The following is a 288,358-nucleotide window of genomic DNA, read 5'->3' on the forward strand; positions in this document are numbered from 1 at the left end:
TATTCTTAAGCATTTATTTATGATAATTCTATGTATGTAATACACAAAGTTCTCAATTTTCTTTGTCTTAAACGTCTACGAGAGTTGTTGAAAAAAAATGTCTGTGAGTTTCTCCATTGTTTTGTTTGTTTTTTTGATGAAAAATAGCATAATTTATTGTAATTAAAGTTAAAAAGTGAATGTTTCAGAAAAAAAGGAAAATAAAATAAAATAAATTGTTGCTTATTCATTATCGTGACGTTGTCCGGGCACGCTGAATTCTGGTCTGAAGTTTGAAAAGTTTGCTCCGTTTTCTTCTGATGAGAAGCCCTCGATTGTTGAGTTCTTAAAGCCATTCGGGAAAAGCGCCATTGACGTAACTGAGGAAAAAAATGAAGTAAATATGAATGAGATATAAAAAAATCTGAATGAAATTCAAGATGCATGGATGGATGTCTTCAAGGTTGTCATGACGAATATCAATAAGAGTCGTGAGACATTCAATTTGATGTATCGAATACTTGTAGCTTCATAAAAAGCAATATTCAATATTAAAGCAAAAATTTCATTGAATAAAGTATTGATTGACAAATTTAACGGATTTCAGAAATTCAAATTTAACTGCTTAGCGCAATTTTGCAAAACAAAAGCATTTAAATTGTCAAAAACCGTTAAAATTTGATTACATTCAAATATTGAATTTTAAAGACATGACCTGCCATAAAAAGCTTTAAAACCAGCATATTCTCAAAAGAAATGAGATAAAATAAATGAAGTACTTACCAGCATTATTCGAATTTTTCGGATTTGTGGCAATTCTTGAGAGAATAGACTTTTCGGCTGCTTGAAGACGTTGTGCAACTGGTGGAATATTTGCGAGTGTAGCAGGCAATCTCGACACATCACTCTTCATGTCACTCAACAATTCTTCTAGTTGATTCAATACTTTGTGTAGGACTGGATTATTTGCAGCCGATTTTGTAATCGGATCAGAATCTTGTTCAGGGTCAAAATCGCCTGGATGCTCTGCTGTAATATTATCTGTATTTGCGCTGTTTAAGTAAGCAGCACGTCTCAATTGTTCCTCAATTACGAGCGCTTGTTCGAGCAATTTGAATCGTCTTGCGAGGAATTTATTTCGAATTTCAAGGAAATTACCCTTTCCAGCGTCCATTTTGAATGGCTCATTGACAATAGCAAATCGTTGATCACTCAAAATATCTTGCCAACGTGCATATCCATGAGCAACAGTACCAGCAAGGAGCCAATAATCATGTCGTCTATGCCAAATATTATAAATTCGATTTGGAACTGCAACCTTCTCTTCATTAATCCATAATGTATGTAATTCAGTAAAACCACCGTCCGATATATTAAACATAAACTTTCTATCTGCTGGAGATTGTTTCACGGCCGCTGCCTTCTTTTTACCATTATCTTCAATACATACAACATCGTCGTCGTCATCGTCACTAACTGTCGTTACATCTGATTTCTTATTTTCATCTTTTTTCGTTGCCTCATCACTCAAGGGATCCTTTTTGTCCTCACTTTCATCAGCTTCCTTCTTTATCTCACCATCAGCATCTGTCTTGTCATTTTCTGTCGATGGCTTTTCATCCTTTTCTTCCTTAACATTTTCATCACTCTTTTGTTCGTTTGATTCCTCTGATTTTGGTTCAACCTCTTCAGACTTTATGTCCTTTATGTCATCACCTTCACTAGTTTTCGTTTCTGATTTTGATTCTTCCTTTACTTCCTGCTTTACATCTTCTGATGGTTTAATATCTTCAGGTTTTTCATCCTCTGCCGATGGTTCCGCTTTCTTTAATTTCACTGGCAAAACAGGTCCATTCATAATCTCTGGCATTGAATAGATTCCATTGATATTTTCAAATTCCTGTACCTTTTTACGTATCAATGACATGACACCGATACGTGTTAATATATGTTGACGACTTAAACCCTCACGTGGAACACCATCTGCAAATGTTTCCGCATTATCAGCACCTGGCTCGCATAAATGTCTCATAAATAATGCAATATAAGCTTTAAATTGTCTCTCAGTCTTTCCGCGTAAGTCTCTTAATAACCATTGTCCATTGTAGGCATCTTGTGGTGGCATTCCATATCGCATAATTCCATTAAGGAATGCCTTACGTTGTCGTGCATTAAAACCAAGAACTTCAATATTTCCAGCAACACGAGCCAAAAGTGGCGGTAATGGACGTTCTCGTTCTCTAGCACGTGCACGAGCTCTTGCTGCAATCTCATCCTCATCCATTCCTTCACGATCTTCATCACTGGTATAATCACTATATCCACTACCATCATCTTGCCATGTATCGTCGCGTGGCTCAGCTGTCACAATTCCATTGTCTGTGTAATTAACTTGCTTCCTAACTCGTTTTCCTTTTCCTAATGATCTCGCTATATCCTCTTGATGTTGCTCATAATGATGCCTCAATAATTTCACCCAATAAGCTGGGTCTGAATTGTCTTCCTTAACAAGAATTTCACGTTCAACATCATCATCTTCTTCGTCTTGATCTTTTGTTGCATAAGATGCGACTTTGAAACTTGACAAATAGTCATTTGCCCAATTTTCTTTCTCTTCAACACCCTCATTTGATCGATCCAAAAGCTTTTCAACAGCTGAATCATCATAATGAATAGCTTCATCTTTGCTTGATTCCTCTTTGAATAATTCTTCCGTACCGAAACGGAGAATATCATCAAGTTCTTGCTTTGTGAGATTTGTTGTTTTACCGCCCATACCTGTACGAGAATGAATTTATTTCCATTTTTAAGGAAATAAAGGTGAAGAAATGAAAAATGAAAGAGGAGAAATGAAAATCAACATTTTCTTATTATTCTACATGAATAAGTAAGTGGATCTTAAAGGATGAGGAAAAATGAGATTAATGAATACATTTCTTGATGAGAAAATATATTATTAGGTATAAGTGTGTTTCATGATTGCATTTATCATTCTAATTTTTTATGGAAATCAAATAATTTATTTCTTTCATAATTTAACGGCTTTTTGAAATTTGAACTTAAGACTAAATTTTAAAATTTTGAAAGCCGTTAAAATTTTCAAAATTTTGAAAACCGTTTGAACATTCAAAATTTTGAAAACCGTTAATTTTGAATTTTTAAATGTCATGTAAATTAATTAATGATTAAAAGTAGAATGATAAATGATGAGGAAAATGTAATAAATTTTCTGGCATTTACCTGGTCTTACAACAAGATGTGTCAACATCATTTTACGTTTTGCAACTTGTGTGACTCTTTCCTCAACTGAATTCCTTGTAACGAATCCTATATAAGATTGATAAATGTTTTGTTAGAAAAACGAATGAGTAAAGAAACATGTGAAAGACAATTGCTTACGATATATCATGACTTTGTTTGCCTGTCCGATACGATGTGCTCGAGAGAATGCTTGAATATCCTGCATGAAATGAAATATTGGAGATTAGAGGATGTATTTATAAAACATAAGTAACTTACATTGTGAGGATTCCAATCTGAGTCATAAATAATGACAGTGTCTGCAGTTGCCAAGTTAATACCGAGACCACCAGCACGTGTTGATAACAGGAAAGCAAATTGTGGTGCACCGGGCGCATTAAAGCGATCGATAGCGTCTTGTCTTAAATTTCCTGTAATACCACCATCAATTCTCTCATATTTATATCCAGCACCGTCCAAAAAGTCTTCCAGAATATCCAACATCTTTGTCATTTGAGAGAAAATCAAAACACGATGTCCTTGACGTTTAAGAACTCGCAACATTTTTTCAAGCAAATCCAATTTTCCCGAAGCTCTTGTCATAGCTTGGAACTCATAAGTTCCACCAGCACTTAATGGCGCTTCTTCTTGAGCACTTGGAAATAAGTATGGATGATTACAACATTTTTTTAAGTCCATCATAATATTCAACATTGAGCATGCATTTCCACCTCCACTCTTTGAATTTAAAGCTTCAAAATTCTTTGTCAAAATATATTTATAATATTTTTTCTGCATCGGTGACAGCTCAACACGAACAATAAATTCACTTTTTGTTGGCATATTCTTTAATACATCTGCTTTTAAACGTCTCAACATGTGTGGACCCAACATTTCATGTAGCTTCTTTACTTGCTCCTCCTTCGAGATATCAGCAAATTCACTTTGGAAAACTGTCAAGTCATTGAACTTATCGCGACATAAGAAATTCAATAGATGATACAATTCTGTTTTTTTTGGAATAGATGAAAGAAATAGAGCATAAAAAATTTAATGAATTTTTATCTCCACAAAAAAAGAACTGAAATTGATTGAACATTCCACCGCATTGATACTTGTCCTTTTATCTGTACAAATTTCAATTTGAAAAGGAAAACTACAAGTCAATAACTTTGTTTTGCTTCTATTATGCAGGATAGTTCTACTATGTAATCAACTCTTTGTCCTTAGTACAATACGGAATAATTATAAAGTAAGCAATTCTGACGTCACATTTTGTTTTGCTTTTCAGCACTTGAAATTCAAATGCTAATTAGATAATTGTTAACATTCAATGAACTCATTTAAATCTTTGTATAAAATGAGAATAAAACTTTTAAATTAGTTCAAATGAATTGCTGTTGTACAACAATAACGTATTTTAGAATTTTGAATTAAATTGTTGTTGTAAGGTTTTGATATGTAAAAAATTTGGAATGAATTGCTGTTGTAAAGTTTCGAAATGTAAAAAATTTGAAATAAATTGCTGTTGTAAAGTTTTAAAATGTAACGTATTTTAGATTTTCAAATATGAATTGCTGTTATAAGGTTTTTGAACACATGCGATTCTTAAATTCAAATTTCAAAAAATACGTTACACGACCTTCAAAATTTACTTTTCTAGAAACTTGTTTCAGCAATATATTCATCAATAACCAGCTGTAATGACCTTGAAGCATATTCTATACAAAGTTTATATCTATTTTGTCTAAAAACCCATATGACTATCAATGTGTGACAATTCAATTTCAATCCCTTTTCTATTTATAAAGCCTTAAATGAAAAATTATATTTACCTTCAAGATTATTCTGTATTAAAAGGAGAGATAAAAAAGAAGAAAAAATCAATTAATTTTGGTTTCAATCATGACAATAAAATGAAACCTTACTTGTAATGGAGTTCCAGTCAAAAGCAATTTGTAATCAATGTTGTAACTCGCGAGAAATTTGAAGAATTTTGATTGATTTGATTTCAAACGATGAGCTTCATCAACCACAAGTATTTTCCAATCAATCGACGATAAGCACGCATTATCGATTGACACAAGCTCATAACTTGTAATAAGAACGTTGAACTTGACATTTGATGTTCTTAATTTACTTGCACCTTTTGAATTTCTCGGTGCTCCATCCTCGCTAAAGGTCAATTCATTCTCACGTATAGCTGCACGCGAATCTTTGTCACCAATGTATGTGACACAATAAAAGTCTGGTGCCCAAAGCTCAAATTCACGCTCCCAATTAATTAACGTAGATAACGGTACGGAAATTAAAAATGGTCCTTTACAGTGGCCTTCTTTGAATAATGAATACAAAAATGCTGCTGTTTGGATAGTCTTTCCTAAATTAACATATAAAGTGTATAAGTAGTAAGAGGAAAAGTAATTTATATTCAAATTTTTGTGCATTCACAACTTACCTAGACCCATTTCATCTGCTAAGATAGTGTCAGTTCCATTTACCCACGAGTAGCGAAGCCAATTAATACCTTCGATTTGATACGGATGTAATTGCATACCAATTTCATCAAAATATTCTGGTTGTTGTTCCCATTTTCGTCTTAAATCTGTTGTTGGACGATCTGGTGGTGGATTAAATCGTCTCTGTCCGGTTCCATCATCAACTTCATCTTTCGTACGACGACGACCTTTTTTCTTCTTTTTACGGTCATTGGTTTCGAGATTATACGCACGATGATCTTGATAATATTCAACTGCATGCTTTAACCCAGGAATTTCATCTTCCTCCTCTTCCCATGTTGATTGCTCGTATGGAAGTTCACGCCACTTAACTAAATATAAAGTTCGTCCATCTCTCATCGTACGATGATTGATAACACGATGGATAATCAACCATTCTGGCTTAACACCATATTTGTAGTATTTTTCTTCAAAATTAACCTCGATGTTGTTTCTCTCTTCCTTTGAATGCTTTCCCATTCTCTCAATACGTTTGAATCGATTATCTTGTTCATCCAATTGATCATCAAAGCGCGGTGGCTCATCCATGTCATGTTTACGAGTATATGAACGATACATAATGTTATGATAAACGTCCATTTGCATTTCCGATACCCAGTCACAACGCCAATAACTTTGATTTTGCCATTTAACGAAATATTCACGACGACGTATTGTTTGTGTCTTACTTGTTGATGGACCAGGAACTTTAATATCTGTCCATCTCCAACTGAGTATTTTAGCGACTTTAAATGGTAACGGTGTACATGAACAACGTGGACATGTCCAAGACGTTTCGGGCAATTCGCTTAATGGTGGATCAAGACAGAATGTGTGATAAGCTGATGGACACGAGTCACAACATAAAAGTTCACCACCATCTTTACAAATTCGACAAAAATCTTGATGTTCATCATCTTCTTCTTCCTCCTCAACAGGTGTTTTGCCTTCAGATTCACATTTTGAGCAGCACCATTTGCCTTCCGGTGCTTCTTCAAGTTCCGGATCTAAACATACAAGATGATATGCTTTTGGACAAGTATCGCAGAGAATAATCTCGCCTCCTTGCTGACAAACTTCACAATAATCTTGATGTTCGATAGCTTCGGCTTGCTTCTTAGACTTCTTCTTCTTGCCGCGGTTGCCAATCTTGACCTTTGCCTTTCCTTTTGCTACTGTACTTGTACTTTGTGCACGGCTGTTGCTTGTCTCGTCATCTGATGCTTCCGGTGTTTTTAGCAACATTTTCTCAAACTCTGCATCACTGTCACGTTCTTCACTTTCTGCGTTACTGTCCTGTAATACAAAGAATTGGATGTTGTTTGTTAATATTGACACTTAAAATTGAATTGTTATGTAATTGTTATACAACATGTAAGGGAAACATGTGTGTGCGATCGAAACAATATTACGTTCAGACGCTACGAAAAGCGCAGTTTTGGAACTGAATGAAATTATTCTATGAAATTAGGTTTCAAAATGATCAGAAAAAATTCAAAAAGAACGTTAAAAAATTCAAAAAAAGTTAAGCCGTTATTTTTGAAAAATTTAGTCAATTCCAATACAGATTATTACTGCCTAATTCCAAGTTTCTGATTCTTCAAAAAATCGTGAGATACATCTTATATAACTTACTTTTTCTTCTCCGGAACTAGCGTCTTTCTTTTTGCCAAATCGTATCTTTAAAGTTGGAACTTTTTGTTTGCGTCCACGCTTACTAGTTGTCGCTCGTGCGCTTGCACGTTTCTTACTTGATTTCTTGCTGTTACTATTATCGTCATCATCATCATCGTCGTCATCCTCTTCTTCTTGTTGTTGCTGTTTCTTTTCAGCATTTCTGGATGGTCTGGATCTACTAGATTTTGGCTGATATTCAGGCTCTTCAGGCTCATCCGCAGCCTCTTCTTCTTCCTCATCCTCATCATTATCGGATTTTTCAGCTGCTTCAGCTTGTTCCTCTTCATTGTCGTCATCTCTTAAATTTGGATTTTCGAGGCAAAATTCGCGCCATTTAGCAGCTATTAACATCATAAGTTTACTACTTGGTGCCTTTGGATTTTCTTTTGTTAAAATTGGACGCACAAATTGTGTAAACATCTTATATGTAACAAGGTTTTGAAAGTGTTGTGCAGTATACTCAATTGTAACATCTTTCAAGTCTAATTGTTCACAAACTTCATCAACGGAAGGTGCATCATTCTCTTCAGCCTGTTCCTCCTCAACAACTTGATGTCTGGATGATCGAGCTGAACGCTCTTCGCGATCACCTCTATCCTTCTTTTTACGGCCTTTTTTACTTGATGTATATTCTTCAGCTGATTCATTTTGCTGTTCCTCTTCCTCATCAGAATCATTCTTCTTGCGCTTCTTCTTTTTACGATTTTTTGACTTTTCCTCACTACGAACTTTACGTTTCTTTCCTTTTTTAGATTTCTTCTTACTATCCGTTGGCTCATAATCATCATCGTCGTCCTGAATAAAAATAATTTAAGGCATGAAAAAAATGGTCTAATGAAATTCAAATGATAAACAAAAAATGTCTAAACTTACATTTAATGGATTTTTTGATCCATCATCTTGGAATGTGTCTTCATTTCCTGTCGAGAAAAATGGAAAAATTTATAATCACATTAATTGGGTCGAAGCAAGGCGTCCATTTTGGATTTTTTTGGGTTCTTGTGTCTCCTATGACTCTATACAGAACAAATATCTCGTGCAAAAAAATTTTGATTTCAAAAATTCTTGAAATTTCTTCTTGTTTAACTAATTTGATCATAGACAATGCTTATTATTGCTTGTTTTTAAAACATTTATGTTATTTTGATTGAAAATAATGCAGCACATAAGTTTAATTAGCACTCGTTGAAATGCCGAAAAAAATTTACCGTAATCATCACTCTTTTCCTCTTCGGAACTCATCTTTCTCACTTCACTTTATCCTATTACTCTTCAATAGACACTATAATATACAAATAATCCTTTTATACAGTTCAATATGTAGTTATTTATGATTTAATTAAGATAAATAAAATTCACAAATCCCTTAAATGAATCGAACTGTGAATGTTTTTTTTCGCGGAAACGACAGAGTCTCACTTACACGAATTTGACAGTAAAGTCTCGGAAATTCATTTGAATTTTAAAAAACCGTTATAAACGTGACTACAATATTTGCATCATTACTACCTACATTTTTGTTCTGGGAACACCAACAATGTTAATTTTCATGCCATTTACAAACGTTTTTATAGGAAATTGTTTCGTGGAATCAAAGATATTCTTATTTACATTTTCTGTGATTCTTTCATCTTTTTTCATGCAGGCGTAAGCAATTTTGTCATATTTTCTATCCTTATTTAGAGCTAAAAATAGTCGTGGATACAAAGTATTACAATATTATCATGACGGGTAGTTGCTCATCGTTAAGACTTTGTTACGAACGCTTTTATTACGTCATCATCATGATGTATTGCTGCAGTTTTGTGATGTAAATATCAAATTCTGGTGCATCAGTGTGATGCAGATAAAAGGGATCGATAGATACCCGAGCGGCACAAAATTGTGAAAATAGAGCATGGAAATGTCACTGTATTGACTAGAAAATGATGTAATATAGTCTAATTTCACAGTTTGGGTAATTATGACAATGAAAAATGATTTTTTTCTGCAGCATACTGCTCGGGATTACATTTTCTTAGAAGGACAAGCATAGAAAACTTTTACGTCTTTAAAGATTATTTATAGATCAAAGGAAACATTCCCTAAACCATAAAATATTCTTTACAACTTTGTTAATTCTATTAAATAAATCTTACGAATTTAAGGCTGAATAGTTATGATGTTTATTTACATAATTTTTACTAGAGTACGAGGTTCTGGAGCTTAATAAAACAGTAAGACTCTTTATCTCTTCGTCTAACTCAAAAACGTGACAAAATTTAGTTCATCAACACCGTCAGAAAAGTAAATTTCTAAGAAAATCTCAGCATGCTACGATTATGTAAAGCAATAAAGGTAAGATATTAAAAGGATATCCCAAATGATGCCAGCTACAATACCCAAACACGTGTTTATTAGATAAAGCAAACAAAACTGAAAGTTATGAATAAATAGTAGATTATACACAGGGAATGAGATACATTATTAACTTGCTAATTATACAACTTTTGTGTTCCTTAATATCTTTAAGTCTTTTGAATAAATTACACGAGCTGATTTCTGATAACACTTTCTTATTTTTCTTACGAAAAAGTCCTTTAAGGGTGGATTCATTAGTGACGTTCATATGATTTGGGTTTTGAAGGTTTCTTCAATGTCGCAAACATGTCGCGAATCCTTATCATATCGACAGCACTCTCTGGATACGTGATGCATATTATCCGGTTACAGAGTACTTATCCTCACACTGACAGATTTGTCATTATATGGCTCAATTTTCCAGATTTAACTTTGTTCAGACTCTACCACAACTTCCTAAGTTTGAAGTCTAGACTCATTCTTTTAAAAAAGTTTTGGGAAACTAGAAACTTTTCTGTAGACTGAATGAGTGTTCAGACATAAATTTGATTTGAAAGCCTTCCTGTCATCCTGAAATATCACAAAAAACCTTGACCTTCCTTAGTTTTGAATACATTTTGGACATCATTAATGACTATGCCCTCTTAACTTCTAAAAGATTTTTCATTCGAACTTGTACCTTACTCACATTTTAATTATGTACCTCTCTATAGACATAATTCTTTAATTTAGGATTTTCTCACAACATTTAAATTTTTAAACCCTCGACTTGTTTAGGAATAACTTTTTTTCCCTTGAAAAGAAAACTTTTTTTCCTTGTTAAGATATAATATTCAGATACAATTTTTGTTCTCTTTTTCTCTTTTGGGCTTTCATGCCTAAAACAGAAAAGCTTTTCAATGTCAATTCATCATCACTTCATTCTCTATTCATCTTCAAGTTATTATCATGAAAATTGTTTTAGCATTTTATGCGTAGAAAATTTATGTGAGGCTTGTGCAAAATATCAAGGAAGTGTGCAAAGTGGTTGTTCGTCAAATATTTAGGTTATACTATGTTTATAGGGTGACCATAGAATTTGTATTCGAATGTCGCAACATTGCTCTGATGAATCTGGACAGCCTCTATAGGCTTAAAATCTTTTGTTTGCGATGAAATTAATTAAATAACCGACATTTTAAATTTGAAATATAATTTTTACAATTGATTTGGTCATCTTGAAAAAATTTACCTAGGAGATTGAATTTTGTGCAAGAAAAAAATCTTAATTCATCAATTTTTAAAAATTATGTTTAATTAATTAGTGCAGATCGTGAACTGTTTGATTTCATTGTGTGATGGATAATCTAGAGCTAAGGATTCTATCAGAAAAAGGAAAGAAGAAGATACAGTGAGTATTAATCCATGAATTATTTATCGTATAAAATTTTCATAAATAAGGGAATGAGCCTGTCAATTTGTTGATTGACTGTTATGAGTACAGCAGACTTACTGTCTTAAATATCGCAAACACACAACTCAATACATCATACAAAATCAAATCGATACTAAGATACAGAGTGTAGGAACCACATATAATCAAATCCAAAATTATGGTCATCCTACCGAAATAAATTGAATTTTTACTGCATAATTTCTTCTGAGAATGCTTGTTAGTTATAAAAAGGAAATCTTTTCTTCATTCTATCTCGTCCTTACTAGCCTTGAAATTTTATTTGCTTATAAAATATTGCCTAAGTTATTGTAAAAAGATTTCTTTTCATTCTGGAAACGGAAGCGGAGATAACAAATATTTCAAATATTTCTTTTCTAAACTTTAACAATGGGTGATCTATAGAGTTATTTATAAATCTTTGACATCGTTAGTAACCGGCTTCCTTAAAATTGACATTCAGTAATGCCGGCTACATTTTTCAACTTCGATTTCAGAATCGAAGGCTGATTTATTTTACGTCATATTCAACACATGCTGTTGACGTTTTGTACGACCCAGGATACAACCTAGAGAAGTAAACATTGAAAGCCGGAAAAAACTTTTTATATATTCTAGAGAAAACAAGCTACGAGGCTTTTCGATGAAAAACACGACACAAAATATACAAAACGTTAACTTTTTGTCAATATTTTTCAGCCCCGAATGATTTTCAATGAATATTTCAATGTAACATATCACAAGTAATGTTTACTTCAAATTTGTCACTCCGAAAATGATTCATGCCTTGTAAACATATAAAGTACTTTGTATCCAACATGAGCTTATTGTAATTAAAATCCATTTATGAAGGCGATTCGCAAAATTCATATTAAAACTTGTTTTGTGTGTTTGACAATCCATAGCGAAAATTACCAAAAACATCAAAGTAAAGAAGAAACTTTTGAAAGTCGTTTATAAATTGACGAAAATATTTGAAATAAAGAGCGAGCTCCCACCAGAAAAATTGACCATTCATGCACAAAATCGCTGAAACTTCATAAACAAAATTAGGAGATATTTTACAAAGGATAATTCAGAGATTGAAGATGACTCAAATTTTGTATGGAATTGAGTCGACTTTTATATACAAGATCAAGGTCAGATTGATATTTTGACTTTTTCATACAAAATCACGGTCGGTCGTTGTTTTGATTTTTTCACACGACATCTAGGTCTGCTTAATCATCTTAATCTTGGTATGCAAATATGAGCTACCCCTGTGGGACCGTTCACTATTTATGTTAAAGAGATCATTGACACTTTTCAAAAATGAAAAATGGAATTCTAGGAATTTCTATTGTTTTAATGGAGTTAACGCATCCTTACCCCCACCTACCCTGAATGTAATAACCAACCAGTCCTAAAATGTAATCAAAAATTTGAATTATCTTTCTGATTCCTGAAAATTCGACTTTTTATTTTACATTAAATTACAATAATTTTTCTCATTATAAATCTAGATTAATTAATTATGCATTCATCAATCATTTTATTTAAATATTAATGAATTCATCATATCAAGTTAAAATGACAAATGGTGACAAATTAATTCAATTAAAAAAACAAAAAAATGCTTCAGTGCTGAAATTTTCATTACAAATTAAAATATTTTTGAACAACAGAACAGAGCTTTGCACATCCACTGGTTTAGAACTAATTAATTTGAGTGATAAAGTACTGTAAGAACAAGCTTCGATAAACAAAGAGAATATTAGTAAACAGAACATCATCATTTTTCCAAAAGCTTTGAGAAGTTGTCAATTTCCGACAGTAAGACAACAAGCTTAAATTTTCACACAATATAAACATTTTCGTCATTTTGAAATTCTTTGACTTGTCATTATGAAAAAAAGTTTCCCTCACTTTGTGTGGGCGACGTAAAATAAGCAACAAGTTTGGAAACTTCATGATGTTAACAGCAGCTGACAGATGAAATTCAGTCATATAAATTAGCAATGTAAATGTAAATAACCTATTGTAAATATCAAGGTGGGCTAATGGGATTCAGTATTAAAGCTGATTTTCATGAATCCAATGGGCTTCAGTTTATGCCTGTATCCTCCATACAACGCATTGTTTGTTATTCGCGTCAGATACGTCACAAACAAACAGTCCATCTAGATCAGTGGTGGGCAATCTTTTATTATTCGTGGCACACCTTGGTGGTAAGCTTCCTCCGAAACTGCATTCGGCATACGATTTTTCAAATTTTCAAACATTTTTCGAAGGTACACTAGCATACCACAGCACACAGGTTGCCCATCACTGCTCTAGACAGACAATCAATCAATAGCCTATTGGCATACCTTAAATACATAAAATCTTCTCTACTTCATGTTGATGAGTCAAATACGTCATAATAATCAACCATTAAACTAACAAATTTGTGTATTCTCTCTTACCAAAAAATTGTGAATGTCAAAATATAATAAATCATTGGTTTTTTGTTATTTACATTGCCTCTAATTTTCATTACTCATCCTAGTATTTCCATTGATCATTAAGAATTTGTTGTTTTTGTCGTAAAAATCATTGTGGAATATAACAAATTTAACGTAAACACGCATTATAAACAAATTCCTCTTTAAATTCTATTCAAAAATATGTTTATTCATGAAAGCTTCCTTCTCAGAAGCTTTCCATTATGAAACATTTAAGAATTCTTATTTTCCGCATTAAAAGCACGTGAAATTTCTCTAGTATGATGTAAAACAAATATACATTATTTTAATGCCGACGCTTTGCAAAAATTATTATTATTTTCTGAATAAAATATTCAGTATGTGCTTTTTGAAAATTATTTTGCATATATGAATGTATTACCTTGAAGATCAATTTATATTGCTTATAATGAACAGAGTGGAAAAGCAGAAAAGCAGGAGAGACGTAGTGGTTAGAGTGTCGGCGAATTGATCCAGGTAAGCTACAGGGAAAGTCTAGTGGAAATTGGAATTTGAATACGTGTTCGCTGCTATAGTCACGTCAACTCGGTTTGTATGATTCGCGACATTCAAATTGTGGTTAGATACATTGCATTGATATTCCTCGGGACATGCAATATGCAGAGTTGTGTCAAACCTAGACTTAACTAGACTTTTTATGTTTACTCAACACAGACTCAACATAAATACAGCTCTGAAAATTATACGGCAATTCTGAACACTAAATTAGCAAACAAGAGTCTTATATACCTAAATATACACATAAATTTTGCCTAAATCAGCATACTTGTGACATGCGTCTATTTACAGATATACACATAGCATACATAGTAGAACATAATCATTGAGTATTCAATAAAATAAGAAGAATGTCTGCTAATAAGTTAAAATCTAATTCCATAAGTTACTCAATCCAAGCGTTAAAATTTCACATGCTGATTTAATGTAAGGCCATTAGTAAGGATTATAGGTGTGCAAGACTCAATGTATGGTGAATTATATGCCATTAACTTAATTTTCCATAAATTCTCCAATAAAAACAACACATTGCTTGGAACAAATGAAGAGAAAAAGAAGAAATTTAGTTGAGGTCGACGGTACAGCTTTTACTGAGAGGCAAAAGAGAGATTTAGAAGATTGATTGAGTAAATAATTTTTTAACTGCGGAATTTTGTTTCTACATGACAAGTACACGAGTATATTCGTAAACAAAGGAAGTTTGAAAATTATGGAAAAATTGCTCAGAGCGAGAATCGAACTCATAACTTCATGGTTACTAGTCTAACTACTATACCATACATCAAGGACACGATCAGGAACGTAGCCCGAGGTGAAAGGGACTTCTTCCACAAACACTTCTTACTTTACTTCCTTGGCTGGGACACACGATAGCCCATTTGTCACATCCCAGCGACGGATCGAGAATTCGTTTTACATTCAAGAATTCGTTTTAGCACTTATGTTTGAAATTTAGAAAACTCAATAATTTTAAATTTTACTTTTAATTAATTAATAAATTCATACTATATACATGGTTAATTCAGGGAATATCAATTGATATTAACAATCAGTGTTTTTACCGTTAAATTTTTATTAGCCCGAGGTGTTTTTCTATTCGTTTACGCTGGAACACATCCAATTCAGGAATTTCACAAATACTCCATACATCTATCTAGTCTGACATCCATCTAGTAACAACTATCTCCCAAAAATCTGTTGGATATAACAATCATTACTAAATGTTCTTTTTACTTAACACTTTAATTATTTATTTATAGAACTTTTCTCCCCTTTCTTTTTGGGAGAGAATCATATAATTACTTAGTTTGTAAAATATTTATGCGATGTTTATCTTACGCCTGATGGTATGAATTGCTTTATCCGAAAAGAACTAGGGAGTTAATGCTATATAGAACAAGCCATAAATGAAATGAACTCATAAAACTTGATGATATTTGTGGAACTTTTCTCGAACATCAATTTGAACTTTGTATAAGTAGGTGCTTTTATTCCCAAAGGGGGATTGAAACTTAAACCATATGGGGAAGAATGTATGCTAGTGTAATTATCATTGATAATTTGATTAACGGTTATTGCAAACACTAGAAACAAATTTATGTGATAGAAATTCAGAATGTTAATTTTATTACGTATCATACATTTTTAATTTATTGGTCCTTAGCAAGTGAAATGTAGAAGTTGTGTTGCGCATTTTAAAGTGGTAGAGTTATCAGATTCATGATTGATATGAGATAACATAGGTTATCGACCTCTGGAGAATAATTACCAATGTCCCGTATAGCAGAACGGTCTTGCTATGGCATCGTTATGTTAATGTATTAGAGGTGAGACGTTAAGATGCTCTGACAGAACCGTGACGACTGATTTCGATTTTTTTTTTGAACAAAATGTGGTTTGGCTTATTGTGTTGTTCAGGTGTTGATCTAGAAATTTCTTCAAAATTTCAAAAAAAAAAAACAAAAGTTGGAAAAATAATCCGTCCTTTTTATCTACGTGCTAATTAGAATGTCAGTGGATTTAGTCTATAAAGACAACAAAAAAAGATGAAATGTCATACTTTGAAGCTCAGTAAGTAAGTAATATCCTTAATAAAATAATCTTTAATGAGATATTAACTAATTATTTGAAAATTGTAATGTGGTGACATCCATTTGGGATATATTCATTTCTACTTCTTACCACATCATTATCAAGAATAACAATTTTTGCTTAAAACCATATGAGCATGTCAGAAATATAATAACAAATTAATCATCATCACTGCCTTTTGATGCTGCATTGCTAAAAATAATGAGATTAAGTAAACAGAAAATCCAATTATTTTCTCAAAATTAAAGTACAATAAAATGACGTTGATGGTATGTTTTTGAGGCAGCAATCACAGACACAAAAACATCAAAATTGAGTTTAAACCCACCAATTAAATTTGATCACATTTTAAGGAATAAATGGCGACCATTAATGAAATTCTATTGTGCTTTTCAAACTAATTTACATCACAAATCACGAGCATCGACCACTTTTTGGTAATTATATAAATTTTAATGAATTAATTTTCTTTTGATGCCCAAAAAACCCATTTAACTGCACATTTTTAATTTGAAGCTCTTTTCAATTAAATCCCTTTTGTTCTTTCCAATAAAATGCGAGACATTGTATCACTTGCGGCATGTAAAACTTCACCAACAGAATTACAACATTCACTAAAGTGACAATATCTAACGGCACTTTAGCGACTTTTTCTTCTTCTTCCTTTTTTTGGACTTTGTTTAACAACAAAGTTTTGCAATATGAGAACATATCCAGAAAACAGCGTGTTTATTACGGGGAGTGACACAAAAATGTGTGTATAGGATAATTTATTAGGGATAAATAAATTTCCCAGTTGTTGTTGTTTGCAGAGTTGGAGAACTGAAATTAAAAACTTTATGACTCAGGACACAGAATTTGAAGTGGAAACTCTCAAATTGCTCTCAAAAATCCCAGCATTATTGATGGTTAGCTTAGGGATATGCAAGAGGGATTTCAAAAATCATTTCCGGAAGTGCTGGAATATTCTAGGATTATTAAGAGCTTCCAGTCCTTGATTAAACTGTAAATAAAGATTTTCAGCTTTAATAAATAATAAAATTGTCGAATACACCTAAACAGATTTTGTGCTAATATTGGCTATTTGTACGCCTTTGTACTAGTCTTTTTTATACTCAGTATTATACAATATTCAGTATAGATACAAACCTTAAAATAGACATGAAATTATGAATTTTTCTGGTGAAATGTATGCATAAGAAGATATAAAATCTCCAATATGATATCAATCTGGACTCCCACGCGTTCGAAATTATGTTGACACAAACTCAATTATTGTATGAATTCTAAGGATTGTGTAATTTGGGACAACTTGATCTAACAACACTGCATTTTGAATTGCGTCTGAGTATGAATTACATGAAATTGGAAGGCAAATGCGGTTTTAAAGTTCATTCAAACTCTCATACCAAATGTTCTGTTTTGTTTAAAATTTTACGAATTGCTTCGAGACATCTCAAAACTGTATGCTGTTATGAATTTCTCTTATTTTAGGCGTAAACACACACTCGCTGTCGTGACTTCATAAATAATATTAGAGATTACATATTTATAAAACAAATCAACAATTCATTCATATGGAATTGATTTATTTATTTTTATACTTAATATAATCCCGAACAGCACGTTTCGGTCTATTTTATTTTTTAACCTAAAAAGAGTCAACAGAGTATCCCACAGGAGGATTGGAGAAGAAGTTTGATTTCGAAGATAACAAAATGACAAGTCTTAGTTACAGGACGCAAAAGAATCAAAACCAGCTCGTCTGAAGAATGAAAACTAAAATTAGATTACATTAAGGTTTTCAATCAATCATTTACGAAATTATCTTGTACTAAATAACAATACGTTCAAGTCTTACTGTAAAAAGTCAGTATTTTGACAAGTATTATATATTGTGTTGCTCGGGATATTCTTTCACAGATTCTTATTCAGACTTCATCAGAAAAACATGGTGAATAAGAAAATTTCCCCGATTTATTTTTATAAAGATTATCTGTATTCTTCTATCAATGCTTAATCAGCGTTATGTTTTGTGTTTATTTTTTTTTTATCGAGCTAAATTTATTTCGTAACCTGGAAATAGATATAAAATATTATTTAATATTTAATGGGAAGGAAATGTTTGTCTGGAGAAATGTTGATGCTGAATTTTGTTTACTTTATTCATGCTTGAAATATGGCAATTATGTATCTTAGTGTTATATCAGATTATAAATGCTTGACATAAGATTTTGTTCGTAATCACGTGGTAGAACTCTTTATCGAACAAATAAATCTAAGTAAATGGCATATTCAGCAATAAATGAAAGTTCTTATTTCCGCAGCTCATTAGTATGCATCAAAAGTTTTTAAAATCGGATCAAATTTTTGTAAATTAGTGTAACATGTTTTGATGCCTGAATTTATAAATGTGTATATCATTAGTGAATATATTGTTTTTGGTCTACCATTTAAACCACTTTTTTTGATTTCTGGATTACCCCATGCTGGAAATCACCCCATTGGTTTTTGTTCAGTTCCGATTTTTTTTAGTTCCGAATTTTTTTCGGTTCCGATTTTTTTTCAATTTCAATTTTTTTCGGTTCCGATTTTTTTTATTTCCAATTATTGTAATTTTGGATTTTCTTTGATTCCAAAAAAATCGGAATAGAAAAAAATTGGGAACAGAAACAAAAATCGAAAAAGAAGAAAAAAAATCGGAACTTAAAAAAAAAATCGAAACTGAAAAAAAAATCGGAACTGAAAAAAAAAAAATTATAAACAAAAAAAAAATCGGAAGTTGTCAATTTTTACTTTTCTGTACTAAACATGGTGCGAATATTCTCATAACACGTGATCCACTTTATTACTAGTTTTTAATTATGAATTTGTCTATTGTAATTAATTTAACGTATTAAAGGGCTGTCTAATCTGTTTACCGCAGAACATTGGTGAACCGTATAACAAACTCAGATGTGGTTTGAAAATGGATTGACAATTCCTAAAATATATGTGGAAAATTTAAAACTTTTACAATAAAAGTTTAATTAAAACGTCACAAACTTAGAATTGCAGTATTGTTTAGTATTTTGGACTAATGTTAGGATTTTATTTTAATTTTGCATGATTTTGAGTATATTTTGTAAGTATGTTCATTTCTTATGTAATGCGAAAAATCGAATTTTTGACCCCAACGAAACATACTTTCCATGCAAAATGCTTATGGCTTGAGGCGTAACTCGACACCCTCTCCAAAGAGCATTATGGAATTAATGGTCTACCACGGAAAGTTTCAACAATCAAATTGTGCCATGAGTCAAAAAAGTTTAAGCAACACTCCCATAAAGTAAAATACAGCATCTTCTGGGGTTTCAAACAACATAATCCAGAAGATTGCTTTCTAGAGATGTACTCTACATCCAGAAATCATATCCCTTACAATGTTATAAAATCCCAATTCCCATTAGAGAATTTACCTCTTCTAATATTTCTCATAAAAATATCAGCTTAAATTTTTTTAAAGATAACTACCGGAGGAACTATATCAAATATAATTATCCCCTTTTTCCGAGTTATGGAAATATGAGCTGACTAGAATAATTTGTATTTTAAAACTTTGCATATATATTACGTATTATGTCTCATCATCATTCTCATTACTTTTATAATATGAAAATTTTAAGATAGTAATCAACATGCACATGATGTTCATACAAGAATCTTATTAAAATTATTGGATGTAAAAAAAGGGGAGCGTAACTGAAATTTATGTGAATTTACTTCAACAATATGTCAACGGGATGACATTAATTGATAAGTTAAGTCAAGTAGACATACTTCAAGGAACGTGAAAAAAAGGAAGGAAAAATGCTTCACATGAGACAAAATAAAAAGCAAAAAGTAGAATTTAAAAATAAAAGAAGACATATTTGCAACCCATTTATCAGCATTTATAGCTCTATCTGACATGGAATATATTGGAAAAAAATGTTCATACCTATGGCAAAAATTTTGAAATTTATGGATCAATGAATATAAACATTTATTTACAGGAATATCGAATTTTTCGAGTTTTTTTTTTTTATATGTTTCATTTCACGCATTTGTGGTTAACCTGATTACATAAACAGACATGTCACATGTAGGTGGAATACTTTGGCAAATAGCCAATAAATACTGATCTAAGTTGCAGAGTTGGAAAATAGGCTCTGATAGGCAATGTGACAGGCAAAAACCATAGAAATTCTAGATAATTTTTATGGTTTTTCCTACAAAACCATACAAATTATGAAGAATTTGTACGGTTTTCGCCCGTCACAAGCAACTGTTTCGCAACTCTGCTTAGTTGTCTATTGGTATATAACAAAAGGATGGTTGGATTATCAGAGAATTATTCTGAAAATTAATTTTAATTGACATTTGACATCTCACGTACATACACATGTTGTGTTCTACTTATTTCCGTCCAGGACTCCCTGTTTCTGCATAAGATGTTAATCCTACACATTCCTGAACTTCAAATCCATAGACACTGCCAACCCTAGGAATTATCGGATGGAATGAAAATGAAAAAATATGTGACACACAAATTCACGTCTTATTTTATTAGTTTTATAGAAATCAGCACAAGTCTAAAAGGAACAAAAAGACATGAAATTCAATAATGAACGTTCGAAAATGTCACAATGTCAAATTTGATTATCATGAAAGCAGGTATCTGACGAAACTATCACGATTTTGTTGTCACATGAACCGGAATGAGGGTGTGTATTTGGAATATAAAAAGAAGATTGAATTCTTTCAGTCTGCATAAATATAAAGTTGTGAATTCTTCTGTAGGTGGATAAAAGAAGCGAAATTCTAACGGCAATATATTTCACTTTGAATCCCACGCAGTAAATTAATGATTATCTTAAGATGCTAAAATTAAACTCATGAAAAACATAAATTTTCTTGTGATTAAAGCGATGCTTAATTTTAAGTGGAAAATTTGCTTTAAAGTTATTTATGTATGACTTTGCAAACAAAGTGCAGAACCTTGACATGGAATACTAATTTAAAGTAAATGTTATTTTTATATATTTATTGTTTTTAATTTGCTATTCAAGTAGATCATTATTAAATATGAATATTAAATAGATGTGATTAATTATTACGTTGCATAAATTATACCTGACAGCAACTATTTTCTTTAAGCAGCGAAAAATCAGCAGTGACGAAGTGGTTTATGTTGACCAATTGATCCTTACGAACTGGGTACAATCCTAGCGAGAGTGTTGTTGAACTCGGGTGCTTTATCGCTGTTCTAGATATGTCAACTCGGTTTGTGTGATTTGCGACTTACAAATTGTGGTTAGGTACATTGCATTGATATTCTTGAAATTTGGTCAGCTTCTGACTCCTTCAATTCCCCTTTGATTCATATGAATTAAAACAATTTAATCTAAAATGATTAACAGAACTTGAAAGTGACTCCAATTTTGAATTAAGTCTACTTATTTTGACTCTATTTTCTACAAATAATTTGAGAAAACCTGTGTCAATTTTGAGCTTTGTTGCCAAACTAGAAATTATCCTACATTGACGCAGAATGACAGCATTATAATTGATTTTACTACTATTGAAATATGACCAAATAAAATGTAACGCTGTCAGTAACTCTTGCCACTTTTCGGTATACTTTATTTCAACTTTTTCTATCCACGGTCTTTGACCTTTCACTGATTCAAGGAATCGGACGTAGATAACAATAATTGTAGGCTGGAATATTTTATTTAATTGATATTATGTGAACTTACTATTCCTTATTTATAAAGTGTGATCTTTTCTGAAGAAACAATAAAGAAACAAATTTTATGAATTAAAGTTCATTCCACACGTAACCAATTAAGACGATAGTTGAATGATGTCATGCAACACATCCAAATCGCCCACGTACGTTCACCATGTATCTTTCATAGGACATTACGTCAATGGGAAGATGGCCTATTGTTTTAAGCAGTTTTGAAGTAAATTGCGTGTCCAGCCAAATCGACGTATAATGAATTAAAGTTGGAATTCCAATAAATAGTAAATTTACGTCGATTTTGTTTACGTGGTTCGGTTTTATTGTCACAGAATTACGCAAGGCATTGACATTGAAATTCCTATGGATGAAACTTCTTTTGTTCAAATGAAAGATTCTATTGTTCCGGATAGTAGATGAAAGATTGGAAGTTTGGAATTACGTGGCGTCAATGCGAGCTTCAAGAATTGTTCAAGACATGAACTGTGCTTTGAGTGAGACATCGTCTTCCTATATATCCAATTTAATTCGCTGATGAAGCAATGCTCTGTTGTGCTGATCAAGTCTTCTATTTTGAAAAAACAAACTTTTTAAAACTTAAATAAAAACAAACCTGATAGAACTCCGAAAAATAAACAAAGCTTCAAAACGTAATTGATTTTTTAAAGCTCAACTTCAAACAATAAACTTTTACGTTGTTCTTGATACTCTAAGTAAACTTCGAAAACATGCAGCAACTAAAACAAAAATATTTGAGATAAGAATCCTAACATACATAAAATAGAAATGTCAGTGACAACAAAAATTTTCCTTTTTTTTATCTAAGAAAAAATATGAGATAAGTTTAAAAAAGCATTATTTCTTTTTGTTAGACATCTTTTTATGGGAAAAAAACGGCAGTAAAATTAAGAAAATAAAATGAAGAAAGCAAACAAATGTTGTAAAAAAAATAAGTCAATCGATAAAATGTTCAGCACCTTTTGTTTCCAAAACAAAAATATTTTATGGGATTTTTGCCCTAATATCCCCTCAATATCCCTAATGTATTTGATTAATTTTCTAAGCTTCAATGTCCATAAAGTTGATTAAATAATGGACATTCTATGGACATTCTATTTTTAACTGACACTATCTAGATCTTCGGACTATTGAAATTCACATTATCATCAAGACTAATGCTAGAAAATAGTCAGAAAAACTTCTCCATCTTCTTGTTGTTTATTTTCCGGTGCTCACGATTTCTCTATTATTGAAACGTTTATGTCTCACCCACCTCACCTCCATCTACAGCATGGAGAAAAAAACTGTATGCCGGTTGTGAAATTGCCCATAAAATGGAAAATACTATAAAAAAGTGAGAATAAAAACATTTCATTTTGCGTGTCGTTTACTCCCAAAAATTTTGTGTATGCATATTACAGTCGATTCCCTTCCATCTAGTGCTTTATTATGTGTTTCATATATAATCCCCATTTTATTTACAGGAGAGGCTTTTAAAATAAATTTTAAAAAAAATGTTCTGAATTTATGACCTCATAAAATTGTACTTACGACTAAGTAAAAGGAATTTGAATTTTTTGAACTCTTTTTTTAGTTCATTTGAGGCACGTTCAGGCAGAGTTAATGAAAATTTAAAGTATTTTTTCCTTATTTCTTAGTAAATTTTTGATCGAACGTTTAATCAACTTATAAGGCACGCATTTCTTTGCTCCATTATTGAAGCTAATAGAATTGGGTCAATGGGTTGACTACAAATGACATTCATCAGGAATGGAGTTTTGGATCTGCACGCATGGTCGTAGATAAATTGCAAAACTCGTTGTTTGGAATGCGATGGTTTTTGGGATTTATTGACTCAAAAACTATAGCAAATTGATAAAAATAGGTAAAAAAGGGTAAAAGGGGTTAGGGGGAGACAAAAGTCCCAAAAACAATTGCGTTCCTTGCAAATGCAGATGCATGCAGATCTACAAACTTTAACAAATAAAGGAGGTTATTGACCTGCAACAAATCCTTAGACATAATTTATGAATTCCTCCTCAACCCCAAAAAACGAACATTTATTACCTAATAACAAAGTTCATTTTTCCAATTCCATAGAATATTCATACGCTGTATATCCTAATAGTTAACCGTAGTAAAAAATCAACAATCTAAAGATTATCCCCTAAAATATATTATATATGTATGTCCAATATTTTCAGCTGTTTACTTTATGGATTCGGTTCTAAGACATACCAATACGCTCGAAAGGATGTGATGCAAAGAATTATGGACAATAAAAAGAGGGGAGATGAATTCTTACACCCAAAAGAAACTTCCTCCTTTGCCTCTACATCATTTCTTATTTATTATGGAATCACATAATATATTCAGGATTTTTCGGTTCTTTCATCAATTGAAATATCAAGGGAGTGAATTGTTATACTTATACGATTCTTTTTTATAGTGATATTCCTCCTTCTTTTTTTCCTTCATATTTTTTCTCATTTGTTATTTTGGGATTTAATACTCACCTCTGTTCCTTATTTTTTTCCATGGGTTTCCTTTTTTTGTGGCATAACATATTTTTTTATATACTCTGTTAAGAAAATTTACACGAAATGCTTATTCAGTATCAGTGTTGTAGCTAGGCAATGTTGTTGGGTTAATAGCAATGAATTGAAGTATCTCGGTCAAGTCTTGGTAATGGGATGGTTTAGTTCTTCAGTTATTCTCTAATAATTGAAATACTGAACCTACAATCATGCTAGGGCGGTCTCTGTAAACTTTTCTCCGGAACCCCAGTGCCAAACTTAGAACTGTCCTTTTGGAATCCGATATTTTGTAAAACAAAACTCATAGTCTACCTTTATAGGCTACAGACAGTTACGTCATTGAAGGAATTGATCTGATTGCATCATAAACTTTAGTCCAAATTTCGAAGTCGACTCAAATCTTATATAAAGTCTTGTCGGCTTTCCATGCAAAATCCGAATCTCCTTCAAGTTCGGTTTTAAGAGTAGAGTTTTGTTGCATGATTTCACCCGTTACTAGCCGCGAAATACCCAAATTCTACTCTGTTCCTCAATTTTCTGAATGCTAAATATTGTTTTAGTAACAGCGTCAATTTTAGGGCCTAAAATTATGAATCTGATCATAAAAACGGTATGCATTGATGACATATAACATTTATGACAAGAGATGGCAGATGCATCCTGTGGTAACCTTCAAGAAAGGTTGCTTATAATGCCATAACACAGAATTGCGTCGCAGATGCAAATTTTGAGTAGCACTGCTATAAAAGAATCACAAATTCAAAGCATAGATTCAAAATCAATCAAAGATACCCTCATTACACTCCTGACACAGGATCCGGTCTATAATGCATAAAAACTGTTTTTACAAAATTGGCATGCACGAATTGACCCTTAATGGACATGTTGTAATCAAGTTTTTTCTCACTTCCTTTTCTTATTCCTAATTCATTTCCACTGATTAACATTTTTTTTTGTTTATTTGAATAAATAATGAAATGAAAATTCCCTGTTACCAAAAAGAACTTTACGCCTTGTAATAGGATGTAAAGTTGAAGTTGAAATAAAAAAGGCTTAGGGTAAACTTATTTCAATAATGCTGTTTTCATTCTTGTTGTAAATTACAATGTTATCTGATTTTATTCAAGCTCTCGCATACTCATTACTCTTCTATTAATCTCTGTCGATTGCTTTCACAACAGCAGATGGGATGAGAATCATTTTTCTATTATGGATCAATGTCTCAACATGCTGGTTGATGTGCTTTAAGTAGTGCTTTAGGATCAAGGGATTTATTGGGTAGAAAATTATTTGAAAAGTTTTCTCTTTTCTTTTGTATTTTAGAGTTTCATTTGTCCTGAATAGTGCAGACTATCCTAAATTGCACAAGTTGGGGAATCTTTTCAAAATCCGACCCCAGGCTGGCGTGACTCTGGCATGTTGTCGAATGCAAATCATACGGTACAGTCTAGAGCCAGATTTTTGATCGATCAACCGAATTGTGCTATTCGGGAATGCTTCTTGAAAATTACAATTTTATGTGCGTAGGCAGAAGCTGCAAGTGCTTTAATGTTTCATTAAAGCTTGTTTACATATGACATTGAAGAGATTCAAAGCTATACGAGACGCTAATTAAATTAATTATATGAAGACTTTGTAACAATAGATGGGGATATACAATTTTCTTTGATTGGCGTCGTTTCTGGAAGAAACTGGATTTCTCAGTACATTCTGTATTTGTTTAAAATCCTGACAACTTTTACTTTTCTGGTGGAAAAACTTTTTGCAGCACGCAGCTAGAAGAAGGGTGAAATTTCAAACTCCAGTTAGGGTTTGTTCAGATATTACGTATTTTAATTTGTATTCATTTACTTAATTTTCCTTCGGTGTCTTTTAGTTCAGTTATTACTTAAGCATCGCAAAACATGAACTTTCTTGCACCCCTTCCGCGTGATAAAATATCCTTGCGTTACGGAATAAGTTGACGGTCCTCTACCTTTGTTACGAATTTTCTATAAAAAATCCTGTAAATAAGTTCTGTTCAGAGTTTTGTTTGAGTTGTCTCAAAACATGAAAAAAGAATTATTATAAAAAATTGTTACAAAATAAGTCAACAACCCCTTAAGAGTTTTAGATTTTTCACCCCAATTTAATGGTGCTTCCATTTCATGTGATTTTAAAGAAAAGAGTCTAAATTTCTGTTGAAAAACTTCAACAAGTTCTTTCAACAAAGTCAAAATTTTAAATTTACATAATACAGAATCTTAAAGCGTAAAACAGCCCGAACAGCACAATATGTTTGTTAGGGCACTGCTTCGTCGCTGTATTAATGGTTAGATGCAAAATTGGCTTGAGGGCACTGTGAATCTCAACATACAATCAGTACTTATTTACTCACTGAAACCATGCTCCGTCTTGGAGCCTAGGTTGCTACAAAATGCAAATTTTCAGTTTTACATGCAATCAGTATAGTCATCCAAATAAGTATTCTCACCCGAGCGACACAAATGAAGAAGTCTCCGACACTGAGCTTATAAGCCTTAAAAGCTCCGTGGCGAAACCTTCTTCATTTGAGTAGCTCGGGTCATGAGTGTACTCTATCATTGTAATTTTATATGCTCAATTCTGTGAGTATTCTCATGAGAATGCTTCTTATCTGTTCAAAAACGGCTGATTTCGACCCAATTTTACACCAAAAAATGCAATTCACCCCATTGTGCTGCTCGGGAAAATTCAACATTCTACATGTTGAAATCATCTTTCATCTTTCTTCTTAATTAAATTTAACAAAATTCTTTAAAAGATGATGTTTTTACCTATAACGCTTAATTAATAATTTGCTAATTGAAAATTCCTCGAATTTATCGTTTCAGGATGTGTTTATGAATTAATTACGATCCAATTCTCCTGACACTGTCATATTCAATTTATTTTCCTACTTTGAAATTTTTCACTCATCATGTCTAAACTTTGAAAAACAAGAAATTTAATAATGTACATATGGTAGGACACAACTTGACTATCTATTTTAAAAAATATATGGAATGCATCCAATCATGTGACATTTATCTACATGAAAGATCAAAGCCGTGATTCATTACAGTCATACTTTAGATATTTACGCAATATTTTTATTGAAACTTCCCCTCAATTTTCCATTTTAAAACTTTGTCATGTCATCAAGGATGAAAGAAGGCAAATAAAGATTTTTGTAAAAAATAATTTGGTGAAAGTTTGTGGAACTGAAAACATGAAGAAGTTTATATGTTATTGGTTTTGAAAGATTTATGAATAGGGTGTTCATTTATGAAGAGCTTGATTGGTTTGAATTGATTCATGTGGATGAATTATGAGTGACTTTATGGATAGATTTTGACAGGACTGTGGCAAATTCTGCTAAATCCATATTTTATTGACAACTAATGAAGATGTTATGAACTAAAATTCTTGGATTTGTTTTGAATTTAGGATTAATAGTAAGTTGATTGTTAAATTTTACTGATTTAGTCATAGAGTTCAGCTCATGTGTGATTCCGACGCTCTAACCACTTGACCATTGTTGCTTTTTCGCTGCCTTCGTGTGTGATTGATTGGCATTAAAATGCTTAACTCCGAAATTTTTTTTAAAATAAAAATCCTATGGGGGATTTTTAATATTTATTCATCCTTCCTCTTAAATCGAGCGACAACGTTACAAATAAGAACTCTTAAAGCGCTACGATTTTAAACTTAACAATAATTCTTAAATCTATATTATGGACATATAAGCTCAAGTATACAGCACATAACCTAATTGCAGTGTTTGATTGTAGTAGTTAATCTGGTAACTCCATTAGGTTCGGTTTTAATGTAAGCTCTCGTTCCAATTATTCAGTTAATTATAATGCATCCAGGTCCGTTCCATAAAAGCTCTCTGCGATGAATTTACGGCTCTCGTTTCTATTATCATTCCAACTACATCAATCATGACCCGTTCTAACATTTTACGTTGCCTAATTCTTAGTTCCCGTCAATAAACTGCTACACTTAAGAAGCCGAAGTATCTAAACTTCCGAAAAACCACTAGGTCGGTGATGAGATTCGAACCCTGGAGTTCAAACTCAACACCAACTTTCGTGACCCGCACCTTGCTAAGTGAGCTATCAAGGCACTTTAGTTTCTCTCAATTTATCTTCTTGCTTGATATGTACCCGAGTGGTACAATGTGACGAACTGCATTTCTCGACATAAAATTAAGTCCAAATCTGCTATTACAGTGCTACCAAGACCACTTTGCGTCTTACCATCAATAAAGCTATTTATTGATTCTCTAGTGAACACGTTGTGCTATTTGGGTATGTAGAGCTAAACCCGAGCAAGCGACACAAATGAAGCAGGCTTCATGTTGAATCCACAGATGCCTTCATTTGTGTCGCTCGAGAAACTAGCATCTAAGTTATTCTACAGCAGTAGTTGGGAATATTTTAACTTCGCGGCACACCTTGGTAGTAAGCCTCGATCGAAACTGCACATGTCTTACGTGTACTCATTCATGGTATTTTCTGTTATTTTTTTAAGTATCCAATACTGCAGTACAGCATCCTCCGACTAAAATTTTTTGACAACCCAGCATTGATGTCTTACAACAGTAAACATTTTACATCTAATTATTACAATAATGTTCGTGAATTTTAGAGCTTTACTTTTGAACGTTTTATTAAAATGACAAAGCATAAAAATTATGTTGTCATAATTGATGAAAGGGTTATTAAGAATTTACCGCCTGAAACAACCTTTTTTTTGCCTCAACAAACCTTAAATGAAGGTACACAATTTGTTGTTTCATTTTTATGATACATTAACCTTAATTATTTGACCTTATTTTTATATTTACTTTAAATAAATTCAAGACATGTCCAAAAAATTGTCCCCAAATATGCAATAAAATTCTAAAAAGTCAATCTATAGTTTCAATTTATTCATATCCTTGACATTTCGCAATAATAAAAAAGCTCCAAGAGGTCTCGCTTGAAACATTTGGAACTGGATATTTGCATAAATGATATGTGCGCGTATCCGAAGCTATTTAATTTTTCTTCTTATTTTATGAAGCTTTTGACATAAAGAATTCAGAACTTAATGCTGAAACAGAAGCAAAGACATAAGATCCTATGGGTTGTATCAGTTCACAATCATATGTAATTTCAAAAAGAGTCAAAAAATGTCTTTTTTGGAAGCAATGTTTTATCTTCTTCATTGCAAGTTCCTTTTTCATCTTCTTTGTTTCTACTGATTGTTTGCAAAAAGATTCAAAGCATCTTTCATTATGTCTAATTGAACACACTTTGCCTTACTGACTTTGATGCAATCAAAAATTTCTTCATTCTTGTTATTTTAGAGAGATTCTTAAAGCTCAAATAGAAAGTCAATGACTTTTTCATTTAAACAACATGCCCGAGTTACACAAATGATGAAGGCTCCACCAAGGTGCTGTGAAGACTTCGCATGAATCTTTTTTAATAACATCAAATGGAAGTCGCATAAATTTGGCAACCACATGGACTCTAAATGGAGGTGGCTTCCAATTGATATTAATAAAACAGATTTAGTAAAGCCTTAAAAGCTCCATGGCGGAGCCTTCTTCATTTATGTCGCTCGGGTATGATTATCTTTTAATAAACCTTAATACTAATTCTTGGATTTTGGAAATATTAATGATATTGTTGTGTCTGTTGTAGATTAATTTCAAAACATGCTCTAGCCAGACAGCTTCAAGCAAATATTCTATTTTCTGAGACAGAATTTGGTACAAAATATGAAATTCTCTTTAGGATTCAAAGAGCATGATGGTAAAAGTAGAATAAGGAGAGAGCAATGCTCACAACTAAAGCGACACAGATGAAGAAGGCTTCAAGGCGGCACAAATCAAAAAGGTGGTTTCAATTTGGTATTATTAAAAGAAGCTTGACGGAGTCTTGAAAGCTCCGTGACGAAGCCTTCTTTATTTGTATCGCTCGGACGAGCATGTTCATCTACTATATTTAAATTGAGCAAGCTCTCGCAACCCTACAGGGGTCTAAATGTTCAAAGAGTCTTATTTTCGAGTAACAACAGTGTATCGCGGAGCACCGTTTGAGAAGCACTGGCTCAAGGCTTATCTGTCAGATACATATTCATACAGGTACACTAAGGTGCTGTCAAATTTCTTTAAAAATTTCATGAACCGAATGCCGTTTGCGGTTTTGGTCGAGGCTAACCACCAAGGTGTGCCTCGAAAAACAAAAGATTGTCCATCACTGTTATAGAGTAACATACTTCCTGTAGAGCAATCCATCCTTGTCTTTAACGTTCAACAGTGCTTCGATGTGTAAATTTTTCTAGATGACACAATTTCAGTGTCCTTCAAGCCTATTTAAACATGTTTTCTTTTCGAGTACGTCTATTATGTCTATTAAACCTGACCATGCATAATTAACACTTACTTTTCTGAGAACTTTAAAAAAAAATCAGACAAAAAATGTAAAGATCCTTTTCATTCTTCTTATTTATTCAAAAAAAGGACCATTTGTATAAATCAGCATTAGATTGAATGAATAATTTAGTTTTTGGATTCATTCGATTCAATTTAGAAAGTAATTTACTAATGCTACCCTACCCTACCGAAAATAGATCTGTGAAATTGATTTTTGACATAGAAAATTGCCTTCCCCTGCTTCTTGATTTTCTATTCCGTTCAAGATGCTGCAAATGCTCTTCCAGATCAATCAATCTTGCAGAAAATCTTGCTTACTCATCAATTTCTGTCGACAAATTCTTCCTTTTAACTGGAAATCATATTAAATTTCCTAGAAACGTAGCCATATGATTATGTAGTCAAGGATTGTCATGAACATGAAGATGAAATCAAGTGTGTGTGTGGAAGCACTAAATAGAAATTTCATCTTTGATGACTGCTGTGTATACATATCCGTTTAGAATCATATTCAATATCTGAAACTCATCATTTATCTTGCTACATCTATCAGACAACATTACTCTACCTACATAAAAACATCAATTGATATTCGATACAGATCCTCATATGTCATGTGACTGGAAACAAATCAACTCACTTTTATAACTTTCATGTTACCATATAAATGTCTGTAAAGTAAATCAATATAATGCTGTGTATTAAAGTAACGATGATTGTGTTTCTTCTTACATGTCTAAATTGTAAGTATAAAGAAGGCGCTTCTGTTGTAAACGATTATTGCCTTGTGTCACATTATAGAGACGCTTTCCTATTTTCAGCAATATTTGATACTTAGGCAGTGTCTCTACTGAAATCTTTACAATTGTTGTTGATATTTTTGGTAAATTGACTTTGTTTTTACTCTGGTGTAATGTTGAATGAACACTTTGATGTGGAGGAATGAAGATTTTTAATGGAATCATGACTTGATTAAAGAGCACATTGACATTCGATCGGCAGGTACTTACTTTAATGTTGTCCACATGGTAGACAAGCGGATAATATAAATAGTATCAAAGGAAGTGTGCTTGACAGTGATTTCAAAGTGGTCTGCAATTGACTGTCATTGGCAAGCGAACGTTGATTCGTTCTATTTATACTGAATATTTCTGGTTTTTGTGTAGATAATATTCAAGTTTGTGTTGATTAGCATGTGATGGGTTCATAATAACTAGGGTCGATTTCTCCGGTAGTGGTACAGTCAAGGGGTTGGAACTTGAAAATTCCTGCATTTGCATTTATTCACAATTTTCTCACATTTTTCCGCTTTCCGCATTTATTCGTATTTCTTGCAATTAATCGCATTTATCTGCATTTACGAACAAGTTTCATCCCCTTGGGTACAGTATGGGGACATCAATGGTACGGTACAGTAGCAAAATGTATATACACTTCTGGTACGGTACAATAGTTCTCCAATCCCGGGTCATCGTATCACTTGATGTACCCTTGGTACGATATTTACAGGTAGATCACTTTATGACCAGATTTTCTTTTAAACAGTACCAGTGGTGTACTTATACCATACCGTACCATCACTCGAGAAATCGTCCCCTGTTGGCTTGTTTTCCTATAACTTACTCATCCTCTTATTGCAAGGAATCATCTATATGGCAACCTGGAAGTATATAGACAGTGAATCGTCAACTTTGCTATCATGTCACCACTGTGGCGTCTCCTAAAAAAATAAAAAGCCACTCTAGAGTGATATGTCTGTGAAAAAAGCCAAAAAATTCAAAAAACATGCTTCAATCCATTATAAGCCTCCTTCCCTATTTTGCATTAGTGTAAGTAAATCCTCTATCCAGAAAATTTCTATTTTTTATGCTGAATCAATTTTCGTTACTGTCTAAAACAAAATAAAAATCTGCTGATGCTGTGCATCTTAATATATAACCCACAATGACTCTTCAACTTTTTCAGGCAGTTGCTTAAACTTCAGTAGCACAATATCAAAAATATTATAATAAAATCGCATATCTAATGCGAAGCGGCTTTAATGTTATTCATGTATTGTCAATTCCCCTATGGGAACAGTCAGATACATACAAACAGCTTTGCAGCCTTTCTTCTTACCTACAAATTTTTTATCAAAAAAATTATTTCCTTCACATCTTCAATATTTTCTGTCATTAAATTAGTTCCTTCGTCTTGCTTTTATTAAATTTCTCATTTTTTGCTTCCATTTTATTAAACGACGAAAATGCCGTGTCATCATGATGATGGTATGAACTTACAATAGGATTGTTATGTGATTGAAAAAATTTTGGTTAAACCAGTTTGGTGTGGATGTGATGATTTGAGAGCTTTTGAAGGCTGTGTGACAAGAGTTTTTTTTTGAGATGTTTAAGAATGATATTGTAATGAAGAATTGAGATTAGGGTTAGAGATGATTTTATAGAGATTAAATTTGTGATAATTTTGATGATTTAATGGAGCTTCCTATATCGAGTCGAAGTGGCTCGGTGGCGAAATGGTTTAGTACTTCGGTACATAATTACTGTAACACATCCAGCGATCATGAGTTCGAGACTAGGAATGGGAAATCTTTCACGTGTCCCATTGCGATCATTTGTAGTGGAAACGCGGCTCACAGCCTCAGTAATGCTTTATATCTTGCATCGAATCAATTAGAGCTGGCAAAACTAGTTATATTCTCTTAAAAGTTCCACTTTCCCTCTAATCAGTTCACGTGACGTAAGGTAACAACCAAGTAACAATGTGCGTGTTGAGCCACAAATTGAAGGCGGACGGGAACATCGAAGGAATGTGGAATTTTGCGAAAAAAAGACGTAGGCCGAAGGTGGACCATCACCGATTATATTTACCTACATGCCAATTCTGAATTCAATGAAATGCTCAACATGATTAATAATTTTCCAAAATAGACATGACATAGATGATTTTGGTAATTTAGTCAAAGGCACCACAGTCCAAATGAATCAAATTTGTGAAATTATGAATTCCAAAATTGAGAATTTTATGTAGGTGTCTTCAAGGCTTTTTATCCTACACATTTTAAAAACTTTCCTTTAAATACTATAGTTGCTAAGCAAATCTTTTACTGAAAAGTAATTAATATAGACAGAACAACATTCTGGATCTAAAATATGATTATGTTATCATTAAGTCAATTTATGTTCCTTGATAAAACAGATAATATTTGCGTACTGTTGTATCCTAATTGCTTCTTTGTTTGGATAGTTTTCCCAAATGGATATGAGTCAATGTGTGCTTAATAACACAGGATATAGCTTCCTCATATGTACTCAAAATAAATAAATATTGACATTCATGTTCCTCGCAGTAGCACCAATTAAGATGTTTAGGTCCTTCCTGAATGGATTCAAAACAGAATGCAATTTTCTCTAATTGATTCCACTGTAGATTGTTGCTTCCTTAAACATTCTGTTTTGACCAAGTTTAGACTTATTCAATGCTGCAATATACCAACTGTCGTCATTACGCCTGCATTGCAGTTTTTAATGAAGAAACCCGAAGAAACTAAATACATCTGAAGCCGCTGTGACATACTTACTAAAAGTTTTATCAGAGTTGCTAAACAAGTGCCTGTGATAAGCGAAAACCGTACAAATTATTGTTAATTTATATGGTTTTTCCTACAAAACCATACAATTTATCAATTTATCAAGAAGTACGGTGATTGCCTGACGCAGGCACCTGTTTTGCAAGTCTGGTTTCTAAACCAACTGCTTATAGTAAGCATTTACTTACTTCCGTGACTGGGATGTACAAGAGCCCATTGTCGTGCGTAAAGAATGTCTGAAGACTGCTCTATCCTTCGAAACCTTTTGCCATTTCGGGATATTAAGGACTCAAGTCTCCTTTTCAACACATCCAATCCAGGAATTCTTCGGTCTTCTTCGCCATCCACAAAGTCTGAATTAGCTTTTAGCAAGTCACCTAAATTAATATATTCGAGTAATAGTCATTAAATGCCATTTAACAAATTTGTACTTCTTAATATACATTTATTTATTAAAATTAGTTAAATTTTATTACAATTCACAATTATTCAAAAAAAAGAGAACCTTAATCTAGGAAATCAGTAGAAACTCTATCATCATGATTTAAGAATTCATTAAAATTTAAATCTTGAAAATTAAAACTATTTTTAACATCATTCTCGACATCAGGCATTGTATTGCTACTACTTTCATTTTGCATAATCGAATTGACAGTAGCGGCCAATATTTGACACGCTTCGGCACTTCCAGCTGATGTATTTATGCAATATCCACTGACACTAATCCTACGGTTCGGTTCATGACGAAAGCATCGAAAAAGATTTAGAAATGCTTTACGGAATCCAAGTGACATGAAACAGTACGTGATTGGATTACAGCAAGAGGATGAATATGCCAATAACTGGAAAAAACTTATAGCTGTATATCCTAAATGTTGATAAACCGCTTTTGGATCAAACAGTACCAATGTATTTATTATATATAATGGTGTCCAACATATGAAGAATTCAATGACAACAACAAAAAGCATTTTTATAACCCGACGCTTATTTAATAGACTCTTTTCAGGATTCGATCTGTAACGAAAGAAATAAATAAAAATAAGAGAATTTTCTTATTATTAAATCAAAAAAGAAAAGAAGGAAAAAGTTTGAGATGGAATTATGAATGAATGTGGGATGATGAAAGTAAATTGTATTAGGGGTTTTTTTGTGGATAAAAGAAGCCATGCCTTTTTTCTGAGTGTTTTGTTATCAATGAAAGGCAAAATATGAATTCAAAGAGGGTAGTGGTGGGCAACCTGTGTGACGCGGTACAACTTTTTGGCAAGCCGCGATCAAAACCCCACACAGCATGTGGTTCATAGCATTTCCAATAATGTTTGGGGCCGCAGCACGAACAAAGTTGTCCACCACTGAAATCGACCATAAAAAATTACGCTAAAAAAAATTCTGAAAAATTAGATCAATAAGAATAATAGCTGAACTTATTTAGAGGAAATAAGATGAGATCTTGAAAATGAAGAGCTTTTAATATTATCGAATTTCTATTTCTCATTTGACACTAAGCTATTATGTCGACAGATGTTTTTTGATTTGTAGAGGGATGATTAAAAAAATCGCTATTGCGGTTTTTAAAATTAAATAGATTTTCTGATGAAGTGATTTTCAACATGTGTGCTGCGACAAGCTGTTTATCACACACTGTAAAAATGTGCAAAATCCCATGTATGCTGCAATTTAGAATTGAGGTGTGTCGTGGCACAAAAAAAATGTTCAACACTGAACCAGATTACCAAAAGCAGTAATGGTCAACCTATATGCCATGGCAAACTGATTTTGCTTGAAAAATCCAGTGGATCAATTTTTTAATAATCTTAGCTGTGCTGTGGCACAAAAAATATTTCTTCATCACTGCATTTGTCTGAACAATTGCTCATTTTCAATGCTGTTATTTTTTTTTTTTTAAATTTAGTTACGATTTTAGCTCCCGAGCGACACATATTATCTCTGTGACATCAATTTGGCTGCTAACTATAACTAGAGGCGACTTCTATATATGAAATGAAATGAAAATATAGTTGATTAGGTTTTGTCCAAAACTGCATATACGAAGTCCTAAAAGCCCCATGGCGGAGACTTCTTCATTTATGTGGCTCGGGTATATATTTTAATACAGCTTCTTTTGCTCGTTCTTTCCTTTAATATTTATTTAATATGCACAATTTCCAAAGCACACCATTTTTACTCTTTGACATCTTTATGAAATAAAATGTCAAACAAATTCAATTTCCTTCTGAAAGGATTTTTCATTCCTTTTTTTTTTTTAAAGAAAAATCAATTTTGAATAATTTGTTTGCTTTGCTTTGTTCAGCACAAAAAGAAGAAACAATTTCCCAAGAAAAACATTTTTTTCTTTTTTTCCTTAAATAACTTTATTTCTTTTTATTCAAGATTTCTTCATCATCAGCCTCATAATAATACTTGTTTGAAACTTTTATGCTTGCTCATAAACATAACTTTGTGGATTCATTAACGACGATGATATGAAGAAGACAATGTTTGAATGAAAAACAAAACAAGTGAGGGAATAAAGCAAAAGAAGCAAAATGTCTACAAAAATTGGGTTGTCAATGATTTGATTGAGACATATGTGGGGTGGTGCATTGACAGATCGAGAATTGTGGGATATGGAATGAAATGGAGTCATAAAGAGAGAAGCCCGAGCAGCACAATATTATCGCAAGGGTACCACTCTTGATAGGCACCCAATGAAAGAGATGTGGCAGCCACATGACAACCACCAGGACGACATTGCCATCACGAGCCATTCGAAACTATATCGCCGTGTTGACGACAAAACGCTAGAGTGCTCAGATGGATGCATGGCGGTAAATTTGGTCAGAGTTGCTAAACAAGCACCTGACATAGGCAAAAACCGTATAATTTGTATGGTTTTCCCAATTTTTTTATGGCTTTGTAAGAAAAACCTTACAAATTATCAAGAAATTGTATGGTTTTTGCCTGTGACAGATGCCTGTTTTGCAGCTCTGAATTTGGTGCTCAAGAAGGCTTTAAAGTAAATTTTTTAATAAGTTTAATGCTTTTCGCATCATAAATTTATGATAATCTCCAGACATTCCATCAGTATAATATCATACCTAAAAAGGATACCCTAAAGCACACGCAGTCATCAGTTTTCGAAATAATTAATTAAGTAACAGTTCTGTTATCGGCACATGATTTAATTCGTAACTTTATTCTAAGTTATTTATGTTACTAGAACTGACATATTTTCGTGTCAGCACATTCTCAAGATTATACGTAAAACATAGTCATTTATTCTTTTAAAGATGTCTAAGGAAGTGTGATTCTCCACAATTATCTTCCGTAAAGGAAATTAAAGACAGAAAGTTTTAAATGATTTTTATTCCTCACTTAGCTTCAGGACATTATAAAAGTCAATAGAAGCATTTCTATATTTAACTTAATCGTGGTATTTAATGCGGATAAGGAAGGTTGTTACGGATAAGGAATAAAGAGTCTGGAAATGAATAAAGTTATTTTAGTTAGTCTTAAGGCGATGGATTTAAAGCTTTATCTCCTGAGAAATGCAAAGGGGAATATCATTAGATGTTGATAAATCTTTAAAGGAATTGTAGCAGAGCATTCTTAGTTAGAGTCGCTTTATTTGAGTTATGCTTTAAAATGTGCTTAAAAAAATATTCGTTAAAAAAATTCAAATATTTATTACAATCTGAATTTAAAATTAAGCCTTTCTGGACATAACTGCATGTCATATTAATGATATTTTGTTACTATACAGTTGAGTATCTAACAACTTATGCGTTTGCAAAATGTCAAAAAAGTACTTAAATTTGCAATTTAATCCGGGCATTTTCGAAAAAGCTTGTCTGCCCATCACTGCTCTAGAGTTATTAGATCAACACTCGGATCATTAAACTTTTTTCAATCACAATATCAAAAAAAAAAAAAAAAAAATGAATAAACTTTTTCTTGAAATTTTCTTTTACTTTTTCATTATCATAAGTATTCTTCTTATTCATTAATCGCTGGCATTTATATTGAGTTTTGAAATCTAACTCGTATTTTTTCATTTCCCGAGTGACACAGGTGAAGAAATGTCCATCATATGGGTACCAAATCGAAGCGGCTTTCATTTGGTGTCAATTAAAGAAGTTTAGCAGAGTCTTAAGAGTTCCGTGGCGAACCTCAACAGGCAAAAAGCATGCTCTAAAGAGCTTCCTAACCTTAAATGTACTTTATAAGAATACTCATTAGACATGCTCTCAGCTCTTGAGAGCATGCTCTTTGCCTGCTAGGAGAAGCTGGGAGAAGCCTTTCTCATTTGTATTGCTCGGGTATTGACTGAACTTATTTTTCATCGGAAATGAATTCTCCCATGAAAATTCTAATTTTCTGGTGTTTTTTTCGCGTGGGTTCACACAAATGCAGAATGGGATTTCAATTTAAGAAGAAGCATTGACCTTCAATCTTATTGAACACGAACTTTTTCACATAGTACAACTTTTTTTTCGCAAGAAAACTTTGTCGTATTGCTCCCAAATGTGCGCAATTCAACGTGATTGTATGTAGCAAGAAGAAAATAAATGGTTAATATTTTAAAATTATATTTTTGAACTTTCAAGTACTTTTCTTCTATTTATTTATTCCTAAAAATACAAACCAATATTTTTGTGAAAGTAAGCGTAGGATTTGCTGATCGATTAACTTTTACCATCGAGGGAAAGACGAGAAGTTAAGCAAGCCTAAGTAAATTTGATATTTATAAGAAATTGAGTTTGAAATTCTCGGAAGAGATTTTTCATTTTTTCATTAAATCACACAAATAACAGAGTTATGTCTACATGATTAGGATTTTCCACAGAATTGACATTATTTCCCCGAGCGACTCAAATGAAGAAGCTTTTGGATGGACATCTTCATTTGTGTCGCTCGAGACAAGACCTTTATAAATAGCCATTTTCATTTGAAAGAAGGTATGTCAATGAATGTATGTAAATATATAAGATTAAGAGGATTTTATGGATGTTCTTATTCTTCCTGAATTTATTTCTTCTGAATGGACTTGCTGTTTACTTATTTCGTTGCCCGAAATAATGAATTTTTAAACCATTTCTCTCTTCTTATACCAGTGGTGGGAAACTTATTACCGAAACCGAACGCGGCATACGGTTCATGGCATTTCCAAAAAATTTTGGCGGCGCCCAGGTTGCCCACTATTGCTCAATAAAAAAAATCTCTGGGACTGTTCACTTATTACGAAAAGCAATAAATTGGCTTCTCAAGGGCTCCTTACCCCAGCCTCCACTACCTTTGCACCCACTCCAAGTCTCCAACTCCTCCTCAAGAGCGTTACATAGTTACTGATCGGTTCTGCTAGCAAAATGTTAGAAAATCGCACAGCTACTCACATTTCAGCATAACCCCCCTCCCCAAGCTCTTCTCAAAATAGCGAATGACCCCAAAAAAGCGATCGACTCCCCCATCCTCCCCAAAAATAAGCTCAAGCCTGGAAAATTCATCAAAATTTTTTGATAACGTGAATTAATCTCATTAAATGTGAGGATATTAATGAGAATGTGAAATCATTATCACTAATTGATGAGCATAAGCCCATTTAAAGCTACCAGATCAGTAATTTTTTTCCAAGTATCCATTTAGCAGGAAACGTAATTTATTAGATATGCTGGCAACAAGTGTTGCAAAAAAAAAATTTCCCTTGCAAGATGGCATGCTATTAACGTAATTACATTGACCTTTAAGAATGCGTATATATGGAGACACATAAGCGTGGAAGGGATATATTTTGGTAACAGTTTTTTGGAATTGCTTCTGGAATTTTTATCGAATCATTGAATGGAATTTATTTTATGATTGAAGCACTTACTTGAGCAGCACTTATGATTAGTGTTGTCTGGGATGAAGAATGTGAAATTTCGAACTGAAATTTGGTAACTTCGAGGATTGATATTAAATTCATATTTGATTCATACTCAATAAGGGGCTTAATTTTTTTCCCAAAATGAGGGAAGGGGTTGACCTCCTCCCCTTGGGAGTGCTCAATTTAAATAGTTAAATTTACTCATTTTTCAAAATCAGAGTTCAAAGTTGTACGGGTTTTGTGTCGAAAAACAGGCTCAACTCTATGCTTTCTCAAAAACCCGGTCACGATAAATTTTCAGGATTAAGATTGAAATTTTCGGGATTTCCGGGGATATCCCGATAGCGAGGAAGAATGCTTAACTCCATATAAAATTCAAATCAATTTTAAGCTCTGCTTAAGTCTATGCTTTCTCGATATCGGGACTGGTATACTTCCGATTCCTTCCCCAAAGGGATCCTCCCGGAAAACAATCTTCCGGTTCTGGTATTTCGGGAAAGTATACTCAATACTAGAATAACCAAACAAAATGAATAATTTTCATATAATTGATCCTTGGTGAGTTCCTGTTCCGAATTAAAATATATGCACAATATATTCAGCGATGAAGTGAAAATTTTATACAATAACCTTATCGATATCTATCGGAAATGTCCATTTCATACAATCTGTTATGACATGAGATAACATTGCATATGGACATCCTCAAAAAGGATATAAAAGCCCAATTTTCCAGTGAAATGAATTTACGATAAGCTTCGGAAATTTAAAAAAAAAAAGTTTTAATGAAGCTCTTCCGCTTATTAAATTGATCTAAGAAGATCTACAAACTGATAAATTGTAGTGGGTGTTAAGAGTCTAATTTAGTTGTTAAATATCTTGCTGCAGGGTTGTTCAAATATTAGGTAACAATGTGTAAGGAAAATTGTTCGATTTGAAAATTTTTATGCAAATATTTTCAAAAGGATGAAGAAAAGTTTTCTATAGATTTTAATCTTCTGTCTGTAAGAGTTTGTTTACAAAATTAAAAATTGAGATTTTAAGATAATCAATTATTTACTAGGAAAAATATTTGCTTACAAAAGCGTAATTTTGCCAATTAGGCAAATACTAAAAGTAGCAAATTAATGAATTTAAATGAATATTTTGAATAGATTTATTAATTCGTAGCTTTTTTTTAATTTATTTAAATAATTTGGGATTTTATAATCCAAACGAAAAATGTTGAAACTTCTTGTGGTACCGAGGAACTTAAGCTCATTTTTGTCCAACGATCAGCTAGCTAACATTCAATAAAGTTGAACAATTTCTTGCAGATTATAGATTTTTGTAAAAACGAATTTTGAAATTCAAATTTTCTGGTTTTGCAAAATTCAAATTTAAAATGTAACGGTCAATTTAACCACTTAACTAGCTTATCAAAAAGAAATTATAATTGTGGCTTTATAATTTAACGGTCAAACATATAATAATTTTTACTGAGAGGATTTGAAAAAAGTTGAAAAATCATCAATTAAAGTAGTAGCAAAACTACTAAGCTTCAATACCAAACGATAAATCAGTAACTCAATAGAACGGAGATTATACTTCAAACCAAATCTAATTACTGAAGCAGCTTATCAAAATTAAATTAAAAGTGCCATTTTCTTTCAAAACCTGCACTTAAAACCCACGAAAGAAGATTGCCTTTGTCTCCTATAGCGAATCTCATAAAAATAATTTTCACATTTTAATGTGTTTCAATAAAATTTTAAGATGAAATTAAAAGAACTTATACATTTCACGAGAGTTGGAAATTGAGTCGACTTGACTGGAGTCGATTTGATTGTTTTTCAATCGATTTCGAGTTGGATCAAGTCAAGCTCAAGTCTACTTCAGTTTTTTAAGTCAATTTTGAGTCGAATTCAAGTTTGTCGACTTCAAACTCTGCATTTTTCATCCAATACGTGCATAATATTTTCGTTATAAATCAAATTTTAATATTCCAATAAAAATTAAACATCATTTATCAAAAAGTTCATGGGAAATAAGAAAAAGGGTACTTTAGTTAACACAACATTTTCCGCTTGTATTCTACTAAATTCTATCTCAAAGGAAATCTTTACAATTACTCTGAGCGGTAGCTTTTGAGCTCCAAAACCGCATCGTTGTGCTCAGAGTGCTTTTACTTTCAAAATTATTTAAAGGATTATTGTGTAGTCGGTTTTGTGAAAAACATTGCTTGTTAAAAGTTGATAAAAATGTTGATAAAAAGTTGATGGAGTTCAAAGTGAAAATTCTCTTAGAACTGAATAACGTGTAAATTTTGACTAACAAATCTGAAATGTTTTATAGGATTTAACCTCCGAGTCTTATGGCCGAGCAACACATTTGAAGAAGGCTCTACCATAGAGCTTTTAATTCTCTGTTAAAGCTATTTTATTTATTATTAAAGTGCTCATGGGATTACTGTGTGAGCAGCGATGCAGAAGTGTTGGGAATTAGAAATTGGCAGAAGTTATCTAAAGACAGAACCAGCTTCCCACGAATTCAAAATGCGGCAATAGGCCTCCGTGCACCATCGCCAAGGAAGTAAGTTAAGCCTTATTAACGCCGTCATGTGGAGCCGCTTCATGTAGAGACCAAATGGCAGTCAAATGAAGGTCAAATGGCAGCATCCTTCATTTTTTGCTAATAAAAAAGCTTTAAAGGAGCTTTAAAAGCTCCATTGTGGAGTTTTCTTCATTTGTGCCGCTCTGGACCCTCATGTAATTACCATTCATCCAATTACAATACAATACACGTTAATTTCTCAATTTTCATGACCATTTCTGTCAAACTAAAAGAGAATTAAATAAAATGTAGCTTTTTCACATGCCAGCACCTGTGAAAATATCCATAGAACCCACAAAAAAAAAGCTTCACACTTTTCATTGTTATTTTTTTCCGTAATTTTCCGACCATTTAAATGGCTTCATTACAGTAAAGCATCAAAAGTGCTGTACAAAATTCATTAACATTTTCAACAAATATTTACGTTAAAATGAGAAAAATGTTATCAGCACCAAGAATTTGGGAACCATAAATTGTTTTTATTTGCATCATCTCATGCGTACGTTAGAAAAATAAGCGGCAGGATACATAAATTGTGGATGAAAATAAAAAGTTTTTATCATTTATGGATTTTATAAGGCAAACTTTGTCAGTGTATGATATGTTTGTGCCTTAAAACGATGAATTTTATTGCTTATTATGTATGGTTGACTTGAGTAAGTGTTAGATGACATACTGAACATATGTTGTAACTGATAAAAATGCGTTTATGTATACAAAAAAGTCACTTAACCGCGAAATTCTTATGAAAATATTTTGACATCATTTAATGCTTACCTTCGTATACCTAGAACATGCTTTTTTGATTCACGTTCCCGATTCAACAACGTTATCTCCTGTGACGAATTACGGAGTTTTTGAAAAGAAATGCCATCGTTTATTTTACATCTTTTCCTCGTGGATGAAGCATTTGAATAGACTTTGAGATATTTATTTAATTTTGAGATTTTTATTTTTTTGTATAATGCGGATATGAAAGGAAAAGGAAAAATATTTGTAAAGTAAAAGAAAACAATTCCGAGCAGCATATAATCATGATTGTCAGGTATATGGTTGCTTAGGGCCAGTTACTTGGTTTTTAATGCGACTTCTCTCAAAAGTGATTTTGACCGTTTAAAAGCTTTCAAAAAAGCTCAAAAATTCAAATCTTTACAATCTGAAATTTGATTGTTTTCTCAAAATTGAGCATTTCTGGACATAACTGCTTATAATATTGATGATCTTTAGCTAGCATACAGTTCAAAGTTATATTTGCAACATGATATGAGCTTGTAAAATGCCCAAAAAGTACATAAATTTGCAATTTTCTTAAAATTTGTACTAAAAGAAATTTTGAGTTTTATCAATTCAAATTTTGTACTAAAACCCGTTATAAATTGGTAGCAGAGCCCGAAGTTGACTCAGATTTTGTATGGAAAAATACACTCAAATCGAATTCGAGCTCTGATCATGAATAATTCAGTTTTATTTTGGTTTTATCACGGCAACCATATAACTGCCATCAACATCATGTGAAGCTCAGAAATTTTAGAAAATTATTCTCCATTACCTGATGCCTGTCTCACAATTTCCTTTTCAACATCCATACTTTGCCAAAGCGTACGTGATATCATTGTATAGGCTGCCGCTAACATCACCAAAGGAAGTATCAATAATAGAATGTCAAGAAAAAGATTATAAAACTTCTCGTATCTCATCGGTTCCGTTGGCCACACTTCACGACATTTTTTATGTCCTACATAAATGATTGATTTTTTTTCATTAGTCTCGTTAATGCGACATAAATAATAGTCATATATATATATATATACATACCCTGACTCGTTGGAATGAGCTTACTCAGTGTCGCTATAGGCAGCATAAAAAATAAACTTGCGATCCAAATTAAGATAATGGATTTATATGCGTGATTCAATGTTTGCCATCGTCTGGAACTTAACGGATGACAAATTGCACAATATCTTTCAACACTGATTGCCACTAAGGTCCATGCTGATACGCTTACTGATGTTGCTGTAATAAAATAAAGGAGAAGAAAAATGTTAAATTTTAATGGCCATAATGTTCTCTCGTTTCAGTGCATTTTATTAGCTTCATGTTGATTTTTTCATATTTTTTCAACAAATTTGTAAGCACGTGAAGCTTATTTTGGATGTAAAAGAGCTTTTTTAATGCTGTTTTGTTGTTTTTCTAAGTCAAAAATTTTTATTAATATTTCAGTAAACAAAACATGATTTTATTATTTTACAAAACAATGAGTTAGCAAATTTGAGTTTCCGGAAAACATTTGCTGAATATGAATGCTGAACAATTGTACGTCCGTTTCAATTCAGATTCAGTATGAAGAAAAAATCCTTTTGTAAAGTTAATTAATTAAAGTTGAAATAAAAAAATTAATTATTTTGAATATACAAATGTGAACAAACGTTACTGCTTGCAGATATAATGCAAAAATTTGCATGCAGAATATTCAATTATTCAGAAAAAAAAGAATCAAATTAATTCAAATTATGTATAAACTAGATACTTCTTTTTAATGCTGTCTTTATTGTTTTCATAGCTTGGTGGAAAAAGATTTTGTTGACAGATTTTTTAAGCTTGTTTACAAATTACGTCTTTTTCAATAACTTTGAAACTTTGCGAAGTCATAACGGTTTTTCATATTTTAAAGCAAATTTGAAAAAAGGGGTCTAAAAGTTCTTTGGTTTTGAACATTTCAAAATTTAAGAAAAATGCAAATTTAAGTACAAGCTCATTTAATAGTAAAATCATAACTTTGATCTGTATACTAGCAAAAGATCATTAATATGACAAGCAGTTATGTCCAGGAAGGCTCAATTTTGAAAAAACAGTCAAATTTCAAACTGTAAACAAAGATTTAAATTTTGAGCTTTTTTGAATCATTTTGAAAGCTTTTTTAACGGACAAAATTACTCCTCAAAATTCCCTCTTATTCATTTTGATCAGTTCCTTGAACTGTTGTATCATGTAAATTCAAAAACACCCATTCAGTTTATTGTATTCACTGAATACGATTCATTTTTGCATATCAAAAGAATTTATGATCTTGTAAATAAGATTCTCACAAAAGCCTGATAAGTAGATGAAATTTAAGATTGTTGAGAACCAAAATTTGGTAATATGAAGTAAATTTTCCACATTTTTCCAAGCCACAAAGGTCACGAAGTTTTTTTTTTTCTTCATTTTCCGGAGATTCTTCACCTTCCAATCTTTGGTATGCCTTATAAACATCAAATATCAAACAATCCTAGTCAATTCACGTAGCATGCAATTTGCCGTCAATTTGTTCGAAAAAAAAAGTTCTTGAATAAATTTTCTATGATGGTGAAGTGAGCTTGAGGGAGCTTTTGCAAAGCTTTTTAATCTAATGGGGTTATTTTTCTAAGTGAAAAGCTCTTTCACCATTTCCAGCTTTTTAATCAGATTATCCATAGATGAATGCATCGAATGTGAAGAATGCATTTGTTCTGAATAGTCATTTCATTCATGAGCATCGAGCAAAGCTTTTCCAAACTGAGTCTTTTGAGATTCATTAAAAATTGAAATCTAAAGTCTATGTGATTTCATAGTAAAAGAAAATACAGCTTCTAGAGCTGAATGTAAGTGGTTTTACCATATTTTGACATATTTCTCTTTCTGGATAGATTCAATTATGCAAAGATTGACACAGACTATAGTCTGGGGACTCACCTACATAGACAAGGAACCAGGAAGACATACGGCGTAAAAAATGGTTGAAAATCTGATCCTAGGCCGACTGCAATCTGGTTTAAGTCCGAATTTCATAGAATTTAGACTAGGTCAGAGTCGCATTGGCTTTTGACTGGATTATTGGTCATTTCTTCAGCGTGTGCTTTCTGGGGAAACGTTTTACTTTAAGTAAATCATTTTGGACGAGGAAATTGTGAAAACCTCCTCAAAGATTGTTTGGAATATATCGCCATAGTGCACTTCTGGATCTCAATTATCTGAATATCTAGAGACTGTTTAATAGAACATTGTCAGAGCTTTCAAAACTCTGTGACAATGCGTTCTTCATTTGTGTCAATCTAGTCTGTATCTTAAAAATATTTCAATTTTCTGAATCAATCCATAATAGACTTTGTGATTCTATCCATATCCATAAGTTATTATCAAAAGTTTCAAAAGTGTCATCAAGCTTTAGACATCTAGGTTAACAATACAAAACCAAATTCTGTTATAAAATGTCCTCAAGCAATGCCAAAATGAGAAAATAACAATAACAATCTAACAACATATGTCATCCGTTCTCTGTTCTATATCATTTTGACATTAGGGGCTATTCTTTTGCCGATTATGGAATTTTGTAGTTTTTAGAACTCTGTAAACCTCAATTTCATTCATTTGTCCTCATTCCATTATGCTTGTTAGAAGCATAACCGTAAATTCTCTGAATTATTCACAGCATATTTTAACCGCAATGATTTAGAGACGGGGGCATATTCCACTTTTCATCAACCACAATATTTACACAGTCAACACATAATAGTCGGTTTTGTTGATTATATTCTATATCCCCATTTGGAATACAGGATATATATAGCGTGTTCCCTAATGTTATTCCTTAAATAAAATTCCTTGAATGTGGAAAATCACGAAAATATTATTTAAAATTCTTTAGGGAAACGAAGTCATTGCTCGATGAACTGGAATAGAATATTTTAAAATCCTCATTAGTACGCTCTTGTGTGGATTTATATCACACGGTATAATACACATTATTGATCTAAATGTTGGAAATGTGATATGAAAATTAATATTTCATGAGATATTGAATCAAAATGCGGTTTTAGATTTATGTTACACCACATGCGATATATTAAATCCACACAAATTGTTGTCTTGAGCAATTAAAATTATTCAATATCACAATATTATGCCTGTCGTAATTTAATAATGTAGGCTTTGCTATCAAAATCATTAAAAAATTATTTCCTATCAATGTTTACACACAAAAATTTTCACATAATCTTATTACGTTAATTGAATGCTTTCGCATTTTCAAAGGAATGTTCTTTTTTTAATGACGCACGCCTACTCACATTAAGAGCTCCCGAGGGAATGATATGGGGATGTTGATTTGTTACGTAACAAGGAAAATCGACTTTTTGTACATTTTCTACACCCCTCCCTAAATTCTCTCCGTAAAGAAGTCTCTAAACCAGTTCTGGACAACTTTATGTTTTCATGGCACACCCTGAAGAGAAACCTCACATGTCATACGGTTCATGACAATATTAAAGATTTTTGGTGGCACACAGGTTACCCACTAATGCTCCATACTAACAACGCACCTCCCCCTCCCATACCCTCCTCCATAAAACAAATCTCCTTACCACCCCTCCCCTCCGCTGACCAAAACCCATACGTCACAAAGTCTCTATACTAACAACCTATTCCTCCCTAATACATGGGAATCGTTACGTAACAACTGAACGACCCCCATGGAATTAAAAACTTTTTTTTTTGTTGATTTTTTTTTCCACGACCAGAAAATGCGCAATTTCCCATTAAAAGTATATTTACAAAGAATTTTCATCTTTTTTCATGGAAATTAAGTTGTGAAATTATCAGGTGGTGTAAAGGAATTGGCAGAAAAAGTAAAGGTTGAAAGAAATTTTTAACACATTGAAATTCAATCAAGTGGATACGTTTGCCTTTTTAAGGTTCGCAATGCTCATTTTTGGGCTAGAAGATATCAGAGTTAAGACATTTATGGAAGGAACTGAATACTGAAGCCAATTAGAAACACACTATGTGTTTGTGTAAAGGATTTTACCTTTCGTAAATGAAAATTGGTCTACATTCAAATTTGAAAATACTTAATTTTTAATGAATGCGCATCAAAATAGCTTCATTGTTTTAGAAATTCTTTAGAAAAACGTTCACAATTATTATGAAATGATTATGCATTATTAAAAAGCAGCTGCTAATGCGAAGAATACAATATAAATTCGATTACCACATTTTGTTTGCCTTCCCGGAAAATGAATTTAAAAACTCCGTTACGGCTTATTGTAGGCTCCATTAAGGACAGTCTTCCCACTCCTTGCTTGATTCCGAGTAGCACAAATGACAGAAACCTCTGACATGGAGCATGTAAGTCTTTGTAATGATTACACTTGATTGCATCAAATAGAAGCTCTCTGCAAGACTCATGCGAGCTTGGCCAAATTTTGGATTCGTGCCAAATTTTGGATTGAACGGCTAGACTACATGACCCAGAGTGCTAACTATCAATTTCTGTTATGGATACTGAATTCAACTACTTTATCTGGGATCGAACTGGAACAGCATTGTTAAAAATGACTAGTGCTGTCCGGGATATGCCTCATAAAAATAAACATTATTACTCGGGATATGCCTCATAAAAATAAACATTTTCCTCGAATTTTCTTTTATACATTTTCGGGATAGAAATTTTTCGGGAGCTCTTTTCCTATACTTAAAAAATTCTTTTGTTCCTTTGCCAGCCTAATTAATAAAACAAAAGCTAATCTACATATTATACACAAAAAAGCATTTTCATTGTAAAAAATATCATTCAACTGGAGGTCATTTAATTCCTGGGGATGAAATATCTCATTAAAAATTCATGATTTATACTGTTAGTGAAGCATTTTCGGAATTTGTTTCGTGCTGTGCTCTTCATTAATTCATTCTTATTTTTAATTAATCCAGTTCATCTGAAAGTGAAAGTAAATGATGAGATCTGTCAGCTGACACAATATGGGTGGGTGCATAAGATGTGATGGAATTTCGCAGCGATTATTAAAAATCATGACAGCCATGATAATTAAAGCGTACGAAAAAAAAAGGTTCTAGCTGCCCATATAAACAACTCTTAAATATTATCGGATATACGCTAAAGAATTCAAGGTGAGCAGAATTGGAAGTGAAGTGCTTGATCTTCTTGGAATTGTTGTTCCTTAATTTATGCATTTAATAGGAAATGAAAATAACTTTAAGAGCATGAAATAACTCAAAATTTATAATAAACTCCCAAACCACACTATGGGGCAAAATGAAAAAAAGGGACATTCACTTTGTTTTTTGGACTTTTTCGAATTACATCTAGTGGGTATTATTTTCTTGTAGTACATATAGCAATAGACTTGCATGCCAAATTTCAGGTCATTTGGTGCTGTTTGGTCGATTCTGGAGCTGTTTAAAGTTGAAAAGTAGTGAAAAAACAGATTTTTTCACATCCTGTTTGACTCGGGAAATTCCATATTTAATTAAAAGATATTGAAAAACGGTTTTCGGTTCCTAATTGTACTATATAAGAGCTTTAATTTTATATACTGGAAAGTTTATATGTACTGGGTTTTAATGGCAGGGCTTTAGAAAATGTATGAAAATACCAGGACGCATTAGGCGTCCGGAACTAACATTTTTAGGTCGATTTCATACGGAGCCATACTGCTTAAAGTCTTACTTTCTAGTTTTCAAAACCGTTAAAACCTTTACAATAAGTACTGAGGGAGCAATAAGTTATTGCATTTTAAGTTTTGGACGAATTTTTTCTCAAAATTAATATTTTCATATAAATTTAGAAAATATCGGTTGATAATAGTTTTTTTATGTTTTTGAATGAATTTAGCCATTTAAGAACGATTAGTGAAGAAATTTTTACAAAAAGTTTCAAAATTCGCCGAGTTAGAGGTACATAAATATTTGACGACTTGCTTTTCTCATCATTCAAACGGCTATAACTTTTACATGACTAAATATTTTTCAATGTTTCTTGTTTAGTGTAGCTTGTTATAATATTTTCAACAATATATAATACTTAATAGTTGAAGTAGTCTTGGTCGTGAAAACGGACCCTGTTTGTGATTGACCCTTTACAAAGAAATTTTCAAAAAAGTCAATTCTAAAACTACCACTTAGAAATTAAATAATATAATGTTTTTGTGTTTTTTAGGTCAAAATTTGATAGTTTTGAATCTCAAAACATAAAAATCTCATTTTGTAAACTTTCGACAACTTCAGGGGCCTTCATAGGTAATACTCAGATTCTCTCAATTTCAGATATGAAACATTTTTATTGACTTTTTTTGATTGATATTCAATATTTACATTTATTTTGTGCAAAATATATCAATTTTAAAAAGTTTCGGTCGAAAAAAGTGATTTTTGACTATTTTCTTAAAAACAGGCTTAAGTAGGCCACATTTAAGGCACTCCAGTAGCCAGTATGATTAAGTTCTATACATGTTTTATACCTATTTATAAAGGTAATAGTAGTAACTAGTAATAACAGAAAACAGAATGTAAAAATATTGGTTGTAAAATAAGTTATAGTCATTTGAGTGGCCAAAAAAGGGTCGAGGAGGGCAACCAGCATAGGCAAAAACACAAAAATTTAAAATTTCTAAAATTTTACGTCTATTTTGACAAAAAATGCATTATTTTGAATTAATATGACATAAAATAAATTTTTATTCAAAAAACTTCAAGAATTTCATTAAATTTTTGAATTTTTGTGTTTTTGCCTATGCTGGTTGCCCTCCTCGACCCTTTTTAGGCCACTCAAATGACTATAACTTATTTTACAACCAATATTTTTACATTCTGTTTTCTGTTATTACTAGTTACTACTATTACCTTTATAAATAGGTATAAAACATGTATAGAACTTAATCATACTGGCTACTGGAGTGCCTTAAATGTGGCCTACCTAAGCCTGTTTTTAAGAAAATAGTCAAAAATCACTTTTTTTGACCTAAACTTTTTAAAATTGATATATTTTGCACAAAATAAATGTAAATATTGAATATCAATCAAAAAAAGTCAATAAAAATGTTTCATATCTGAGAATTGAGAGATTACCTGAGTATTACCTATGAAGGCCCCTGAAGTTGTCGAAAGTTTACAAAATGAGATTTTTTTGTGTTTTGAGATTCAAAACTATCATATTTTGACCTAAAAAACACAAAAACATTATATTATTTAATTTTTAAGTGGTAGTTTTAGAATTGACTTTTTTGAAAATTTCTTTGTAAAGGGTCAGTCACAAACAGGGTCCGTTTTCACGACCAAGACTACTTCCAACTATTAAGTATTATATATTGTTGGAAAGGTATTATAACAAGCTACACTAAACAAGAAACAGAATTGAAAAATATTTAGTCATGTAAAAGTTATAGCCGTTTGAGTGATGAGAAAAAGGGTCAAGTCGTCAAATAGCATATGTACCTCTAACTCGGCGAATTTTGAACTTTTTGTAAAAATTTCTTCACTAATCGTTCTTAAATGGCTAAATTCATTCAAAAACATAAAAAAACTATTATCAACCGATATTTTCTAAATTTATATGAGAAATATTAATTTTGAGAAAAAAATTCGTCCAAAACTTAAAATGCAATAACTTTTGCTCCCCAGTACTTATTGTAAAGGTTTTAACGGTTTTGAAAACTAGAAAGTAAGTACTTTAAGCTAGTATGGCTCCGTATGGGGGAAATCGACCTAAAAATGTTAGTTCCGGACGCCTGAAGCTTTTTTTCCTGGTATTTTCATACATTTTCTAAAGTCCAGCCACTAAAACCCAGTACATATAAACTTTCCAGTATATAAAATTAAAGCTCTTATATAGTACAATTAGGAACCGAAAACCGTTTTTCAATATCTTTTAATTAAATATGGAATTTCCCGAGTCAAACAGGATGTGAAAAAATCTGTTTTTTCACTACTTTTCAACTTTAAACAGCTCCAGAATCGACCAAACAGCACCAAATGACCTGAAATTTGGCATGCAAAACTATTGCTATATGTACTACAAGAAAATAATACCCACTAGATGTAATTCGAAAAAGTCCAAAAAACAAAGTGAATGTCCCTTTTTTTTTCATTTTGCCCCATAGTGAACCATTTAAAATTCTACAACAGCCTGCAAACTCAGCACGAAAAAGTTTCATAATTTGAATTTATTATCGTCCTCTTTCATCTATCCATAACCACATGTAAACTTTTTCTATTGTCATTAATTAAATAAATACCTCAACACACTTGGCAAAAAGGTCCAGTCCATAAAACTTTTTCATTACCTTTATTCAGTTTTTGGTTTTTCATTACTAAATCATTTTAAATTTTGCAGAATTTTTTTACTTCTTTGAACAATTTTTTGATAACTTCAATCAAGTCCCGAGTGACGCATTATGACGATGACATTGTAAATGCCATGTTTACGTCATATGAAGGTCATTTCATCAAGACGTCGAGACATCCAGCGATAAAGCCAGTTCTAGACGCAAACTGAGAGAAGCAATAAATCACAGCTTATCTGTACGGCCAGCAAAGTAAGTAAGCAGGTAAGAAATTCGTGATGATGAATGCATTTACAACGTTATGTGCCGCTCGGGATTAAGACAGTTTAAAATTTATTGAGGGAATAAATACTGTAATGTGCTTTGGGCCAGTAAATTGAGGCTTAAGGAATTGGTTTAAGAGTAATGAAGAATTATGGTTGAAAATGTTGCAAATTTTTTAAATTTACTGTGATTATTGTTAGGGGCCGTTTATTTATTGCAATGGTGGGCAATCGGTATACCGCGGAACTCTAATGTACCGCCAAAAATAATTGAAAATGGCATAAAACCAAGATGTGCTGCGAAAAATAAAAAGTTGCCCACTACTGACTTATTGCATGGAAATTTTGTTTCAGAGCAGCAAGGGAGATCTAAAAGCTGATTTTTCGCATTACGCAATAAGTGAACAGACACTATTAGATTTTCAGCTGCTGCTTGAAAACTAATATTGTGAGATGTTAGAAAATTCCAAGAATATGGCCTAAAAAGAGTGCTTCTCAGAAAGCACATGGCGTAAAAATGACAAAAAATCCGCTTCGCCTGTGGCAAGGATTGGTAAAATTTAGTCTTCACTCTTGGACAGAATTTTATGCTTTTTCAACCATCTGTTTCATGCCAAAACTTGACCTGACGACAGCATTTTATGCTAAAAAGTGGAAAACTTTTTTAAATTCTTTGAAGCAAAAAACAATACTGCTGATGATATGCAGCATTGCAAAAAATAATCAAAATTTAACCTCATTTCTCAGAGGGTTTAGATTATCCCCGAAGGCACGAATTGGTTAATCGATTTAAAATTCTGATCCAGGACTCGGCTTGACTGCGTCATGACTTTAATTTGAATCCAGCACTTTATAAGTATCACGCTGATCTGGTGCTATGCAGTTATGTACGGATGGATAGGACACACTTCGGAAGAAAAATACAAGAGAAAATGTCATTGCTAGGGCAGAAACACAAGTTTACTACACAGCCCTTGGATGGAATCCACAAGGGCGACCAGGAGATCCAAAAGCTCCTTGGCGAAGAACACTTATGAAAGAATATAAGCTCAATGTGCGGATATAATTTGTACAAACTAGGTGACAGAGTCAGCAACAGAGTCAGGTGGAAAGCCTTCTGTTTTAACCTAAGCTCCACATAAGAATAATAAATACAATAAATAAGTAAGTAAGAATGTATGTAGTAGAATGTGCTAACATACAACTCAATTCCATCATTGACAACCCTAACTAAGATGACACAGATTTATAACCATTTACTTGGATACATTTTCTGAACGTAAGTCCTTTTAAATTATAACAAATAAATGACTTCATTACTAAATGCAATAAATCAAAATTATCGGTAGCAACAGTTAAAGACACAATGACTCAATATATATTTTTTATATTTGAAAAACGATTTTTCTTCAAAGAGAGAAAAAGTGAGATTCTTATTTATAGGATCGTAAGCTTTCATAAAACCATAAATTTATTTCACGTATACAGCTGAATGTGATACTATAGGGTGTAATATAATAGCAATGTGGAATGGGAAATAAAATAAAAAAAGACAGTCAAATAATCTAAAAAAACGTTAATCATACTGCTTCGAGTCATTTCCACATTTCCCCTCCCTGCTGTATTTATTGTTGATTTTTTTTCTTTTGAAAGAAAATTTATGCTAACTGCTCTACCGCAATTTCCATTAAGAAGAATTATCAAATTTCCGGGTCATTGACTTAATAGGTCAACGTTTACATTTACAATTTTCCATCAAGTATTTAAGTATCTAAAGATGGTTACTCTCACGGAATAGATCAGTAAGTGTCTAAAGTAAAATAAATATTGGATGAATTTCATCTAATCTTTGTAGACAATATTGAAGCTTTATTGTTGTTTCTGCCTTTTGACCTTTACGATTATTGATGGATCTAATCGAAAGTGATATTGCACGAGTTCATATATGTTCGATTTGATTTGTAAGATGGTGGGATTTGTGAATAAGTAAAAGTGACAGTTTAGTATTTTCATACTGTCAATCAACTTCATTGAATGGATAATCTCTTGTGATTTTGGACAAATTTTGGTTAAATGTTTATTGATTTGTAATCAAATGAATATTATCTACAGATAATCAATGTGTACAATCAAAATGTATCATTGGATCAGACTTGATGCATGAAATATTTCGTAGAAGGTGTTTGAACTGTTGTTACTTACAGAAAATGAAAATCATTTGTTGTTTCTGTTGAAATGGAAACAATAACTTGTAAATGGAAGTGAACTTGAACTTTAAAGTCCCTATTGGGTAAACAATAACTGAACGAAAATATGAATAATTCAAATCTTTGTTCTTTGAAGATCAAAAACAGACTGAATGTTTATATGAAGGGGCCAACAACTGTAAAATGGGAAAATCAAATAATTTTAGTAGTTAGTACAATTTGAATATTAAAAGACAGTTGAGATGTTACAGAGCTCGAAGTCGAATCGATTTTTATTCGAACATTCAAGGAACATGCTCATTCGTATGATTACAAAATTGAGCATGCTTAATTATATTGATTGAGTGTACTCATGAGTATGCTCATTTAGTAAAGAATGCTTGTCGTCTTTTAGGGTTATATGAAGTCGACTCCAAGCGCTGATACATTCACAACAATATCCAATGCTTTTCATTCTCATTGCATAACTATGAAAACAAATAAAACGAATTTGATCAAAACTTTTAGGATGTTATCAAGACTATCAAATAAAACTCAAACCAAATATTATCGAAAATTATAATTGGAAGCCATACCCGGCAAACAATCAATATTGTAGACAAAAAACTTCCATTCATCATTTAAGGATCATCAGCATTAGTATTGCAGAAACACATGTGAGATAAAACGCAAATGGCCTTCGAATGGCCTTAAGAATTCATGTCTGTACATAAAATATCAGGAACTCAATACATCCTTCTTAATATTCAGTAGCTTTCCCACATTCGATGATGAAATAATTTATTTCGTTGCTATTCTCGTTGTGAGGAAAGTGCCATTTCCTCATAGTTACTGTTTGGATTGAAACCTTCATAGCTGAGATGTCGGAAGCAGAGCTTAAAATTGAATAAGCATTTTTTAGAATATGTACATTTAGAGACTTAAGAATAGAATGTTTATTCAAACAGAATGGATTTTCAATCTGTTAAGTAACTACTGACATGAGCTAGAATGCTACACAGACCATATTTTCACCACTAAACCTCTCAAAACTAGTTCTGGCACTTATCGGTTTCCTTGAAAAACTTAAAGCTAGAAATGGCATTTGATAGGAGCATAGAGTGTATCCTGATTTTCATATTTAATTTAACACTTCTAACTGGATTATGAACAGCTTTTGAATCTCGTTTTCTTTTTTTTTTAGTCGGCATGGATCCGGATTTTCGGGCATTCTACACCTTGTGATTTCCTTACATACTCATTCAAATAGAAACAACAAGATCCAGCGTTGGAAAGGAAACCTGGGAAATCTGGACTAATAAGCGTCAAAGCTAGGCTTTTGCCAAGTTTAAGCATCGAAAAGCAACAACCAGACATCTGGAAAGTCAATAACAACAATTTTCTGTCTCATGAGTTTCAAAATGTCTCAAAAACCTTCAACTTCTCTTAAAAAAATCTTTAAAAAATTCATTTTGTATATTTTTCAACACCTCGATAATTCCATCCTTATCCGTTATGCAAAGCTTCATAAAATCTGAATTAAATGGCGTCTTTCCTTTTAAAGCATTTATTAGGAATTTAGAAGAAATCCAACAAATTTTTTCATCAACACAACAATATGGAAATTTTTTGCAACAGTAATTAATCATGATTTTCTTTGAAATGTTCACTTAATTATCTTAAATGTATCATGAATTATAGCGTGTTGCTGCAATAAATTCTGTTAACATTCATACACGAGTCAGTTTTTTTTATATAAAGAGTAAAAATTCATCAAAGCGAGAATGGAAAAGAAGGTAAGGTAAAATACCATAGGGGAAAATTATGAACAAAATGAGCAAATTTTTATGAATGTTCCGTCTTGACTTATCGTGACATTATGTTCATAAATTTTTCATGTACATGCTCAAGTGAATTTTTAGGGGTAAAATCTTTTATGCTCATGTGTGATAATAAGTATAGAAATTATTTTAGTTTATCATGACCAGGTTGTATGGATTGAAATTTATATTTAGAGCATAGGAAGGACAAAAATTGCTCTTTTGAGAGCTATGAAGAGCAATTTTGTCCGTTAAAAAAGCTTTTAAATAGCTCAAAATTCAATTCTTTGTTTACAATTTGAAATTTTATTGTTCTTTAAAATTGAATCTTCCTGAACATAACTGCTTGTCATGTTAATGATCTTATGTTAGTATACAGCTTAAAGTTATAGATTCATCATGATATGAATTTGTAAAATGTCTCGAAATTACTTAAATTTACAATTTTCTTAAATTTTGTAAATTTTTGGATTTCCTTTTTCAAATTTGTACCAAAATAAGGAAAACCATAACGTATCTAATTTTATTAGGATGAACTATATAACCACCCCATTCTCTTGGCAATGAGCTTCTTTTGATGTGCTTCTGGTTAGAGATAATTCTCCATATTTTTCTGTGTCAATTACATTTTATCCAATTAATTATCTGTTAATGGCTTTTGTTATATTTTTAGATACATTAACATTGCGTGCATCCTTAGTTCTGCAATACATTTCTTTTATGTGACACATATTACATTTTCTAAATATTCTGAGCTATTAGCATAGCGAAAAACCGTCTCGAATTTCATTTAGAGTTGATTCTTTTTAAATTTATGTCGCACGAGCAACCACACATCAGCCATGTTTAATGTTTTATATCCAAAAGATCAAATAAAAAATATTTTAATTAATTAATTTATAATTAAAATTAAATGTAGAAGATAAAATCTTCACATTTTTAATGGTGAAAGGAAGAACCCACGCTGCATATTAAAGAGTGTATCGCATACATAAACAGTTCCACAGAATATAAAAATAATTTATGTGAAAAATGAATGATTTCAAGCACATGTCTCTTTAAAGCTTGAATGTGATGAATTGCATATTGAAATTGACATGTTTCATGAATTTTTAATGCACGATGTGTTTTATTTTTGTGAATTTCGATTTCATATTTTAAAATGATTTTTTATAATAATAATTGGAAAATTGTGTAAATATGTCTATAACATTTAGAGATAGAAATTGCACAAAATTGTGTTTGGGTTTCAAATTCTGAGATTTTTTACAATTTATTAGCAAAATTTAAATGAATTAGATAAATGATCCACCAATAATCGTTACGCATTGCAATTAAAAGCAGCCTTTTTCTTTTTAAATCGTTTCATTCCATTTCCATTTCCGATAACTGTGTAAATGTAACGGTTTATCTTATTTACAAATTTAAAATAAGAATTCTTTAAATTCCTAATTTTTGGTACATAAAATCGAAGAAAATTGTAAATTTAAGTACTTTCTGGACATTTTACAATCTCAAAACATGTAAAATACATAACTTTGAGCTGAATAATAACACAGGATCATTAAAATCACAAGCAGTTATATCCAGGAAGTCTCAATTTTGCAAAACAAATTTTTTTCAAATTGTAAACAAAGATTTGAATTTTTAGATTATTTTAACAGATGAAATTGCTCTTTAAAGTTGTTAAGCTTAAAGACTTGCTATGTAATACGCGAATAATCCACAATCTTGTTTCATAACTACTTAAGTATTCACAAATACACATATTTTTAACCAAAAATGTTGAATATTTTATAAAATACCACACATAACTTACAACTCTACTATATAATCATACGCACAATTGAGTTCCATTACTTATCATCAAATTTAATGCAAACATTTTCACCCAATCCCTTTTCTTCCCTAAAAAAAAGGCTTTTCATCCAGACTTCCGCCTTTTCCTTTTTACATAACATACCACAAAGTAATGTAATGTTATCTGTCTTCAGCATGTTATAGATATGTTAGTTTATGTAAGCCGTCTTCCCTTAAAAATGATTTAAATGCTTCCATTTATCACATCCATACACCACCTTCATTCCCAAAGGATTTACTTGTACAATTTTTTACAGGAGATGATGTTCATCATCAAGGAATGATAACGCATATGGAGGAACAAATAGCAAAGAAAATGAGAAAATTATAAAGATAAGCTTTCTGCTCCCGAACATAATGAAAATAAATAATGGTATGAAATACAGCAATCGAGTTGTTTTTTTATTGCTGGTTATTTTCCATACATACAGACTAACAATAAACCACATGAACTAAATGAAATTGCTGCTTTTTTTTCTTTCTCGTGTATACAGTCATTAAATAGCTTCAGATATTTCATTTTTATTTTTATTTTAGTTTCTCCATCTACAGTTTTTCCTATTTGTTGTAGCTTGTTTTCCAATATTGGTATTATTATTTAATGCTCAACTCTTTCTTGTGTTTGCTCATGTACTCATATCATATAATTTTTATTTTCACCATATTTGTCGGAACATAACTTGTGATATTGAACTTGATAGTTCGATTATTTGAATTGCTTTTTCGTGAATGTTGACAGAACAAAAATGGGATTTTTTTTTATTGAATCAAAAATGTCATGTACAGGATGACAAAAAAATGAGTTTTTGATAAATTTATTCTTAAAAATAAAAATTGGTTGAATGATTTTTTGATTTTAAAAAATTGAAATTTTTTTGAAAATTTTAAATCTAATTTTATATAAATTGGAAGTTTAATGATGTGGAAATGTACTTGGTTTCAATGAGAATGTGAACAATTGAATATAAAAGTTTGAGAATTTCACATCTGAGTCAAATGCTGTGGAGATGATCAGTTATCATGCTAACCGAGAATAAAAAACTACTTGATACGAGTTTTTTATAACTTTATCCCACACTTTATCTCTAGAAAGCGGATGTGGATGTAAAAAGTGAACATATTCTTCAGTGACTGTTCAGGAACGCTGCCAAAGGATGGGCATTTGGGTGCACACTCTAATTAAAAAACTGATACTTGAAGATACAATTAATTGCATATAATAAATGACTACGACCTTGATATCTTTAATGGTATCTGGGAGCGGTTATGTATAAACCACACAACTGCACTTTATGATTCAAAAATGCAGTCTTTTAAAATTTCTACTATATCAATGAAAACTTCAGCAAATGGCATCTATATAAAATTGATATACCGCCATTAAATCAGGTCAATGTCAGTAGAATTTAAAATTATCAATGAACAGCACATAATGTCCACGTTTCAGCAAGTTTATACACATTTTGGCTAGACAAATTTACTCTAGATTTTCTCGATGCCAAGAGATGCTTGTGATATTCGATATTCTTGAATTTCTGCCAAAGATTCTTTTGAGGACATTAACTTATAATTTAATGTTTTAAAGGGAGATTTTCTGAAAGCTTTAATCAGTAATGAGGAACATATGTGCCACGATACGATGGTCTGCCGTGAGAAATCTTAGATGTGCTGCAATTGCACAAATTATTCACAAATTGAAGTAGAAAATAATTCCAAAAATAGCAAAAAATTCTAAATCGAGTGCAATATTTTCACATTTTTGTTTTGGAGCTATTGAGAATCTTTACACTAAATACATATAATGTTGAACAGGTATCCTTTATTGGTGTACCGCATTAATAATTTTGTTTGATATGGGTCTGTTCATTCACTTTTCCACTCTATGGTATGAGAATTCTTGGAAGGAAGCTATTGAAAGAGACAGCGTAAGAAGTGCTATTTATTAACAATTGGCCATAGGCGGTTAAAGACAGCAATAGAGCCAGTTTTCGACGTCAACTAAGAGAGGCCATGAATGGTACAGCTGATCTGAACGTTTTTTCACAAAGGGAGAGAGGGGGCTAAAAAAGTCGATTTTTTCTATGAGCAACGATGAAAAAGTGCTGGGAATTAGAAATTGGCACAAATTATCTAAAGATAGATCCAGCTTCCGACGAACTCTAAATGCGGCAAAGGGCCCTCGTGCGTCTTATCCAAGGAAGTAAGTAAGCAAAGTAATGAGTGTATGGAATGTCACGAAAAGAAGCAAAATGTGCCATATCACAGAAAAGGTTGCCCACCACTGCCTCAAACAATAAAAATAAATTTTATGAGATATTTGTGACCAGAGGGGAGAAGAATCCTATTAAGTCTTATCAAAAAGGCGGACATTCTTCTTCTTAAGAAAAAAGTTTCAAAAGATTTGAATCTGATAAGCAAAATAATCTCAATTCACCAGATTTTTATGCCAAAGAAATGAAATTTCCATTCCTTTAAAGATTATTCGCTCAAGATTGAATTTTTATCATACATTAATTTCTCAGAATATAAATTTCGTCAAATATGGATATAGAATTTCCACAAGACTAAACTTTGAAAAATGTTGACAAAAAAATTAAATAAAAAAGTTTTACGCTCATAGAATAAGAAGAAAAGTAAGGCATGCTTCCCATACTCATAAATCTATGAATTAAATAGAATTTTTTTTTCGGGATACTTTTGGAAGTTTTTCTCTGGAATCATCCTTTTGGGATCATCATACTTTGCACGTAGTGACTGTAAATTAGATTCTAGCACCAAAAAAAAATATTAGGGAATGAATGGAAATAAGATATTTCTGTGACCTAAATTCTTGTGCAATTTTAAATTGTAATTTTTTTATATTTTTTCGTCGTGAAAGTATTTCAAGTATTACGAGGATGGAATTTGAATTTTTTGCCACTTGACTTTCAAGAGCTCTTCAGTGTCTTTGAACCCTTCAAGTTTCTAAGCATTTTTTGACAAGGAATTGATTGAAATTTTATTTTTAGATGCCAATTTTTGGAGGATATTTGGGGAATATGTAGTCAAATGCTGAATATGATGGACATGAAGCTGCAAACCGATGTCAATCTCAATCAATCAAAAATGATTGACAACGAGAAGATGAATTGAATTTTAATAAACACGATGTGATGCATGCTTATGAGAAATTTTCTGGATTTTTTTTTCAGCATGTTTATGGTTTAAATTGACACAATTTTAATGTATTTTTGATTGTATAAAGAACGTGGTCACAAAACTGAGCATTTTACTGAGAATACGAGATTCGATCTTAACGACTCGGATTCAATCTCAAGGATAGTTTATGTAGCTGAATTTAAGTGTTTTTTTTTTGCTGTCATAGCTACGTCATCTCGGTTTGAGTTATTCACTATTGTTAAATAGATTGTATTGATACACCTTGGAATATCATCAACATGCTCGTCGGAGTATGCTTAGATAAACAAATTCAGAAGAAAACACTTAATGTGGTCTCGAAAAAGGGTTTTTTAATGGACTCAAGTGAGCACGTTCAGCATATTAAGAATGCTAACTTGAGGACATTCTGATCAAGTTCATGGCAAAAAAAAAATCAAGGTTTAGAGATTTTTAGTTTAGCTCCTGTAAATTCACATGCTAAGCATGCTTTAGAGTTTTCTTAATTTATGTCACATGACATTTCTCAAAAATGACTTGTCACACCACAAATCAGCATATGATCACAATGAACTCTGTGCACGTTTCTCATCATGTTCAATACAGTAAAATGGTGAAATTAGAATTGAATAGAAGTTTCGAGCATGTTCTGACCGTGATCTTTGTCTATCTGGAACTTTTCCAGAACTTTTTTATTACACTGCAACGTAAAATTATTTCCCTTCTTTTTCTATGCTTTTTTAAAATCACGCGTGAATGATGAAATAGAATGAGGACTTCCTTTGTATTTTATTTATTTTTATGTAATTGAACAAAAACATATTTTCGCAATTTCTATTGTATAAATTGCGTGTGCCCATCTTTTATCCCTCTTTTTCCCACTTCAACGTTATAAGTGATCTGCTCTTAAATTATTTGATTGTCATCGAATTGAGTTTACGAAAACTAAAAAAAAAAATAAAAATATTTTACAATATTCAGTTTTCGGAGACATTTTAGGACGTTGATAGTCGTAGAATTTTAAAATCTCAGTAGTTTTAATCGAGCATTAGAAGTGAGAATAATTTAGTGACAAATATGAAGTCCAGTAATTGCAAGAGCATGGATCGCAATCCAGACCCCTGGAGAAGAACCAACGAGGAAAGGAACAGACCAACAACTTTTTCAGGCACACTCTACAGTTATGTGGCTGAGCGAAGAGACAATTCAAAACTGAACTCATTAAATTATCCACAAAATACCAATCCAAGAGGTCGAAATGAGAGAAGTTGAAAAGCGAGGACGATTCTTAAGTTGGTAAACACACAGTATGAGTAATTAATGGCAGGTTCTAATTTACACTTTTTAATTTGGAGATGATTGTAAAGGAGGAATAATTTTTAAAAATTGATAATATTTTAATAAACTTTAGAAACATCAAATTGAATTTCTTATAAATCTTCCTTCTACATTTAGAGATATTTCAGGATAATTCTTATGTTATCTTATATGTTGAAAAGCGCATCGTATTTGCCAGATCACCAATTGGTCTTCATAGTAAAGACAAGGCGGAAAGCTACCCTGAAGAGACTAGGCAGGAGTTGCCTTTTCAACTGTCACCTGTTTTTCACCTTTTTCGAATCATATGCAGTTGAAACGCGGCTCACAGCCTTCCTTTATACACACAACACAATAAGATCAGATAACATCGTCACCAAAGGAGTGGTTTTGATCCCACTTTAAACTATAGTCTACTGATTGCAGTGGTTTGGCGCACCCTCACTCATTAAACAAATATTAGGCGCGAAATATCGTAGCGCAGCTCTGGATCTCAATAAACTGAATAGCTAAAGGTTTTTTTTAATGGCGATAGATCTTATGGATTAATTTCACTTTTGTTCACATCCGCATATTTTAAACTTTTTTATCTCATATCTTAGCATCTACTAACTTAATTATTTAAAAAACTTCGAAAACTTGAAATTTATTTCACGATACGCGTAATATTATACATATGATGATTTCAGAGGAACTACTGAATGTAGAATAATACAAAAAATAATACATATAGTAAGTATAACATTATTCTCTGTTTTGAAAGTTTTATGTATGAATCGCCAAAATTTAGAAGGTTATGACTCTAGAGTTTCCAGAATTCTCGTTCCCCCGAAATTTCGAGAATCATGAACATGAATAATACACTAGTGTGTCAACAAATTTTATTTTGAAATTGCCACCAAACTATGCCGCGAAAAATAAAAGGTTGCCCATCACTTGTATATAAGATTGATATTTCAAAATATATGAAATCAGTGTGCTACATTATTGTTATTAGTTTTTAAAAGTAATAACATTTTCACGTTCAATATATTTTTATTCTGTTTTAATGATTCAACTTTCACATTCTCCCATTCACACTGCTAATGTTATTCAAAATACCACGCGTGCACAAACATAAAAGGAAAAGTTGTTTATATTGTGATTTTGTAAAAATAGAACAAAAGTTTTGTCTACACATCGTTTAGCGGGGTTGAATTTGTTTGTAACACAGGTAAACTATTTCAAGTTAATAAATTATTTCAGAGCTCAATAACGACTCGAATTTTATAAAGAGGTTTTCATACAAAATAAAGATACGTTAGTTAGGTTAGCTTGAAATGGATTAAAATTTTGGAAGCTTATATACTTCGACGTCTTAAGAAATGCAGTTTAATGATGAAAACTAACAATTTTACTAGAACGAAACTGAATATATTGTAACTTACTGATTAACTGGAACGAAAGCTTTAATACTGAACACAAAATTTGCATGAATCATGAATTTTCTGATTACACTGAATGTTATACATTTCATACAATATAATATAGTATAACATTTCAATCGGTTCTTAGCACTCATGTAACCAAAATGTTCCATATGTATCCATTGACGTTTCTAAGGAATCTCAATGTTATACATATGGAACTTTTTGGTTACATTGGTAAATAGGGATGAACTCAATTTGACTTCGACTTCTGCAAAATCCAAGTCGATTTTGATCTCTGAATTACATTCAAATATTATCACTTATTTTTAAAATATTTTAGACATGGTGAAATTAATTAACGAGCTGAATTTTGCATCCGGACTGAAATAACGTGATTATATACTTGTGAGTCATATTCAGGGAATGATTCTTCACTCATACTCGATTCTCAAATTGCTCAGTATTTTTTGCAATATTTACAAAATACTCAATCATTGGTTTGCTGTACTCTTTGAATTGTGAAGTATTTTGAGAGAAATATTTGACACAATTTTGGCACAATCGAAGTTATTTCCTCAATTCACTGCTGCATTCCAAAATAGCACAAATCGCATAATTGAACAAAAGTCCGGACTCTAACTTGATATTGGATTCGCTTTAAATTCGACAACATGCAAGTTACGCCTGCCAGATCCAGATTTTGAATCGATTAACCGACTTGTGCTAAATATTCAGCATAGCTCCCAAAATATTTTTTAAATAATTTATTATTTCCTTATTCCGATTCAGTTGAATTTACTATGATTTCAGATTACAACAGGAATTTATGTAAACCGCACATATATCCTGTTGACTGAATCGCTATGTGTAGCAGCAAGCAACAGTGAGAACAAGCATGTGGAGTAAAAAAAGGTAGGAAAAATATTTTTTATCCATTTTCTTCCGGTTTAGGAATTTATTCCCGAACGAAAATTGTGGAGACAATTTGAGGGAAATTTCTCTTCCGTTTGTTCCCTTTAAAAAATTGAGATATTAAACCTTTTTTTAGAGCTGTTTTATCCTGCTGTTCTGGAGAAATATTTCATTCATTTCTTGTGCTTCTGGAATTTCAAAATAAAGGGAGATTGAAATTTTCTTGTGTCATAAATAGTCAAAACAAACGTTATTTCTGAATCTCACACAGTGCTAGACCCTCATTCCTGTCAAATTATTCTGGAGCAGAGATGACTAAAGATGATATGGAATTCTGACCAGAACATTATTTTTGGACGTAATTAATGTTTTTGTTCCTTTATAATTAGATTATAAAATGAATTTTTAATGACTTTTTTTTAGATTGGAAACTCAAATTCAACCAACTAGACACTTCATGGGACGAATCATTGCCTAGGGACCATTCACTTAATACGTAACGCACACTTAAGGTGGAGAAGAAGGGGCATGAGGAAGGTAATTTTTGAGATTTTGTTAAACTTCATATTAGTGTTGTCCAAAGCATTATGTGAGACTAAACTATGCCTTAGTCATAAGCCAAAACCGCAACCGCACACTTTATGCAATTAATGGCATTTCCAGTTTGGACAACACATCCTCATACCATGAAAATAATTTATTTCCAATCGTTCTTTAGATCAACAATGTACAATAAATATTATTCAAATCCAGAGCTTAAAATCGACTTGAATTTTGTATGGAAAAGTCGACTCAAATCGACTCGATTCCATACAAAATTCGAGGTAAGGTTCATTTGAGATTTGAAATGATCTCGAAGTCGACTCGAATTTTGTATGAAAAAGTCAACTCGATTCCATATAAAATTCGAACCGAACACGAATTCGAGTTGACTTCATGGTCTATTCAAATCTCAAATGAACGATACAATATAATTTTCCATTAAGATTTCTGTTGCACAAGGAAGAGGAAGGGGAATCAAAAAGACGATTTTCCACGTTATATAGAAAGCGAGCAGCTACAGTTTATACACTTCACGCTGATATTCATACTTTTACTTCCTTATTTATACACAGACACAATACACATTTTAAAGAAAATTTGACATAACAGTCTTAAAGCTACACACCTTGTAAATACGGTAACAGCTTGCACATAATTTCACCAAAAATAAAATCCCTCAATAGCATTCCGATTAGTGTAAATGGCATACAAAATATTCCCAATAATAGATCGGATATAGCCAAATTAAGGAGAAAAACATTTGTTATTGTTCTCATTCGTCGACTTTGAATTAATGTTAATATAACTAATAAATTTCCAATCACAGCAAGTAGAAATATTATTGAGTATAAAAATATTGTTATTCATGTTCCTGAGTCATTCCAAATTGACGTCTGTGAGACATTCTTAAGTGCTTTATGCACAACAGAATTTGTCAAATTTATATGCACAATTTTTCGTGTGGTCGTCGTAATCCGTTCTGATGATAATGGTGAAAAATGCTTAGACATATTCATGTGTATAAAACTATTGTGGCGGTGTATCCACTCAACTGCCATCACTATTCACTGTAAATATTATTTTATTTCTTGCACTTCTCAATACTACTTGATAACTTAATTATTTCACTTCCTTTTATCACTTTTATTTTATATCCTTTTGGTATTTTTGAGCAAAATATAATTTTTACTTCCGTATTCGACACAACCGATTTGTCAACTAACTAATAAACGCGACGAAATGCTTATGAATGAATGTATAACTTGCGACAGAATTTTACGTAAATGCCGATTTTGAAAAATAATCAGAACGACTTCCAGTTTAACGAAATTTTGATTTTTACTTCCAATGAGGACTAAGAGACTTTCCAACTGGAAGTGTTGACTCTCTCGAAGACTTCTTGTTCCTCTCGCAATGTTGACGTGTTTTTTGAGAGACTTCTTCTGTCAAACATCTTTAATGAGATATTTGCGTGCTGAGGATAATAACTTGTAATGAATGAACTGTTTTGTTTTTGTTCATTGATTAATCAGCGACATTTTTCTTATCACCAAAAAATCTGACAAGTATACCTTTCTGATTTATTCAACGGCTATAATTACTACACCCAATTTTTTTTATTTCCAATAGGTTTAAATAATTGATTTTGTGAGTAAATGATCCAAAAAGTGATTTATTTTTACTGACTTTCTAGTTTCCTTCACTGACCGTACAGACCAATTATGATAAATTGCCTTTTTGAGATGACGCCTGAAACTGGCTTATCTTTTGCCAATTTTCAATACAAAATGCCAAATTGTCTCTTTTAACTGCTTCCTTAGTTCTATTGTAGTTTTATTTTAGCTCAATTGTATTTTCAAGTAGAATGACATCAGTGCATGGTAAAGCATTGTCTTTAAGTGTCAAAGATCCTGGATACAATCCCAGGTCATGTCTAATTTTCGAAGCTTTTTTCCCATTTCGTCGTTCTAGTTGCGAAGCTCGGTTAGTATGTTGGATGCAGTTTTGAAAGTTTTGTGTACAAAATGTGTCTTTATTGCTTGATACATAAACAAGGATATACCTATATAGTATCTGGATGATTTTCTTGACGTAATCTTGCGCATACGAGGTGCATTGCAGGATATATCACCTTTTATAAAGATTTATTGTCCTTGCAATGTGCAGAGATTTCAAGTGGTTTGGTTCCTACTATAAAATATATTGTGGTTAAAGGGTGTGGTACAATAGATTATAAATCGCAGTATTTCCAGTTCATAAGACTGTGCAGTTCCAACATTATATTATATTTCGAGGAATGAATATGGAAAATCGAAGCTTCTTTTAAATTTAGCATTAAATTGTGAATTAATCAATATTTTCATATCCTACCCTGAAGGCATGATGATTTGTGTGCTGAATATTTAGCTTTAAGGACAACTAATTACATCTGAATGCGAATGTACATCTTCGTTTAAAGTTCATTAATATATCTTAATAAATCAGACATAAATAATTGATATATACTATTATTTACAGTAGATTTAGCTAAAAGCCATTAAGGCTTAATGACTTTGCATGACCTGCCAAAATTAATAATGCTGACTAGTTTATTGATATTTTACATGGGCACAATTGTTATTTTAAGCATAAATCTACATAATATTGCCAATTTAATATTCAAACATGTAAAGCTTCCCATAAAAAAATATCTTAATTGGGTGTCTGCAGGAATTGCCGAGCTTTTTTTTTCATTGCCATTTTCACAAAAGAGTCATTAACCATTAAAGAACGACAGTAATATCAAAAAATTCTTATTTTTTTCCACTGAATAATATAAAAACACGCAATATTTTTTGAAGCATATTCATTGTTATTACTCATCCACTCAATGTTTACCTGTTACTACTGCCATCACGAACATTTATAAAAGAAAAATATAAAAAAAAAAATTGAAAAATTCACGTCTTCTTACAATTCAACTCATTTCTTTGTTATTTAATGCTATTATATTTCTGTTCCGAGAAATAAAATTGAAAAGATCAAAATTGTTGTATCATGGATGGGTGCGCTTTTTTTATGTAAGTCATTTTAATTCCATTTTTTTTAAAATACATTCATTGTTCTGCAAACTTTTTCTATGCCAATTAAATGGAAAGTTTTTTGATGTTGAACATTTAAATTGGATTGTTGACTGTTGAGACATCACAGATCAGATTACTAAATATTTTTAACATAGACGTTATTTTAAAGTCATCGTCTGAATTAAGATGTTAAAAAAACTTTTTCCTATTTCTACGAACATAAAATGCTTTTGTTTTATATTTCATGTTTAAACACAGAAGACTCTCCTTTTATATCCGTATACTTTTGCAGAAAGTTTTAAAGCTTTGTTTCTTTAAAAGCTAAATTTGAGGAGTCAGTTCCTGTATAGTCGATGAAATTATATCTGTATCATAATTCTTAAATCTATATTGATGTCTAGTAGCCAATTAAAAACTATTAGATCTTAAGTTTAGTATTAATGCAAGCTTCCGTTCCAATTATTTTGTCTGATCCAATTAGCGGCATTATTCTATGAGTCAGTTTCTCGGTACAGACCTTTCCGTACACCTACACCAACCTTAACAGTATTGCATTTGGTATCGGAAATTGGCAAGTGGAAGCCAGCGATAGAGCCAGCTTCAGGCGACTCTCGTGGGAGAGTCATGGATCACAACTGATCTGTACGACCAGCGAAGTAAGTAAGTAAGTACACCAACCTTTGGTAATATATTTATTTCTACCCAGAATATACACCTACACCTATCCTTGTCCCTAAGGTATTTTCAACGATATTCACAAGGTGTAGGTTTACGGTTTATTCTATGGGATTCAAACTTGGCAATTCAAATTCAACATTAGCTTGGAAATGGATGGAAACACAATCCAAGCTCCTCAAGGAATCCTCAAAAAGACGCCCTGGTGCTTAACCTTGCGTAGAACAGTAATGGGGGAATGTCAATTAGATGTCAAAATAGAGAATTTGTACAAGCTTTGTGATGTGGTTAGAAACAGAGTCAGATGGAAGGTCTTTTGTAATAACCTAGGCTCCAAGTCGGAGCATGGTGCCAGTAGGTAAGTAAGTAAGTAAGAAACGCAACTTGCTAAGTGAGCTATCAAGGAACTTTTGCTTTTTATTACCCTAATATTTTATTTTAAAGACCTGCCGACTTTAAACATTGAACTTCTATATTCTTTTGTGCCAAAAAATTCTGTCCTGTTTCTCTTTTTGATTGCTAGCCGTACAGATAGTTGGCGCCTGAAGTTGACTGCTCTTTGTCAATTATCAATATCAAATGCTGTACTGTCTCTATCAACAATATTTTCCACCCTATTTAATTCCAACATAATTACACCACCCAAAACTCTATTTTATATGAACATAAGGAAATCCTTAGAGATTTACTCCCGATTAAAGAAAAAGGTACAAGTATCACACACAATTGATACCAAACACCCTCAAAATTTATAGCTTCCTCTTATCAATCGCCTCTTTTGTCGAAAAAAAAAAGAATCTTCAAATCTAAATTAGTTTCCAAACTTCCTCCGTAATCTTACATCCAAAATAAGCTCATCAAAAATAGATTCTTTATAACGTAAATATATGGTCCCAATGAGCAGCTTTAGGTACGCATTCAATTCAATTTTTTAAATCGAAAATTCCATTAGGGAATTGAAAATGCCATCGCATATATGCTTAAGCGTGCCTTCTAAGACTTTTTCATATCAAATTACCCTCATAGAATTTTAAAGGTCTTTTTATATGTTCTTCTTATGTTCCCCAATATATGAAGCTATTGTCGTTACGGAGCAAAAGATAAACTCAAAAAATGATACTCTACGTTGTTATCGCATATTGGCCCAGTTTCATACCCTATAAGAAAATATTTCTTCATACAATTTTCCACTTCAAGCTCCTTTTTCCATAACTTCTTATTATTATCATCTTCGTTTCAATCCTTTTATTTGATACATTATAGCTCATTTTTTACGTCTAGCGTGAAAAGAAAACGAGACGTTAGGGAAATAACGACAAAAATGTGTATCAAGATGTGCTTTATGGCCCTATCTGATTTTGAATTATTGTGAAAATGTGATTGAAAAGAAGGCTTCAATATCTTGCCTCAAATATTAAATAAATCGACTATGATGCTACAACCTTGAACTGATAAGAATGGGAAGGAATTCTTTTTCGGAAAATGTCAATGTTTGAGCTACTTCCTCTTAATGCTTTTTATGGAAGCTCTTACGAGGATTTATATCTATTTTGTAATGGAGAAAAAAATGATGAGATTGCAGATTTCCAGCTAAATTTTGAAGGATTATTGTGAATCAAACTAGCTGAATGATTTGAACGATTTGTAGCGGTTTTTTGAAATTCAAATTTCTTAATTCAAATTTTTCATTCGCAGCCAACTTCAGGTATGTTTGCAAATGAAATAAAGATCATTAATTATAGAATTTAGGAATGATTACAGGATTTAAGACTATTAGATGCGCCTATAACTCAATAAAACTGATCTAACCAAACTTATTTGGGATCTTTTACTTCAAAAATGTGCTTAAACTGTTTTCCAAGTGATGCATAATTTAGTTAAAAAGCGAATCCACAATATTGATGGCATCATAAATATTAAGGCTGCATGGAAATTTTTTGATAAATTTTCTCAAGACTGAATTTTCAAAACAACTTAAAATTCATTCTGTACTTTAACTTCCCAATCAGGACAGTAAGGCAAACCTCATTTTTTTCCACAAACACGTTGTGCTGTTTAGGTTTGCAGTTTACCACCACACAAAAATAGCAAGCAATAAATTGAGATCAGATAGGAATATAAATTATTCATGTAAGCCGTACGATAAAAATCAACAGCATATCGATTGAATTTTAAATGAAATTTATTGTACTGTCATAAGAATAAGAAAATGTTTCATGTGCAGATGTTAAAATGATTACTGAAATATCAGACATAACAGAACTAAATTTGGTCTCGGATGTGGATGAAAAATGTACTTTATGATAAGGAAATGAATAACTGCATATGGAAAATATTTTGGAGGAAAAAATTTGAACTCATTTTGTTTTAAATATGTACATGAGAATGTACAGGAAGAAGTAGCGGATGTTAAATAGCATTCACCGCTGTTTTGAATATGCTTTTAAAGCTTCCAGGATATGAAATTTGTCTATATTTCAATGTTACGCTTACACAATTCGGAACTAACACATTGAATTTTAAATTTTACAATTAAACATACCTTAGAGTCACTGATTATTGATGATCGAGCTGCTTTTGATTCATTAAGCTTCCTATTAGTCCATAATTCAATTTTTAGCACTTTAAACTGCTTATTTAATTAATTTTCATGTTTCACTAATTTTTTTCAAAACAAACGTTTACCGAGATGACACAATATTTTGTGACAATTTAAAAGTTTAAATTTAAAAATTTTGTCGTTATTTAACTGTCATTTTTGTTACTTTAATAAAGAAAAATGTTTTTTGCTTTTTAAACAGTTTTCTAAACATAAAGCGAAACATTCTACTAAAAATATAAACATTTCAGAAAATATATCAAATTTAAGTACATGACAAACGAAAAAGCATTGCCAAAAACAAGAACAACCGAAGTTCTGCCAAAATCAAGAAACCAGAACTAATAGTTTTGGCATCAATCCAAAAACCATCAGCATTAAAGCTTCTTCATTTACTGCATAATTGCTCAAATAAAAGACAGAAAACTATTCGCGTTCAACATGCAAATAAAACTAAAGGAAGACAAATAAAACCATTTCAGACAAGAATTTAAGACCTTAAATAATAGATGCGGGGTTGCCTTTTATCCATATTCCCATAAAAATAATTATGCTCAGGACGTTTTCAGTTATCTACTATTCACCGATTACGTGGATTATATTGCACAAAGAATATCATAGCGCTGGATCTCACATTTATTTTCATTCCATTCTTTCTTTATTACAGTCACAGTCGTTCTTTTTTTCACTTTCTGGTGATATTTTATATCAAGCAGAGTCACGCACAAAGAGAGGAGGAGAAAGGTGAGTGGGAAAGAAACGTAAAAAACGTAAGCCAGTTGTATGCAAAGTGAACATTTGAATAATAAATTTAGCTATTTTATTGTACTTTAGGTATTTTTATAGCAACAAACATAAACAAAGAGGATATATTTTAAGGCTTCATTTTTCTAGTGAAAATGTGAGAAGTAAGAAGCATAGCATATGTGACACATTTCAAGTGCTCTAATATAACAATCTGACAATTATTGCTGCTCGAGGGTTTCTGAAGGGAAATGTGATACGCAAGAGGATTTGTGGAATGTTCGAGCTATGCTGTTAGAGTTTTGTGAGCTTATTCATATTTTAGCTATGTTTATATGTAGATTGTGACTTTAAGAGCTAGTATCGTGAATATCATGCAATATTCTGTTGAATTCTAGACAAAAATGGATTATTCTTGCCTAACTTTCATAGGTAAAAAGGAAAACTTTCAGAATAGATGTCTTTTTGATCTTGTACTTTGGGGATTGCATACTTAACACTGTAGTTTTCCTTTTATGTCTTTGTCTGAGTACTGATGACTTTTTCAAGACTTTTCTTAGCTTAATGTTTAATTTACAAGGGCGTATTCAGGAGAACAGGTGGTTTTGACGGAGAGTTTTTGGGTCAATTTCTGGCTACATCCTTGTAAGTGTATCGTCTATCTCCATGATAACCCTGAAATTCTGTCACATTGCTGTGTTGCGGAGTTAAATCAGAAAAGCACAAAAATGATTATTAATTATTGGTTTGATTTCCTAAGCTTAGTCTAAGCAATGATTCATTCAAAGCTACGCTATGGTTGCTTTTATTGCCACCAAATAATAAGAAACTAAAGTACCTTTATAACTAATTTGGCAAAATGCGGATCACGATAGTAGGTGCTAAATTTAGACTTCCGTGTTCAAATCCCGACTTTTTAGATGGCATGAGATCACGCGGTAGGCCAAAAAAGCTGTCGATAGATAGTTTCACACTTGGAATTGGTAATTGGCAGCGATAGCCAGCGATAGAGCCAACTGAAGGAGGCCATGGATCACACTTGATCTGTACGGCCAGCGAAGTATGTAAGTAAGTGTTCAAATCCCATCATCTATCTAAGGATTTTTAAGAAGTTTAGATACTTCTTACCAGTATAAGATGTGAAAACTAAGAATTGGGTCACGTGAGATTTTGGAATTGGATCATAAATGTTATAGATAATAGAAGAAAAAGCCATAAATTTGTCATGTAAGGGCTTTTACAAGAATGAATCAGGATATGATATAACTCAATAATTTGAACGTCACCTGACAAAGACTCAAGTTCTGTGATCCCTAAATTTAGCATCCCATATGGATGCTACACGGATTCTATTTGATGGAGTATCCATTTGGTGTTAAGCGCAGTGTTAAAAGCTCATTGTCGTATACATCTTCATTGTATGTCACTCGAGCAAGAACACAACTGTAATGGACTACCTAAACCATAACTCACACACTATTAATTCTAATCCTCTCTTACAACCAATATTTTACAGCAATTTCCTTATTTCATTGGTTCTAATCCAGTCATTTTTCATTATAATACCATCGAACAGTATGATGACTTTAAGGAACAAGCAAAATGAGAAATTGAATGGAAAGTTTAACATCCCATCAATGATTTTATTCAACATATTTCATCCATATCTAGAGTCATTCAAATACAAGTAATTCAAACAAAGCAAGTACATACATCCTTATAAATCAGCTAAAGATTTCAAACACAGAAATCAAACAATGAATCGAACTATTGAAGCTTTTATACTTGATCCCTACCTTCTTATCTGTTTCATTCTGTTCCATTCACATCCGATTCTGAGATTCTTTTAAAAGAACTATTCTGAATTGAACGTAAAGGAGGAAAGGTCATAGATATAAAATTTATTTTATTGGCATCATGTCATGCTTTTCCAACTTTTTCCTCGTGTGACAGCTTTTAAGAAAAAAAACACTTCCACAGAATAACGAACTTTTAAATCCAAAAAAATCCAACTGGGAACTGCTGGAAGTTCTTTTTTTATTCATTTCCTTTTTTTTCCTGCCACAAAAATGCATACGGAGGTATTAAAAAAAATCCTACGTAAATCTAATTTAATTTGATAGTGTGTCGAGTATCGTTCCGTGCTTATGCTTCCGGAATTTTCATGAATTATCTTCTTCCTTGTTGTAATAACATGGAGTGTTTGCTGAATGTGCTCATTTGATGTAAGATATTATTATTGCTTGATATGATTCATGGTGAGAAGGATGGAAAAAATTCTAGACCTTTTTTTCTATTACGAATGTGTATGTAGAATTTTTGAGGTTAGGTTTTTGTTGAAGGTCTTGTATCTTGTAATTTGAGTTATGCTGTATTCTTGCCATTTATTTTTATAGATTTAATTAGAAGATAAATGTATTCAGTCCAATTTTGGTAGTTTTAATTGCAAAAAACTTTTCGAGGTGGAGAAAGCCACGTGGTTTTTGAAAATTTCAGTTTTCTTCTAAAGCAAACATCTTAAATAACTTAAAAACTATTGAAAATGCTCACAAATACAGGAAAATCACGTTTTCCCATAAAAATAAACAACATACAAGAGTTTTACTGCAACATGAATTCGTCCAAAACTGCTGCTGCTCCAAAAACTTTTCTCCTCACTTATTTAGTTTCATGTCTACGTAAAAGATTCACAAGTTCTGTTGAGATGTTTCTATCCATTTCAAACATTCGGTTAGAAGTGTCAGATGAAAACTGCTAGCCTACATTTTATTCCATTTTTCCATTTGATTACTTACAATAAAAAAAAATTCAATCTCGCACGAATGAGAAACCCAACTTAATATTTTTAGTATAAATTATGTTCCTTATTTCTTTTACTATCATGCACGAATGATCAGAACAATTGATTTATATATTGTAAGAATTATTCATATAGGCATATCCTTTGCATGAGTTTATTTTTTTATCATTTTTCCACATCCTCCAATGTTCAATGAAGGAGAATGTTCCTTTAAATTGAAAAATTTTTGCTTCCTTTTAAAGCTTTCACATTCAGTACTGGAAAGTTTTATGTCTACAAAGCCAATAATCACACATTCCCTTCCTTTTTTCTTTGTTGATGCTTGGCAAATATTGACATTTGATAATGTATAAGAAGAAGAATAAGAATAACAATAGAAAGGTTCTTAAGCTGTCGATGGAGTTTTTTTCTGTCTTCATTTACTCCTCGTTGCTCGTTTTTCTTTATTTTTTATTTTTATTATTGTGTCTCAAAGGAGACGCTTAAGTAAAGAAGATCAATCGTTGTTGATACATAAAGGGGAAGTTTTAATTCATTATTTATTTATTGCGACTGTCTGACATGCTTCTTGTTTGTTGATGGTTTAGGAAAATTTATCAGTTGAATGGAACGAGTTTATTATGCTTGTTAACATATTAATTTAAAAGATTCTTTAAAAATTATTATAAATTGAAGCTTTAAAACATAACAGAAATGTCTACTGAAGATTTAAATTCCTGAAAACCGTTAAACTTCAAATTCCTGAAAGTCGTTAAACTTCAAATTCCTGAAAGTCGTTAACCTTTAAATTCCTGAAAATCGTTAACCTTTAAATTCCTGAAAGTCGTTAATCTTCAAATTCCTGAAAGTCGTTAATTTACAAATTCCTGAAAGTCGTTAAACTTCAAATTCCTGAAAGTCGTTAAACTTCAAATTCCTGAAAGTTGTTAATCTTCAAATTCCTGAAAGTCGTTAATTTACAAATTCCTGAAAGTCGTTAAACTTCAAATTCCTGAAAGTTGTTAATCTTCAAATTCCTGAAAGTCGTTAACCTTTAAATTCCTGAAAATCGTTAACCTTTAAATTCCTGAAAGTCGTTAATCTTCAAATTCCTGAAAGTCGTTAATTTACAAATTCCTAAAAGTCGTTACCCCTTTAAATTCCTGAAAGTCGTTAATCTTCAAATTCTTGAAAGTCGTTAATTTCTAAAAGTCTTCAAATTCCCTCGAAAGTCGTTAACCTTTAAATTCCTAAAAGTCGTTAACCTTTAAATTCCTGAAAACCGTTAAAATTTAAATTTCCGAAATAACCTTCAAATTCCTGAAAGTCATTAATCTTCAAATTCCTGAAAATCGTTAACCTTTAAATTCCTAAAAGTCGTTGACCTTTAAATTCCTGAAAGTCGTTAATCTTTAAATTCCTGAAAATCGTTAACCTTTAAAATCCTGAAAGTCGTTAATCTTGAAATTCCTGAAAATCATTAGTCTTCAAATTTTAGGAAGTCGTTATTCTTCAAATTCCTGAAAGTTATAAAGTTTCAAATTCCTAAAAAGCGTTAAATTTCAAATTTCTGAAAACCGTTAAAATTCAAATTTCCGAAAGTCGTTAAACTTCAAATTCATAAAAACCGTTAAATTTCAAACTTCTGAAAATCGTTAAATTCAATTCAAGTAAACAATGATTTAAATTTAAAAAAACCTAAAATAAGCATTTTGTGACAAAACCTTTGTTTTTTTAACACAGCTCAAGGCATCTTGACATTTATTCAAGCTGTTGTCATAAATATAACAACTCAAAGAGGATTTTTATTTTAATTTCTAATGAAAATAAGCTTTCTCCAAGTAAGTAAACGTTTCAAGTGTTTCATTTTCATTTATTTTATTTCCTTTGAATCGTCTTAATTTTCATCTGTGTTGAAAGACATAAAAAAAAATCACAATTTATCATCTCCTTCATGTAACAAAAGCTACTCGACGACAAAAATTTCTCTCTTTGTGTCTCATGACAATCGTGAGATTTATAAATCAAAACAAAATTAGCGCAAAAGAAGACAACAAAAGAGATTTCTTGATGTAGTTAATTAACTCAAACGTCGTTTTATGTCTTTTTAAATGAAACATATCAGCCGGAATTAATAGAAGACGAAGAAACTAATGCTGCAAATTCTTCTGTAGATTGAGCAATGACTAATTATTTTTCAATAAGAAGAAATAAATTACAATTCTTTGTTAAGGCGATATTTGCTGTTAAGTTCTGAGACGTACTAAAGAATGGGGATTTTGGGGGTCAAACTCTATTGCAGACCAAATGCAGACTTGTATTCTTGGACGAACTTTAAGATACAGCCGAAAACTAACTGCAGGATTGTGTTTTTAAAGTGCAGGAAATGTAGGCATTCGGTTCTTAGTCAAACCTTAGATAATAGCATATTTTTGTAAATAAATCTCCATGGAAGGCAGATTTAGATTTTATTGTAGATAAACATGCTCATGAGCGTTGCACGCAGCTTACTCTGCATTTAAGAACGCTCTATTTGCCTGCTAGGAGCTAGCAATGGAGACAAACTATGTGCCAAATATCACAAAATTGCACCCAAAACTCGAACCGAGTTTCATAGCTAAAACGATAAAATAAAACAAGACCTTTGAAAGTTAGACATGACCTGAGATTGAACCTTGGACCTTTGGGTCGCATCTTTGGGCCGTAAGGCCAAAACTCTTACATAAAGACCTCTACCTTCTGCCCCTTTCTGCCAAAGACCAATGACAGGCAATGAACAGCCATTTTCCAACGCTGGGTGAAATTACAGTAGCCTAAATGGTAGAACCGGGGTGAATTGTCGTTGCTGGACATTGACTGCTGGAATGTCAACTTACCAAGTTGATACCAGGCTGATACTGGCATATCAACTCTAATTTCACTATCAATCTACTCCACCATCATTCTGTAAAGTTCGATTAATTTCTTTAATTCCTGTTTGCTATACCACATAACCTTGCAGTTGCTTCTTTATCTTAAATATTTTTTATAGATTAAACCGTGTGATTCAACAGCATGTTTCAATCCAATAAAGACAAGTCGTAATTCCCGTAACTATTTTTGTACTTTTATTCACATTCCAACAGTTTTTATTTGTACATCCTTTCTTCAAATTGTAAAACAAATAGCACGGGACTAGAAATTGCATTTTTTTTTTTTATTTCCTCACAAAGATTGTACCATTATGGAAAGTTTCTTAGTCGTAAAGATCTATTCAGAAATTAAGTAGCATTATACGAAAATTGCTTTGTTACGAGACATAACGTTGCTGAATTACGTTATATCCAAACATCCCAACAATTTTTAATGCAATTTTGAACAAAAAAGGACTCTTAATAATATACTTTTTTTGGCTGGCTGGCTAGCTGGTTTGTTGGCTGGCTGACTGGCTTATTGGTTGGCTGGTTAGCTGGTTGGCTAGCTGGCTGGCTGGCTGGCTGGCTGGCTGGCTGGCTGGCTGGTTGGCTAGCTGGCTGGCTGACTAGCTCAGTGAAGAACGAGATCTCGGCAACCAGACATCGTAGTAAGCTCTAGTTTGAAGCATTAGATCCGTGCCATCGAGTTACTCCAGTACCAATTAGTTTGGATGCCCAAATCCATACCTATGTACGTTAATTAATGATTATTCATTTCATAAACAGAAACGAAATATTTTTTAAAGCGTTTCTTTAACAAAATATGAATTTTTAGCAACCGTTAGAAAATTTAAATTCTAAAAAACCGTTAAATGATAAAAATTCTTTAACTTTTATAAATTTATTGGAAAGTGATTTGAAGCTTATTAATTTTGTAACCAATTACTGATCGCTGGGACATAAATGCGCTTAAGTTCCTCGATCAATAAAACGAGGGCTTTTGTAATAATTTTTCTCAAAGGAAACTTGTTGCATTTAAACTCGTGTAATTTGATATTCAATGTCATGAGAAAAAAAAAGCACAATTGAATTCAATTTATTTCACAAGCTTACAAAGTTTGTCTTTATTTACTGGTGTTGTAAATCTTGTACATGACAATCGACTTGTATAGTTTACTATTTGTGATAATATATACAAGTATATTTTATGTATCAAGGAGTGCAGCTTTTATAGCTCAACTATTGTTTACTTCCAGTAAGCTTAGATAATGGAAAATTAAACAACAAAAAGTTTTCAATTCTGTTAATGCATAATATATGAAGTAAGTAAGTAACTTCATCACGTAAACAATTTAAAACTTGTTCCTTATTTTAAAGCAATAAACAATTGAGCATTATGCAGCTATTTTAAGAATTTTAATCTCTTATCAACACAAAATTCCATACCTTATGACCTTGAAATTAATCTGTCGCAAAACTTTTCAGCCGTTCATGATAAATTGGCCCTGTAATGAAAAATGAATTTTGCATACCGTCAGACTCAATTTTCTTCGAAGTTCTTTCGTCTTTTACGTCTTAAATGTTGTAAACAGTCATCACAAGTCCATTCATCAATCAAGAAGAAGTGCAGAAACTTGGTTTATGACAGACATACGTTAGAGCTTGTGGATTTTTTTATTGTAGCTTTAATATTATGTGATGAGGGCTTGTACACTTGTTACGTAACGTGGAAAATTGACTTCTTGAACTTCCTTATCCTATTGTACAAAATCTCTATCTCCTGTCGACTATCCTTTTCGCAACCAAATCTCAACCCCACTCAGGCCACCCCTCCCTACTAAGCACGTTACGTAATAAGAGAACTGCTCCCCGGACTGCTTTTTCTTTAATGTAATAATTATGTAGATATAATTTCAATGAGATTATAGATAATGAATATATTATACTAAATTACTCAATAACAGGGGCGTATACTGGGGATGAGTGTGGAGATCAAACACTCCTTTCTTCTTTTTGGAACAAAATCTTCAATTTGCGTGCATTTTTTGCGAAAAAAAGGTCCAAAACTTCCTTAAACGATTTAGACAAACCCTCTATTGTACTTAATCAACCCTCAATCCCTCTTCCCTTACATGCAGATGGAAAAACATAACGGATTCAAACGAATAGAGTCAAAGATTGTACAAAAAAAAATACATCAACTGTCATTTAATATTTGAATTGTATTTACAACTTTTCTTAGTTGTTTACCCCTTTAATGGTTAATAATTTCTCTATTTATCGGTAATTGGCAGACGGAAGCCGCAATAGAGTCAGCTTTAGAAGACGTCTAAGGCAGGCCATGGAGCACAATTGATCTTTTCGACGAGCGAACTCAAGAAGCCAAGTCAAGTTTCCTTATTATGGTTGTTAGTCTTTCCATAGAAAAACTTAGTTTGTTTTTAATCTTCAAACAATAATAATCATTAATTTTCGTATATTCGTCTGGTTATTGTTTCCCGGTAGTGACTTATAAGCTCCTTCATTTACAAGTTATAAGAAGTGATCTCAACATTCTCAGAACCAGACTTTATATCAACCAGAAATTGTAACACCATGTCTTTAACTTACTGACTAAGCTAAGATCTCAAGCAGATCTTACATAAGCCTCAATAAATCCAATGTTCTAGCCAGTTGTAGGTACATTCATCTTCATAAATCACTTGTGTCAGTCCAGCAAATCGATCGATTTGTCTGGTATTTATCAAAGCAATCCATAAATCTTAACCATCATAATTCTGTTATAGAAACCAAGAGTGGATGAATTGTTCCTAGAATAATATACAAAAATAGAAAAATTGTCTGCATTATTACGGACCAAATTTCATTCATATACACGAGTTGGAATTGTAATATTATTGAAAACAGTAAAGAAAAGTGGCACAAGCATAATGTACTACGCACATCAGGAGGCATATAAAAGAACGAATATCATTGAGTGCTATAAAGGATGAAAGTATAAAAAGCAACATAACATGCATTAGATATTGCCATAATACTACACATCTGTTATACAATTTTTTTTACTTCTTTTGTGCCACAGAAGAAGATGTGAGGCACTTTTATTCCGTTTGAAAAGAAAAGTTTTTTGGGATTTCTTCTTGCATTAATGTGTTCTTTGGTGTAGGTTTTAAAGAGGAGATTTTTCCTCTTTTTTGGATGATGGTAGATGATTTAAGCGATTAAGGAAGGGATTTTTATTAAGATACTGACATCTCGGAACTTATTGTTAACCGTAGGGTCCAAATGGTATCCTTTATGTGATTGTGCTAACATTCGTGGATGACATTTGGCATTTATGTAAATGGATATAAATTAAGTTTTAGAATCTTATGTCAGTTCCCTTAGTGGGATGTAATTAAGGTTGTATCAAATCTTGTTGATGACCATGTTCAACCAACAGATCTGCACATGAGTACGATTTCTCTTAATAGACCTAGATTAAGGTCCCTTAATAGGACTAGGTTAAGGCACACTAATTTACCAGTATTAAACCTCTTAATAGACCTTGATTAAGGCCCCTTAATGGATCTTGATTAAGGGCCCCTTAATGGATCTTGATTAAGGGTCCTTAATGGATCTTGATTAAGGGCCCCTTAATGGATCTTGGTTAAGGCCCCTTAATAGATCTTGGTTAAAGGCCCCTTAATGGATCTTGGTTAAGCCTCCCTAATGACCTGGGTTGAGATCCTTTATGGATTTGCGGTAAGGTCCCATAATAGGTCCATTACTGGGTTAAGATTCTAGTTAGATTCCTCTTTCTAGGTAAGATCACTTGTTATATCCATGATTAATCGACAAACATTTTCTATTCCTTTGTAAAAGTGTCCTTAAGCATCTAGATTCCATAAAGTATAATTCTAGAGTATTCAGCAAGACGCTTGACTCAACCTTGATATGACAGCACAAAAGCCATTTATTCGAATACTTCAATTTCCAAATTTATGCATTTTCAGAAGTTTAAATATTTTAACTGCTTAATGTACGATATCAATAAGGAATTATAGCTGTGAGCAACGTTGAAATTGATCAGGATCGCTGTTCCACTACTTTTCAATTCGTGCACTTATGCAATAGCATCGTTGGAATCTTTCTTCATTACTATTATTAGTCTTGGATTGAGAAATTGGTAATAAACATGAAGTGGCATGAAGTATAAGAGGAAAACCAGCTACGATAGTTACAATGTTATTGATTCAACATCACCAATAGTTCAATATGAAAATAAATTATTCCAGATGGTATACCAAGCTATGCGGTTGCACAAAACATAAATAACACACAACTAGCACCTGGTGTTGTGTTGTCTAAGACGTCTTAGACGTGAATAAATTGTTGAAAAGTACGTCATTGAAATTGTTGACAAATTAAAATGCTAAAAAGGGGGTTATGTTGGAACCAATGTGGGTTGATACATTCGTCACTCGTAAACATGTTCACAGAATTAATAATCATAGCAGCACTAGAGGTAATTGATGAATATCCATTTAATTAGTGAATTACATACGATGGTTTCTCAGAAATCTATGTCATTAATTTTCCTGGAATTTTTCAATTGACTGGTCATAAGCTTAATGAGGAAGTCATGTTTATGTAATGGGGTTGTTCACATATTACGTAACGCTTTGATAATCGTGAAACTGAAGTGGAAGTGAGTAGAAAAAGTATTTTACGGTTCACTTACTTTACTGGCCGTACAGATCAGTTGTGATCCATGACATACCTCAGATGTCGCCTAAAACCAAATCTATCGCTACTACCCTTACCTATTTTCGATTCCAAATACGATACTATATCGCTCGACAGCTTCTTAATATGAGTTATTTGGCCGTCCACGTGATCTTTTGCCATCTTCAAAGTCTGCCTTTAAGACCTTATGTATATGTAACGCTTTGAGAGGGAGGGGAGGAGGGTCAATGAGTCGCTCTGGTCGTGTTATATAATATGCAGAACTCAAAGTCGACTCGGATTTTGTATGAAAATGTCGACTCAAGTCGATTCGACTCCATTCAAAATTCAAGTCGACTTCGACCTCTGTTAACAAGGGAACGGCCTAATGAACCACAGACCTGTATTCCTGCAACTTAGAATCACAGTCTTGTAGTTTTCGGCTGCTTCTTATAGTTCATCCAAGGGCGCAGGCCTTCATTTGCCACAATTTGTGAATACAAAAACCGAGTTGGTGTGACTAGAAACAGCGAAAAAACAGCGAATCCGACTAGACTTTCCCTGGGATCGAACCCGGGTCGTTAGAATGTTAGGCCGACACTCTAACCACTACGCCACTGCTGCTTTTTTGCTGTATTCTGTTTTGGCCCTAAAGCTCATAAAACAATATTACTGAGAAATTAAAGCCATTGATGTCATGATCATGTGCGTTGTCAATAGACCAGCATGTGGGTGTCTGGTTTATTTTCCAGAAAATAAATTTTTTCCCATTAATTTTTATCGAGATTTCAATGAATTAAACTTTAACCCTTTCGTAGACACATCAATGAAAAGTGATAAATTAATTTTTTGTCTCGTCCCCTAAAAAAACAAAGAATTTTGTAACCCTTATGGGATATCCTAACAAAACAATAAGCGAAGATTAATTTCCTCTTCATTAAAAATCTCTTGTGGGATATCCCAATCCCTTTAATTTTCAATCTATTGTTGATGATCATGCTCTCAGAAATTAATTAATTAAGTAAAGTTTATGTAAAGTCTTTAAAAAAAAAAGTCTTCATGCTGTCCACAATGTCAAGACTTTATTTCCTTTAATGAGTGTAATAATGATGAGACACACAAATTCAATTAAGGTTATTTTTAATTGTTAGCACAAGACTTGAACGGTATAATGACTTTATTTATCTTTTGTCTTCATGGTTGGTCTTAATGTCAGGAAGACTGTATAGAATGTAATTTAAAGTTTAAGTGTCACATTAGGAGATACAAAATGAGCATTTCTTTTCTTTGGAAGTCTAAGATTCTTTGATGTGAGTGCTTTGTTTACTGCACAAATGATGCCTTTGAACTCTAGTGGATTCATAATTTAACTAAGGAACATATTCATAGTTGCATGAGGCTTATTAGAGGAGTTGTATGCAAAAATTTGAGCTTTTCTAATTTTTAGGACATTTCAGTGACTGCCTTTTCGAAATCTCGGTCCTGATAAATTTTAAGAAGACATAAACTCAGTGAGTCATATCCCGTCGAACACCTCGGCATATATAGGACTAGTATAGTAGTTGACTGTTGCAATATCACCCGAAGTCATGGACTAGAGATTTAAAAGGAGAAAATTATTCGGGATCGGGTATTAAGAGTAAATATCTTCAAAGATTGATCTACTATTATGTATGAAGTAATCTTTGTGAACTCAAATACCATAGATATCTATCCGTTCCAGTAAAAGCCCTCAACAGTGAATTTACAGCTCTCGTGTCTTTCTATTGTCTAACTACATCATTCATGACCCTACATCTTACATCTTACATCTTACAATGTCTAATTCTTGGTTTTCATCATTAAATTGCTTCAGGCTGATAGCCGAAGTATCTAAACCAGGAATTTTAATTCCACACCAGCTTTCGTGACTTGCACCTTGCTAAGTGAGCTATCAAGGTACTTTTGCTTCCTTATCTATCTATCTACAATATCACAAACATATTCATGATCCCCTACTGTAGTCCACAGATCTGTTGTTTCCTCTCATGTATAATAATCATTAACTACAGTTCAAAATTGTTAAACGAGTGCATCTAAAATGTAGGAAATGCAAATATGCAGTTTATGGGTAAAGTAAAATAAATTAGAATACTAACGGGGACTATAAGTCAATTTTCTGGCTTTAATTATCAAAACCAGTAAATTACGATTTGCAAAAGCTACAGTCGTACAACTCCAACTTTCGAATTTCGAACACATCCTAGCTGTTAAACTTGTGCTTATTAGATCCAGAAGCAATGGTGTAACTCGAAATTTGCTGAGGGGATGGGGGTACTGAGGAAGGCCTTGGATCACAGTTGATCTGTACAGTCATCGAAGTAAGTAAGTGGGGAAATTGAAATTCTTTTTTTTACGAGGAAAATCCCTGCCAAATTGAAGAATTTTTTAAATTTCTTTAAAAAGTTTGACGTCCAAAATCTGTAATCACTCATCTCCTCTTGAATATGCCCCTGTCTATAGGAATTAAATCGATTCCTCACCTAGTCAATAAACATGCACCACCTAGTCAACTATTCTAACTAGCTCTCTCATTAAAAGCTATTAAATATCCGCAAATTTTAGAATTTTCCTGCATGCAAATCAGCAATGCAAACTTAGCTGTTCAACTTTATTCTAAACCTTAATTGCACTGAAAACAAGTTTTCCATAGAAATTCGGAATCCATTGCCAAACTTTTTTTTTCACTAATAGTTTTCAAATAAAGCTTCTAATTCACTAATGTATATTTCTCCCTTAAAACTTTTTCCTTTTCTAAATTCCATTCACCCCTCATTTTATTCAAATTAAAAAAAAGAAACTGCTCGTCTATTCGCCCTTAGATTTATATTATACTTTTATGCTAGTTTAAATTACATCGAGGATTTTCAACACAAAACTTTTTCATTTTCATTTCAATTGTTTCGGATTTTATATTCTCTGGCAAGAACGACTGAGTTTATTGTTCCTGAATTTAAGACATTTCCACTCTCTTGCTGTGGAAAGTCAGTCTCTTGTTCAAAACAACAAGAGAATCTCTTGAATGTTCTCAATGTTTCACATTTCAATGTTTTCAATGTTTTCTGTTAAACTTGAATGCTTTCATTGTTTTCAGTGAAACATTCAACCTTAATGTTTTAAAGGATATACATTTCATTCATGACTTTCTTACGTTTTTATAATAACTCTTGTAGTTTGATTTGAACCGCTGTTGAATCAACAACAAGAAAATTCGTGGATTAAACCTGCATCCTGTAATTCCTTTAAGAACAGAATTAAAGTATAGAAAAAGAAAGAAAAAAACGCATGAAAAATAAGAAGTGATAATAAAATATTTATACATACGCACCGTCGTACATCAATCGTGAGAATGAAAAATTATTGGATGTGACATAAAGGCATAGCAGGAAGGTGGATAGAATATATTTATGATTTTGAAGTGTGAAATTTTGAAATTTTACTTCCATGACTAAAGGAAGTTTTAAAGCCACAGCAATGGCTGAACGTGATACAAATGATAGTTGGATAAATCGAACGGATTTGTCATCATTAGATAGAATTGATTCCAGTGAATTTGTTACAATATCCCCAATACAATACCTATATGAAAATGTGACAATGACAAGTGGTAATATGTCAAGTCAAAATCATCATCAGCAACAGCCATGGATAACAATGGCATCGCGTGTTATTCCACTATATTCATTAATATTTCTATTGGCTGTGATCGGAAATTCCCTTGTCATAATGACACTTGTACAGAATAAACGTATGAGAACTGTAACAAATTTATTTTTATTAAATCTTGCAATCTCAGACTTATTATTGGGAATATTTTGTATGCCAATTACGCTACTTGGAATGTTATTGAGAGATTTTATATTTGGTGAAATTATGTGCAAACTCTTACCATATCTACAAGGTTTGTATTGATTTGAATTTCATATTTTTCATATTCACTCATATACATACATCCACAAGGATGACTTTGAGTCATCCTTTGTCAATTTTACGAATGAATGGTTGACAAGCTTACAAAGTATTATGATGTTGAGGACGAATTTTTGGGGTGGACAAATATTTATGTATTGGGATATTTGGATATTTTTCCGGCATATTCAAGTTATGGGGGTTATTTAGATGTTACGTACGAAGTGCATAGTTGGAAATTTTGGTGCCTGGAGTTAAATTTAGGCAAAATTCAATGATTTTCTGAATGGCTTGATTTGGTATAGCAGTGCTTAGATATGGAATTGTGCGCAACAGAAACGATCTTTAGTGACATTTTCAAGGATATGAAATTGATCCAAATGATCAAAAATGGTCAAAATTTATGAAAAATGTGATCGATTAGTTCCGCACCCTTGGACACTCTAACATTAATATAATTATCTGTGACAGATTTTTGATTTAAATCCTTTATTTGATGAAATCATAAGAGGCCGTTCAATCATTACGTAATGCAATGAAAAGAGCCGTGGGAAGAGTAGGCGGAGGGAGTGGCTTAGAGGTGTAAGCAAGGGTCAAAATGGAACGTTAATTTGAAAATTTCAATTTTTCGTCAAATTCTGTGCACCAACAAGATGAATCGCTTTTGAAAAATCGTGGTTGTGTCCCTTGACATGGGTTCAGAGGTCAAGCATCAACCCTTACCCCCCTCCTTCTCTTTTAGGATATTAAAAAATGATTAAATTTGTAATTTTTTAGGGGTTTTTCGTGAAAAATCTCAAATTTTTTGTAATTCATTCCAAAAAAAATTAAATTTTTCACCTCATTTCCCTACCCCTTCCCCTTCCGCTGTTATAAAAATTTTTGCCTGTGCCCCTTCATTGCGGATTTGATTTTCGTGATACTTCAAAATTAATCAGTGATTATTTGATCAAAATTCCATTTTCTTTTTGTTACCTAACATTTGAACAACCCCCAAAAGTGAATGACCCCGCATAGAAATATGATTATTCATCTACATTGTTTTGATGAAGGTTGTTGCAGAACCAATAAACCATCAGTCTGTTCAAATTAATTTAGAACCACAAAATGCAAACATTTATATGAATGACTGACACATTATATCTGTCAGAAACATAATGTGGACATAAAGGGTCATTAACTTGCATGAAAATACTATGACGATTACCTTTAGGCTGGGTATTAATAATTTTTTTGGGCTATTCTACCTTTTGGAAGGAAAAAAGGGTTCACTTTAAGGTATGATTCTGTGATGATTTAAAGGCAAAAGCTTGGTGGGAAAATGGACGAGATTTTATTTATAATTTTTATCAGCTTTAGATTGTTGTGTAAAACTGAGTGAAGTATTGTAGTGTTATAATGAATGCTTGTTTGTAAACAATTCATAAGAATACGATAAAATTGAGTCAAGAGCATCACAAGTTTAAGTGCTAACAATTGGTATTTTTGAGAATATAATCATGAGAAAAACAAGGATAGAAGGAAATGTTTTGTCCTTTTAATTTTCCGGGATGTTGAGAGATCTTGCTACGACACTGATTTAGTCATTTGTGTATGATAGAAGTGCACACTACTAGCGTAATGCTATGAATAGACCAACAAATCTAGGAAAATTGTGAATTTTAACTTCGAGAAAACGCACAAAAGCACATTCAGTTCAATGAAGTTTTGGATTCTGAAATCAACATTAAGGTATGCCGTAATCTTGGTTTTGACGATTTTTGAAGAAAAAGATTACAAGGAAGTTCTTTGAAGCCATTGCTTCGAAAAATCTCATATTCTCATTCTTGGCCTCGTTCTCATGAACCTTTAAGTGAAATAGTGATGTCTATCTGCTCGTTCACAATCTGCCATGACTCTGGATTTGAGTACAATTCAGCAAAATTTGATTCCATGCTAAAGTCAAGCTGATTTGGGGATTTCTCTTACATTTTTGACTCCAAACCCGAAATCAAGCTCCGAACTAAGGGTTCTCGAAACTGAGGCCAGATAGTTCCGCTATTGTCTTGCTTCCAGTTACGGTCTCGATCCCAAGAATTTGTCAAAACCGAGACTTTAGTTTACCCTACTATAATCTCAATTCTTGCTTTTTAGTGCTATAATCAGAAGGATTTGCATATCAGATTTGTTGTTTTTGTTTCAAATGTTTATGACTTGACTCCCCTGTCGGTCCTTTCAATTTCCATTACTTAAAAATATTTCAGCATATCCATATTATTCATATTTCAGAAAAGGTAGCTTTTACCTTTACCTTAATCTTTTATGTATTATGTATCATATTCACAATTTTATAAAGGAATTTAACATCAATAATTTTTGATAATTTAGTAAAGTTTTTGGGTAAAAGCTTTTAACAAATCACTTTCCTTTTAATTTACTTAAAGTTCCCACAGATGCCTTTAATGTAAAATCTTATCTTTCATGCCACAAATCTGCTTTGATAATTTATTGTACGCACAATTTTTCTTAATTACTTTATGACTTGATTCCATTTAATTAAAATCACATGAAAAATACACAAGCGTGCGAAAACTTCCTCATAATTTACTCTTAATAATTCGGGATTAAGGAAGTCTGGATATAATAAATTCTGAATTAAATATAGATACAAAAAAAATGTAGCAAGCATCTGTAATTCTACTAATGATTCTATTTTGTATAAAAATAAATGTTAACTAGTAAAAAATGTTCGCATTGAAGCGGAACAAAAGCGCATTTTAGATTACTTACTTACTTACTTATTTACTTTCTTGGATGGGGCGCATGGGGGCTCATCCCTTAGATTGATGATATCAAAATTCATGCTTAGGAAAAGTACTTCATTTAATCCTCAATAACTTCAGTTTGAAGTAAAATATAGCCTGACGTAGTTGTATGCCCCTTGAAACACACTATGACATTAGTTCCATATTCCGAAATGATCATTGAAAATATATGCCAAAATTCATGTTATTCGGTTGAAATGTTTCAAAGTTATAGCTAATATAATTTTATCGAAGTTGCATGCCCCTCAAAATATATCAAGGAATCAGTTCCATATTTAGAATTGGTCTTCAAACCTGCATCTCAAATTCCACAATTCATATTGTCCAAATATATCAAAGTTAGAGATAATATAATTTTGGCGTAGTTGTATGCCCTTCATAATCCAAAATTGCGTCGGTTGCATATTCAGAAGCAGCCTAATAACAGTCACTTGTATTAGCCATAGCTTGAAAAGTACGCGACCAATTCCAAAATCCTTTCTTGTCTCAGTTCCTATATATAGAAGCTATCATCATGCCAAATTTCAGGACCCTCCAAGTTAAAGTAGATTTCAGTAGATAGTGGAACAGACTGTATTGCAGACAAAGCAAGAACATTATCGCTTCTCAAACTGAAAACTGTAAGATGCGCTAAAAAAAAGAAGAAAAACAAAATAATGAAATAATATTCAGTAATTAAATAGAGCAACTCATGCGAATCGTACCAGCTGGAATATGATGAAATAATAAATGAGCCGAAATTTTTCTTTTACTTGTGGGGATGCTGAGTAAGGAGTTGAAAGAAAAACAAGAAAACAAGAAAAGAAAATATTTTTCTCGTAAAACTTTGGCGTATTTTTGTCATAATTCAGAATAAAAAACAAAACTTTTTCCTCCTTAATGTCATCTGATGGATTGAAGACTGAAAATGTGTGAAATTTAAAATTACTTTATGTATATCTAAAGTTGAAAGCATGCGTCATGCTTATAAAGAAGCAACTTTTTTGAATATTCGGATGTTTTACTGGGTTAGTAAATATAATAAACAAGTTTTATTCAGTTTGAGCTTGAAAAGAGTCAATATTAATTCAAATTTAAATGTTTTGTGAATGTTTGTGAATTACGTAATGCTTTGCTAGCAAGCTGAGACCAAAAGCTCAAAAGCATGCACATCTAGTCTCTAAACATTCTAAGAACAGTGTGTGGTCGTCTCAAATTCGAATTTTTCGATATTAGATTGTCGAAAAATTCGAACATTTCGAACTCAACTTATTTTAAAATACAAATTTCCGTTACGAAGAAAAATGAAAGCAACGGTCAAAAAAAATTTGAATTTTAACTACAAAATATATTTTAACGGTGGTTTTTGAGAAAGCCACACTCTGTCTATGAACTTGAAGATTTGCATCCAATAAGGAACTCCACTTCCTATAATCACTCTTCTTCACTTCAAATTATCATTAATAATCGTATGATGATCCATCTTGTACACCTGCCTTGATTTGAAGCATGAGTGGTTCTCTAATATAATCGTACGAGCACTAAGATACTACAAGACGATTTTAAGATTTTAAGATGAAATATTACGAAAGATTATTAGTTTTTGGAATATATGCTTGTTATATGTCAAGTGATCTTACAGCAACTGCATATAATATCTACTATCTATCATAATTGATGGTTTTGATGAGAGTTAATCATGTAATTGATATGAATTGATTTTTAGTATTGAAACTGATCATTAGTATTCATATATTTAGCTCTTACAGCCAAGGTGTAGGAACTCGCGAAAAATTTCAAAAAATCCAAGGAATTCCTGACTTGATTTTTTGACATTCCAAAGTTGCCAGGACTCCATTGGAGTCGTACTTTGGAGTTCAGTGGAACTCATCTCCTGGAGCTCGCCGAACTTTGAACTGAAATAGCCTTGAAACTTCATACTAATTAACATAATTTTGATTTGACTGCATCCAAAAGCAACTTGGCGTAATCCCGATCGGCACAAATTGAAATGTTGTGAGTCGTCGACGTGGTGGCAACATTTCAATTTGTGCCGATCGGGAATGCGGGAATGTCAAAACAGAGAATCTGTAAAGCTTTGTGATGTGGCCAGTAACAGAGTCAGATTGAAGGTCTTTGTTATAACCTAGGTTTCAAATTCGGATCATGGTTCCAGTAAGTAAGTAATATGACTGCATTGCTGAAAAAGGAACATTTGTTCAGAATAGCTAAAGGTTTTTTTTTTGTTCAGAATGGGAATCGAACCCGGACCCTACAATTTAATATCGTATTTAATGCTCTTACCACTAAGCTATCGGGAGTTGTTTGAAGTGCTTTACAAAATGCCAATTTAGACCATTATTTGACTCTGAAGATTTCTAGACAGTGAATAGAAACTGATGTTACTTGGATATTCCAACAATATGCACATGAATAATGGATATCGATGTCTTATGGGAGTTTTGGTTTTGTGATTCTTTCCGAACTTTTCACGCCTTTCTTAAAGCTTCATTCGAACTTAAAAATTTTAAAACTAATAGAAAATTCAAATTTAAATTCTCAAAAACCGAACAAAAATTGACGTAGCTTCGACAAGCTTATTCATAGACTATAGTTCATATTTTGTACACCTGACAAGTAATTTATACAACATTATGCTATCTATGTCTCAGGTTTCCGTAATTAATAATTAGTATATCCTTTTAATTGTGTTTATCTTCATTCATACTACGCATTTAGACAATTATTACGTCGTTTACGTTGAATGATTCATAGAGGAAGTTGGGTATTACAAATATTTGACACTATTACTTAACAAGCTTTTTTGGCTGTTGATCTTTACATAAAGATAATTGGGAATGTGTTAAGGAATTCATTTTTTGGCTTAATATCTTACAGAATTGAAGTTACTGACTTTAAAAACTGATTCCAGTGCTCGAAGTCGACTCAAATTGTATATGGAGCTAAGTCGACTTGAGTCGACTTTTCCATACAGAATCCGAGTCGACTACGAGCTTTTATTGCTTCCATGACTGAATCTAATAATCATGCTTCCATTCATCCATTGTTAACCATTTTAACATTGCATCCGATTACCTTTTAATGCATAATTCTGATTTTTAATGCAATCGATTTAAAATTATAGACAATGACCTAATTTATCTATTATTTATATCTACCGTACGCGATAAATTATTCAATTTTTCCACAATGCCCATGCCCACAAAAAAAAAAAGGCTTTGACTCACGGGATATTTTGATTACAACTAAAATTAATGCTATAATTAGTTTTGGGTTAGCATGTTATAATTCTAGTCACGAAACTGAGGAGATCTACGTAGATAACATAATTAACTATAGACTATAAATTCTGGGAGTAGATTAGAATTTTATTGCTGCATAAGACACATTAAGTTAGTTATTTGAAAATTATTGGATTTTTTAATGATGAAGGGTGATGATGTAAAGTAGAACGAATATAAAGGAAAGGCGAGGAGCTTTTGATGATTTTAAGGTCATTTTAATTTTTAATTCAAAAGACTGAGAGGAAGACCGAAGAATTTCTGAATTGGAAAGGACTCTAGAGTCCTGGAGATCTCGAACTGGCTGGGACAATTTAGTGAACACGTGTTTTAAGTACCCCTCGCTCATCCTTCTCTTCTTCCTTTTCGGTAGCAAAATTTGTTATGGGAACATTCGTAATGCTTAGAGGGAAAGAGGACAAATCCGAGTCGGCTTCATACTCATCCACAGATGAGCTGTTCTCTTATTACCTCTGTTCAATGTTTGGATTGCGAAAATTTGGATTGGGAGGCGGATTACGAAAGGTTTAGGGGTCTATGATTTGCCCCTAGATTAGGCCTGAACTAGGGCGTTTCGCGGCAAATGATTCTTTAACGATAGGAGGTACGCCTTAGACCACTGCCACTCAGTAGACCTTCAATTTGTGATGGGATAAGAACCACTCCTTTGATGACCCTATTGTCATGCTTATTGTATTTAGTCTACAAAGGTAGGCTTCGATCCTCGTTTCCACTGCATATGCTTTAAAAAAGATTAACCAATTTCTTCTGTCAAGTCTCGAACCCTTGACCGCTTGGTTAGTATTGCAATAATTTAGTCCCGAAGTACGAAACCATTCCCCCATCGAGCCACTTAGACTCGGGTGAATCAAAATTCTATTACATTAAAATTGCTCAAAAATCGTTAAATTAGAATAAGATTCAGATCATTTAAATTCTTTCAAGCTTCTTATTATAATTCCATAAATTGTTAAAATTCACCAGATAATAACATTCCGCTACTTCTTACACAATGTTAGATCTGAAGGTTCATTCTACATACATTTTGATATTTTTAGAACAAGAAATATTCTCTGATATCCCAAAGCGACCTTCAAAAGCTTTTACATTATTCATCTCTACATTTACACACCCCAACAATGTGTCGTTCACAAAGCTATTCACACACAACAATGTAGAATGGAAAACAGCTTTCATAAAATATTAGTTCTTTAACTTGTAACAAAAAAAAAAATGCTCTCAAATGACCAATTTCATTAAACGTCAACAATGGATTTTCATACGCTACGCTCGAACGATCTTTATGTTAAGCTCTGAATCGATCCACTTGAAAACATTAAAAAAATGTCATAAAAAAGGAAATGACAAACGTTTCGAGGAAGTATTGCTTTTTTTGTTGAATTGGCAGGTTGTCGAATTGATCTTAATTCTCAGAAAAGCTACTCAATTTTTTTAGGCATAATCATGCTTCATAAATTGAAGGAAAAGTGACTTAGCTTTTATATTTTTGGTCATGGCTGTATTTCCACTATGTTTACTTTAAGACAAACTTTCCAGAAATAGAATTATAATTATTAAGAAGAAGTAAGTCTGACGTAGCATCGGGTCGAATTGCCAAATTCTATCCGACATGCTTCCTACGTATAAATATCATAAAAATAAAAACCACATAAAAATAAACGTAAAAAAAGAATAATAAATGTTTCATATAATGCAATAATGTGAAATTATTTGATGCGTAGCTGTCAGGAACATTGCGAGGAAAGAATTGAAATGTTTCTGTCTTGTTTTCTCATTGATTGAGTTTTTTTTTTTTTGGAAAACAATAGGAAAGTTAACGCTGTCAATAAATATTCAATATTTTTGTTATGTAGTGGGTATGCATAAATTTATCGTAGTAAAAAGTGAATAGATTATTTTATTTGTTCGGACATATAATAATTAACTGTTTATTAATGCATATATTTAAGTGCTGTTGGACATAAATGGTAATGAAAACACAAAGGGGCTCCAAACTATGTTGAATAATATCTTAGTACAATAAACAAGGGGTGTCAAAATAGTCTAATTAATTTTTAGTACAATTTTTAGTACATACAAGGGGCTTCAAACTAAGTGGAATAATGTTCTTAGTACTTGCAAGGGGCGTCAAACTAAGTCGAACAATATTTTAGTACAAATTTTAATACACACAAGGAGCGTCTAGCTAAGTCGAATAATGTTTTAGTGCAAATTTTAGTACTTGCAAGTTATTTTAGTACAATATTTAGGACACACAAGGGGCTTCTAACTAAGCCGAATAATAATTTTAGTACATACAAGGGGTGTAAAACTATGTCAAATAATATTTTAGTACAATTTTTAGTACGCCCCTTGTGTTAATATAAGTTGAATGCTATTTTAGTACAATTTTTAGAACACAGAAGGGGCATCAAACTAATTTGAATAATATTTTAAAGCAAATTTAAATTTTGAATTTCGAAATTGTCTAAAATTGCACATTTAAGTACCTTCAGGACCTTCACAACATGTTTAAGCTGTAAACAAACAGAAGATCATTAATTTGGTAAGCAGTTATGCACAGTAAGGTTCAAAATATAATCAAAAATTTGAATTTAAAAGCTTTTTCAACGGACAACATTGCTTTTCAAGCTGGTTAGCTTTTAATTATCACCTCAGTCTTCTTAAACAGACTTTAACTTCAATCTTACTATTGATTTTTGTTGACATATTGCAATGTTAAGTGACATATGGCAAGGATAACTTCATGCCAATTTCCGCACAAAAATCGTCTCCATTCAAATAAATATAATCCATTACAAAGCCAACGAACAGAAAAGAAAACAAACAAAACGATAGCATAGTCAAAAAGTACTAAAGAGTACCAGCCAAAGAGCAAGCCATTTCGTCAAATTCTATAGTAAAATCCCAATTCCAACAATAAACTGAATTTCAAATACGAATTGTGATCATGACAATAGAATATATGAATAAGTTAAAAGCGCGTGAAAAAAGAAAGCACATGGAAATTATACGATATGGTATCGTTTGCGATATTCTGTAATGGTTTGGGGGTTGTTCGTGGGAAAAAAATATGTAAAAGCTAAAACAATCCATGAATGGATATGTAGCAATATTTTTTATTTGTGTGATTCTTGTGGATTTTCATATTTACTAACATAAAAAAGAGAAATTCAAATGTGTTTAAATCAAATTTTATCTCCTTTTTCTCATGCAAAACTTCACATGAACGATGGAGTACATATAAGATGTTCAAACACATTCTTTTCTTTACTTTATACATACGCGGATATGAGAGTTTTGCCCTTGTAGTAAATTTTTTCGTAATTATTGATGGCTGCAATTTCTAAGATGATACAATTTTTGAACTCTGAGATGACAAAACTTTTGAATTCTGAGATGACACAAATTTTGAATTCCGAGATGACACAAATTGTGAATTCTAAGATGACACAACTTTTTAAATCTAAGATGACAAAATTTCTGAATTTAAAATGACTCAATTTTTGGCATAATTTTTGAATTCTGAGATAACAAAAATTTTGAATTCTGAGATGACACAATTATGTGTTCATACAAAATTTATCTTTTTATTCATATCAATATTCCAAGATGACACAGATATTTTATTCAAATAAAATTTCAAAATAAGAAAGAAAATTTCAAATTCTAATTAATTTTATTCCAAAATTTCATTGCTGAATGCCTTAGCTCATCAGCACATCTGAAGCGTGTGTGAAATTTCTAAATTGAAAAAAGTAAAATCCATTACCATTTCCGAGTAAGTAACTTCATGAACTCGATGAAAATAAGAAGAAGTATCGTAACTCAACTTTAGTACATCTTATCTACAATAAATTCTATATTATTGGCATACCCGAGGGACACAAATGTTGAATGGTCTATTATGGAGCTTTTGATATTTTGATAAAGCTCTTTATTGGCATTTAATGGAAGTTGGCTCTGTGTATTTTCCTTATGAGTGTCAAATAGCGACTTCCAAGTGGTGATAAAAACAGAGTTTTTAAAGTTCCGAAATAGAGCTTTAAAAGCTCCGGAATAGAGCTTTAAAGGCTCCGGAATAGAGCTTTAAAAGCATCGAATCCGAACTTTAAAAGCTCCGAAGCAGAACTTTGTGAAATTTATGTCATCTCAGAATTAAAAATTTCGTCATATTGTCACTTTGTGAGCTTTAAAAGCTCCGAATGTATTTTGAAATGTATTTTGAATTCTGAGATGACATAAATTTTGAATTTTGAAATAACACAACTTTTAAAAGCTTTGAGTGATCCAAAGAAGAGCTTTGAAAGCTCCGAAGTTGAGCTTTCAAAGCTCCGATTTAAAGCTTTCTTCATGTGTTTCGTTCGGGATTGAAACATACTTATCTGAAATCGATGAAAAATAAATTTAATGAAATTTAACGAACTGTTTAATGATCTTTGTGAATTCGACACGTTTTTCCTCTTCTATCGACAATTTGTACAATATGAAAACTTTTGAGCCATCAATATCAGCAAGAGGAAGTGCTTGTTATTTGCAATGAAATAAAAAAAAAAATCAATGATTTTCATCATCACAAAAAATTGAATGATTATGTTGAAAAACATAACAATACAAAAAACATTTCTGTAAATCCAATAAATTGAAATATATTTTTGATTTACGAATTGGAATCGCTTTTATGTACATGAATATATATTGATATAATAAAGTTATTTATTTTTTGTTTGCCAATAACAATTTTCATGAAAAATGCTAAAAGGTTCTTGTTTGGAATTTATGAACGAAATAAATTCTTTAATCATCAAAAATTGGGTCTGTCATAATCGTCAATTGCCTGCAGAAGTGTTCGAACAAATGTCGCATAATTTTTACATCCTTCGTGTGAACTTTTTTGTGATCGAATGTTGACAGCCAGAAGGTTTTGGAAAATTGGTGACATTTACGACAAGTTACTGAATAATCAAGTTTGTAGGTGGAAGAATTCATCGGAAATTAAGTGTTTTTGGCATTGAATCAAATGCTAAAGTTTATGCTGCTCGGAATTCTGTAAGATGTTATGCTTGAGACACATTAAAGACTTAATATTTAGCTGAAATCTTTCAAAATAACATTGTAAAAACAATTTTTCTTTAAATTTTCAAATTTTTTCCGTTAAAAAGCTTAAAAAAGCTTAATCTTTGTTTACAATCTGAAATTTTAATTATTCTTCAAAATTTAGCCTTCCTGGACATAACTGCTTATCATATTAATGATCTTCTGTTAGTCAACAGCCTCAAGTTATGTATTTACCATGACATGAGCTTGTAAAATGTCCAAAAAGTACTTAAAATTGCAATTTTCACTATTTTTATGTACCAAAATAATGAAAACCGTTAAATCTTCAGCTTTATTTCCATCTATCTCTTCCATAGCATTTTGTTGATCCATTTAAATTTTACTTCCACATGACATTATCAACATTCCTCCACAACACCGTCAGAATTTTCAAAAACTCACAAATTACGTCTTTTGTTTTACATACCTGAATATCCATATTGTAGTATGAATAGATAACAGTCGCAGTTAAAAAACATGTCATATCTCCAAATGACTATGCAAAATCTGAAAGTCAACTGAAACAGATAAAATTCTTTTCAACAAAGTTTCCTTTTGTTTTTTGCGTCCAAAATAATATGTAAATTTAATTTGTGAAAATTCCAAAATGGGAAAATTTACTTTTCCTGTGATATTAAGGCTGTCCCGAGCAATACAGATGGAGAAGGGTCTGACATGGAGTTTTGATGGATCAAGCTAAACCGTCAATGGCAGCCGCATATGCTTTCCAAAACGCTACGGTGCTTTAATTACAAAGTGTAACGTAAGAAGAGTCCCTCGACCGCGTGGAAGTCAGGAGATATTTTTCATACTTACTTACTTCCTTGACGAAGGCGCACGAGGGTCCATTGCTGCATTTAAAGTTCGTCGTAAGCTGGATCAATTTTTTTTTAAAGCTACCAAATTTCCGAACGTTCCAGAAGCTGCCTTTTTTTGGCATCCCTATGGCCACCTGGAAGTCGCCTTCAAAATTCCGTTTCGGACCTTTTTCCATTTGTGTCACTCGGGTTCGTTCTTCTCAATTCTTCTGAATTCTCCCACTTCCTCAATTATTCAGTTTTCTGCGATAAAACAATGAACTCAGAACTTTTTTTTTACCTTGTATAGCAAAATCCCTTCCGTTATATTCAACAATTGTTCACAACTTTTTTTTTATCAATAAAAGCACAGAAAAGCTTGATGCGGAGGTGGTAAAAATAAAAAGTCTTTGAAAAAATCCAATTTTCTTCTTGAATTTTTTATTTAAACTTAAATTGTCAAGTGCCGGTAAGATGACAAGCTGTTCTAAGTAGGAAGGCTCTTTGTAGTTGTGTTTCCCCTCTTCAAAAACATGCCAAAGAGAATAAACCAATTTTCTTTTGAATCATCTAGTGCAGGAGTGGGCAACCTGTGTGATGTGGCACACTTTGGAGGTAAGCTTGGACCGAAACCGTACACGGCGTACGGTTCATGGCATTTCTAACAATTTTTGTCGTTACACTAGTGCAGTGGTGGACAACCTATGTGACGCGACACGATGTGGTTTCGCTCGAGGCTTTCTATCAAGATGTGCCGTGTCGCTAATGTGTCACTAAAGTGTCGCAACACAAAGGTTGCCCACCCCTGACCTAAAGCTACAAGCCACAATGACAAAGTTCTTGAGAGAAAACTTCCATTATGATTTTATGATTTTTATGATGAAAAAGGTTGAATGCTTGCTGAATAATTTGTCGTTTGACTCTCGAGTACGATGTGAAAATTATTCTTAATTATTCATCGACTAAAATGTTATAAAATAATTTTAATTTTTGGTTAAAGTTTTTAATTTATTTATAACTGGGAAACAATCACTGTGGAACTGCTTATTTGAATTGAATTAAAAAGGTGTAAGTTGATGTAATTTTCATTAAAATTTAATGTGATCAATTTATGGGTTTTTGATCCCTAGACAATATATTTTGTTGAGGATATGATTTTATTATTTATTGTGTATGTGGATGTAAGATAAGCACTTCCAGTTCCATTCAGGAATTTGTTATCGGCTAACAACAAATTACATACTATCCCGAACTGTCCATTACAAATGAAGGAGTTTGTGCCATGTATGCATTTATTAATACATCAATGCCATGTATCGTCAACAGGGACGTATTTAAGGGGTAGGGTTCGGCCTTAAGAGCTTTTGGGATTACTGCGTGAGCAACAATGCAAATGTGCTGGGAATCAGAAACTGGCAGAAGTTATTTAAAGATATATCAAGCTTTCCAGTAACTCTAAATGTGTGCATTTGCTAAGGAAGTAACTAACTGAGTTTGACCCCAAAACCCCTCCATGAATTCGCCTTTGTTGCATGAACTGCTGAGCGTCAACAAAGAGAGAGCATTTATTTGTGTCACTCGGGACATGAAGCCACAGCAGTCCAAAACCACATTATTATAGCATGTTTTACATTATTAAAATGATGACTGTTGTAAATGAGGATAATGAACCACTATAATGTACTCTTTTATTGAAATCTTATGCCACACGAAGTCAATTATTGCACATAATGATGCTAACATCTGAAATCTAATTGACAATTCATAAGCTTTTATAGTCAGTATTATGAGTCGTTACAAGATGAAAATTGTTGGGATGTAGAAGTGCTTTGTATAATTTATTTAACACCTTGGGTGTCATGTACTTACATATTACGTAGCAAATCTTAAGGAGGGGTTTGTTGAGATTTTCTTACACTTCAAACCAGGGTTGCAAAGCAGCCATCTGTGACAGGCAAAAACCGTACAATTTCTCGATAATTTGTATGGTTTTGCAAGAAACCCGTACAATTTCTCGATAATTTGTATGGTTTTGCAAGAAAAACCATACAAATTATCTAGAATTTGTACGGTTTTTGTATATCCACAGGTGCCTGTTTTGCAACTCTGACTTCAAACAATGCTGACACCAAAAGTCGATGTTTCTCAAGTAGCGTCATAAGTGAATAGCCCCTTATCCATTCAATGGAAATTACTATAGTGAAAATTAAGCAAAGAATTTCGTCTTTTTCCACGTGGGATGTATCATCTGTGATTAGTAACAAGGAGGTGTGTAGGATGGATAATGAGTTTAGTTTTCAACATAATTATTTGTAATGAAGCTTTGATTAAAAAATTTCAACTTTTGCGATATTTCCATCGGCAGAAGAAATAAAAGTTACTAATTAAGGCGAATCCTAAATAATCTAATTAAAGAGATTTTTTTTATGTTTGTAACATTTTCAGACTTTTATGTTTTTTTCTAAAAGAAGGCAGACTGTACATCTGTCAAAGGACTGTTTAAATTGGATTTATCTCACGCCTTCCTTACTGTTGGGTTATACGTTGTGGTCGGATACAACGATAAGAGCTTTTTAGCGAACACTGGAAGGCAGTGAACAAGGAGCAGTGGCGTGGTGGTTAAAGTGTCGGCCTACTAACTCTAACGACCCGGGTTCGATCCCAAGAACAGTTAAGTCGAATTTGAATGCTTTTTCGCTGTTTTTTCCTGACTTAGTTACAATGGTTTAGTACTTCGGTTCATAATTATTGCAACCGATCCAGCGATCATGGGTTCGAGACTCAGCATGGGAATTTTTTCAAGTATCTATTTTGGAATTATATGTAGTGGAAACGCGGCTCAAAGTCTCCCTTTGAAGGTTAAAGAGAATAAGCAATAGTGTCAACAAAAGAGTGGTTCTGATTCTACTTCAAACTGTAGGTCTACTGAGTGCAGTGGTCTGGCGTACCCTCAATCGTTAAACAATCATTAGCCGCGAATCGCCCTAGCGCAGCTATGGATCTCAATACATCTGAATAGAAAGAAGGTTTTTCTTTGGCTGGGACGTACTAGAGCTCATTGTCGTGCCTAGGGAATACCTAAAGACATCTCTTTCCTTCGAAGCCTTCTCTGTTTCTAGTCACAGCAACTCGATCAGTGTAGTCGCGACACACAAGTGAGCACTGGATAGAAAAAGAATGTTTAAGTTAGCTTTGTGTCATGCTCTTTAACAACCCTCGGTAGCTCAGTGGTTGGAGCACTTGACATGCAATCGATAGGGCGTGTGTTCGATTCCCACTTCGGCTATGTTATGAGGAAGTGTTCTTTTGTTTCCAAAACCTTAAAAGTAAGTACCATAACAGGCATAGAGACAGCTTTTAGGAACCTTAGTGGTATTTCTGCATCATGAGAGTTTGCTATTTGTCTGTTAAGGAGTAAGGTTACGAACAATGATCCATCGAGCTTAATAAAGGATGACCTTTGGGAAATCAGAGCTCTCTACCATGTCTCATTACAGATATCCCGTACTTCAATCAACAACCATCCCAATCAAATATAAATTAAAACTTTCCACCTAGTTTTTCTTCTGCTGACAAGCAATACCAGTAATTTATCTCTGAGTAATTGTTGTTAATTTATGTCACCATACAATTAAAAGCTCGGATGCACTACTGAGCATATAGTAATTGTGATGAGAAAACTTTCTCCTTAGAACTTCCTCATGCAAAAAAGTGTTATAAGCTTTTTTTTTCTCTATTTTTCTCACTCAACAGTGCGGAAAACTTTTTTGCAACTAGTCCAAAATGAATATCATGCCAGTCATTCAGAACTTTTTTTTTGAAAGCACCAGCTTATTACTTTTTTTACTCTCCCTAACAATGTCTTGTTATGCTACACGCTTTCATATTAACTCAAGTTCATGTTTATTATGAATAGGTGGAACCACCTTGGAAAGAGATGAAAATTATGCTTGGTATAGAATATTAAGAACATATTTCATGTATTATTAATGTATTATCACCCTTTTCTAAGCTATTCATTACGATTAATAATACATAATCCATGTCATTTATAATTGAATGAGTATTGAAGTATTTTGGAACATTTGTGGCAGGTGTAAGCAGTTATTCTTAGCAAATGTATAATTACTTAAATTTGATTAATTATGAAAGATGAAGTAGAATTTTGATGTAATATCTTCAAGAGAAAGTAAGGTTGAAGGCAAATTGTTCGGTGATGGTACGGTACGGTATATGTGCCCCTAGCAGGCAAAGAACGTGCTTTCATCAGTAGATTAAGCTAAGAGCAACGCTCACGAGTATGCTCATTTAGTATAAAAGGTGAGCAAGCTCTCGAGATCATCTCGTTGCCTGTTAGGGTACATTAGTATTATACCTGGTATAGCAAAGTGACATACACCAATGAAGCACTGATGGTATGCTATGCTGATGCGATGGTACAATTTTGGTGCACCATTGGAAAGTTACAGGTTTACCACTTTGCCATACCAGATATAGCATTGTATATTTTTCGTAACATACCATGTCATGTCATACCAGATTACCATCGGAAATATTGGTTCACGGCCACATTTAAGACTTAGAAGACATGGATCTACTCCAATTAATATACCAATGCCATATCATATCAGATCATTATCAGAGATATCAACTCGCGGTCACATTTAAGGCAAAAACCTGAATATCCTTCAATTTATATAACCATGTCAAACCATCGTCTCGACGTGCTATATCGTCTCGAGGTCACATTTAAGACTTAAGACTAGAACATGATACCACTTTAATTAACATAACGTAATACTCTCAGATCTGTTCAATTAATATTTCATTTTTAAGGCTTAAGTTTTCAATATTCCACACTGTTCTTTATGTTTCTGACCAACATCTTAGATGCAACGTTGCTCAGAGTTCCAATTTCGTTTTGATCTCAAACATCAATATAAGCATCCAATCTTCTAAAATATGGTAAAATTTGAAAATGGCTGGATTCGAACCGACGATCTTTACCATTTACGATCAAATTTGAGGAAAGAGCTTAGCAGATCGTTCCAAAAATCTACTTAACTACTAAAAATATTCGTCAATTTTAAATATACTCATTAATATCTTTGAGGTGTCTTGATGTGCCCTGAAATGAACAGAGTGAAGCTTAGGGTATCGTAGGAGAATCTGCCAGTGCGATAGTAAATCCTTTATGGCCGAGTGGTTAGGCAACAGACCGGAAATCTGTTATACTATTTTGTAACCACGTGGGTTTGATTCTCTCCAGAGACCGATCTTCCTCAATGAATGTATTAAGCGATGTCGATACGGTACAATGATTCGCACGATGCTCCAGACATTAATATATATTCCTAAACATTAAGATCCAAAAGGTTCAATTTCAATAAAATCTATCCCAAAATAAAGCAATTTACACCTTAACTTTAGCTAAAAATTCCATCCCATTGGACTTTCCTGTGGTTTTGACCCAAAAAAAAAATTCTCATTTCACTTTTCTACAACTTTTTATTTCAAAACTCATCCTTAAAAGCTTTCATATGCATCTTAAATTATTGTTGCTCAAAAAGTATGTTTTCTATAGAAATGGTAATTTTATGTGAGGATGAAAAATATGAACATCTTTTTTTGTGTATGTATAAAAGATTTTCTCATCTATCCTTTTTTGTTAGCAACACACAATTGAGCAGGAGTTTCGTATATACTTTTTTTTTTTATTCTGACACGTCTGAAACTGAACATAAAATTGTCTCCTCATTTTCATTTCTACGACTTTGTCTGACATTTTTTTTTTTGTGTGTGCTGTATGTTGTCCTGGTATTTCAGTTGTTTGTATAATATGAAAGTTTTTTACTAAATTAGTTTTGTGACTTAATATATGAATATATGTGTACAGTCAGAGGAGAATTTTGATTATACCTAATGAATGCTGAACACTTTTATGGAACTGAAGATGTACCCAATTACTCAACATTGATGCTTTTGTTGTGTATAATAAAGTATGAAGTATTTTCTAGAATAATGAACTAATCATGAGATGATTAATTGGAATCTGAGCGATAATAATGAAAAATGCAGCCATGTGGGTGCCAAAGAGAGGTGGTGTACATTTGGTTCCGAGCAGGACAGATGAAAATGGTAGAAAAATGCTTCGCGACGAAGCATAAAGCTCTTCAATGATTTTTATGTGGGCCAAATTGAATCCATGTATCGGTTCGGGTTCGCCGGAGTTCACAAAAGAGCTTCGATGTAACACTAAAAACTCTGTGGGATAATCTTCTTTATTTGAATCCCTAGTTTTAAGCTGGTTAGTGTGTTAAACCAGAGTGTAACCGTCTCAAATTCGAATTTTTCGACATTAGATTTTCGAAAAATTCGAACTTAAATTATTTAAAATAATAACTTACTTTACCAAGAAAAGTAAAAATAACGGTCAAAAAAAAAATTGAATTTTAACGACAAAAATAGTTCTTGAAAAAAAATTAACGGTCGTTTTTGAAAGCTACTCTGTGTTAGCCATTTGGAATTGAATAGAATTCCGAATAATGGATTCCGAGTGGGACTCGTACCCACGTCACACGACTTTTAAGTTCTATGTTCCTCATACTGCTGAGCTATCAACTGTTATTTGACTACATGAAAAAGTGCCATATATAAATTATCTGCATCCACGTTACTGCACTCTCAATGATATATCGTCGCATGACCATTACAAGAATTTCATTCCAACATGAAAGTCACAAGACGACATGACTGTTATCATATGTGTTGCTTGGGAAAAACATTTATAATGAAAGAATTGTTTGACACAAAATAGTAATAAGCATTAAACATTTTACTGAGTATTTATTACCAAAATTAATCAATATGTCAATAACCTTAGTCAAATAACAGATTCCATTGTTGACAGCACATCCACTCAATATTCATTGTTTTATAATCTACCATAAACGGGTTTTTGTGTGGGATTAAGCAAATTTTTGAGCATTGAATTTCTATGTGTTATTAGCTTTTGTGAAATATAATCCTAAAGCTACAGTGAATCCGAGCAGCACTTGGTAATCGCTATTGCCATGATGAAGTGAGGAGCAAAAACCAGAATTTGGAATATTAACTCCGAGCAGCAAAATGCTATCGCTAATGTGCTGCTGTCGCTGATGACACCGTGTCGCTGATGACATCGTGTTGCTGATGACTCAATGTCGCTAATGACACCATGTCGCTGATGACACCATGTCGCTGATTACACCATGTCGCTGATGACACCATGTCACTGATGAAGCCATGTTACTGATGACAACATGTCGCTGATGACACCATGTCGCTGATGACACCATGTCGCTGATGACACCATGTCGCTGATTACACCATGTCGCTGATGACACCATGTCACTGATGAAGCCATGTTACTGATGACAACATGTCGCTGATGATGCCACGTTGCTGATGACTTCTTGACCCTAACGACACAATAATGGCTGATTTCAACTCTTGCCACAGATATATGTGGCTAGCCACATTGCACCGCTCGGAATAATTCTCGGGTTATTGATCTTATAACGGATATAAATGTTTTTATTGTTCATACTTGTTGCTTTGTTTGCACTACAGTATAGATTCAATATCGAGTGCTTAATAGAAATGCAATAAAAGCATGTCTATCCATACCTTTTCTTACCTTAGTCATTTCCGTTTTCAAGCCACCCACTTAATTCTCAACATTTTTTTCCCTTATCATTCACAGCATTAATGGTATCCTTTAACTGTACTGTGGGTTTCATGTCACATCCACTGATGTCTTCAGTATTAAGGCAGCAGTTGCTTGTGACTGTGAATAATTTCATCTTTAAACCCACAATTTATTTTAAGTACTTTTGGCATTAAACTACCGAAAATACTTTGTCATTGTTTACTTGCCTTGTTTATTTACTGGATTCGACCTTGATAATCCTCATTGCCGTTACTGTATGTTTTTGTTTAAATACGCAGCAGTCTATTACATCATCAAAATTACTAAAGTTTTTGTTTGGAAATACTTTTGTAACTTCAGTAACAAAACACACACATCAATGAATAATGATGAACACCTTATAGATTTAGCATATCCATGCCTTCAATCAACGTGCAATAGATTCACGTTTATGACCTTCAATTGGCATAACGTGATACTTTTCATGTCCATTCTATCAATTTTTCCATTCCTAAGGTAATCTCTTGTAACTTTCTATCCGATTTTTCAACCTACACTTCAAATTCCTGAGTCGCTTACTTTATCCAACGTTGCCTGGAGCTCTATTTTTATCTTGATCTCGTACAGTAAGCAGATAAAGCAGTTAAAGCATTCAAACATCTGAAAAATCTCACAAATTTAAAAATGGGTGGACTTGAACCGGCGATCCACACAATATAACCCGAGTGGGTCTCCAACCCACGCACTCTGAATTATATGTCAATTCCCCTTACCTTCTGAGCTACCGAAGGGCTGTTAGGTAGCGTATCAGAACTTTCATTCTCTTTTTATTGCTCTTATCACAACTCTCATTGGTATATTGGACCAAGTCACAATATCCAAAAGTACCAAAATTACTAAAAATCGTCCTATTCAGAATCCAGCACATGGTCATCACCATCTTGACGTCAACACGATAAGGTGTGCTAATTGCTACATGACAGCTAATTTTGGCTCATTTTTAAGGTGAAAAATAAAATTTGCCTCGCAGTGGTGTTCAGAAAAGAAGAACCGAATCGACGTCATACAAATTGCAAACAGACTTTGAGCTCCTTCAGCAAAAAGGTCATCAAAATTGAGGTCAAGACAAGAAATATAAAAATATCAAATAAATATTGAATGGAATTTTAAGAATTAAGTTCCGTCTTAAATACCAACAAACTAACCAAACAATAAAAATTTATGACTAAAGGAAATTTATTCAGCATGAGTCATGGAATGGATAAAATTCGATTAACTGTAAACTTATGTGCTTGATGGAAATATTTTCCGAAATTGCTTTCGGTATTTTTCCTCTTGAAGTTGAATAACAAGTGAGAACTTTATGCTGATTATCCAAGTCTTACAATGTAATTTACCCGAGCAACACACTGTGTTTGGTAGGCAACCACTGCGTCGCCTTATTGTCGGGAAGACACAAAGTTGCCCTGACGGCACCGTGATGACTCTTGAAAGGAAGTGGATGATAAAGACAGTATTGCATTTGGTATTGACTATTGACAGGCACAAGTCGATGATAGAACTAGCTTTAGGGGTCATCTGAGGGAGGCCATGGATCCACAGTTGATCTGCACGTCCATCTTAGTAAGTAAGCAAGTCATGACGAAAAATGGCCATTCCCCACATTGCACAGCTCGGGATAATTGAAGAGGAATTTCAAAAATAGCTTTGCGGATTTGCTAGTTTCCATTTCAGCTATAATATTGACTTCTCAAATACAGAACGAGATGCTGCAGTAAAATTCACATTTCTGTAGAAAAAGTTAATTAGCCTTAAGTGCACAGATCATTTTATGGAAGGAAAGACTGCTGCAAAAAAGTGCATTTTTATGTAAATGTATAAATTTTTTATAAAAGTAAAAAAAAAAATAATTTTGCATAAAGCTCTTGAAGGATTTCGAGTTGAAAATTCACTTTTTCTCATTCCTATGGCAATATCGTCAATGGTGCTCCATTGCTATTGCTCAAATTCTATTTAAATTTCATTTAGGAAATGCTTTTTTGACTTCCTTATAAATGCATAGAGAGAAAGGCCCGAGCGACACTTATGAAGAGAGCTTAGTCATGGATCATATGGGGATTTTTGGGGTCCACAAAGTCTGCAAAGATTATGCTATATACTGGGGCATTTTGTGGACTCGAGTGACACAAATGAAGAGGTCGTCATCATGTGCTTTTTTTATTATCATTCAGTGTGCCAAATGGCTGTAAATTGGTTTTGGCATCCATGTAACTGTTGACTGTGTTGACGACCAAATAGAAGCGGCTTTCATCTGGCTTCTGTCGTGCTACTTGAAGATGGTTTCTATTTGGGGTCCTGGATGACATAAATGAAAAATTCCGCATAAGCTCATTTATTAACATCAAATGGATGTCGTGCTTTATTAATTAAAGTCTTCAAAGCTGACTTTCTGGACGGTAAAAAAGCTCGTGGACGTCAAAAGAACTATTGGAATTAATTTGTCAATAGAGATAGTATTGAACTTGGTATCGGAAATTGGAAAGTGGAAACCAGAAATAGAACCAGCATCAGGCGACTCCTGAGGGAGGTCATGAATCACAACTGATCTGTACGACCAGCGAAGTAAGTAAGTAAGTAAGTAGGATTCCGTCCTTATCTTGCATCCAATTGACTCAAGATCCCTGTTCCAGAGCCTTCTTAATTTGTGTCGCTCGGGATTAATAAGCTGTAGTTGAAACTTTTTTCATTTTTCCCGTCCGGAAGGACAAATGTGAAATGTTTAAACAAATTAATTCTTTTATAAAATAATTTATTATTTATACATAATTTCTACATAAACGGCACATTTTAGTGCTTAATTTCCTCCATCCTACATTAATTTTATGCAATTAAGGCAAATAAATTATAATTATTGCAATGAAAATGATTTCGAAGCATTTATTGAATTTAATAAATATTTAATAAACACGCTACAGTTGCTGGATATTTTCCGGTACTGCTCCATGTACCGAACATCGTTTATCAATCAATATTTGCTTGTTATCTTTCAGCTTCCGAGCTGATGAATGTTTTTGTTTAACTTGCGACGTTCTCTTCGTGCTCCTCAGTCAAGGAAGTAACCTTAAGTGAATGTCAATGTCGCAAGTGAAGCAGACCATTCAAAAAAGTCTGCAAAGTCTTCTTATCATTGTGTAACATTCTCGATGTAAATGTGCAAATCACGTTTCATTTGGCTTGTGATAAGCATTCCAATTTTTCAACTTCATCCCCAAACAGTCTTTAAATCCGATTTGTCTCATTGTTGTTCCGAGTGACACAAATGAGAGCTGCACTAGAGCATTTCACGGCTGATGATTGTTTAACTAGTGAGGGTGTGCCAGAGGACTTGTGACCGCTTGTTCTTTGATGACTCTATTGTCAACTTATTGTCTTAAGCCTTTAAAATGAGGCGCTGTGAGCAGCATTCAAACCCATGATCGCTAGATTGGTATCATAATACATAGCCACCTCAACCCAAAAGAGCTTTGGCGAATCCTTAAAATTACGTAGTGGAGTCTTTACCTTATAGCACAAGACATTTAATAGACTGACATTGTTCCAGATTTAAACTGAAATTAGCATCAATTAGGCTGGTTTTAAGGGAATTGGGGGGTAGCTGAAATCTGATTCCGAAGCTCACTAAAGCTGACTAAATGTCAAGTGGTATAAATTTTCGTGTTTTTTCTCTGTTCCCACTAAATGTACTGCTGGCGACCAAGATATGTGCCTGAATAACCACTTAAAATAATAGATTGAAGGCCTATCCATACTCTGACTAAAGGGTAGCAGTCCCACAATCAGGATAGGAAAGGTAAAGTTTACAATGTGTCATATCCAAAACCAACGTTCAAAGAAAGCAACACAATTTATGGTCGATAAACAGATTTGTGGTCTTCAAATTCTTCATTTGTGTCGTCACTCGGGCTCATCGTCATCAATGGAATTCTCTGTAAAATTATGAACAATGCCTGAATTTAAATAATTCATAAATCAATATCACGAAAAAAAAATCTGACATAAATAAAAAAAAAGTCATTGTCAAAAGGAAGTGAAAGGACATAAAAAAGCTATATTCATCATGAGAGTGCCGTAAGGCACACGACAAAATCCGCTTTGGATTTCACGATTTTATTTTTTTTACGATGGTATTTTTTTTATGCTGTGCAATTTTCATCTCTCGGTAATTTTTTAAAATGAAAGAAAAACATTGAAACAAATTTCCCATTTGAATTGAAATCATTTCAATGGAGTGTGCCTGGCTATATGCTCACTTTGATTTCAATGTTGAAAATCTGTGGATATTGAAGCGTTGATTTTGTTTAAAAAAAAGTTTTGGTGTAATTGATTGGCGTTATGCTGGGAGAGAACTTGAAGCAATTTGCATTTTTTCTGTGAGTATTTTTGTTTAATTTAGCAAAAATATTTACTTTTTTGTTCATCCCCAGAAGACTTTAAATTATGGAGAATATTCTCATCTCAGTCTTGATGTTGTAATTGGATATACTCAAAATCTGAACTTTGCTTTAAACTTTATTTGCTGTTTTTGCTACAGTTTGGAAAATATTCGTAGATATACGGATTCAGTATTTGATTAAATAACATTCAGGGGCAATCAAGTTATTAATACAGTGAGAGAGTGAAGGAACCATAGAACTTTTGGAAGGAAGCTGTTGATAGATATAGTATTGCATTTGATATTGGCAATTGGGAGGCGGAAGCCAACTTTAGACGGCATCTGAGTGGAGCCATGAGTCACAGTTGATCAGTTTGGCCAGCGAACTGAGTATGGAAGTAAGTGGGTGAAGGACCCAGCCTTATGAACTATTGACAATAAGAATAAAATAATCCTATTAAGCCACACATCCTTTAGACCTGCAAGGTTTACAGTGAATTCGAACCACTTGTAGGCTTTGCACAAGGAAATGAGCATGGACCTTCAACGATCAATGATCGTGATCGATGCGATCGAGATCGATAAAATCGATCAAAATCGTTCAAAGATCGATCGATCGAGCGATCGATCGAGCGATCGAATCGATCATATTTTTTTTTTGATCGATCGATCAATCGATCATTCGATCACAAAATGAAAAAATGATCGAATGATCGATGATCGATCGATCATTGAACGATAATGATCGCTCGATCTCGATCAAAAAAATTGATCGTGATCGAGAATTTTATGATTGAGTAAAAAAGCATTGACTATTGATTCCAAAATTTTCCAGGCTGTATTCAAAAGCCCTGCCTTTATAGATTTTTTTTTCATGCAAAATGCATTATGGTGGTTTTAAAAAAATGGTGCTTTTAAAGACTTATGTATAAAAATAGGAGTTTTGCTATGCATTAAGATTTGAAAGTTGAGAAAACATATTTTTCACAAAAATGCATAGTGCATCAACACTCAAAACTACTGTATTGATCAATCTTGGATTGAAATCCTTAGTTCTTAGTAAGCTTCTAATACTTTAGCGAAATTTTTATGGATATTTTTATCCATAAAGTTCATAAGCGGTCGTTTCCATTTTATATTAGCATCATTAGATGGAGGAATATGTTTAGATTGATGTAATAAAAACAGAAAATTCAAAAATTTTATAAAATTAGGAAAATTATGACAAAAAATTTTTTTTTGATTAATCGATCAAAAATGTAAAAAAATTCGAGCATGTGATCGAAAATGATCGAAAGATCGTCGATCATTCGATCACTTTTTCCATTTTGTGATCGAATGATCGATGATCGATCGATCAAAGCTGCAAAATGATCGTGATCGATCGATCATTTCTCGATCGAAGATCGATCGATCGCGCGATCGAATCGATCAAATTTTTTTTTGATCGATCGATCAATCGATCATTCGATCAGAAAGTAAAAAAAGTGATCGAATGATCGAAGATCGATCGATCATTTTTCGATCAGATCGACGATCACGATCATGATCGATTTTCGATCAATAGAAGGACCATGGAAATGAGGCATAATACGTCAGGCTTGATGTATCTTAATTCTAAAAGGCACTTGATATATCTATGTGGATATGCTTAGCAATGGAGTCAACAACATCATGTTGCCAAAGACTTCAAAACTGCACTCAAAACGAGCTCCGAAGCTTAGCTTACTTACTTCGATGGCCCAACAGATAAACTGTAATCCATGGCCTTCATTGGTTTTTGTTTGAAGCTGGCTCTATAGCGGGCCAGCTGCTTGCCAATTACCGATGCCAAGTGCTTTAAACTTCTCTATCGGCAGCAACCTTCCATGTACTTTGTGACTAGAACAGTGAAATAGAAAAAGAACTTCAAAATCATACATGGCCGGGAATCGAACCCAGAACCTTTGATATGCATGTCCAATACTCTACCATTTAGACCATTGATGCAATTTCTCCTTAAATTCATATAATACAAAAACAAGTTATTCTTCGAAACGATGAATCAAATGGCCGGTCCAAGAACATAAAATTCAATTACAATTCAGTCCACCTACTATCATATTTTCAATTAATCCAAAATAAACAAACTTGAATGTCTGTAATAAGAAATATTTTTTGACTTTACATCATTTCATCTTATGCGATGAATAGATGCAATTTGCTGCAGGGTAAGAAGAATATCAGAAATTATGTAGACATTATTGAATTACTTGGAAAATTATAATGAATCGTGTATTTTAGCAGTTCAATTACTTCTGATCAAGATTTATACACAAAATCAGAATCTCAGCAGTATTTTCCATCTAGTAGGAAATTATTTCAATTTTAATTGGATTTTGAATATTAAAGCTGATGATTTAATTTGAATTTAACTTCAATGAGGTAATGTGGCTTCGTGGTAAGGATGTTGATAGGCATACTCAGTGGCATAGTGATACGTGATTAAGAATTTAATTGCTGTGCACCGAGCCAATATGGGTTTGAATCTGGGGAAATGTAAAAATATAATGGGGTCAAAATAGGCTCTTGTGAAGGTTCTTGGTAAAATTGCAGGAGGATTCGCCAGATCTCTCGCCCAAACCTAGACCTACAGTTTATAGTGGAATTGGAACCACTTCTTTGATGACATTACTACTTGTAGTTCTCAAAGGGAGGCTGTGAGTCGTGTGTCCACTACATATGATTCGAAAAAGTATATGTGAAAAATTTCCCATGCCGAGTCTCGAACCTATGATCGATAGATGCTGCAATAATTATGTACCGAAGGACTAAACCATTCCGCCACCGAGCCACTTCGAACCTACATTCTATTACTTGCTGTAATCATGCTAGCATGTGATATTTAGGTTACAACAAAATGCTTTCCATTTGACTCTGTTGCTGGCTATTTCATCTTATCTGTACATATTCTCTGTTCGCACGTTGAGCTGTCCTTCTTTCATCACTGTTCTGCGCTATGTAGCCCTAAAGCTACAAAACGTCATTTCCTCTGCAGATTTCAGCCAAGAACGATTCATTGTAGTTTGCTTTGAGTCATCTTTGATAGTCCAGTCCAAGTCAAGTCCTGTTAGCATTCCGAGAATTCTTTGCCTACAGCTAAACTCATTCATTAATCTCTCATTAACCTTGTTTCGCAAATGACGCGCCGCAATGATTCTTTAATTTTTTAACATGCAAAAACATTTAACATCTCTAATGTCTGCTAGATATAACATTAGCATCAATTTGCAGGAATGATGTGAATTTCTCTAATTAACGAAAAAAATTTCTGAACCATAACTATGTAAACTGACAGAAATATGCTAATATGTATTAAGAATACCTTCAACTGTATGAAATTAGTTCAAGATTATTCTCAAATTAGCTAGCTGGAGGAAATGCAAAGTTTAATTTTTCATTAAAAACATGTTTGCTTCATTAAACCACATACCTATGTATAAAAAAAAATCCTTTTCAATAATTCAATTTTCATAGGAAGTGAAACTCAACCTCGTGAACTTTATCATACGTTTGAGGTAAACTCATTATGAATTCAGTGTGAAGTTTTTTTCTCAAACATGTGAATCGCATTAGAGATAGCATGATTTAATTTGTTTGTTATACAAATTCAGATTTTGAGTGTTTGGCTTGGTTAAATATGCAAAATCTGTTATTGAACCGGAAGATTATAATTCCAAATGTTTAAAATAAACTGAGGTTAATAACAAATTTTGTGGGGAAAATTAAAATTCACGTTTATGCTTGATTTGTGGGTAAATTTTGGTATTTAATGCTTTGCTCACTTGTAAGTTATCAATATAATTTGATAGAATTCAACAAAAAGCTTAATTGAGCAAGTTATTGTATTTTAAAAACTCGATGTGAGAAATGTAAACAAAGAAATTTTCATATTTTTAAATTATTTATTGACAGTTGATTATCATTCATAAAACGAAAACAATAAATGACATTAACACACTTGTTATGATCATTAAACTGTCGTGCTCAATAGCATTCATCCTGCCAGTAAAACAACTTTGTTACTACATCACAGATTGAATTCATTTTTATTGAATTTCAATTATTTTACAATTCTGTTAAAAGCACTTAAACTCTCGTTACCAATAAATGAAACAATCAAATGAAACATAATGATCAGCTATCGAAACTTTTACATCTGAATTGTTTTTCTATGTGAACAGGAAACAATTTTTTTGGGAAAATGGTAGTTTAATGGCAGCTTTACTGATGCTATTGCTGAAAATTCTCCAAAAAAAAACTTTTACGTGATTTGAATGTTACCTTCCGAATGATGGCATTGAGAAACTTAATGGAGATGAAACAATGTAAGCAATAAACGTTCAGATATGATAAAAAAAAAGAAAATAATTAAGTTCTTCTCTCCTTTTTTGTTTTTATTGAAAATGAGAAAATTGCCTGAAGCGATTGTTTAAGAAGAATTGTTAATTTTGTCTTGAAGCACATCGCGAGTGTCGCAAATCTTGTTTAATTACATTACCAAACTCTTTGTGAATAAATTAATTTTATAGAATTAAATAAGGAATTTTAGAGAAATCTGAAAATATTTCCGGAATCTGCTGAATAAAACACTCAAATTCAAGATCCTTTGTTGTATTAAATCAAGATGTTGAAGGAATACTAAAATTAGTTCACAATATTAGATTTAATTAAATTAAAAACTTAATTTGAATATTTCTTGGGAATTTTCAATACAAAATGTAAACAAAGAGGGGAAAAACTACTTTTGTTAAATTTAACGAAATGAAATGAAGCAAAATTCAAATTTGAAAAAACCGTTAATTCTAAAATGATTTATAGACGATAAAAAAATGAAATTAAGTTAGAAACTTCAAAAGATCAAAAAATAACTCCTCAAAAATAAGAAAATCCCGTCACTTATCTATCTGACAGAATAATAAAATCACATACGAAATCTAACAGATTTTTAAATATCCAAAAGCCATCATAAATTATGATAAATGGTTTAACCTTGAAGATACAGACCAGAGATCGAAGCCGCTGATAATTTAGTCGGCGGCGGCTAAAATGTTCGCTTATTTTAGCGAAAAATTTAGCCGGCTAAAAAATTCGCTTATTTTAGCGAATATTTTAGCTCGGCTAAATCTTCGGCTAAATTTAGCGAACATTTTTAGCCGGCTAAATTTTCGGCTAAATTTAGCGAACATTTTTAGCCGGCTAAATTTTTCGCTAAATTTAGCGAGCATTTTTAGCCGGCTAAATTTTTCGCTATATTTAGCGAATTTTTTTAGCCGGCTAAATGTTCGCTAAATGTTTATGAATTGAAAAAATGTGTTTTTTTTTCCAACAATTTGGTTATTTGTTTTGATACTTTGTCGGAAATGATTTTTATCTTTCTGGATCTTGTTTTATTGATTCCGAATTGACTTTATCATTACTGGACCTTGTTTTTTAATTCGTGGATGCATTTTAACCTTACTGGATCTTGTTTTTTAGTATGTGGATGTACTTTGACCTTACTGGATCTTGTTTTTTTACTTCGTGGATGTACTATGACCTTACTGGATCTTGTTTTTTACTTCGTGGATGTACTTCGACCTTACTGGATCTTGTTTTTTACTTCGTGGATGTACTTTGGCCTTACTGGATCTTGTTTTGTACTTCGTGGATGTACTTTGACCTTACTGGATCTTGTTTTTTACTTCGTGGATGTACTTTGACCTTACTGGATCTTGTTTTTTAATATGTGGATGTACTTTGATCTTACTGGATCTTGTTTTTTTACTTCGTGGATGTACTTTGACCTTACTGGATCTTGTTTTTTTACTTCGTGGATGTACTATGACCTTACTGGATCTTGTTTTGTACTTCGTGGATGTACTTTGACCTTACTGGATCTTGTTTTTTAATATGTGGATGTACTTTGGCCTTACTGGATCTTGTTTTTTAATATGTGGATGTACTTTGATCTTACTGGATCTTGTTTTTTTACTTCGTGGATGTACTATGACCTTACTGGATCTTGTTTTGTACTTCGTGGATGTACTTTGACCTTACTGGATCTTGTTTTTTACTTCGTGGATGTACTTTGACCTTACTGGATCTTGCATTTTTAGTTCGTAGATGTACTTTGACCTTACTGGATCTTGTTTTGTACTTCGTGGATGTACTTTGACCTTACTGGATCTTGTTTTTTACTTCGTGGATGTACTTTGACCTTACTGGATCTTGTTTTTTACTTCGTGGATGTACTTTGACCTTACTGGATCTTGTTTTTTTACTTCGTGGATGTACTATGACCTTACTGGATCTTGTTTTGTACTTCGTGGATGTACTTTGACCTTACTGGATCTTGTTTTTTAATATGTGGATGTACTTTGATCTTACTGGATCTTGTTTTTTAATATGTGGATGTACTTTGATCTTACTGGATCTTGTTTTTTTACTTCGTGGATGTACTTTGACCTTACTGGATCTTGTTTTTTAATATGTGGATGTACTTTGATCTTACTGGATCTTGTTTTTTTACTTCGTGGATGTACTATGACCTTACTGGATCTTGTTTTGTACTTCGTGGATGTACTTTGACCTTACTGGATCTTGTTTTTTAATATGTGGATGTACTTTGATCTTACTGGATCTTGTTTTTTTACTTCGTGGATGTACTTTGACCTTACTGGATCTTGTTTTTTAATATGTGGATGTACTTTGATCTTACTGGATCTTGTTTTTTTACTTCGTGGATGTACTTTGACCTTACTGGATCTTGTTTTTTGGTTCGTTGAAGTGACTTTGAGGAACTAAAAACAAGATCCAGCAGAGTCCAAGTCACTAATATTAACTAAAAACAAGATCCAGTAAAGTCAAAGTACATCCACGAAGTAAAAAAACAAGATCCAGTAAGATCAAAGTACATCCACATATTAAAAAACAAGATCCAGTAAGGTCAAAGTACATCCACGAAGTAAAAAACAAGATCCAGTAAGGTCAAAGTACATCCACGAAGTACAAAACAAGATCCAGTAAGGCCAAAGTACATCCACGAAAAAAAACAAGATCCAGTAAGGTCGAAGTACATCCACGAAGTAAAAACAAGATCCAGTAAGGTCATAGTACATCCACGAAGTAAAAAAACAAGATCCAGTAAGGTCAAAGTACATCCACATACTAAAAAACAAGATCCAGTAAGGTTAAAATGCATCCACGAATTAAAAACAAGGTCCAGTAATGATAAAGTCACTTCGGAATCAATAAAACAAGATCCAGAAAGATAAAAATCATTTCCGACAAAGTATCAAAACAAATAACCAAATTGTTGGAAAAAAAACACATTTTTTCAATTCATAAACATTTAGCGAACATTTAGCCGGCTAAAAAAATTCGCTAAATTTAGCGAAAAATTTAGCCGGCTAAAAATGCTCGCTAAATTTAGCGAAAAATTTAGCCGGCTAAAAATGTTCGCTAAATTTAGCCGAAAATTTAGCCGGCTAAAAACGTTCGCTAAATTTAGCCGAAGATTTAGCCGAGCTAAAATATTCGCTAAAATAAGCGAATTTTTTAGCCGGCTAAATTTTTCGCTAAAATAAGCGAACATTTAGCCGCCGATCGTAGTGACTTCGATCTCTGATACAGACAAGGAAGATGTATTCTAGTAAGACAGAGTGACACATTGATATGGGTATATTACAATCATACGAATAACAACAAGAACTATGTCTAAATCAGATTGGCAATTTCTAAACGTGATAGCAAGAAGAAGTACAACAGATTGTTTTTGGCAAAGACTTGTGAGACTTGCTAATAATCATGAATAGCACAAGTTGGTTAAGTTATCCGAAATCGGGCACCAGGCCGGTGTGGCTGTGCCAGTGGTGAATTTAAGTCAGTTTCATGCAATAATCAGCGGTACAGGCGGAAAACCACACTTTTCTTCAAAATGGGTCGAAGACAGTCTTCAAGGCCAAAAGGTACCATCAGGGCAACTTCACTTCTTACCGTTAATACTGCTACATAGCGATTACCAAGCAAACACGTGATCCTGTTCGACTATAGTTTTCTATTTCACGATTGATGAGACACTATTCTAGTCATCAATATAGTTGCTGTAACACTCACGTTTCTGTCCTAATTCAATGATTCTTTCATGATGTCTTCTATCTTATGAAATGTGTCTAATGAAAGATTCTCAGAAAAAAATTATTCGGTGAATGGATTGAGGTTAATTGAAAAAATATAACATTTTTGTGTGCTTGACATGGCTAATGTATATATGAAGGACGATGTTCTGCGTAGTTTCTATGAAGGCACATTACCCGAGCAGTGCAGAGTGTTAGCTAGGGCATGGGGAAGTCGGTATATTAATGGTAAGAGCTGAAGTTGTGGACGGCTCAAATGGATGATTTGGACTAATACTTACATGTATTGTGCTTCTCGGGCCATTGATAATGAAGGAAGTTCTATGTTGTCTAGCCGGAATATCAAATGTTCCATTACATAACATCATATTCACACTAATTCTCATTTTGTGTATTTTCATGGTCCTTCCTGTCATGAGCAAATTCATTGACAAATGTGAAATTAATGCGCAACATGTAGCCGAGGATATTTATTAAATTAACCTCATTTGCTTGTGAGGATATAAAAGAATCTAGTTATAGACACAAGAATCTTAGTCCAGTGCCACGGCGCACTTTGGTACGACTTTGGTTAGACACAACCGAAATTGCACACAATATACTTTTCATAGCATTTCCAAAACTCAAGTGCAGTAGTGGTCAACCTATGTGCAGTTAAAAGTCATTAAAAATGCTATGGACTGTATGTCTTGTGCTGATCCAGTCGAGGATTACCACCAAAGTGTGCCGCGACAGATAAAAGATTGACCACCACTGTTCTAGCATGTCACATCACACAGCTAAGACAACACTGCCTTATTCTAATTATAACATATTTCAACACCCATCCACCCACCTGTCTACGCCCAATCTACGCCTCAACACAAACATAACAGTCTACATTTTTAGATATTTTTTTCTGCTGAATCACATAAAAAAAATCTCATTGCCATAAGAACAGACAATATCTGCATGACATAAAGAAGTGTTCAACTGAACAATCTACAGACATAAACGACCGTTCCATCAATTTTACGATTTGATCAAATAGAAGAAAATATCCATGATGAAAAGTATTCAACAGCAAAGAAGACAAATTTTCAATATCACTCTCGGATGCTTGCCTATCAGCAGCACTAAAGAAATAAAAATCGACAGTATCAATCACAAAGTTTCACCAAAGAATGAAGGCAATTTGTATGTTTTACATTTTTTCTGCATGCAAATCAGACAAAGACCCAAAATGTTTTACTTGTTACAGCCACGACAGAACTGTGTCTATAATAAAACATTTTATGTACTGAACTAAAGTGCTATCAAGATCAATGTGACTACTTACACAGAATACCGAGGAAGTGAAAAAAAAGGTTGGGAAGGAAGTAGATACTTTTTCCGTACACGAGCTATACATTTGTGGACGAAAAAGAACCAGTTCTTTCCTGTTTTGGTTCTGCTGCAGTTGGTGCTCGAAAAAAATTGTAATTTGAGGCTATTCTGGAAATTAAAATTTGAGAATATCAAGCTTCTGCTCTATTTCAATTGGAACCTTAATTTTTGCATGATTTCAAATGGAAAAATCGATACTAGACATTTTGAACTTTATTCGAATTCAGTTCTGATTGGCAGGAAGAGAAGCTTTTGATGTTGCTTTTGTTTGAACAAGTTTATTTGGAATTAAAATGTGTACAAACATATTGGATATGTTTGTGTTGATATTAAAGCCAGAGATCGAAGCCGCTGATAATTTAGTCGGCGGCGGCTAAAATGTTCGCTTATTTTAGCGAAAAATTTAGCCGGCTAAAAAATTCGCTTATTTTAGCGAATATTTTAGCTCGGCTAAATCTTCGGCTAAATTTAGCGAACATTTTTAGCCGGCTAAATTTTCGGCTAAATTTAGCGAACATTTTTAGCCGGCTAAATTTTTCGCTAAATTTAGCGAGCATTTTTAGCCGGCTAAATTTTTCGCTATATTTAGCGAATTTTTTTAGCCGGCTAAATGTTCGCTAAATGTTTATGAATTGAAAAAATGTGTTTTTTTTTCCAACAATTTGGTTATTTGTTTTGATACTTTGTCGGAAATGATTTTTATCTTTCTGGATCTTGTTTTATTGATTCCGAATTGACTTTATCATTACTGGACCTTGTTTTTTAATTCGTGGATGCATTTTAACCTTACTGGATCTTGTTTTTTAGTATGTGGATGTACTTTGACCTTACTGGATCTTGTTTTTTTACTTCGTGGATGTACTATGACCTTACTGGATCTTGTTTTTTACTTCGTGGATGTACTTCGACCTTACTGGATCTTGTTTTTTACTTCGTGGATGTACTTTGGCCTTACTGGATCTTGTTTTGTACTTCGTGGATGTACTTTGACCTTACTGGATCTTGTTTTTTACTTCGTGGATGTACTTTGACCTTACTGGATCTTGTTTTTTAATATGTGGATGTACTTTGATCTTACTGGATCTTGTTTTTTTACTTCGTGGATGTACTTTGACCTTACTGGATCTTGTTTTTTTACTTCGTGGATGTACTATGACCTTACTGGATCTTGTTTTGTACTTCGTGGATGTACTTTGACCTTACTGGATCTTGTTTTTTAATATGTGGATGTACTTTGGCCTTACTGGATCTTGTTTTTTAATATGTGGATGTACTTTGATCTTACTGGATCTTGTTTTTTTACTTCGTGGATGTACTATGACCTTACTGGATCTTGTTTTGTACTTCGTGGATGTACTTTGACCTTACTGGATCTTGTTTTTTACTTCGTGGATGTACTTTGACCTTACTGGATCTTGTTTTTTACTTCGTGGATGTACTTTGGCCTTACTGGATCTTGTTTTGTACTTCGTGGATGTACTTTGACCTTACTGGATCTTGTTTTTTACTTCGTGGATGTACTTTGACCTTACTGGATCTTGTTTTTTACTTCGTGGATGTACTTTGACCTTACTGGATCTTGTTTTTTTACTTCGTGGATGTACTATGACCTTACTGGATCTTGTTTTGTACTTCGTGGATGTACTTTGACCTTACTGGATCTTGTTTTTTAATATGTGGATGTACTTTGATCTTACTGGATCTTGTTTTTTAATATGTGGATGTACTTTGATCTTACTGGATCTTGTTTTTTTACTTCGTGGATGTACTTTGACCTTACTGGATCTTGTTTTTTAATATGTGGATGTACTTTGATCTTACTGGATCTTGTTTTTACTTCGTGGATGTACTATGACCTTACTGGATCTTGTTTTGTACTTCGTGGATGTACTTTGACCTTACTGGATCTTGTTTTTTAATATGTGGATGTACTTTGATCTTACTGGATCTTGTTTTTTTACTTCGTGGATGTACTTTGACCTTACTGGATCTTGTTTTTTAATATGTGGATGTACTTTGATCTTACTGGATCTTGTTTTTTTACTTCGTGGATGTACTTTGACCTTACTGGATCTTGTTTTTTGGTTCGTTGAAGTGACTTTGAGGAACTAAAAACAAGATCCAGCAGAGTCCAAGTCACTAATATTAACTAAAAACAAGATCCAGTAAAGTCAAAGTACATCCACGAAGTAAAAAAACAAGATCCAGTAAGATCAAAGTACATCCACATATTAAAAAACAAGATCCAGTAAGGTCAAAGTACATCCACGAAGTAAAAAACAAGATCCAGTAAGGTCAAAGTACATCCACGAAGTACAAAACAAGATCCAGTAAGGCCAAAGTACATCCACGAAGTAAAAACAAGATCCAGTAAGGTCGAAGTACATCCACGAAGTAAAAACAAGATCCAGTAAGGTCATAGTACATCCACGAAGTAAAAAAACAAGATCCAGTAAGGTCAAAGTACATCCACATACTAAAAAACAAGATCCAGTAAGGTTAAAATGCATCCACGAATTAAAAAACAAGGTCCAGTAATGATAAAGTCAATTCGGAATCAATAAAACAAGATCCAGAAAGATAAAAATCATTTCCGACAAAGTATCAAAACAAATAACCAAATTGTTGGAAAAAAAACACATTTTTTCAATTCATAAACATTTAGCGAACATTTAGCCGGCTAAAAAAATTCGCTAAATTTAGCGAAAAATTTAGCCGGCTAAAAATGCTCGCTAAATTTAGCGAAAAATTTAGCCGGCTAAAAATGTTCGCTAAATTTAGCCGAAAATTTAGCCGGCTAAAAACGTTCGCTAAATTTAGCCGAAGATTTAGCCGAGCTAAAATATTCGCTAAAATAAGCGAATTTTTTAGCCGGCTAAATTTTTCGCTAAAATAAGCGAACATTTAGCCGCCGATCGTAGTGACTTCGATCTCTGATTAAAGCAGTTTTTAAGCAAACTTTAAAAAGCTTACAATTATGAAGATCAATCAAAAAAGCTCATAAAAGCTTATTTGAGCTTTCATAAAAGCTCAATATTCAAATCTTTGTTTACAATTTGGAATTTAATTGATTTTTCCAAATTGAGCCTTCCTGGACATAAGTGCTTGTCATATTAATGATCCTTTGTAAGTATACAGTCCAAAGTTATGGATTAAATATGATAACAGTTTGTAAAATGTCAAAATAGCACTTAAATTTGCAATTTTCTAAAATTTTGAAATTCATGTTCTAAATTGAGGAATTTTTAGATTCTAAATTCAAATTTTGTATTAAAATAATGAAAACCGAAATCATAGGTGGACAACCTGTGTGCCGCGGCACAGGTGTGTGAATTAAACCTTTCTTAAATTCCGGAACACTATTGTGTGACAAAAAATCTTTAAACGTCCAACGCCGTATACGGTTGTTGATTGAGGCTAATTTTCAAGGTGTGCTACAAGAAAGGTTGTCCACCACTGACCCAAAGAGCTACTGAGTTTAAAATATTCACCCTTGGAGACTCTTCACCACTTAGTTTTGGCTTCAAAATTGAATTTTCAAATAGAAGCAACAGTTATGGTTTTATAGTTCACATTGTACAGTATGGTCGATAAAATCCCATAATTATCTTTCTATGCAGCACAAGTCAGAATCATTCTACGTCATCAACATCTAAAACTCATTAAATTATGGACATAATCTTTAAAAAGTATTAAAATTTTCACCACTCGACCATTTAAAAAGTAAAAAAATTCTCGAGAATTTGTTGAAAATTCAACAAGAAAGATTAATGACATGTACGTCCTCATCGTAGCCTGCGTCTAACATATCTTAGATACAAAAAATTATTTTTACCCATCCTCACCATCAATAATGAATTCTATGAAGTGTTTGGAAAGATGCCAAAAAAAAAAATAAAAATTATGTCGGCTACAGTAAGCATTGAGGAGATTCCTTCAGCATAATTGCTTTTCACCCAAAATGTGATATTGCATAATAAATCATCCAAATTAGTCAAATGAATAATTTTCTGACCCTAACAAATTATTTAAATTGAATTATACAGTTTTATTTACATTCTGACTTAAAGTTTCGGACTCGGTTGACTTTTGGCAACTGACAAGGTCAATGTCAAGATGATCATGAAATATTTATGTTGATGCTGTGTTAGACAACATTTGGTATGATAATCGAAAGAAACAATTTTGTGAGAACACATCAAGTTGATGTCGTAAATTGATGTTGTTTTGTTGAAAAGGTAAGACATAAATGATTATTTGAAGGAATTTTACAACATTTGAAACATATTGCAATAAGGAAGTAACTTTATGGATTATATAGTAGGGGTGTATTCAGGGGTAAGTGCTATTTTAGAGAGCAGAAACGTATCTAGGAGCCAAAGGGGTATCCAAGGGGACAGGTATTTTGAGGACAGAGGTGCATTCTGGGAACTCAGAAGCATTTTAAATACAGTGGAGTATTCAGTATCCAGGTGTCAAAGGAGTATTCAGAAGAGGGGGGATATCCAGTTGACAGAAGGTTACTGAAGGGGAAGGGTGCATCCAAGTGGAAGGATTTTCCAGGTGGAAGAGTTATTTAGGCTGCAGGGTTATCCAGGCAGCAGAGTTATCAAATTTGCAGAGCTATCCTTGTAGCAGGAGGTATCGATATAGGAAGGGCATCCAAGGGACAGAGATATATAGAGAACATAAGCGAATTCTATGAGTTTTAGCTATTCAGAGAACTAAAGGGTATCTGCGAGACAGGGAGTTTTCAGGATTCAGGAGCGTGTACAGGCACAATCAAGCATCTAAGGAGCAGAAGCATATCTAAATGGGAGTAGCCAAACCCTACCTTCCCCTTTCCGTTTTAGACAAGATTCTTCAATATCTCAAGATAGGATTTCTCAAGACAAAAATGATTTTTGAAAAATCCCAACCCATACCTTGCTAACATTGATCTTCTGAATATCAATTTTATTATTTAGTTTCTCATTTCCCTTCAATAATTCAATGAGCTATAAAAAGCATCATTAAGAATTCTCTTGAACTTGTGATGTTTTATTAAGGTACAAGGCAAGACATTAAACGAGAATTCACGTCAAAAAAGCTGAAGAACTTTCAATTTATGGATTTTTATAGGTGACCCTTACTTAAAGCACTTTTCGAATTCATTAGGAACATTAGTTATCACCATTTATGTATGAATTTTGATTCTAATTCTGTAGCAATCAGAAATGAAATGAAATGAAAACTTTATTAACTTAGTTTATAAATTAAAAATTTCTAGAAAAGTCTAAATTTTACTTCAATATTCAATTTATTATTTTTAAGCTTCAGATAGAAACTTCTCTATTCATTTCCTAAGAGCGTGTTCCTCATAACCAAATTTAAGAGTCCAATGATTGCAGACGATAAATCCTCGAATATGTAGGAATTGAAACCACAGTTTATAATTGAAAATTTTAGCTCAACAGTGATATCACTAAGACTGAGCACTCATGAAAAAAAATTGAATTCATATGGACTTATGGACATTTTAAAAATTGGAAAACTTAAAAAAATTCAAAAAAAAATTTCAATAAATTTTAAAGCAATTTTAAAAAATTCAAAAATTCAAAAATTTAAAAAAAAATTCAAAATTTAAAAATTTTAAAAAACTTCCAAAAAAATTCAAAGATTTTTAAAAACTTCCAAAAAATTCAAAAAGTTTTAAAAAATTTAAAAGTTTAAAAAGTTCAAATACTTTCTAAAATTCAAAAAATTTAAAAAAATTCAAAAAATTTGAAAAATTTAAAAAGTTAAAAAAATTCAAAAAGATTGAAATTAAAGATTTCAAAAAATTTAAAATTTCAAAAAATTCAAAAATTTATAAAAGTTAAAAAAATTCAAAAATTTGAAAATTTTAAAAAATTCAAAAATTTAAAAAAAACATCAAAAATTTTAAAAAATTCAAAAAATTTAAAAAATTTAAAAAAATTTTAAAATTAAAAAATTTTTAATTTTTTTCACGAGTGCATTGTTGAAAATTTTTAAGATTAACATCCAATCATAGAGATAACAGTTTCATAAAACAAAGTACGTGCACATGGGATATGGCAAGAATACAAGTTAACAATGCAAATATGCTCATAAAGTATATGGACTGAATTGACATTCAATGAATACATTTTCATTTTCATAACATTTATTTTTGCGTACATAAAAATGAACGTGCATGAAAGAAATAATCATTTTTTGTATTTTATGCATCCATAGAAATGTAATTTGAGGCTTTATTGAAAATTTTAAAAGAGCTTTAGAAATTGAATTAGAAATATAATAAGAACTAGTATAGACGTGGCCACTCGTTGGCGGCGGTAGCGCATTTTTCCCGCAGACAGACAGATAGACGGATAAACAGACGGACAGACGCACAGACAGACGGACAGACAGACGGACAGACAGACGGACAGACAGACGGACAGACAGACGGACAGACAGACAGACGGACAGACAGACAGACGGACAGACAGACGGACAGACAGACGGACAGACAGACAGACGGACAGACAGACAGACGGACAGACAGACAGACGGACAGACAGACAGACGGACAGACAGACGGACAGACAGACGGATAGACACACGGACAGACAGACGGACAGACACACGGACAGACAGACGGACAGACAGACAGACAGACAGACGGACAGACACACGGACAGACAGACGGACGGACAAACAGACAGACGGACAAACAGACAGATGGACAGACAGACGGACAGACAGACGGACGTACAGAAGGACCGACGGGCAGACGGACAGACAGACAGATGGACAGACATACGGACAGACGGACAAAGTGCAATCAATAGTAGTAGCGTCTTTTCCTTGAAGGAAAGCTAAAAATATATATACACACAATAGTTCATAAATTGAAATTCAATGCTTCAAGTAACATGCAATAGAATTAGAATTGAAAAGTATGCTCATTTCACAGTTCCTGCACATTTTATTTGCATGTTTTTATCACTTCAAAAATATCATTTATTTGAATATTTCATAGATGAATTCAGCACGAGCATGCAAATAACAAAAAAAAAAAATGCAGCTTTATAGTGCGAAATATCACTCTAGAGATGAATATTTGCAATAACATTCATCTTCAAATACATAGTGAAAAGAAGTACGTGTTATCCTGTGGATTACTACTCAGTTATTGGCTTTTTCTAGCACAAAATATGGTTTCATTGTTTCGCTACGTGGCTGTTTACCCAAACATCTGCTGAATTCACTCGAATAAGAGAATCGTTTAAAACAGCACGATGACGCCAAACCCACAAATAAACATGAAGTGGAGATTAATAATTTTTAATTAAAATTTTGCAATTTAGGGCACTAAAATTCAACACAAAATGAAGATGTTTTGGTGCTATATTCATCCCGGGATAACCGATTTATGGTTATTTTCTTGGATTTGGATTCTCATGGGAATCGAACCTATGCACTCCCCAATGAGCGAGAATCCAAACCATTCACTCCAATAGTACTCTATCCTCTAGGCCACCGAAACATGAGAATTAAAGTAACAATTTTTTAATATAAATAATTAAAATTAAATTTCCTTTTTTCAAGTGTGTGGTTGAATTTCGAGGATTTTTCACTATTGTAGCCACGTCAACTCGGTTTGTGTGATTCGCGACACGTTAATTGTGGTTAATTATTCGTGATGTCTTTCACATCAATATCAAACCATAAATAAAAAAATAATGTTTTAAAAAATCAGAATCTGCTTTGTTCAGGCACCACACATTCGAATCCACTTTAACTAATGAATTCTACGGTTGTGCTTTTTGGGAAAGCTTTAAATCAGTGGTGGACAAGCTTTTGATGTTCGCAGCACGTCTTGGTGTCAAGATTTGATCGAAAGCGCTAATGGCAAACATTTCATGGGATTTCCATAATTTTTTGACAGCACACAGGTTGCCGATCACTTCTCTTGACCCTTCTCGAATGAAGGTGAAGCTAAAAGATGTCAAGTCCCTTGATGATTCAAAATTATTGATTGCCAATTTGTAGCAATTTCATACAATTTCTGCCCAAAAAGTACGGAATGTCGAATGGTTTTGTACTTCGGTACCTAACTATTGTGATATCGACCAAGCGGTCATGGGTTCGCAACAAATTCCAGACTCGACAGTTTCAATACTTATTCTAAGAGGAGTGGTTAGACAGTGGTTCTGGTGTCCGCTAATGACAACTGTAGATCTAACAATAGTACAGAGGTCTGGCGCACCGTGAATCGCCTTATCGCAACTCTGGATCAATGATCCAGTTAAAGTTAAAGGTTTTTAACTCAAATATTCCATAAACAAACTCAAAGACTTGTCAGTATATAAATACTGCCTTCAATGTTGGATTAATAGCTAATTGTATCTTATACTATATATACATTTACCATTAAACATAATCAAAATATAAATAAAGCATACAAAAAGTAATATTTATTTATGAAACATACATACAATAGCTACATTTCCTTACAAAACAAGCATATACTCAGTTTACATTCAATAATAAACATGAAAAGAGTGATTTTCCCAATAGAATAAATGCCAAAAAGAATAAGGAAGAAGATGAAAACAATCATGAAGCAAATAAAAGAAGAATGAGATTGAAATGCGATCAATTCCGTGAATATGTTTGGAAATACATATATCCATAGATAAGAAGAAGAAGTAGATGCGTGCTGTAAGCCAGCTTTATGTGATTATTTATAAGGAGAAAAAAAAAATTAAAATTTATCTGACATTGACATGGTATTTATAGGCAAAATCCTACAAGCATATGGCTGCATAGCCGTGCATATCATATGAATTTTGTGTCGACATGCTATACATGATATCCTTTGAGGAAGCATCAAAAATCACATAGGATCAGGCATACGTTTGGATGATTTTATTTTTGCATATTTAAAGATATGCAAAGCGTTCCTTTGTGAAGCTTATAGCTCACGTTTATGGCTTAAAATGTGGAAAAAATGAGCTTTGAGCTTTTGTTCAATTATCTGCCACTATGATAATGCTCTCATGCGAGAGAATGAAGCCAATTGAAAGATTTTTCTCGATATTTTCGTGATAAATTCAAAATTTTTATTGCCGTTAATTTTTGAATAATATTTGACCGTTAATTTTTCAAAAAATTGGGATTGATTTTTCATACAATTTTTAGTTTTTTGTCATGATAAATTTGAATTTTTGAAAGACGTTAAGGTATTTGAATTGCAAGAAACCGTTAAATGAGGTTGTAGCTGATTTAGCAAGGAACAGAAGCTTATTCAACCAATTTATTAATGCTCATCCATTCATAGTGGATCAATAGGAACTAATCATCATATAAATGTCAATAATGCCCTTAAATCCCTCGATAACACGAGGGCTAATTTAGCATGCAGCCTTGATATAGCATCGAACTCATGTCTATCCTTCTTATCCTCAAACTATGTGCATATGTGTCTCCTTGAAATCATCAAAGCCTACATCATGCTAACTCATACGTATATTTAAATGCGAACAATATAATAATTTGATTCGGATTAATCCAAAAAGAAAAAATTCAACATTTGCATAAATTTAAAAAATAAATGAGGTTTCTTAATAGCTTTCTACTTTATGTGAAATTATATTATGTTAATGAAAAATTTTCGTAAGTTTATTAGATTATGAAATAATTTTTTATGTGAAACGAATTTTCTTGTTCTCTTAGGAGGCATAATAGAATAAGACCCCGTCAAGTATGGTGGGGAAATGCTAATTTAACGGTTGTTGTGGGATTCGAAGCACTCCTTTGACGTCTGTACCACACAAATGAAAGCAGTGAGCTGTGTTTCTATTAAATAAGCATGTGCTTCGGTAATATACTGAAATTATGTAAGCAAGAGCTTGATCATGTCATCTTGATGTCTTGGGTCATCTTGATATATTTTACGGAATCGAGTCTGTTATGAATATGTGCCCCATCGACACACGTTCAAATGTTGCTACTACTGAACCGAGATAACAGTATACTCAGAACCAAATGGCAGCCAATATGCATAAATGACCAAATTAACTTCAACTTGGTCTTATAAAAGTATCTGTTTCAGCAGCAAAATGGCACCATTTGAATTTGTGTCAATCGATTCTCACTTGATCCTGAATCAGGATTTCTGAAAGCGGTTTTTCAAACTTTTTGACCCAAAATGCGGTTTTTTAAAAACCGCGGTTTCTGAAAGTAAAAACCGCGGTTTTAGAACTTTGTATGGAAAATTTTACTTAAATCCACAAAAAGTAAATTTTGAAGATAATTTTGCAAAAATAAGTTTCAATTTAATATTATATTGAAAGACTGGATTGAAATTATATAAATTGGTAAAAACAACTTGAATTTCAAAAGTTTGTACAAGAAATTATTTTTTAAACTCTTTTATCAACCAATTTGGAACTGAACCTTAATAAAATAGAGAAAAATCAACTTTTCAATTTTTTCCAAAAATTTCACACATTTGTATGAAAATTGAAAACCGCAAAAAACCGCAAAACCGCGGTTTTTGAAATTTTGGAAAACCGCAAAACCGCGGTTTTGAAAAAGTGCGGTTTTTCAGAAACCCTAAGCCTGATCTCTTAACCATTCTGAATTTATGAAAATTTGCAAATTTTCTAAACATTCTCACTAATTTGATGACCTTCTTCTACTCGCCTCAAGTCGTCTTTTCCATGCCAAATTCGATTCGACTTTGAGTCCTGCTTGAAACCTCTATCACAAAACATTTATATTTAAGAGATAAAATTGAATAAAATATACCAAAAGCAACAGTCGTTCTTCAAAATTACAAAGAAAATATCTGTGCACATAGCTGGATATTATTCATCATTTTAAGACACCGGAAACATTTTGCGGTAGCAAAAAGAAATTATTTTTCCTAGCTGACAAGACAAGGAATTTTCAGAAATTCCTAGAGACTTTTTCAATTTCCCGTTTTAAAGTCTCAGAAGACACGAAGCCATGACTTGGAGTAATTTTATAGGACAACAAAAAAACTTGCCTTCAGCTTAACGTCAATCAAGTGTCTCTCATGTCTTGCTAATTTCCGTTGAAATTTGTGTACCGATGAGCTTTTTCTAATTTAATTTAATTAATTTAATTTTTCTCAAGTTGAGGAGTTAAGCATTTAATGTTCACAGTGGTGGACAACCTGTGTGTCACGGGACACTAGGGTGATGTTGGGAAAATGTTTGAAAATGCAATGAACAGTATAAATTGTAAAGTTTTGGTCGAGGTGGGCCTTGAATAATAAAAGGTTGCGCACCCCTGCATCATCATCCACGAAGAAAAAATCTCCATGAATGAGAAGAAAAGCAAAAAAAAATCCATTTTTATATCCTAGAGCGAAAATAGATTAAAAGTTGTTCAATCGCTCATCGGGGTCTTTGTGCCTTAATAATCTTTGTTTTTGACAATCTTTTAACCTTTTCTTCTTGATCCACTTCTTGTGAAAAACTTTTCTAAAATTTATTCAAAATCTTTGTTATTTTTTTTGGAAAATAAACACCGCCTTTGAAGAAAAGCCTTGCTGGATTACTTTTATACCTTATTATTATCGTAACTTCTTTCCATTCGGTTTTTTTATATCTAAATAAAGCTTGAATACTAGGAAATCGAAAGTTTTTAGAAAAATAAGGGCTCAATTAAGCTTTATCTTGTCAAATTGAGAAGAAGACTTCTGCTTTCTTGCCTTGACAGTAATTGAATATTTTTCTTTTATGAACAAAGCTCTAGAAAATTCATAATTTCTGAATGTGAGGGTAACCTAGGTAAAGATTTCCTAAACTTTATTTTTTCTTCGTTTTATGAGATAAATTGATGGGAAAATGTTGTAAGTATGGAATCCATTTAGGAACTGATTCTTAAAATGCATTATTAAAAGTATTGATGTCCAATGATATACAAAGTTCCTAGATGTGCATTTTCTAACAGATAATGGAATATTCTAGCATACTCAACTAAATGAGCCTGCACATAATTATACTAAATCAATCTCGGACGGACAAGGAGCATACTCATGATAATGCTCACAATTGAGAACCAATTGAACCGAATTGGACATGTGCAACTATATCAATTGAGTAAACTCATAAGCATGCTCATTGTCTGTTAGGGAAAATGGAGGAAAATAATTGAGTATGCTCAAAATTTGAAAGCATTATCATGAGTGTACTTCATCTCTTTTCGGGATCATAAAGATGAGGTCAAAAAAGCATAGGACTGTCGCTTGACCGTTGTATGTTACGAATCGAACGGCAACCTAATTGTAAATTTTAACAGAAACCCGCTTGCAGAAACTCTATTTGGGAATGCTGAGAGCATCGGCTTTAATTACCTTAAAACAAGAAATTCGAATCATCCTCACTTACCTTAGTGACATTCCAAATGGATCCTTGTGCTGTCTATTGATTAGGCCATTTATTGAATGAGTTTCATATCTAATCAAGGATTTATAATAGAATAAAAAGAAAATTTTGGTTATACCAAAATCTTCACTGCTATCGATGATCTGATGTACTATTCCAAATCCTCTATATTATGCTCATATCCATGATAAAATCAACACGTCAGAGGTGAAGGACACATTAAATCAGTCATTTTCTATCAGAAATATTGATATGTTTCAAAAAACTTCATAATTGGAGAAATATTGGGGGATCGAGCCATCAAAAGATCCCTTGGATCCGAAATTTTTAACCTTTAATAAATCGAGCAACATTGTAGAATCACAAAAATCACGTATACACCTGAAATTGCTTAAATTACCAAAAATAAAGGTCATCAATTTTAAAGGCCATCTCTGATCAAAAATATTTTGAAAAATTCTTAATTTATTATCTAAATAAAAGTGAAAAACTCTCAAAAAAGTTTGTCTTAACAGCAAAATTTTTATTGAAATCTTTCCTACTTCTTCCTCAACATCAAACCATTCTCGATAAATGAATAAGAAAAACTTTTCAAAAAAACAATTTCTTTCATTATTTATTTCTCTTTTTTTCTTTCTATTTAATTAATTAGCAACATCGGTTAGCGTTTCAGCATGGACTTTAGTTGCGATAAGTGTTGAAAGGTACTACGCCATTTGTCATCCACTAAGATCGAGGCGATGGCAAACGCTTAAACATGCTTACAAATTAATCATACTTGTTTGGCTATCAAGTTTGCTGTTTATGTCGCCTATTGCAGCTCTTAGTAAATTGATTCCGACAAGTCAAGGTAATTTATTTGTGATATTATTGTTGTGGGTAGTGAATGGAAAGAACATTAGTGAAATTTGAGGTGATTTTTGGTAGTTATCCAAAAACTCAGAGGTGTTGCCAAGGAGGAGAGGGTCAGGGAACGTAAAAATCAAGATTTTCAAAAAACCGTAGCAAATTTAAGAATTTGAGCCAAAACTAGCTGTTGACTACCACACTCTGCTGGTTATTTTAATACTAAGCTGTATCCAGAAAGGGAGGGGGTATGGGGCTGTATGGATCGCAACAATGTAAGGAGTTTTTGATTTTTTTCATATAAAGCTCTAACAAAAAGAGATTCATGCATTCTTGTTGAGTGGGGTTAACCTTCAACCCTCTATTAGCAATCCTGAAACAAAGGTGCATCACCAGAAGGAGGAATGGGGCTTGGGGTTGTAGCGACCGCAAATATTTAGAGGACAAAAAAATCTTAACAAATTGAAGAATTCAATTTATAACAAGAGGTGTAGGGGTAGATTTCCAACCCTCTGCTAGTTATCCTACAACTTAGGGACATAGCCAGAAGAGGGTTGAGTAAGGGGATGTTGGGATCGCAAAAGTTAATGAGGGTTTTTGGATTTTTTTCACTAAAAACCGTAGTAAATTGAAGAATTTTATCCAGATGGGGGTTTGACCATAGGTGTGAATTCAGGGATGGTGGTGATGGGTTTAGGGGTCAAAACCCAATTTTGGGGGTCAATTTTCTAGGGTTTTCGTGGATAATTCCAAAACGATAAATACAAGAACTATCAAAACCCTCGCCATTCACTGAATAAATTTCTGTCTACGCCTCTGTTTGACCTCCTATCCCCTCCCTCTATTATACTACGTCTCAGCACAAACCAGCTCAATTCAGATTCTACGCATTTACTGAAACTTTATCCAAACAATCTGTTATCGTTATTTATAGCCATTTATTTGTATATTTTTTTATTTTATAGGTCACAGAAAATGCCGCGAACTTTGGCCCGACGAACCAATTGAGTATGAAAAAGTTTTCAATCTCTTCCTCGACATGTTTCTACTGGTGCTACCATTATTTGTTTTATTTGCAACATACTTTATGATAACAAAAACATTATGGCAGGGTATACGAACAGAACGGGACGTGAAAAATCAATTAAGCAATTATACGAAATGTTTATGTAAGTATTCAATTTATTTTTTTTGGTGTTTGGCATGTATTATCAATTGTCTGAAATAATTGCTTCCAAAAAAAAACAATTACGGTAAATTTAAATTCCTATTGATTAAAAATTAAAATTTATGGTAATTAATTCTGCAGTTAAAAAGGCTTCGTCAGTGCTTTAAATTAATTTGAATGTGAAGCTCTCTCGCGGGGACTTTTTTTTATGCACTAGTAGCTTTTTTATATTCACACCGTTTTCACGTGTGAATGTATTGAATTTGTTCAGATTGAAAAACCAGTTTTTTGGATTTTACAGCCAAACTAAGCATAATGGCAAGTTTTGTTCTATTGCAAAAAGTTTGTGCCTGGAATTCCTCACCATAATCAAAAAACAGATTTGAAATTGGTTGAGGCATTGCTGAGAAAATCGAAAAATTCGCTTTCTGTAAGCAAGCAAACAAGCAAACAAACAAGCAAACAAGTTAATCAGCAAGAAATCTCAATAACGAGACATCGTAGAGACTTCTAGTTTTTTGCAATCGATCCGTGTTGCTCTATAGAAGAGCTGATTAGTTTTTGGGCATGCCAGGAGCAGCCGTTGCTTCTAAAAAAGCAAAAAACTTTCGTTTTCATACAAAATTTCAAAATCAATGTTTTCTATGATTTTTTGAAACTCTGAACATTTTTTGCAAACATTTGCCAAGCGAAGCTTGGCCTACCCGCTGGAGCCTGATCCCTCAAACATTTGCCAAGCGAAGCTTGGCCTGTCCACTGGAGCCTGATCCCTCAAACATTTGCCAAGCGAAGCTTGGCCTACCCGCTGGAGCCTGATTCCTCAAACATTTGCCAAGCGAAGCTTGGCCTGTCCGCTGGAGCCTGATCCCTCAAACATTTGCCAAGCGAAGCTTGGCCTGCCCGCTGGAGCCTGATCCCTCAAACATTTGCCAAGCGAAGCTTGGCCTACTCTACGCTGGAGCTTGATCCCTCAAACATGTGCCAAGCGAAGCAGCCTAACTGAGCTTGATCCCTCAAACATGTTCCAAGCGAAGCAGCCTACCCGCTGGAGCTTATCCCTCAAACATGTGCCAAGCGAAAGGCCTATGGAGCCTGCAAACATTTGCCAAGCGAAGCTTGGCCTGTCCACTATTTTTTTGATTTTGCCAAGCGAAGCAGGCCTACCCACTGGAGCCTGATTCCTCAAACATTTGCCAAGTGAAGCTAGGCCTGTCCACTGGAGCCTGATCCCTCAAACATTTGCCAAGCGAAGCATGCCTTTTGCTGGAGCCTGATCCCTCAAACATTTGCCAAGCGAAGTTTGGCCTACCCACTGAGCTTGATCCCTCAAACATTGCCAAGCGAAGCTTGGCCTACCCGCTGGAGCTTGATCCCTCAAACATGTTCCAAGCGAAGCTTGGCCTACCCGCTGGAGCTTGATCCCTCAAACATGTGCCAAGCGAAGCTTGGCCTACCCGCTGGAGCCTGACCCCTCAAACATTTGCCAAGCGAAGCTTGGCCTGTCCACTGGAGCCTGATCCCTCAAACATTTGCCAAGCGAAGCTTGGCCTACCTCACTGGAGCCTGATTCCTCAAACATTTGCCAAGCGAAAGCCTGTCCACTGGAGCCTGATCCCTCAAACATTTGCCAAGCGAAGCAGCCTGCCCACTGGAGCCTGATCCCTCAAACATTTGCCAAGCGAAGCATGGGCCTACCCCTGGAGCTTGATCCCTCAAACATGTGCCAAGCGAAGCAGCCTACCCACTGGAGCTTGATCCCTCAAACATGTTCCAAGCGAAGCAGCCTACCTTGGAGCTTGATCCCTCAAACATGTGCCAAGCGAAGCAGCCTACCCGCTGGAGCCTGACCCCTCAAACATTTGCCAAGCGAAGCAGCCTACCCACTGGAGCTTGATCCCTCAAACATGTGCCAAGCGAAAGCCTACCCGCTGGAGCTTGATCCCTCAAACATGTGCCAAGCGAAGCAGCCTACCCACTGGAGCTTGATCCCTCAAACATGTGCCAAGCGAAGTTTGGCCTACCCACTGGAGCTTGATCCCTCAAACATGTGCCAAGCGAAGCTTGGCCTAACTGGAGCCTGACCCCTCAAACATTTGCCAAGCGAAGCAGCCTACCCACTGGAGCTTGATCCCTCAAACATGTGCCAAGCGAAAATTCCCGCTGGAGCTTGATCCCTCAAACATGTGCCAAGCAAAGCTTGGCCTACCCGCTGGAGCCTGATCCCTCAAACATGTGCCAAGCGAAGCTTGGCCTACCCGCTGGAGCCTGATCCCTCAAACATGTGCCAAGCGAAGCTTGGCCTACCCGCTGGAGCTTAATCCCTCAAACATTTGCCAAGCGAAGCTTGGCCTATCGGCGAGACTTTTTATGGACGGTGTGAATATATCCGCATTGGGTTTCTACCCGATACACTAGTTTGTAAAAAAATGTTGTTCATGCGATGACATTTCAGATTGCAAATATTTGTCAACACATCGGCTGTTTGCCACAAATATTTAATCGGAGGTTTTTTTTATTTTTGGCTCCGTGTTTATTCAAATGAAATCCAAACGTGAATTTTCCCGAAAGGTACATGACGTAGATAAAGCACACCATGTGTAGGAGAATCTGGGTATGATGAAATCCGAGGCTCCACGCCAGAATGGGGGTACTAAGTTTCAATTTTTCTTCGACGAATGTTTTTCAGATTAAAGCTGAATATACGACAAAATTGGATTGATGAAAATCATTTATGAATCCTTTTCTGACCCAGACTATGGAAATCTGAGTGTCGAAAGCCTTTGACACAGAATGCCGATTGTTGTTTAGCGGTCTTTCTGAATTCAAAAATAAACGGTCATTTAGTTTTTTGAAAATAAAAGTAACAATCAGCTTCGGACATTTCCACAGTCTATTCTGACCCTTCTTCTCCATATCAAAACTGTTAAATTCTTCCTCCCCTAAGCCTTACTTAGTTTTCGGACCTTCTCTTATAAATTTTGACAAATTAAATTATCCACAACTAACTCTAACAGCAACTGTGCATACCTTAGAATATAGAAGGTGTTTTTAAATTCAGAAACATTTCCCCTCGTCCTCAGGTTACACCAATGTTGTCCAAACTGTGAGCCACGACACTTCCAGCTATAGCTTTCGCGATACTTCTGGCTATTTTGGACAAATTTCACAATTTTAACCAGAGACTAAAATGTATGAAAAAAAATCTTTGATGAAAAAAATCATTTTTTTCGGTGATTAAAAAAATCACGATTTTTTTCATCATACGTTAATCACACGTAAAATTTAATCACGTAAGCTTAATCACTACGTAAAATTTAATCACGCAGGGCAAAAACACATGGTTTAAAATTTTTCTCAAAAGTTTTGTGGCAATCACGATGAAAATTTTGAAATTTTTTTAGCTCTATTATTGTATTAAACTAAAATATTATTAGCTTTTACTTGTTATTTCACTATTTTAAGTAAATTAAAGTAGTTTTCTGGTGCTTAAATAAGTTAGATTTGTGAAAAAGAACAATGAAGTTTGGTATTTTTTTCACGGAGAAACAAAAATAAATCCAATAAAAAACTACACAAATATGAAGTTGAAATTGGTTATTCTAACTAAATTAAGCACCAGAAAACTACTTTAATTTACTTAGAATAGTGAAATAACAAGTAAAGGCTTATAATATTTTAGTTTAATACAATAATAGAGCTAAAAAAATTTCAAAATTTTCATCGTGATTGACACAAAACTTTTGAGAAAAATTTTAAACCATGTGTTTTTGCCCTGCGTGATTAAATTTTACGTAGTGATTAAGTTACGTGATTAAATTTTACGTGTGATTAACGTATGATGAAAAAAATCGTGATTTTTTTAATCACCGAAAAAAATGATTTTTTTCATCAATGATTTTTTTTCATACATTTTAGTCTCTGATTTTAACCAAACTCAATATAATTTTGAACATAATAATTGAGATGTCTAATCTCTGGTGGGAATCGAACACACGTTACTCACAATAGAGTTATACAGAAATCCGGTCTGTTGCTTAACCAATCATCCACAGAACTCTAACTTCCGCTGTGACAGATTTGTCTATAAATGACTCGGTACCCCAGATTCCACTCCACTCAAAAAACACAATTGGTTTAATATGAAAAACTTTCTACAACCAAAGTTTACCTTGGCTCAAAAAAATAGTTTGGACAACACAGAAGCGATCGAAACAGTAAAACAAATTTTGTTGTTTTCACGCCATTTAACAGCATGTGAAAACAACTCAATGAAAAAAAAATTATTTAAAATTGCATGCATTGTCGCGCTGTTTACTTCCCATCCTGTTTCGCACAGTTAAATTACTTTTCTGAAATAAAAAATGAATCGATTTTTTTGTTGTGGATGGGAAGTATACTGGATGGGAATCAGACAATTTACTTTTTTTCATTTATTCCTGCTGTTCTGACTTTGTTGTCTTAATTATGAATGAGAATTTTAAACGAAAAACGTTACAGAATCAACATTTTATATCGTATTCCATCCGGAAGGTGCTTACATCGTTGGCCGTACAGATCAATTGTGATTTATGGCTTCCCACTGATATCACTTGCAACTGGGTCTTTCGTTCAATACCGCTAGCCAATTTCCAATACCAAATGCAATACTGTCTACTCGGCAGACGCAATACGTAGAAATGACTAAAAATCCGGCCCCAGGCTAGCTTGAATCTGGCCTGAAATCGTCATTTTGATCATTTTTATGCCATGTAATTTTCAAAAGCTATCTTTCATCTTCAAGTCATTCATTCATTCATTTATTGCGTTGTTCAGATCTCTTACAAGGTCAATTGACATTATGCTTTCTTGGAATCAAGATTAGTCCCAATTATTTTAAGAGTATGGATCCAAAAAACCACAAAAGTTTTGTCGAAAAGAATTCCTTGAAAATGCTGTTGAAATGACGCAGTATTGAATACATATTTTGAAACTTTTTGTGTTCATTTCATGAGAATTGTGTATTCAAGTTTCAAAAGAGCTTTAGAAAATTATTTTTGGATTGATTTGTGGTTCTACCTCATTCCACCCACCCTACACAATCGTCTCTAATAAGTCAACAAGAATATTTTTGTTATTGAATTTGACAAGAATTGTTATTTCAAGACAATTTTAATAAGGAAGGAAATGAGACGAGTCATAAGAGGCTGTTTTATTGGAAAATTTGAAAAATATGCTACTTAGAGCGAATGTTGGAAGTCCTTGAGTTATTGAATGAAGAAATTAAGCGCATTTTTTAACAGCGATCAGTATATATAATGCTTGAAAGGCTAGCCTTATGAGCTGGAAGTACTGTGATAGAGAATCTATTGTACTATACCCTTTAGACCTGTAGTTCATAGTGGGATTCGAACAGGATTCGAACCACTTGCAAGCTCAACATTGTAAAGATATGCAGTGCGTCATTAGACATGAAGTACTCTGCAATATACCCACCTGCAATTCGTGTGCGTAAATTAGGAAAATCATTCAGAAACTAGTTATGTCCTTGTATACCTAGCAATAGAGACTACAAATATGTAGCCAAAGACTTCAAAACTACATCCAACACACAAATCGAGCTTCGTGGTTAGAACGGTAAAATGGAAAAAGAGCTTCGAAAATTAGACATGACCAGGGATTGAACTCAGGACCTTTGGCACGTAAGGCCAACGCTCTACCATGTAGGCCACTGATGTCATTTGTCAGCGATTGAAAAATCAATAATTAACTTATTTAAACACGATTTAAAGTTAGCAAGCTCATTGATAAGTCAGTAACTTAATAAAACTTATCAAATGCTTCAAATTCGATCGCTTTACGATATCTTATGGCTGAGATCTCATAACAAAGCCAGCCAGTCGACCAACATGAAATTATATGCGTCATAATATCTCAAAATTACGCTAAAATTCATCAATTTTAGAAACAACAATGAAAATAGACACTTGAGGATGGATCTTTTTATTTTGTCAAAACTAAATAACATTGTAAATCAAGTTGAATCCACTAAAGTGTTGTCATTCAAACCATTTCAACCATAAATATCTAACAATAAGATTTAAAACCTTGAAAATCCTTTTAATTAACAAATTAAAGTTCAAGTTGATTGTTTTTTTATTCGTGAAGTTCAAATCGAGTATTCTTCAGCTATATTAAGATCCAATTCTCATTAAAATAAATCTTATATCTGTGTAATAAAGGCTCTCAATAAATTTTTCAATTAACAGCGCAGCTTCTTGTTTTTTTATTCTGTTCACAATACAATGTTGTCTGTCTTGTAATTTCAATTTATATTGAGAAAAATTTTTTTTTTATTGTCTCTAATTTGCATACCGTACTTATTTCTGTTCTTCTTGGTATCTCAAATGAGACAAATATATTCAGTAATATTTAATTCAGTGAACGATTTTCTTTTCTTATGTCTTAAATTGAAAAAAGCTTATTTGTCCTTGAAAAAATTGTTGGCTGTTCTATTTGGGGGGAAAATTCATTGAATATTCTGTGAATAAATTATCTCTTTTTTTGGGAGATTTGAGGAACTTTAAAAGAAAAGTTTTTAAAACTTTTTTGTGGTATATTTTGTGAATTTGAATAGAATCTTTTGTTTCAATCATGTTGATTGACTAGTTTAAATAAATTATTTTTTAATGCTATAGGTAGAAAATTCTTGGTATTGTTTCGAGCTTTTTTAATGGAATTCTGAAAAATTCTTGACAATTTTCCTTTGATCTAGATTTTAGAATAAGGTTTATTGAAGGCTCGCTTTTGACAGATCTTCAGTTCGAGACCGAGAACGAAATTGGTATCAAGACTACAACAGAATCCTTTGAAGTCTCCACTATTCTTAGCAAATTTCGAGATCGAATTCAAGAAGTCTTGGTTTCGGTATCAAAACCCGATTCAAATTTGTATGGAAAAGTCGGCTCAAGTCGACCTGAAATTCAATTCGATTGACTTGACTTAAAATTCGTGCCGACTTCAAACTTTTACTTAATAACATTAAACCCGATTGTTCTTCATTTGTGTCAATCGATATTACCCCAAATAGCACAAACTGCATCATTAATCAGTCACACCGACCTAATTCCGGATTTTGATTCAATTACAAGACTTGTGCAATTTAAGCAACATGGCGTAGGACAGAGTTCTAGTTAGATATTAAAACTGAGAATTTATACAAGCTTTTGTGATTCGGCCATCAATTAAGTTTGATGGAAAGCCTTTTGAAGCAACTTATGCTCCAAGTTGGAGAATGGTTCCAGTAAATGAGTAAGCTATTTGAGTGTGCTACAAGCTAGAGAATTTGGGATGGTACAACAGATCATCGATCGCAGTGCCGTTGTTATACGCAGACCCTACATTATATTCTATTCTATTCTATGTTTCAAGCTCAGTCTTTAAAATTGTTCAAACAAAATTGGCACACATTTAAAATTTATTCAATTTAAAGGATTCTTCAATCTGAAATGGCGTAAATCTCTCCATTTTTTTCCTATCAATATAAAAATTCCCACGAATGCGACCTTCGATTAAAAAAGGGTCGATCGAAAAAAAATTTTGCTTCCTCTTGAAGCAAAACAAACAATGCGAAATGACGAATTGTTCTGATGGTCTTTTCAATTGTATCACTTTTTGATGACATTGAAATGAAATGAGATAATGACATTATTTTTGGGGTAGGTAGATGTTATTCAATTTGAATTTTTCGTTGGAATAAAAATTTAGCCTTGAAAAATTGAAAATAAATGAGCTTGTTTTTATTAATTTAATTTAAATCAGATTAGGTGTCATTATTTGCATACAGAATTAGTTTTATTTTGGAGAATTGTAAGCAATTGTTTTTATTAAAATTGCAGAGGAACTGAAAATTTTCCTAACAGACACAGAGTATTCTTTCATACTATAGAAAGACAATTACTGTACCTAAAAGCGGTCTTTTTGCCTGTTAAGGCTTTTTACGTAATGTTGAAAAAACCAATAAGTAAGTGGTGATTGAGGGACCAGTAATTGAGAGGAAGGAGGAGGGTAGATGACTGGGTGTTGAATTTATGATGTTGTATATACCGCTATAAGTCAATTAGTAACCTCAAAATGACTATGACTAGGGTCTATGAGAAATTAATTTTCATCAAGCTCAAACCCCAGTGCACCCTCTATCGATGGCTATCCAATATTTTCAAAATCATAGCTTCTTGAACCCCTTTCCTTACCTTATCAAGATTGAAAGTCTCACGACCCAACTTACAAAAAGGAAAAATAATTTTTTCAATAAAACTTTATTTTCAAATAAATTTAAAGCTTTTTTTTACAGTCTTACATGAAAATGATATGTGAACTTACATCTGTGCCACAGAGCGAAAAAACAATTTTTTTTACGAACGTCATAACTTTTACTTAATGATTCGTACTGAAACTATTTAACTCATAAAGCTTAAATCAGAAAGGAAGTCAAAGAAATCCAATAAACTTCAATTTTACCCCATCCAATAAGAGATTTTTGCTGATTTACGAGAATCCTTTTAATAATGACAAAAATGAATGCTTTTTTCGTCACGTCAATATTGACTTTATTTTGACCTTACTGAAGCTTTATTTCATGATATTAAATTTTTTCGATGATTATCAGCTTTAATTAATTCCTTTAAAACATAAAGTCATTATCTCTTCTTTTTATAACTAAAGCTTATAATCATAAAGAAGTTTTTAAATAAAATAATTGTTAAAATTGTTTGAATTATGGATGCGAATTAACAAGACAACGATGCTTTATAAAAAAAGTAGAGATTTCTTTAAAATAGGCGGAAGTAGAAGAACAATCAAACTTTTGAAATAAATCAATTTTATTAAAAAGTTTCAACAGTTACGTTATATTCGCTCAATAATAAGGCTCAGACACTTCAGAAGTTATTGTAGATACACTTTTGCTCCGAGCGACAGAAGAGCTTCTATTGGGCAGACACATGGAAGTCTTTCGGAGGCGAATTCCATTTTGGGTAATTAAAGAGCTTTTACTGAGCTTTAGAAGCTCGGAGACGAATCATTATAAGCTCCGAAACAACTCCGAGGCGGACAATTAGAAGCTCCGAGGCGGACAATAAGAAGCTCCGAGGCGGACAATTAGAAGCTCCGAGGCAGGCAATTAGAAGATCCGAGGCGGACAATTAAAATCTCCGAAGCGGACAATTAGAAGCTCCGAGGCGGACAATTGGAAGCTCCGAGACGGACAATTAGAAGCTCCGAGGCGGACAATTAGAAGCTCCGAGGCGGACAATTAGAAGCTCCGAGGCGGACAATTAGAAGCTCCGAGGCGGACAATTAGAAGCTCCGAGGCGGACAATTAGAAGCTCCGAGGCGGACAATAAGAAGCTCCGAACAGACTCTTCTCGATTTGTGTTGCTCGGACTTTACAATACCTATGAAGTACTTTACAATCCCTCGGTGTATCTGAGCCGCCTTACTCAATATCTCTTCAATAAATTTTTAATCACGCTGCTATTACTTTTTACTTACTTAGAGACGACTAGAGAACTTCACAATTTCTCAGTTTTTTTTTTTTTACTTTGAGTGGTTGATAATAATCACAAGAAGAAATTTTAATTGGAAAACTTCTGAGCTTCTTCTTCTAAAGGTATTGAAAAGTGAGAAAATTTTTCCTATTATTTTATTTCGATGACAGTTCAAGTTGAAAATGAATTTGTGGCTAATATTCTCAATTTGCTACGAATGGTTATGAAAGATAATTATAATCCGGGTGATATAATTTATGGTGGCTCTGCCAAGAAGCTTTTAAAGTGTCGTTAATGCTTTTTAAGTCACACTAAATGAAAGACGCCTAAATTTGGCAGTCATAGGATAGAGAAAGCATTGTGCTTCGTGTTGGAAATTGGCAGACGAAAGAAATCGAAATAACCAGCTATAGGCGCCATTTGAGAGAAGTCAGTGACAGTGAAGTTAGTAAGTAAGGAAATGGTCCTGAGTTCCAAAAACAGGTGCCTTTGATACACACAGACAACATATCTGTCACAGCTATTGCCTGCGAACGGAGAACACCTGTGACAGGTTTCATTATCGCCTGCCACAGGCACTGTGTTGACTGTGGCTGTGACATGTGTTGCCTGTTCTCAAGCAATGCCTTTTTGCAGGCAACTCGCAGATTTTAACCAGAGTTGCAAAACAGGTGCCTATGACAGGCAAAAACCGTACAAATTCTTGATAATTTATCTGGTTTTTCCTCCAAAACCATACAAATTATCCTGAATTTGTACGGTTTTTACCTGTCACAGACACCTGTTTTGCAACTCTGATTTTAACTGTAATATCGACCCAATATGAATTCTATGTGATATTAATGAGAGCTTTCGTAGAGCTTTAAAAACTCCATGACGAAGCCATCTTCATCATTATCGCTCGGGTTCATATCCATAAGATTTAATAGCCAAACAGTTTAATTGAATTTCAAATTTATGCAAAATGTCATTCAGAAAATATTTTAAATGTTAGCTTCAATATTTATGCAGCACAGATATTCATGAAATCAATTCTAAAATTAAATAATCAATGCAGAAACTTTATCGTCTGTTTTCAAGCAAATCCACCCACATTTATTATCGATGATTTAATCAATGACAGTTTTTACTTAAACTTTAGTTTTTAGTTTAATTTTCCCTGACGGGCTTTTCATCTCCTTCAGCTTATCTCATAGCAAGAATAAAGTTTCTGGGAAAATCAATGAAAAACAAATAATTTTTATAATAAGAAGAAGACAAAATCATATTGAAATGGGTTCCTGTCGATTTTATTGATGTCTTGAAACAAAAGAAAGCTGAAAATCTTCGGAATTTTTCTTTTTTGATGGAAATCTGAAATTTAATTGAGTTTATTTAATTCTATTTGACCGGAATGAATAAATTTAATAAGAATTTCAATATTAAGCAAAAAGAAAAAGAGTTTGAGTCAATGAGAAAAAATAAGGAAAAGATTCCATCAAGTGAGGAAGAGTTGACTTGACTTCCGTTCGAACGATTCCTTACGTCTTGCGTTATGAGCAAAGCGCGAAGTCAATTCAGATTTTGTATTGAAAACTCGACTTGACTGGATACAAAATTCAAGTTGAATTAGTGCTTAAATTATGAGATTTAATTTAAAACATCAGCAAATTAAAGCTGCTTATTGTGTGTTTAATTCGTCATTGAGTATTTAATCTTGGTTTCATGACCAGAGCATGAAATTGATTGAACGTTTTTCCTAACAGATATTTGAGCATTGTCAATTTTATGAGCATACACCCTGTCTGTTCGGGTATATTGAGATTCTATCAAGTTTTTCATACGAAATCCAATTTGACTTCAATCTCTAAATTCCCCCAAAAAAAGACTCAAAATGAAATTACAGCCTAACAATTTACTGGCAATTTAATAAATGACTCATGCTTGAAATCTAAAAATTCTCGATTTTTCTGAACAATTTATCTAAATGCATTCAAATTGACATTTAATACCAAATTAGAAATTTCTTCATAATCACAGAGTTAATAAAAAAATTTTACTTTTTTAACATTTCACAAAGTTCTGGAGAAAAAAGTCTTTTTATGAAACTGACGTCAAACGGAGTCTCTAGAGATATGAAGATGTGTAGATTATTTGTGACTAGGCATAAAGCTATTCGAGTGTTCAGTTTGTGGTGTTTGATGGCAAGTTCATACATAGATTCTTCTTTGGATGGCCGTCATGGAATATGCAGGAGAGTTCAGGACAGTGGCATGGAACCTTTTATTTTTTGCGGCACGCCTTGTTGGTAAATTTCGACCAAAACCGTACACAGCATTCGACTCATGACATTTAATAGAAATTTTCAAGGCTGCAAGCCTGCATATTTTGTCTGTAATCCTGCAATTTTGAGAGAACTTTATATAAATACATGTTATCTTAATTTTACCTAACCATCTTTAATGAAATGTGCCTACACACATTTTGGTACACAAATTTTGATGCTTGAATACTAAACGTAATTGAATGAAATCTAAAACATTTTTTGACAAATGTATTGATGTTGTTCGTCTGGTTGTTGAATAAATTTGATGTACCAAAATTTAAGAGTACCTTCTTGGAACTAACTAATTGAGGTTGACCTGACATTGTTCTTCTTTTTGCTTACAACAATTTGTCAAGAATGAATGTATACATATTTTATGTTTTGTTATGAATGCTCAGCATGAACAAATGAACAAAAGAATTAAATGAATTCCAAAACCTCAAATTCAACCCAATTTGTCAACTACTTTCAAGTCATGTCAATATTGCGCTGCTTGCTTACGTTTGTACAAAATTTAATAAAAACCATTCATATAAAATTTTGTAAAGAAGATCAACAATTCCCAGAAGGTAACGCAACTGTTTACTCATGAAAATTTTCACAAACTGTAATTGTTTATTTTTAAGTCCTTGACTTCATATACTCCAAATAAATGTCAAACTTACAGACTTATTTCGGGAGATGAACTTTAATTAAGGATTTTATTCCATAAATAAAAAGTCTCCAGACACTTAAAATGGAAATCTATAAATTGAAAATTCACTGACCGAAATAATCTGTTTTATGAAGAAATTTTTGGATGAGGTCGTAAATCTTTGGTATAATTTTTGATACATAAAATGACGTCAGAAATATGAAATGAACACGTCAGAAGGTGATGTTATAATTCTACAGTTTGTGAGATTTACAGCAGGATGAAAAGATTGTAGTTTATTGTTGGATTTTGTGTTTTGATCCAAAACAATGATAAGAGCTGTACAATGAGGTTTGCATGTATAGAGGAAGGAAGTTCACTTACAGCATCATGTCACGTTCCATAATAACACATCGTTAGCTCAGGAGATAAGAGCACTTGACATATTATTAAGAAGGAGTAGGTTCGAGTCACACTAGTCTATGTTGTACTTTTCTATCTAGAATCTTGTTTGTAGTAAGGTTCTGACCATTCCATGTTTAAACTCAAAATTTAGACTTCAGGTTTTTTTGCATTCGATAGATATTGGTTATTACACGAGCTGTATAGTTTTTGGGGTCATGTTTTTGGAAAGTATAACCGATTATTAAAAAACACATGTCAGAAAAGGCTTTTTAACACCAAATGAAAGTCATCGCCTACATCAGCTAATCAACAGCCATTTGGATCTGTTGCGAAGCCTTCTTAATTTGTGTCATTCGGAGAAATTCTGAAATTTTCCTTTCATTTTCCTTCACGGAAATCTATAATTAATAAATTCTTAATTGAAGTTAATTCATTCGAAGGGGAAAAGCCTTACACAAAATATTTTTTTTCACACGCTGAGAACACAACCGTTACCAAAAAAAGGCTTCGATAAATAATAAGAACATAAATAATAAATTTTAATATGAAATATATGACATTAAGCAGAGCATTCAAACCACAACGAATGTAATTATGAACATTTTATGCTCCTTCATAATATTAATTAAATTTCACATTTCAGGAATTTTCATTATTGGATCCTATAAATATAATTTTGGTCATTTGTCATTTATGTTATTGTGCATTTGGGTTTGGGCTGTAAATCTTATCATACTTAGTCTGTGTGGAGTTGATACGGTACAGACGAGTTATTTTGGATGGTCATTTTAACGTATGTGTCTCGACACATAGCTCTGAGCGGTGTACCGTCCTAAGCGGTATCGGTGATACCACGAGAAAGTATAGACTTGAATCCCCGATGCTCAGTCGCAGTCTTAGTCATTTTTATATTAATTTTGAAATTCACATCCAATATATAAATCTTCAAATACACCCAAAGCAACCAATAAATCAATATCTTCCCACCATACTTAATGAGCCTGTATTCTAGTATTTATCAAAAATTCTTTCTATTTCTATCATTTCAGCTGCGAAAAATTCCGTAGAGGTCTACATACGTAACGGCGGTACAAAGAGTCGATGCTCTCAATATTGTGGCACGCTTCAAGGTTCCGAAACGAATTTGTCATTACATCAAGTACAAAATGGATCACAGGATGTAACTCCATCAGTACAGAAAAGCGATTCAAGTAGAATTCATGGACCGAACTTGCGAAGGTATTTGTAGTTAATTACTATGTCGTATTGCTCATATGTGAACAGGATGAAAAATTAATTAAAAATATCTGTAAAATTTAGTTCCAATTTTGATTATTCATTAGTCTCAAATGATTTCAAAATAAATGCCTAATTTTAGTAATTTTCCTATCACTTTAGTAGATGCCATCATCATGTAATTCAAATAGATTTCCATATCAATTAAAATTCGGGAAATTATTATTCCACGTATTTGATGTCCAAAAACAGTTATTGTACCAGTTTAGTTAATTACTAATAATTACTTCGAATTTTGGTGTTGATTGAAACAAGATTGAAATTATTTAGTAACCGGTATTTAGAACTAAATGGCTATCGAAATTAGTTACAAATAAACTGATTTTTTTACTTTGAAGGGGGTGGGTAGGGTTAGATTCTGATATTCTCCGGTCAGTAAATATGATGAGGATATATAATACAAATTTTGAAATTAGATTCCAGTAATGAGCATTAAGCTCATATTAGGGTTTCTGATGCCGTTAACGAAAACGGAAAACGGGCCGTTTTTTTGAAAAAATAAAAACGGAAAACGGCCGTTTTTTGCTAGCCGTTTTTCCGTTTTTTAATATGACTTTTTCTCTGAATTTTTGGAAAATTTTCAAAAATTTAATTAATTTTTCGACTCAAAAATTTTTTTAATTAATAATTTTAACTAAGAAAAGTAATATTCGTCAATTTTTTTTGGCCTGCGGTATACTATTAGAAGCAAATTTTTCATGTACATATTTTGGCAAATCAAAAAGGACTTCAATTTGAATACAACACATTGTTTCCCTTCCATTAAAAAAACGGACCCGTTAACGGCCGTTTTTCAGAAAAAAACGGAAACGGCCGTTTTTTAAAAATGCCGTTTTTCAGAAACCCTAGCTCATATCATTGGGATTCTAGTAATAAAGCACGTTGTCATTTAGTCGACTAGGTCCCGATAGCTTAGTGATAGGAGCATGAGACTGCAAATCATAAGACGTGGGTTCAAGTCCCATTTGAAATTCGTTATTCTGAATTTTACATCCTTTTTCTGTCAAATCAATAACAAAAGTGGAACCGGCTACGATAAATCGACCATATGTCAAGTTTTACATTTGACATTTCTAGAACTTGCCATGCAGCAGCAACAAGATGTGAAGAATGGTAAAAATCATAGCTTCTATTAATGTGATTTTTAAGATCCCCCTTTGCATGTTCCAAAGCTTAATCATCAACTGTAGTATTCAATATTCATATGGATATTAAAAGTCTGGTCAGGAAATGCGATATTAAGAGAAATGACATGAGACTTGAGCCGTACAACGTTTGTAGCAGTGTTACAAAACAGGCACCTGTGACAGGCAAAAACCGTTTAAATTATTGATATATTGTATGAATTTGTTAAAAATTATCAAGAATTTGTTCGGTTTTAGACAGTCAGAGGTGTCTGTTTTGCAACTCTGTAGTCTTAATGGCGCAATTAAGAAACCGTATTAAAGATGAGGACCCTGACCGCCAGATGACGGCTGATTTCAATACATGTATGACGAAAAATTAAATTTGCCAAATCTTGCCTTTGATACAGCAATCGATGGAATGTATCAAATTTATTACCAGATAAAGAGTCAACTTATCTTCACCTGCTTCACTCAGAATATAAGTCCATGTTATCAGGAAAAAGAAACTTTTTTCAAGATAATTCCATCGCAATTACAAACTTTAGTATGAAATGGAAATTACAAGTTAGACACACTCAGCTAAAGTTTTTCTTGTCAACAACAACTTTCCTATAAACAGAATGAGTTGCTTTAATATATGTTCATCATCAGAAGTGACATTAAAAGTTCCTCAAAAAAAATTATTTCATCAAAAATTCCAAGACTGATTATAACTTATATAAAGTTATGATTCATACAAATTTTAAACTCATTCACTCAAAAACGACGGAATTAAATTTGAAATGACTTGTTCATGATGAGCTTATCAGATATCAAGTTTGTGCAAATCAGAAATATATGAATTTTTTCTCTTTTTTTTTCTCATTCCATGTCTTCATATCATAATCACATCTATACACACTCGATTGACAACATAAACAAACTTTTATAATTAGATCAAATGCCGAAAAGAGTCTTCTAAATAAGAAACGTGTCATCAAGATGCTGTTTGTTGTTGTACTTGAATTTTTCTTGTGCTGGACACCATTATATGTGATAAATACGATTGCTCTCTTCGATCCGATAATAATTTATCAAAATCTTGGATATACAGCAATAAGTTTCTTCCAGTTACTGGCATATTCATCATCATGTTGCAATCCAATCACGTATTGTTTTATGTCAACGGGTTTCAGAAAAGCATTCGTAAATTTATTCCGGTGCTTACGACAAAATCATCATCAACAGAGACGACGTGTTAGTTTGAGTTGTTGTGGAACAAACACTTTACCAAATACAGCTATGTTAAATCCGATACAAAACGGAAATGAGTCAAATATACACAACAGTGGTTTGTTGCATTCCGGTAGTGAGACATTTGATTTATCACGACATGATTCATATCGTAAACATAAGCGAAGTGATGACAATGATGAAAGTTTTATGAAGGAATCGTTGAAAAAATGAGTGAGAATATGTAAGGATTGTAAAAATGGTACAAATGATAAATTATCTAAGCGCATTTTTATTATTATGAAGAATCGAAATTGATAAATATTTGACAGGATAATCAGCAATGGCAGGAACATAACTCCTGAGTGTCACAAATGAAGAAGACTCTGCTTAACGGATGCATCTTTATAGCTACCAATTTTCAGTGGCTTCTATTTGATGATAATAAAAAAGCTTTAGCGGAGAAGTTTCGTTACGGTGACTTCTTCATTTTTGTTGCTCGGGGCTGATGACATGTAGCAGATCCAAACAGCAAACATCAGTTAATCGATCAAGAATCTGTTCCAGGCCAGCGTGATTCTTACTTGATGTCAGATTTGGGTTAGATCTCTCATCATGCCAGAATCACGTTAGCCTGCCTGAGCGATAACATGCGGCTAATTCAAATCGATTAATCAGCTAGGGACCGTCTGGGCAACTTCGCCTCTAACACCATTAATAGGTTAACACGGCGTCGTAACGGTATTCTAGCAAAGATGTTGTGCTGTTCGGATTTGATGCTGGATTTCGAATCGATCATCCGACTTGTGGTATTGAAGATAGACATTTGTTTGAACAACTTTTGTATTATCAATTTGTGTATTGATTTCTGCATTAGTTCCACAATTAAAGTTTAAAAATCAATTAAAAGCATAAAGCCTAATGATGAAATGCAGAAAGTATGTCAAAGTGGTAAAAATGCGCTTAAAACTTTTCCTTTTAGGGTTTCTGTAATTCTTATGATTTCATCGAAACTTATTATTTACAGTTCATAGCTAGACAAAATGTTTTGAAACCGATGAATATCCTTCAAGGCATTAACGCTGAATTTTAGAAATTCTATTGTTCTTGATGAAAGTTTATCTTTGTATCGAATGAAATAATGTTGAGTGTCAATGCCTTGATATTCTTAAAAATTAAGAATTACAAAAACCTTAGAATCTTTGAAAAAATAATTAAAAAATTCTTTTATTCCACTCGCTTTTGTCAATGTTTTTAAAACATAAATTACGACTGATTCTAATTGAAATAAAAAAATTAAATGACAATGTTGTGCTGTTAAGTACAAAAAGATAGTAAGAGATATGATGTAAATTTGTTAAAAAAGGATTTAAAGATAATAATAAAAGTGAAAATTGCTGTGTTATCAATTTAAAAAGTTTATTTAAAGTTTCTTATTTTGCAAATTGAATGATTTTTAAGATTTAATTTCAGATTTTCAATTATTACAGCGGATCTGATTATGAGAACAAATAAAGATTCATATCCGTGACTTCATAGCTCTAAAGACAGAACAATTATCTTGTTTAATCTAGCAATAATCTAGTTTAGTAAATAAGTTTCAGAAAATTGCAAATTTAAGTACTTTATGGACATTTTACAAGATCATATCATATTATTAACATAGCTTTGAGCTGTATACTAGTTAGAGATGAATAATAAGACAAGCAATCAAGTCCAAAAAAACTAAATTTGCAAAATAAAATTCAATTTCAGATTGTAAACAAAGATTTGAATTTTTAAATTTTGAGATAAAATTGCATTTAAAAGTTGTAAACTTTTCATGTTTTAAAGTGCTTGATGTGCTCTAAATGAGCATTCTGCTAATTATTTCAAAGACACAAAAACTTGCAATCATTCACTCACACTAAAATATGGTGCATCATTATATTGTAATTTATTTCACGAGTATCATTGTGCTTAACTATTGTGCTGCTCTTTTAACTCTTTAATTAATAGCTTTTTTATAGTTTTATGACGTTTTATATAAGACAGTTTTATGCATTTTACATAAATTTCTATCTTTCCACCTGTTTTGAAGATGCTTATTAAAAGTGCTAACCGATTATTAAGTGTCGCGACAAAACTTTTGGCGATGGAAAATTACTTTTGTAATCATGCAAGGATTAATGCTTCTTGCAAGCTTCTGGCTTGATAATTAGCAGGTTATATTGATTTTTCTTACAGATTTTCAAGAGCTTAAGCTGCATAGAATTCTCAGAACTGAGTCATTCTAACCAAATAAGTTTAATTGCATGTAAATTTACAAAATTGCTAATTTTTTAAATTATTAATTCCAAGCGGGAATTGAACCTTGATCCAGAGTAGCAAAGCATGACCAGTCACAGGCAGAAACCGTACAATTTCTCGATAATTTGTAAGAAAAACCATTCAAATTATTTATTCAAAAAATTGTACGAATTATGCCTGTAACAACTGCCTGTTTTGCAACTCTGCCTCTTACCTCTCGATTGCTGGTCAAGGACCCAGTCATTCTATTAAAAATCCAATTTTAGAAATTTTGTAGCTTCTAAAAAACAGATGTTAAAGATCCAAATTTGAGAATAATTCACTTTATTGATATCGGCCTTTGGTCAATAATAAAATTTTCGACAATTATTGAATGTGGGACGAATTTTTTCAAACCAAAATCAAATAAAAGTTTCATTTTTTTTTTTCATTTCATTGAAAACTTTTTGCAAACATTTTCTCAACATTGATCTTGCAAAAGAAAAAATCATCATTTTTTATTGAAACCATATCGTATTTCACTCAACAAGTTTCAAATTTTATAGATAAAAGGGAGAGTTTGGAAATTACGGAACAATAAAAAAAAGCCGTTAATTTTTTTAAAAAAAAATTGTTCGTTTAAATTCAAATTAATTTTGACCGTTACTTTTACTTTTCTTCGTAACGTAAATTTTTATTTTAAAACAAGTTAAGTTCGAATTTTTCGCCATTCGAATGCCAAAAAACTCAAATTTGAGACGGCCACTTTCTGGTTCAACCATAGAGCTTTTAAAAGCTTTGTTAAAGCTCGTTTGTTAATCTCTAGTGACCAGTCGCTCACAGTTGCACTCCATTACACAAAAACCTAAAAAAGTTCCATAACCTCCAAATATTCCCAAATTATATCAAAAAAAGTTTCACTAAACAAAAAAGAGAAAAAAAGTTCAAGGATATAGAAAGAAACTCAATACGATGTTCATTTTTGATAAATTTAGCTCGAAGTCTTTAAAGCAAACGAAGTCTTGTGGATTTATAAATAACATGATTTAATTTTATTACGCATCATATAGCACTGGCTCCAACATACTCAATATTTAATCCTAAAATTTGAATAATATCATGCATGAGAATATGAAATTTGATTGAATATCAATGGATTATTTAAAGGTTATGTTAAATAAAACAGATTAAAAAAGATTATGAAAGCTTTACAGGTAATTTACAGGAACACGTCATTTAAATCATTTTGAATCCAGGATGGGCAACTAGAAGGTAAGTAGTAAAGACAACTACATACAAATACCACCTAGTCCAGTGGTGGACAACCTGTGTGATGCGACACACTACAGGAGGTTCAGCTGAGCCTTAAAAGCTCTGTGGAGGAGCCTTCTTCATTTTTGTCGCTAGGGAATGTTAATCAGAGTTGCCAGATTAGCGTGCAGTGACTCAAAAAGGTTGCCCACCACTGACCTAATTTCTCGATCTAGTTTTAAACAAATTGCATTTTAATTAATGTTTAATTCTTATTATTCTTGCATTTACATTTTATATATAGACTCAAAGACTGACACAACAATGTCTCACCTTTAATCTCTACTTGAACTTTACCTTTAATCTTCATTCATATTAGACGATAATGAGTAATAACTAGCAATTAAAAGTTGTCTACGAGTCTAACAACACTTTATTAAATAATTAAGGAAATTAATTGAAATTGATTATGAATCAATTAAATGTTGCTAATTATTAACGATTTAATCTCCCAGAATTTTTTAGTACTTAAAATTAATTTTTATTTAAAATGATGAATCGGATGTGATTAATGATTTTTAATTTATTTGGTACCGGTTCCGTCTGCTACTATAGCAGTGGTGAGCAACCTTCGTTCGTGCCATGAACCGTATACTTTGAACAGTGTGGGGTTTTAATCGAGGCTAGCCACCAAATTGTCACGGATAATTAAAGGTTGCCCAACACTGGTCTATAACATGGTTGCTCAACCTTTCTTGAGTCACCATTCTTGATGGTAAGCTACAACGAGAACAGCAGACGGCATGCGCATTGGTGCCGCGTTACTCAGTTTGGGCAGCACTGGTCCATAAATCAATCTATTTGGCAGCCATATGGATGCCACACGAAGTCGGATTTCATTTAAGGCAAGTAAAAGAACTTCGTCTAAATAAAGAAGCTTCCCCGATCGACACATATTGAAGTGTTGCCACCACGGCGACGAAGTGGCAGTATACTTAGAACCAAGTGGCGAAAACAAACGGATTTGCCAAGTGGCTGCTACTTGGTTCTAAGTATACTGCCACCTTGTCGTCGGCCAATATGTGCCGATCGGGTTCATAGCACAGCCCACTTCATCTGTGTCACTCGGGCTATTTTAATATAATAGATTTCAAACAAAACCTATTATCGTTAAACATAATAAAAGCAAATAAATTTGCTGAAAATTGAAATATATATTTTCGCCTAAATCACACAATTTCCCTCATAATTCATAGATAAATGACATACATACATTTCGACATAAAATAATAGAATAGAAAATTGCGCCACAGCTTCCACAATGTAGGTATTCCCCCACAAAAACCTCAGTTGTTTAATGTATGAATATTTATAGCAGTTTTTACTGCATAAATGTAAGTTCGTCCTCAGTTCAGAATTATGCATTGAAGCAGCTAAAAATGCCTGTGGACAGAGTCTATTAGACTTCATATCCAGTTTGAATGTACAAAAATATGCAGACAATTCAATTATTTAAGGGTTTTTCTGTTTATTAATTAATAATTTGCGTTGAATAGAAAATTGAATTGTGGCTCTAAGCCCGTATTGTGGCTGTTTTGTGACTGTAAACCCGAGCGACACAAATTATGTAGGGTCCGTCACGGAGCTTTTATGGTTCTGATAAATATTTTTATTGGCTCACTGATTAACATCAAATAGAATCAACTCATATGCCATATGGAAGTCATTTGAAGGTCACATGTAGACGTCAAGGTGGTCATACACTTACATACTCTGCTGGCCGTACAGGTCAACTGTGATTCATTGCCTCCCTCAGATGCCGCCTGAAACAATTACTGTCGCTCACTTCCGCATGCCGATTTCCAGTACTAAATGCAATTCTGTCTCTGTCAACAGCTTCCTTCTATGATGGTAGACGTCTTTACTTGAGGATAGACGTCCATACCTGAAGGAAGACATCCATATTTGAGAGTAGACGTCCATACCTGAGAGGAGATGTCCATTTTTGAGGTTAGAAGTCCATACATGAGAATAGACGTCCATACCTGAGGGTAGACGTTCATATTTGAGAGTAGACGTCCATACCTGAGGGTAGACGTTCATATTTGAGAGTAGACGTCCATACTTGAGAGTAGACGATCATACCTGAGGGTAAGCGTCCATACCTGAAGGTAGGCGTCCATGTCTGAAAGTAGACGTCCATATGACAACAATTTAGGCTGTTTCCATTTAGTATTGTTTCCAAGAGCTTTAGCAGAGCTTTGAAAGCTCAATCAAAGAGCCTTTTTCATTTGCGTCTCTCAGGAAGATTTTTTTTAAATGACCGAAATGTGGAGCTGTTATGAACTCATAAAAATTCATTTTTGAGTTCCTCTAAACGTTAAAATTGTTAAAAAGTCTGAAACCAAAGAACCAAAATTGATATTCATTATTTTTTATTTCACATGCGTGTCATACAGCAGACGATGTGAGCAATTTAATATAATAAATTAAATTAACTTTCATATCATTTTCTTCTTATAAAGCATGTTTAGTTAAAACGTTATATGCATACCATACCATGAAAATAAAATGAAGAAAGATTGAACGATAAAATTTATCATCTGTTGTAGTTTGAAATGATAAAAAGTTCTTTTTTTTTATTTTCTTTTGAGTGAATCTTAATTTTATCACAGTATGTGCTTAAATTATTCAGCAATGGTTATAGATTTATTTGTGAATAAAGTATGAAGTGCACATATCCTGAATAGATACATTGAATTTACTATTCCGATAGAGCTTATATATGTAAAGCTACTCTGAATGATATTGGAAAATAGACTATGAAACGTTTTCGACAGTCAATCAATAGAAAATCGAAATTCTTATTTTGGGGGTTGTTCGTATGTTATGTAACGTCTTTATAAAAATGCAATAAGTTAGGAGGTTTTGATATTTATGTCCCGAAAAAATCTAAAAAATTGATGAATTCTGTGGAAATATGGAGGGATTGGGTGTTTGACGCCCCTGGCGGAGCAAATATTAGAGGAAGGAAAGGGTGGATTTCGAAATTTTATCTCGAAAAACCGTAGCAAATCGAATTTTTACATTAAAAAGGGAGGGGATGACTTGACGCCCTTGACGCTTTTGAGAGAGGGAATGCCTTGACCTGACGGCCTTGGAGAAGGGGATGGCTTGACACCCTTGTGGGAGGGGATGGCTTGACACTCTCGAGGGAGGGGATGGCGTGACACCCTCGGGTGAGGGGATGGCTTGATGCACTTGACGCCATTGGGAGAGGGAATGGCTTGACCTGACGGTCTTGGGAGAAGGGATGGCTTGACGTCCTTGGAGGAGGGATTGACTTGACGCTCTTGGAGGAGGGAGTGACTTGACGCCCATGGGGAAGGGTATGGCTTGACGCCCTTTGGGGAGGGGATGGCTTGACACCCTCAGAGGAGGTGTTGACTTGACGCCTTTGGAGGATGAGATAACTTGACGCCCTCGGGCAGGTTTCCATTTGTCTCAGCTGTTACAAAATCATAGATTCCCTCCCCACTTAGAGCGTTACGTAATATATAAACGGTCCCCTAAGTGTCGTCTGATTCTCAAAACTATATATGTATCATATCACAAGTACAATTTTTCCTTATTGCAATCTCTAATAGAATTTATTTTAAAACATTTCTTCATATGTTAAGCTTCAAGCTACATTTTTTATGTATGTAGACATATATTGAGAATAATAAAAGATAGTGCATAACAATGAATATGAACATATATGAAAATAAATCTTTATCTTATATATGTAGAGGAATATGGAATGTGCATTGAAGCTAAGAATCAGATTTATGTGATCAGGGGCGGAGACGGAAATTTTATGTACTTTTAGTTATGGGAAGATTTGTGCATTTTGGTGAATTTTAAAACTTTTTAAAAAAATTTAAATTTTACACGAAGAACATTATGCAGCGAACCGCATTTTTTGTCATAAATATGGGCGGAAATCAGACGTCACGTTCAAAAAAGGGATCTTTGTGGCTCAATTTTAATACTGCGACGTAGTCGTGCTCTAGTGAATACGTTGTGCTGTTTGGATGTATTAATTTTTTAACAGTAAGGTCCAATTCTCATCAGATCGACACAGAACAGCCTTTTGCGCAACCCTGTGTATTGCATGCTAATGACTGACATTTCAGTGTCACATAAATATTTTATTAGCTTGTTTGCGTGTAACGTATTTTAAAAATTTAAATAGTTTAACGGATATTAATTTGTTTTTTTTTTCGAAATTTGAACAACAAAATCAACGGAATTTTAGAAATGTCCGTAGCATTTTATATTGAATAATTCTTAGGTTATTCTAGTTAACAGGGATTCTTTCTAGACGTATTCAGTTGGGACCTTCCAACCTCATCCTCCTTAAATTTTGCAGTCGATATAAAAATTTATCAAATGCTCTCAAAAAGTGTCGGACTACACCCCTGCTCGTTGGTATGTGATGAAGTTGAATTTTACTAAGCTTGTCTGTAATGCAAGCTTTTAAAAACATTTTGACACTTCCATATATTATAATATGAGGGCCATTACTTATTAAGTAACTATCTTAAGAAATCAATGCTTTAATACCCCCTACCACTCCCCTTTATAACAAAATCTCTTTTCTATTGTTTTACTCGTAACAAAGTCTCAAGAGAGAGAGGAAGGGGACACTAAGAGTGTTACGTAATAAGTGAATAACCCCACAGAGGAGTCGATATCTTGAGAATTTTTAAAATTATTTTCATACTTGCACAAGTTTCAAATTTTACTTTAAAATAAGATTGACTGATGTTTTAATATTAAATTCCGAAAATTCAGGTCTTGCATAGTTTCTGATCCATCTCAAAGATATCTAATTACTCACATACTAACTTTGCTGGCTGTACAGGTCAATTATGATCCATGGCCTCCCTCAGTCAGCTCCTGAAGCTGGCTCTACCGCTTGCCAATTACCAATTCCAAGTGTGACACTATCTCTATCGACAGCTTCTTTCCATGAGTTCTTTGGCCTACCGCGCGATCTCTTGTCATCTAAAAAGTCGGATTTAAATACCTTTAACAATGGAGCATCCACAGGCCTTCTGATAACATGTCCAGCCCAATCTAAGTCTGTTCACTTTATTGCGTCACACAGTATCAGCCTCATGTATAGCCTACAATTCCTCATTGCTCCGAAAAAGGTGGTCCTTTTTCTTTTTGGTCCAAAGATTCAACTAAGCACCTTCTATCACAAATGCCTATTGCGTTTTCGTCAGCTGTGGTGGATATCTAATTACAAATTACAGAAAGTGCTTCCATAAAAGCCTAATGTGTACTTAAATCATTTAACATTAAAGTTGGCTCTAATTTAACATTAAAATGTCTCTAACCACTTCCAATATTACATCATTATTTCCACTTGACTATTAAATACTTACATGTGCTCCCGTTCACATAACTTGAGTATAAATGTCAAGCATGTCCATTGAATTTTTTACAGTCAATTATTTGTGTTACTACTAACAACATACAGTACTCGTACATAATAGCTGACATAAGCTTTTTCAACAAAAGTGGGGATGTTTATCATTAAAAGTTTTACATTGTTTGTACTTGCTATGGGACATTCATGTGATGCAAAATTTTACAATGGTAAATGTCCAAAGATTTATAGCAATGTGACAATTGATTGTAAAAATACAGCAATCAATTATGAATTAAATGCTGTTGGATTTTTAACCTCCTCATCAGATACATTAAACCTTTTTCATAACGAATTTAAATCAATTAAGTGCTTTTATGTCAACATCAATTGCATACAGAATCAAAAGTATCTATTAGATCTCACTGTTGCATGTAGAACTTTTGGAACTTTTAAGCACTGCTATCCAATTTTAATAAATAAACCAACAAAATCCAATGAATATCATTTAAATTTTGAATTCACAAAAGGCACAGTCTGTCCAAGGGATATAATCAAGAGTGATGTTCAGCTCCTATACAATGACAATTTACAGCATGTAATCCTGTATGGATGTTACGAAAGAGACCAGAATGTCAGTGATCATGGCTTATGGATTTTTGCATCAAAGGACTTTATGCAAAAGATGGCAGTTGAAGAATTTAAGGAACATACAGCAAAGATTTTAGATGATTTAAATCCAGATTTGATGACAGACGTTATGTTTTATGATGATGATAAGGAAGAATGTCTTTGTAATAGATGTAAATATTTTATGGACTGTCAAACAACTAGGATGCTTAAAAATGGGAGAAAATCTTGTGGGAATGTTGCAAGAGCTACAGCACTTACTGTATTCATTTTATGCATTAAGATAATTTTGATGGTGTTTCAGCAGTGAGGGGAAGTCAGATCTAAAATGTCCATAGAAAGCACACGTTGAAGAAATGATTATGTGACATAAGACCGACCGAATTTCTGACGGATTCCATCAGAATTCCATCAGAATTTCATCAGAATTCCATCAGAATTTCATTAGAATTTCATCAGAATTTCATCCTAAATCCGTCAGAATTCCATCAGAAATTCATCAGAAATTCAGTCGGTCCTATAGCATTCGCCCGAAGAAATGACCAAAAATCCGGACTCAGGTCAACTTTACTCTAGAGTCTAGACCTAGGCTAGATTTAATGAAATCCGGCTTCAGGACAGACACAAATCAGCCCAAGGTTGGATTATTGGTAATTTCTACGCCCTTTGCTTTCCGGCAAAATCATAAAATTTTGTGGAAATCGCGTAAAAATAAATTACTTCCGATTTTTTTTTTCGATCCAGAGCTTTGCATTCGAGTTATATATTGCAATCCGAACCACTCCTTTAAAACGAGAAAGGCGAAAAAATCTGATTCATAACTAGATAGCGTGAGTCTGGCCTGAGACTGCATTTAACTGAATTGCTTGCTATTTTTCCTTTATGTACTTTCCGGTCATGATACACATTCTTATACATAGAATATGAGTTATTTGATAGATCCAGAGTTGGAAAATAGGCACATGTGACAGGCAAAAACCGTACGAATTATTGATAATTTGTATGGTTTTGTAAGAAAAACCAAACAAATGATCAAGAATTTGTACGGTTTTTGCCTGTCACAGGTGCTTGTTTTGCAACTCTGGATAAATCTAAGAATATTATATAAATCTAGGGATATACGGAAACTTAAGTTTACACTCCCGATTGTATTAAAAATGTGTATTCTTATCCATTTTGGAACTAGGTGAATAAACACTATTAATAACCTGTACATACTTTACGAATGTTTACTCTGCTACTTAACAAGGAATTAAATTCCTAATTAGACTTTTAAATGATACATAGAAATATGAGAACAATAAATTTAAAGCTCCGGCATGAGCACACAACACAGCAATTCTAGATGCATGCATTAATTAGATAAACTGCAGATGTTTTTGCATAAAAGGAATTTAATTAAAATCCGGATCAAAAATATTTTCAACACAAAATATTTAATAAACTTGGTGAAATTAAAATATTTTGTCGCATTCCAAGACAACGATTCTGATTTTGCAGCTGCTCCTGATAATTAATTCAATTATTGTTGTCGCCAAAATTTGCCTCATTTAGTAAAATTTGTGACACAGATTTGCTTGAGCATGTTGTACCTAAAAAAAATTAAATTAATTAGCATGCATATTTATAACTTGTTTAACCATCGTCTGGTAAGCGTTTGTGTAGCATCAAAATAATTTATTACTCGTATAACCTCAATTGGTCAATTTAAGGTTATGTTCTTTTTTTTTGCCTGAATGGAAGTTTTAATAAATATTTGTCAAGGATATCAGTCTAAATATAAAATTAAGATAAATAGAGCATTAATATTATCTAAAAGTATTTAAGGAAGACAAACACGTCTGCTGGTGTTTAATGTCTTTTGTGGCGCACCCCTTTCCACCCTTAATTTATATTCTTTCGGCATTTCAATCGGCAATTTATTTGATAATTTTAGATGTGTGGGTAAAAAGTTATCATTTATCATCAACCACGCCTTAAATAGCTTTCTCCTTTCTCAATATTAATTATATTGAAGAATTTGAGAATGAGGTCAAGATATTGATGCTAGGCATTATATTTGATAATTAAATTTCTTAAGGTATTTTGAGTATTTATCATGAACATTCTCTTTTGGGATTTGGAAGAGATTTATTGAATTTAGAGCAATTGAATTCAATTAAAATACTTCCTTTGAGATACTTGTTTGTCTTATTCTGTTGAAAATATGTCAATCAAACTGTTTGAAGACAGTATTGCATTATTGGTTTTGGAAATTATCAATTAACGGAAGCCAGTGATACAGCCAATTACAGGCGGCATCTAAAGGAAGCCATGGATCATTATTGTTTTGTACGGTCAGCAAAGCAAATTGAGTCAAATATACGTCAACTGTAATTTAATATTCAAATTTAATTAGCAACGACAATTAGTTGATTTTCCCCTTTTATAGTTGTTTACCCCTTCATGTAAATATTTTAGTTTGTTTACAAACTTCAAACAATAAACATCATCATTGAATCCTCTAGGAAGTGCTTCAATTTTAATTTATAAATAAATAAGTAATGTTATTCAACAAATTCTCCAAAATCAGTTCCATTTCATCCAAAAAAAGTCAAATTTAATCCACAAAATCCTTGTGTGAAAACAGTCACGCTGAGCATATTCCTAACTACAATATTTCAACAAGTTAAGGATCTGACAGCCAATCCATTAGCACAAAATTAAACATACTGTGATTTATTTTACTGGTGATAAATCACTATATGTAGCACAGTTTCTGTTCCATTAAATTTATTAATTGTTACTTAATTGAATTACAATCCTATTGAGATATTTACAAGGAACAAAAGTGATACTTAATTATATTGAATGATATTACTCAGTTATTGTTTAATCAAGCGTGAAATGCAGCAACAATGATGAATATCAATTATCAAAATTAAAGGTTTTATGTGTTATTTTTGGAACTGATTATAAGAAGTGTGTGTTTGTAAGAGGTAAATCATTTTAATCCTTATTAATTTATTATACTGCACATAAATTTTAAAGATGATTGAGGAGGTGCTTTTGGTATTAAATTATGATTAAATTTTGTGCATGTGCTCTATCAGTTTCAATATAAAATAGATTTATTTACAATTTTGATGAATGAGGATGAATAATTTACATATTAATTTATTTGTATTAATGAATGAATGCACAAAATATAGACCGCAATTGTATACAGAATAATGTTTTAATGTAGTTCAACTATTGTAACTAATTATGTAATGATTCCGAGCGATTTATATGAAAAAGGCTCAAATAAAGTTCTTTGATTATCATCCATTGGAAGTCTATTGGATAGAACATTCCTATGACTGTCGTTAGTGTTAATATAGAAGAGCATTAACGGAGTATTATTCATTTAGGCCGCTTGCATAAAAGCTTACTGAATAAATTTGTCACAATTTTTATCAATTCTTACCTTGATTTTCTTAGTTATAGAGATTAAAACAGATTTAGACGTATCTACCGAATAGCACATAATGTAAAAATGATCGTAAAATAGTGTCTTTAATCCAGTATGACTCTTCTCCGATTTCGAGTCGGTTTCCGCACAATCCGATGTGAAATGACGTCACCATGAGGATCAGATCTCAAAGTCGACTCGAATTTTGTATGAAATAGTCAACTCAACTCCATACAAAATCCGAATCGACTTCAAATTCTACTGAATAATGATTTTAGCTTATTTTTCAGGTTACTTCATGAATGCAGCTAGATTTATCGAGGATATTAGAATTATAAAAATGACTTTACGTGGATCATACATCAGATCGACTTTAGAAGACCCTAAAATTCAATCCCTATCAAACGCGATTTTATTGATATAATAAGTGTATCACTACATATCACATCTGTCATAAGAGAGCTAATTTCAATATTGTGTGCATCAGATGCTGCATCTCGTATTGACTTGTTATAAATGTCAATAATACTCATTGAATTTTTACTCTTGACTATTTGTATTCATGTAAGTAACATATAGCTTACAATGGAATATGAAAGCTATTAAACTATCATGGATGCTTTCTAGCGAGTGAAGCTTTGTTTACTATTGTCATAACACTATCATATGAAAATTTTACAATGAAAAATTCCCAGGAGTATCTATGTAAAATAGGATGGAAAAATCTGTTAAATTTATTTTCAAGTGCCATATGTACTATAAAGCAGTCATAAAAATCGATAAATAAATTTCTGCATGACTGATCAGCTTCTGTCATATTTATATACATTTGCTCAACTCCCTTAAGTCATCAAAAATCACAAAAAATGATAAATTGTCAATTGAGTGGACATGCAAATAGTTAAAGACTGGTACAGTCAGTAGATCACAGTTTACAGTGGAAACAGAAGCAATCTGTTGATGACGCTATTATAAGCTTATTGTCTATAGCCTGCTAAAGGATTCCGCGATTCCACTGGATATAATTTGGAGAAAAAAAGGACAGATCTAACAGTTTCTCCTGCCGAGTCTCGACCCCATGACCGCTGGGTTGATTTCTTAATAATTAGATACCGTAGGACGAAACCGTTCCGCCACCGAGCCACATCGACTCACTGTGCATGTCGATCATGTTCTTACGAGCCACATCGACTCACTGTACATGTCGATTATGTACTTACTTAATGGAACCATGCTTCGACTTGTAGCCTAGGTTGCTTCAAATTGCTTTCCATCTGACTCTATTGCTGGCCGAATCACAAAGCTTGGACAAATTTTTAACATCTGCAGCATTCCTTCATTACCGTCCAATATCCACTCGGTTTGAAATATAAAATCATAAAAACAACATTTTTATACACGTGGTCATGGCCAGCAGTGATCAAATTGAGGAGGCATGAAACAAGTAAGAAATCATTTCAAATTTCAAAGAAGACAAACTCAACAGACACAATTTAGGGATCGTCGAGATAATAAATTTCTTTAATGTTCTTTCGTTTCGTGATTTATAAAACTGAGTTGAAAGCTCCACGTGCCTCATTATGGCTGATCATTATTTTTTTGCTACGAAATAAATTTATAGATAGTACTAAAAATAAACCAGGAACTCCCGAGAGGCACAATATGTCACAAATTGTTTGTTGATGACTTATTCTTGGAAATAATTTATTCAGGCTGAATGGTTAGGTTAAATATTTGACTTGTGCTGACTATATCAAATAATAGATAATTTGACCTTTGATCTTATTTGGTTAAATTTCGGGAAAAATCGTCAAAAATTGAGCTTTATTTACATAACAGTCGAATCTTAATTTCAATGTCCTATGCCTCTCGGAAGAGTACCAAACTAATAAATGTTGTTATTTTTGGATCATGAGGCATGAAAAAAAGGTATTGAAACATCATTTCTAAGAATTTGCCTTTCTTCTTCGCTCTGATTTGTTGTTAACGGGCAATAAACAAATATTGAAGCTTTATTGAAATTAAATAAATTGTTTTTGACGCTTTTTACCCAAGTTACCATGGTTTGACATTCTGAAGAATTCGTGATTGTATAGCATGATTAGTATTATGATAAAAAAGGAATATCAATCTCTTCCAATGAGGAAATTTATTTATGAAAATATCATTTTATAAATACCCATTCTCCACTCAGCGCATTACGTGACATTTTCAAGAGTATATCAAGGCAATGAACCTTGTCACAATGTGTGTGTCGAGAATCACACAAACTGAGTTGACGTGGCAAGAACAGTGAAACCCCAAAAACACATGCTTTCAATAAAAATTGCATAAGGGGCGCAGAAGTGCGCAACTCTGCGCCATTATTATATGCGCAGATCTGCGCATTGGATTAATTTAAATACTCCTGATAAGCTTCTCTTAAAATCTAGAATTCAACACTGTCAAATTCCTGTAGCAATGAGTCAAAAGAAAAAAGGTTTCCAAAGAAACAAATCAAACATTTTTCCACGCAAGTAAAGAAAATGAAATTTTTCATTTGATGAAGAAAAAAAAATCACGTTTCAATTTTATACTTCGTATGATAACAAAGCTTCCGCTTTAGTAAAGTTCAAATTACTTCCTTTGATACATTTGATTATAACTCATGTGTTGAAATTATTTGCATATCTAATTTTAACGCGTTGCTACGGATGTTACATATCCATGCATGCTCATATCAAAATGTAATATGAAATATTCTTAAAGTGATTTCTGCTGAAAGTCTTCATCGAAAGCTTCATGGTTATAACTTGAAGGGCGTATTCTATAGGGATCACATAAAGCTGATCTCCTACAATCTTATCCTTAAGGCCATCAACCCACTAAAAATGTACTTAATTAATGATTGCTGAACACGTGTATCTTATACAGTCCACAACTCATTATTCAACCCAAATTCCACATTTAGATCACAAATCCTGCCTCAGGCCTTGACTTCACGCCGGCCTGGTTACAGATTTTGGATCGATTGAGCAACTTGTGCTTGCTGTTTGAGTAATAACGTTCCTGGCTGCTACGCCACTGTTAACCCTCCTCCAATATCTTAAAAAAAAGACTTCATAAAGTCTTTTAATGCTCAGAACAGCAAGGAATTTTACAAAATTTGCTGAGAAAAAAGTTAAAAAACATTTCCGCGTATAAAGTTGAACAAGATTTTTTTAAGGATGAGAAAAAACTTTTCGAAAAAATTCGCAGAAAAACAAGAAGCGATATTTTCTAAATTGGCTCTCGTTGCTCTGGATAAGTCGCGATATTATGTTACTAGGTAGTTGAAGATATTTCTTAGTATTTTTAACAGAATTGTTTGACATCAGAATAGCTTTGGGCGGCCATTTGCTGTATTTTTATTGTGTACTGACAAAGCCTCAAATGACACAACTTTGGATTTCTTGAAAACTGAATGCAGATTTTGGAATTTTGAATAATTTTTGAACATTCTCAAGCCCAGGACTTAAGGACAAATTTCTAACGTAATTTGACTCAGAAGTGTCCCGATATTTTGCAAAAATCTCTAGCGTAGCTGTAACATGGAAGCTTTAGACATGCTCACATATCACCTTAGACCTAGGCTTTCTTTTGTCTAGCTAGTTACTCTGCCAAGTCGTATCTCTGGAGATGTAACGGTTTTTGAAAGCTTTTTCATTTGTCTTTTAATAATTGTTGAATGTGCCAGACCCTCATAGCACAAGAAGTCGGTTAATTGATTCAAAATCCATAGCCAGACTATGTGACGGTGTCAGATTATAATCGAATCCGACACCAAAACAGAGCATCGCCAACCTGATGTTGAATTTCTAATTAATTAACCAATTTGTGCTATTTGGTCGATGTCCCTAGACCTGCATGTGATAGATTATTGCTTTTGTCATAAAATCTATCGACAAAAACTCAGAATTCTCATAACAAAAATATTCAATATGCGTAAAAATAACACAATAAATTGAATGTATTGTAATAGATGCCTATGAGGCTTTTTATCGACATACATGTTGCATCTATTTTCAATTTTCCTCTATTGTTTTAAAGAGTAATTTCATTTAGGAACGATAAAGACTTCAAATTATTTAATAAATGCTGGAATATATCAGATTACGTTGGCAAATGTTCCAGAATCACAACTGACGCTAATGAAATTTTCATTTTTAAAGCGAACCCACTAACGTATCATGCTTTGTGTTGGTGAGTTAATCCAAATGTTGATGATTTAAATGTTAATGAGTATTATGCATTAAAAATGATTAAAAAAAAATATCAACTTCTTGGGAAATAAAAGATCAATTACGAAATTACGTCCTACGACGTAAAATGTTTATTTAAAATAAATAAGAAGCCATAAAAACCTTCAATAATCCTACCTTCATTACTTCCCTCAATAATCGTTTCGCTAGAGAAGCCAAAAATTTAATCACGCATTGCAAATAAAATGAAATCAAACAACTTTAGAATTGAGCCTTTTGTGAGAGTGTTCGGCACATTTTTGGAAATGACGCTTTTAACCTCACTTTGATTGACTGGCTAGGTGAGGCGTGAAATCTCAGAAACCAGACATCGATGAGAGTTCTGGTTTGAAGCATTAGCTTAATATTATGTAGTTTTTGACTTATTTATTGGTTTGGTAGCTTAGAACCATGGTTAAATGCTTAAAATAATGTTTTTTCAATTTTCCATCTAAAAAATTCACGTGTTTTAAGCCCCTTGAAATTTTGAATTTTTTTCGACCGTTAATTTTCAAAAGTAATTGAACCGTTATTTTTCATGTAATTTTCAGCTCATTTTCAAATCTTATTCTATTTGAATATTACTGTGATTACTTTATACTAGGCAAAAATGCGCTTAAATCCCTCGATCAATAACACGAGCTTTCAATGACTTTTAACATTTGTTTGATGGAATTTTTTGACTTTTTTGGTGAAATTGAAAATTGCAAAAAGCTCAGTATCAAAAAGCGGTGCTTTTAACAACAGTTTTTGCAACAGTTTATATGAAACATTATACATGTCAATTTGATGGAAGCCTGAAATTGAATTGTTAAATGTAAGTAGAGGATTATACACGACTTACAATGAAGCACATTTCATATTGTTCACTTTTTGCAATGCTGTACTATGGTTGGTTATATTTTGTTATGATGATTGTTGTCGAAAAGTTTTCAAAAAGTTTTTTTTTTGTTGTTGTATGGACGCAACCACTTGAGACTTAATCCGCATCATTCAGTCACTTGATTGAACTGTCGAGTTTCATTGATGAAAAAAGTAAAAACATTTTCTAGCTGTTTTTCCAGAAGATTTTATTGGCAAAAAATGAAAATCCACAGTGAGATACTTTTCACGGAAGAACAAAATTTTCTTTTTTTCGGAAAATGGACTTAAATTGTCGGTTTGAGAGTATCGCACGTGCGCCTCAGCCTAGGAAATGAATAAGTGTGTTGATGGTTTATAGGAAAATAGATGATGTTTTAGAAAAATAATTCTGAGTAATTTCTCTTATGGACTTTTCACGAATACCTAATCTCTTTGCCAAGATTCTTATTTTTCCTTCAAATCCTATTTTCTTAAAATAAACACGTGTCTGTTAATATGTTGACAGAAAGAGACAAACACGAGCGACACAAATGGATATTGCAGCCACTTGGATGTAAATAACAGAGGTGGAACCTTCTTCATTTGTGTCGCTCGGGAATAAACCTGTTGATAATAGCAAGCCTTTTTTTGTCTATTCAAACCATTGGCTTATGGAGCTCTATTTGCATAAAAAGCATCAAGACTAACATCACAAGAAAGGAAGAAGTTGCATAGATTAAGGAAACTGGAAAGACTTCTGCGGCAAAGACTTTTGTAATGAATATTTTAAATTCCCCTATCTGTTAAAACACCCCCACATAATCATACGTTTGGGCGGACATCTGCTGCATTTCTGTAAGAACGATGCTGTCCTTGTTTTACATGCTGCTGTATCTCGACAGAAAGAGACTGTTGAGGCAGTGTAGCACTTGGCATTGTCAATTGGCAAAGAATAACTAGCGATATAGCCAGTTTTGAACGTCAACTGACAGAAGCCATGAATCACAGCTCACCTCTACAGCCAGCGAAGTAAGCAAGTATGACTAGACAGAATGTCTCGATTTATTTCCAAAAGTATCCCGATATTTTATGAAAGTTATATCGTCATTCTATCATAAATCTGAACAATTTCTTGTATATTATCCAGGGAATGATACTTTACTCAAACTCATTACTCGAATTACTCAATAGATTTTTATGAACTTTTGCTGACGATGACGATGCAGTTTTTCAAAAAGCTATCATGTGACGATCATTTAGTCGTCGTCAAGACGCCATGACCGATGCTTTAAGAAAGTCATCATCATAAACAGTCTTAAAGTTTCTGTCGGAGTTGCTGCACATTGTAAATAATATAGCAAAGTTCACAGGTTTGCGTGAATCCAAATATTATTCCATTTAAAGACTACTCTAAATAAAGGACCATCTCTAAAAGGCGTTTAGGAGACAGCGTTAATGCACCGGATTGATCTTTTTGTACTGTGAAAGCATGGTATTTGCCTGTAAGGGCATCTCTCTGATATGGTTTAGGCCAGTGATTAGCAACTTGTGTTCCGCAATACACTGGAGCACAACAGGTTGCTCACCGCTGTTTTAAGGCGATTCGACGAAAGGTCTCCAAAAGAAAGTCCAAAGAATGCTTAATTCATGTCAATACTAACTTCTTTACTTCCTTGGCTGGGGCGCATGGCGTCCTTATCCACACAACCAATCCAGGACATTCTCGGTCTTTCTCTTGTCTTCCTCTTGATTCATGTCAATATCTCAATTAATTCCGATTTTGATTACGTGCGATAAAACAGCAAATTTTAAATTACTTAGCCCGCCCCGATGCAACCTTCACAGAAACATTAAAAACCATAGATCAATATTCAAAAGTAAAGTATCATCCTCAGTAAACACCTAAAAAGTAAATACAACTTAAATTGGTAAAAATCAATCAAAAAAGAAATTGCGTTTTTACGTCTAAAACAAATTAATTAATTTTGATGAAAAAACGAACTTTGGTTATGAAAAATTAATTACCTTTTTTTTATCAAATGATTAATAGGATGCCTAATTATTATAAATAAATTCAATCTTTATGATGGAATAATTCTCATTTCGATAAAATCATCATTATATCCATGCTATTGAAAAGGCCTGTATGTTGTTTAGAATTCAATCATAAGCCGATTATTTTCACTGATGTAAATTAGATGAATTTGAAAATATAAATGATTAAGTCCTCCGCTTATAACGTAATGCATAAAGTGGGCATATTGGACATCCTGCCTCCCTCTTTATTGCAAACTTTCGTCACAAAATCAAAAATTGCGTTACGTAATTAACGAACGATCCCAAAAGTGAACTACAAAATCCTGCATGACTAAATGCTTACATGATGGAAGCGAAATTGATTGTTTTGGTAATGAATGGCTTTGAATAATTATGTTTGGCTTTTTACTTTTAGAAAAACTGTGTTTTTGAAAAAGTTATGAATTGTTCATGAATTATTTTGCACATGGCATGTCGTTGAGTATTAACAGAACTTGATGTCGACTCGGATTTTGCATATGCTTTCCCGAAGTTCAAAGATTTTCAGGATCGAGACGGGACTTTCACGCTCCTGGTCCCGGTCCTGACATTGGGACAGCATGATTTTGTATGGAAACGTCGACTCTAGTCGATTTTAAGCTCTGGCTACTAGATTATTCATATCTTGTCCAAAACATTATAAGGAAGAAATCTGATAAAATTTTAGGGCATTGAATAATATGCAGCGAAATACATACAGTTATACATTGAAAGACTTCAAATTAAATTATTATGAAAGTAGGCCAGTGAAAATAATGTTAAAAGCTTCGTGTTTGATTGATTGACTTCAACGCATTTAAAAATTAACGGTTAAAAAATTCAAATTTCTCAAAAATTTCCACGTGTTTTTGTGTGGAAAATTGAAAAATCAATAATTAAAGCATTTAACCATGATTCTAAGTTACTAAACCAAAAAATATGCTAATAATTCAGTTGCTCGAAGCGAATGCTTCAAATCTGAGCTCTTTACGATGTCTGGTTGCTGAGATCTCACACCTCATCCAACCACCCAGCCAGCCAATCAAAGTGAATTAACATTATTTATCAAAAATGGTTTAGAGTGAACACTTATTTCATAAAGCTATATAATATACATACTTACAAGAGAAATAATACATACTTAGCGATGTACGCTGTTCCAAAACAACAAAACAGTATCGAGAAAAAAAAGGAAATGCCTTCTTAAAACAAGAGTTATCCCTTATTTAATTGAATTTAATCATCTGTAGCCTCCTACATCAAACTACGAAATTCTTTTGGGTCATTTTTTTCAGTCTTAAATTAAACAGGCGGTTATGATCCGGAAAAAATAAGGGATGACTTCCGAGAGACATTTAGATGTATTAAAGAGATTTTAAAGTAGGACAAAGATGCTTTAAAGGAATTGAAAAATGATCAAAAAAGATATAAGTATTTTAATCCAGAGAATTGTGGCTAACATGAACATTCAGTTAGTTTTCACATCAAGATTTTTCTCTCAATTTCCTCATTTTTCAATTATTTTCCCAATGTATATCCTTTTGAAGAAATCTAAGATCCTTTTTATGCTACAGTCATGATAAAAGGAACTGAAGAGTGCTCTTTAAGAAAAGAGGTTTTAACTAAGAAATGCATGCTGAATGGAATAATTGAAGCAATGCCAAGAAGACTTTTATAAAATGCATTTTATAGTTTATTTACTGTTTACCACGGCTAGAAAAGAGGAAGAAAGCAATAAATTCGGATACGACATCATTGTACAAAAATTCAGTTAAAAATTCAATCAAAAACAACCGGGGGCGTATCTCCTCTTCCCTACTTGATTTATTTTTTTGGATAAAATTTTTAATTTAGGAGGGGTTCGTTCATTAATTAGGTCAGCTTTTTAGGGGGAAGTGGACATAGTGTAATGAAGTTGTAGGGGAAGGGGGTATCGCAACCTAGTAAGTTTACATACCAGGGGAGTAGCCAGGAAGGAGGGACATTGAAGGTACGGCACCACCCCTCCCCCCTCTGAGATTTGGAAAAACGTTTATTTTGTAACGGTTTTTTTAAGTTTGAATTTTAAGTTTGCTATTTTAAAAAAAAAAAAACGTTGATGTCGCTAGTAAAATTTTCTAGCTACGCCCTTAGAACAGCCCCTAAGATTTTTCGAAAAATAAATCTCAAAACCACTCCTTTATATTTTGGCATTTTACACAATTTCCTCGCAATTTTTTAGTTTCACCACAAAGAACATACCAAAGCTACAAAAATGCTAGCATTCAACATTTTCTCTCTAGTTCTATTGAAAAGAATCTGGTAAATAATTGAAAAATACTTAATACGTTTGTAGACGAACTTTTATATGATAGTATGAGCTACAGTTTAATTTTAGAAACATTTTTGAGTATATTTGATCCTCTCTAGTGCTTTACAGCACAAACATTTTCGGTGTCTGGGAATGTGTTTTTACAAACATACTTACTTATGTACTTCACATGCCATACAATTCAATTGTGATTCATGACCATTTTTAGATGGTATCTGAAGGTCGCTCTATCGCTGGTTATCAGTTGCCAATTTCCTAATGCATTGCTGTCTCTATCAGGATCCTTCTATAAGTTCTTGGGCTGCAATCGTGATCTTTTGAAATCTACAAAGTCAGGCATGTCGACCTTATTCCAGCATGGCGTAGGAATGTAATGAAGGAATGTCAGTTAGATGTCAAAGCTGAAAATTTGTAAAAGCTTTGCGATTCGGCCAGCAGTAGAGTCAGATGGAAAGCATTTTGTAGCAACTTAGGCTCCAAGTCGGAGCATAGTCCCAGTAAGTAAGTAATATACCTTAATCAATGGCGTTTCTACAGATCTTCTAATAACATGTCCAACCAATTGAAGCTTGTTCACTTTATTTTTGATTTGATCGACATCCCCTAACTCCCTTGAATACGCCCCTGGTAAGTAGTCTGGGAAAATTAACATTTCTTTCAATTCAGTTTTTGTTTAGCATTATAGAGTCACAGACAAAACTTCACGACAAACTTAACTTTTGAGAACTATTTCATCTGCTACAAGCTCTTTGATGACGTGATGTCTCAGTCTGCTGCCTTAATATTAAATACTTCTTACTACTCACTTCAATGAACAGATATCAGCGCCAAAGGCACCCAAAAGAGATTGCCAGGTAAAAATAAACCCTTCTTAAAAATTTACAGTTAATATTGCCGCCTAACCTAAAATATCTCTTAATAATAACAATTAAAGAACCATTTTGGGCCAACAATTTAAAGAACGCGAAGTAAAGAACGCCAAACTTTCTCCATGAATTCAAATATCTTAAAAAAGACGACCTAAATAATTCAGACAGTAAAAATTTTCTTCATCTTTCTTTTTTTTCCATTGTTATTTCCTGTGGGTGGTCAGTAAGTAAGTAGAAGAAAAGAAAGAAATGTAATCATATGACAGAAGATAAATTTTCAGTCCTTTTTTGCAGCAGAAAAAGAAATTCTTTACAATATAAATTGAAGAAAAACAGACACAGATATGTAGACACGATGAAAGGCAGGAAGACTTTGGGCGAAAGCAATTTATGATGTAATTTTGACAAATGTGGTTTGTTTATCCTTCCGACTATTAGAGGTTATGTGATTAATATGGGAATTTAGCTAAAAATAAAGTCTTGCAGGTAGGTTTGAATGATTTATTTATATCTTGCCAGCTGTTTGAGTGGAATGTAGGTTGAACTTGTTGGAATCAAGGCTTAACATTTGATAAAATTGTATAAAACTTTTTGAAGTGGAGAAAAATGCGGAAGTTGAAAATTTCAAAAATTAAAAAGTCGTTAAATTTAAATTTGAATTGATTTTAACAGAATTTAGCATAAAAACAGCTTCGACTGACTTTACATCCCTAGCCATAAGACTCAATAACACTCTAACTCGAAACTATCATATTTCATTCGTTTATGCTTGAAATTCTCCATTTCTTTCTATTTAATGTCAAATATTTTAATAGTTGTTTACTAATGTTCCACAAATCTGCTGACATAGCCTATCCGCTATATTTTAATGGATATTACTTTTTCACAAGAATTTTTAAATTAGAATATTTCCACGATCCGTAATAGAAAACACATAAAAATTAACTTTTTTTTTGATGAAGTACGGCAAACACGAGGAACCCTTTTCCTCAGTGAAAGATTAAATCTTGCTCTTAATTCTTACTCTTGTTAATTGTTTTTCTATGTGGGTTGGCAAGTAAAAAATTACCGCTTTATAAATTAAGGGTCGACAAAATAAAGGAAATATGAAGAGGAAAAGGGAATTTTTCCTTTCAAGCTTTTGATCATAATTAACAAAATATGACTTAATAATGATCTTATTCCTATTACTTTTAATTCTATTAACCCTGATATGAAGTTTTTAAGTTTTAGAACGATTGGATATTAGAACTAATTATCAAGGTCTTGGCACAAATTAATGGGAACAACTGTTGAAAGGAGAAAGTCATGAGATGGAAACTTTTTTAAGCTATATAAGATGGATTTGGACTTCCAGTGATATTTCTGGACCATGAAAGCCTACTATTTGCCTACTAGGAAACATATACGATAGGATAAGGTACCAAACCATTAATTATGGATATGATATTTGTCAGAATATCCAAAAATTAAAATGGTTCACAAAGCTTATTTTCAGGCAAATCTCGAAATCGGATCGAATTGCATACGGAAAAGTCAACTCGAGTAGACTCGACTCCACATAAGATTCATGGCGTCTTTGAACTGTTCTCAGGGTAATAAAAGCTTTACTTCTGACTTTTACTCTCTAAAAGAATACCTGTTGAGCAAATATCAGACATCTTAATGTGACCATTACATTGTTCCATATGTGAACAGCATATAATATATGCTAGGGCATGTCTACGTCCAAGTATTAACGGTAAGATAAGAAGTTGGTCAGACGGCAATTTGATAGCTGAATTCGATCCATTTTTACGTCGAAAAATGTGGTCCGCTATATTGAGCCACTCGGGATAACTATAAGAATCTTAAGAATATCTAAAGTACGTCAAGAAGTGACTTCAACATTTCAAAAAGTTCCAAACCCTTGAAAAAGTGCTCGTAAAGATTATGAAAAATTTACAAAAGTTATAAACATGCCACATAACTTTTTATGAAAGCAGCAGCACTAAATGTATTCATTTACTATATTAAAAACGACAGAATATAAAGTTTCACGTCAGATTTTTCCGACATCTCTAAAGGACGACATTGCTTGCCACATTTGATTTTTTTTTTTCCTTCCTCATAAGAATCCAAGAGCGCAATAAGAAATCTGATATAATGTCAACATCTTTATTTTATTGTACATCGTTAGTGAATATACGAATAATAATGATCATAATAATAAAATACGGAACATAATGCACAACCTGTATTTATTGTGCCCACGGCATATGACGTTTCAAATCAATAAAAAATTGCAATAAAATCACCGCAATATAATTTAGAGATTTTTTATGACCTTTTCTTATTGGATATAAATTGCCCAATTTCCTTAAAAAATCGATCTCACAGCCTATTATAATTATGATTAATCACCTAAAATCTCTTGATTTATGTTAAAATAAGGAAGTTTAAATCATCGAAATATGAAAAAATATTATTAGAGATTAATTTCCATCATCATCGAGCACGACAAGTCGAGTCTCTCATGAGAGTATGAAGGAAATTTTTTTACGCATCATCACATTACGGTAATTTAATTTTCATGATATTTTATAAGCTTTTTGAGCTTTTTGTAAAATTTAAATATTCATTGTGAACCACATTTTATGTTATAGAAATATCGAATTTCAAACAAAATGAATATTGTATATGGTAAATGTGGATGAATAGTTGAATAAAAAAAAGTTTTTGTGTGTAATTTTTCTTCTTTGTAGCTGGGAGGCTGTGCATATATTACGTCAGTCATTTTACAGTGCAATTGAGCGACATATTGATGCAAAATCTCATTTTTCTCCAGCAAAATGCTCCGAAAGCAGTCGTCAATGTTAAACGCTTTGCGGCAAAAGTGGTGCAGTATGTAGCAAAAACCAGGTCCTCACAAAAAATGTGCACACTCACCTAAATGAGCATGCTCATAAGAATACTCTTACTTACTTACTTACTTCGCTGGTCGTACGGATCAGTTGTGATCCATGACCTCCCACAGGAGTCGCCTCAAGCTGGCTTCCACTTGCCAATTTCTGATACCAAGTGCAATACTATCTCTATCGAAAGCTTCTTTCCATGAGTTCTTTGGACGTTCACGAGCTCTTTTATGGTTCAAAAAGTCAGCTTTGAAGACCTTAATTAATGAAGTTTCCACAGGCCGTTTATAACATGTCCAGCCCAATGCAGCCTGTTCACTTTAATTCGATTTACAATAAGAAGACCCAATTATAATAATTGAGCATGCTCAATTTTGTGAGCATACTCATGAGCAAACTCGTTGTCTGTTTGGGTAATGAGCATGTTATACCGCCTATTCCTACCAATACCCAGGAAAGAAAACATGGAAAAAATCAGGCAACAATTTGACTCAATATTCGATTAAGAATTGACATCAAGCTGACCTTACGCTGAATCAAAGCCTTATTTCATCCTAACAGGCAAAGAGCATGCATTCATAGTACAGAACGGCCACTACGGTACCTTAAAAGCCAAATATCTTTGGCTGTTAGGATGTTGACCTTTTTGATGTCATTTGTCATGCAGATAGATTGCCGAGGATCATTCATGAATTAAATTAAATTCTGGGATTTCATATGATTGGACTGTATTCATTGAACTGTTAAATAGCTTCACATCTCACTCTATTTCTCTCTCAAACGCGAATGACCTAGATGCATAACCCTAGAATTCATTCATAAATGAATCCATTTCATGCTTATCCTTTTGACAATTTACTTTTCTGGTCATATTTAAATGAATTTCTCTTTGATTCAAAATTATGTCATGTTTTTGCTGCATATTGAAGTTATTAATGCTACTAGTGATGTGGGATTGAAATGAATCCACACACACAGTGAATTTAAACATTAATTTTTAATTTAATATACATCAAATATTTTTTTCAGTACTTTATTAACTTCATTTGTGTTGCTGTCAGTGAAATGGATATTTAAAATCGCTTGACTGCACTACATTTATTTCGTCAATTTTAATAATCGAATTAAAATTTAAAATATGGCAATATCATTGACTGAAAATTGATTAAATTGTGAAATGATTAAGCAATTACACAGTGTAAATAAAACTGTTACCAAATGAGCAATAACTATTAAAATTATTCCCAAATGAGCAATAATTATGTAAAATTAATATGACATGTGGCACTCAATGGGGCTTATCCTGTCCAAATCCTTCTGACTTTTTGATATCTCTTCATCAATACATAATTAATGGAATTCCTTAGGGATTTAAGTGAGAATGATGTTTATTGTTTGAAGTTAGAAAACAGACTAAATTATTCATATGAAAGGGGACAGCAACTATAATAGGGGAAAATCATCTTATTGTAGTTGCAAATATAATTTGAATATCAAACGACAGTTGACATATTTTCAACACTTAAGTTCAAGGATTTAGCCTATATTTAGCATCCATAGATTTTTAAACGGGTTATTGCTATAATTTCCCGAATTTTTGAGACTAGGAACGAAACTACAAAAGAATTCTTCCAAGAATTGGCTTCGAAATAACCCTATACCAAGATTTGAGAAATATTAATTGCACCAGATGAAGTGGCATATCCAAAATCATTTTGAGTCTAGCCTGAACGATATATTGCGTAGAAATGCATTTTCCGTTGTAAAAATGATTCCAAATCAACCGTCGCGGTGCCGTCAGGAGTCCTGAATCGGGACAATTTTGCATCTTATTGTTAATACAACGACGTAACGGTGTCCTAGCGAACTCTATGTGGTGTTCGGGCACGGAAACGGAAAACATGATTCACGACCCACACACTAAATCATTGACTCTAATAAAATAATAATATGGCATTTAAATTGAAATAGTTGTCGCTTAATTTCTTATTTTATTACTACCATTAAGTCCTTAATCACATAAAAAAAACTATAATAAAAACAAACTTTTACATCATAAAAACTCATAAGCATTTCGATTCTCGCCAAGTAAGTGTAAAATATTTTTATCTTGATGAATCGTTCCACGACTTTCAGTAACATTCATCCACAAATCTCTCATTTTTGTTATAAATTCATTTCGTACATCGGCTGTCGTCACTTTTGGTAACGATAACTGTAAGTGACATGGGTACGATGACATCGACTGATCATGATTATATTTAATATCAAATGTTTTATAAATATTGTGACATCCAACAAGATTCACACTTAAATTATCATTACCCATATTAAATAATATAAATTTCATAGTCAAAACTGTCAAGTCATTATGATATGACAGATCTAACACTTTCAAATTTCCACACGACTGCAGACATCTCAAAATGTCAAGTATCTCATTCTCCTTCAATTTCAGTCCTGATAAATGTATCTCTCTCAAAGTACTGTAGCAACCCGATGTGATAAAGTTTACGATAATATCGCCGATATTCAATTCACTCGAGCATCGATCCAAATTTATTGACTCCATCAATGTCGAATTAAATTTTCTAAAAATATTTTTCAATCCATTGAATGTGAAGTGATTGTAGCTGATATTCAACTCCTTTACACTGTTGAATGTTTCAATTTCATTATCAAAATCGACGAGTTTACAGGAGCTGAGTGATATTGCGGTGATGTACTTCTTTCGACATAATTCACTGATGTATTTTAATGATGTCGATTTGATTGGATTGAAGTTTAATTTAAGATGTTTTATTTCCGCGGGTGATATACTTTTATCTAATGTATTACAGAAATACTCAATTCCACTTTCGGTTATACCATTACCGCTTAAATCAAGACATGATATATTTTTCATCGTAACTAATGCCTGTGTTAGATACTTTAGTCCCTCGTCTTGAATAAAATTACTTGATATGTCGATGTGATTTAGGCAATGTTGATGATGAAGTGCTTTAAGTATCGGACGGGCATTTATGGGACGAAGGTTTTGATTTGATAGGTCAATATTTACTGATGTTCGATTCAAATCAAGAATTTCGCTCATGTCACGGTCAACAACTGGAAAAATATGTTGAATAATAAGGAATTTTGTAAGGAATTTTCATGTTACTAGCTTAATTTTTGGAACTAAAGCGCATTTTAAATAAATATTAGAAAAATTCAATTTTAACGGACATTTTAGATTTGAATTCATTTTTTCAAAAAACCAACAAAATTCAAATCTAAAAAGTTCGTTAAAAAGAAGAAAAATTAGATTAATTTACTTGGAATTCCCTCTAGTTCCAACAAAAATTCTTGTTTACGAGACAATGTACACGCTCTACGTACAATAATCTTAAAATGTTTTATATCTGCTAGCCATATAAAACATAACTCAAAAAATTCCATGCATAGCTCTACATTCCACAATTTATAAGATGTTATTGATACTACATACCACATTTATATTCCGAACATGCCTCTAGATATCTATTTGAGAGCGAAGGAAGTTTCCAATCTAAAATCTCAGAAAATATTAAATTTTCTTCTGTCAAGCAAAGGATTAAACTAAGTGGATCTGCTTCTATTAATGTCGCACCGTCAGCAGTTTTAAGCTTCAATTCTGGTCGGATACCTTTGAGACTGCATGTACAAGAGAAGAGATAATAAAAAGGAAAAATTTATTTAAGCATGATGATAATATTAATAATCTGATAATTGAGTGTGGTCTGGCTAATTTCCAGAATAAATAATCTCATACAAGAACAAAAGTCGTACAACCCACACCACTTTTGTTCGTAAAAATTCTCACAGGTCATAAAGTATTGGATAAGAAGAAACCAAAAGTCGTTATCTCGTAACGATCTCTGTGATTTCCATCGTTAACCTTAAGAGTTTGATGACATAAAATTTAATCAACTTTTTTCTCACCAATAATAACGTCTCGCTGATTCTTCAATTAACCAACTAATTTTGAGCTCATTTGCAGCATCTCTATTGATCGGTACGATAATCTTTTCAGCATCAATCTGAACTTTTATGATTGTTTGTTTTTCCATTTGATTGCTTCGATTAAAGCTTTCATTTAAAGTAAAACTGTTTAATGGTGTGGATGAAGCTTTTACAGGTGATGTATATGACTTTCTTGACGACTCATCAAAATCAATAAATTTCGAGAAACCAGCATCAAGTAGCGAAGACTGATTAGAACTTTTTCTTTGTAGTTTTGCATTGGAATTTCGTCTGGATTTCTTCTTGCTACCCTCACCGTTCGTACTCATCATAACGTCAAATGCATCAACAGAATTTGATCCTAAATCTGATAGATTTTCACAACCATCATCGGAATCAGAATTGATTAAATTCATTGACGATTTTCTTGTAAAATTTTGTGATTTTATTGGACTTTTTTCATCCAGCAAGACATTTTCGTTGAAAAATTTTTTCTGCTTTTTCTTTATTGGCCCTAAATCATCATCAAGCCAATCATCTACAGCAATTTCCGCTTCATTCAAATATGCTGACCGTTTTCTCGTGTCTTGAACATTATCGACAATAAATTTATTCTCCTTGTGTGGATTTTTTAATTTTGCCATAACACTTTTGTATTCATGTCTCGCAGTCTTTTTGATATTATCCTCATCAGGATTGTTATTGTCTCGACTTGAATTCTTTTTATTGTCAAAATAAATTTCATCGTCATTTTTCTCATTCTCACGTTCGTCATCACTAAAACTATTATTGTATCTCATATTATGTCGTTGTGATGATTGTGACTTTATTGATGAATATCCACTTGATGCCATTGAATGCTTTTTACTTGTATCAATGCCAACTTTTTCACATTGCTGTACCAAACGCTCTTTAATCTCTTCATAAAATTCCTTCTCTGCGGTTGAGAGACTTCCTTTAGTGCTTTCATACCAATATAAAAGTGCATCAAGTGCTGTTTGATTTGCATCTGATTTAATTGTAGCTTTTGCACCTCGATCAAGTAGTAATTGAACGACACTTAAATGTCCGTTTGATGCTGCATCATATAATGGTGTTATTCCTTCACATGTTACACCTCCTTTATCATTGATTGCTGATTGTGCACCATTATCCAAAAGGAGTTCAACAATATCACGATAGCCATGATTTGATGCCTCGTGGATGCACATCCAACCAGCATTATCTCTGTCAAGGACGAAAAGAATTTAATGCCAATTACAGTCGGATAATTATATTTAATTAATTTTTGGAAATTCGTTAGGCAAATAATTTATTTTGTATAGAATAAAATTTAGCGAAATAAACATTTCTCGGAAAAGCATCACAGTCAAACACTGGAAAATTGATTGGATTATACAACCTCTACAGACACTGGGTCCGTAGGATGTTTTGGCTTTATATTTGACTTTCGTATTTTAATAAAAAGTAGGCAGATCTCGAAGTCGACAGGACATTTCATACTGAGTTTAGTATATCCAACATCCAAGTACTAGAAACTACTTATTAGCCTTTTAAACTTGACAAAAATATAACGGTTTTTTCGAATTTAAATTGAACCGTTTTTTTTTGAATTTTGAATAATAGTTTCACACCCTTGCGTCTCACATTAAAAGCCTTAAAGCATAAATTAACCCACATGACCTTTTTATCGATCTACATAAATCATACCTGACATTAACTGGATGTCCTTGATCCAATAACATTTTAGCAAGCTGATAATTTCCATTAATGCATGCCTCGTGTAATTTCGTTTCACCTTTGGCATTTTTCTTAACGGCTATTGATCGTTTCTTCCTTACTGTAGCTTTTTGAGTGACTGATGTGGTTCTCTCATTATCGTCAGATGATTCTGGGTCTGTTGAAAGCTCAAAGTCTAAAACATTTACATCACAGCTGTCTAAAAGGTCTTCACTCATTTCAACCTCTTCAGTTTCAGTATTTAAATCGATTCCTCTATCAGATGCTTCCTGCTCTAATATTTCAGCTAAACTTGTCATTTTATTGTCCTTACATACAGCCACAAGTTTCTTTATTAAAGACTTTTCAACAACCAAATCTTCTGCTTTTCTTGCTTCCGACAATGCCTTACGATATGCAGCATCAACATCCCAAAAATCTTTTTTGCTTAAATGTAATAAATTTGCTATATTCATGAGCGTTGTACATGCTTCCTTTGGTTCATCCTTTATTAGTTCATATTCTAAGCGTAAAAATTTCAAAGCATCCTCATACAGGCCCATATCAATATACGTCTGATATAAGCTCACATAAATTGGTATTAATGTCCTTCCTGCATCGCCATTTAGTTCGGACGCTTCAAGCTGTTTTTGATAAAAGTCGATGGCCTTTGTGAAATTTTTAAGCTTACATGATCCGTCTCCCAATTTCTCAAAAAGCCTCTTTCTTTTATCATAGTCAAATGAATCTGTCGTAATTAAATCATCCTCAAATTTACATAATGCATGAACAATTTGAAAATTCTTTTGAATTTGTTCCATATCCGTTTCGATACTCGTTTTTAATTTGTAAGCTTTTTTGAGGACCTTTTTAGCACTTTGAAAATCACCATTTTTAATCAATAAATCACTTTTTGCCAGAAGTGTTTCACATATTTTGTCATTCTTGCCATCAACTCGTTTTGCAACTTCTAATGCTTTATTATAATACTGTAACGCACTCGTTGAATCGTTTAATCTTGTTATGTAGCAAAGTCCAATATTCATTAAGCTTTTATGCTCTAACTCAAATAAATCATTTGATTTACATATCTTTAGTGCTGTTTTGAAGTAATCGATTGCAGCATCAAAGGACTTCATTTCTTCTTTTGTAATACCGAGATTGAGGTAAATACGTGATTGCATATCTGCCAATTTAAACTTTGATACGTCTTTTGCTACTCTGTGAAAGAATAAATAAAGAGATTAGATAGATTGGACGGAATGTTACAAAAGGGGATTATTATACAATAAAATGTATATTGACTTTTGTGGTACTTTGCAACAATAGATAATCTAGTAATCTTAAAAGTGCAATTCTTGCATAAAATTTATGTACCACACTTGCTGATTACAGCAATTTTCTTTGTGCATACTGATGTTTTTATCAACAAACTTATTTTGAAGAATTTCGTGTTTAACGGACAAAAATGATTTAAATTGTAAAACCATACAATTTTTCAAATGAATTTGTATGGTTTCAACAATTTTTTGAAGTTCAAAAATACGTTTGTTATTTCAAAGATTAGATCAGTAGACTATTTCCACAAAACATTTAATTGGCACACAAAACACAATTCTATTGCGACATTCGAGATCTAAAATTAATGAAATCCACCACGTTTCATCAACTTACTCTTTCGTAATAATTAAGCTTTTCAGGAATGCCTTTTCTGCGGATTTGAAATTGATACCACAATCATCCGTTGTGTTTTCAGACAGTTCATTATCACGTTCCTGTCCCTTAAGCAAATATATTCGACCGAGTGTGGCATACGCTCTCTGTAGTTCAACCATGTCATTCTCTTGTTTTGCTGTTTTCATATATATATCCTCATGCTTGAATGCATCGCTAAACTTTCCCTGTAGCAAATATACCTCAGTTATCATTCTATTTGCTTTTCCATAATCCATTCGCATATTTAGTTGTTCATACATTCTCGCTTCTTGTTTAAATTCTGTCAGTGCCTTTTCTAATTTATTCTGATTGTAATAATATGTGCCAATTTTATTACACAGCTCTGCTATGGATTGTTTATTATCATCGTCTAGCGCTTTTTCTTTCCTTTTTATTAGTTCTGTTGAGAGTAAATAAAAACCACTTTGAGATTTTCGTGATTTTATGCAATTAATTTCATTAACTTACTGTTCAGATCCATGTCGACTTAATTACAATAACTACGATTATTTACAATTAATTAGATTATAGTTTAATTATTCTACGTGATAAGGATATTTATTTCACTACTTTTAATCGTCAATTTCCCATTTAATTAAATATTTTTAACTCTGTCTGTTTTTATTTACTTTTTTTTAAAAAATATGTTTCCGCGAAAAAATGAATAAAAATTTGAGGTTAAAATCATCAAACATAGAAACATGTATAATTTCGTTGCTGACAACTCATATTTCAGTTTATTTTAGTTTTATTGCTTTATTGTTATCTATTCTACATGATACCGTACTGAATCAAGTAGTAAAATTGAGAGGATTTGTGAAAAAAGTTTAACATAAAAGACATGAATGGTATTTATGTTTTGGGGGTTCAATGTTTCCATAAAGATGACTTTGAATGACATTGGATTCATACTAAGAAGATGACTGAAAATCAGTTGAACTCAATTTCGTTTTTGATTATGGATGAATTTTATGACTTTATGGAATATTGCGTTGATGTCCAAAAGATCAATTTTTAAATTTTATTTCACTGTTAAAATCAAAGTTGATCAAAGTAAACTTTATCACAATCCAAGACCCCCAGTTCAGTTTTGTTATTGTTTTCATACCAAAGTAAATTTTAGTTCCTTTAAAATAATAAAATTCTCCCCAAAATGATTACATTTGCAATGATAAAACCACACGTAGTTAAGAATCCAATTGCATTAAGTCACATAATGCAGATCATAAAGGATAACAACTTCAATATTATACGAAAAGCGAGGATTAAGTTTAATAGAAAATCAGCGGAAAAATTTTATGAAGAACATCAAGGGAGATTTTATTTCGACAGATTAGTTACGTTTATGACGAGGTGAGTACGCATCTGATAAAAACATGCTGAACATTGGTCCATTGAGAATCCACAATCATATTTTCATATCAATGAGAAATGTGTGCTCAATATTTCATTTAATAAATGCTATAGAAGACACAGAATTAAACGAATTTTCCAATTTTCCATATTTCAACAGTGGTGAGGCTGAGGTTTTGATATTAGAACGAGAAAATGCGATTGCAAAATGGAGAGAACTACTCGGACCAACAAAAATATTCAAATGTATTTACAGTCATCCAAGCAGTATAAGAGGCTTATATGGTTTAACAGATACACGAAATGCATGCCATGGATCTGATTCACCTGAATCGGTTATGAAGGAAATAGAGAAAATTTTTCCAGAGTTCTATACCGAACAAAAAAGTTAATTAATATTTTAATTAGAATATTTAATTATGTAGATACAGCGAACAATTGTATAGGAATTGAGTAGCTTGAATATATTTATTTTACATGAAGGATATAAGATTGGATGCTTTAAAATTTGATGTAATATAATTTTCTGCACGAATGAAAATTACGTGGATAAAAGTGATGACATTGGATGTTGAAACTGCATATAAATTACTTCCAGTTCAGCTAATTTATTACTTTCCAAACTTTTACACTGAATATTGTTATGCATGCTCATATAGTCACAGCATTTCCATACGATTAATCCCAATTTATCAAAAGCATAAATTTTTCATGGCAGCTAGTTCCAAAAACTTCCAAAATAAATTTAAAGCTCCAACGGAATATTTCCAACTATAAATAACCATTGACCCAATAAATTATCTCAAATGACACAAAATTAAGGATGTAAAGGCAGATGATAAATTAATTTTTTCAGTCATAAAACAATGTCCAAGCGACCCCATTAAACACATACAGGCACCACGAGAAAAAGTATAGTAAACAAAAAAAATACTCGAAAAAAAAAATTATTATCTCAAACCTTTAATGCGATAATAGCGATATTTTTGCCTTTGTGTACCAAATTTCCAGTTCAATTTAGTAATAAGCGATGTATGACGTTGTGGTATTTGGATCCTGCATGATCGATTTCATCAGGTAAGTACATTTGAATCATCATTTTGATGGCTTAATACATTATCCAAATCAACAATACACAGCTACGTGAATCGAATGCCAAAATCTGGTGAAACGATTCACTCAGAAAGTTTCGAAGTCGGTTATGGTGGTAAGGGCAGCAATCAAGCGATAGCAAGTGCACGATTAGGATGTAAAACCGCTATGATAGGAAAAATTGGAAACGATGGATATGGAAAGAATTATAAAAGGCATTTTGAGGAGGAAGGAATCAATACAGAGTATTTGGAAACAGCTGGCGAATATTCAGGCATTGCATTGATTGTGGTTAATTCTGTCGACGGTGATAATCAAATTGTCATCAACGCAAATGCCAATAAATTTTTGAGTGTCGAGGATTGTGTGAAGGCGAAAAATGTTTTGAATCAGTCGAAGGTAATTTGTGGATAACAGATTTTATGTGGTTTTGGTGTATCTAAATAATTAGAGAATTTGTCCAGATTCTCCGCCATCCTCTTTGAAAATTAAACGAATTTTTGAGATTTAAAAATGTAACGTATATTGAAAATTTGAATTTTTCAAAATTTAATCCTCTTGCTTTTAATCCTAGGATTTAAATAAATCCTTAGATTAAAATTATAGCAAACTTTATAAAGCAGTTCAGTGCCTTCAGTTATGTCCTTCACCACTTATGTATTAAATACCACAACAAACCATGAATGGAGAGCATTAAGAAGCCATAATAACTTTTTTTATTATCATCTTCTTCGTAGATTCTTATCTGTCAATTAGAAACACCAATAGAAGCAACAATTGAAGCAATGAAATCATTTCAAGGGCTTTCAATTCTCAATGCGGCACCAGCTGTATCAAATTTACCGGAAATTGCCTTTCGATTGCCAAATATTTTTTGTGTGAATGAATTGGAAGCAGAAGAATTTACAAATGTTAAATTTAACGAAATGTCTGATGTCAAGAAAATCATTCAATTGTTAATTCATGAAAAAGGTTGTAAAACTGTTATTGTAACGCTTGGTAAAAATGGAGCGGCCTTCAATGACAATGACGAAATCTATCACGTTCCAATACAGCAAGAAGTTCAAGTTGTTGACTCAACAGGTATGCATTATGTCAAATGATTTATTATTTATGATTTGGGACAATTAGTTTAATGATGTTTGGTCATCTTCACACATTGTTGACGTCTGGTGTTGTTGCTATGTCTGTGAATGAACATTCTGTGTTCATATTACCAGAAATGATTTCTTGTGTTTAATGACCTTTGAATAGAACCATACAAATGTTTTTCATATTGAAGAAATTGTAAGGTTTTCAATTTTCTTTTAAATTGCTATATTTGTGGATGACTTAAGATAACTTGTAACATAAGGAAGCCGAGATATAATTTAATTCAATTTTACTTCCATCTTTTCTTGATTACAGGAGCAGGAGATGCATTTATCGGTGCTCTAGCGTTTTTCCTTTCTAAATTTCCGGATGCATCATTACTGCAGAAAGTTGCAGCATCTATAGTAATTGCAACATCAAGTGTACAGCACAAAGGCACTCAATCAAGCTATATCAACTTCCCGACCATTGATCCAACCAAAGAGGAATTTAAGTTCAATAAATTGTAAATTTTAAAACAATTTCTTTTTATTGTTTATCAGTCTAATATTTACTACAGATATAAACTACCATTTCATAGTTGGTAAGAAGCCAAATTAAAATGGCACATAAATTAAATAATACAAAAATATTTGTGAATGTCACAAAACTAAGATAAGAATGAAGGATGTGAAAAATTATGCAATAAAGGAGGATTAGGAATCCGCTGAAACTGTAAATGGGCCCACGAATATAATACCATTTTCTTGGATGAAAGCAATTCCTTATGACGGTCTCTTGGAGATGAAATGAATTGGCATGTCCCATTGAGATGAGTATGATGCCGAAAATAAATCCATTAAATGAATATCGTTGATTTGTGACTGAAAAGAGGATAAAGAAAAGAATGTCTTTTTTGAATAGAATTACTTAAGTGCAGAACAGAGATGGACGATGGGGATGTTTTAATGGTCATTGCTGGATCCTTTTTGCGGCTAAATATGCGGTTTGTGCCACCCGGAAGTAAATCAAAACAACATCACTGGATCCTCAAAAAAGCATGCCGCAAATGACCAATATCCATCATGTCACCAAGTTCCACAACAACATTAAACGATAAAAAATGAATCTAACTTACATAAATATCCGAAAAACTTTGCGAGCAGCCCAACAAGATGAAAATAATGAATGAAATTTTGTTTGACGGATTTATGAAATTTAAGAACGGCAATTGAATAAATAATCCAGCAAAGGCCCATCAATGTGATTAAGTAAATAACATTTTCACGCTCAACAAACTGATACTGACTCATTGCCTGATTTGGTAGGATGAATGTGACGAATAAAAGATATGAAAAGATGTCGATTGATTTAAGGATTACGGCTGGATAGAATTGAAAAATCTTTAGAGACCGACTTAATGGATTTATAACTTGACGATAGAAGACTGTGAATGCATTTTCATATTTATGAGATACGAATCTCTTTAAGACTATATATTTGTGATTATCATTTTGTCGTTGATTTTCTTCATGTTTCTTATTCACTTCCTCATAAATTAAATCAATGACATTATCAGAATCTCTCCCATCATCATGCTTCATCTCATCGATTATTATGTCCGCAGGAAATTTAGTTTCCTCATCAATATTCTCCTCTTCGGTTATAGTTTCAAGTATTTCAACTCCATCCGAGTTCATTACACGATGACTATCAAGTATTTCAAGAAAATGATCATCATTATTACTATCTTTATCGTTTTTGGACGAGCTGCATGCATCATTAAAATTTGATGGATTTTTCCATTGAATATTATCCATGTCGAGAACATCAGATGGATATTTTATCATGTCCGGATAAAAATCATAACATGCTGATGAAATATCGCTATAACGAGATTCTTCAATTTTCCTCATATCATTGGGAAATTTCTTCCTCATATCAACCATATTACATTCTAATTTCATGGATATTTCATCACTTTTATCATCATTTGGGATGAGAATCAATACAATTGGAATAATATGAGTTATAAGGGCGCCAATAATAAGAATTGTACAATTATGGCAAATCCATATCATGACGTAGTGTGTAACAAATGGAAATACAAATTGAGTCACACCAGTACCGAATGAGTAAATGAAATTTATCAAGTGTAGTCTTTCATTTCTCAATATACCGTTGATTATCACAAACATTTTACCCAAAATAACACACGACGACATTCCTAAAAAAGAATATAAAGCATTTGAGGATGTATGTGTTGATTAGTTGAGTGCTTTTTTTTATCATAGATATCAGGGATTTAGAAATTAATTTATATCACATTTGCCACACAGATTAAATTAATATTAAAGTAATCAAGATTTAAGAGGGATTATTAAGGGCGACATCTGATAAATGCGAATATTTGATTTGTGGGACATTGTAGTTATGTTGTAATTCACGTGCTTTTCTTGTCTTGTGCTTTAAAATATTTATAACAAAGTTACTGGCTTGAAAATGGTTATTTATGTGAGATTACGTATGCCAAAAGTTCAATTCGCAAAGGTACATAAAATAACGTACGTAAAGATTGTTGATACGTAAAATTACGTACGTCAAAAGTTCAAATACGTACGTAAAGATTGTTGATACGTAAAATTACGTACGTCAAAAGTTCAAATACGTACGTAAAGATTGTTGATACGTAAAATTGCGTACGTCAAAAGTTCAAATACGTACGTAAAGATTGTTGATACGTAAAATTGCGTAGGTCAAAAGTTCAATTACGTACGTAAAGTTTGTTGATACGTAATATTGCATACGTCAAAAGTTCAATTACGTACGTAAAGATTGTTGATACGTAAAATTACGTACTTCAAAAGTTCAATTACGTACGTAAACTATTCTAATATGTAAAATTACGTACGTCAAATATTCTAAAATGTAAAACAACGTACGTAAAATACTTTGATATGTAAAATTACGTGCGTAAAATATTTTTATATGTAAAATTACGTACGCCAAAAGTTCAAATACGTACGTAAAATACTCTGATACGTAAAATTACGTACGTCAAAAGCACAATCAATTGAGTAAAATATCCCAAAATATTAAATTGCTTACATTACAATTTGAACCTTGAACTTCACTATATCATGATTTTTGTCCCCTCCATCCATCAACATTCCAAACGCACCTCATTAAAGCACAATAAAAGTTCAATAAATCACGAAAGTTTCCACCATTTACCCAAAACAAAATAACAAGCCCTAAAACACATTCCATTACATCCAAAATAGGAAAAAGACCTTTTTTATGGCAATCAAAGTAAAACCTTTATCATAAAAAAAATATTGAAAAATTAAGGCCGTCCATAATCAAATTGTGCGTAAACACCTGGAAATTTATCGACATTACTCATCCACTCGTGGTCTATTAATAGTTAAAAAAATATTGTGCATTTTTTTGCCCACAATTCCGAGTACGAATCTTATCAGCCTTAAGTATCCGAATCTTGTTACTTTATCGCGACAATATATTAAGTTCACTGTGTGGCCCTGATTTTATATCACATAAATATAGTCGAAAAAGTTAAAAAAAAAATTACAAATATTACGGTACCTCCAATGACACCGTACAGCAGAAATATCAGAAAGAAATTTGCGTCAAGATAAGAAAAAGTAAATCCAGATAATGAGATAGCGGTCGACATGATGAGTGTGAAGACGATGATTACGTTCCGATTTGTCAATCGCGTTGAATTTGCATGTGTTATGGATGGAATAAGTGTATTAAACAGCCACGGTGTGACAAGTAAATAGACGGCATTAAAAATAATTGGAATCCATATGAGTGCAATACTTCCGTCAAGCTTATCCTTATGAAGAAGATAGATTGTGATAAATCCATAGATTGGTGATGATAAAAGGACATTCATTAAAAAGCAACCAAATAACTTCCATTTTAGACTTTTTGTTATGCTTTTCTTATTGATGTCTTTCTGAATTTCCTCATTATTGTTATTATTCCCTTTTTCAATGTTATTAATCACTTCATGGACAGTACTATGATCTTGATTCTCATTATTATCGTCTTTATAATAACAAATAATGTCATAGACATTACTGCCATTCTTTGACTTTTCGACCATTGTTGATTATGTTTTTGTTATGTTTTCCTCATTTTCTATTTTTCTTGTGGCTTAAGAATTTATTAATTATCCTTCCTTTAAATCCAGTAATTATGAAATATCATAATTTATAAAAAAAAAATATTAATTAAACTTAACGATGCCCGAGTCCGCGTTATATTGGTTTCAAAACACAACTGACACTGTGGATATAACTTAATTATTTTTTTTTACTTCTATCAGTTCTTATCAGCTAAATCAGCTTATTATCATTATCTTATCATCAAACGTTGTGGGTTGATAGATCAACTTATTTATGATATTAATATGTGTACATCATTTAAGTATATTTTTTTTGCTGCTTTTTTTCGCATGCTAGGTACCACATGTGGTATGTGGGAATTTCCTTATATTTTTTGTTTTTGTAAATTCTCTCTCTTTTTTTTATTAGTCTCTTGTGTATTAAGTCTGATTAGTGCTTTTTATCATTTTTTTTCACGAGAAATTCCGCTCTGTGTTCTTAAATTTCTTTTTAAGTGGTTTTTCCTTTGTTGAACATTTTTTGATTGTTTTTGAATTATTTTTAGTGTGCTTTTTTTAAAATTATTCTTTTCAGCTCTTTTCATTTAATGCTGCATTGCTTAAGTTTGAATTAAATGGATTTGAATTCTTTTATTGTTCTAGTTTTCCTTTTGTGTAAGTGAAAATAAAGGTGTCGACTGGTAAAGAGCTGCTTTTTATTCGTAGAAATCAGCAAGATTAAGTAAATTTTGCATATTTGCATTTAAATTTATTAAAAAATTCTGGATTTCCTTGCTTCAAAAATTGTGAATTTTCAAATCCTCAATTTTAAATTAAATACGTGTAGGAATAAGTGACAAACCGGATGAAAGTACACAATTAAGACCAAGGAACAACAAGACATAAACTACAAAGTCGCGATTTAATGGAATTTGTTGTATGGTTTTCATGAGAATCTGTGAGGTTCAAACCAGAGTTGCAAAACAGATTGCAAACCGTACAAATTCTTAATAATTTGTATGGTTCAAATGGTTTTCATGAGAATCTGTGAGGTTCAAACCAGAGTTGCAAAACAGATTGCAAACCGTACAAATTCTTAATAATTTGTATGGTTCAAACCAGGTAGCTGCCTGTTTTGCAACTCTGTTTCCATCTTTAAATTGATTAAAAAATTCTGGATTTCCTTGCTTCAAAAATCGCTGTTGTACAGTTTTCATTGTAAATTGTACCGTTTTCTTGAGAATTTGTGAGGTTTAGGAAAACAAAAATAATTTGTGGGGTTTTCAAAATAAAAGATAATTTATATAGTTTTGCAATCAGCATTTATTTTCAACTGAACTGAATTTGTATGGTTTTGAACAATTTAAAAACATTTGAGAGGTTTTCAAGCATAATAAACTTAAAAACAATGTCTGTTGTTCGTCAGTTGTGGTCTTCTCCTCTTTATTATTGTATGAAAAATCATTCAAATACATAAAGCAAAAGAAAGTTTAAGAAGCATTAAGTATGAAAAAAACATAAATAAATATTTCTTTGTTGAAAATTTAAAGTTTTTCACAGTTTTTCCTCCTGAATAAAAAAAATAAAAATAAAAAAAAGTTTCCCGCTCGGTTAAAAGGAAGGAATTTTAAATTCACAAAGGAATGAGGAAAAGCTGCTATTTAAAATATTTTTCTTATTTTTTCTTCGAGCGACCTCTCCGTGCAGCAGTCGTCTTTTTTGCCAGCAAGCGAACATTCTTCTCAAATCTTTCTTTCGGTAATAATTTATTATTTTTTATTTCATGCAACGACTCATCTTCACTCAATTTTACTTCCTCATCTACCTCGTCGCTTTCGGACGTAGATGATGTATCTGAGTCAATTGCCGCATGTCTTTTTCTGAGTATTTTTGATTGTTTTGGCTGAATATTTTCCCTCTCTTCGTCACTACTTTCCACATCATTTATATTTGATGCATTTGTGCTGTCATCCTCATCAATATCATTGAGAATTTGACTTCGAGCTGTTGTTTGTGTTGTTTCAAGTGCATCCTTTAGAATTGAGTTTCTTATATGAAAATCACGAATCTCTCCGGCATGCAAATATTTATTAAACATTGTCTTTGCAGCTGTATCAAATATATTGACACTTTTATTGTATGTCTCGATGAGAAAAATCATTCTTGGAATCAGCTTTGTTGCTTTATTCAGGATCAAATCCCGCTTTTTAATGCGAATTTCCTTCTTATCTTTTCCATTATTAAATTCCGTATCGACAGTCGCTTCAATATATGGAGCAATTCCATAAACACAAATAGCAAACTTCTTCGAGTATTTTATCAATTCCTCGATACCAATGCACTGATAATTTATATTTTTAATATCATAATGTTTATGGAAGTGCTTCATTAAATTCTCCAGACATTTATAATATATATTGACAATTCCGACAATTTTTTCGATATTTCTTGTCGTTACTGGAAAGTTTGTACTTCCAATTCGCTCAATTGACTTGCCCAACGATACTAATTTCGTACAAATGGCTGTTTCGATTTGCTGTAAATTAGCAAAAGTTTCATGACGTGATTCCTGAACATCTAAACGAGCGTATGAACTGAAACTATTAGCACGTTTTATGTAGATGTCAATAACATACATTTGATTTTTCATGAATTCCAGAAATTCCGTAAATGCCTCATCAACAGTTGTCTGCTTACCAATTATCGATAAATTATTTTGCCCAAAACTCTCTGGTTCACTCATGACACGACGGTATTTGTAACATGATGCAATTTTATGTGCAATACAATCAATTAACAGTGAATTTTCATGTTGACTGATACAATTCATCAGAATTTTAATCACACATGATGCGAGGCCTTTATGCTTAATACTTGTTTTCTTACATATTCCCAATATCCAATTAAAACATTGCCTGTAGTTACGTTCATCCTCTAATTTTCTATACAACACTTCCAATGTTACAAATAGATTATTTAAAATTGTTGATCCATTCCCGCTTGTTACAAAATCTTGTTTGACTTTATCGACTTCAAAGCCCCATTCAATAAGCTTTTGAATGCTCTCAATTACTTCCATTAACATGCTCTCATAGTCATCGATGGATTTTTTTGTTAACATTTTTAAAAATCGAATCCATTTATCTTTTTTACCACAATACGATGTTTCCATGCCACAAATTGCGTAATTAAACGCTTCAATCATGGATGCTGCACAATCAGCGCTATAGCTATCATAAAAGATTTTAAATGTATCGAGATTCAATTGCTGATATAGAATCATTGAAGTGTGTAGAAATGACTCGAAAACTGAACGACTGTATTTGATTTTTGTATATTCAGATGATGTCTCGATACTCTTTAATGTCTGTGCTGTCGTTTCGAGAACAAATTTACAGAAAGATTTATCTTGTTTCATTTCATTCATTTTTTCATTTCTGGTATCACTAAATATTGCTCTTAAGAATCCACAACAGTCACGGAGGTTCCAAATACAGCAATTTAATTTTAATTCAATTTTCTCATTTTTCTTTGTTACTGAAAAGTTCTTGTCTGATTTTTGTGTTTTTTTGTGACTTTCAATCATCTTTTTTGCCTTTTGTTGGAGTTTTTGGTGTTTGGAGAACAGCATCATTATTTTTGTTATATTATCATTGTCATCCTTTATTTTGTGAAAGCAATAAATCATAAGAGCTTCAAGGCAATTAAGAAATTGTGACATAATAATGCTATTCTGACTATTAATTGCGGAAAATACGTGCAAATTGTCTAATGTTGCGCTTAAGGACTTTTCAATTAATTTCTTTAGGATTTTCTCATAAATCTCAATGTCGCAATTTAATTTCTCGTGCTGCTCTGTTGTCATGATCATACAATTGATTATAAATTTAAGGAGATGACCTAGTTCTTCCATGACGATAAAATCCTCACCATTCTTGGTAGATTTAAACAACTTGTCAAAATTAATTATTGTCTCATTGTCTTCGTCGTTGTCGCATTCAAAGAACCTGTGGAGTTAAACGAGATGTTAGTTATTGTACATCCGATTTTTATATCATTACATTTTTAAACGTTTGATTAAATTTTAAAAATTTAACGACTTTTTGGAATTCAAAATCTCACGTTCACACCCCGTTAAAAATTCAAATCCCGAAGGAACGTTGGAAATGAAATGTTAATAATTAAGCAGCTTAAATTATCAACTTGACATTCTACAATTCCCATTTCTAAATCCTTGACAATCTTAATCCCATAGCATCTTGACATTATTATTTAATGCCATACCAGGAATTTAATCAACTTACATTCTGAAATGTCCATCCAAGAATTCAACAATATAGGGAATAATGTCACTGTTTGCAGAAATTGAATTAAATAGACTTTCATACAGCATGACTTTGATTTCTTTGTTTTCAGAGAAACATCGTCTCAACAGTCCAAGAATCTCTAACATGATTATCTCCGCTTGACGTACATTTTTGTTGGATGTTGAATTGACAGCAATTTGTGATTGTGTTAAGGAAAACATCGATATATTATGAGAAAATCGTGGCTGATTACCAGATGAGCGTGCTTTTGTGAATTTTCTCAACATGATACAAAATGATAAAACTGCCATTTTTCTAATTTCTAAGACATTCCTTTGATACATTGCTTTCTTCATGATATCAATCATTAAATCTCTTAGATCGACAGATTTCGTTATAGCTGTAAATATGACGCTTTCTATTGACAATGCTGTATCTAAATCCAATTCCGTTAAATCTTCAATGAGCTTCTTTAATGCTGGTTCACTTGCACTTATGTCAAGGTAGCGATTTTGAACGAAACTTGAAAAGCATTCAATTATTGGTCCTTTATTCTTCTCGCAGAACAGCATTTTGACAATTATATGCATGATATCGCCTGTGAATTCTGGACGATTTTTAATTATCTCGTTGAGAAATTCTATAGCAAATTTGTTGAGCTCAGTCGATGATTTTGTCTTAAGCAGCAAAAATGACAAGCCAAAAAGTCCATTCAGTGCCAAGTCTTGCTTTAAACCACAAGTATTTTGCTTCAATATTCTCAATAATGGTTCCGTATTCACAGCATCAACTGGATCTATTGTTCTCGCCCATCCACTTGTCTTTAAGATATAACGATGTTCCTCATTGAACTTGAACATTTGCTTCATAAATGGCAGAATAGTCGATTGATTTAGACGGAAATTTCCATGAACAGACGAGGATATTTTTGCAATTGACACGAGAATGATTGACAGGAATGGAGATAGAATCAAATTTGGCGCATATTCAAGTGTCTGTAGAAGAATGAGATAAATTGAAAATTGATTAATTGCACTTAATTTGCATAGAGATAGGATTTTTTGTCTGAATGCGTATGAAGCTTAATTAATAAAGATTTAATGCATAAATATGAATGTTAATTTTGGCTTTTTCGCATGCTTTTCTTGTGAAGCATATCCAACAATGGATTATTTTAATTAAATTAATTAAAAACTGTTAAATTAAATTAAGGTCTTTAACTTCTGAATCTGTGAACGGACTGAACTCAGAAAGAGCAAACTAAGTCACAAAATGAGTAATTAAAGCCACAACATGCAGTCATTGAACATTAACAATTCAAGCCATAACAGCATATATTCAACAAAAAAATGCAATAAAAGTCATTTATATAATTTTCACCTTCAATGCATTTGTTATATCCTTCTCGAGTGTTGTAAATTCAGCATAGCTTTGAAAGTGATAAATGACAGTTTCCTCAGCTTGTATTGCACCTTCTGATGACGTTTCTTCAACACTATCGGGCGTTGTTTCAATTTCACTAAATTCGTATTTATATCTTCTTTTTAAGAAATATTTATCAAGTGCAAGCAACGGTATTATAATTTGATTATAAGATGCTATATGGAATGTCACGAGTGCTAAATTCGAGATGTCATTTTCACCAACATGACAAATGTTTTCGCTAATTTTTGTAATGAGCAAACTCTGCTGTGGTTGTGACAGTTCAATATCTCTGTTGAGAATTAGAAAAAGGAATCAAAAACAATGAGCCGTAGACTTAATTAATATGAGGAAAGACTTACTTGAACATTGATACTAAATTGGTAAGAGTTGAAACGCATATGGGTCTCTTTAATATTTGATTAATGATATCCTGTCTGTATTCCTTACATGACTTGATCACAGAATCATATTCAACGGATTTAGCTTCATTTCTTGAAAGGAGCTTCAAGCAAACAGGAAGTATATCTTTATAGAAAATAGCTCTTACATCGCCGGATGATACGAATTCATAACATAAATATGCTGTTCTGACAACGAAAACTAATGACTTCTTATTTAGCTCAATGCATAATCGAGAAAAGAAGTCTTGCAATTCCCTTACTGACAATTCATCTCTGTTTAATCGTGGTAATACCTATGAATGAATAAAATGAATGGATAGTCCAGGATGTATACATTTCAACTTACGTTCTGAATGATGTCGAAAAGTTTATCTTCATCCTGAATTAATGATAATGCACTGCAATAGAAGTTAAAACCGAAATTCTTGGAATTATTTGTATTGGATATTATTATATTCGAGATCTCTTCGGAATTTAAGCTATTTAAGAGCTCATCGCGTTTATCTGGATGTTGATTAAATTTCTTTATCACTTCCTTATCCTTAGACATTGTAAATCATTTATTTTGTTTAATTTCACAACATTTACTTTTGGTTCGCGCTTAAATATTTTTAAAACGGGTGCAACTTCAGGTCGAACTCATCAACGGTTACTTTTTGAATTTTTAAAAAAGTCGATATTTTCAAAACATCCGGATAAAAATTTAATTATAGTGCTTAAAATGAAGATTTACACGTTTGAAAAGTCATTTCAACAAAGATTAGAAGAGTTTTCACTTGTTCTCGATGAATCTGTCTGTGGATCAATCAAGGATAAATGGAAAGACTTTCTTGAAACATCAGTGTAAGTTATTTAGTCAATTTAATTTTAAAAATCCAGTAATTACACAAATTTATTAATTAGTGAAGGAGCAGGCTATAAGGCTGTATGGAAAATCTCAAAAGGAATGTGTGAAATGCTCAATATTACATTTCCAGCTGAAGTTTTTGGAGAAATTAAGAATACGGATTTTGAGGATCTTACAGTTGACTTTTTGATTGAACAAGTTCAAGACGATAACATCCAGTTACCAGAAGTTTGTCAAGTTCCCATTGAGGATGTGTTTCCCACTATTTATCAAGAAAATGATTGTTTAAATGTTGAAGTCACTGCTGACCATTTTGACCGATATCGATTCTTCTACCATTACATCTTCCTACCATTTGATGCTGACGATGATAAAACCTGGATGACTAAGAATTTAGAATTGCGTGTTAAATTATTTTATGACTTGAAAAATAAGAAATTAAGTAAAGGAATCTCATCATACATTCGGCAAATCATTGCGGAAGTAAAATATATCCAGTTTAAGAGAGACATCCTGTCGAATTCTATCGACGACAACGATACGTCCATAGATGAAATGAAGGAATCGTCTAAAGAAACAATCGCAAAATTATTAGACTTCCATTTAAGAATGAACAAAATTAAGCACGAAATTGATATTCTTGTCAATTCAGAGATGCGAGAAGCATACGAAAGAGTCAAGTTTGGTCGTAAACAAGAATGCAATAAGCAGACATTTGTGATATCGAAAAATGGAACAATCAACGAGCAAATGCAGTTATTGGAAAAGCTTAAAGGCAAAGTTTCTTCTGATACGCCAATCACATGGATGAAAAATCTCTGTGATGCCATTTCCTGTTCAACAATCGACACTGAAATTTACATTCCACAAGGTCGCTATTCCTTCAACTTCCTAGATTATTTAAATAATAATTTACTATTTTGTGGCGTGGAAAAATTGGAACAGCATTTACTCAGCGATTACAATAATTACTCGACATTACATTCAACAGATAAAGCACCAATGTTGTTTGTCATTGACGGTGATATGAAGTTTGAGAACTTAATTATCGATTGCACGAACGTCAAAACTGGTTTTTGTATTAAAAGTGGATCTGTCGTGCTTAAAAATTGCTTGATTTTTGGACTTGAATCGAAGGAATCGACAATATCCGAGGGATTTAATATTTCTGGAGACAGTTCCGTCGTCTTTGAAAATTGTGTGATTAAAAACTTTGCAACAGCTTTAAATGTTGATGACCTGACGAAGATTGAATTTAATAATAGTAGAATTGAGAACTGCAATCTTGGAATGGATATACTTGGAGATCATGTTAAAATTGATTTTAATTCATCCTCAATTATTGATTTTGTTACTTATGGAATCTTGCGGTACTCAGGAAAGTTCGAGAAAGATTTCCAGAAAGTCATTGATGTCAATAACGATGAAGATTTGAAGAGGTAAGCAGGATGTTGAAAATAACGGAAATTTTAAATTTAAATATAAAACCATACAATTTTTCCAACATTTGTATGGTTTTATGATCTAAAATTAAGTTTAATCCTCTAGATTAAAATTAATCCACTGGATTTAATTAAACTGTTCCTTAACTCTTTTCAGCTTCAATTTGAACTTCACTGGAGATAATAAGTTCAGCGGCGATACAAGCAATATGATCAAAGTCATGTCAAAATTATCTGAAGATGAAATCTTCGAAATTAGCGACGAAGAAGAAATGGAAAGTTAATTAACACTTTATGAGATTTATGCTGTAGATTCCTTATCATTTTATTATATTTTTGAGTAAGCATTAAGATTTAAGAAATAAAGGGGAACATAATTAATTTGAGACGTATTTAACTTCATCGAAAGCCTTTCGAGCCTTTTTAAGCTCTTCGTTCATTGTAAGCAGGTCACGTACTCTCGCATACTTCCTTGGATCTTTTCGGACTAGGAAAATTATGTTCTCGCATTGAACCTGAAATTGATTATTTTGTTATTTATTTGATCTAGTTCAGACATAATAATTACATACCTTTCCACTCTTATTCCTAATTTCTGAAGCCTTATGTGTAAGTTCTGTGATAAATTCAATAACTAAATCCTCTAATAAGTCAACACTTTCTGTGTATGGATTTTGATCATCACCAAATCCGTACATCATACAACGTAATTCCTTGCTAAATAATCGCTTCCTGCCTCCTGTAACTTCAGCATAATCTTCTTGAACTTCCTCTTCATCGAACTAAACAATAGAAAATATTAAATCAGATTTTTTACCATGAAAATGAGATAATTCGGAACTTACTTCTGTTGGATCAAAGATATCATCAGATGCTTGTGCTGCCATGTTGATTAGTTAGTCTTAAATGATTTGATTTACTGTATAAAATTGGAATTTAATATTTTTGGAAGAATATTTACGAAAGAAAGTTTTTGTTTACGAATTTTCAAAAAAAAGTTTAAATTTTTGAAAACCGTTACGACATTTGAATATTGAAAAAGCCGTTAAGAATGATTGCAAAAATTATTGATTTTCCGAAAAGCAAGGAAAGTGTAAATCTGTAAATCAATAATAAATGACGTGCGTCAATCGATTAAAAAATAAATGAATACTTCATGTTAGCCTTCTATGCTTCTTTCACATCATATTTTATTACTCCTCTATCGCATTTCAATCATCAAAAAAAAAAAAAAAAAAAATCAAATGTCAATCACTTGCACATTACAAATTATCGGATATGATACCCGTAAATGAAAGGAAAATAAATAACAAAAGACAGAAAATAAAAAATATATAGATTTTTTTTTGTTGTTTTGTTAGTGAATGGAGATCTTTTTCTCTTAAAATAAAGAAAAATTGAATTTCTTTTCTTTCTCAATAGCACTTTTTTGAGTGAGACTTGGGCTAGCTAAATTTAGATTTAAGTATATGTATATAATGGGGATTTTTTTTAAGATTGCTCTTTCGATCAACTTGCACTTTGGTTTTCCTTCTTTAAATTTGATGTAAAATTTTCATGAAATTCCTCACGTTGCTTCTGCAATTCATCAACCAACTTCCGGACAAAATCAGTTTTAAATCGACCTTTGGTATTGATGAAGAACTCCTCATACTTGTTTGGTGCTTGATCGCGCTTCTCATATTCGTATGCTTGCAATATCATATCATATAAATCAAAATCTTTAACAAGTTGTGCCTCATCAGTTTCTTGATTCTCATATTCCTCAAATAATTTTAGCACTTCCTCGGAACAACTCTTATCCAATAAGCTGCATATCTCAAGCATTGCATTATGTTCTCTTAGTCTCTTCTCTTCCCTACTGATTCCACAATAAGGAGTAATATCACCGACTATACTCTCTGCTAAATCATGAATTAATGCTAATTTCATACATTTTACACGATCTATCGCACTGTCCTTAGGAATAATAAATGACATTACACTCATACGATACATATGTCCTGATATTGTTTCTGGATCATCAACATTGCGCAGTACCCATCCTGTACGCTTAATTTGCTAAAATTATAAGAATGAAAAAATATAGTCGCGATTAGTGATTGCGTAAAAGGCATTTTCTTTTTTTTCCGGGACTTTTCACTTGACTAAATTCAGTACTGACAATGTAGACGACATTGGAAGTATCTAATTCATCATGTGACAACAAAATATTGAGAGAAAAACTTTTTTTTTTGTATACACAAATATCATCATCTGGTTTTCTGTGTGTATTTAATGCAACGAAAAATGACAATAGCTATAAAGCTATGACCATGAAAAAAAAAAAGATTTTCTTTCTTTTTCTTTACATTTCGAGGTCAATTGAGGCTTTTTTCATTTTTCATTTCTGATGAAATTCAATACTCACTTTGCAATTTCCAACTAATTCCAGAAATTTAACATAATCTCCATAATTGGATGCTGATGATGTCTGTCGTGAGCTCATGGAATTGATTTGTGCTAAGACTTTAATATTTTGAAAAATATTTTTAAACATTTGAAGAAAATTTTTCTTCTTTTATACTAAATTGAACTTTTTTTTCTTCCTTCTGCCTGCCTGCCTTTTTCACTCAATTAACTATTAGATTTCCTTAAACTTAACTTTTTTTACTAGTTAGATATAATTCAGAGAGATGATTTATGCTAGACGTATTTGTACTAACTAAACTTAATTAAATGTTTTTTGAGCTAAGATAATCCATTCTGAGATCTATTCAGTTCTCGAATGACTGTTCAGTGATGGTTGATTTTTTCTATATCGACACCGTCAATTTATTGTTTTATAAGTAGGAGAAGTGCTTTGATAGGTCACTTAGCAACGAGCGAATCACTAAAATTGATGTTGAATTTGAACTTCTGGGAGCTTCTGGGTTGAAGTTCTATAATCAGCCTAGTGTTTATTCGGAAATTTAGTTACATCGACTTCTTAAGTTGTAGAGCAGTTTAATGGCGGGAAACTAAGAATTAGGCAACATGAGATGTTAGAGAAGTCATGACTCATGAATGATGAAATTAGAATGATAAAGGACACTAGAACTATAAATTCTCACCATTAAGGAACCATTAAGGAACGAAAGCTGAACTGAACAACTGGTTCTTAAGATGCAATATGGCTACTTGACAACAATCACTGAACTAAGATTATAGGATTATAAGTCTAACAGACAATGAGCATACTCATCTAAATGAGCGTACTCATGAGAATACTTAATCAATATAATTGAGCATCCTCAATTTTATATGGCTTACTCATGATTATGCTCGTTGTCTGTTGAAGAATATACGAAATTTAAGAATTATTCTTAAGATTCATTCGGACTGCAGTCCTGCAGATTTGGATGAACTATAAGGCACATCTAAAATTCAAGCTTCAATACTTGGCCGAACCCTAATTTTACCTTCAGATTCCTGTTGAGATTTGGGTGTTTCTTTGGATAAATTTTTTCAAAATTTTCGACTTTGAATTAATTTTTCTAATAATCTGGTAATTTTATAGCTCCATTCTTTATATACACTTACGGGATTTGTGCAGATCTTTATTTCTGTACAATTACTTTTTACCGTCATGCTTTATTTAATTAAATATTTTAATTTTTATGCCGGTTTCTCGGAATCAAAATATCAAATTCCGACTTTCAACATGAATTTTATGCACTTTATTCTACTTGTCACTATGGTTGAGTTGATATTTCGAGTGTATTTCACCTAAAACTATCGTTTGTTGCTCTTTAAACGCTGCAAAAATCTTTAATTAAAGAGAAAAATTGAAATTTTAGTGATTCCGAGAAACTTTTTTCCTAATCCGTGAGAAAATTCGTTTTTTGATTTTATGTTTTTGCAGGAGTTATAGACTAACAATACAAAATAAAGACAGATTTAGATATAATAATTAATATTAGAACGAAATTAACAGTTAGTTAATTCGTTTAATAAGCTAAAGTAATGTTTTTTTATGAAGCAAATTTTGTAGTTTTTGAGACACGAATTAGACGAATTTGACTTATCCAGAGAATCACCCATTTCTTCAACAGATTTGATGCCAAAATTTGATACCAGAAATTTAAATTTTAAAAAAAGAATTTTAAAATTTTGATTGAACAACAAACTTAACGGTGCGAATATTGTCAATGCCTACTACCTGTTAATTTCACTTTTGTTTATTTTCGAAAAATTTTGTCTTCAAATTTTTCTTCAAATACAAAAAGACATAGTTTTGAGCCTTAATAATTTAGACACTAATCATACAATAGACGAGCATAGAAAGGAAGTCACATAAAGCTAGTTTAATTAACAAAATTTTACCTCAAGGTAAATTCGAACATAAACATAAAATTGACACTCCACTGAACGTTTTTTAGATTTTAAAAGTAGTAAAACTTTGCTTAGTCTTAGTTCGTTAATTGTAGTATAATTAATCGTATTAGCTTTAATCGGAAGCAAATTTTACTTAATATTGACAGATTAGCTAAATTATTTGTGCAATTATTAAAATATATTAAAAATATATTTATTAAAATACCAGAAAAAAACTTAATTGAATTAACTCTGTGTCAATTTTTGCAACATTTTGTGTGTGGATTCAACACAAATACTTATTTATATGCTAATCATCATTAAGATATAAAAGATCACGACGAATACAATCAAGAAAAATCAAAGTATGCTTATTTATTTTGACAATTTTAATATAAAAAATTAAATTTTTTGTGATTCATTAATTTCTAATTGGCAAATGCGCTGCCGTGGTATGGTAAATTAAAGTAGATAATTAGATTTCATTTGAAACCCGAAATCATGTGATGACATTGAACAAAAAAGATAGAAACGTCCGAAAATCATAAAAATCTGAGTCATGCATTGATTTTCCAATAAGTAATCAATCTATCCCCAAAAAAAAGTCATATTTACATTGATATGTGATCATAAAGAAAACAATTTCCTATTCAATTGTGTGCTTTGTTTCATGGTCAACATTAAATAAGTAGCAGTTAAAGCTAGTTTTTGTTAATTTTTTTTTTCATGTGCTACATTTGTCAATTGAAAAAAAAATCCGCTGCTGAATATGCTTTATCTTATCTTAAACCTGTTATCGATTTTTGATACTATCCATTTCGTCTGTGGTAATAGTGTCGCATAGCTGTGAACTTTCCTATCTGGAGATTAATAAATTCACACAAAAATAATTTCACCATACTGATTTGGTTAGGAGTTTTTGTGGCTGAGAGTTGGTCAATGTGCTTTATATTGTGGAAGATTAGGGACTCCGTAATTGAATTTGTTAGTGAACTACTTATTGTGAATTTATCGGCAGTTAATTTGAATTTTAAATTGAAAACCCTACAAATTCTACGTTTAAAAGCTGTTGAAGTGTTCTAAAGTACTGAAATCTGGATTATTTAAATTTAAAAATTCCGTTAAATTTTTGAAATTTCAAAGTAAGGTTTTTGTATGTTTTTCAAACATTCTAAGTCGCAGTTATCAACCTTAATTATTCCCAATCAATCAATACAAAAATCACAATAATAGCTTGTCATCCATCATCATACATAATTTATCCATTAATATGTTAGGAGACGCAAATACTGCAATATACAATTATATTACAAACAATAATGCATTTAAGCACAAGTGGACTCATAGCGCTTTTATAAACACATTTTTCTCATTTCTCGCATTTTTTTCAGCCTTTCTGCCATTTCATTCAATAACTTTTTACAAGCATGAAATAAAACTCAGAAGGTTCATTCCGTTAATGGTCTCGCAAATAATTGAATTAAGAGTGTGAAAATTGTGAAAAGTTCGCTAGCAAATCGAGGATTTTTTTAGTAGAGGAATTCGCAGAATAGTTTAAAATGTGGAACTTGAGGTGAGTGGATATAAGAAAAAATCTATAAATAGAGCAAACCAAAGTTCAAGGCCATTAAAATCATGTTAGAATTGTACATGATCGAAGGTCAATTATTTGACATCTAAAAAGTGATCGTAAATAACTCTTATTTTGCCTATAAAAAGGTGCACAATCAATTGTACACGAGATTTAATTAAAGTCATAAAGGAATTGTAAATACATGACGTAGAAATAGCGATTGTGAGAGAGAAAATATAAAAATTGAATATGGAAATTATTTTTATCTCACGCTCATCGCTAGACGTATAACTTGTATTTTAGGTGATGTAATTACTTATTTATTAAGACACACCACATTGCTTATGCTACTTACTCATAAGTTTATAACAAAATAAACTATTGCAGTACGGAATTTCGCGGTTTGTTTTGTGGGGTCTACACAACACATGGTTTATAAAGTATGTTTACTTTTCATCATGTTTCAATAATGTCTGATTATTGCCAAGTTTTCTTTCTTACTTAAAAATTTTCTCTCTTAATAAATTTTAAATTTATACATCATGAGTAAGAGGTGCACAGAGGTTGAAAATGATTGTGTAAAAGTATCATGAATGTTTTTATGTTACGTTAAGCACATATGTGATATCCGCATTCAATTATTTGGCGATATTTCAATTCAATTTTTTAAATGACATAACTGGATGTTTTGGCAATTTTTAAGTTTTTTGAAATTTCGATTAAATTTTATGATATTTCGAGTTTTCTCTATCTTGTTACTGTTTACCTTACTGTATTGATGACCTTCCACTGGTTTATGACTAGATTATATGCAGAATATCTTTAAATTTTGAAAAAAACTTAATATTTCCGTACTTTTGTTTTGGTTTTTAAAAAAAAAAACATGAAAACCGTACAATTGCCTGTAAAACCCTACAAATTTTTCGATCGTGTAACGTTCTTTTTTCAAAAAAATCATTTAACGACCATTCTCAACCCCTGCCAAAAATTATTATCTTATTATTTACGATCACTCCTGTCATCATGTCGATTGATACTAACCATTTAACGATCAATTAAGTATGTTCATCAGTGTTCATTGTTGCCTTTTATTTTCTCATTTTTTCTTTAGTTTATATATTGTGACATGGAATGTGTCAACAAAGTATCCCGACAATATAAAGCTAAACGAGCTGCTCGAAATCGATTTGCACAATAAAGAAAAACGTCTTCCTGACTTTTACATAGTCGGATTGCAGGAAGTCAATGCAAATCCTCATTCATATGTCTCAAGTTTCTTCAAATCCGATCCATGGGTTCAGAAGCTCAAAGAATTGCTCAAACCACTCGACTATATCGTTGCCAAAACGGAACAAATGCAAGGACTTTTACTTACTATATTCGTTAAACGGAAACATTTGTATCACATACGTGAAATTGAAAGTGAATATGTACGAACGGGATTTGGTGGAATGTGGGTAAGTGCTGTTAACTTGTACTTTATTGATAATTCCTTATATGAATGCGTGAATAACATCCAGTAGCTTGACATGCGTTACAAATATTTTAATGACTCAATTACATCTGTTCCTCATTAATCATTTTCTAGGGAAATAAAGGTGCCGTAGCGACGAGAATGAACTGTTATGGATGTTCAATATGCTTGGTCAATTCACATTTGGCAGCTCATGACGAAATGCTCGAAGAGCGTATTAACGATTACCAACGTGTAAAAGAAGCCACAAACTTTAGTGTTAAATTTTGTAAGGATATTTACGATCATGATTATGTTTTTTGGTTTGGCGATCTTAACTTCCGATTGTACAACCACTATAGTGGAAGTGATAATTATACACCACAAGAAATACGCCAAATGATCAAAGAGGATAGATTAGCTGAGCTTATTAAGAAGGATCAGCTGTCACTAGCGATGTGCGAAGGACGTGCATTCTCGGAACTTGTTGAACGTTTACCACAATTTCCACCTACTTTTAAGTTTGTCGTTGACTCAAACGACTATGATATGAAACGAAGACCAGCTTGGTGTGATCGCATCCTATATAAAGCCAGAAGTAAAATTATTAAAAATTGCTCTCTGCATCTCGAACAAGTGTCATACAAAAGTCATCCAAATTATGATATGAGTGATCATAAGCCAGTCTCATCTGAGTTTAGAATAAATGTGAGTATGACAGTAGCTACATATTTTGGGAATTTAAATCTAGAAGCTCATTAATCCATTGATATTCATAGTAATTTGGAAAAATATCTTTTAATTAACTTATTCCTTCATTTTATTAGTTAGTAAAGCTTATTAAAGCAGACATAAAAGTAAAGTACATTTAACTAACAACAATGTCATGATCCTTAAAAGATAAAAGCTCTTTATAATGCCATTGAGGGTTGCATCAACATTGTTTTTAATTGGAACAAATAATGACATAAATGAATGCAGACTTACTAATCCTCATATAACTAGGAAATCAATAGTTGTAGCCGTAGAATGACTAACCTGTACAAATTTTTAGTTATGCTTACTAAACTCTATTGTTACAAATAACATACAAATTATAGCGATTCAGCATTTAATTATACATATTTTACATTTGACACAACGACTTAATGATACGGAAAATAATAGTTTCGCAATGCACTTCAATAAGGTAGAAATAAGCTTATGACTATGTACGTAATTTTTGGAACTTATAATTTATTTTGGATTGAGGTTTCTGTAAGATTAGATATTAGGTAGAAAGAAACTTTAAAAAATTAGTCTATCCAGGAGATCAAAATCGATCCAGGTTGTGTATGGATAAGTCGATTCCGAGGACTCGGGTCTATACCATACCCAATCGGCACAGTGCGGTGAACCCCAAATTTTTGACGTAAATCAGCTGTTTCGATCCCGTCAGGACAACGCGTCTTATCGTTGATTTAGTGATCTATCAGTGCACTAGCGAACACATTGTGCTTTTCGGGATAGAACCAAATCAGCAGGTTCCATCCGAGTTTTTAATGCTCTCACGTTGACCAGGTACAAGAGTTTCTCTAGTTGTGTCTAAGTAGCCGGGAATTTCTGATTCCTAAAGTTTTGAATAAGTCCTCTGACGAAACAGACACACTATTTCGCAGAAGGCTTCATGACTTGCAGGAATAGTATAAAACGGTTCATCAATCAAATATATGGCGCCAAGCCAGAATCATTTCGACCTTGAGCCAGTATTTGGATCGATTAACCGAATTATGCTATTCGGAATTTGAAGTTAAGTCTCATTTCTTGAATGTGGTTAAATATACTTAAACTATGTCACTAAAGTAGTCAATTTGAATGTCAATAATCGGATATTTTTCCATACCAAACAATGCATTTTATTTAAATTTCATTTAATTAAATTTTTTATCATTTAAGTTCTCATTATTTTTTTATAATTTTTTATGCATGAAGTACTAAACATTTATTACTAATGTCCATTTCACGTAGGTCAAAGAGTATTATTATAATTATGAACAAATTTTAAAACCACTACGTCCTTTATTCTCTGATTCTTTATCAAATGCTATTAAATTACCAATGCTTGTGGTTGCTCCGGTTGCTGTATCACAAATGGATCCAAAATCACCAACTCCATCAACATCCGATGATGAATTTTTCGATGCACCCGATCACTTTTCTGATGACGAATCCGATGATGATCAGTCACCAGAAGACGATATTAGTGAATTGGTGATTAAATTTAAGCCACTTACTGTCTGGAACAACAGTGAAGATAATGAAGTTGAATACATTTTGCCGCCTAATTTCGGTAAGTGGAATTAAAGTGTTCATTGATATTTTGTTTGTTTGAGGAGAGTTCAAGGGGATTTACGGATCAATTAAGAGCAGAGCTTGAAGTTGATTTGGAATTTGCATGAACAAGTCAACTTGACTTTTCATGAAATTCAAATTAACTTCGAGTTCTGCTTAAAAGTTAATCTAGTCTAGTGGTGCGGTACACTTTGATAGAAAGCCTCGACCTGTGTCGTGGCATGCAGTTTGTCCACCACTGATTCAGTCTTTTAAATGCTAAAAATAACTTAACATATTAAAATCTTCTAGTTTGCGGTAGTGCGGATTGGATAGGCGTATATCCTGAAAACTTCACCGGATTTGATGAATATTATGGTTACGAGTACACAGAAACAGCAGGTGATAAGCCTGAACCAAGAGAGCGCACAATTAAAATTAATTTTTCAGCATCTATTGATTTACCGCTTAAAGGTAATTTCGTCTTTTTGTATTTCCAATCGACTGGAATGCGAGGATACTCTAGTATGCTTGGTGTAAGCGATCCATTTCCAGTTATTAAGAGATGCCCGTCACCACGACCTGATACAATTGACTAAAAAAATTTTATTTTCGTGGCCTTTGACATCCAAAATTTTGATAAATTTGATAATAATGTGCTTTATGTATACCATATTAGATGTATATGAATGTGAACTATATTTTATTTGTGCGCGGTGCATAAAATTATATTGATGAAGATTTATAAAAAAATTAAAGCGATGGTTATTCTATTTTTTTCTTAAATACATTTTTGAATCCAATTTGAGGACGGTGCAATTCTTTCTCTAAATGAAATTTGTTCTTCATTCCCGCAAAGGATTTTTTTTTATTGTTCAGTATATACAATTGTTAATTTAAATAGAAGTTTTTCCACCAATTTTTGTTAAATAATTTATAATAGATTAAATTAAATAAAGCTTATTAAGGAGTTTTGTTAAATAAAATTAAAACTGTCTTTGAATTGATTGTGTTCTTTGTGAGTTGCAGTGCCTCGGTTTCGTAGTGGCCTCATTCATCAGGCTTAGTAAATACCCAGCGTTCATGGGTTCGAAACTCGACATGAGAAATTTTTCACTGTCCTTTTTCGAATCATATAAAATGGGAACCCGATTATAACCTCCTTTAGTAGTCTTACAGGCAGGAATGTCATCAAACCAGTGACCAGTGAATCCAAAAATTTGAGTAGCAGGTTTGACAAAGACTAACTCGTTAAACCAGACAGAGGCGTGCAACCTATATTGTTCACGGCTTTCTTTGGTAAGCTTCAATCAAAACTTTACACGACACAGATTGTGCATCACCACGTTAAGCCATCATTAGTTTTATAACGCATGTAACGCGTAGTTGTGGATCTTAAGGTCAGAACAACTAAAGTTTATTTTTTTTATCTTTGAATTGCTATATTTGCAGATTCAGTACCCTGAAAATAAAAACTATATTACTAATAAGGTTAATATCTATGAAATACCAATTGAGTTTAATTAATAGTTATTTGAAGATGTTGTTAGAGAATAAATTTTATTAACTTTATTCTATAGAGCTCGAAATAGATTCGAATTTGATCTTGAATAAAGTCAACTCAAATCGATTTTTCATCTTCCAGGTTCACTCCAGGAGCTTTGAACACTCCGCAAAGCTCTTTGTTAACACCAAATGAAGCCAAGTCTATGTGCCAGCCATAACGATGTCAAACGTCTAAAGTTTCGTACCGAAGTCCTTGTCATTTGTGTCGATCGGAATTAGTAGTTTAGGAGATAGTTTCTCGGTACCTTTTTAATGGCTGAAATTATTTTTCTAATTTTATTTAAAAATTATTGGAAATAAACCTATCTATTTCAAAATACGTTCGGTTGAAAATCACATGCATGATATGAAAAATTCAAAATTTCATTTCATACAATTACAACACCGGATTGAACATTTGCGGTACTAGCTTCTCATATTTTACACGTCCTCAGTTATCTTGTTACATTATATAGCGATGAGAGGGATAGAAATGATTGCAATTTTCAAAAGGTTTATTTTATTTATATTAAGAATAATACGGCGTGCACTATGTTGTTTTAGTAGAAAACGTGTAGAGTCTGAATCGCATCATGATGATCGATTAGAAGTTGTTAATGTGATAAGCGATAGTCCAAGTTATAATAAAAAGTCAAATGTGGTAAGTTGAAAGATTAACAAAAAAAAAAAAAAATAACAAAAACAAGTTAAAGAAAAACACTTTTTAATATCAAGATCGATCGTGATTGGAACTCCTGGGATGACCAGCCGAGAACAGTGGAAGAGCATATTGAACAATACAGGGAAAGTCTAGTAAAAACAAAAGAACCAGAGCCTGTTGATGAAGTTGAAAAAATTGATCTCTTTGCGGTAGGGATGACCTCAATTTTTGTAATACCTTTTTAAATATTTATTAATATGAATTTGTAGGACATGGCACCGAAAAATTTCAAACAGAAAAAAGTCTACCTCAATACGGGAAATGCAAACAACTCAATTGATTTCTCACGACTTGAAGCAGCTGCAACTGCCGAAATTTTGACAACTGTAAGTTAACACTGAAAATTACATTTTAGATAAGAAACAATCTATGTACATTGTGAGACAGATTATTGATCTGTACTGTTCAGTGAACAATTTATCAGCATGAAGTATTGCCTTATCTGTCGTTTACATGCTATTATCATGAGATTATTAAGTATCACGTGTAATAGTAAGCAATATTTCGGCTTCGTGCTGTGCTTTATGGCATTGGAATTTATGATATGCAGGTCATTATATTACTTTATTGTAAAGGTGTCAAAATACACCTGAGCTGCACAATTTGGCGAACTGAACTTTACGCCGCAAAAATGAGTTGAATTTAGCTGTTGCGGTGTCTGCACTTTGCATCTTGCTGTTCATATTAGCGGTGAGAGCGATGCCTTAGTGAACACGTTGTGCTGTTCGGGAAAGTTATTGCTGAATAAGCTCAGTATTTGAAAAATGATCAATAATTTTTACAAAAATTTCAATTTATGACGTAATTCTTATGAGCTATATCAATCCTCATGTCTGCCTACTTAAAACACAAACTTGAGCAGCACAATTGAAGACGGCTCCACCACAAAGATTTAGAGCTTTACAAAATCTCTTATTGATATCAAATGAAGTCCGCTTCCAAGCCGTCTCCATATGGCTCCCAAATTTATGCAGAGCCTTTCGTCATTTGTGTCGCTCGGGAAATAAGCCATAAAACAAATTAATTCAATTAGCATATAACACCAACAAAACACAAACCTTTCCTAATCAAATGATTTATTTCCAGAATGAACTTGAAGACTGGAACGAAGAAAGTCAAATGGCAGGATGGGAAGAAATTGACGACCAAAATACCAAAAAGCTTATCAGAGAGACTAAGAAAGAATTGAGAGCGGCAAAACATAAACAAAACGTCAGATAGGACAAGCTTTTTAAGCATGACTAAAGTTCATGTTATTCTGATGCGACTGGATTCACCGTTTAGTATATATATTTTTTATTTGAGTTTTTTTGTTGTATTATTTATGTCAAATTCGATTGTGAAAATCGATGCAAAAATTCCATAAGTAAATCGTCAATTCTTCTAAACTTATGTTAATAAAGCTGCTCATTCTTAGTATAATGTTTAGGTTCTGAATCATGTTCAATATTTGTATATTCGTGGAAGTTCCGAAAAATTTATCATTTTTTAAAATATTCAAGCAAATTTGACATAGAAGTACAATTGATAAAATAACAAGTAATTACTAAGTACAGCAACTATGTCGATAAGACAACACAATTGAGATAAGAAAAGAAGAGTGATTAATTATTTAAGCAGCAAATTGCTTCTAGAAAGCAAAATTTTGAAAATTATAGGCAATCGCTTCTTGAAATTTCTTTTCAATTTCTTTAGCATCCATAAAAAAAGTCCTTCCATCTGGATTTTTTCAGATAGATTTTAAATTAATGTTGTGTACATATACAAAAATCACCATAAAATTAATAAATGTGTAGCTTGATGAATTATATTTTTTATTTATGTAAGAACAAGTTTTAAGTTGTGTCCGAATGTTAAGTTGCGAAAGTCACGATAAAAATCAGGCTTTTTCAGAATTATTTGCCTGTTTATTTATAATGTCAGAGAAACTGGTAGAGGAAAGCCGATTATGAAGCCTTCAATTCAACTGTGTTAGCATTTTAAAATATTTCTTTAAGATTGACTTATGAGATGTAGACGAGATGTCTATCAAAGGTGTAGCCAGAAATTTGATTCATTTTCTCGAAAAAGCCTAGCAAATTGAAGCTTTTTTTCCAATAAGAAGGATAGGGTGGTGTTGATTTCAATACATCAGGCTTTCTTTGAGTGATTTACTTGGGTTTCTAGGGGTTTTGTTAGGGCCTCGCTGCTTTGAGGACAAAACTCATGTTTTGGGCTCCCTGATGATAAAAAAAATTGTCGTGTCGTGTTGTTCCTGTTACTTCCATCACAATATGTTCAATTTCTAATTCTTGTTCTGTTCTGATTTTAAGCATATTTCCATCAAAGTATAACTTCATACTAATAAAATATGACATGAATTTTAGGAAATAAACGTTGATAAATGGTGGAACTGTACATAATCATAACTTTATCGATATCTTGGTTAACATAATTATTTTTATAAAGCATTTTAGACATCTTTAAGCCCGAATAGCACAAGTCGATTAATCGATCTTAAATCAGACACCAGGCTGACGTGACTCTGGCATGGTGTCGTAGTTTCAGTGATTAATAAATTCTGAAGGCATACAGGTTGTCCATCACTGGATAAACCAAATCGTGCAATAGTGAAAACTTCTTTAGTAAACTCAGCAAGAATTTGATTTGCCTGGCTTATTTATGAGAATATCTGTAAACTTAAAAAATATGCATAATTTTTAAAAATTGATTGTAAGCACTATAATCATAGACATAAATAATAATAAAGAAAAACTAATTTTTTATGTTTTCAATGATAATTTTTATTGTATTTTTCATCTCTCAAATTTCACATCCAGTGTTTTCACTTTAGTTTATATCTAATAGTTAATTTTTTCATTGCTAAATATTTTTTTTTGTTTATGGCATAATTTTGATAAAAATAAAAATTATATAAAAAGTTTATCAACATGCTTGAGCAAGTCAATAGTCGTGAGCATCTTTATGTGTAAACAGGAAGAAATAGCAAGAAAATTAGGATTGAAAAATTTTCATTTAAATTTAATAATTTTCTTTTACTGTTAAAAACTTTGCATTATCATTGACTAAAATTTTTACTAAATTTTGTATAATTGTGAAAAAAGTTGATTAAAAAACTTGCATATTTTTATTAAATATGAAATTCAATGAGCTTATTATTTTCCACTTTATTTGCGCATTTGTAAAAAGAAAAGTGAGTTTATTTTGCCTTTTGGAATTGGATGTTAAATATTGATGGCTTAAGGATGTTTGGTGGTATTTTGATATATCTGCAACTTTTTGACAACGAGCATACTTAAATAAATGAGCGTTCTAATGAGTATACCCAATTTATGAGTATTCTCATGAGCATGTTCATTGTCTGTTCGGTTATTAAGTAGGCAAATCTGACAATGCAGAAATTAGGCTTCCTTAAGATGATTGATAAAATTCTTTTTGGATTGAACTTTTTCCATTAGAGATCAATTTTACTGATGCCTAGTGCTGCACAATGTCATGAACCGTATTATTCGCCGTAAAAAATGGATCTATGTAAATCAGCCGTCACCGAGTCTTACCTTAGTATGACGACGAAGCAGTGTCCAACGCGTGGTGTTGTTGTAAGCTCCTGTATTCCAAAAATGTTCTTTGGCCCTCTAAATGAGAGTTCAAATGAACTATTGGATGACGCTGTTGATCGAGACAGTTTTGCTCTTGGGATTAAGAATTATCAAATAGAAGCAAGCATCAGATACATGTTCAAACAGCATCTATGGATGGTCGTGAATCGCAATTGATCTGTCCGAGCAGTAAGTAACTTAGTCCTGTATACCGAATACTGAAGATGTTGTTAACATGTTGTCGACAACCGGCATCTTTAACTTTAATGACAGATAAAACCACTTGTTTTTATAAAATCCACAAAATCTAACATCCAGTTCCTTTTTTTTTTAATTATTTTTTTTAATGTGACTTCTTTTATGCTAATCTTGTTTTTTATGCGTTTATCTCATTATAGAAAATTCGTTATTATCAATTAACAATAGAACAACATTTTATTATTTATTTTTATATAAATTTTTTTCTTATCATCATTTTATTCCTTATGAATTATCATTAATCGTGCTCAATTTTCATTTATCAATAGAAAAATTATTGGAATTTTCATTCGCATTTTAGATTCTTCTGTGTGGCTTTATTGCAGACAGATATAATCTTTAATTTTTTCATTTCTCATTATTAATTGCTACTTAAAAATTTACGTTTAAAATTGTTTGCATGAAGTTTGCAAGATTTAGTGCCGTATTTGAGAGTAAATGTCATGCTAACTTCACACAAGCGCGGTTTTGTGATGTAAGGGATATGTAAATATGGTAGTTTGGGTGAGTTTTAGAGTTAAAGCTGTTTTGAGGATGTTATTTCCATTTTTGGAGAATGATTGACATATAATAGTGTTCTTTGGAGAATTCAGAGACCGAATGAAACAACCTGCGATTTGTCGACCCTAAAGTAAAAAGATTTAACAATTTTTATTTAGACGGACATATTTAGGTCCAAACCCTAGCTGGCAAAGAGCATGCTCTCAAAGATTGTGTAAGCTGAGAGCAGCACTCACGAGCATGCTCATCTAGTATATTTAAGATAATAAAGCTCTCGAAAGCAAGCTTTTTGACTGTTAGCGATACAATCTTTGGGATCGGTGAGTATCGATTTAAATGAAGAGGAAACTCATGAAACTAAAACATGGAAATAATGTTTATTTTGACAATCCTTTTCAAAAGCAGTTCTGAGCCACAGCCGTAACACTTTCGTTCGAGTCCCTTCACATTTTCTCCTCAGCGAGCGAACGAAGCTGAGCTCTAGCGACTGTATTATGCTGCTCAGAATAACCACATGAATACAAACATTTTAACAAATTAGCTCTCAATGTTACATTCTCATCCTAGGGTCTCTCGAAGACTTGTTTCCGATAAATTCTTGAAACCATGACCAAGGCTATAACGATATTTTTCGAATTCTTGGCCTCGATAATTCTCACGGATAGTCTTGGTCTCGGTATCGAGTACCTTAACCCAGTCTCACCCTTTACCCTCCGCTTCTCCACCATCAACAATTCCATTACATCACAAATAACATTTTTATTATCCACATATTTAACCATTCATTCTTCCAGTAAATAATTAATATTATTTTTTTTTTTCATGTAGATACACAGACAGATAATAATTGTCATAGACAGATTTTAACTAGATAGAAAGATCAACTACATATTTCATCAATTGTTTTACGATTAAATTCAGTTATTAACTTCGATTCTTTTTTTTCACCTAAAAATCACTAACAAAAAAGTCATAAAAAGTAGTTTTTTGTAAAAAATTTGGCAGGAAATATAGAAATTGAGTAAATAAGATGAAAAAATGTCATTTTTTTTTATGTTGAGCCGATGCTAAATTTGTCTAAACACTTTTTTTTTGTTAAATGATCTTGTGTCTTTGAGCACAAAATTGGAAGATCGCATGATTTGAGGATTTTAATTAAAAAATTAAAACTTCATCAGAGTTGGCAGGACTTTGGAGTTTGAACTCAATTGTCCAGCCAACTCTGAACTTTATATCATGATTCATACTTTTTTTCTACTATTTATGTCCAGTTGTGTGAAATTTTTAAAATTGAGCTGCAAAAGTTGTTGTTGTTGTTGTTTTTTGTGTATATTAATATGAAAAAAAGTTGTTTTTGAGAAAGCCACGTGAAGAAGTTTCGCTCCTCACTATGCCATAAAAAAATGTGTGTCTATCATATCATGTGAAAAACATTCACCATCGTATGCTTGATTTACCATGTAAATTTTTTATTTTTTCGTTAACTGCTGCGCGAGTGATTTTTTTAGTTTTTTTAATATTATTATTTATTAGTTATTTAGTTACTACTTTCCTTTTTTTTGAATTGTTATGTGCTTATTTGCCACGATAAATTTCAATAATTCTGTCTTGATCAACATATTCGAATATGTGTGGTGCATCCATCAAAATTCCGATAGTACCAGCTGTTGTAACAATAAAGAAAATGTAAAGCTGTAAACGATCAATTACCATTGCAACGTATTTCCAATCTTCGCGTGTCTAAAATTAGAGAAGGAAATAAACAATCTTATTAGAATTTAGTTGGAATTAAAGGATATAATATTATATGATTAAGGGATTGTTCATTTATTACGTTACTGAATAACGAACTATTTTCAAAATTAAGCAATGAATTTTTTGAAATCAGGGGAATATAACCCCTCCCCCTCCCCACCTTGAACGTAATAAGTGAGTTACCTCTAAAAATGGAAGGCAGCCATGAGCAAACTAAGCAATTTGGGGTGCATTCCCCTGAACAATTTAAAATCAGTGGTGTGCAACCTGTGTGCTGCGGAACACTATTGTGCTGTAAAAAATTCTTGGAAACGTCATGAACTATATGCCGTGTTTGGTTTCGGTCGAGACTTTCCACAAAGGTGTGTCACGAAAATAAAAGGTTTCTCACCACTGACTTATTGCGTTACAGAATCACCCTTCTCAGCCCTCTGAACGTAATAAGTGAAAGGCACCAAAGGATGAGGACCATTCCTCTGAAGATATTAAACAATTTAGGGGGTCCAACCCCTTTACAATCTAAATATTCTATTAGGGTTCGTTTAAAATTGCATGCTTGGACCATCTATAATGCACATCCCAAAACTGCATACCGTCGATTCTCAGCCGAACCCCTCCTTAACATTAACAATATCTCACCTGAATATACAAATCCTCATTTCTTAAATGTTCAGCAATAAATTCAACAGCTTCCGTTGCCTTCGTTGCTTCTGGCGATAACAAGATTGAATCTGAACTTTCACTCTCACGTCGACAATGTTCAGCACCTAAATCACCACCACCACTGTTAATTTTACGATTCATTTTGCAATTAGGATGATGTAAGTCAGACAATTCCATCACTTCCATCTTTGATTTATTTTGACCTATTGAGCTAATATGTTTTGGCATTTCGGTCGGCGAGCCATATGATGGATGTGATGGATGTGGTGGTACACTAAGTCCCGGTCCACCAGGCATTTCCATCATCCATCTCAATCGTGTCTTTCGTGGACGCTTCATGAGCAACATTGCAGGCAAGTAATGTAAGAAGACGGTTCGAATCCATTGCGGCATACGATGTGTTCGCGGTCCTCGGAAATTCCAATTGATAATGATAACAGTAACAAGAATGGAAACAGTATTCATGATGAATGTAAACAGTAAATATTTGGCAATCAGTGGAAGTACGAGCGATGTTGGCGGCAGAATTTTTGACACGAGCAACAAGAAGACGACAAGTGAGAGCAAAATACTAATGCCAAGTGTTACTTTCTCGCCAGCCTCAGCTGGTAAGTAGAAGACGAGAACGCAAAGGAATGAAATGAGAACTGTTGGAAGGATCAAATTGACAGTGTAGAAAAGAGTCTTTCGTCGTATAATAATATAAAATGTGATGTCAGTTTCTGTTGGCTGTCCGTTCGTTCCTTCATAAACATTCAAATATGCCGGCACTTCAATTATATCCCATGTTCCTGATTTCCAATAATCTGATAAATCTACAAAGTTTTTATTATTGTATAAAGCTAATGACACTTGATCGCCATTGAATGTCCAACTTCCAAATTTCATAATGCATGTCTGTTGATCGAATGGGAAGTATGTGACATCGATAGTACATGAGCTTTGGTAGATGGCTGGAGGTACCCAAAGAACCTAAAATATATGAAATTTGTGAGTTTAAATTGAGTTTTTGCAGGAATTTGAAAGTAATCATGTATTTACCTCTCCATTGGGGTAGATTAAGACGTTGGATTTATAACGGACTTCGTAGTTACCATCAGCATTGTTGAACAATACGATATCAGGCTGAAATGAGAGTGGAATCAGAAATATTATAAAGGAATGGCTTTTATGTTGTTTATTGTTGTAATAATCTTTAATTAAGGAATGTCATAATATTGAAATCAGTCATAACAGACAGAGATCAAGGGCGTAGCTAGAAACATTTTGAAAGATGTGCAGGTTTACCCCTGAAACTATTCTCCTCCTATATACACTCTTATTAGAGTATAGCGACCAAACCCTAATAGCAAAAGTCAGTTAATCGATCCAAAATCCGACATCAAACCCGATTGACTCAGACATGGTACCGGATCTAAATTGAGCACCAAGTCAGAGTCATGCCGACCTGGTGCTGGATGTTTGATGAATTAACTGATTTGTGCTATTCGGGATACATCATAATTGCTTCACAACACACAGATCCTTCAACAAGTATAACCATAAATCTTACCTTCCAAACTTTATCAGGAGGCAATCTCAATACTCCAATGCCACCGTAATCAGCTTCATCCCACTGTAATTGATAATCACTCCAAACTAATCGCAACCATACATTGGACTTCATAATTTGATTCTTTTCGTTCTAAAATGAAAAATTTAACAAAAAAAGCATAGAAATTTATTAAATTCAAACCAAAATTAAATATAGAAATGATTAGAGTAAAATGCACAAAAATGGGGCTTTTGTTATTGGTAAATTTCACCCCTATTTAGAGCAACTAGCATGAAAATATTCTAAAGAGCTCTAATTTTCGCGTAGAAATTGATATTAAATTCACAATAACAACTTTTCAAGCAGAAAATGTTCGATATGAAAAATTTTTTTCAATTCCACTGTCATTGTGGATGCATATACCGAGCGACACAGGTAAAGAAGGCTTTATATTGTTGCCGAGTGGACAAGGGACAGTTAGAACCAGTCATTAACATGACTTTCACTAGTAACGACGTATTTTGTCCATTTAGAGAGGCAGCTTCCATTTGATGCTAATAAAAGAGTGTTGCCGTACCAGAGCCTACTTGATTTGAGTCGCTCGGGATGTGTCCACATTTAATTTAGATGCAACGAACATAATGCACCGAAATTTCCCTAAACTAGATAGCATAACAAGAATAATAATAAGATATTCTTTACTTACGACATTAATAAGCTGAACGAAAGCCAATCCAAATCGTACATCAACTTTTTGGGTCATATTCTGAACAGGTCGAATGAGTTTATTGTAACCCCTAAAGAGATCTCTTACTAAACGCTCCTCATCCTCACTTCCGATAACTGTGTGAAAAAAGATATCGCAAATTCATAAAGGAAATTCAGTTATTGATATGAGACGCAAAAAGTCGTACTTACCATGATGAAAATTGAATGTTGTGAACACACAAAGTGTCACAAATATCATAAATGAGTTCATATTTATGATACGAAAAATTCTATTTCCTCTTAAATACACTTAACAAATCGATTATACATTTCACATTTAAATTGGCTATGGCAAATGTTCCTTTATATTCGGAAATTGAGTTGTGAAAAAAAAAGATATTTTTTTGTAAAAAGGGGAAACGCCTTCCTTAGAAATTTTTTAAATTTAAAGTTCCTCCTTATGACAATTATCTTAATGTCTATATCCTTTAGTTTCTACGACACTAAGTACACAAAATTAATTTTATAAATTCTTTCACATTCAGTTCCTTTAAAAACTAAAGAATAATAAAAAATGAGCAAAATTTTTCTCCATCTATTATAAAAATCCCGTACACAGAAGTAAAATCACAAACTGAGAACAAAACTTTCTAACTCAACTCAACGAATGCTTTTTTCATTTAATTCGCACTATGTGGATTATTTTTTTTGTTGGAAGTGAAATTTTTTCTTTATCGATTTTTTTATATTCTATGGAAGTGCTTCATCTGTTTATGAACCAACTTTCCATGGAGAGATCCTTCCGACTTCTCACATCTTCTTTCTTTTGGCACATTGCGAGATGAGAACTGAAAAATCTGCGCATGAACTCTCAGCAAATGTTGATTCCTCTCATCACATCCTTAGTGATGCCGCGTGGTTATACGATATGATGAAATTTTTCTGTTCCTTTTTGCTCTCAATTTTGTAATATTGATGTTCTTATTTACTGTTTCGTGGACTGAGTATATTGTGATGGAATTTTATTGTCATGTACTTGAGATGAGGAATGGAAAATTTATTTTTGATGAGAAAATTTCACCGTTTTCTGTATTTTGAATAGAATTTATGTCTGCTAATGATTGCATAAGGTGATAAAGCGTTTATGATAATTTCATTAATATAATTATAGGCTGTTCAGACATTACAGGATGCTTTCATATAGATTCAATCTTTAATTGATGTTTAATTTATTACTTACAAATTTCTAGGTTTTGAGTATTTTTGTGTATAGCATCGAAAAGACACGTAGCCATAATTTTAGAAAGATGTTGATATTTTTAAGAATCTTAGGATACCTTGAATGCTATGAATACTAGGTTACCAAGGATACTTAATGTCAGAGAGAATGTCAATGACTAAAAAACGATTAAAAATCTTAATTCAAAATTTATTCTACTATTTCTTGTTGCACTTATTCAAGACTGATACAAGAGAAACACAAGTATTAGATTAGGTGTGCTGAATGAATAGCGGAAGAGTTCTGTCGCATCCTCACTCGTGAAACATGAAATTTATTTAAAGTAGAGCTAAAGAAGGTTTTTGAATTAGATTCATTTTTAAATGGCAATACATCCTCAATTTAATTCAAATTTAGTTAGTTTCAGTTGTTTTCATTAGGAGCATAATTTGATACCGCATTTTGAGTAAATTTTAATATCAGCGGGATCCCGGGATGATTGAGAATTTCCCAATACCGTAATCCCTGAATTTTGGTCCGGTATTGAAATCCCTAGTGAATACCTATGTTACCAAGGATACTCAAAGAGAATGTCAATGCTGTGACAGAAACACAAGTTTGGCTCTGATCCCACTATAAACTCTGGGTGTGCTTTTGTTTCTGTTTTTTTTACGCCATGCTTGGTGAGATTTTGTTCTAGTTTTAAAACTTTGACATCACTAAATTCCATTCACAAAATTTTCTAAGACAAAAAAACATCATTCCTTACGCTTCAATTAATGGAATTCTCAATATAATTACAAAGCACTTATTTCTAAATTAAGAAATTTTTCATGAATGTAATTACAAAATTTTTACACGTGCTCCTGCTTGATTACTTTCAATTTATCTACCAAATTTAAATTAGATGTCGGAAAATGAAATTTTGGAACAAAATGATGGATCACTGACAGAATATGCCAGCAGATTTTTTTTATGAATTAATATTTCATTCATACTTCTCTATCATTTGGACTTCCTTTGTTTGATGAATAATGGTGATAATGATTATGATGGTATTTTGGTGAGTTTCTTTAGATCTGAATGTGGATTTGAATTATTATCAATTCATTCAGAGATTCTAGGATGGAGAATTTTAATGATTTTTTGGTGATGATTTTGAAATCTTGTTTTAGATCCTTAGCTTGAAAAGCATACGTCGGTTAATTCGATCAAACATCTGGCTTCAGGACGGCGTGATTTCAACTTGTTGCAATAATTTGATTTCAATCATTTGAAAAATTCAAATTCAAAAATTCAAAAATTCAAATTCAAAAATTTGAAAAATTTAAATTCAAAATTTTGTTTGAAGATTTAAATTAAATAATCACAGTAACCATGAAGATGAAAAATCAGTTGATTATTTCAAACAAAAACATTTTTACAGTTTTCTTTGTAATTTCTTAAATCAAGAAAATCAAATAACAAAACAGAATTCCGCACTAGTTTAATGTTGTAGTATCAGACCATTGTGATGCCAATCTAAAGATATTGAATTTGTTATTCTCAAAGCAATTTGTTCTATTTCAAGTCAAAAACACTCAAAAAGAAGTTTATAGTATCCCATTGTAGATTGAAGTCGACATGATGTAAATAGATTCCATTTTCCATGAGTGGAATGGCGAACAGTTCAAAACAAGACCAAATACATCTTTATGAGTCGAAATTGGAAAAGAATTCAAATAAATTTGATTCCTGAAACATTAAAAAAGTTGAATAAATTTTTCAAATAAAAATCAAGGCAAGTAAAACACTTTTTAAGTTATTTTTTCTCGAAATTTTTCATTTTGAACATGAAAAAGTACAAATATTTTTCATCATTTTTTTCATTTTTTTTTCTGCAATACATAATGATTTTTTTTTTCTTCCTTGTTGCATTACTTATAAGATTTCATCATCTTTCTTTCATTTAATTTTATTCATATTTACTTATATATGTTGTTACTGCTGTTGTTATTTCATCATATGGATTTTTTTTCAGTGTTTTTTTATGATTTTTTTTTTATTCATTTCAATTTAGAATATGTAGACGAAATAATTTTAAGAATGAAAAAAGAATCTTCAAAAAAGACTCATTTTCCCCTTCCAAAATATCATAACATCCACATTATGGTAATTTAATTCTTTCGACCGTATGAAATATTTTCGCTTTCTTATTTCTCTCTTTTAATTTTTTTGATTAAAAAAATCTTTTCAAAAGACTTTTTTTGTTTGGTGAAAAACTTGAGTATGGAATGATGGCAAGCTGTCAATTTCAATAAGAAAGTAGAATTGATTTACTTTGTTTGTTTTGTTTAATAATTAGAGTCGTTGTTGAAATCTACTTATAATATCGATAAAGGTCTAACAGTTAAGTAAAAAGATAAAAGTTCTTTTTCTCAATTTTTATTTGAAGTTGTTAGAAGGGTGAGTTGAATTTTGAGGGAATTTATTGTTACATCATATAATTCCATATTTTGGATTAGAAAACCTTTAAATTCTCCTTAAAAACTCAACAAAACCTTCCAAACTGCATCAAAAGTTGCATTTTTCATCAAAATCAAATAGAATTTCAAATGAAAAATGCATTTTTTTTGATGCCAGAATCTTCATGATTCAGGTACCCGAACAGAAAAAGAGCATGCTTATGAGTAGAACTCGAAGCTGACTTGAATCTTACATGAGTCGAGTCGATTTAAGTCGACTTTTCCGTATAAAATTTTATTCAACTTCGAACTCTACTCATGGAGACATTAAGCCTCATTTAGGTGAGTCTCATCATTGTCTGCTCAGGATATTTACATATACCTTATCTAAGAAACTTTCCAACACCCTTTATTTAACTATGAGATGATTATAATGGCAAATAATGACATCCACATAATCTTCTCATTGTATCATCTATTCTCATCTGACAGAGAAATTGTTTATAAATTAAAATAGGACATTTAATAAAATTCAAAAAGTGACACAATTATGGCATGAAAGAAGTAAAAATTAAATGAATTAATTCATCATCTATATATTGAATAAAAATTCTAGTTAATTGTATTTTTTACTTTTTTCATTTATATCAAATACATCAAATACTGAATAATTAATAATTTATCTCACTTTTTTCTTCTTTTTTATTTTAAAAATTCATCTTTTTTTTGCTTTCGGAAATTTATTTAAATTTATTATTTTTTTTTCATTAATTATCTCTTCATCTAAACAAATCTATTGGAGAAAAAAGCTTCATTTTTCTTATTTAAAATTTAAAAAGATTTTTTTTTTGCATCTTGCATATCCTCATATATCGAATTAAAAAGCAATATGAACTCGAACAAACACTGAGAAGTTTTTTTTTTTTCATTTATAATATTATAATAAACAAATGCGATTAATTATAGTTTCAATTTCATGAATTTTTTTCTTTTATCTTCATTAATTTAAATTTGAATGATATGATAATGAGACATTATTATGATGATGAATCAATATATTTCTATTCTAAAATACTGAACATGTTTGTCTACTGAACGATGATGAAAATTGATTGATTTTCTTCTCTCTTCCCGTTTACTTTACTTTTTTTAACGGTATATGTGAAATAAGGAATTATTGAAATGAAAATGACATTGATGTATATCTATACGAGAGGAGGATTCAGGGGGAAATTTGAGTGCTTGACTTTGTTGTTCTCAAAGTGGATGATCAAATGTTCAAAACTGATCAAAAATGTTCAAAAATTGATGTTCAAAAATGACCAAAAATTATCAAAATTTGAACAAATTGACCAAAAATGACCATAAAATTCAAAAATTGAACAATAATGATCAAAGTTCAAACAATTGATCAAAAATTGAACAATGTTCAAAAATTGATCAAAAAAATGCTCCACAATATTGATCAAAAGTGTTCAAAAATTGAACCAATTGGTCAAAAATTGAACAAATTGATCAAAAATTGAACAATGAGAAAATGATCAATTAAACACATTGACCATTCAAAAATATTATTTCTTCTTCGTTATTAAATCTTTGAAGATACAAATTATGTCTGTATGAAAATGTTTTCAATGATGCTAGGCTGATGGAATTTAAGTATGTTGTATAATATGTATGCAAATAAGAAGGGTCCGTTGGCGAGTATTCAATAGGTATTGGAATACAATACCGGTCACATTGAATCCACATAAAAGCCACATAGAGTACATGAAAGCAACATTTATCACTTTTTACATTCCATATCAAATTTAAATCATGAAAAAATGCAATATCTTGTCCCCCCTGATAGGACTTAACTAGATACCTTCTAGCTAACATAAAAATTTCTCTTCCTTCATTTCTTATAAAAATTTATTTTGATATTACAATGAGAATATATTCTTTTTTTTACGTTTCGTTAATTAAACACATTGACCATTCAAAAATATTATTTCTTCTTCGTTATTAAATCTTTGAAGATAGCAATAGAGTTATGTTTGTATGAAAATGTAATATAATTTAATGTAAATGATGTTAGGCTGATGGAATTTAAGTATGTTGTATATAGGCCAACCGAGGGATCAATGCGGGTAAATCGCTTGGGAATGTTTGAGGGCAGTCTCCGTGGGTAGAGCTTTTAAGGTTCTCCAGAGTCAAGGCCTTTTATTAACAGGCCAAGATGAAAGCTGTCTCTATAAGGCAATGCCAAATGGCGTGTAGGCCAAGCTTCGCTTGGCGAATGTTTGAGGAATCAGGCTCCACGATAGCTTCGCTTCGAATGTTTGAGGAATCAGGCCACATAGGCCAAGCTTCGCTTGGCACATGTTTGAGGGATCAAGCCACATGCAAGCTTCCACATGGAGGGATCACCACAGCTTCGCTTGCCGAATGTTTGAGGAATCAGGCTCCAGCGGGTAGAGCTTCGCTTGGCACATGGAAGCATTCCAATTAATGTCAATAGCAGACCTTTACCAGACCATTCTACACTTATATCGCTCGGCATATAATTAACGAATTTCTGCTGTTCTTGTTGAAAAAAGGAGGAAAATATTTTATGATCTGACATGAAAACGACTTCTCATCAAGTCATAGAATTTTTATAGGACATAATGAAGACCTCTCAAGAGATGAATTATTCTCCATAGATGAATGATTGGTGATAAAATTGAGGACCTTCAGAGAAGATAAATAAACAGTAAAAAAAAGTGCTTTGTTGTGCCTTCTTTATGACAATAAATTACATTGCTATATACGAAAGAAGGGGACGGTAATGATAAATTGTGAAAGTTTTGAAGTGAAAAAGGATATTTTTTTTCTGGTTGTAATTTAATATTTTCTTGGTGGGATCTTGGGGCTGCAAAGCTTTTTATTATACTTTTGGAAGGAAATTTATTCTCAAAAATTTATCACCAATAAAGCAGTTAAGGTACGAAATATCAAAAGACTTTTTAGGGTGGATTTTTTTTGCTAATTCTAACTTTCTACTTGGTTATTCACTTACCCGGGAATAGCGATCTATTTCTCTTGATTTTGAAATCGATTAAACTCGAATTACTGAAAATTCTACAATTTTAACTTCAACTTTCTGGAAATTCAAATTTAAGATTTGAAATAATCTCAAAAGATTGACCAAAACTTAAAGTCAACTCGGATTTTATATCGACAATTGCCAATTCAATTCCAATTAAACTTCGAATTCTGAAATTAACTGTTCAACTGTTCTTCTGAACAGCTTTAACTGATGTTTTCCATCAATTTCCTAATCTCAACAAAGAACAAATGATTCAAATCTAAATTTTCAAATCCAAATTTCTCACCCTTTTAAGAAATTCTATCAAATTTCAATGGAAAATTCTTCATTCTCATGAGAAAGTCTCCAAAATGCATCTGTAAATGTCTAATTTATTAAAATATATCAATTCAATTTATACTTTTCACCTTTTAATTCATATTCTTGATCTTGTTGTTTTTTTGTTTTTGGTTGTTCATAAACACTGAATTTATTTGAATAATTTTTTTTAAATTTAATTTAATATAATATAAAGATTATTAAATTCATTTCTATATGCTTTTCTGTATATTTCATTTCACTTTCTTTTTTCTCTTTTATTTAAGAAGAAAAACAAATAAAAAATGTGAAATTAAAAAATAGAAAGAAACATAAAAGCAGTGTTGAAGTACGAAAAAATACAGGGCATTCACAATCAGATTTCCATTTTTTATTATCTTGTGTATTTTACATGAATAAAGTTAAAGTTGAGTGGATGGGGATGAAAATAAAAAAGAAAGAAATTTTGCTTATCTGTAAAGATTTGTTACAAGTGTTGTTGGATGGAAGGGGGTTGGGAGGGAACAATAGACGAAACTAAATTACCCCCATTCATGCATGGTTGAGACATAATTTCCTTTTTTTTATATCATAAAATATCTTACATTAAAAGCTGATTTACTTAATTTTTTTTTCACTATCTGCACCATCGAGTTTATTTTCTATATTTTTTTTTATTCCATCTTCATCTTCTTTATTTTCTCTTATAAAAAGATTTAAATATTTTTTTTGCATTGTATTTTTTAATTTAGTATCTTTTTTTTGTCAATTTTATTATTGCTTATAGGATTTTACATGCTCTATCGATCCGCTGCGCTTTAAAGTCCAACGACTTGTTTTTTAACTTGTGGAGTGAAAATTCATTGCTTTAAAGAATTTTTAGATTAATGTCATTTTAAAGCTCGTAATGATGTGATGAGTACGTGACTGAAGTTTATCACCTATGTGTACATATGTAGGTGGGTGAAAAATTGTTGTCTGTTAGACGAAACCTAATTATCGTATATGATGAAAATTCTTCAAGATTGTTTTACGTAGTTCTTAATTTAACAGAATTATGAGTCTTGATGAGATGCTTTTATTTTTCATCGTAATTTTAGTAGATTGCAGCTGTTGTGACTTGATGCTGATAATCTCTCTTTTGATTGACTTGAGAAATTAACATTTTGATGAACTCACCTACTAATGTTTCTACTCCGAGTGACAGACATTAAGAAGGACTAACCAAGGAGCTTTTTTAAGGCTCTAACATGGAGCACAAGTCTTCACTAAAATAGAGCTTTTGTAGCTTTCATATTGCTGTCAAATCAGAAGCGGCTTTCATTTGATGTTAAGAAAATAGCTTCAACGGAGCTTTCTTCATTTGCGTCACTCGGGTAGTTTTCGACTGTAACTTAAAGTTCGTCTAAGTTGCAGGCTTGCATTTTTTGTTTGCAGGCATGAAATTTTGTACGAACTATCATATAAACTTAATTTTCAGGTGACACAAGGATCCATTTATCAGGTGTTTGAAAGCCACAGAACTTAACTCAGGGCTCATTTGGAATCCATATGGACTCCATACGAATTAAAGGACCCACCTTTATGAATTAGAGGCTCTGCGGTTGGTAATCTTTTGTACCATACCCATTAGACACTACAGTTTATAGTGAAACTCTAGTCGTTTACAAGCTATGCACATTGCAAAGGCATGATAGCATCATAATATCTGATGTATCGTGCAATATACTTATGTCCTCTTCCACCTACTTTGTGTCATTGAGCTTATCATAGATTTGTCCTTAGATTTCTCGGTACTCAAAATGAAAAGGTCAGAAAACTTGATTTCTATTTTCACAGAATTCTAGGATTGTCAATACCGATCTTGATTTCTATAAAATAAAGATTTTGGATCCATTTCAATACCGATATCCTCACAAAATTCAAATCAAAGAATTTCCACTCCACAAGGATTTTCTCTAATTTCGTCACTCAATTCTTATTATCATTTTTTTTCGTATTTTTTCTCTTAAATTTTTAAAAATTAATATTTCATAATTTTCTTGTTTTTTGTGCTGCAGTTACTGTAGTTTCGATTTGTAATATGTGTTATTTCTTTGTATTATCATCTTTCTTCGAGAGACATGAACAACCCTGTATTTTTCGGTTGATTCTTATTTGCAATTTTCACACTTTTTTCGTTACTTGTTGGTAAATTAATTTTGTTAATTTTGCTAAATTTTTCTGTCCTTAATTCTTTTTTTCATCCTAACATTTTTTGTGTCTTAATGAATTTAAAAATTTTCTTGGTGTAATGCCTTAGTTGAAAAAATGCATTAATGTGAACAATGTGAATGAATTTAGATTAGGAAACTTATGTGAATTAGGAATAAAACTGATTACAAAGCAGATGCTCTTAACTTATTTAAAGAGCTTGAATGTTTTATGGTATGTTGCATTAAAATAAAAAATTGTAAGCTTAAAGCGACTGAGAAGATTTAAGAGATTATTCTTTTGTTAAGAAAATTTTTTTCACCTGCATAGAATAGATGGGATCTGAAAAATATCTCAGCAACATACACTGATAAGGCATAAATGAAAAGAAACTTTTTTTTATTCACAGCCTAAAATCATAAAACTTTGTGTTAGTGTCGTTCAAACTGTTTAAAGCGGCATTCTGGTGTTAATCCAAATTTCGCCATAAACCGGATGTCGAGTGTGATTCCGATCGTGGCTCATCACAGACTCTAACAAACAATGATCATTCTTTCAAGAGCTTGCTCTACTTAAATATTGTAATTGAGCATTCTCGCGAGCGTACTCTTAGCTCATTCTGATCTTGAAAGCGTGTTCTTTGCCTGCTAGGATTAGGACTGCCATTGACCGACACAAATTATGGAGGGTCTGCAAAGGAGCATTAAGGAGTCTGTAAGAACTCTTTTTATTAACACCAGAACTGGAAGTTATTTTTAGATTTTGTATGGAAAAGTCAACTAAAGTCGACTCGACTCCATACAAAATTTGAGTCGATTTTGAGCTCTGATTAACAGTCGTCTAGTTTTATTGCAGATATAAGAATGCCAAATTGAAGCGCCCTTCAATTGGTATCAATTGAAGAGTTTTACCAGAGTCTTCAAAGCAGAGTTTTTCATCAGATTGGCGTCCATAAGACTACCACATGGAGGCGACTTCAATTTGGTGCTAATAAAAGATGTTTACCAGAGCCTTCCTCATTTTTGTCGCTCGAGACCAAGCCACACTTAAGTTTGAACAACACTGCCTTCCATAGATTGAATAAAAATTCTATTTCCGTTTCGAAATTTGACGACTTTTTATGATAAAAAAAAGTCTCTTAAAAGCTTTATGATTTCCAGAAGTGAACTTTGAGTATTTTTTGCAGATTATAAAGCACCGAAGAAGATTTTTACTTATTTTTGTTCATTCAATGAAGGCAGATTCGCATCACCTAGTGATGATAATTCAACCGTAATTTTACTTATTATTTTGTCAATTCTGTCTCTTAAATTTTGAGATAATTTTGTGTTTTTTTTATGATATTTCGTTCCTTCATTGTATTGCTCATTCACTAAATCCATAATTGTTACATTAGTTATTGCATTTTTTTTTTGTCTGAACTTTCAGTTCCATGAATTTTTTTTTTACTTAATTTTTTTTTTCATATTTTTACGAAATTTTCAATTTCTTCTATTTACAAAATATTTATAAACTTACTTCTGTTATTAAGTTTTGGTTTTTTTTCATCATATAAAAAATTGGAAGAAAGCTTTTTTCATATCATCTTTTTTTTACTACGTCTTTTTACGTTATGTCATGTCTTATTTGATTCTGAATGTACGCACATATAAATTACATCTTAAATGTCACTTCCTCACTTAATTAAGTTTACATTTTTTGTAGATTTTTTTACTTTTTTTATTTTTTGAGTTAAAATATTCAATCTCGATTGATGAATAAAATCTAGTTGTTGTATCTGTTGCTTGTTAAAGACATCTATATAGTATCTCTCATAACTTTTTGTTTTATGGATGGACGATTTGTCATTAGATATTTCGGTAATTTTTTTTTTTCATCATAATTTGTCTAAATTATATTTATGTATTTGATAGATTTATTCTTATCCTTATATCCTCACTAACATTTTTCTTGTAAGTTTTTGTCTCACATCATTCCTTCATATACCTTTTCATGCTATGATGCAGGAAAGGTTGGTAGTTTTTTTGATTTTTTACTCTCTCAAATTAATTAATTAAAAATAGTTTTAATAAGAAAAATGAGGAGAAAAAATTTATATTTAAAGTAATAGGAGGTGAAATTGCCTAAAAATTCCCTTTTTATTATGTCAGATTGTGGAATTTAGATTGTTGATGTTTGAAATTGCTAATACTTTGTGGTTGCCGAACAGCACATCTCTATAGATCGTCTCTATCTACGTATATACTCTATATCTCACCGATAAATGAATATAGATCGCTTTACTTATCAGACAGACCCTGAACGCTACACGCCGTGTTCACTAGGGCACAGCTTAGTCCCCATGTTAATAATAAGGAGGATAACTGTCCTGACGTCATTGTGACAACTTGTTTCGACCAATATTTGCAACCAGAATTTAAAGTCGATTGGAATTTCATATGAAATCAAGTCCACACAAGTCTACTTTTCCATACTAAATTCGAATCGACTTTTAGCTCTATTAGCAACAAAAAATCTAATTTACTACTTTGTACTGCTCGGGGCTGCCTAATACAAATTATTTTCATAATTCAAGTTTTATGTTGAACATGATTTTGACGTTTGAGGGATGAGGTTTGGCTCATGATGTTATTCTGTTGCTAAGCTACCATTCATATGTATGTTCTCGTGTTTCCTATTTTATGACATTACTGTCATATCTTTTGAGATATTTTGAAAATGCTGTAGATAGATAGACATACATCTGATGTCATACATACTTAGCAGAATGCCATTAGTTAGGAATGGAAACATTTTATCATTTTTAGGAATTGTTTAGGAGGTTAATTGTTCTTCCGAGTGTCACATTAGGACGATTTTGATGATATGACGTTGGAAATGCATTATTCATGACGTCTTGACATTATAATGATTTTTCGTGATATTCCGGTCATTTAATCATCGCTAGAGTATTTACTAGAATTATAAGAAAAATTCAAACCCCTCCTGGCTGCGTATGGTGTCTGAGACAAGTGGAATTTAGGGTATCAAGCCATATATAGACAATCCTGTTAATATGAGAGCATGTCTTGTATGGTCAAGTGGTTAGACTATAGACCGCAAATCAATATTACTCCATATACTCATGGGTTCAATTCCCATCATATGCCACTCTCTCAATTATAATATAGAGCGCTGTCGACATGTCAAGAATTCACACAATATTAACAACATTACAGGCATTCAAGGAAATACTTCAGTTTATTCCTCTTCATCAATTCAATAGCAAGTAGCTGGAAAAATTGCTTAATTCTTAGAATAACTTAAGTTCAAAGAGATGACAAAGTCTTTTTGATCTCTTAAGCATAGAATATCAGAATTCCAAATGTGAAATAATTCTTTGATAATTCAGCAATTTACCATATGAGTCACTTCATAAAGCAGCAACCCCCATACATGAATGTATAAAGATTAGAATCATAAACATACCAAGCCATACACATTCCAATTAAAAGATCTTATATTGTTGTAAGATAAAATGTGCTTCCTTTTTGATAGTAATTGCGCAGATATCATAACCTTTAAACCTTTTACTTCCACTAAATGCAGTGATTTTTTATTTCAAATTTTTTAATTATAAAACTTGAAATCCTCAAAGTGAAAATCCAGAATAAAGGAGATAATCTTCCTAAAAATTAATAAATTTCAAAAACCTCTACACAGAGAGTGCTTGATGGATTTTTTTAGAGACTTCAAGGATGTGCTGAATGGAGTTTATCATTGCGATGAAATCTTTCATACATAACCACAGGTATTTAACATTTTTCCAACAATATTCCACAAGTTCTGACATATTTTTATCATTATATATTGCACATAAACCCAGCATTTTTATTCGTCTAAAAACTCATGCTTGTTATTTTCAAGAGAAAAAAATTTTTGCTAATTTTTTTTTTATTATCCATTTTTTTAAAATACTTGAACACACTTTTCTGTGAGTATCTTTCATACAATTTTTTTTTCCATATTTTTTTTTTGTTCCCAATCATCCAATGCCGTTCCCTTAACAATAACAATTCTCAAATTTTTTTTCTTAATATATCACCTTTTTTTTGTTTTAGTTTTTTTGTCAGAATCCGAAGTTGACTCGAAGTTTTAAATGATGTCAAGTTGACTTGAGTCAACTCAAATTTAAAACAAGTCAAATAAACTTGAGTAGACTCAAGTTTTGCATTAAGTCAAATCGACTTGAGTTTCTCGGACTGTAGTTTCATATGAAATCAAGTCAAATTGAGTCGACTCAAGGTTTATACATGAAGTCACGTCAACTTGAGTAAACTCAAGTTTTACATGAAGTCTTGTCAACTTGAGTAGACTCAAGTTTAATACGAAGTCAAGTTGACTTGAGTCGACTCAAGCTTCGTATCAAGTTGATTTTAGTAGACTCCTGTTTTTTATGAAGTCAATTCAACTTGAGCCGATTCAAATTTTATGTGAAGTCAAGTCGACTTGAGTTCGCTTTTTTTCATACAAATGCCAAGTCGACTTTGAGCTCTGATTTTTGTTTTCACTTGTATTTCGAGAAGAATGTATGATGATGATTTTTGTGTCATTTTGTGTTACTTTAAAATACGATTTTTTTAATATTTATTTTATGTTTTTTTTTTTCGTCATAAAAGCAGTCTCATATTGATCAGATTCTTTAATATTATTTACTCGTTTTCTCATATATTTTCTTTTTTTTTTTGTTGAAGTAGGGAGAGAGGAAAAATTTTTACTATTCGTTATGAGATGAAAGGTGGTTTTAATTTCCATATTCATGAGGCAATAATTTATTTTGTCTTGTCTTGTTGTTTTGTTGCTCGTATATGCTTTGTGTATGAACAGACAACCGAAAAAATAAGGAAGAAGAAAGAAATTGAAATTGTATGAACATAATCCATAGAGAAGAGCAGATAAATTTCATCATGTTATTTCAATAAATCACTATCCTTTTTTGTCTGTCTATGTGTGATGATTACATAAATGAGAAAGAAAATGCTTCATAAAATATTTATGTAGGTTTGAGCAGGAGCTTATCCAGGAAGGGAAGTGGGGCTAGTGGTGAAAATCTCATTAAAGCAGTGCATCTCTGTTGTCTTAATCGAATCCTGAGTGGCCAAAAATACCTTATAACTAGTTAATTGTTAGGGGAGATTGGAAAAGTAGTAGTCTGACTCCGAAGCTGACTAAATGTCCTTATACCTTCTAGTTATCATCTGATTAAGTACACCACTAGCGACCGAGCTAATGTCCAGTTGATGTCTAGATTTCGAATTTTTGTCCACTTGGGAATCTGAAACTAATTTTAAAGTCAATTAGACATATTTTTGTTCTTATTTCTAGGGTTGGGCAAATATACGTATATATACGTATACAAATATACGTATATTTTATACGTATATATACGTATATGTATACGTATACAGATTTTTCAAATTTTTTTCCGTTGCATAGTAAAAGTCAAATAAGTTGACAATTTTCTCAATACTTTTAGCAACAATATGAACATCAATGAAATTATAAGTGTCATAATGTTGTATTCTTTATAAAATGTTGTTAAAAAGATTAAAATTGTCAAAAACCGGAATTTTTTAACAGTCGAAAAAAATTTAAATTTTCATCAACAATTTCTAAACAAGCAAAAATTATTTTTTTGCAAAATTAATTAATTCTTACCATAAATCATGACTTAAAGACTTCTAAATGCTTAAGGATGTAATAAAACAATGTAATGATCACTTTTGACTTCTAATTTAAGCATTTCAGATCGTTTTTAGCAAAATAAACAACGTATTTTTCTGAAAAATTATACGTATACATAAGTATATATACGTATATTTTTTTGTTCTTATAGTATATATACGTATATATACGTATTTTGCCCAACCCTACTTATTTCATCAGACTAGACAGGATTTTATTTGAGTAGTTGTATGTCTAGTCCTATTGTTGTTCTCTAGTCGTACAGATTCCAGGTGAATAGCGTTTTACCTAAATAGTCGAATGTCTAGTTCTAGGGATGATAAATTCCATCAAGAAGACATTAGCCGTACCTTAAACCAAACATGGCACTCATCAGAATATGTCATTAGTCGATCAAAGGTTTAGTTATCAACGGGATGTTCCTTTAAGTTATCCACTTTGATCTAGATTGTCCCTGAAGCTGGCTTTATCCTTGACTCCTCCTTGCTAATTTCAATATCAAGTTCATTGCTGTCACTATAAATAGTTTAGGTCTTGTTCTACTTAAAAAAAGGCTTTAAGTGTGCCTTGTGCCTTTAGCTAGACACCAACCTACCATTGACTAGATACAAAGCATTTTTGACCACTCTGAAATTTGAGAGCAACTGCACTTGGATATCATAAGAGAAAAATCAACCCCGCAACACCACTTCCACCCTCTGTCTATGCCCCTGAGTTTTGCTATTCTCTTTTTAAATGAAAATTGCTTCATTCATTCTTCATTCGATGATTTGTTTTGCAAATGCAACGTAAATTGTCATTTATTATGTTGTGTATCGCTAAAAGTTTCCATCATTTTTCTTGCTTTATCTATGCACAAATTCGTCTTCGTACAGAACATGTTTGAAAATGAAAAATTTCATGTTTAAAAAAAATTCAAAGCGAAATGAAATTTCCTTTTTTTTTTTTGTTTTCGTTCTTCAATATTTTTGTTTTACTTCATCCATTTTAATCGTTTTTGGAGATTAAAATAAACATTTTTTTTTCTTATGTAACAATCAAAAATGAATTTATTTTTTTTTTTACAAATTTTTCTCTAATTTTCTCTTTAAATATTCATTTTTTATTATTAAATTTAATACTCATTTCTGTTTCCTTATACCACGTATCTTTTTCTGGTTTTTTTAATCAATTTTTTTAATTTTTCTCTTCAACTAGGAAAAAATGGTTAAATTTAAGACAAAAAATAAATACGCGCGCGACTTAATTGTGCGTGATAAATTGAAAAATGTTCAAAAAAAAACGAAGATGAGACAAAAAAAACTTATTAATTCACATATCATTTTATGTTATTTCATTTAAAAACAGCCAAAAAACATACAAAGACATATAATTAAAACGGGGATTATAATTTAAAAGTTTTTTTTAAACTACAATAATTACTATTAAATTTTTCTTATTTTTTTTTTCTTTCATATTGTTTATATGACGATTAATTAATTATCCGATAAGTTTGAAAAAGGAAAATTAAGAAATATAAATATATTGTAAGCATAAAAAAGTTTTATTTTTTTAATTTAAATATTTTCGCTTCTTTGAAATTGATGAGAGAATTTTTGCGTCACTTTTTTTGCATCAGTTATTAAATTTAATTTGCTAATTTATTGTTTTTGCGTCATTAAATGTGAAAGATGCAAATTGAGTTTGGTTTTTTGCATCATTTTTGCTCAATTTTAAACAATTTTGCTCAATATTGAGCAATTTTTGCATCATATTTGCTCAATTTTGAGCAACTTTTGCTAAATTATTAATAATTCTTGCATCATTTTTGCTCAATTTCGAACAATTTTGATCAATTTTTGCATCCTTTTTCTAACAAGAAATTCAAATTTTTCTAAATCTTTTCAAAACATTTTCCCATCAATTTCAAAATCAAAGTCAAAAATCAAACGTTCCATTTGTCATCTATTCTAAGCAAAAAATTCAAATTTTTTTCATTTACGTTTAAAAATTTAAATAGATTATTAATTCAATTCAATTCAATTAATGAATGCATAATATCAATATATTATAAATATTAATGAATTAAGAAGAAAAAAATTAACGAATAAAATGAAATTCATATTCATATATATTTTTTTTTTTGTTCATATTGATTATTTTTTTTGTAAGAAAAATCTTGTGTGTTTTTTTTGTGGGTGTATGTGAGAGATTTTTTATAAAGTTAAATTTGCACATAAATATACAGTAATAAATATCATTTCTTGTTAAAGTTAAACTTCCATTTCAATTAATTGAGGAGTACAATGATATTTTTTTTTTTGGTTTTTTTCTTCACCTTTAATAATTTATGAATATCATTGAGAATATATTGATGATTATACAATGACAAAATATATTTTTCCTTTAATATAAATATGACGAATGCTTTTTTTGTATATTTCATCGTAAGTTTTTCATTTTGCGCATCTATGTGTGTGTCAAGGCATGGATATCATCATACTTAGTGAGAATACTCGAAATATGAGAATGTTCATGCCTTGCTCTGTATTAGGGATGTCAAATGTAACTCCTGAAATGTAGCTAAATTTCAAAAACAATTTGAAATCTAATTAATTTAGAAATATATCGAATAGTCAGAATTATTCAATTTATTTCTACATTAATTAAGTTCCAAATTTGTATTAAAAATTGTAGTACATTTCAGCAATTGCGTTTGACGCCCCTACTCTGTATAGTCATGTGAACGAACGAAATTTTAATTAAATTATAGAATATTGAATGAAAATTAAAGTGTGTTGAATGCCTATTAAAATCAACATTTTTTTATATATTTATATACTATTCATTGTGGACGGTTCTGTGTACGCGACAATTTCTCATGAATTATAGATTTTTTTTTCCCTTTAGTTCCTCTATAATGATAATATTGCACATAAAAATTTGAGCATTTGTTGACAAAGTTTTGTGTCTGGTTAATAATATTCAATACAATATTTAAATATTTAATGAGTAACTTAGTACTTTTAACACTTCTTCTTCATCAATAATAGGTTGTTTACTATTTATATGAACGATTTTTTTTTGTGTGTGTTTGTGTGTATGTATTAGAGGAAATAGAAAACGATAAAAATTACAGCAAAAAACTCTTTTTTTTTCTTCGTCTACAAATAATCTATTTTATGAAAGCTTAATTTTTTCATTTAAAAAACACTGAATATATTCATTACGATTAACTTTTCATTAACGCCACAAAAAGTTTTTTTTCCATTCTATAGCTTTTTAATTTAATTATTTTTATATACTCACGAAAATACGATAATTATGTCCTTTAACTTTTTTTTTTTATCAACATTTAAAGATTTTTTTTTGTTATAAAAAATTATTATTTTTTTTTTGTCGCTTACACAAAATGTCCACAATTGAGTCTTTATGGTTCGGTGAACGTGATGAGGCGTGTGATTTTGCATTTTTTTAAGCTTTTCCAAAAACTCTTTTTTTTTTCGATGATTTTCATTTTGAATTAAAATTAAAGGAAAAATTTGAATGCAAAAAAAATTAAGGAAAATTCTGTATTCTGTACTATAAAACTCCATTTTTTCACATTTTTAATCTCTTTCATACCTTCATTATCCACCACAAATATGAATATTTGTCATATTCTATATAAATTTCATTTTTTTTTTTTATATTTAGACTTGAATTTATCCTAGTGAACTAAACATTTCTTCGAACTACACAGAATTAACCGGAATGTACAGTCGCACATTCCATTAAAGCATCAGAAAAAATTTAAAAATTTCAATTTAAAAATGAAAAAATGTGCCACAAAATGTTTTTTCATTTAATTTTTTTCATATAACTTTTTTTTTTTTAATTTAACTAAGCAAATATGGACATTTATAAAGAGAAATAGAAATATCATATAGAAAAAGGAGAGTGAGTGAGTTTAGTTAAGAGAGAAATAGAGACAAAAAAACATTTTTTTTTTTCATTATTTCCTTTTCATCGTCTTTTTTTCAAATAAAATTCAAAATTAAAGGATTCAATAAATCTTAATTGTTTTTAGACTTTGAATTATTTGTTTTGAAGCTGACTTGCAAAACACGATTGCCTAATGTATATCCGTTGAGTGATTGTATAGCGACAACTGCTTCATCATAATTTGTCATTGTCACAAAACCGAATCCTTTGCATTTATTTGTCTGCAAATCTTTAATTACTTTAACACTCTGGACTGCGCCGAATGGTCTGCGTATAATGTGAGAGAAAAAAATAAGAGGAATTTTTAATGAATTTAAACAATTTTGGCTATGAAATGGAATGGATTGAAAAAAATGTATTTTAATTACCCAAACAATTGCCACAGCACATTCTCCTCGGTTTCAGGTGCGAGATTGTATACGAATATACACCAACCTAGAAAATTGGTTGAGATAAAAGGGTGAAATCACGTAAATTATTTTAAATCATAGGAAATAAGAGACATACTTTTGCTTTCGCACAAACCTGATCCATTAATGGCATTTGCCGACAATACAGTACTACTTAAATCACCGGTCAACGGTGAATAGCGAAAGCGTCCGCCGATGTGATGTATTGGACCAGTTGGGAAGCGTCGTAAATTGGCAGCAGCAGCTGCAGCTGGGGCTAAATATGCAGCAGCTAATGGTGGAATTGCCTTATTGATATTATTGCTTGGATTATTTGCAAATTTTACAGTTATTGGCTCCGAACACAACTTTGGTGTTGTACCATTTAATGCCTGTATGGCTCGTTCTGCTTCAGTTCTTTGATCAAATCGTATGAAGCCAACACCTTTTGATAGGCCTAAAACAGAAGATGTATCTGAATCTAAATTTTATTGCTCAATAAAATAATCTTGTAAAAAGCTATTAAGAATTTTTTCTGTGCCTTATCATCAATTCAGCATTTTTATGTATTGTCATCGACTTGACTATTGTTTGTACAAATTGTGTCGATAAAAATGTTGTTGTGGATATGCTACCAGAATGTTAATTAGCACGAAAAAAAATTCTTAATAGTATGTATTGAACTGATCGGAAATTGTGCTGTAATCTAAATTGTTGTTAAATGTGACATTGAGTGACCATAACTGGCAAATTTGATGATTAGTACCAGATAAGGGGCTGTTCACTTATTACGCATATTACGGGGTTTAGGTCTTTTTTGGCTGGTGTTGCTTTCTATGTACAAGATGATTTTGGGAATGGTTGGTTGTAAAGTCCAGCATCCCTAGTCTGATTGTGAGGCTGCCACACTTTGGACGAGGTTGCTTGGATAGTCTTCAAATTATATCCTTTAACAAACTTATTCCGGCACATAGCTAGGATACCAGTGGGACATTTAACGGTATCAGGGCTAAGTACGAGAAGGTATACACTTGACATTTGGTCAGTTTCGGCGTCAGACTTCGGCTGTCCCAATTTTCCGGTATCAGAGAGGTGGAGGGGAGAGGGGGAGACGGGGGAGGCAGAAATACGAAGAAATCGAGAGACAGGTAGACGGAGAAACGGAAAGAGGAGGATATTTCAGAAAACTCATTATTCTACAACATAATAAGTGAACAGATCCTTAAGGTCCATCATAAAATCCTTCAAATTTCGAATCTTCCTGATCAGTTCCATATCATCGATCCCATATTACCTGTTATATTATCACATAAAATGCGAGAAGTAATTATTTGTCCATATGATGTAAAAAGACTCTCCAAGTCTTGTTGGGTCATATTTTTTGGAAGTCCCGACACATAAAGATTTGCACCCTTAATAGCATCAGAACTTGGACGTGCAAATGACACTTTAATTGTCTTATTTTGCAAACGTAAACCATTAAATGTATTTATTGCCTTATCAGCATCTTCGGCACGTTGATAGTTGACAAATCCATAACCCAACGATTGTCCAGTCACTTTATCGCGTATTAATTTACACGACTCAACTTCACCAATGCTACTAAATAGTGCCTTTACTTCCTCTTGTGACATCGTTTGTGGTAAATAGTTGACAATTAAATTTGTCTTACTGGTTTCATCAGTTCCGCTACCAATCGAACCCGAACGTCCATTCGTATTAACTGCATCGATTCCGTTTGCGATCATTTTAGCTGCTTACTTTTTTTACTTCTTTGTAATATTAAAAGATTGGATGGACTTTTTTGCCTTTATTTAAAAAATAATTCAAATCACTTCTTATTTTTTTGGTCGCTTTTATGACTGCTATTTATGCTGCGTGTAATGTATATATGTTTATATACTTTAATGCTTTTGATTGTCCTGGGGGGTTGGTGGCTGAATGTGTGGAGATGTATAAATCAGGTATTGCGTTGAGCCAATTGAAATGAACTTTTTTTTTTTTTTTATGGATGTGTACTTCTTTTATGCAATGGTAATTTCAATGTGATTTATTATTATTATCCTTTTTTTTTGCTTAATAAGCGCAGGTCTCGAAATTTCCGATTTATATTCTTCTATTTAGCCTTTTTTTATCCTTATGAATTTGATGTTTCACTTTTATACTTTTTTTTTTGTCTTGGATATTTATTCTGCAAAGAAATAAGGAAGAAGAAAGATTAAGTAAGATTACTGTTTACTTGATGGTCTGTTTTTGTTTTTGATTGCTTATTTTCGTTCCTATTCTTATGAGACTTTTTTTCATATTTTTTTTCTTTGTTTCATTATGGATGTGGGACTTTTTATCATGTATATTGTTTTCGGTAATTCCGATGGTAAAGTTACGGAAATCATTACTTTGAATTGATAAAATACGGCCGATATGCGATTAAGGCCTTCTTTTTTAGTGGATTTACATTACGATGGATATTATTTCTGATAAACAGGGTAATAAATGGTCTGATAAAGCTTATAAAAAGCTATAAGTTGGGTCAGGATTGGAATGTATAGTCAATGAATATTCGTTTGGGAATTTATTGGGTTTTTGAATCTTGTTATATGAAGATTTGAGTGAGAATTGCAATTGCTTAATGTTCCGAGTGACATAAATCATAAAAGGTCTATGACGACACCGTTAAATCTATTCAAGGGAACCTTTCTCATTTGTGTCGCTCGAGATGTTAATTAAGATAGGAGCTTTTGGGTCTGAAATGCACGAAATGAATGAACTTTTGAGAATGCTCAAATAGAACACTTTAGTAATGATATGAGAGTAAATGGATGTTGTTCAAACAGATGCGTTAATTTCCCCAACCCTGTTCTCGAACGACACAAGTGAAGAAGGTTCCCTTATACTTCTTTTATTAACACCGAGTAAATTCCATATGACTGCCAAAAATATGCGACTTAAATTTCGTGTTGATGCAAGAGGTGCCTTAAAAGTTCCATTGTGGAACTTTCTAGTGTAGGCCTCGAACGATTCATCACACGACATATAGTTTATGGTATTTTCAAATTCTTTTTTTGGGAAACATTAGTGTGCCGTAGCACAAAGACTTCCCATAACTGCTTGATTCTAGCAAAATTCTTCAAAATACTACCCCGATATCTAAAAGTCAGTTGAAATTCGGCACCAGACTGGCTTTAATCTAGACTAAAACAACCGAATTCGGAACCAAGCCATAGTAACGCCCGAGTGACACAATGAGGTGAATCACATATTTTTCCGTAAAAATGAGTCGAAATCAACCGTCAGGATGCCATTAGACCATCATCGTTTTTAGATCTCGTAGTATTCTTTCTGGAATATGAAAGCATTCTCTTTCTCTGCTAGGGATTCGAACACGTAATACTGTTAAGGACGCCTACCTGATACCGAATTATTGATTGATTAACCAATCTGTTCTATTCTAGAACATTCATCCCTCACATCCTACAATGTTGCAAAGACTAAAATTTGTAATTACAAAAGCCACAAACATTTCAGTGGATTTAATATCAAAACCACATTTTCTGTATAAAATACGAAATCGTTTTTATAGGTTTTCATCAAGAATAAAAGTTTTCACGTAACCACGTTTATATTTTCCTGAATGGAACCGAAATTTTCATCTTATTTTAATATTAAAACGACATGTCAAGTTTTAAAAACCCACAAAATTTTTGACGTTGAATTATTGAATTAACGAGCTTCACAATTATTATGTAACTAAGCAAAAATATTCAAGATGAAATGGGAAGTTTATACTTGACAAGATTTCATCGAAAATTCCATGTCATGAAAAGTTTCTTTCGTCGACATTCTCGATCTAATTATCTGCACAATAACCTTAAAGATATTTTTTTTTTCTTAAAATAAACCCCCAAATGGAGAAAAAAAGTTTGTTCATATCTTATTCATGGATGTAATATGTATCCGAGCTAATATAAATAAGTCTGATAATCAATAATCAAAGAAGCATGACATGAGCAATTTTTTATCACACAGCATAGCAATGAATTCTCAAAAGTTATTTTCTCCTTTTTTTGCTATTTTCATCTCCAATAAAAATATTTTTTTCTTCTTCTTCTGTCATTATTTTGAATCCATCGACATGTTAGGGGGGTCATTTGTAAGTGATATCCATGAAGGTGTTGTGTTTTTGGTTTTCATTCTCGAAAGTAATGGAAAGAAACTTAAGAGCATTAAGAACACAAACGAAAATTGTTGACAGATACATAATTGTACTTTGTTTTGGTGATTAGCACGATGTTGCCAGCTTACTTGAGCGGCTCAATGCGTCAGATTTTTAACCGTTATAATGGACCAAAGACTGATGTCATGGTATTGTCATTGCAATTGTGTGTCTTATGGTTAAATCGACTAAGTAGCGGTCTCTTAGTGAACATGTTATGCGGTTTGAGATAAGGAACTGCATTTGAGCTAGATTCATGTACTGTGATATTGATTATTAATTGACATGTTTGTCCAGCAGGGCGTGACTCTAACTTCGAGTCGGATTCAGCAAAATCTGGACCTATGCTAGAATAAAATTGGTCAGAGGACAATATTTTCCGACTTATTTATGCCGTGTGTCCTTTTGGGAATTATCACTCAGTTCGCGTGGTCTTAAAAATTCTTTAGAGAAATCCAATAGCTTAAAAGTGAGCCTAGAAACACTCACTTGGTAACATTACTGTCTTCAACCTTCAAAATTGTCACTTATCATACGAAAAAGGACAATTAAGATTTTTTTCATTCCGAGACTCGAACCAATGATCTCAATGTCAGCATTGCAGTAATTAGATCCCGGAAATCCTAAACTGTTCCACCATCAAGCCACTTCTGCTTATTATCTTTTATCGACCATTTCTCTATAAATGTTGGACATTATTTACAAACATTCCCAGTAATAGAAATAGAAAAAGAAATAAATATATGAACAGAAGAGAAAAACGAAAAAAAGAAAAATATCAGTAATCGTTAAGAGAAAGAGAGATTGAAGGAAGCTTAAATGAAATGGAAATGGAGCAAGAAGAAGAAAAAAGTAATTTTCCGAATAACTTATCAAAAATGAAATTTTTTTTTGCCTTGCCATTTTTTTCATTCTCAATCTATTCGAGAACATTAAGTTCAGATATTGATCCTTGTGGAGGATGAAAAATTCTCACGCCATGCATTTTTTATGATTTTTTATGTTTGAAAATCTTTAAATTTTTCATACAAAGATGGAAAATATATATAAATTCGTTGCATTCTCAAGAGACACATGAATGGAATAAATAAAATTACATTAAAATGAATTATTTTCTCTTTTTTTTTTGCTGCTCGTTATTCAGCAGGAAAAATTTTTCAATTTCTCATCCTACTTGATGTTGATGCTTTAAATTTTATTAAAGATTATTTTGTTAAGGATGTTGTGGGTTATGGTGAATTTATTAATATTAATATTAAGTTTGGTTTGGCGACTTTTTGAAGTTTTTAAAATTTAACGGATTTAATATATTTGAAAATTTGGAAAGTTTATTTTTTGAACCATATTTTAAAACTTTTGAAGACCGTTAAATTTCAAATTTTGAATGTTCAATTTTTGAATTTACTATTTTCAAAATTTAGAATGACTTAACGTTTTTAATTTTTTCGAAATTTGAAAAATTTGATTTTTGAACTTCATTTACTTCTAAATTTAAGGAAATTTAACGATTTTTCATTTTTTGACATTTTAAGAAATTCAATTTTTGAACTTCAATTTATTTAAATTTTTGAAAACCGTTGAATTTCAAAAATTTTGAAATCGTAAAATTTAGATTTTTCTGTCACATGCTTAACTGAACAGCGCTTTAGTCAAGAATCTAATTCAGTCTCAATGACTTCAATACTGTTGTAAAATTACATCAAATATTCTTCACCTGACTTCACTCGAATTATTCAAACTTTTCATACTTTTCATACTTTTCGAGTTCATGAATTTCATTCGCGTGTGTACTAAAATACTCTCAAAAAATCTCAATGAGAATTTTTTTTTCTCCATTTTTTATGTTTTCATTCCACGTTTAATTGAAAGAAGAAGCACACAAAAAAAAAAATTGTTTAAACTTTTAGGGATTTTTATGCTTTTGAAATTTTAATCGAAAACTCTTTTATTATTTGCACTCATCTCAGTCAAAGCAGAGCATTCAAACTCTCAACAAACGTGATTTGCTTGCTAAAATGAACTTTTTTTTTATAACAAAAAAAAGTTTTTCAAATCTCGAGAGAAAATTGCGCGTTGTAGCTTAAAAGATCCTTGAATTAATTTATTGAGGTTCAAAGAGTGTTTTTTTAGTATTAATGGTAAATTAAGGGTTAAGTAATTCCATTTTTAAGTATTCGGATATTTTATTGAGTAGTTTGTTCTGTATGTTTGATAAAGAACTCGTTTTGGAGATGAAAATGCTTTAGTTTTGGTGAATTTACGTAATCTAACTCAATTTTATATTAAAAGGAACTTTCTGGGGTGTCTGACTAGATATATCGATTCAAGCTTCAATATTGAATAGCACAAGTCGGTAACTAGATACAAAATCTGGCTGAGTAACTTTAGTTGAGTATTTGTATTAGTAATTGGCAGACGAAAGCTACAGGTAGAGCCAGCTTTATGCGTCATTTCAGGAAGGCTATCGATCTGTACGGCCAGTGAAGTGAGTAAGTAAGAAGAGTAGCTCTAAACCGAATCCATCGCTGATACCAAGTCAGAGTCACCTCAGTTTTAGGTTGAATTTTAGATCGATGATCCAACATGTGCTCTTCAATTTTAAGTCTAAACTTGAGTTTGGTGATTTGACCTTAACCATACTCGGTAAGAAATGTTGTCAGCTACAAATTGCCCTTAAATAGCGTAACTATAGAACGTCTAGATCAGACCAGCTTGCGGTTTTACAAAAATTATTTATTCTTCAAACTGTTGCTGATTAATTGACATACATTATTCATAAACCTTAAACTTTTCAAAATTTTTGATCATTAGATTACACAACTTTTCATGATACTCATCCCCTCCCCCAAACTCCATCCACTTACCCCCAACAAACTTCTCAAAAATCCTCTTCTTATTCCCATAAGAACCACGCTACAACCATTTCTCAGCTCTCCGATTAATCCTGTCATAATATTTTTCTGTAAATCTGACACGCAACATGAAATATCCAGTAAAAGCCTTTACATTCCGTTCAATATAATAAATCCACGATTCAAAGCATTAAAGATAATAAATATTTCAAAATCATTCAAGTAAAAACAAGCACAGATAAGCCTCAAATCCATAATTCAAAAAAAGTTTCTTTTTTTCCTTTAGATGCCTTCCCTTATACATAATGAACAATTATCGTTACTCGCTTGCCATAAATTTTGCCTTTCTCAATAACAAATAAATCTCTATTTTCATTGCTGAATATTATAGACATTTTTGAAAAAAGGACGAGCTGAAAAAAAGGATTTTTTCTTGTGGTAACAATAGACAGATAATGGTCTTATAGACTGGAAGATGAATGAGAGTTTTGTCATTTGATGCTTAGGATTTTAACGGTTTTTTTGAGATTTGAATGAGAAATAAGAATTCAAAAATTCAAATTTTAACGGTTAAAATGATGAATGAATGATTTTATAACAGCTTAAACAAAGGAAAATTGATGAAAATATGGAAATTTTTAACAATTGGGGTTAGGGAGTGTCGTAACGAAACAAGTGTTCGGCTCTATGCATTTAAATCAGTTCTTTACATTATAACGGTTTTTAAAATTTAAATGAAAGTCCAGCATTGAAAACCATTTAAAATTCAAATTTTATCCGTTAAAATGATCCAAAATCCAATTATCACATTCAAATTTTAACAATTTCTATCATCATTCCATTTACATCCCTTAGAAACGAGTCAACGAACCAGAAAATCAAGTATACATCCAGCCAGTTATCTGTCTGAATGTATCACATTATATATATATATATTTTTTGGGAAAGTGCGCTAAAAATATATCCCATCCACAACTACACACACAATTTATTGCGCAGACATATTTATTTCTACGATGATTCAAAAATATCCACAAAGAGAGAGGAGAATAAGGAAGAATGAAAAGTTAATCAATTGTTGGTGAGTGCATGTGCAGAAAGTAGTTCCTTGTCTGCTAGTTTTTGACCTTCTAAAAATTTTCATTTTTTTAAAATTTTTACAACTTTTTACGTATGCCTTTGCATGTTAATTACTCTTTTTGTTTTAAATGCTAATGTTATTGAATTTTTTGCTTACTCCTGCTTTACGGCAGGACATGCTTTGCATGAGGCAGCAAATTACGAAATCAGGATGGACATGGGTAGCTCAAAAAGAAGTCGGCAATAAGTGTGAGGATGAGAATTTTTTTTTTTTGCTGAACACACCTAGTTTTTTTTTTGCATGCTAAAATACAGTGGATGGGCAACTTGTGTGATGCGGCACATTAGAAGTTGTTGGAAATGACATGAATCGAATGTCGTGAATTGTTTCGGCTGAGGCTTACTACCAAGTGAGGATTCCCGATGTTGAAATCGAGACTACCCGGGGAAATCGGTCTACCCGAGAAGTCAGTCTCGGTCTCTGTCTCAGACTCGACCTCGTCTCGGTCTCTGTCTGAGTGTCAGTGTCAGTGTCAGTGTCAGTGTCAGTGTCAGTATCAGTATCAGTGTCAGTGTCAGTGTCAGTGTCAGTGTCAGTGTCAGTGTCAGTGTCAGTGTCAGTGTCAGTGTCAGTGTCAGTGTCAGTCTCAGTCCTCAGTCCTCAGTCTCAGTCTCAGACTCAAATTCGGTCTTGGTCTCAGACTCGGTCTCGGTCTCGGTCACAGTCTCGACAAATTCTCAAGAAAAATTCAGAAAACCTTACAATCAAGGTGTGCCACAGCACACAGGTTGCCCACCACTGCACTTAAATTGGAACATAAAGGAAATCGTCTCTCCCAATTTTTAAGTTTCTTCTGCTGAGGATTCCAATTTTTTTTATCAATTTCTCTCAGTTCGTTTAATATTGAAAAAACATTGTTATACACAATTCGTTCCTATTATTCTCTTATGCTTCACCTTTTTCACACCTTTTTCAATGAAATTTTTCCATTGTTATTTCTGCTTTATCCTTTTTATTTCCTCTGTTTTTTTTTACACGTTGATGTTAACAGAAATATACAAAAAAAAAAAAAAATTGAGTCAAAATGAAAAGAATATATGTGTTTTATTTTATATTCTGTGTGCAGAGTCAAAAAAAAGGCAACGTGGAAATAAAGTAGAGAACAAAACGCCGCACTTTTCCGAATGAATTTCCAAACTCAACTGAATAGGGAGAAAATTTACTAAAGAATGAATAGGAAAATATTTTTTTTTTTTGTGGAAAAATGAGTGCATTGAGAGAGAAAAGAGGAAAAAAAAGTCCTCGTTGCTGCTTGCTACACCAACAATTGGATATTCTCGTACCATACAATTCTTTTTTCTATTTATTTTGTGAGATGTGTGTTGGGGAGGGCAAGTTGGGCATGTAGAAAGGTGAAATTGGGGGAGGGGTGACAAATGAATGTGAGAAGGTGAGATTGAATGTTGTGTATTGTGATGGTCACCGGACTGTGTGGGTGGCAAATGAGCAGCTATGGTTTTTAGCAAAGGAATTCATGACTAAAGTTCATGGTTCATATGCATATAATATTTAATGAAATGAAAATGCATGATGATGTCGGTGTCGGATGATGTTTTCTGGATATTTGAGTGAGTTTTTTTGTCTTCTTTTTCTTTTTGGTCAAGGGACGGAGAGCTTAACCATTGTCTGGGATGAAATATGGTTGATGTGTGTTGGGGCTGTGTGATGTTGTTGCTTTTTGATATTGAATTGGAAATTTCATTACCGATTTTTGTTTCTTTTTAAACGTTATCCCTAGAATTTTGAATTTTTGAAAATCTTTAAAAATTGAGTTTTTGGAATTCTTTAAATTTAGAAATTTGAAAATCTTTTAATTTTGAAATTTGAAAATTTTTCAGTTTTGAAATTTAAAAATCTTTGAGTTTTTGAAAGTCTTTAAATTTAAAATTTAGAATTTCTCTAAATTTGAAAATCTTTAAATTTTGAAATTTGAAATTCTCTAAATTTTGAATTTTTGAAATTTGAAAACTTTTAAATTTAAAATTTTGGAATATTACTAAATTTTGAATTTTTGAAAATCTTTAAATTTTGAGTTTATGAAATTCTTTAATTTTTGAAATTTGAAAATCCTTTAAAATTGAATTTTTAAAGAAACAATTAAATTCTTTTTAATGATTTATAATTGAACTGTCTTAATCATTTCTCATTATATCAATATTGATTTAATCATTCATCTTATTTATTGATACTAAAATCTCATCATTATGTGTATTTAATTATTGAAAACTAATAATTTCCACATTATCTATTGCTTAGTAATAGCTTAGCTATAATTAAAGATACAGATATAATTAAATCCTTTAAATAAATGAAATTGATTCCTAATATTCATATTGATATTTATTTAGACTAATTTGATGACATCCTAATAAGTTTAATTACATATTTTAATTCCAAATCAAATAGGTACACAAATCATGACCCAAATCGTACCAAAAAAAAGACAGTCGAAAAAGGATTTTGCATATAAAAATTTTCCAATTTCCACATCGTATCACATTGCACGGAAATGAAATTTTGAACAACCCCTTAAAAATTCATTAAAACTCATAAATGAAAGATTCGGTAAATCCGGAAATATGGCATAAAATATACCTTCCACCCCTTGCACTTACCCCACCATAATGAAAATTTAATTTTTCTTTCCTTTTATTTTTGTGTACTCAATTATTCAATTGCATTCATCTCCTTTTCGAATTTTCCAAACAATTTCCATTCAAAAGACGAACTTTTTCTTCTTGTTCCTGCACAAGAATTTTCCTTCATTTTTTTTTATGTCATTTCATCAAATGCTATGACTGGGGATCTATCTCAAAAAATGTATGCTAATATTACGCAATGGAATTTTGTTGGGATGCTGGAATTTTCCTCTATATAATCCCATACCCATTGTTTTGTAAGTATGCGGTGATAAAATGATTATCATAAATAGATGGAATACATACAGAAGTGAATGTATCAGGTGGAAATAATAAAAAGACAAATGTATTTGTCATGACATGGTTCTATTTCCAGTTATTTTACGGGTTGAGCTCCTTCCAATATATTTTTTCATACTGGAAGTTACTTCCACCCTACACAACAAAAAAATGACTATATTACTGTATAACTTTAAATGTATTTGTGTCTATCCCTTTTTTTTCGCTGTGTGTAGATTCATCATGTGACTGACAGAAAAGGAAAGAAATTTTTTTTTTGTCACAATGAGGAATAAAATATTCAGTCTTTGCAAAAAACACAGAAATAAAAAGTTTCATTCACATTACATTCATCTGATTGTACAGCTTCATAACTTATGCAAATTATACCAAAAAATGCTGTACCGCAGTCAGCAGAAGAAATGAAATATGAATCAGTGCTTAGAGGAATTTCATTTTGTTTCATGAATGAGAGGAGCCCGAGTAGCACAAGGTGTATGGTTTGGTATCACTAAGTTATCCCCTTACAGGCAATGAGCATACTTTCATGGTACCAAAATACCACTACTTTACCTAAAATCTTTGGAATTGGTAGAGGACAGCCAGAAAAAGAGCCAGCATCAAGCGCCAACTGAAGGATGCCATGGATCAAACTTGATCTGTACGGCCAGCGAAGTAAGTAAGTTCCTAAAACAGTCTATTTGTCTGTTATGCGCCATATAAACTCTAAAACGCTAAATTACCCTGACAGCATCAAGACAACTGATTCCAACCATTCTTTACAACGTTGTTACCTGTCATGTGCTACTCGGGCTGTAATTTTGACAGTTAGAAGCATTAAAAAGACAAGCCTCTAATGCTTCTTGTTCTGTCTTATCAGCATTTCCACATGTAGTCAACAATGTTTTTTTTCTGAAGCAATAATAGCAATATGCACTGATGTGTGATGACATTATGGATCGATTGTGTGAAAATGTATTCGAGTTGATACAAATACATGCAAGAAGTTGTTGCTTTTTTCCTTTATTATTTTCATTGATTTTGATTTTTATTGACATTTTGAGTAAATATTCCGTTAAGTGGGATGGTTTGTAAATGAGGTATTTTGTGGGTGATGAGGAGGTCTGAGATGGTTTTGAATGGAAATTCCAATTTTAAGTTGACTCAAGTCAACTTGACTCAAGTCGATATGACTCGAGTTGATTTGACTCAAGAATATTATACTCAATTCGACTTTAATCAAGTAGATTTGCCTCAATTCAACTTGAATCAAGTCAAGTTAAATCAAGTCAATGTGGCGCAAGTCAATATGACTCAAGTCCACTTGACTAAATTTAATTTGACTCAAGTCGACTTGACTTGAATTTCTAACATCAAAAATAGAAATTTTGATTTAAATTTACATCATTTATGCATAACTCTCATAGCTTCTCTAGAAATATTAAATATTCTCTCGTTAATTTAACATTTTTGAGCGAAATATTGTTATAAAAGTAACAAGAAATTTTCATCGGAAATCATTTAATCATCACAGTTGTCGGTCTGTTTTTACCAAGTTTTTACTTCAATTTTTAATGACGTTGAAGCTCAAATTAAATTTTTAAATGAGTTTGCGACAGTTTCTGATATGTTTTGATTTCAAATCTTTATGACTGTAAAATTACATGTAATTTAATGCTGACTTATTTATTAGCAAAATGTCCTTCATGGAAATTATAAAAGCATTTTGTTGGCTAAAATATTGGAACTATTTTTATAAATTGAGTAAAATAAATTGCAATGTTTGAGATAATAAATCAAACTGTAATTGGCTCTTAAATGCAACCTACATAACTTTGAGAAGGTAGGCGGAAAGTAAATGCCTTGTTGAGTTTCTAGTTACTGTTTGTTCTATTAAGCAGAATTATATATTTTTACAACGTCTTTTGAACAGCTCAACGTGCTCGCTAGGACACTGCTGCATTGCTGTATTAATTGTAAGTCGCAAAATGGTCCTAGTGACACTGTGAAGGCTGGTTTCGACGAGCTTTGGCTATAACTCATTGAAGACTAGTCAATGTCCAGTAAATAAACGTATTTCTAGTCTCACTGCAATTTAAAAGCAAGAACTTGTTCCCAAAATACTCAAACTTCCATTTTAAAGCTTACAGCCAACAACTTCTCATGAGCTTGTCCATGATGCTTATTTTAATATTTCTAAGAAGATTCGTGAAGCTTTACTTTTTCTATTAAAATTAATTGTTTATATTCCTTTAAGGACATGATTCTTTTACTTCCAAGAAGGATGAAGATTTAAAAATAAGTTCTAGGAAGGTCTTTAATTTACTTTTTGCTAGATTTTATTTGAGAATTTTCTGATATAAGATTTAAAGAGTAAAATAAGAAATGTAAATAAAATAAACCCTGTCAGTATTCATTGAAATGTTGTAACCAAGGTACAGAGCTAGCACAGAGAAGTATGCTTTCTCGAAATCCCGGTCCCGATAAATTTTCGGGATCGGGATCGGGATTTAAATATTCGGGATATCCCGGGAAATCTCGATCCCGATGCCGATAACGAGAAAGCATACAGAGAAGGCAATATCTGAGAATATTAGGTCGATTTGCTCCAATTTGACTCTAAGTGAACAATTCTAACGATCGGGAAATTATCAGCCAATAATGATATCTATTGGCTAATGAGGTCTATTGCCGCTCAGAAAGAGCTTCTAAATCCGTCACTGTCCACTAACCTATACTCACTTGGAGTACAAAGGCTAGTAATTCACAATACATGTGTTCATCGCCCATCAGCCTCTTCTAAATAGAATTTATTTACTTTAAGTGCGAGGCCTGCTGAGCCTACCCTCGTTAAACAGTCAATAGCCACGAAACTTAAAGAGGAACGTCAAAGCCGTGTTAACAGTAAATTGTCCTGAGGGCATCGTGATGCGACCGTGACGGCTGATCTCAACTCCTTTTTAAGGCAGATAATGAGGTTCGCTCCACATTGCCGCTCTAGATAATTAATGATTCCTAACTATATATGTATTCCAATAGAAGTGATTGACTTCCTGTGAGTAAAAATTTTAACAAACAATATTATTGATGTCCAAGTTAGTTAGAATAATGTATCATTTATTATTAGACACGTTCATCAAACAAAACCATAATTATATGACGCATTACTCAATTATTGCATTGATTATTCATATTCACACTTTAGAATTCATTTCCCTTACTTTTACTCGTGCTATATTTAAATATTTTATTTTACTTTGTTTATCAATGTACACCAAACATTAATCTAACAACAAGTTCTGATTGATTTTTTTTCCACTCTCTTGTGTACGGTTCTCTCTTTCTCTCTTTCTGCTTTCTTGTCAAAAGCTATTGCATGCTTTATTATAAAATCGTTAAGTTGTAAGCAAAAGAAGCAAAAAAGCCAAAATAGTCGATTACAGTCAGTCATCCACCCGATTGTTTTGGTGCTAGTTCCAAGGGCAAAATCGTCATACAAACATAACATATAGCTGAATAATTAAGCTAGTCGAAACAATATTACAGTGGAAGTAAAAATAGAGAGGAAAAGATTGAGTAATACAGATAGGTTAGGGAGAGATTTTAAGGCTAGCGATTAAAATATTTGTGTTTCTTCATTTTTGCATGTGCTGGCCTAAAATGGTGGTTCTATTTATATTCTGCATGACTGTCTGTAAACATGCTTTTGACTTTATTGTGTATTCTTGTTGAAATTTACACTAATGACCTATTGTTGCTATGTATACTGTATATTTAAGGACTTAATATTATTATATAGATTTTTGTGATGACTTTAAAGGTATTCATCAACATAAACTTGTTATTCAGAAATTTATACATCTTATTTACTTAGATTGCTGGATGTTTATAGCATAAAACGTGGTATTAAGTTGCAAATTCTGCCAAGATGTCATGAAGACGTCACTCTATCATTTTGATGTAAGTCTTAATGAAAAAGTCACGTTTATGGCAACTATCTCGGAAAGCACATTGCTTGAAAAAGGCCAAAAGTTGCTTCAGATCAGCATTATTCAGGCCAGAGACCATATCCGATGAAATCCGCCCCAGACCAGAGTGAAATTGACTTGGTTCGGATTTTTAATCTATTTTTACAACATATTGTAGAGAATATAAGCCAACGGTTATTTTAGATTTGAATATTATGCAATTGTAATTAGTTGTTTTCTCCCTTTTGCAGCTGCTAGTACTCTTTTATAGTTGTTTTCTCCTTAATATAAACAATCAGTCTGTTTTTGAATTTCAAAGAATAAACATCATTGTAAACAAATTAGATCCATAAAATCAATGAAAAATAAGATACAAAAATAGATCTTGGATATCAAGCATTCATTGCCGTTCATTTAAGCAACAAACATCGATAAATTATCCCAAATTTCATCATCGTCTTTGAAAAATATTAAAAAATGCGCCAAAAAACCAAATTAATCAACAAATTTACTCCTTTTCATTATTTTTATTCCTTCCTAAATGTTAATGCTACACGATGTGAAAGGCGGCAGCGATAATGTGTATGAGCACGACACTAGACATTTTTCCTCAAAGGGTGGAAAGGTTAGTAGCCAATACACTACCATTGGGCCTTGGAAAATTGAATGAATGAGTACAAAAAAGAATTTTTTTTTGTGTGGCATGAGTGAGATAAACACGCGAGTTGTTATTACTTACGATAACAACAATAAGTACAACCATTTCATAAGGAAAAAAAAACTATAAAAGTGATTATAGAAGTGAGTTGGATGGTTGTTTGGTTACTTAGATTTATATGAACAAAAAAGAAGTAGAAAATAATTGAGGTGAATTAGGTTAAATATAGAAATTTATTGAGTAAAAAAGAATTCCTTTGGTCTTGATTGCACCCGAGAGATATTAGTTGTTGCTCATCACTTGCATGGAAATTTGTTTTTTTATATTAAACTCTATAATTGTTCATTTAAATTTTATGCTTTGATTATTTTTCTATTTTTAATATACATGTATGTATGTCAGGCTTACGATGATGTAAATGTTTATTAATGTGCATATTTCTGTGATTAAAAAAAGGATTTCAAAGGACATTAATCATCCAAATGACTTAGTTAGCTTGAAGGTATTAATAAGAATTGCTATTTTTAGTTTTGGGTATTTTACATGTAATTTGCTAGTTTTGAGATTTTGATTAATATGCATCATTTTAGATATGGATTAAATTGGATACATTGTGATACAAAACATTGGGATTTTAAATAACCGAAATCAGGAAGATGCAAGCCTAGGCAAGGTTTAAGACAGTGATGATGAACGAGTATGCCAAAAAATGTTGGAAATGTCATGAGCCGTATACCGTATGCAGTTTTGGTCAAGCCTCGTAACAAAGGTTAAACACAACTGGTTTAAGTAGCCCCTTTTTAGACAAAATTAATTAACTTGCTATGGACGTCCTTTAGCGAGATGTTTGTAAGAATTCATAAACCGAAGTGGGCTGGATTTTGGGAGTCCGAGACGCCTCCAAGGCTTCAATCGAGACGCCTACGTGACTTCAAGCTAGACGCCTCCACATTGGAGTCCTGCCAATTTTGCCACTATGGGACAGAAATGAAAATTTTTTCCAAAAATTATTTTCTTCGCTTAAATTATAGTCCCTAATATCCCATTTATGGAACTGATTACGAAATTGGATAATTCGATTCTGTTGCGGATATATGGCTCTTCAAAGTTTGGTTCAAGTGTCCTTTCTCATCAAACTCAAACGATCATCACCAGTCACTGGTTTGATAAAAATTCTTAAAACTTTTTTTATTTGATAGCTATGTGTAGGAGCTTAATTATAAGATATAAAAAATTATCCTGCCTTGATTCCCTTAGGGGAATTTTTGGATTTTCTATAAAAATCACAGGCATGTTGTGTTTCCGTTTGTCTGAGCCTCAACCAGTGCAACTATGGATTCTAAAAATATTTTTATATTATAGATATGGATATAATCTACAACTTTTATGAACATACTATATAATTTTACTGCAGTTTTGGTGATGAAAAAAATTATTTTCTTCAAAAAAATCGCAATTTTTGGACATAAGTTGCTGTAGCTCTTCAGGAATACCCATAGTAGTGGAATTTTATTGCATATTTAAATAGCTCTTACTTTATGCTATTTAAAAGTGCAGTTAGTTGGAAGTCGGTATATCGGACACTTTCGAGCAATTTGGCTTTGAAGTGATAGTGAAATGGATCGACGAAAATGAAAAAATTGAATAACTTTTTTATAGTCTAACAAAAATTTTTGTTTTTACTGTAGATCAATAGATCTCATCAAGACGCGTATTTTGAGTATAAATATGTTATGCTTTGGTCAAGTTTTCTGAGTGAAATGTTGAATTTTCAATTTTGACCAAAATTTTTCAAAAAAAAATCACTTTTTTTCAGAAATTCAATGAAACTTGCTAAAATTTTTTTTAAAAGTTCTATTTTTATATCCTAATCAACTTTTGTTCAGCAACTTGTCTCAAATTTACCTAATTGAGGTTGAAATTTGACAAAAACTGATTTTTAGTGCATTTTTTGAGGTTTTTTCATACAAATGCTATTAAATCTTATCAAATATCAATTTTTAGCATCATATTATTGATTAACTTTATGTTTTTGAGAATGATCTTTCATTTTCCGAAGAGAAACTTATCAGATATCTTGTAAAAACGGTCAAAAACTGACTTTAAGTAGTTCAAGCAAGGAGACAAAAATTTTCAAATTCACTTTTTTGCAACTAAACTGATTCAGATGACTTTTAAACTTTCAAAAATTATTAATTATATGCAAAATTTACTAAATTACTGCTAGTTTGGCTTAGTTAAGGTTTTAAAACGACCTTTTTCATCTGATTTTAAAAATTGAAATAACTACATTTTAAAACAGTTTTTCTATAGATATTGCTTTCAAAGATGCTATGAAATTTTTATTTTTACTTTAAATTTGATATTTTTGATAATGATAAATATTTTCCTTCAAGCAAATAATAGTAAAATTGCTTCATATCAATCCTAAATTTTGTGAAAAATTTTAAATAAATATTTCATTAAATATGATATATAAATCCTACTCTGCATTATTAGATGAAACTTTTTTATTGGAAAAACTATTGCAATTACTAAATACGGTTAAATACTATCAAAACATGAAGTTATTTGATAAGAAAAATGAATTAAATCTATGACTGGCACTTTCTATGAAATTAGATAAAAAATGTCGTTTTAAAACCTAAACTAAGTCAAACTAGCAGTAATTTAGTAAATTTTACACATAATTAATAATTATTAAAAGTTTGGAAGTCTTCTGAATAATTTTAGTTGCAAAAAAGTGAATTTGAAAATTTTTGTCTCCTTGCTTGAACTACTTAAAGTCAGTTTTTGACCGTTTTTACAAGATATCTGATAAGTTTCTCTTCGGAAAATGAAAGATCATTCTCAAAAACATAAAGTTAATCAATAATATGATGCTAAAAATTGATATTTGATAAGATTTAATAGCATTTGTATGAAAAAACCTCAAAAAATGCACTAAAAATCAGTTTTTGTCAAATTTCAACCTCAATTAGGTAAATTTGAGACAAGTTGCTGAACAAAAGTTGATTAGGATATAAAAATAGAACTTTTAAAAAAGATTCCAGCAAGTTTCATTGAATTTTTGAAAAAAAGTGATTTTTTTTTGAAAAATTTTGGTCAAAATTGAAAATTCAACATTTCACTCAGAAAACTTGACCAAAGCATAACATATTTATACTCAAAATACGCGTCTTGATGAGATCTATTGATCTACAGTAAAAACAAAAATTTTTGTTAGACTATAAAAAAGTTATTCAATTTTTTCATTTTCGTCGATCCATTTCACTATCACTTCAAAGCCAAATTGCTCGAAAGTGTCCGATATACCGACTTCCAACTAACTGCACTTTCAAATAGCATAAAGTAAGAGCTATTTAAATATGCAATAAAATTCCACTACTATGGGTATTCCTGAAGAGCTACAGCAACTTATGTCCAAAAATTGCGATTTTTTTGAAGAAAATAATTTTTTTCATCACCAAAACTGCAGTAAAATTATATAGTATGTTCATAAAAGTTGTAGATTATATCCATATCTATAATATAAAAATATTTTTAGAATCCATAGTTGCACTGGTTGAGGCTCAGACAAACGGAAACACAACATGCCTGTGATTTTTATAGAAAATCCAAAAATTCCCCCAAGGGAATCAAGGCAGGATAATTTTTTATATCTTATAATTAAGCTCCTACACATAGCTATCAAATAAAAAAGTTTTAAGAATTTTTATCAAACCAGTGACTGGTGATGATCGTTTGAGTTTGATGAGAAAGGACACTTGAACCAAACTTTGAAGAGCCATATATCCGCAACAGAATCGAATTATCCAATTTCGTAATCAGTTCCATAAATGGGATATTAGGGACTATAATTTAAGCGAAGAAAATAATTTTTGGAAAAAATTTTCATTTCTGTCCCATAGTGTTTTGGTATCAACATTTCAAAAATTCAAATGAGAGTAGTTCTGGGATATATGTAGAGCTTTGTACACCCACAGCTCAAAGTCTATTGTACTATAGATTTTAAAAAGCTGTTTTTCTATTCGATGGATGCTTGAATAGTTTTGTCTGAATCTCAAAAATCTGCATACCCGGAAAGCATATGAAGTAAAATTCGAAACATCTCTAACAGGCAAAGAAACCGCTTTTTAGGTGCCGTAGAGGACTTTATGTACTATAAAAGTATGACCTTTGTCGACTAAGATATGCTGACGGAATTAGAGCCTTTAAAAAGATGGAACAACTTTAAAAATTTACCGAAACATGCAGTCATTGCTGCTTAAATGAAATTAAAGCACTGCAAAAAAATCACATTCAATTGATTTTGCAGATGAAATGAAATCTGGCAATATCACAAGAACTCAGTTATGTTGTTGCCAGGTCATTGTCTTGCTAGCACAAGTTTTCCACGTGATACCAAATGCAATGCTGACAATTGTCAGCATGTTAACAATTGCTTTTTTACAACTCTCAGTTTGAAATGGGATTCAACATTCTTTTTTTTATAAATCCAAATTCCAAGAAGGACATTTCATGGATATAAAGTTTCAAAAGGTCAGAATAACAAATGTTGTATGTGTAAAAAATTGCTATTTTAAGTTTAACAAAAATTTTGATCATTCAGTAACAAAATACTTTTATCACTAAGTGCTGTGAATGGAAAAGACGAAGAAAATGTTCAGTATTAAAAATACATCATTAAATTACAACCCAGCAACAAACATAATAAAATAACTATCAATAAACTACAACATTTATGTCATTTACATTTGAATGAATGATTTGAAACCTTATTGACACAAATATGAATGAAGTTCAAACAGAACTTCAAAGCTTAATTTTGATGAGTTTCATTGAAAATTCGTCATTAGTTTTTCACATTTAGTAAACATCCCGAAAGGCACATGACTTGAAATGGTTGCTAAATGGTCCGATATTTGCAAGCCGTGGGCTATCCTTAAAAATCAATGCCATCGAAAAGGCCAAAAGCCCGACTCCTGGCTAACTTGACTCTAACCTGAGGCAGGATTTCATCAATTCTGACCTGAGATCAGAGTCATACTTGCCTGGAGTTGGATTTTCGACCACTTTTACACTCAAAAGCTCATTGAATTACTGTGTGAGCAACGATGCAAAAGTGCTAGGAATTAAAAACTAGCAGAAGTTATCTAGAGACAGATTCAGCTTTCGACGAACTCTAAATGCGGCAATGGGCCTCGTGAGCCTACTCCAAGGTTAGAAGTAAGTAAGTCTACCCCGTTTGCTTTCAGGGTAAGCTTTCACATCAATATAGATGAGAATTTTCTATGATTTCCGGTCTCATCCCAACTCGTGTCCCGTAACTCGAGCGGTACCATTAAATTCCTGAACCTGTGCCTTTCGGGCCTTAACATAACACATCTAATTGATACATTAACTTTGTAATATCGGTACCGACGAAATAAAATCCAACAAAAAGCAAAGAAACATTCTCTCCACATGAATGCATGCATAAATATACGAATATGTGTATATAATTTGTAAAAAAAAGGAAATTAAATCGATACAAATAATTATGTGGGTAGGTATTGTAGGAAAGCAGGGTGAAGGAAGAGAATGAGAAAGGAACGAGAGGATGAAATATGTTGTAGAAAATAAATGAGGTGTATAGAAATAAATGGAGAAAATGAGTCAGGAAAAGAAATTTTTTTGTTGATGGCTGTAATATTTTAATGTCACCGAAAATAAACTTTTTTTACTTCTTCTTCCACATCCACTTAAGCTTTCAATAATACGAATATTGTCTACATAATGCTAAGGAAACATCAAAAATTTTTTGTGTGTATTAAAGTGAGTCAGTCGCCCAAAAATCGATATGAAGTAAGTAGATTCCATAAATTTCCTATTTAGAATCTAATAACAATGGCAATCAATACAAATACTTAAAATTAATTAAGACTAAGCCGAAATGGACATGCAACAAGTAAACACTACATTTACTGGTAAGTAGGTTTAATAAATCTACATAATTAATTTTCCATCTCCTTTGAAGTTTTTTGTCAAATTAATTTTTAATGAAGGATAAATTTGATGTTATTTCAAATTGTTTTGTTTCATGAAATATGAATGAGGCTGTTGATAAAGTTGTTTTGGAATTGTTGTAAAGTAAAAGATTTACTAAATTAATTATTGAAATTTACCAACTTTGAAATGGTTTTTTGAAGCAAAATTCTTAAAAAGTTTTCATTTTGAATAGCAACTTTGGTATGGGTGGTACATTGGGTTCGGTTTTTAGTCAAGAAATCAAGAACTCCGTTTTTCAAGTTTGAATTCTCACAGACACTACTGGTTGCACCAACCGACAATGAGCTTACTCACATAAATGAGTGTGCTTATGAGAATATTCAATGAATATAACTGAGCATACTCATGATCATGCTTTTGTCTGTTCAGATTACTGAGTACATTACTATAAGGGGTATCAACCGTTTTATAGGCTATTTTTCTAATGATCCTGTTTTCCGTTATGAACCTCATAAAGTGTGATTACTGACAGAAAACTGACTTGTTGCAGCCTTCTTAAAGCCCTTCTCCTCCCTCTTCTAAAAGTTTATTCAGTGACAGCCTGCGATGAGTCGACCTTGTGTATAGTCATAAACTTGATATTTGTAGAATATGCCATAAAATGTCAAATTTATTACTAAATTTAATTTATAATAATTGTAGACTGTTTTAATCGGGATCGTATTTCATTACAGCAACTGTAAATCTAAATTAGATCAATTAGACTCTAGACTCTTAATTAGATGGAAGTTAAGTTATTGATCTGTGCATTTAAAAACCAGTATTTTGAATATTTTGCAGAAACTTTTTTTACTTTTTTTTTGCAATTTCAGTTCTCTGAGACAAAAATCCCAAAATTACGTAAGGTATTGCCTGACATTTGCAAAAATTCTAAATTATGGCAACTAAAGTCTCAACTAAGGGCAACTCAAATTGATGTATATTAACCTCTTCACCTTGCTGGTCGTACAAATCATCTGTGGTCCATGACCTCTTTCAATTGGCGTCTAAAATAAGCTTTATCGCTTGTTGCCCTTTGCTAAATACTAAACCCTTTGACAAAACTCATCACCAATTTCGCCAATTTTCACAGTGAGTATTAGTAACTATAATTACATTTAATTAGGTATTTTCTATATAATGAATATTTGTCAAAAGCTCACGTCATAGCAGCATGACAAGAAAGATTAAAATCAGTCATTTTAAATCTCATGCCATAATAGCTGTGGCTAATTAAAAGGTAAATAATTTTAAATGTAAATGAATTCTATAAGCATAAATAAAATGTCAATTGTCACATTTAGTAAGACATATAATTTACTATCCAAGTGGAAACGATTAGCTAAATTATAGTTCTTGAGCTCCTCACTCAGGAAATGTTCATTGTTTAAGAATTCAGAGCCACTCGTCACCTTTTTGCTATTTCAGTCGACAAACTTAAAATTAAAATGTATGGAAAATTCCAGAAGCTCAAAGCTAATATTATAAGCATCTATAATGAAATATTTTCAAATTCATACAGTCTTCAAGTTAACGCTTCTTCTTGAAGACCTTGAAAGTTTATTGAAAGACTCGAAAATATTCTTCGTCTTGTTCTCATCTAATTTTTTTCCCATTGTTTAAACATAGAAGATCGTACTGACGATGTAAAGAGAAAATTTTCGGAAAGCTAACAAATGAAACTTTTTAAGAAAGTTTTAATTACGGTGCCTGCAGGATCTGGGAGAATTTTTGTGCAGCTTCTTGTTTGAGGTTCCTTAACATTGTTCGTTTCTTGAAGGAAATTAAATGTTTTTGCACATAAAATGAGTTATTTTGTTCATAGAGTAGTCTGAATAGCACATTGAATTTGCTAAGGCACAACAGAGTTCCCTGAGGGGGAGCCAAGTCTAGGAGGGAGGAGGACGAAAGAGATTGAGTTCATTTTTGTACAAATCACAAACATTTTAGACTTTTTACAGCAAATTGAAGAATTTTTTCCTTAAAAGGCAGTGAGGGTGGTGCGGCTGGATGGTTTGACCTCCAACACTTCCCTTAAATGTCTTTGTACCTTGCCATATCAACCATAAGATGCAGAGTTGCCCTGACGGCATCATGACAATGTGGCTCGACCCAATTTTATCCCAAAATATGTGGATCTCCCCTTTGTACTGCTTAAAAACAGTTCTAATGATGTTCATATTATTACAATTTTTCTGAATTCTATGTGCTAATAGATGATTACTTTCCTATCCATTTAATAAGGTGTATTATGTAAAATTTAATGATTCAAAAGAAAAAGGCATCTAATAGGATTAGGAACTTGCTATAAAAATACTTGAATTCTATTCAAATTAGCAGAATTTGAGCTTTTTTTTCTCCATTTCATCTTTCGTTTTTCGTTATAACAAAGTCAATTATAGCCACCCACATAAAGGCACGCTTTGCAAGGAAACCGTCGACATAAATGTCAAGAGTAAATTGGTAATGTTAGGCATGAATTAGCAAAATAATTTAATAAATTCGAAGACTCATTGAAATTTAAATTTTATTTTATATTTTAATGCTTAGGTCTTGTATGCTGTACGGAAAATTTACAACTAGATTAGAATTTTAAATTTTATTTTTTGTGAATTTAAATTGGATATTTTTTATTTTTGAGGCAACGAAAATTTTTAACTACGTACATAAGTGAAATTGATGAAAATTGCTATAGATTATTACTAAATAAATATGATTTCATGTCGGTAATATCCACTTACGAGAATCTATTGTGATACTTAGAATTATATTTTAAAGTGGAATATAATCCACTTGGTGTGGTTCATTGTACCATCTACTGAATTCCACAATTTAATAAACTTTAACCAATTTAATTGGATTGTATGCATTTAAATGCTGCTACTATGGTACTGTGATGCAATATGCTTTTAGTTATGTAGCTGTATTTTAAAATTTAGCGGTCACGGAGCTCTGAGTATCAGAGTGGACAGTAATACGTTATAACTAGTTAAAGGCTACTAAATGTCTAGAATATTGACTAGTTCCAACAGTTTTTTGCTGACGTTTCAGTGTAATGGTGGCATATTTCGTTAACATACAAAAATAGGCTATTCTCAATGTGCTTTTAAAGCCAAATTGTTCAATTGATGACAAAAGAAATAGCGTTTTAGTTCCAAATAAGATGAAATAATAGTTGCAAAACAGGCACCTGAGACAGGATTTGACGTGGAGAAAAAACCATAAAAATTATCAAGAATTTGTACGATTTTAGCCTGTCACAGGTGCCTTCTGCAAGTCTGGATGAAATTACAACAGAATACCACAAAAGTCACGCTAAAGAGATTGCACATATTTTCCTTGCTAGTGTTTCATGCAAGTCAATGTTGAGAGCATACCCAAAAGCATGCTTAACTGAGTGTCCTTAAGTGTTTTGTATTAGTTAGTCTAATGTGGATGCTCTTGAGCATGATTTTGAGAGTTCTGTAATTTTTCTGCTTTATTGATGATTGCCGGATTTAAATTTTAGAGTGTTTTCTTGTAATATGACTTGTTAATCCTAACCACCCTCTTCCTTGTCTATGCATAACCTTTTTTTTTTTGTTTTAACTGTTATAAAATACTAGAAACTCTTACCCTTATCTTAAATTAACTTAAAAAATAAACGACCCCTTACCTAACCCCCAAAAAATAAACGACATCCTACTTAACCCCCAAAAAGTAAACGACATCTTATCCAACCCCTGAAAATGACCTTCCATAGCTACTATATGAACTTGCTTGTCAATATTTTCTAATAATTCTGAATGAACTATTATTAGACGAAAAATAAATCAGTACAAGTTACTTAACATCTAATTTCTATATTTCAAATTCATTACTAAATGTAGACATACAACCTTAACTACTAAAACATTTATAGCATCGACTATACATTACAATGATTGAAATTACAATAACTTTCAATATTAAAAAAATTACTCAAAATCGATCTCCCTTAAAAAGTAATTTTTCTCCAATTTACAGGCCATTGATTCCTGTGTAATTAGCTGACTTGCTGATAAAGTTCACCCTTTAATAAATTTTCATACCTCGAATTCTCTTCCCACAACGAGGAAAAATGAGGAAAATTCTCTCAAAAAACCCACAAAAAGCTGAAAAAACTTTCTTTCTTCCATGTACAATAAAACATTTACAACCCTAACCTATGTAATCAATCCATCAACCACGTTCCTTCTTTTATTCCCCCTTTTTTTATGCTTGCTCCTCTCACTTTATAGCCATAAAAAAATATTTTCTAACTAAATTCTAATAAAAATACCGGAACGAAAATGGATTTTTTGTTCTTAGTTTCGTTCCTTGGTGCTTCTTTTCTTTATGTACATAATGAAAATGAGAAATTGCATGCCTTATACATTTTTTTATCCAATTTTCATTGTTAAACGGAAGCAACGCGGTACCCGGAATATCATTATATTATTATCCATTGCTTAAATCGAGGAATAATGTCGAAAAGAACCGTAAACAGCAACCACAAAGAAATATATTTTTTCTGTGTATATTTATAGATTTGCATGAATGATGATGATGATGAAGCTAGGGGGCTGCCTAATTTAAATAGAATGAAAAAAAGGAATCGAGGCAGCATAAAAAAAAGAGAAAAAATTCTCGACAATAGATTTAAAATCAATGATTTTGTATCCATTTTTAAAGAGAAAGTTTGCTCTGCCCTTTCAGTTCCTTTCCCTGATGTCGAGCAACATAGATATTTATTGAGTCAGGCGCGCGTGTTTTTTTGTTCCGAACGGGAGAGAAAAAAAAAGCAGTTTATTGAGAAAAAGATTATACAGCGAGAGAATTTGGGTCCTGTTACTCTCTTTTCCCGGTACCTTCAGCATAATAATTAATATACCAAAAAAAAAGAGGAGGAAGAACAGGGAGAATGGCAATAAATTGTACAGGGTTAAGTTCCATCATTGTCTTAAGCATGAATGTGAAGGTGGCACACGCTTTATTATGACGGACTGAATTTTGATCCCATTCATAATAGTAAATTAGACACACAAAAAAAAGAAGGTTTACGCACACACAGCAGCAGCTATAGAAGAAGAAAAAAAAATTGAGAGAATCGAAATTTTTCTCGCTCAGAAGTAGGAAGAAAGGACTGAAAAAAAAAAAAAATTCCCTGCAAGATGAGGGTGGGGTTGCGAAAAATTTTATTAAGCTTGAAAAACTTACGATTTTTTTGCAGTTCCTTGCTGCTACGATTATTGTTTAATTTTATTTCTGGAAGAATGTTTTAATGATGCAAAACTTGTACTTTGCTTTGTGCGATGATTCCGACTCGTATATTTCCACTCACTAGAAACTTAAAGTGCGATAAACACAAAAATTCACTAATTTTTAATGGTGATTAAGTAATTAGAGTTATGATGGATATGATTGCCAAAGAACTTAAAAATCACTTCTTTATATATTCACTTATATTTGCACACACATATAGAATGAATGGCTGCAATGATGAAAAGAAAAACCTTTTTTTTTAGAGCCTTTCTTTTGACTTTTTTTTTCACTTTGAATTTTTGACTTTACGAAGAGAAAAATTTTGTATGAGAAAAATTTATATTACTTGGCAACTTTTTTTTATTATTTTTTTTTTGTGCACCAAGTTTTTTTTTTTGATTTGAAATTAACAAGGAAAATTATAAGAACTTGATGTACGACTAGACGAAAACTCAACCGCTTTCTAATGTGAAATAAAACTGGATGAGAGCTTGAGGTGTGGAAACAATTCCTGCTCCAACGATTTTTCAATTTCCTATGCGGCTCACAATTTTCCAATGCGGGGGCAGCCGATGAGTCTTTTTTTTTAGGACGTTGCCGTACTTCCAGTGCGAGCGGATTTATGTATGTTGAGGAAGGAAATATACAATCGTGGGAAATCAATTTTCCAATGAAAAAAAAACTTTCTTTTCCAGTCATTTTGTGTATGGACGTGATAAATGCATGTGTGTGTGTGTTTAAAAGGGGACATTTGTTGGATGAAAATTTCCATTGTGTGCTGGAATGAAGAAAATATTTAGCATGGAAAAATACATGTGCTTCATTCATTTTTCATATTACTTGGATAAGCATTTGAATTTTTAGGACATTTGTAAGGATTTTGTTGACGTTACGAAATTGTTTTGTGTCTTTTTCTGAATATAGTGTTAATTGTCTAAGAAGTACTGATGTCATGTGATTGATCTGAATAATTATGAAATGTTTGGAATACGAAAGTCATATAGGCCACATAACTATAAGCGGTGTAACCAGAAAAGGGTTTAAAATTGGACTACAACTGGAATTTTACAACAATTTTAATTACTGATTGAATTGTTTTGATTTTATGGCTATGACAGCCAGTTGATGTATAATTGCCAGGATGTTGATTTCCTTTTCTCCAATACTGCTGTTTCTCCCTTAATGCCCCAATTATGAACAGAATTGGAACAGAATATGAATGAATAATACTAAATTTGTATACCTTAATATTTAACCTGTAAAACTTAAAATAATACTAGGAAATTCTTAGTTAGATGGTTACACTATCCCGAGTTGACAACTTGACAAAGTGTCTAATTAACTACTAATTTCGGAACTTTCCATAAAGTATGTCACCAAATGTCATTAGTCAATCGTAGATCTAGTTACTGACTAGATGTTTGTCAAGTTGTCCACACGGTATTTGAAAAGTCCAAAAACCTAATTGAAACCCAAATATTTCCCATTCTTCCAAAAAATTATCACATTCAGCTCCAAATTACCCTAGTGAATAATATTCTTTAAATACCTATGAGAAATACTTGAGAATTAAATATTGCTTCCATTAACAAATCGTTCATTCACACATTGGAATAACTAGTTTGAAATATTGAATCATTTTTATGAAATGCTTACAACTGAGCACTATTTTAGTTTCTAAGAAGTTTGATTTAATAATAGGGAATCCCGTACATATGCTTGTTATATTCCGGACATGATTTTGATATCACTTTTTAGTTGTGAAGAGCCTGAGTAATACAACCCGATCAAAATTGAGCATACTCAATTGCGATTGTGAGTATGCTTATCATCTGTTGGGGTAACATACTCGCTAGGGCACCAATACATTGCGGTATTAAAGGTAATACACGAAGTTGCCCTGACGGCACCAAAAAGGCTGATTTTGACCATTTTCTGCTTCATGAAATGCGGCATTGCTCCACTTCACAATCAATAAAAATCCCACCAACGTATACCCTAAAGCTTTATCAATTAATCTCGTGATTATTAATACACCTTTATCTTATCAATTAATTCCAGTAGTTATCAAGCTCTTTAAATAACTGAAAATTGAGAGTTTAATTTAGTCTTCAAAATGAACTTAATAGTGAAGTTGTTTGTGGCTATTTTGTCATTGTTTGCATACGCAAATTCACAACCAGCCTTACCAAAGTTTAACTCGTCAAGAATAGTATCAGTTCCAGGTCCAATAATAAATACTGAATACGGACCAGTTCAAGGTCGAGAAGAATTTTATGGAACTAAAAGTGTATATACGTATAAAGGAATTCGTTATGCTGCAGCACCCGTTGCTAATTTGAGATTCCGTCAAGCGATTCCACCAACACCATGGACTCAAGTCTTTCAGGCAAATAATCATGGAAATTGGTGTCCACAAATTGACATGAATACCTTAGAATATGCAGGAAATGAGGACTGCCTGTTCATCAACATCGCTACACCAACAACAAGACACTCAAATCATGCAGTAGTTGTTAATTTTCATGGCGGTGGACTTCATTCTGGTGCTGGCGATATTGATCCTCTAAGAGCTGATTACGTCAATGAAAATGACGTCATTTACGTTACACCAAATTATCGTTTGAATATTTTCGGATTTTTCAGCACTGGAGATAGGAATGCACCTGGAAATTATGGAATTAAAGATATGATTATGGCCTTAAGATGGGTGAGAAGTAACATTGCAAATTTTGGAGGTGATCCTAACAATGTTAGCATAATGGGTGTCAGCGGGGGAGGTGTTGCTGTAAGTATGCGCAGTTTTGATAATGAAAATTGAATTTTTATAGAATTTTTGAAAAAATGCAGCATTTTGTCTGATCGATCGGCCTGCTGCCATTAAAATCTTTTTAACCAGACATCATACAACTTTATTGATACGTCGTATAGTCTTAAATCTTGTAATCATTCCTAAATTCGATAATTAATGATTTTAAGTTCATTCATATTTCTTTTGTCAACATACTTGAAGTTGGCTACGAATGAAACAATTTACTCTGAAATTTGAATTCCGAATAACCGTTACAAATATTTTGCTCTATATTTACTAATCTATTTCCGATCTTTGTGACAAAAATGGATTAAAACTAATCAAAAAATATTTTTAATTTTCAGGTTCACGCATTAGTCGTATCACGTGCAGCTCAAGGGCTCTTCAACAGAGCCTTATCACATTCTGGATCTCTATTCAATTCATATGCTTTTACATCAAATCCAGCCGTGTCCGTAAACAAAACAATTTCAAAACTTCGACTTACAGTTTCATCAAATGTAGACTTGCTGTTCCAACTTCGTCACCTTCCAGCTGAAGCTCTAGTGAGGGTTACAGAGGATGATCATAGTGCGATGCCAAGGCTGTTCAATGAGTTCACATTTATGCCATCGATTGATCCTCTTGACTCTGATGAACCAATTATTTTCACAAATTCTGTAAAGAACTTAATCACTTCCGGAAATATTAATCGAGTTCCTTATATGGTTGGCTTTAATAGCATGGAGAGTCTTTACTCTATTACAGACATGTTTGTGGATTCATCATTCCTTAATCAATTCAATTCTAATCCACATCTTTTGATTCCAACCGAGTGGAACTTAGTGCCAAATTCAAATAATGCAAATGAAGTCATTGCTGCATTTAGGAATCTATATTTTGGTGGAAGTACTCAAATTACAACTGCACACTTTTGGGGTTGGACTCAATATGTCTCAGATCGTGAATTTAACTTTGGTGTGACTAAATCAACCCGACTTCATTGGAATCAACAATCACTCTATCACTTCCGATTCAGTTACACCGGTGCATTAAGTCTTGGACAGACATTATGGAACTTGAGAGATTTTCCAGAAGCCATGCATGGTGATGATGCTTTCTACTTCTTCCGTATGGAGAACTTCCCACTTGCTGTCCCCGAAAATGATCCAGCTTTAATTGTCCAACAACGATTTGTAAGATTGTGGACAAATTATTTCAAATTTGGAAATCCAACAGCTATTCAGGATAATTTAGTCACAGTTAATTGGCCACTTTATGGAAGTAATGGAAATTTTATGGATATTGGATTGAATTTGAGAACTGATGTTAGGCCAATAAGTGAGAGAATGGATATTTGGTATAACTTTGATCAGAGATTTAATCCAAATTAAATCAGTTGTCTATAGGCTTATTAGTTAGATCTTGAATGCATATGGTAGAGAAATGGCAATAAATCAAGTGACAGATCGTCGATGACTTTGGCTGGAGGTTAGATTGAGTGAAATCTGACTTAAGGCCAATCTAGACAACGGCCTAGCTTGATTTTTGTCTTTTCTACTTCACATACCTTCCGGATAGGTAGTTAAAAGCATTTAAAATCAGTGAATGTACATAGTTTGAAATGAATAAATAAAGATCACGTTGCTTTGATCTGATTTGAAAATGATTCTTACTTACCCAAACAGCACATAGACTTTGATAAGTATCGTCACGTCGTTGCATTAATGGTAAGATTTTTTTTTTTTTAAAGATGATTGTTTTATTGTATTTAGTTAATAACTATATTATACAAGATGAAGAGTTGCTCTAATAATCCCACCTCATGGCTCTAATGGCTTGTAGAATCTAGTGGCAGAAAGAGAGCACTATGTAGCGTGAGTAACTGGAATCCTGGTTCCAGAAACGTGACGGCGGAATTTCATCCAATTTTACGGCAAGTAATGTCATAGGTCGCATTGTGCTCCTCGGGTTAATAGCCATTTAGTGCTTTATACTCACAAAATTAAGCAATTAGAATTCCAGAAGAACCACAAGTTATAAAAATTTTTAAATCTCATCTTCATCTTGGGCATATGTGACGGGTTACAGGCCTAATATTAAGTTTCTTTAGAGCTAAAATTTTTATTGTTATTCTTAATGGCTTTATTTTATTCATTTGTAAACATTTATCTTTGCTTCTGACTTTTTTAATATTTTTTGAAGGTTATTCTAAACAGGACAATAGATGTTCTCAGTTAAGCTCTTCTCTTTTGAGTTATCATCAATCAAATGAACTTAAAGCATCAAAACAAAATTAAATTATGGATGTCAAATTAGCAAAAAGATCGCCGCAAACAAAATCACACGCATTTAGCTTGAATTGTTTTCGCAAATATTGTGCAAAAAAATATATATAAAATCATTAACTAAAAGGTGTCAAAAAAATTCTTCCTTATTTAATTGTCAAATGTCACAAAATATAAAGTGTTAAAGTTTTTATTAGTCAGAATGATTCTACATTTTTTGTCATTAGCATCATGGATTATTGGCACTTTATGTAAAAGGCAATAACTTTTATAGATGAAATATTGTTGACACTTTCACTTACCGTATCTGCTTGAATGACAATAACATCCATTTTCCACAATCTGTAACTATTTCATTTCTACTTCTCCGAGTTCATATTGCACTTGGTATTGAAAATTAGCAAAAGAAAACCAACAACACAACCAACGATAAAACATCATTTGAGGAAGGCCATGGATCTCAACTGATCTGTATTACCAACGAATCAAGTAAATAAGTTCTAAATGCATACATCAGAATCGAATGGACGTCATCTTCATTTTAACTATAGCGACCAATAATTCATGCATGCTAATTGTCAACAATGACACATTCAAAACTCTGTCTGAAGTCCGCAAACAGAGGTTCTCTCGATTTAACGCCAAATTGACTTTTCAATAAACGATGTTCAAACTATAAAACATCTGTAAAATGGTAAGTGAGAGAATCGTCTAGAAATTTATATTTATTTCTAAATATTTGACTGATTATTAGCTAACTGATGATGATTTATTATTATGATATTATAAATTGATAATAAATCGTGTATGTGGACAGACAATTTGTACAAATTAGGTGACTGAGCCAGCATAAGAGTCAGGTGGAAAACCTTTTGTCGTAACCTAAAAAGTTCCCAAAAAAAAGCTCGTGTTGCATGGGAAATCATTTAATAATGGTCATATGAATATCAACACCACAAAAGGTGTCTGGAAAATCCTAATAACAATCCAATAACATCTTCAATTGTTTATTTTTATATTAATACTAGAGTATCGGGAGCGCCCATGGCAACACATGTCCAGAATTTTCAGCTTCACATAGCTTCATGTGGTATCACGTTACACCCACATTCCCCTTGATACCCCTCAGTTTTCGGCTTCACATGATTTCACAAAATGGCTTCACATGGCTTCCGTTCTTGTATCATCAGCAAAGGAATTGGGTGTTTATAATATATTAATATTAATATTAATATACTAAGAAATTTCTGTTTATTCCATTCATTATAAATATCTGCACAATAAGTCATGATATTCTTTAAGTAAATATTGTGCTCGACTTTAAGAGACATATCTGAAATATTTTATTTATTTAGCAAATTTGCAAATTTTTGCTACAACTGCAAAAGCTCAATAGGAAGTCAAAATAGGAAGAACTTCCCCTTCCAACAGATGCATTACTATGTATCACAGATCATACACTAGACTGATAATTAAAATTTAGCGATTCCTCATTGAAACAATAGAAAAAATAAAGATATTTTTATCACAATCAGCTTATAAAATTTCATTGGACATTTACATTAGCATGTTTTCGAGATATTGGGAAATGTTTTCCGTTATCAAAGTTAATGACAAAATAGCCATCAATCATCCTTGATAGTCAAAGGCTAGACTTTGTGTTAATTCTTAAAAATTAGATTTATGAAAGATTTTTTGTCTTTAAGCTGAATTAAGTTGATTCTCTCGCATCATAATGCTTAGCACGTGCTTAAAAATTCTCATATTCATCTTCTCTTCTCAGAAAATTTTATTGTTGTGCTTTGTTGTCTCATTTTTATGAAGATCATCTTCCGCTCGCTTTAAAAGTGAGCATTTTTAACACCTTACTAGAAAAAAATCCCAGAACAAATGACAAAATAGACAGAGAGTGAATCTTGGCGAATCTTGAAGAGCAAGAGAATTATTTTCTTATGAGATAAAGGTATATAAGACTCATCACAATGTTTAGTCTGGTTCAATCGCGAATTTTATTTTGGATAGTGTTGTGAAAAAAAGATAAAGAGTTGTGACAAGAAAGATTCAGGTTGAAAAAACTTGATTGGAATGAAAATTGAAAATATTTGTAAATTTTGATTTTTAAGAACTGAAAAAATTGAAGAAAATCGGAAAAATTATTTAAAAGAATTAAAAGTGAAATTCTGATCTAAATTTTGAAAAAAATTTTTGAGAAAAAAATATAACGAAGTCAATTTTAAATTTAGAAACATAATTAAGTGTTTTAAAATTTTATAAAGGCAAGAATCAGAAACTTTTTTAAAAATTGTGAAAATTAATTGCCTTAAAAAATTTAAATTGAAAATTTTAAAGTTGAGATTTTTACCAATTTTTACAGATTTCTTATTCAATTTAAAAATCATAAATATCGCGTTAAAAAAAATTTTTTTAAATTTTTTGTGTAAAAAAATCACAGAACTTTTGATATTAAAGTGTAGAAAATTTGTAGAATATTTTGAAAAAGTGAAAAAAACTAAAATAATTTGTTAAAATTCAAAAAAAGACTTCAAAAAATTAAATGAAATAGTTTTTAAATCAATACTTACCTAGCACCAAATCTTTAAAATTTAGCATATCTAATATTTTTCAAAATCAGTAAAATTAAATTTCAAATTTAAAACTTATTGAAATTTAAAAGTCGAAAAAATCACGATTTTTTGAATATTTTGTGTGAAAAAGTCAAAATTAAATTGAAAATTTATTTTAAGTTCAAATAAGAATTAAATTTGAATTTAAATAAGTTCAGTTAAATTTAATTTTAAATGAATTTAATTTTAAATTTGATTTATTTTTTAAACAATTCTAGATTCAATTTTATTGCAACTATGTTAACTAATTTGAATTTTAAACGACTATAATCAAAAGTTCAAAAGTGATCTAAATATAATTAATTTTTTAAATTAAAATAATTAACATTAAGACTCAAAAACGCAGCGACTCAAAGTGATTCTCACGAAAATCTCCAAAAAAAATCGCATACAAATAAATTAGCAAGTGCCATTGTAAATTAAACCCCCCCAAAAAATGGATTTAAACGACAATGACATCGTAGTATCTGGCATATCAGGTCGATTTCCGAATTCTAATAATGTCAGAGAATTTGCCAACAATTTATACAATAAAGTCGACATGACTGATGAAGACGAAAGTCGCTGGAAGCATTTTCATGAAGACGTACCAAAAAGATTCGGAAAAATTCGCAATATTGAGAAATTTGACGCTTCTTTCTTCTCGACCTTGAATAAGCATGCTAATTGGACAGATCCACAAATGAGAATGCTTCTAGAACACGCGTATGAGGTAATGACGAATTATAGTTGATATTGTGTATAGATTTTTGATTGTGAATGTAAATTGCAGTCAATTTTGGATGCTGGAATATCACCGCAGTCTTTAGTTGGAAGTAAGACAGGTGTCTTTATAGGCTGCAGTATTTCTGATTCTAAAGATGCATTTACACATAGAATGCCGCCAAAGGATGGATATGTTGTGTTAGGGTGAGTTGTTTTAGAGAATGTGAAGGCTGGCATGGTTCAGGGGCGTATCCGGGCGGTTTCTAGGGCTTTTTGAGACAAAAGTCTAAAATCTCCTCAATTTTTGCATTCGATCCAAACCCCCGATCCCCTAGATACGTCCCTGGATTACTCATTCCATCGATTGCGTCCATCAAGTTCTTCCGAGTCTACGCATGTAAACTGATCTTAAGTTTTCGAACTCATACAAAAATCAAAAGCATGATCGAGAAGTTTTTGGGATTTCTCACTTCTTCATCTTCTTTTATGTCACTATTGTGCTTCTATTTAGATTTCTACTAGACATCAAATGTCGTCAAATATTGATTGAATATACAATCAATGCCAAAAATAATTTATTTTGCCTTTTATGACACTTGATGATTCCTCGATTCTCGATATTAATTGTAAATTACACAAAAAAATCTGTCGTTAAATATGAATCTTCCTGCAAAATATTTTAGTTTCGTTCTTTATAATATTTTTATTAGTTTAAATAATTATTGAGAGTAACATTGAAATTGATGCTTCCTTATTGATATCGAGGATGAATAACTTGTTGGCTTTTTTAATTCTTACGTTCATTTCCGAGTAACACATGAAATTAAGGGTTTTTTAAGACCCAGACCAAAATTGATCAGTCTCAATCTTGAGATTTGTGGAGATCAAGGCTTCAAAGAACTTGACCAAGATTTCTTGTTGTCTCAGTCTTGGTTCAGATTTTGGTCTTGGTCTTATTCTTGACCTTGATCATTATCATGATATCTCGTCAAAATCTGCTGCCATGGTAACTTTTTGTTTTTTCTGTCAATATAACTACGTAACTGTGTCTTAACAAACTATGCGCTGCTCGGGACTTACCAGAACAACTTGATAAATATATGCAAGAATGATAAACTAATTTTTTTGTTTGAAGAATGGAAGTAGATGTTAAACGTTGCTTCACATGCCTTCAAATTTCATGTGATTTTAAGTCACACGATCAGAAATTAATAAAAATTTTACAATAAATGTGTGAAGAATTTTTTGGGAATTTTTGTGGTTTCGGGATTTAATCATCTGATTTGACAAACAAATCATCAATAAAATTAATATAAATACCGACTGTTGCGCACACAAGTCATTTATTACAAGATTTTTGTGTGAAATAATTAATTACTTTTCAATGTCTTTCGTCTCGTTGTAAGGTTTATGTAGTGCTTTTATCTGTCGGAATTTATTATAAAAGTAGTTTTAAAGAAGCATTAATTCAAATGTCTATTATTAAACGTTTAAAACAATTCAAGAGTATTTATGAGAGCTCTAAACTGCTTCATTAGGGGCCGTTAGCTTATTAAATTACGTAGCGATGAGGGGAAGTCCGTTCAATTTAGGGGAGTAAGAGGGTAAATCTGACATCAACCGAAGAAATTTCGAGGATTTTATTGTAAATCTTTGAAATAAGTTCGTTATTCTGGGTTATTCGGTTACGTAACTTCCTAAACGTTCCTTTACCAATATATTCATAGATTCAAGTTGAAATTAGTTGAACTTCCATACAAAAAAAAAGACAAAAATATCCAAATAAGGTATTTTGATATTTAAAAGGGCTATTGAGTACACAACTAAGAGATAAAGACGTTATTTATTGGAATCTTTAATGATTATGGTTGTATTGTCCCAGGTCTACTCCATAACTTTTACTCAAAAATATACAAATAACAATAACAGAGCATTAAAACACCGGCTGCTTCTATAATGTGTACAATAACATCGAATGCTTAAAAATACCAAAAATCTTAATTAATGATTAATTTACTGTCCAACTTCTTCATTTTGTTCATTCAAGGTTTTAAGGTTTGTCATCATACATTTTAAGAGCATTACAAAAATCTTAACTAAATGGAGAAATAAAAATGCTTAAGGGCTCTAAGCACAAAATTAGTCGTTGATGTTTTTTGTTTTGGAAATCCAAAAACCAGTTTCTCTCTAAATCATAAACCATCCAAATAAAATTTATTTTATTAACGAGTTCAAAAACCTCTCGAGGCATAGAAAATCTGATTTTTATGCTTGATTTAGGTAATTCTGTAATTAAATGGTTCATTATGATGCAATTTGATGGTTATTTAATTTTATTCAAGTGCAACCGTTCATAGTATGACCATAAATGTTAAGCGATACAACCGACCCGAGCAACTCAACCAAACCCAACGGCACAGATGACCCGAGCGACACAAATGAAGAAACCTTATTGACGTCAAATTTAGGCAGCTTATATTTGGTGTTAATAAAGAGATTAAATTGATTCATCAAAGTTCCGTGGCGAAGCTTTCTTCATTTGTGTTGCTCGGGCAAAAATTTTTCTTCAAATTTCATTTCATATAAATTGCATCATATTTTTTAAACAATACCTAAAAAAATTCAATTAATTGATGTTAATAATTGATTTGATCTTCAAGGGCGGCCGTAATTTCTCGTTTAAAATGAAATTCAATTATGTATTTTACATAACGTAATTAGGTCAATTAATGAAAACAAAAATTAATTGTTAAATTTCTAAATCAAAAGTTTTCACATTTTGACACCACTTACATATGTTCAAGGTTAATAGTCGTATCGAAAATATGCAAATCATTAAGGGAATGTTCGGAAATTACGGAACAGAAGAGCTCTAAGTCAACTCGAAGTTTTTATAGAATTGAGTCGACTTTTTTATTCAAAACCAAAAACAAGCTCTGCGAACACATAAAGGACGAGGGATCCTATTTTACTTTCTTACTTCCTTGTTTAGCTGTTGGTAAATCTGTCCGTTGATTATTCTCAATACGTTTCGTGGCTATTGATTGTTAAATGAAGGTGGGTTCACCAGGCTTCACACTTACCTTCTCAATTATTACTACACCGTTTGGACGGTTGAGCATAGCCAGAATGCACCACGGAGAAGTGCTTGGGTAGAAAAGGTTGAAGGGTGATGAATAACTGCGTTGCCCCTTTTTACTTATTTTTGCTTTTTACTACGAAGTTCCAATGTAGATTCATGATAAGGGTAGAGGGTACAGTTTGAGCGTTACGTAACTTCCAAACATTCCCTAAGTGGTTCTTCCAAAAAAAAAAAAACATGTCTAATAAGTTGATTTCGCGTCAACTCTTGAGACTTTAAGATAAATATATCTACGCACATTCCTTTATTTTGGTTATTTCATCTCCACCTCATGAAATATTGTGAAATATTTTGTGACATAAGCTTTGACCACAAAAGGTTTTTAAAATTTTTGATGTGTCATTGTCGGTGCTAATGAGAAAATCATATTTGTCACATTCTCATCTTGAAAAAATTCTTAATCCAATCAATAACATCGATAGCAATGCAACTACTCGATAAGCTTTTGTTTACTCTTCATGCACATGTGCTAATCATTCAATTCTGCAGACTCATTGTCATAAAAATTTTTATCTATTTTATTTTTCTCACAGAAATGCTAATTTTTATCTCTCAAATCGAATCTCATACGCTCTTGGCTTATGTGGACCATCATTTACAGTCGACACAGCATGTTCAAGCTCCGCATATGCTCTCGACTGTGCTTTTCGCTATATTGAATCAGGTATTTGACTTTTTCATCATTTAAGGGCTATTCCAATACATTTATTATCTCTATTTAAGGTCTTTGTGACGCAGCATTAGTTGGCGGTTCTCAACTAATTCTAAATTGTGGATTAGCAGCTGAATATACAAAGTAAGATTTATGAATGAATATTGTTTACACATTTCGTAACTTGTTTTATCAACAGATTAGGTATTTTGGCAAGCGACGGAGTTTGTCGACCGTTTGATGAGAACGCGACTGGTTTCTCTCGTGCGGAAACAATTTGTGTTATATTCCTACAAAAACGTAAAGACTCAAAACGTATTTATGCTAATGTTGTATACAGCAGTTCCAATAATGATGGATTCAAGAAAGAAGGAGCTTCATTTCCATCAAAAATCATGCAGCAGAAACTGATTGAAGACTTCTATAGCAAATTAAAGTTTGATCCTGAAAATGTGAATTTTGTTGAGGCTCACTCGACAGGCACTAAGCTCGGTGATCCAGAAGAAGTTCAAGCAATTGATGCTGTATTTTGTAAGAATAATAATCGACCAAAAGAACTTGTTATTGGAAGTGTTAAGTCAAATATGGGGCATGCAGAAGCAGCATCAGGAATGGCTTCAATTACCAAAATTTTACTTTCTCTTGAAAGTCGGAAGTTTCCACCAAATATTAACTTGAAATCACCACGATCTGATGTTCCTGCATTTTCCGAAAACCGAATCAAAGTCGCCACGGATGTTGAAGATCTGGTTGGAGACTTCATAGCAATGAACTCATTCGGTCTTGGAGGTGGAAATGCACATTCATTATTCAGAGGAAATCCAAAGGTCAAGTTAAATTCTGGTGTTCCTGATGATGATCTAGGAAGAATGTTGTTGTGGTCAGGCAGAACAGAAGCTGCAATAAATGCAATATTTGATGACATCACTCAACGTCCACTTGATGCTGAACACATAGCACTTCTTCAAAATTCTCAAATACAGACAACAAGTGCCAATACTTATCGTGGATATGGAATGTTCATTAATGACAAAACAGAAGGCAAAGCAGTTTGTGTGAAGCAAAATATTCAGTATTTCAATGGATCACGACGTCCAGTTGTGTTTGTGTACAGTGGAATCGGAAGTCAATGGCTTGAAATGGGAAGAGACTTGATGAAAATTCCACTATTTGCACAATCAATTGAGAAGTGTCATGACATATTGATGAATAAAGGAATCGACTTGAAGAACATCATAACATCAAGTGATGAGGACACATTCAGCAATGTCTTGCATTCATATGTTGGAATTGTTGCAATTGAAATTGCACTTACTGACATTCTTAAAGCATTGAATATTGTTCCTGATTATATTATTGGCCATTCAGTTGGAGAACTTGGTTGTGCTTATGCTGACAATTGTTTCACAGCTGAAGAGACGATATTAGCAGCTTATGCTCGAGGTGAAGCCAGTAGAGAATCCCATACTATAAAAGGTGCAATGGCAGCTGTAGGACTAAATCATATAAAATTAGAAGAGATGGTTCCTGAGGATATAGACATCGCATGTCATAATGGTGATGACTCAAGCACAATTAGTGGACCTGCTGACAGTATACATGAATTCGTCCAAAAGCTCAAAGATGATAAAATATTCGCCAAAGAAGTTGCATGCTCAGGAGTTCCATTGCACAGTCGATACATCACTGAAATGGGATATAAGCTACACGAAAAGCTACAAGAAATCATAAAAGAACCAAAAACGCGCTCCAGAAAATGGCTAAGCTCAACATATCCTGAAGACATGTGGGATGAAGAAGAAGCGTGCTTGTCATCTGCTGAATATCATACAAGAAACCTACTCAACCCAGTATTCTTCAAAGAAGTCACTGAGATGCTTCCGAAGAATTCTTTGATGATTGAAGTGGCACCTCATGGACTGTTAAAGGCAATATTGAAGAGGAACATAAAGGAAGGTGTGCATGTAAGCTTGACACAAAGAGAAAGTAAGGATGGAGTTGAATTTTTCATGGATTCTTTAGGAGGGTAAGTTGTTCTAAACAGGAACGTATTCAGGAAAGGAGGTTTTTGGGCCATACTCGTCCTTCCTGGATAAGTCCCTGGCCTTAAATATCAGTATAAGAAATTGATGAATAACTTTACTTTCCAGCCTTTTCCAGCATGGAGTTGACATGGACATATCAAAATTATATCCACCAGTAAGCTTTCCAGTTTCAAGAGGAACTCCAATGATCTCACCCGTTATTAAATGGAATCATGATGAAGATCACTTTGTGCCACATTTTGACACATACAATGCCTTCGAAAGACGCAACATTGTCATCAACATAAGTGACAAAAAGTTTGAATTCATTCAGGGACACATGGTCGATGGTCGTACTCTATTTCCAGCAACTGGCTGGATCTTTCTCGTTTGGGAAACATTCTCTATGATGATTGGTGCTCACTATGAGAAGGTCAAAGTTGTCTTTGATGATATTCACTTTCTACGTGCTACATCATTAACAAAGAATCAGGATGTGCTTATAACAATATCAATTCATCGCGGTACAGGAAGATTTGAAATAATTGAAGGAAATTCACCGGTTGTGTATGGTTACATAAAGCAAGTCGATAACATTGAAATGTCAGAAATTACTGTTCTTAGTGATGACAAGACATTAACATTAAATGGAGATGATTTTTACCAAGAAATGCGACTGAATGGATTTTGTCATTTAGGTCCATTCAAAGGTGTCAAGGAAATACGACATGATGGATTAAAAGGTAAAGTTAAATGGATACACAATTGGATCACATTTTTGGACAGCATGACACATTTTGAAGAGAGACAAGCAAAAACAAAGAAATTGGCACTTCCAACAAATATAAGGAAGGTGATAATAGATCCAATTTTACATTATGAGATGCTTAAAGAAAAACAGAAGGAAGTAAATGAGAAGTTAGAGGAAGTAGATGGAAAGTCGGAAGAGATTGATATTCTGTATGATGTTGCTATATCCCCACACTTGAAAATCATCAAATCTGGTGGTGTCGAGTTTCATGATAAAATCAACCGTGTAGTCAACAGACGAAGACCAAAGGAACCATTCATTGAAACTCACAATTTTGTGCCTTTCTTCTCAACAAAGCGATACTCAATAAATGATGCAGCTAAGATTATCACCCAAACTGCCCTCGAGAATATTTTCCAATCCAAATGCACGTCTGTCGAAATTGACGCAACAAGTGTCGATGATATTCAGCCATTAAGTGATCATATATCCAAAGCATTACGTGGAATTCCTTCAGTCATGTCAGACGTCACTTTTATCACATCAAGAGACAATCTTAAACTAGAAAATGTTAAAATTAGTTCTGAAGAGCTATCGTCATTCAATGGTGTTGATTTGGTCATTAGGAATAATTGTATTGGTGACGAAGAGTTTTTTGATGCTGTTAAGTCATCCATAAGTGGACATGGATACATAATTTCAAGAGAAAATCAAGAATTTTCAGACATGCCGCATGAAAATGTTCAAGTTGTTGCCAAAATTCACACAATTAACAATGAAGTCATTCACATGCTGCAATTTAGAAGTGATGTAATGTCCATTGATTCCAACAATATCATAGAAATCACATCCAATACCAAAGAGTGGATTGATAAACTCAAAGTCTCATTATCGGAAGCACCGACACTTGTTTATGCTTATAATCGAGATTATTCAGGTATTTTAGGATTCATCAATTGTATCAGACGTGAATATCCAGTTGATCGTCTTAAATGCTTCTTCATAATGGATATACAAAATGCACCACATGTCTTTGACTTGAATGATAATTTCTTTAAATCACAACTTGAACTTAATCATGCTGTGAATGTCTTCAAAGATGGAAAATGGGGCAGCTACCGACACTTAGACATGCCAATTATGAGTGATTTACATCCACAAACTCAACATTGTTATGTAAATTGTCTTGTTAAGGGAGATTTGTCAACACTTTCATGGCTTAATGGCTCACTTGACGTACATAATGATAATCTTGACATAATTAAAATTCATTATGCATCGTTGAACTTTAAGGACATTATGCTGGCACTTGGAAGAATTCCTGATGATTGTGATAATCCAATGAGTCAGCAAAGCATTTTGGGATTTGAATTTTCAGGCTCAAAGCGAAATGGTGATAAAGTTATGGGAATTGGTACAAAAGCTGGTGCTTTAGCGACTTATTATGATGTAGAGAATACAATTTTATGGAAAGTACCAGATTCATGGACAATGGAAGAAGCAGCAACAGTTCCACTTGTGTATTTCACAGTCTATTTTGCATTCTTCAACACAACAACAATTAAGGCTGGAAAGAAAATTTTGATTCATTCAGGAAGTGGTGGAGTTGGACAAGCTGCAATTGAAGTTGCATTTGCGTATGGACTAGAAGTCTTTACAACAGTCAGCACTGAAGAGAAGAAGAATTTTTTGCTGAAAAGATTTCCAAAACTGAAACCTGAAAATATTGGAAATTCCCGAAACACAACTTTTGAGAAAATGGTTCTTGAAAATACAGCAGGCAAAGGTGTTGATTATGTCCTGAACTCATTATCTGACGACAAGTTACAAGCTTCAATTCGATGTCTCGGTAAAGATGGTGTGTTTTTGGAGATCGGAAAGTATGATATTGTTATGGGAACTAACATAGATATGAGATACTTAGCAAAGCGTATCACAATGAAGGCTGTTATATTTGACGACCTTGCTGACGACTCAGAAGAAATGAAGGTAAATAAAATTACTTTGTCTTATATATACAACAATAAAAAGGTTCCGTATTTTTTAGTTCATTTACAATCGTGTTGAGGAAGATCTTAAAGCTGGAATCATAAAACCCTTAAGTACGACAATTTTTGAGGCACATCAAATTGAAGAGGCATTCAGATTCATGGCAAATGGTAAACATATAGGAAAGGTTCTCCTAAAAGTTAGACAACACGAAGATGACGAGAGGTCATTGCCCTTAATTACCATGAATCGTGTCTATTGTGGCGCCAATGAGTCTATTGTTATTTCGGGTGGCCTTGGAGGCTTTGGAATGGAATTATCTGAATGGTTAATATCAAGAGGCTGCCGTAAACTTGTTTTAAATTCAAGAAGAGGCGTTGTCAATATGAATCAATACCTAAAGGTTGAGTAAGTAAAGCAATTAATTAAAGATGATTATGCAAGTGCTAATGAATTTATGGATATATTATAGGGTATGGAAATACTATGGAGTGGATGTGGTCATTAATACATCAGACATTGCAACAGAGCAAGGGTGTGAGAATTTGATTGAACAAGCTATGGAACTAGGACCTGTCGGTGCTATTTTCAATCTTGCTGCAGTTCTTCGGGATGCAATATTTGAAAATTTAGATCAACAAATGTTTGATGAATCGTTGGCACCAAAGGCTCTTGGAACTAAATATTTGGACAAAGTATCTAGAGTTCTATGTCCAAATCTCAAACATTTTGTAGTTTTTTCGAGTGTCTCATGTGGTCGAGGTAATGCTGGTCAAAGTAATTATGGAATGGCAAACTCAATCATGGAAAGAATAATCGAGGATAGACATCGTGACGGATTGCCTGGAAAAGCTATTCAGTGGGGTGCCATTGGTGATGTTGGAATGCTTGCTGACTTCCAGTTAGCAAATATGGAGAAGGATATTGGAGGAACATTGCCACAACCAATCTCTTCATGCTTAGAAGTTCTAGATGTGCTGCTAACGTCACTAGATCTAATAGTTTCAAGCACAGTTGTGGCTGATAAACACATGGAAGATTTTAGAAAAGGAAATGTAATAGACATAATTCTCAATATTATGGGAATTCGCGATAAAAAGTCAATTTCAATGGACTCAACTCTGACACAGTTAGGCATAGATTCGTTAATGGGTGTTGAAATTCAGCAAATTCTTGAGCGAGAATTTGACGTTTCCTTTACATCACAAGAACTTCGGTCACTTACCCTTAGTCAACTTGAAAAGCGCATTTCATCAAAAAGTTCTGAAGGTTCAAATGGAAATGCAGGCAATGATGATGCTGAGAAGGTTGAGTGGATGAAGCTGTTGATGGAAGGTGTGATTGATTCTGAAACATTAAACATAATTTCACCAGAAACATTAGTTAAAGTGAACGATGTTGAGGATTTTGAAGGAACAAAAGTACTTGTTATTCCTGGATTTTATGGATTTGCAGCCAACATTTATCGAGCATTTACCAAAGAATTCAAATATCCAGCATATATCTTACAACTTCTAAATACATCAGAATGTGAACAGATTGATGAAATTGTCGAAAGCCTCAGGCCGACTATTCTTGATCTGTACGAAAATACTGAAAAATTCATCATTTTGGGACATTCATTTGGTTCCATTTTAGCATTAAAAATAGCCGAAATTCTAGAAAATGAAGGAAAATCAGGACAAATAATTCAACTTGATGGATCACCTCAATTTATTCATAGATTTTCCCATAAAATGATGACTGAAAAGACACTTGAGGACATGAGTTCATCAATATCGATGGTTCTTTTCA

The 288,358-nt window shown here is 32.4% G+C and overlaps 16 protein-coding genes across 21 annotated transcripts in view; 7 read left to right on the forward strand and 9 right to left on the reverse strand.

The window, feature by feature from the left end:
* The window catches only part of LOC139089161 (chromodomain-helicase-DNA-binding protein Mi-2 homolog), an 8,797-nt gene extending 12 nt beyond the window's left edge, over window positions 1-8,785 (reverse strand). The window contains exons 1-11 of the mRNA XM_070638613.1: window positions 8,603-8,785; window positions 8,268-8,314; window positions 7,353-8,189; window positions 5,678-7,013; window positions 5,148-5,599; window positions 5,055-5,067; window positions 3,499-4,226; window positions 3,379-3,439; window positions 3,220-3,306; window positions 763-2,757; window positions 1-359 (exon numbers count right to left, since the gene is read on the reverse strand). The exon at window positions 1-359 is cut by the window's left edge and continues 12 nt beyond it. Coding sequence (XP_070494714.1) covers window positions 223-359; window positions 763-2,757; window positions 3,220-3,306; window positions 3,379-3,439; window positions 3,499-4,226; window positions 5,055-5,067; window positions 5,148-5,599; window positions 5,678-7,013; window positions 7,353-8,189; window positions 8,268-8,314; window positions 8,603-8,636 — 5,727 coding nt within the window. The 5' untranslated portion in view covers window positions 8,637-8,785 and the 3' untranslated portion in view covers window positions 1-222. The remainder of the gene's footprint in view (window positions 360-762; window positions 2,758-3,219; window positions 3,307-3,378; window positions 3,440-3,498; window positions 4,227-5,054; window positions 5,068-5,147; window positions 5,600-5,677; window positions 7,014-7,352; window positions 8,190-8,267; window positions 8,315-8,602) is intronic.
* Window positions 8,786-35,080: 26,295 nt separating this feature from the next.
* LOC139089126 (cholecystokinin receptor-like) lies at window positions 35,081-67,823 on the reverse strand. Its single transcript, XM_070638565.1, has 5 exons — window positions 67,223-67,823; window positions 44,856-45,053; window positions 44,590-44,775; window positions 43,818-43,959; window positions 35,081-35,599 (listed from the first exon to the last, which is right to left on the reverse strand). Exons 1-5 carry the CDS (start codon window positions 67,371-67,373, stop codon window positions 35,089-35,091), a joined length of 1,188 nt encoding a protein of 395 aa, XP_070494666.1. The 5' UTR covers window positions 67,374-67,823; the 3' UTR covers window positions 35,081-35,088.
* A 19,465-nt stretch (window positions 67,824-87,288) lies between these two features.
* LOC139089157 (cholecystokinin receptor type A-like) lies at window positions 87,289-153,385 on the forward strand. Its single transcript, XM_070638604.1, has 5 exons — window positions 87,289-87,997; window positions 134,711-134,908; window positions 135,870-136,073; window positions 149,990-150,179; window positions 152,299-153,385. The coding sequence occupies exons 1-5, from the start codon at window positions 87,541-87,543 to the stop codon at window positions 152,807-152,809; spliced, it is 1,560 nt and encodes a 519-aa protein (XP_070494705.1). The 5' UTR covers window positions 87,289-87,540; the 3' UTR covers window positions 152,810-153,385.
* Window positions 153,386-180,788: 27,403 nt separating this feature from the next.
* Window positions 180,789-186,842, reverse strand: LOC139089156 (tonsoku-like protein). The gene is made up of 6 exons (XM_070638603.1): window positions 186,695-186,842; window positions 186,185-186,626; window positions 184,502-185,731; window positions 182,771-184,018; window positions 182,298-182,482; window positions 180,789-181,918 (listed from the first exon to the last, which is right to left on the reverse strand). Exons 1-6 carry the CDS (start codon window positions 186,705-186,707, stop codon window positions 180,864-180,866), a joined length of 4,173 nt encoding a protein of 1,390 aa, XP_070494704.1. The 5' UTR covers window positions 186,708-186,842; the 3' UTR covers window positions 180,789-180,863.
* A 1,653-nt stretch (window positions 186,843-188,495) lies between these two features.
* LOC139089109 (ribokinase-like) lies at window positions 188,496-190,284 on the forward strand. Its single transcript, XM_070638546.1, has 4 exons — window positions 188,496-188,656; window positions 188,719-189,070; window positions 189,409-189,754; window positions 190,079-190,284. The coding sequence occupies exons 1-4, from the start codon at window positions 188,610-188,612 to the stop codon at window positions 190,270-190,272; spliced, it is 939 nt and encodes a 312-aa protein (XP_070494647.1). The 5' UTR covers window positions 188,496-188,609; the 3' UTR covers window positions 190,273-190,284.
* LOC139089108 (uncharacterized) lies at window positions 190,252-194,061 on the reverse strand. The gene is made up of 3 exons (XM_070638545.1): window positions 193,349-194,061; window positions 190,881-191,969; window positions 190,252-190,626 (listed from the first exon to the last, which is right to left on the reverse strand). The coding sequence occupies exons 1-3, from the start codon at window positions 193,875-193,877 to the stop codon at window positions 190,307-190,309; spliced, it is 1,938 nt and encodes a 645-aa protein (XP_070494646.1). The 5' UTR covers window positions 193,878-194,061; the 3' UTR covers window positions 190,252-190,306.
* Window positions 194,062-195,282: 1,221 nt separating this feature from the next.
* FANCI (Fanconi anemia complementation group I) lies at window positions 195,283-200,596 on the reverse strand. The gene is made up of 5 exons (XM_070638612.1): window positions 200,357-200,596; window positions 199,969-200,303; window positions 199,565-199,898; window positions 198,182-199,179; window positions 195,283-197,884 (listed from the first exon to the last, which is right to left on the reverse strand). The coding sequence occupies exons 1-5, from the start codon at window positions 200,558-200,560 to the stop codon at window positions 195,553-195,555; spliced, it is 4,203 nt and encodes a 1,400-aa protein (XP_070494713.1). The 5' UTR covers window positions 200,561-200,596; the 3' UTR covers window positions 195,283-195,552.
* A 98-nt stretch (window positions 200,597-200,694) lies between these two features.
* On the forward strand, window positions 200,695-202,742 carry nesd (nessun dorma). The gene is made up of 3 exons (XM_070638537.1): window positions 200,695-200,853; window positions 200,914-202,296; window positions 202,457-202,742. The coding sequence occupies exons 1-3, from the start codon at window positions 200,732-200,734 to the stop codon at window positions 202,581-202,583; spliced, it is 1,632 nt and encodes a 543-aa protein (XP_070494638.1). The 5' UTR covers window positions 200,695-200,731; the 3' UTR covers window positions 202,584-202,742.
* Taf13 (TATA-box binding protein associated factor 13) lies at window positions 202,600-203,299 on the reverse strand. The gene is made up of 3 exons (XM_070638544.1): window positions 203,145-203,299; window positions 202,872-203,081; window positions 202,600-202,814 (listed from the first exon to the last, which is right to left on the reverse strand). The coding sequence occupies exons 1-3, from the start codon at window positions 203,184-203,186 to the stop codon at window positions 202,677-202,679; spliced, it is 390 nt and encodes a 129-aa protein (XP_070494645.1). The 5' UTR covers window positions 203,187-203,299; the 3' UTR covers window positions 202,600-202,676.
* Window positions 203,300-203,458: 159 nt separating this feature from the next.
* On the reverse strand, window positions 203,459-205,084 carry LOC139089106 (5'-deoxynucleotidase HDDC2). The gene is made up of 2 exons (XM_070638543.1): window positions 204,710-205,084; window positions 203,459-204,360 (listed from the first exon to the last, which is right to left on the reverse strand). Exons 1-2 carry the CDS (start codon window positions 204,836-204,838, stop codon window positions 203,809-203,811), a joined length of 681 nt encoding a protein of 226 aa, XP_070494644.1. The 5' UTR covers window positions 204,839-205,084; the 3' UTR covers window positions 203,459-203,808.
* Window positions 205,085-206,776: 1,692 nt separating this feature from the next.
* On the forward strand, window positions 206,777-212,870 carry LOC139089105 (inositol polyphosphate 5-phosphatase K-like). 3 transcript variants are annotated; one of them, XM_070638538.1, is made up of 6 exons: window positions 206,777-206,999; window positions 208,026-208,207; window positions 209,319-209,664; window positions 209,796-210,368; window positions 211,668-211,989; window positions 212,283-212,870. In XM_070638538.1, exons 2-6 carry the CDS (start codon window positions 208,194-208,196, stop codon window positions 212,567-212,569), a joined length of 1,542 nt encoding a protein of 513 aa, XP_070494639.1. In that variant the 5' UTR covers window positions 206,777-206,999; window positions 208,026-208,193; the 3' UTR covers window positions 212,570-212,870. The 3 variants fall into 3 exon arrangements, with proteins under 3 accessions (XP_070494639.1, XP_070494643.1, XP_070494642.1); XM_070638542.1 differs by having other exon boundaries at window positions 206,780-206,999; window positions 211,884-211,989; window positions 212,283-212,869; XM_070638541.1 differs by lacking the exon at window positions 206,777-206,999 and adding an exon at window positions 207,087-207,618.
* Window positions 212,871-213,976: 1,106 nt separating this feature from the next.
* Window positions 213,977-216,046, forward strand: LOC139089122 (uncharacterized). Its single transcript, XM_070638562.1, has 4 exons — window positions 213,977-214,176; window positions 214,251-214,385; window positions 214,446-214,562; window positions 215,323-216,046. The coding sequence occupies exons 1-4, from the start codon at window positions 213,994-213,996 to the stop codon at window positions 215,455-215,457; spliced, it is 570 nt and encodes a 189-aa protein (XP_070494663.1). The 5' UTR covers window positions 213,977-213,993; the 3' UTR covers window positions 215,458-216,046.
* A 2,036-nt stretch (window positions 216,047-218,082) lies between these two features.
* nAChRbeta1 (nicotinic acetylcholine receptor beta1) lies at window positions 218,083-223,857 on the reverse strand. The gene is made up of 6 exons (XM_070638586.1): window positions 223,465-223,857; window positions 223,253-223,389; window positions 222,565-222,696; window positions 222,054-222,137; window positions 220,989-221,984; window positions 218,083-220,334 (listed from the first exon to the last, which is right to left on the reverse strand). Exons 1-6 carry the CDS (start codon window positions 223,523-223,525, stop codon window positions 220,170-220,172), a joined length of 1,575 nt encoding a protein of 524 aa, XP_070494687.1. The 5' UTR covers window positions 223,526-223,857; the 3' UTR covers window positions 218,083-220,169.
* Window positions 223,858-240,471: 16,614 nt separating this feature from the next.
* LOC139089144 (ELAV-like protein 1) lies at window positions 240,472-269,763 on the reverse strand. Of its 4 annotated transcripts, none has more exons than XM_070638585.1 (5): window positions 269,554-269,763; window positions 243,851-244,747; window positions 242,675-243,013; window positions 242,536-242,602; window positions 240,472-242,434 (listed from the first exon to the last, which is right to left on the reverse strand). In XM_070638585.1, exons 2-5 carry the CDS (start codon window positions 244,302-244,304, stop codon window positions 242,239-242,241), a joined length of 1,056 nt encoding a protein of 351 aa, XP_070494686.1. In that variant the 5' UTR covers window positions 244,305-244,747; window positions 269,554-269,763; the 3' UTR covers window positions 240,472-242,238. The 4 variants fall into 4 exon arrangements, with proteins under 4 accessions (XP_070494686.1, XP_070494685.1, XP_070494683.1 ...); XM_070638584.1 differs by having other exon boundaries at window positions 242,675-243,031; XM_070638582.1 differs by having other exon boundaries at window positions 242,675-243,037.
* A 1,931-nt stretch (window positions 269,764-271,694) lies between these two features.
* On the forward strand, window positions 271,695-274,047 carry LOC139089143 (juvenile hormone esterase-like). The gene is made up of 2 exons (XM_070638581.1): window positions 271,695-272,386; window positions 272,755-274,047. The coding sequence occupies exons 1-2, from the start codon at window positions 271,715-271,717 to the stop codon at window positions 273,781-273,783; spliced, it is 1,701 nt and encodes a 566-aa protein (XP_070494682.1). The 5' UTR covers window positions 271,695-271,714; the 3' UTR covers window positions 273,784-274,047.
* Window positions 274,048-276,723: 2,676 nt separating this feature from the next.
* LOC139089141 (fatty acid synthase-like) overlaps window positions 276,724-288,358 on the forward strand; it is a 12,039-nt gene continuing 404 nt past the window's right edge. Inside the window, exons 1-9 of the mRNA XM_070638579.1 lie at window positions 276,724-276,742; window positions 277,579-278,013; window positions 278,074-278,210; window positions 281,682-281,812; window positions 281,872-281,944; window positions 282,000-283,826; window positions 283,951-286,564; window positions 286,623-286,972; window positions 287,037-288,358. The exon at window positions 287,037-288,358 is cut by the window's right edge and continues 404 nt beyond it. Of these exons, the coding sequence (XP_070494680.1) occupies window positions 277,738-278,013; window positions 278,074-278,210; window positions 281,682-281,812; window positions 281,872-281,944; window positions 282,000-283,826; window positions 283,951-286,564; window positions 286,623-286,972; window positions 287,037-288,358 (6,730 nt within the window). The 5' untranslated portion in view covers window positions 276,724-276,742; window positions 277,579-277,737. The remainder of the gene's footprint in view (window positions 276,743-277,578; window positions 278,014-278,073; window positions 278,211-281,681; window positions 281,813-281,871; window positions 281,945-281,999; window positions 283,827-283,950; window positions 286,565-286,622; window positions 286,973-287,036) is intronic.

This window comes from Chironomus tepperi, unplaced genomic scaffold (genome assembly GCF_022539635.2).
Source record: "Chironomus tepperi strain 1889 unplaced genomic scaffold, CSIRO-AGI_Ctep_v1 contig_175, whole genome shotgun sequence".
Lineage (NCBI taxonomy): Eukaryota > Metazoa > Arthropoda > Insecta > Diptera > Chironomidae > Chironomus > Chironomus tepperi.

Bases quoted from the DNA above. Each gene is read 5' to 3' on its own strand.
- LOC139089126 (XM_070638565.1), bottom strand. From the start codon at position 67,373: ATGAGAACAATAACAAATGTTTTTCTCCTTAATTTGGCTATATCCGAT. The intron at 43,960-44,589 runs GTAATGGAGAAT...AATATCTCAAAG, and splicing joins AATTGTGAGACAGGCATCAG to TCTATTCAAATGCTTCATCC. The intron at 35,600-43,817 runs GTAAGCATTAAA...CTTTCGTTACAG, and splicing joins CATGTTCTAGGTATACGAAG to ATCGAATCCTGAAAAGAGTC.
- LOC139089157 (XM_070638604.1), top strand. From the start codon at position 87,541: ATGACTAAAGGAAGTTTTAAAGCCACAGCAATGGCTGAACGTGATACA. The intron at 136,074-149,989 runs GTAAGTATTCAA...CTATCATTTCAG, and splicing joins CAATTATACGAAATGTTTAT to CTGCGAAAAATTCCGTAGAG. The intron at 150,180-152,298 runs GTATTTGTAGTT...TTTTATAATTAG, and splicing joins CATGGACCGAACTTGCGAAG to ATCAAATGCCGAAAAGAGTC.
- LOC139089156 (XM_070638603.1), bottom strand. The intron at 185,732-186,184 runs GTAAGTTGATGA...ATTCTTTCACAG, and splicing joins AGCTTAATTATTACGAAAGA to AGTAGCAAAAGACGTATCAA. The intron at 181,919-182,297 runs GTATGTAGTATC...ATATTTTTCCAG, and splicing joins ATGTTCGGAATATAAATGTG to TTGTTGACCGTGACATGAGC.
- LOC139089109 (XM_070638546.1), top strand. From the start codon at position 188,610: ATGTATGACGTTGTGGTATTTGGATCCTGCATGATCGATTTCATCAG. The intron at 189,071-189,408 runs GTAATTTGTGGA...TCTTCTTCGTAG, and splicing joins ATGTTTTGAATCAGTCGAAG to ATTCTTATCTGTCAATTAGA. The intron at 189,755-190,078 runs GTATGCATTATG...TCTTGATTACAG, and splicing joins TCAAGTTGTTGACTCAACAG to GAGCAGGAGATGCATTTATC.
- LOC139089108 (XM_070638545.1), bottom strand. From the start codon at position 193,877: ATGGTCGAAAAGTCAAAGAATGGCAGTAATGTCTATGACATTATTTGT. The intron at 191,970-193,348 runs GTACCGTAATAT...ATTCTTTTTTAG, and splicing joins GCTGTACGGTGTCATTGGAG to GAATGTCGTCGTGTGTTATT. The intron at 190,627-190,880 runs GTAAGTTAGATT...TCCTCTTTTCAG, and splicing joins AAAGTTTTTCGGATATTTAT to TCACAAATCAACGATATTCA.
- FANCI (XM_070638612.1), bottom strand. From the start codon at position 200,560: ATGTCTAAGGATAAGGAAGTGATAAAGAAATTTAATCAACATCCAGAT. The intron at 199,180-199,564 runs GTGAAAATTATA...ATTCTTCTACAG, and splicing joins ATATAACAAATGCATTGAAG to ACACTTGAATATGCGCCAAA. The intron at 197,885-198,181 runs GTAAGTTGATTA...TTAACTCCACAG, and splicing joins TTGGATGGACATTTCAGAAT to GTTCTTTGAATGCGACAACG.
- nesd (XM_070638537.1), top strand. From the start codon at position 200,732: ATGAAGATTTACACGTTTGAAAAGTCATTTCAACAAAGATTAGAAGAG. The intron at 200,854-200,913 runs GTAAGTTATTTA...TTTATTAATTAG, and splicing joins GACTTTCTTGAAACATCAGT to TGAAGGAGCAGGCTATAAGG. The intron at 202,297-202,456 runs GTAAGCAGGATG...AACTCTTTTCAG, and splicing joins AACGATGAAGATTTGAAGAG to CTTCAATTTGAACTTCACTG.
- Taf13 (XM_070638544.1), bottom strand. From the start codon at position 203,186: ATGGCAGCACAAGCATCTGATGATATCTTTGATCCAACAGAA. The intron at 203,082-203,144 runs GTAAGTTCCGAA...TCTATTGTTTAG, and splicing joins ATATCTTTGATCCAACAGAA to TTCGATGAAGAGGAAGTTCA. The intron at 202,815-202,871 runs GTATGTAATTAT...AATCAATTTCAG, and splicing joins TTAGGAATAAGAGTGGAAAG to GTTCAATGCGAGAACATAAT.
- LOC139089106 (XM_070638543.1), bottom strand. From the start codon at position 204,838: ATGTTTAAAAATATTTTTCAAAATATTAAAGTCTTAGCACAAATCAAT. The intron at 204,361-204,709 runs GTGAGTATTGAA...TTATAATTTTAG, and splicing joins AATTAGTTGGAAATTGCAAA to CAAATTAAGCGTACAGGATG.
- LOC139089105 (XM_070638538.1), top strand. The intron at 209,665-209,795 runs GTAAGTGCTGTT...ATCATTTTCTAG, and splicing joins CGGGATTTGGTGGAATGTGG to GGAAATAAAGGTGCCGTAGC. The intron at 211,990-212,282 runs GTAAGTGGAATT...AAAATCTTCTAG, and splicing joins CATTTTGCCGCCTAATTTCG to TTTGCGGTAGTGCGGATTGG.
- LOC139089122 (XM_070638562.1), top strand. From the start codon at position 213,994: ATGAGAGGGATAGAAATGATTGCAATTTTCAAAAGGTTTATTTTATTT. The intron at 214,386-214,445 runs GTAGGGATGACC...ATGAATTTGTAG, and splicing joins AAAAAATTGATCTCTTTGCG to GACATGGCACCGAAAAATTT. The intron at 214,563-215,322 runs GTAAGTTAACAC...ATTTATTTCCAG, and splicing joins CTGCCGAAATTTTGACAACT to AATGAACTTGAAGACTGGAA.
- nAChRbeta1 (XM_070638586.1), bottom strand. From the start codon at position 223,525: ATGAACTCATTTATGATATTTGTGACACTTTGTGTGTTCACAACATTC. The intron at 222,697-223,252 runs GTAAGTAAAGAA...TTTTCATTTTAG, and splicing joins TCGTTCAGCTTATTAATGTC to AACGAAAAGAATCAAATTAT. The intron at 221,985-222,053 runs GTAAATACATGA...CATATATTTTAG, and splicing joins TAATCTACCCCAATGGAGAG to GTTCTTTGGGTACCTCCAGC.
- LOC139089144 (XM_070638582.1), bottom strand. From the start codon at position 244,304: ATGATCGCAAACGGAATCGATGCAGTTAATACGAATGGACGTTCGGGT. The intron at 243,038-243,850 runs GTAATATGGGAT...AATAAAATTTAG, and splicing joins TTTATGTGATAATATAACAG to ATTCAGATACATCTTCTGTT. The intron at 242,603-242,674 runs GTATGTCTCTTA...CCAATTTTCTAG, and splicing joins AGGTTTGTGCGAAAGCAAAA to GTTGGTGTATATTCGTATAC.
- LOC139089143 (XM_070638581.1), top strand. From the start codon at position 271,715: ATGAACTTAATAGTGAAGTTGTTTGTGGCTATTTTGTCATTGTTTGCA. The intron at 272,387-272,754 runs GTAAGTATGCGC...TTTAATTTTCAG, and splicing joins TCAGCGGGGGAGGTGTTGCT to GTTCACGCATTAGTCGTATC.